Source organism: Heteronotia binoei, chromosome 12 (assembly GCF_032191835.1).
Source record: "Heteronotia binoei isolate CCM8104 ecotype False Entrance Well chromosome 12, APGP_CSIRO_Hbin_v1, whole genome shotgun sequence".
Lineage (NCBI taxonomy): Eukaryota > Metazoa > Chordata > Lepidosauria > Squamata > Gekkonidae > Heteronotia > Heteronotia binoei.
The window spans coordinates 2108746-2320100 of NC_083234.1; the positions used below are offsets into that span (position 1 = coordinate 2108746).

Below are 211355 nucleotides of genomic sequence, written 5' to 3' on the forward strand. Positions count from 1 at the left end.
CTCTGCTTCCTATTACTAAGCCAGTTTTTGATCCACAAGAGGACCTGTCCTTTTACTCCATGACTCTCAAGTTTTCTAAGGAGCCTTTGATGAGGAACTTTATCAAAAGCTTTCTGGAAGTCAAGGTAAACAACATCTATCGGGTCGCCTTTGTCCACGTTTGTTCACCCCCTCAAAGAAATGTAACAGGTTAGTGAGGCAAGATCTTCCCTTGCAGAACCCATGCTGAGTCTTCCTCAATAACCCGTGTTCATCAATGTGCCTCATTCTGTCCTTGATAATGGTTTCTACCAACTTTCCCGGTATTGAAAGACTGACTGGCCTGTAATTTCCCGGATCTCCTCTGGAACCTTTTTAAAAGATGGGGGTGACATTTGCTACCTTCCAGTCCTCAGGAACGGAGGCAGATTTCAATGAAAGATTACAGATTTTTGTTAGAAGATCCACAAGTTCAACTTTGAGTTCTTTCAAAACTCTCGGATGTATGCCATCCGGACCCGGTGACTTATTAGTTTTTAATTTGTCTATCAGTTGTAGGACCTCCTCTTTTGTCACCTCAATCTGACTCAAGTCTTTCAACACCCCTTCCAAAATTAGTGGTTCTGGGGCGGGCAAAAAGTTCTCGTCTTCCACAGTGAAGACGGAGGCAAAAAATTCATTTAGCTTCTCAGCCATTTCCCTATCCTCCTTCAGTAATCCTTTTACTCCATGGTCATCCAAGGGCCCCACTGCCTCCCTGGCTGGTTTCTTACTTCTAATATATTTGAAGAAAGTTTTATTGTTGGTCTTTATGTTTTTTGCAATATGCTCCTCGTAGTCCCTTTTTGCCTGCCTGATCACAGTCTTGCATTTGATTTGCCACAGCCTGTGTTCCCTTTTACTAATCTCACTTGGACTGGTTTTCCACCGCTTAAAGGAGTCCTTCTTACCTTTTACAGCTTCCATTACTTTGTTTGTTAACCATGCAGGCCTTTTCTTATGCCTGTTTGTGCCTTTCCTAACTTGTGGTATGTATTTTATCTGAGCTTCTAGGATTATAGTTTTAAATAGCGTCCAAGCTTCCCCAAGGGTTTTGACCGTATTTACCTTTCCTTTCAGTTTCCTCCTCACATGCCTCCTCATCTCAGTGTATTTACCCCTTTTAAAGTTAAACGTGGTTGTGGCGGTCTTTTTGGACAACTCCCTATTTATACAAACGGTGAAATCAATAACATTATGGTCACTGCTCCCAAGAGGCGCAATCACTTTTACATCTCTCACCAAGTCTTGGACATAACTTAGGACCAAATCCAGGATCGCCCCACCCCTGGTAGGTTCTGAGACCATCTGCTCCATAGCACAGTCATTGAGAGCATCAAGAAACTCAATCTCTTTCTCTCGACCAGAACACATATTGACCCAATCAATCTGCGGGTAGTTAAAATCACCTATTACGACACAGTTTTTACGTTTAGCCGCTATCTTTAAGCCTTCCATCATATTATAATTGTCCTCTCTCTTTTGATTTGGTGGGCGATAACAAACTCCCATAGTTAAATTTCCTTTTGGGCCCTCTATTTCAACCCAAAGCATTTCTAAAAGTGAATCTAATTCTCTGACCTCAGTCTTACTGGACCGTATATCCTCTCTGACATACAGAGCCACCCCACCTCCAACCCTTCCCTCCCTAGTATGTGGAACCTTATAAAAAGCTTTACTGAAATCAAGATAAACAATGTTACAGTATCCCCCTGATCCAGCAGGGTAGTAACTTTCTCAAGGAAAAGAGATCAGGTTAGTCTGACATGACTTGTTCTTGAGAAACCCAGGGTGGCTCTTAGTAATCACAGCCATCTTTTCTAAATGTTCCAGGGCTGACTGTTTGATGATTTGTTCTAAAAATTTCCCAGGAATAGACATCAAGCTGACAGGTTGGTAGTTAGTCGGATCCTCCTTTTCTCCCTTCTTGAAGATGGGGACAACATTTGCCTGCCTCCAATCTTCCAGCACTTCACCTGTTCCCCAAGAATTCTCAAAAATAATGGCAAGAGGCTCAGAAATTACATCCACAAGTTCTTTCAGTACCCTTGGATGCAGTTCATCTGGCCCTGAGGGATTTGTTTCATTCAAAGAAACTAGGTGTTTATGTCTTACCCCTATGCTGATCCTAGGCTGCAAGAGCCTCCCTCACCCTGTGTCCTGTTTTCGCCATGCTGAGCATCTGATGCTACTCACCAGAAAACACCTGGCTACTACCAGGGTGTGGAAGGTGCCGCTTCTCCCGACTCTTCAGCGCTCACAGGAGAAAAGCACAAGGAAGAAAGAGAGAGGGGATGGCTCTTTGCCCTTGCCCACCTTCCACTCACCCGCTGCACCAGGAACATGGCATGAAGGTGAAGAAGCCCATCTCACGAGGCTCAGGTGGTAAGCTTCACCACTCACCTGGAAGCAAGCGTTTAAAGAGGGGGGGGGAGGTTTGCAAAGTGGTGAGCTGGCTACGTGTGTGATGCTTATTAAATCTGTAGATGATACTAAATTGGGAGCAAATTTGGTAGAAAGAGCCCAGGATGGAAAACTGGGCTCAAACAAATATAATGAAATTTAACAGGGATAAATGCCATGTTCTGCATTTAGGTAGGGAAAAAATAAAATGCATAATTATAGGATGGGGAAGACAGTAGTCTGTGCGAAAAGGATCTAGGGGTGTTAGTGAACCATACATTGAACAGGAGTTGGTAGTGTGATGCAGTAGCTAAAAAGGCAGATTTTGGGCTGTATCAACAGATAAGCTGGAATGTGTCCAAAGGAGGGCAACAAAGATGGCGAGGGGCCTGGAGACCAAGTCCTAGGAGGAGGAAAGGTTGAGGGAGTTGCAGGACTTTTTTTGTTAAAAAAGCCCAGCAGGCATCATTTGCATATTAGGCCACACCCCCTGACATCACCATTGTTTCACACAGGGCTTTTTGCAGCCAGAATCATTTGCATATTAGGCCACACCCCCTGACACCAAGCCAGCAGGAACGGGGTTCCTGTTCAAAAATGATGATGATAATGATATTGGATTTATATCCTGCCCTGCACTCTGAAGAGTCTCAGAGCGGCTCACAATCTCCTTTCCCTTCCTCCCCCAACAGACACCCTGTGAGGTAGATGAAGATATTGGATTTATATCCCACCCTCCACTCCGAAGAGTCTCAGAGCGGCTCACAATCTCCTTTCCCTTCCTCCCCCAACAGACACCCTGTGAGGTAGATGAAGATATTGGATTTATATCCCACCCTCCACTCCGAAGAGTCTCAGAGCGGCTCACAATCTCCTTTCCCTTCCTCCCCCAACAGACACCCTGTGAGGTGGGTGGGGCTGGAGAGGGCTCTCACAGCAGCTGCCCTTTCAAGGACAACCTCCGCCAGAGCTATGGCTGACCCAAGGCCATTCCAGCAGGTGCAAGTGGAGGAGTGGGGAATCAAACCTGGTTCTCCCAGATAAGAGTCCGCAAACTTAACCACTACACCAAACTGGCCCTCCTTGAAGGGCTGCCATAGACAGAAGGGTGTGGAATTGTTTTCTGTGGCCCCGGAAGGTTGAACCAGAACCAAAGTGTTGAAATGAAATCAGAAGTTTCCAGCTCAACATGAGGAAGAGCTTCCTGACCATTGGAGTGGCTCCTCAGTGGAGCAGGCTTCCTCCTGGGGAGGTGGTGGGCTCTCCTTCCTTGGGGGTTTTTCAGCAGAGGCTGGATGCCCATCTGACAGCAATGATGATCCTGTGAATTTCGGGGGAGGGGTTTGTGAGTTTCCTGCATTGTGCAGGGGGTCGGACTAGATGACCCTGGAGGTCCCTTCCAACTCTATGATTCTAGGATTAGGAAGAACTTCCTGACTGTTAGAGTGGTTCCTCAGTGGAACAGGCTTCCTCGGGAGGTGGTGGGCTCTCCTTCCTTGGAGGTTTTTCAGCAGAGGCTGGCTGGCTGGGCGCCCTGCTTGCGCGCTTTCCTCGGATTGGCCTGGCTCTCCTCAGCGCGCCCGGGAATTACTTGGCGGCGGCGGCGGCGGCAGCGTCCAGCGGAAGAGCACGAGGCAGGCTTCCTCCCGCTGGGCCTTAAAGGTGCGAGGCCGGCGAGAAATGGCTCCTGCCCCGCGGAGCTTGCGCGTGGCCGGTCGATGGAGCTGCGCCTGCAGAACGCGGCCTTTTGGGCCAGCCTGCCCCGACGGCTCGCCCCTGCCCCGGGCCTCAGCGGGCCCCGCGCTCCTGCTGCAGGTGGGGCGCCGGCGGGGGGAGGGGGAGGGGAGGAGGGGCGCCGGGGGGCCCGCGGCAGACCGCTGAGCTTGTTCTCCCCGCAGAGGCCGAGCAGGAGGAGGAGGGGCAGCCGCACCTGTGGCGGTGGGTGAATCCCAACCGCGTCTGCCCCATCGCCGGGCGTCTCCGGCCGCCGCCTGCCCTCCACGGGGCCTCCGCGGCCAGCCCAGCAGCCTGCCGTCGGGACGGGCCGCGCTCGTCGCCCCCCGCAGCCGCCCCGCCGCAGGTAGGACGCAGGCCGAGCCCTGGGGCCGGGGTCGCCTCCCTCCCAGCCGCCTCCTTCTCTGCTCTCCCCTCCCCACAGGCCCCCCCGGCGGCGGCGGCGGCAGCGGAGAGGGCCGGCGGGCCTAGGCCGGCAGTCCGGCGGGGCAGGGGTCTCCGCTGGCGGGGCAGGAAGGCGAAGCGAGCGGCCGGCGGCTGGCCGCCCCCGCCCCTCAACTACTGCCTCCTCATCAGCGTGGCGCTGAGCAGCAGCCCCGACGGCCGCCTCGCCGTCCAGGAGATCTACCAGTTCACACGGTGGGTGGCTGGGCCGCTGGGGGGCGGGCTCGGGGGGGCGGGCGGGGGCCCTGTGGCTTCCCACCCCCGCCGGCAGCCTCCCCCCTCCCCCGACGTGGGCCAGAGCTCTGGGCGCCAGTGAGGCTTGGCGGGGGCAGGAGGCCGGCGACTCCCCCCCCCTCCTCCTCCTCCCCCCCCCCCGCCGAGCTTCTGCTCTGGGGCTTGTCTCCCCCGCAGGCGCCACTTCCCGTTCTTCCGCACGGCCCCCGACGGCTGGAAGAACACCATCCGCCACAACCTGTGCTTCAGCAGCAGCTTCCAGAAGACGGCGGACTTCGCGTGCCTCGAGGGGAACCGCAGGTCCCGCCTGTGGAAGCTCACCCCGCAGGGACGCTGCAAGCTCCGCGAAGAGGCCCAGGCCCTCTCCCACGCCCAGAGGGCCCTGCTGCAGCAGAGCATGGACGGCGACCCAGGTGGGCGGGAGGGAGGGAGGGAGGGAAGGCCAAGGCAGGCTCTCTCCGGGACTTGGACCCCCAACTCCCCTGCCAGGTAGGTCAGGCTGCGGCACCCCACGCGGTGGGGGAGGGCTGCAATCCTAATCTGGCGCTCTGACCCCTCCCCCAGCACAGCCTCCCTGGCTCAGGTCCCTCTTCTGCTTCTCTCCCCCCCTCCCCAGGACTGCTGAGGTCCCTCTTTGGCCTCCTGATGCCTTCCTCTGCAAGGACCTCAAGGGAAGTCTCTGCTGCAAGGAGAAGCTGAGCCCAGAAGGACAGAGTTTGGCTTCCCCCCCTGGTGTCTCCAGCTGCAGGACCCCCAAAGGCTGAGCAGCATCCCTGCCCCTGCAGTGCTCCCTCTGCTGAAGGGGGGGGGGCAGGAGGCCCCTGCTCACTGTTGCCCCCACAGGGAGCCGAGGGGGGGCGGGGGGGGGCTCTTGACTATGTTCTGTTTGGGAGTCCTTTGGAGTAAAGATGTGCAGCGACCTGTGTGAGTGGCCTTTTTCCCAGGATGCAGAGGGAATAAACCCAGACCAGCCCCAGAAATGCTTTCAGATCCCAGCCCTTTTCTTCACTCCAGTGTGGTTCTCTGGACCCCACCAGGCTCTCTGACACAATGGAGGGGAGGAGGGTGTGGCTCAGCTGAGCGGCTTTATCCCCCCCCCACTCCCCCAGTCAAGTTTTCTTTAATGTGAAGCTGCTTGTGGAGACTCCCCTCCTCTGGACTTTGAGGTAGGAGCAGGCAGACCCGCAGAGATGAATGAGAAGAAAGCTCACTGGGAACAGGGGAGATGGCTGAAGACACCATTGCGATATGACGGGAACCAGGAACATCAGTTGACTTGCTAAGCTTTGGCTCCACTGAAACACATTGGAGGAGGTTATTTCTCAGGGGCATTTTCAAACAACTCCTCATGCACAATAATACAATATTTAATTTGAACATGGGCACTGATACCAGAGCTTGCAGTAAACGTCTCAGGCTTATTCACATGCTCATCTTCTAACACTGTATATGCCATTAAATGCCAACACTGCCCTTCAGCTCCCTGCATAGGGCAAACATTTGTGTCAATTTCCCCCTCTGCCAAAGAAGAAGAGATTGGATTCAGGAGGGGATTGGATCAACATATGGAGCAGAGGCCCAGCAGTGCCTATTAGCCACCGCATATCGTTGGAACTCTGTCTGGGGCAGGGATGCTCTGTATCCTTGGTGCTTGGGAGGGGCAACAATGGGAGGACTTCTAGTGCCCTGGCCCCACTGATGGATCTCCTGGTGGCACACTGTGACAGAGTGTTGGACTGGATGGGCATGATCCAATATGGCTTCTCTTATGTTCTATGTTCTTATGATTTATACCCTTTGTTTCACTACACAAGGGAGTCTCAGATTGGTTTACAATCTCCTTTCCCTTCCTCTCCCTACAGACACCCCGTGAGCAATGGTCCCTCTAAGCCATGGAGTCTTGTGAGCAAAAATTCTACTTTGTGAGATATTGGCATTAAAGTTGTGAGCTACTTCATAAATTAGTTTGCTCTGGGGCCATTTTTCCTGAGCCAAGGCAAAAATGTGTGAGCTGGAGGCTAAAAAACTGAGCTAGCTCACACAGTTTAGAGGAAACACTGCCTGTGAGGTAGGTGGGGTTGAAGAACATAAGAGAGGAAAAGTAGGAGAGGTCACTCATAACTTTTTGAGTAGAAAAGCTCTGAGAGAACTTGTGGCTGACCCAAGGTCACAGGTGTATGTGCCGGAGTGTGGAATCAAACCTGATTCTAGATAAGAGTCTGCACACTTAACCTCTACACCAAACTGGATAAATGGACTAATAGATCTGACATAAAGACTCACCAACAGAGGTACTCATGTTTGTCTGTAGCAGTAGAAAAGACTAAGAGTCCAGTAGCATCTTCAAGCCTAACAAAACTGGCGATAGATAGGGTATGAGCTTTTGTGAGTCACTGCTCACTTCAAAAACAGCTAGAATGTGAGTCCATCTGTCCCATATATTGGAAAGGGGGGGGGATTACAGATGCCAAATGACAGTAGAAGGTGTGATATGCAGGGAGATCGTAGGCACCGAGAAATCAGCATTTGTAATGAGACAGGAAACCTATGTCTTGATTCAGTCCAGGAGGATGCATTGTCTTAAGCTTCATTATCAGTTGCAATTAAGCAGTCTGTCTTTCAAATCTCCCTTTGAAATTCCTTTGTAAAATAATCCATGTGGATGTGGTTGGGGTGGGAGCTGGAGGCATGTAGATGTATTTGCTGATCTGTTGGTTTCCAGTATGATGTGGTACTTATGTGTCACTTATGTATGCATCTGTGGCAGGATTTATTTGGGGTGGTTTTGGACCACACATACCAGGAAGTTTATTTCTTGTGCAGAGTACTTCATAGTTTGATTAGTGTGGGTTAGAACATAAGAACATAAGAGAAGCCATGTTAGATCAGGCCAATGGCCCATCCAGTCCAACATTCTGTGTCACACAGCGGCCAAATATATATATATATACACACACACATACACACTGTGGCTAATAGCCACTGATGGACCTCTGCTCCATATTTTTATCTAACCCCCTCTTGAAGGTGGCCATGCTTGTGGCCGCCACCACCTCCTGTGGCAGTGAATTCCACATGTTAATCACCCTTTGGGTGAAGAAGTACTTCCTTTTATCCGTTTTAACCTGTCTGCTCAGCAATTTCATCGAATGCCCACGAGTTCTCGTATTGTGAGAAAGGGAGAAAAGGACTTCTTTCTCTACTCTCTCCATCCCATGCATTATCTTGTAAACCTCTATCATGTCACCCCGCAGTCGACGTTTCTCCAAGCTAAAGAGTCCCAAGCGTTTCAACCTTTCTTCATAGGGAAGGTGTTCCAGCCCTTTAATCATTCTAGTTGCCCTTTTCTGAACTTTCTCCAATGCTATAATATCCTTTTTGAGGTGCGGCGACCAGAACTGCACACAGTACTCCAAATGAGACCGCACCATCGATTTATACAGGGGCATTATGATACTGGCTGATTTGTTTTCAATTCCCTTCCTAATAATTCCCAGCATGGCGTTGGCCTTTTTTATTGCAAATGCACACTGCCTTGACATTTTCAGTGAATTATCTACCACGACCCCAAGATCTCTCTCTTGGTCAGTCTCTGCCAGTTCACACCCCATCAACTTGTATTTGTAGCTGGGATTCTTGGCCCCAATGTGCATTACTTTGCACTTGGCCACATTGAACCGCATCTGCCACGTTGACGCCCACTCACCCAGCCTCAACAGATCCCTTTGGAGTTCCTCACAATCCTCTCTGGTTCTCACCACCCTGAACAATTTAGTGTCATCCGCAAATTTGGCCACTTCACTGCTCACTCCCAACTCTAAATCATTTATGAACAAGTTAAAGAGCTGCTAAAAGCAAAATATAGAAGTTGTGGAAAGCCTGGTGAAATCTTTTGAGGGCTTCTTTGCCAGGGGTCCATCCATACAATATTAGCGGAAATCAACAAACATTCCTCCAGCTACCACCCCAGCTGCATCAACCAATCCATTGTGTATAGCCATCTTTATGCTCTAGTCCAGGGGTGGCCAACGGTAGCTCTCCAGATGTTTTTGCCTACAACTCCCATCAGCCCCAGCCAATGCTGGCTGGGACTGATGGGAGTTGTAGGCAAAAAACATCTGGAGAGCTACCGTTGGCCACCCCTGCTCTAGTCGCATCTGCTCCAGCCCCTCAGACAGATACCCACTTGGAGGATCTGGGACAGGCCTGTTTGCAGCTACAGTATCCTGATAAAGTGAGAAAGATGACTGGAAAAGCCAAAGTGACACCCAGCTTGCTGCAAGATGAGCCCAAAGACATAAAGGTTTGACTTCAGGAAAGCAAATTTTGACAAAGGTATCCTAGGTAGACTCCCATGGCTTGAAATACTTAAGGAGAAGGGAGTGCAAGAGGAGTGGGAGTTCCTTAAAAGCAAAATATTGAAGGGATAATCACAAACAATTCCTATGAGAAGAAGAAAAAATGAGAGGAGCCTGAAGAAGCCAAGGTAGCTCCATAAAACGACTTGAGAAATAAAGACTCATTTAGGAAATGGAAGGAGGGCCTTATAACCAAGAATGACTATAAATAACCAGCACTTGTAGAGAGGAAAGCTAAGGCTCAGTATGAGATGAGGCTGGCAAGAGATGCTAAAAACAAGAAAGGGTTCAAAATAAGAAAAAGCAAGGACATGGTAAGCTCCTTGCGGGGACAGGAAAGTAAAATTGTAATACATGATGAAGAGGGCAGAACTGCTTAATTCCTACTTTTCCTCTGTCTTGTGAGGGAAAAGGTGCTCAACATGGCAAAAATGGAACACATGATGAGGAAAGAGTCTTGTAACAGGACTGGTATAGGGCTAGTATGTAAACACCTAGTTTCTTTGAATGAAATGGAAGTCCTCAGGGCCAGATTAATTGCATTTAAAGAACTTCTGGACATAATTTCTGAGCCTCTGATTATTTTTGAGAAATCTTGGAGAACAGGTGAGGTAACAGAAGACTGGAGGTGGACAAATGTCCCCAACTGTAAGAAGGGTGAAAAGGAGGATCTGGGTAACTACCCATCTGTCAGCTTGACATCTTCCTGGAAAAGTTTTAGAACAATCATCAGTCAGTCCTTGAGCATTTAAAAAGGACAGCTGTGATTACTAAAAGCCAGCCTGGGTTTTCCAAGAACAAGTCATGTCAGACTAACCTTATCTCTCTCTTTTTGGGGGGGGGGGAGAAAGTTACTACCTTGCTGGATCAGGGGAATGCTATAGACATAGTTTATCTTGATTTCAGTAAGGCTTTTGATAAGGTAGCTCATAATATTCTTGTTGACAAGTTGGTAAAATGTGGTTTGGATCCTGATACTGTTAGGTGGATCTGTAACTGGCTGCCAGATCGCACCCAGAGAGTGCTTGTGAATGACTTCTCATATCCTCTTGGAGAGGAGTGACAAGAGGAGTGACTCAAGGATCTGTCCTGGGACCTGTTTTGTTTAATGTCTTTATAAATTATTTGGATGAAGAAACAGAGGGCATATTTATTAAATTTGGAGATGATACTAAATTGGGAGGGGTAGGAAATTTGGTAGAAGACAGAGTCAGGATGCAGGATCTTAACAGGCTGGAAAACTGGGTTAAAACAAAATGAATTTAAACAGGGATAAATGTAAAGTTCTGCACTTAGGTAGGAAAATGCATAATTATAGGATGGGGAAGACATCATGGCATTAGTTTGTGTAAAAAGGATTTAGGGGTTGGGGTGGATCATACATGGAACATGAGTCAGCAGTATGAGGCAGAAGCTAAAAAGCCAAGCTGGAAAAAGTCAAGGCATCGCGATGAGGATAGTGAGGGGTCTGGAGACCAAGTCCTATGAGGAAAGGCTGAAGAAGCTGGTTGTGCTTAGCCTGGAAAAGAGACCTAAGAGGTGATATGATCACCTTGGTGCAGGAAAAGTTAGAGCTGGTCCCCTTATGAAAACAACCCATGAAAGGTCTAGGTCATTCTATACGGTTTGAAGCACTTAAAATAACTCGATGCCTATAAGCTTGTAGATTTAGCTGCTAGAAGAGAATTTAGGTCAGACAGAGGGTTTATCTAAGGATAATCTTAGATATGAAAAAAGGTAATTTGGCCAGAACGATGCTTGTTAAATGGAGATGGGAAAAATCAGATAAAAGTTCTCATCAGACCTTATCTGAGTCCAGCCTGAGATCCAAAGAGAGACGGACATTAGCCAGTATGGTTGCCCATCTGCACTTGCAGCTGGTGAGAAAATGATCAGATTGACTTAGAAGAGATATTTATCAGAGATAAGTGATAAGTTCTCATGGTAGAATCTATATAAGCCGTAGAAATTTTCCATAGCTAATGGGCTATTCTAGGGAGGTTAGCCGAAGTTTGGTTAAAGATCTTTACCAAGATTGGGCTGATAGAATCATAGCGGCTATGCTTAAGGAAACGTAGACTCAAGCAGGTATAAGATTGTAGAAGATTTGCTAACTGAGAAAATAGAGTGTGTAAGCCTAACTACTAAAACTGGAAATTACTTTAACTATATAAGAATATAAGAAGAGTTCTAACTATAAGAGCACAATGTGAGCTTGCTATCTAACTGCAAAGTATTTCGCTTCTTTTTTAAAACGCTTGAATGCACTCTCTTGAGAGAACGATGGAAAATAAAGAAATCTTATTTGCTGTTTACTAAAAGTGTTTCTGGGTCATGTATTAGATTCTGGGAACAGCAGGATGTTTTGGGGAACTGTAGTAACACAAAAGTGTTTATGAATTATAAAAAGAGAAAATTGTCAAGCATGGTGGAATTCCATGGGTAATTGATTGTTTTAGGGTCCTCCATAAAGCTGACCTGTGAAATGTCATGGAGGGCCAAGGTCTGTTAACTCTGTTATTCTTTTCCCCTCCCCCCTTCTTACTTTATTGCTTGCAAAGCAGAAGTAGAGAGAAATGAAACTAACTTGAGAAAGAGTAATCAGTACCTTCCCATACATTCCTCTTAGGGAGTGCAACACATCTGGGGAAAGCAAGGACGGAGTCCTGATAACTCCATGAGAATGTAGACATTTATGATAGTTTATGTGTGAGAGTGCATCCTTCGCCCCCACCTTTTGAAGTACTCCTTAAAATTATTGTATCAATGTAGCTTTAGCATTACTCTCAAGAAACTGTTACACTGAAAGTATCGGTCTATCAATAAACGTAGTTTTGTATCAAACTTGACTCGTCATTGAAACCGCATGCTTGACATTTTGAGAGTAATCTTATAAGAAGTTTAACCGCCCTGGCAACTTTATAACCGAATGGCTGAAAAGATTCCAGTGAGTAGTGAACTTCCAGAACCTGAGAAAGGGGCGAGAGCACCAACACTGCCGTGGCACATGCTGGACACCTGGAGAGTCACTGGGAAGGGCTTCCCTCTCCATATTCAACAACTCTTGGTCACCCTGCACCAGTGGCAACCGCGTACCTCCACCACCACCACGATGGATGAGGCACCGGCGCACAGAGATGCCATCCTAACCAGGCACATGCGCCGGGTGAAGATGGCCAATGGAGAGGGCGAGGCGGCCGAGCCTGGAGAGGAGGGGAGCGCAGCAGCGACCTGCGCAGAGATCGATCCACCTTTGGCAGAGGTGGAAACGGCTGGGACCCATGAAATAACGAGCCCGAGGAAAGACAAAGACGAGATTGCTCGAGAATTCCGATCGATGGTAAGAAAGGAAGTCGAAGAGGTCGCCAAGGGATTGTGGGATGAGATGCAAGCGATGACCACCATGATGGCTGGAGAATTCAACAGGCAAATCGACCGGATTATAAGGACAACTGACCCGAGAAGAGCCACGCAACCGCCTGCGGCGAAACCCTCGACAATACCCCCTGGGTGCAGCCAGCGGCACCCCCGGCCCCTCGAGAAAGCGGCCGAGGAGGGGAGTTGGAGGCCACCTTTGACGGGGACCCTGAAGAGGTGGAGTACTTCACAATCCAGGCCAATAGCTACATGCATTATTGGGAAACACCTTCCCTGACGAATTTAGTCGTGTGGACTACCTCGGATCGAAGCTGAAGGGGGCCGCGAAGAGATAGTACGTGAGTTTGTATGAAGCCATGAGCCCGGAACTGGACGACGTGGCCACTTTCCTCCAAGCATTGCTGGCCCAATATGAGGACCCCCTACAGGAGACCCGCATGTTGGCTGCCCTGAGGGACATACAACAAGGCTCTAAGTCGATCCGTGAGTATGCGGCCGAGTTCCACACCAACGCGGCTAAAGTGAGGGGGTGGAGTGAGCTGATGAAGATTGAGCATTTCACCCAGGGGCTGAATGCTAGTGTCCTGGAACGAGCCCTGCAGCAAGCGAGGTCCACCCTGGTGGGATGGATACAGCTGGCGGGAGAGGTAGAGACTAACATGAAGAGAGTGTCCATGCAGCATCAGCAGCAGAGCAGCAAGACGGGCCGTGACCAGAAACCAGGGGTGAAGACGGAGGCGAAGAAGACCCGGGGGGGGGAGGAGCAGGGAAGTCCTTGGCGATCCGCAAGTGTTTCCGTTGTGGTGACCCGAACCACTTGGCTAGTGGCTGCCCTAACCCCCCCCTAAGCCAACGTCCACCTCCACCAAGACAAGCACTCTGACTCCAAAGAAGCAGACCAGCCGCCCTAAGGATGCGGCGAAGAGCAGCGCGGCTGCAAGCTCGATCCCTGATGAGGAGACCATCGTCATCGATGAGCTGAATGAGATGTCCTGGGAGGACGAGCCGGCGGGAAACAAAGACGACCTGCTCTGAATGGTGCCAATCAGCAGGTCGCTGATGAACCGGCACCACTCAGGGTGAGAGTAACGGGGTCGCTATATTTTGTGCCAGTAATCTTGTTAAACAGCAGACTCAAGAGGTTTGTACAGGTGAAAGCCTTGATTGACTCGGGGTGCACGAGAGACATAATCATCCCTAAACTGGTGGACGCGTTGGGGCTTCCCACGACGGCTTTGCTGCATGCCATACAGTTTGAGCAAATGGATGGGTCAGTGATGAGGGGGGAGCCATGCGTGTTAGAGACTCAATTAGTACCGGTGGGCATTAAAGACCACTGGGACCAGGAGGCTTTTGTAATAGCCCCATCCTCCTCTTACGATGTAGTTTTGGGAGTAGGATGGCTGGCCAAGCACAGGCCAGACATTCGCTGGGGAGACCAGACGATAGAGTTCAATGATACGAGGTGACAAGCCCATCATTGGAATAAGGAGTGGGGCCCCAATCTGTCGCCCCAAAATGAGAAGGTTTGCTTGACAATGGAGGAAGTCCAGATGATCCCTAAGGCTTATCGAGACTTAAGGGGGGTGTTCAGTGAACAGGGAGCCAATGAACTCCTGCCCCATAGGGACACAGACTGTGCTATTGAATTGATCCTGAGGCAAGCCCTGTCTAAGGCAAAGCTGTACTCAATGGGGTTGGCTGAAAAAGTGGAATTGAGGAAGTTCCTAGATAAGAACCTGAAAAGAGGCTTTATACGACCCGATACGGCCCCCCACGCAGCCCCCGTCCTCTTTAGGAAAAAGAAGGACGGCTCGCTTAGACTTTGTACTGATTTTCGCGGGATAAATGGGATTTCCACTTCCAACGCATACCCAATACCCCTCATCAAGGACTTACTCAGTACTGTGTCGGAGGGGAAGATCTTTATTAAGCTGGACTTGAGAGATGAGTACTTCAGGGTGCGCATCAAAGAGGGGGACGAGTGGAAAACGGCATTCAATGCACCCATGGGACAGTTTGAGTACCTAGTGATGCCATTTGGGTTACAAGGAGCGCCGGGAGTGTTTATGAACTTTATCAATGAAGTGCTGAGGGAATATTTGTTTAAGGGGGTGGTGGTGTACTTGGATGACATAATTATCTATTCCCAAGACCTTCAATCACATGTGAAGCTAGTGAGGGAGGTCCTCAGCACACTGTTAAAGCATAAGTTGTATGCTAAGTTGTCTAAATGTGAGTTCCACAAAACCGAACTCGACTATTTGGGCTTCAGGGTATCCGGGCAGGGATTGGCTATGGACCCGAGTAAGGTGCAAGCGGTACTAGATTGGGCTCCCCTGAGGACACGTGGACAGCTCCAATCGTTCCTAGGGTTCACTAATTTTTACCCTACCTTCATACCAGGGTTCGCTCAAATAATGTTGCCCCTCACTGAGTTATTGGAAACAAAGGGGAAGGGTCCAGACTCCAAAAAACCAGGAGCAAAGCTAAATTGGACGCCGAAATGTCAAGAAGCGTTCAATAAGCTCAAAAGGCTGTTCACAAGTGAGCTAGTCTTAAGCCACCCCAATGAATTAAAGCCTTTCATTGTGCAATGTGATGCTTCCGACGTTGCTGTCGGAGCCATCCTCATGCAAAGGGACGAGGAGGGGAGGCTGAAACCATGTGCCTATATTTCTAAAAAATTTTCCCAGGAGCAGAGAAATTGGTCAGTGTGGGATAAAGAGGCTTTTGCCGTGACCTATGCTTTAAAAACATGGAGGTCCTGGCTGGAAGGCGGCAAGCTGCCATTTGAAATTTGGACCGATCACAAAAATTTGGAGGCACTCACCAGCCTTCATAAACTCACTGTAAAGCAAATTAGATGGGCGGGATTTTTCTCTAAATTCGATTTCGTGTTGAAGGACATACTGGGGACAAAAAATTTCTTGGCCGACGCCCTTTCGCGCCTCCCACAGCAAAATAGCCAGAAAGAGGAGGTAGTGGACTCCCTGATCTTCCCTTCTCAAGTAGCTGCCATGGTAACCACACGGTCCAAATCAAGGCAGAATCTGCAGACGGAGAAAGGGGGGGGGGGAACGACTAACCACCGAGACCGAAAAGGAAGGGGAAGACCGCCCAGGTGAAGTACAAAAGGGAGAGGATGGGTTCTGGTATAAAGATGGCAAACTCTACGTCCCTAAGAGCCTCCGCTCAGAGGTCCTACAATTTTGCCATTCCAACAAGCTGGCCAGGCATTTTGGGTATGTGAAGACACGGCATCTAATTAACAGGCAGTTCTGGTGGCCATCTATGCAAAAGGACGTTTCTGAGTTCGTGGCTTCCTGCCCCATTTGCTTAATGGCTAAGAGAATAGGGGGAAAGCCCCCTGGGTTGTTGAAGCCTCTAGAAACAGTCACATGTCCCTGGTCTGTAGTGTCAATGGATTTTATAGTCGAACTACCAGTCTCGCAAGTGAAGACCGTAATTCTGGTAGTAGTGGACACCTTTTCCAAACTGGCACATTTCATTCCTTGTGCACAATTGCCATCCACTAAGAGGCTAGCTTATCTGTTTTTCCACCATATTGTGAAACTCCACTCATTCCCCAATAAGATAAAAACATAATAGAAGCCATGTTGGATCAGGCCAGTGGCCCATCCAGTCCAACACTCTGTATTACACAGTGGCAAATTTTTTTTATATATATACACACACTGTGGCTAATAGCCACTGATGGACCTCTGCTCCATATTTTTATCTAAACCCCTCTTGAAGCTGGCTATGCTTGTGGCCGCCACCACCTCCTGTGGCAGTGAATTCCACATGTTATCATTAGTGACAGAGGCCCACAGTTCGTTGCCAACTTCTGGTGGGAGTTTTGCAAACTGATGGGTATAGAACAGGGGTTGAGCTCAGCGTACCATCCACAGAAGGAAGGCCAAATGGAACAGATGAACGCGCTTTTAGAACAGTATTTACGGTGTTATGTGAACCACCAACAGTCTAATTGGGTGGACCTCTTGCTGTTTGCCGAATATGGTTACAACAGTGTGCATAGCTCAACCAAAGCTTCCCCATTTCAGATTGTAAATGGATACGAAGGCAAGCCTGTCCCCTTGTTGCCGGGGGGAGAGCGAGCCCGGGACCCCACCTCTTTTAAGCAATGGTGGGGTAAATTGGAGGGCAGCTGGAAGGGGATCCAAGAGAATCTAGAACTGGCCAAGGAAGCTTATGAAAAACAATATGATAAATCCCATGTGCCCGTGTGGGATTTCAAAGTGGGTGATTCTGTGTTTGTGTCAACAAAAAACCTTCCGCTGAATCAGCCTTCCAAGAAGTTGGCTTATAGGTTTCTGGGTCCATTCAAAATCAAAAGGGTAATAAATAAAGTGACAGTAGAATTGGAGTTACCCAAGATGTTTAGTAAAATACACCCTGTCTTTCATTGCAGTCTTTTGTGAAGAGACCTGGGTGGTACTCCTTGGCACCCTCAACCACCAGCTCCACAACCTATCCAGATTAGGAAAGAGTCATCATGAAGTAGAAGAAATTTTAGATGCTAAAGTGAAATGTGGAGTGTTGTATTATCTGATTAAGTGGAAACATTTCCCTGCCAGCCAAAATTAATGGGTAGCAGAACGAAATGTCTTAGCCCCTGATCTGGTAAACGAGTTTTATAAAGCACTCCCCCCAAAACCCTGACGTTGATGTTAAGGGGAGCAGGATGTCAAGTATGGTAGAATTCCACTGGTAATTGTTTTAGGGTCCTCCAGAAAGCTGGCCTGTGAAATGTCATGGAGGACCAAGGTCTGTTAACTCTGTTATTCTTTCCCCCTCCCCCTCCTTACTTTATTGCTTGCAAAGCAGAAGTAGAGAGAAATGAAACTAACTTGAGAAAGAGTAATCAATACCTTCCCATACATTCCTCTTAGGGAGTGCGACACATCTGGGGAAAGCAAGGACGGAGTCCTGATAATGCTATGAGAATGTAGACATTTATGATAGTTTATGTGTGAGAGCGCATCCCTCACCCCCACCTTTTGGAATCCTTTTGAAGTATGCCTTAAAAGTATTGGATCAATGTATCTTTAGAATTACTCTCAAGAAACTGTTACACTGAAAGTCTATCAATAAACATAGTTTTGTATCAAACTCAACTCATCATTGAAACTGCATGCTTGACAAAAATTCCCCAACACACTGTATTTAAGGGGAGGTAGTTGTGAATTTCCTGCATTGTGTAGGGGGTTGGACTAGAGGACCCTGGAGTTCCTTCCAACTCTGTGGCTCTATGATTCTAAGAGGCTGAAGTGCTATCATATGATGTGGAGTTGTTTTCTGTTGCCTCAGAAGATTGGACCAGAAACAACAGATTGAAACAACAGAGCGCTTCCTCAGTGGAAGAGGCTTCCTCAGGAGGTGGTGGGCTCTCCTTCCTTGGATGTTTCTAAACAGAGGCTAGATGGCCGTCTGATAGTAATGGAGATTCTGTGAAATCTGGCAGATCACAAGAAGGTTGCATCAGTGCTTAGTGTGCAGGGGGGAGGTACTTGTGAATTTCTTGCTGAGTGCAAGATGATCCTGGAGGTCCCTTCCAATACTATGATTTTATTATCTATATCCTAATTTGCTGCTGCTCAAGGGCCTAATCAACTGCTGTAATCCAATCGTAGCTATACTTATTGCTCAAATACTTCTGCATCTTCACTCTTAATTATGCCTTTCTGGCAATTAGCCCCATCACCTATATGTAAGTGTCTCGAGGCGGCAGGAGGAAGGTGGCGGGCCTAGCTTGCCTGGGAAATTATAGATGTTTGTATGCAAATGCTAGAAGTGTTCAAAGTAAAATTGGTGAATTGGAATGTTTAGTGTTGGGAGAAAACATAGACATTGTGGGAATTTCAGAAACTTGGTGGAATGAGGAGAATCAGTGGGACACGGTGATTCCTGGATATAAGCTATATCGGAAGGATAGGGAGGGAAGGGTTGGAGGTGGGGTGGCTCTGTATGTCAGAGAGGATATACGGTCCAGTAAGACTGAGATCAGAGAATTAGATTCACTTTTAGAAATGCTTTGGGTTGAAATAGAGGGCCCAAAAGGAAATTTAACTATGGGAGTTTGTTATCGCCCACCAAATCAAAAGAGAGAGGATGATTATAATATGATGGAAGGCTTAAAGATAGCGGCTAAACGTAAAAACTGTGTTGTAATAGGTGATTTTAACTACCCGCAGATTGATTGGGTCAATATGTGTTCTGGTCGAGAGAAAGAGATTGAGTTTCTTGATGCTCTCAATGACTGTGCTATGGAGCAGATGGTCTCAGAACCTACCAGGGGTGGGGCGATCCTGGATTTGGTCCTAAGTAATGCCCAAGACTTGGTGAGAGATGTAAAAGTGATTGCGCCGCTTGGGAGCAGTGACCATAATGTTATTGATTTCACCGTTTGTATAAATAGGGAGTTGTCCAAAAAGACCACCACAACCACGTTTAACTTTAAAAGGGGTAAATACACTGAGATGAGGAGGCATGTGAGGAAGAAACTGAAAGGAAAGGTACATACGGTCAAAACCCTTGGGGAAGCTTGGACGCTATTTAAAACTATAATCCTAGAAGCTCAGATAAAATACATACCACAAGTTAGGAAAGGCACAAACAGGCATAAGAAAAGGCCTGCATGGTTAACAAACAAAGTAATGGAAGCTGTAAAAGGTAAGAAGGACTCCTTTAAGCGGTGGAAAACCAGTCCAAGTGAGACTAGTAAAAGGGAACACAGGCTGTGGCAAATCAAATGCAAGACTGTGATCAGGCAGGCAAAAAGGGACTATGAGGAGCATATTGCAAAAAACATAAAGACCAACAATAAAACTTTCTTCAAATATATTAGAAGTAGGAAACCAGCCAGGGAGGCAGTGGGGCCCTTGGATGACCATGGGGTAAAAGGATTACTGAAGGAGGATAGGGAAATGGCTGAGAAGCTAAATGAATTTTTTGCCTCCGTCTTCACTGTAGAAGACGAGAACTTTTTGCCCGCCCCAGAACCACTAATTTTGGAAGGGGTGTTGAAAGACCTGAGTCAGATTGAGGTGACAAATGAGAAGGTCCTACAACTGATAGACAAATTAAAAACTAATAAGTCACCGGATCCGGATGGCATACATCCGAGAGTTCTGAAGGAACTCAAAGTTGAACTTGTGGATCTTCTAACAAAAATCTGTAATCTTTCATTGAAATCTGGCTCCGTTCCTGAGGACTGGAAGGTAGCAAATGTCACCCCCATCTTTAAAAAAGGTTCCAGAGGAGATCCGGGAAATTACAGGCCAGTCAGTCTGACTTCAATACCGGGAAAGTTGGTAGAAACCATTATCAAGGACAGAATGAGTAGGCACATTGATGGGAGAGCAATGCGCACGCGCTAAGACTCGGACGCCTCGTCCCCACTCTCCCTAAGAAAACAAAGATACAAGCTGTAAAAGAACGTAATTAAAAGCGGGAGTCATCGAAACTGGCTGCGAGACGTCTAACATAAGGAGGAGCAGAGTGAAAAGATAAGTGGCTTAAAGATAAGCAAGCTTAAATAAGCAATAATATCAAAGAAAAGGAGGGGAGGTTGAGGAAGCTGAGATAACATGGCGGTCACTGTGAAAAGCCTCTCAGAGCAATTAGCACAGTTCCAGACTTTAATGCTTGAATCTCAAGCTAAAGTACATGCAACGTTGGCTGACTTAACAACACAGATGCAGAGCTTAGGCACAGAACTTAAGGCAGTCGCTGGCGTTGCGACAGAAGCAAAGGCTCTTTCACTGCAAAATAAAGGGGAAATTGACCTTTTGAAAAAACAATCCACAGAACTTTCAGACCGAAGCAGGAGGAAGAATGTTATCTTCTTTGGCATTTCAGAAGAAGTTAAGTCTTGCGATTTAGAGCAAACACTGGTGGATTTGTTATTAGACCAGGGCATGGAGATACAACTAGAAGAAGTAGAACGTGCTCACAGACTTCAAACAAGAAGGCAGGGCGGGGCGCCCCGCCCAGTTATAATGAAACTAGCAAGAGAGAAACTGCAGCAAAGAGTCCTCAAAACACTTAAAAAAGCTAAAGACTTAACTTTTAAAGGCAGAAAAGTTTATGTGAAAGAAGACTTTTGTAAAGAAACATTACACCAAAGGTCTCAAATGAAACCCTATGCACAGAAACTTAATCAAAGCGGCATTAAATTTAGCTGGGCATATCCAGCGTCTTTAGTTATCTACCAGGAGGGAAGAAGACTTTGTGCACGGCACCCTGAAGAGGCACGGGAGCTATTAAAGACATTGGGAGCAGATGAGAGGAGCAGTGAACCAATGCCTATGGAGGAACCTCACCAACCCCAGTCACAGGAGCAGGACCCAGAAGAAGGAGCATCCACTCGATCGGAGAAAAGGATAAGACTGTCTCGAGACTGAGACATATTAAGGGAAGTATCCAAATAAAAACAAAATGGTTAAATAAGTAGTAACATAACCCGGGAGGGGGGGGAGTGCGCTTGCTCAAGGTGTAGAGAAGGGATGAGTGATCATCCTCAGTCTATGGCTCTACACAAAGGGGGGGGAGAGATGGGGAAGGGGAGGGAAGAGGTATTTGGGAATGGGAAGGGGTACAAAAGTAAACTAGGTATTCAGCCAGGGGTACAAAAGAATGGTAGTTTTCGATCTAAATATGGATAAAACATTAAGGATGCTGACACTGAATGTCAATGGCTTGGGATCAGACTTAAAGAGATACAAGCTCTCTAGATTCCTTAAACAACAAAATATAGACATAGTTTGGCTCCAGGAAACTCATAAATCTAAAAGAGATAAAAGACCCTTGATTAGTGACCCAAATTGGGAAATTTTGGCAGAGGCACGGGGATCAAATAAAGCAAGGGGGGTAGCAATCCTAACTCATAAAAGGTATGATATAAAAACAATAGAGGTGATAAGAGATGCTGAAGGGAGATTTGTCATGGTTAAGTGTTTGATTGAAAATAGGTTAACATCATTGATAAATATATATGCTCCAAATACAGGACAGAAAACCTTTTTATTAAAAGTTCTAAAAAAAGCTAGTAAATTTATTGAAGGGGAGGTGATATTAGCGGGGGACTTTAATAAGGATGTTAATAAGGATAAAATAATAAATTGGAGACAATGGAACTTTATTGAAGTATATAAAGCTCTTAAATTGGTACCTGAACCCACATACTTCTCAGGGAGATATAAAACGACTTCATGTTTAGATTATGTATTAATTAATAGAACATGCAATTGGGAAATTAAAAAAGTTATTACCCACCCAATATGGATATCGGATCATGCCCCGATAAGTGTAGAATTTAAAACAACACATAAGCAAACCAAAAGAATATGGAGATACAATAATATGGTTATGGTTAAGGATAAGGATAAAAAACATATTATGGAACAAACGAAGCTATTCTTTCAAGAGAATAGAGGTACAGTGGGAACAAATATCTTATGGGATGCAGCTAAGGCGGTGATCAGAGGACAATGTATTATGAAAGAAAAGGAGATAAAGAAAAAATGGTATGCAGACAGAGAAGGCAGGCTTCAAGAATTAGGTAAACTGCAAAAAGACCAAGCTCAGAAGTTTTGCCCCATTAGACACAAGTTAATTAGGGATTTACAGAAAAAACTAGATGATCTAGACTCTATGGCATTATGGAGGAAACAGGTCATGGTAAAAAATGAATACCAGAGAAATACTCTTAACTCAGCTAAGAGACTAGCAAATTTTCTAAAAAATAAGAAACAAAGGCAAAGTGTGACAAGTATCAGAGTGGATAAAAAGCTAACACAGAATTCAGAGGAAATAAAAGCAGCATTTGAGACTTTTTATAAAGATTTATATGGAGAAAAAGGAGTGAAAGATTTTGAAGAAGAGATAGGAGTAAGGTTGACAGATACAGAGCAGAGAGGATTAGAGGACAATATAACAAGACAAGAGATTGAAAGAGTGATAGATAGTTTAAAGGTAGGAAAATCTCCTGGACTGGATGGATTTTCAGCAGAATTTTATAAGGAAATGAGAGAAATATTAGTACCAGAATTGCAAGAAGTATTTAATAATATACTTAAAGGGGGCATAGCTCCAGACACATGGAGAAAGGCAGAAATCACAGTGATTTTAAAACCCCAAAAGGATCCTCAAGAAGTAGGATCATACAGACCAATTAGCCTATTGAATCAGGATTATAAAATTTTTGCCAAAGTAATGGCCAATAGGCTTAAAAATATTATACAAAAAGTTATAAAAGAAGATCAATATGGTTTTGTAGAAGGTAGGAACATTGCACATCCAATCCGAAACATAATAAATGTTTTGAGCCATAACAATTGGCGTTATTGAAGTTAGATGTCTATAAAGCCTTTGATACATTGTCACATAATTTTTTGTGGACAGTTATGGATAAATATGGGATAAGTCAATCAACAATAAGGGTATTTAAGGAGATATATAGAGAAGGTACAGCTGTAGTTAGACTTAATGGAGAACACACGGCACAATTCGCAATCCAGAGGGGAGTTAGGCAGGGATGCCCGATCTCCCCCTTTTTCTTCATAATGGCAATGGAACAGTTAGCCCAACGTCTCAGAAATTCGGGGAGAATTGAAGGATGTCATTTAGGCAAGGAAGAAATTAAGTTGAACTTGTTTGCAGACGATCTGATTATAGTCATAGTTAATCCAAAAGAAGCAGTAAAGGAGATACAGATTATATTAGAGGACTTTGAATCAAACTCAGGACTAAAAATTAATATGGCAAAATCAGAAATAATGTACATTAATGTAAAAAAAGAGGAAAGGAAAGAGATTCATGAACGAACGGGGATAGGACTAGGGGTCAAGAAAATCAGATATTTAGGAATAGACTTAGTCAAAAATGTTAAAAAGTTGGTAGAAAAGAATTATAACAGAATATGGAGTACGATAGTAAAAGATATGAAGAGATGGGGCAAGAAGATGTTAAACATAACAACCAAGATTAATATAGCGAAAATGTTTTGGACTTCGAAACTACTGTACTTATTCCAAACGATACCTTTAGAAATTAAAAAACAAAAACTTGATAGTTGGAACGCAAAAATAAAAGAATGGATATTCGGTAGCAAAAAAAGTAGAGTTTCAAGGCATTTCATATATGCGCATAATACAAACATGGGTTGGGGGGCCCCAGATCTGAGGAGTTATTATGAGTCATTTCAATTAAAAGCATTAATGGAAATAGGAGAGGAAAGGGAGAGGAAGTGGGTAAGAGTAGAGAATGAGGCAAATAATGGAATAGGGAATTTAGGGGTTTTCACTGGACGCAAGATCAAAGTTAACATATTAGAAACAGGACCGAGGAAAACAGCACTAATGATTTGGAGAAAATGGCAATTAAAATGGTTAAAGGGAACATCTAAACAAACCCCATTAGAGGCCTTGGATGAAAACAATGACGATAAAGGATGGTGGAGATTACTCAGTAAAAAAGGGTATAACAAGCTACAAGATATGTTAGTTGGGCAGACACTCAAACCATTGCAAACGCTATACGATGAAATAGGTAGGAAATATTGGCTGAAAATAACAGGATTATATAACAGAATTAGGAAGACAATAGAAGACAGATTGGTGACTGAAGGAGAACCAATGGAGGAGTTGTTAAAAGGGATGATAAAAACAAAGAAAGGGACAGTAGGAAGGATATATAGGAAAATGACGACGGATAAGGAGGAGATAAAAAATTTAGTTAAAAAAAAATGGAGCTCTGAAACTAACTTAGCAGATAATGTATTTGACAGTCTCAAGAAAGGTATACATCAGCTCAAAACGCATAAATTTAGAGAACTGGAGCTAAAGTTCCTCACAAAATGGTACAGAACACCAGCAGCATTAGCCAATATGTTCCAGGGTTTGAATTCTAACTGTTGGCACTGTGGAAAGAAAAAAGGATGGTATTCCCACATGTGGTGGGAATGCTCAGAAGTTAAACCCTTTTGGGAAAAGGTAATAGAGCATATCCATAATTTTTTTGCTATAAGACCAACGATAGATCTAGATTTAATGTTCGGGAGCATACTAAATAAATACGGAATCAATAAAGAAGGGCTGGATCTATTCAAAGCAATGGTGCTAGCTGGCAAGGCTGTAATAGCCTTTGGCTGGAAGGATAAAACCAAATGGACGGAGCAAAACTGGCATAATTATTTATTTGAATATGTTCAGTCGGACATTATAGCCATGCTTAATCGTGATGAACAATGGGGGTCAAAAACAAAAAGGATAAAGGAGAAATGGTATCCATATTTAAAGTGGTCACTAGAAGGTCAACGGCGGGACATTCGGTGGAAGCTTCTTAATTTGTGCCCCTGGCTAGAAAGTTGAGCACGCAAGGGAGGGAGGGAGGGATTAGGGAAGAAAAATAGATTGATGAATGTGATAGGAAATCAAATCCTATGTACTAAAACATTCTCATCCCTATCGTCAGGGCAGGAAAAGCTCGGAAGTGACAAGAATATGAAGGTGAAAGAGAAAATGGACTTAATAAGGCTTAGAAGGAGAAGACTAAAGAACGACGGTACTACTTGGAAGCAAGAAGACCTCAATATGGACTGATATAAGAACATTTAAATTAAAAGGACCGAGCAAGAATACCTTGTAAAGGGAGATAGAGATTCAGATGTATACTCTGTATGAGAAAAAGGATAAGCTCAATGTAAATAACTAAAACAATAAATATATTCATATATAAAAAAAAGTAGGCACATTGATGAACACGGGTTATTGAGGAAGACTCAGCATGGGTTCTGCAAGGGAAGATCTTGCCTCACTAACCTGTTGCATTTCTTTGAGGGGGTGAACAAACATGTGGACAAAGGAGACCCGATAGATGTTGTTTACCTTGACTTCCAGAAAGCTTTTGATAAAGTTCCTCATCAAAGGCTCCTTAGAAAGCTTGAGAATCATGGAGTAAAAGGACAGGTCCTCTTGTGGATCAAAAACTGGCTGAGTAATAGGAAGCAGAGAGTGAGTATAAATGGGCAGTCTTCGCAGTGGAGGACGGTAAGCAGTGGGGTGCCACAGGGCTCGGTACTGGGTCCCATGCTCTTTAACTTGTTCATAAATGATTTAGAGTTGGGAGTGAGCAGTGAAGTGGCCAAGTTTGCGGATGACACTAAATTGTTCAGGGTGGTGAGAACCAGAGAGGATTGTGAGGAACTCCAAAGGGATCTGTTGAGGCTGGGTGAGTGGGCGTCAACGTGGCAGATGCGGTTCAATGTGGCCAAGTGCAAAGTAATGCACATTGGGGCTAAGAATCCCAGCTACAAATACAAGTTGATGGGGTGTGAACTGGCAGAGACTGATCAAGAGAGAGATCTTTGGGTCATGATTGATAACTCACTGAAAGTGTCAAGACAGTGTGCGTTTGCAATAAAAAAGGCCAATGCCATGCTGGGAATTATTAGGAAGGGAATTGAAAACAAATCAGCCAGTATCATAATGCCCCTGTATAAATCGATGGTGCGGTCTCATTTGGAGTACTGTGTGCAGTTCTGGTCGCCGCACCTCAAAAAGGATATTATAGCTTTAGAGAAGGTGCAGAGAAGGGCAACTAGAATGATTAAAGGGCTGGAGCACTTTCCCTATGAAGAAAGGTTGAAACGCTTGGGACTCTTTAGGTTGGAGAAACGTCGACTGCGGGGTGACATGATAGAGGTTTACAAGATAATGCATGGAATGGAGAAAGTAGAGAAAGAAGTACTTTTCTCCCTTTCTCACAATACAAGAACTCGTGGGCATTCGATGAAATTGCTGAGCAGACAGGTTAAAACGGATAAAAGGAAGTACTTCTTCACCCAAAGGGTGATTAACATGTGGAATTCACTGCCACAGGAGGTGGTGGCGGCCACAAGTATAGCCACCTTCAAGAGGGGTTTAGATAAAAATATGGAGCAGAGGTCCATCAGTGGCTATTAGCCACAGTGTATGTGTGTATATAACATTTTTTGCCACTGTGTGACACAGAGTGTTGGACTTGATGGGCCGTTGGCCTGATCCAACATGGCTTCTCTTATGTTCTTATGTAATGGTTGCTGCCGGGGGTGGGGTGGGATGAGACAGTGGGAGGGCTTCTAGTGTCCTGGCCCTACTGATGGACCTCCTGAGGCACCTGATTTTTTTGGCCACTGTGTGACACAGTCTTGGACTGGATGGGCCATTGGCTTGATCCAGCAGGGCTTCTCTTGTGTTCTTATGTTAAAGGCAGGGCTTTTTTTGTAGGAAAAGGCCAGCAGGGTCTCATTTGCATATTAGGCCACACCTCCTGCAGTGCTGGAGAAGACTCGGACTGCAAGAAGATCAAATCAGTCAGTCCTAAGGGAAATCAACCCAGACTGTTCCCTGGAAGGTCAGATGCTGAAGCTCAAATACTTTGGCCACCAACTGAGAAGGGAGCACTCCCTGGAGAAGACCCTGATGCTAGGAAAGAGAGAAGGGAACGGCAAAAGATGAGATGGCTGAACAGCATTACTGATGTAACTAACACAAATTTGAGTGGACTTTGGAGGATGGTGGAAGACAGGAGGGCCTGGGTGACTCCTTCCATGGGGGGCAAAGAGTCAGAATCAAGTGTGTGACTGAACAAGCACCACCTGAGGTGAAGGCTGCATTGCTGCTGGAAAGAAGCCCTGGTTGAAGGAGGAGCCTTCCTTCGGTGCGTGCAGGCCCAGGGAAGCTCACAGCTGGAGCCGAGCTTTGTTGGACTCCCAACTGCTGCTCCCTTGCTGTTATCATGCCAGACAGAGGCCCAGCTGAGGGGGCTGCTGCCTCTCCTTCCTTTGTTCCAAGGAGCCACCCGGAGGTTGTTCTCGGGCGCCCGCTGCGCGGCGCAGGCCAGCCGGAGAGCCGAGGGGGGGATTCGAACCCGCGGCTCCAGAGAGCCGGCCGGCCCGCTGACGTCACGGGAGGCGGGGTCGTGCCGAGCCCCGCCCCTGGCTGTGCGGCGCCCAAGATGGCGGACGGCGGGGCCGCGGGGCCTGGCGGCGTTCCCATGGCGACGGCGCTCTTCCGCTGCCCGCTCTGCCGCCGCAGCGCCTTCTCCGGCCGCCGCAGCCACCTCTACAGCGCCGGGCACCAGCGGCGGCTCCGGGCCGTGCTCGCCCGCCTGCGCCAGAAGGTGCGGCCGGGAAGGAGGGAGGGAGGGAAGGGCCGGGGCGGGCCGGGCAGGCCTCTCACCCTCTCCCCTCCCCGCAGGCGGAGGCGGCCCGGCAGGCGCTGCGGCAGGCGCGGGTGGCGCCCTACGACCCCGCCGAGCACGAGCAGCGCTTCTGGTGCGCCTGCTGCGGCCGGGAGGAGAGGCGCCACCTCAGCCACGGGGGCCTGGCCCTGCTGCACGCCGGCCTCGTCCAGCACCTCGCCAGGTCTGAGCTCATGGGGGCGGAGAGGCGGGGCAGAACCAGGGCGTGGAGCTGCGGCAGGAGAGACACCCACCAGTGGGGGGGCTCCTCAGGGGAGCAGGCTTCCTCCTCAGGAGGTGGTGGGCTCTCCTTCCTCGGAGGTTTTCCAACAGAGGCTAGATGGCCATCTGACACCAATGCTGACTCTGTAAACTTGGGCAGACCATGAGAAAGAGAGCAGGAAAAGTTGCATCCGTGCTGAGTTCTTGTAGCCCTGTCTTACACACCCAGGGAAATGTGGATTATCACTTCGGGGTCAGTCAACAATTTTTCTCCAGGCCAGTTAGGCAAGGGATCCTGAAGGTTTTTGCTATCTTCTTGGCATGGCACAAGGGTCATTGGGGATGTATGTGTGTGTGAGGAAGGTCATTGTGACTTTCCTATATTGTGCAATGGGTTGGACTAGATGACCCTGGAGGTCCCTTCTGACTCTAGGATTTCATGGTATTGTTCCTTATAACTGAATCTGGAAGAGGCCTGTTCAGGACCTTGCAGGGGTGTCAGGTTGGCAAGACTGGATTAATATTAACTCAGGGAGGGATGGTGGCTCAGTGGTAGAGCATCTCAGTGGTAGAAGGTCCCAGGTTCAGTCCCCGGCATCTCCAAAAAAGGGTTCAGGCAAAAAGGTGTGAAAAACCTCAGCTTGAGACCCTGGAGAGCCGCTGCTAGTCTGAGTAGACAATACTGACTTTGATGGACCAAGGGTCTGATTCAGTATAAGGCAGCTTCACATGTTCATGACTCACCTACTTTATTTTTGGTTATACCATTTCTGAGATCCATTCCAACGACTGATTATTTTTATTTTACTTTATTTATACCTCACTTGTCCCTCAGCGGGGGCCTAAATATGAAGGTGCTTTATACTGAATCAGACCCTTGGGCCACTGAGGTCAGTGTCTTGTCTACTCAGACTGGCTCTTTAGGGTCTCAGGCAGACAAGCGTCTTTCACATCGCTTACTGCCTGGTGCTTTTTAAACTGGCGATGCCAGGGATTGTCCCTGGGACCACCTACATGCAAAGCTGATGCTCTGCTGCTGAGCCACAGCCTCTCTCCAGCCAGTGGCTCACAACATGGCCCTCTTCGTTTTATCCCTGGGAGGTACATTAGGCTGAGAGTGTGCAGCTTGCAACAAGGACACCCAGCAAGCTTCCATGGCAGACTGCGGATTCAGATCTGGGCCTTCAGGATCCTAGTTGTATTCTAGCCCAGGCAGTTGTGTTAGAAGGATGTGCAACTAAAACAGTCTTCTGGTTGGTGTTCTTTTTCAAGCCCTGAGCACAGAAAAGCAGTCTATACATTCTGGTGGGAGAACAAAGCAGACTCCAGCCTGAAGGGCCAGTTCCTGATTTCTTCCGAGGACTATGAGCTGTGAGTAGACCCTTCCTCAGCAAAGGGAGGTTGTGGTGGGGCAGCTCCTTTGCCAGCTCAGGCTGCAGCTCTTGGGGAGGAGGGGCTTGGGGAGCGAACACTTGTGGGCCTTGGCCGCTGCACCTGCTGCTAGGAGTACTTACTGCAAAGGAGTCCAGAAGGAGAAAGAATTATAAACTCGCCATCTCATCTTTTTAGATTTGTTGTATTGCACTATTTATATATTTTGTTTTTATGGCTTTGAAGTTTTTATTATATGTTGCATATCACCCAGAATTCTGCAGTTGCAGGGACTGGACGAGTTATACATTTAATGATGATGGTGTACAGATGGGCATTGAGGCTGGCAAGACTCATGTGAGCAGAGGCAGGGCAAGAGGGAACCTAGCTGGCCTCTTAGGCTTGTCCTTTCTACCATGCAAGGAAAACTCCCCTTGTTCAGAGGGCAGCTGTGTTGGCTGCCCTGCAGTAGGGGCTGCAGAAGTCTTGGGTCTTTATGGCATCACAAACCCCCATGCCTTGGCTTTTATTCCAGCTTCAAGGTGTCTCTCACCAAAGCACTGGATGCTTACGAAGCAAGCAAGGATGATGTCATTCAGCAGGTGGGTGTAGCGCTGGGATGGGCAGGAACAGGGCTGCTGGGACGCTCTTGTCCCACAGTCTGATCATGACTTCTGCCCTACTTATAGGTGGCAGCTCATATCCGAGAGGTGGAACAGAGCCGACAAGAAATGTTGCAGGCCATCTTAGAGGTTTGTGTGCCCAGGATGCCAGGGCAGTATCCACTCTTGTAGTCACAGCCCTGCTTGCCGCCGCCTCCCTATTTGTCTGTCTGTCTGTCTCTTGGCTGGTAACCTGGTCCTTTGGCTAGAAGGTATAAAGTGTGGACCCAACTCTACCCTCCCGAAGGATCTCTCTTAAGACACTGTGGCCTTTCTGGCCCCTTCGCATTTGAGAGCTCTTCAGGGTCAGAGAGAGGACAGGCCTCAACGAAGGCGGGCCCCATTGGCCAGTGCTCTGTGGCTCTCAGATGGCTTGCACTACCATTAATGGTATGGAATATGTGTCTCCTCCCCCAGTGCAAGACCTGTGCCTTATTGACTAGCACTAGAACCACCCAGCCAAGTAACTTCCCTTTTTGTACTGCCCAGACCTATCATATTGTCAGGAGGAGGGATGGCGAGTGTGTGTGTGCGCCTGTTTAAGGGGAATGGGTTCTCTTGGGGATCCCTCCTGCCTTTCTTATGGTGGGAGGTTGTACTTGGCATACACTTTTTTGCTGGGACTTGGTGGAATTCCTTCCTGCAAGCTTTACTCTTGTCTCTTGGAACAAGCATTTGTTTTTCCTGAATCAAACTCAGCCGCAGACAGAACTGTGCAAGGGAGTTGCAGACGTCGAGATCTATACAAGGACCCAGAGGTAAGAGGCTTATTTCAGCTGGTTAGTTGTGGCATTGGCTTCAAGGCCTTGATGCTATCAGAGGCCAACAGTCGTTTTCTAGCTGGTCGAAACGTACTTGCAGCCTGGCCCCAAGCTGGGTTAAGTGATTCTTCTGTGTTCCAGCGACTTCTCCTTTGCTGTGGAAGACAGTGCACAACCAGGCCCCAGTGGGAGTGCCACCTCTACCGGAGAACAGCTTGGACCTCCATGTGGTACCATGCTTGAACTAGATTGGCAAGAAGCAAGCCAGGGCTTGACGTTTATTGGCCACCAGGTAAGTGAGGCCAGAATCCTGCAGCTCTGTTAGTCTCAGCTGAGGCGGCACTTCAAGGCCCCGTGGCATGAATGGCCTCCAACCCCAGAAGCTAATTTGCAGTGTGGTCTCTCAGTGTGTCAAGGCAGTGACATTAGAGCAGGGGCGTTTTCTTCTTGCAGCTTGCTTGCCTTTGAGAAATGGCATTACACAAACAAGCAGAACTGTACTCACCGAAACACGCACAAGCTGCCTTGCTTTGCAATTGTGACAGCTGTCTTTGTTTTATGTCCCCCACTATCTCTGATTTTTCAATTTTTTGAAACACAGGAAACACACGGGAAAGGAAATGTGCATACAGGTAAGTCTGAAGATTTTCTGAACCTCTTTTAAATCAGTGGGTCACTCTAGATGTTTAGTGCCACAGCCTGGTGGAAACGGAGGTAAATGCTGGTTGGGAAGACTGAGCTCTGGGAGATGGCACTTCTCACATTTGATGGGGCTTAGCAGACTTTTGCTGACTTCGCTAAGAGCCTGGAGTTGCACTGGACCCAGCATCATTGCTGGAGGAACAAATTAGCACAACTACAGAAAAATTGGGGGGGGGGGGGCGGGTCTTTCAGATTAGCTTGGTGCAGAGCATACCACAGCCATCTTACTTGTTTACTTGCTGATCAGTTATACTGGCTTCATTTCAGTGTTCTGGTTGTCACCTGCAAAGCTTTCTGAGGGTACCACCCTGCCAATGAATAAGATGGACAGCTTGTCCACTCCTGTGTATTCTCCGCAGTGGCCTCCAGAGTGGAACTGCCTCTCTTGAGAGCTCAAGATGGTGTTCTTATAAGGGAACAGAATAGTTTATTGCTTACATCACCTTTTTGCTACATTATCTTCTATTTTTGTAACCCACGAGTTTTCTGTATTATGATGTTGTGCCTTAGACAATTTTTGTCTGCATTGTTCTTCAGTTCTGTAATTCTAGTCCTACTACATCGTTTAATGCTGTCTGATTATTTTCTGCATTTATAATCTGCATGAGCTCCAGTGAAAGGCAGGCTATAAATAAAGGAAAAACAACCCTATTCCTGTTTTCATCCTTAGGAGCCAAACCCCCCTGGTTGCTGGAAGAGGAAGAAGAGAAAAACACAGGGCAAATTGGACCTTCATATGAAGAATTTCTCAAGGAAAGTAAGTGGTGATTTGGGTAAAATCATAAGTTTGAAGGGACCTCCAAGGCCAGCTATATATAACTGCAATCCTGCAAAACCATTGCACAATGCAGGAAATTCACAACTGTCTCCCTTGCTGCCCCCTCTATTTCCATGTCCAAAGTGCTCTAGGATCCCTGGCCAAAGTGGCCTGGAGAAAACTGCTTCCTGACCTCAAAAATGGTGACCAGCATTTCCCTGGCTGTGTAAGACAGGGAACTAAGCACTGGTGCAACCCTTCCTGCCCTCCCTCTCACGATCTGCCTAAGTTCACGGAATCAGCATTGCTGTCAGATGGCCATAAAGCCTTTGCTTAGAAACCTCCAAGGAAGGAGCACCCACCACCTCCTAAGGAACTGCTCTGTTAGGAAGTTCTTAATGTTTAGCTGAAACCCCCCTTTTCAACCTGTCAGTTCTGGCCCAACCTTCTGGGGCAACAGAAAACAACTCTGTAGTTGTAGTAGCGAAGTGACACTCTGGATGCCTGGTACCTAAGCAGGATCTCTTTTCTTCCCCAAGAAGAGAAGCAGAAGCTGAAGAAGCTCCCACCTCATCGGGTTGGGGCCAACTTTGATCACACCTCTGAGACTGCAGAAGGCTGGCTTCCCTCCTTTGGGCGTGTCTGGAACCATGGCAGGAGGTGGCAGTCCAGGTACGGTTCCGGTCCCTCTTGTGTGGGGAAGGAGAGTCTTTTACTCTGTTCTTCCAGTGCTGCATGCAGCTTTCCTTTCTCCCATTTTATCTGCATAGTGCCCTATGAAGTAAGCACCAGCTATTTCTACAATATACTTTTCCAGGGCTGTTCACACACATACTATGCAAACTTTTGGGGGGTTCTTGCTTATAAATGTTTCTCAAAATACATTTGATTTCAAGCTGTGTCTCAAGACTCATTCTTGATAGAATAGACCTGTAATATTTGGCTGGAGCACCTCAGTAGCTGCTATAGTGTGTTCTTGTCACCAGTATGAAGGATCAATTGATGTTGCAGGGTTCAGACAGTGGCGTGCTAATTAATTTCTTTGTAATACTCTCTCTAGGCATCAGTTCAAAGCTGAAGCAGGACAGAAAAAGCCCAAAATGAAGAAAAGGCATTTAGTGCCTAAGTGCTGATGGACAGTTCAGCCCATGCTGTTCTCCCTGCTATGGATTCTACACTTATATGTGTATGTGTATATACACACACACATAGTGTCTGTGCAAGATGCTGTTTTTGTCTATTTATATTAAAGCAATTAAAACATTACTGTAAATCTTGTGTCCTTATTTGAGTACTTTTCAGAACAAGAAGCTGGAAATACCAGTATAAAGCTGCCTCTCGAAGGGAGATGTGTAATATTCCTCTCTGCAACGCCACATTCTGTACTAGGAGCAACCTTCACCATAACAGAAAAGCAGCAAACACCACCAGTTTGAAAAGATCAATTATTTTATTTTATACATTAGAATTTAAGCATCACTTCTGATCCTGTAAAGCAAACAGAGAATTAATAAAACCATATTCTATTGCTTTGCAAGAATCCCAACCAGCCACAGGGCCTGCAAGAATCCAGGCTCACCTTCTCAAGCATCTTCCCCAGCAGCTGGTGCATCACCTCCCTTGGTGTTGCGGGTGTAGATCACCTGGGCTCTGTGCTTGGACACGAGCTTGATTAGACCTGTCAGCAGAACAGCACCACACAGTGTAGAGAATAAAAAATCATTGCATTTTGGGTTTTCTGTACATACTAAACCACTATGGAAAAACTTGTGCTGCCTTGTAGCAGCACATTCCTGGAAATGGGCCGCCACCTTTCAGAGCACAATGCTGTGCACAGGGGTCATCCTACTTAGCAGGGTTGTGGGCCAGTGGCTGCTGACCAAGGGTCCCATATCTGAAGGTATACCAGCTATTGAGAGCTGTCACAGGAAGAAAATGCTTCTGCCAGGAGCTAGAGCTTACATGGGTGTGCTCAAGTCAGACCTGTAGCCCAAAATACGACTGCTAGATCTTTATATAGACTCCACCAGAAAGAATAAGAGCAGCAAAGTAGCAGCTGGTTTTCTGTAAGACATCCTAAGTTATTTTTTTAACAAAAACGATTCACTGCAATGAAATTTACTTCACCTCAGTTCTAATTCTGTCCTTGACTAATTAATTCCAGCTATGCTTCCATCTTGCCCTGCTCTAGCATGCAAAATTATGGAACGGATTTAACACCTATCAGATCATTAAGTAAACCTACATCCAATATTTTCACCAGCCCGTAATAAGTTCAAGACTGTATCTCTCCATTTCATTATAACAAATCTATTCAGAATTATTAACCCCCAGAGAGCATGGCTGAGCCAAGAGTAAAATCCAAGATTTGCTAGTCTTATTTCAACTCTCCAGCCGCTGGTGGAGGGGGGAGCTTACTCCACCACTCCCCCAAGAATGTCCGGCTTCCTCAAACTAGTTGAGGGTGCGGAAGGTTTCACATAAACAGTGAGACTGCAGCAGGAGGAAGGGGGCCTACCTTTACTGAGCAGCTCCTGGAGTGCGGCCCTGGCCAAGGAGCCTCGGATCTTCAGCCTCTCGGAGACCACGGCGGGCGTGATGAGCTTGTAGTTGGGCACCTCCTTGCAGAGCTTGTCGTAGGTGGCCTTGTCGAAGAGGACGAGGTTGTTGAGCTTGTCTCTCACCTTCCCCTTGGACCACTTCTGCTCGCGGGGGGAAAAAGGCAGCGGGCTGAAGGGCGCCCGGGAAGCGGCGGGGCCTCCTCCCTCCCTCCCCCCTGCCGCTCCCCCTCCCGCTCACCTTCTTCTTGGCTTTGCCGCCGGACTTGTTGACGGGGTCCTTGTCCTTCTTGGCCGACTTGCCGGCGTCCTTCTTCTTCTTGTCGTCCTTGGGGGGCTGCGGGGAGGGAGAGGGGGTGAGGGGGGGGGCGCCAGGCCGGGCCAGGCCTCTCCTCCCCCCCGGGCCGGGCTAGGCGAGGGCCACGCGGCCGGCCGGCCTACCTACCATGGCGGAGCGCGGAGGGCGGCACTGCTGCGGCTGCTCCTGCTGCTGCTTCCGGCCAGAAGGGAAGGAGCGGCGCGCGGCAGGGCGGGAAACCCCGTGGCGGGAGGGGCGGGCTTCCGGTGGGCGGGGCGGGCTTCCGGCGGGGTACGGGAGCCGCGATGGCCATCTTCAGCGTGTACGTGGTGAACAAGGCCGGCGGGCTGGTCTACCAGCTGGACCACTACGCGCCGCGCACCGAGAGCGAGAAGACCTTCTCCTTCCCGCTGGACCTGGTGCTGCGCCCCCATGATGAGCGCGTGCTCGTGGCCTTCGGGCAGCGCGACGGCGTCCGCGGTGAGGAGGGCGGGAGGCCGGGCGGGAGGGCGGGAGGGGCGGGGGCCCGCCGGGAGCCCTCCCTGACTCTCCCGCCTCCCCCGGCAGTGGGCCACGCGGTGCTGGCCATCAACGGCCTGGAGGTCAACGGGCGCTTCACGGCCGACGGGAGGGACGTGCTGGACTACCTGAGCAACGCCGCCAACTTCCCCCTCGCCATCCGCTTCGGCCGCCCGCGGCTCTCCTCCAACGAGAAGCTCATGCTCGCCTCCATGTTCCACTCGTGAGTGCCCGGGGCGGGGGGGCGGGAGGGCTGGGCTGGACGGGGCGGGAGGGCTGGACGGTCCGGGCTGACGGGCGGCTCCCGCGCTGCAGGTTGTTCGCTATCGGCTCGCAGCTGTCTCCCGAGCCCGGCAGCTCCGGCATCGAGATGCTGGAGACGGACACCTTCAAGCTGCATTGCTACCAGACCCTGACAGGTAGGGCGGTGGGGGCCGGGGGTTGGGTGAGGCTCTGGGCCGGTCTGCAAAGCACCAGCCTGGAGGCTTTGGGAAGCTGCTCTCCCCACAGGGGCAGCTGTCGGTTTTCTTCCTTCCCCTAGGGATCAAATTTGTCGTTCTCACTGACCCACGGCAGTCGGGGATAGATGCCCTTTTGCGCAAGATATATGAGATTTATTCAGACTTTGCTCTCAAGAACCCTTTCTATTCCTTGGAGATGCCAATCAGGTACTGATTTATTATTCTTGCACCTCTATGGAGCTATACAAGCCACCCCCCGCCCCACCAGAATCTACAAGCATGTGCTGGTGTACCATTTGTCAGCTTCTTGCCTTGAATAACTTTCTTTGTGCTCCAAAATGAGCCCTTTCCCCAGTGCCAGGATCACAGAGATGCCGCGAGCGGTAATCCTATGAAGGACAGCAAACAAGCATCACGCAGTTGTGTTGAGATGCTCTTTTGGATTACTGCAAGGGGCTCCTTTTCTCCGCAGCAATAGCTGTTCCTTGCTGAACTGACATTGAGTACAATGTAGCTGAAGCCCAATGTCACAGCGTATCTGAGCTATGGCGAAGGCCACTTGAGCTGGGTTGTCACTTCCTGGGCTGGCTTGCATATCTAGACATGTGGCTACTGCTGCACATACTTCTCCTTTTAGGGCCAGTCCTGCATCAATACAACGTTCCAAATAGGAACTTTGCTTGTAAGCCCATGCAGAATTTCTGTCTTTCTCTCCATTGATGTTTCAGATGTGAGCTCTTTGATCAGCACCTGAAGCTAGCCCTGGAAGTGGCAGAGAAAGCAGGACCGTTCGGACCAGGCCTATAGGACAGATTTGCCGTTTCAGCCTCTCAGTGGATTTTTCCCAGTGCCAACTGAGCCAGAGCTGGTTCCCTGGCAAGTTGTGCTTCTTGCTCTTCTCCAAGCTGGATTTGCAGCCAAAATCACCACTGAGGTGCTTGGCCAGGTCTAGGGAAGCTGTGAGCTTAGCTCAGTCATTTCCTAGGACTGCCTTGTATATGCATATATGTGTGTGTGGCTGTTACAGTGTGTGCTTCTCCTTGTGGCTGCAGCATTGTGTAAATAAAGCATTCTGAGAAGAAGCTTGAATGATGAGCTTGTGTGCTGAAGCATAGCAGTAAGCTGGAGAAGCCTGCAGGGAAACAGGGCTTAACGGGGCATTTGGAAGGGGGCTCAATGCACAAGACGGGAGGCTTCTGCTGCACCGTTTATTTGTCAGTGGACACACACCATTACAGGGAACTGATTGGGAACCATCTCAACTCTCAGTGCAAGATGTTCTCCTAATAGGAGCTACCAAACTGCTGGGTGCTGCATTGTTTCACTACCAGAGAGACAGATGTCCGGGGGAGGAGAGGTTGGTGATAGTAGTTTTGCTTCTAAGGCTGCATGACGTGCAAATATCCCACAGGCGTAGCGTTGATACACTGTCCTAGCACTAGACGTGTTTGGCAATCCTTCCCTAAGCTCAGTTGCATTTCTCTGAAGCACACAGGCAGTCTTAGAAGACAACCATATACCACTATGGAAAATGAGGTAGTGAGTGAATCCATCCTTCCCTGTTGCTCACGCAGCTTGCAGGTGGGGGTGGGTGCAGTTCTGCTCACCTGCCACCATTCCTGTAGTGAGGGCAAAGGTTGGTTGGTGGGTTCTGGGCTGCCAATGGTGCTGCCACTGCTTGGCTGTTGCCGGTTAATCAGGTCCACCTGGGATGAATGGCTCAAGCCACAAGGCTGCAGTGGGCCTTTGCCAAGGGTTTTAGGAAGTGTCCAAAGCTGACTCCTGGCCTGTCCTCTTCCGCAGCTGCTGTGACACTCCTGGGTTTCAGTCCACCTTCTTTGGCACGCGGCCCATCTTGGTGCGGATGTTCCTCAGGAAGAAAAAGGCCACGGTGCTGGCCGAGCACGTCATTTCTGCAACCCAGAAGGCTGTGCCCCAGCTGTAGTGCTTGGCAATGGTGCTGAAGGGCAGTCCGGCCAGGAAGCCTCCCACTGAAAAGCAGAGGGCGGAGTGAGAGGAGGCCGGGCGGCTCCAGGGGCGAGGGCGAGGCGGGGCTCCACTCACCATTGGCCATGAGAGCAACAATAGCATGTGACGTTCCACACAGGTTGGACGGGGCGCTTTCATTGGCTATGACGCCAAACAGTGCAATTGGCCCGTAAGAACAAAATCCAAAAACAGCTCCCAAGATCAGAATCCATAACTAAACAAAAACACGGGGGGAAAGGGAAGTCAGGCATGTAGGGGGTAAGGTGTGTGTTTAACAACTACCTCCCTCTCCACCCGGTTCCCTTCTTCATTGTTTGCAAAACCACATTTCCTTTGCAGCATATTCATGAGCCCTTTGGCTCTTCTGGTGAAAGAAAATGTTGTTTGTTACCAAACTGGTTAATTAGATTAGTGACAAACACCACCACACAGAAAAGCTACATTGCTAAACAATGACCAGTGTTACTTTACAGCAGGGGTGGCCAAACTTGCTTAATGTAAGAGGCACACAGAAGAAACAAAACTTTGAGAGCCGCAAGACACGAACAAATATTACACATCTTTATTAAAACCTCTTAATATTTTCTTTGCACAGAAATGCACTTGTACCATATAAAGCACTGACCACTGTTTGTATCATAGATCTCTTTGCCTTGACACCAAGGTTAGTAAATACAGCCCCTACAAGAGCTATGAAATAAAGGGGAACGCTGCACCACCCTCTTTAATTCTGTCCCTCCTTCCAGTGATTCCCTTGGGTCTTGTGCTCTCTTTCCCTGCTCTAGGTCTCTGGGCGACCTCTGTGGTGGAGAAGAGTTTGCAAGCTTGCCTGTTTTCCCCTTCCATTCCTGCTTCACACATGGTGGAAATATTTGTGGACTGACAGAGGTCAATGCTACACATGCTTACTTGAGAGAAAGCCTGCATTAAGTCCCTCCTCGACCTTCGGGAGCCACACAATATAATAAACGTGTGAAAGCCACATGTGGCTCCCAAGCTGTAGTCTTGCTACCAAGACTATCTTCAGGACAAAGTCTGAGTCCAGAGGCACTTTAAGACCAACGAAGGCTTTTGTGTGCACACTTCTACCAGGAGCCTGACTGGACTACCACTTTGTTCTGTTACTTCAGACCAGCGCAATCACCTACCTGACTCGAGAGGACTTCCAGCCTGAAAAGTGTTCACAAGAGTAATCAAAGCATGACAATCCTGCCCTGCAAAACATTCCCCCTGGTAGAGCTTCCCTTGCTTTGTCATGGGCTTATTATGGGATGCATTGGGCAGATGACAGCTGAGAAGGAGTGGGCTGGAAGAAACAGGGTGGGGGTGTGAGGGGGGGAACCCACAGAACCATGCAGCAGGAAAGACAGAAAGGCTCAGAGAGAAAGACCTCATGTTCCGTTAAGCCCACAAGGATAGCAAGAGGGTGGAGAGCAAGAATCCAAGAGCTGCTTTCCTGAGAGACAAAGAAGGAGACAATGAGCAAAGTGCAGTGAAAGAACACCCCCTCCCCCCAGCCAGCAAGTGAGCCTCCACCTGCCAGCTCCTTCCTTTCTGAGGCGGTGCCTTTTGGGCTCCTCCTGCCGCTCTCGAGGCCTTGGAGGAGGGCGGTCTGGGAATTCCCTCTGGGTCGGGGACGTGGTGCTCTCAGGCCAGGGAGACCATCAAGGGAGCTGTGGCTGCAAAGCACCCAGGAGGACGAATTCTCCCGGCCCCTCCGAGCAGCCCTCTAGAGGTGGGTGTGCTCAGTCCGAAGCAGCGAGGAGAGCTCCGGCCGTCCCCAGAGTCTGGGGCCCATCCTCCCTCCCTCCCTCATCCCATCTCCTCAGCTCAGCTTACGTGCAGGTTACCTTGGGAGAGCTGCCAGTGACTGTGACCCGGAAGAGGTACATGGAAGCGGACATGCCTGCCATCATGGAGAGGAGAAGCGTGTGTCGAGGGTTCCCGTGCTGTGATAGGCCCACCTGCAACACAACCCCAATGAGTGGCAACCCGGAGGCAGGAGCGCTGCTGCCCCCGCCTGGGAACTGCCCTGGCCAGCCTCCCCTCAGCCATCCACCAGGTGAGCTTACCCGGGCCACGGCTCGGTCGGAGAGATAGCCGGCTGCAATGCTGCCCACCAGGCCCCCGACCTCCAAGGCACTCATGTACGAGCTTCCTGCAGAGTCACAAGAGTATCAGCCAGCAAGAGGACAGCCGGCCTGAGAAGTCCCCCGTCAGGCACCTCACAGAAACTGCGCTGTGGCAGGGGGGAGGGGAAGCAAGCCTGGTCCTCCCCCCGCCCCGGTTCCCTGGCTGCATTTAAAGAAATAAAAGAGCTAGGCTGGTCCATCATACCCACAAATGTCGACTGCCCTCTCTCCTGGATGAGGAAGAGCTGCCCCCAGTCCGTGCAGCACGTCTTGACCCCAAAGACAACCAGGTAGCCCGTTGAGAGGACCCAGAGGTAGGGGGAGAGCAGCAGCTCGGCCAGGGTGCTGTCTGATGAGGAGCCTGCAGGCCAGAAGACACTCACCAGAGCCTTGCAAGTCCTTCCCACCTGGCCCAAACCTCCGCCAAATGCCCTCTCCTGCCCCAACCTGCCAGCAAGGCAAGCTGCTCCTTCCTTGCCCTTCACGGAATTCCAGATGCTGAGCCCCCCCCCCCCACCACCTCACAGCAGAGATCAAACAGGAGGCTGCCGTCTCTGCTCGTCCCTGCGCTACAACTCTGCAGGGTGGCTTTTCTCCAGTCCGCTCCCGCCCCCCTGCACGCACTCACCTTTCTTCCCTTTCTTGGGCCCTGGCTCAATGTTGGGCAGCCCCACATCGGAGGGCTCGTTCTTAATGAGAAGCAGGCACACCAAGGAGGCAGCCACGCAGCTCGAGCCAGAGAGAGCCAGCGTTGTGCGCCAGTCGTAGCTCAGGGCCATCAGAGCAGCCACAATGGGGCCCAGCCCTCCGGCCAGGTTCATGCTGGTGGAAAGGACCGCCCACCAAGTCCCAAACTGGGAAGGTTCAAACCACTGCGCGGGAGAGAAAAAGAGCAGGAGTCAGTGCCAGAGACAAGACAGTTTTAACTTAAATGCCCGAGGGTGGCCGTCGAGAGGCAACCTGGCTGGTGAGCCAAGTCAGGAGAACAGGGTTGGGCTCCGCTACAGACCTCAGCCCTGGCAGCACAGAGCCAAAGGGCAACCTGCAGACCTGCCCTGTGAATGGGGCAGGCGTCAGCTTTGGAACTTCTTCTGCACAACCCAAGAGAAAACTCCATTGAGCTTTTATGAACACTTTCAGCACAATCTTCCCTGCAAGACACTTTGCCCAGCAGCGTGCAACACTGCTTAACTATATGTTGGGCATCTTAAAACCAAGACTTTATGCTTTTAAAAATCAGCTGCTAACGATAATGAGGGGGCTGTCTGTTCTCTGGAAGCCCTGAATGCTCAATGGCCACAACTGCCCTGCCTGCCCCTGCATCACCCCACAAGGCCCCCTTGCTCAGCGTCATTTGATATTCTCTTCTGCCAGCCTTGGCAGGCTACTGGGGGTGAAAGCGAGAGGGCTAGCTTGTGCTCGACAGCTCCAGAAACAGCCTCTTGGCAGTGCAGGAGAGGGGGGGAGCGAAGGGGAGCAGGAAAGCCCCTCTTCCCAACGGGGAGACCCACAGCAGCAGCAGCAGCCCCTGAGCCAGGCTCTCCAGGTGGCCTGAGGAAGAGGCTGGAAAGCCAGTCACCTTGCGCAGCACCTTCCCGCAGGGAGGCCAGCCCAGGCCTTGGGCCAGCCCGTTGAGGAACCAGAGCCCCGCAAAGACGGCCACGCTGGAGCTCCAGGAGAAGAGCACGTTGACGAGGCCCACCAGCAGCAGGCCGCACGAGAAGAGCCAGCGGGCGCTGATCTGGTCCGAAAGGACTCCGCTGATGAACTTGCTGATGGCGTAGGCCGCGGACTGGCTGCTGGTGATCAGGCCTGCCAAGGGAAGGGAAGGGAAGGGAAGGCTCACCCCCAGCAGCAGCAGCAGCAGCAGCAGGGCCCTTCTGGCCCCGCCTGGGGTGGCGCCCAGGCTCCAGGGCCGCCCTTCTTGCTCCACCCCAGCAGAGCAGCGCAGCGCAGCGCCCCCCCGCCGCCACTGCCCAGGCCCGGGGTGAACGACCCCGAGGGGGGGGGAGTCCCAAGGCCGCTCTGCCGCAGGAGGGGCAGCTCCGGGGAGAGCAAGCAGCCCTTGCACAGCAGCCCCCCCCCGCGCCCCTCACCGAGGTCGTCCTTGGCGAGCGGCACGTCGCGCATGAGGGCGGGCAGCACGAAGGCGAAGGTCTTCCTGTTGAAGTAGTAGAGGCAGTAGCCGCCGTACATGGCCGCGAAGATCACCGCCCGGTAGAAGCCGTAGCCCGCCATGGCCCCGCTGCCGCCTCCTGCGCGCCCGACGGCCCCACACACGCCACGGGCAGCAAGGGGCGTTGCAGCCGCTCCGCCCGCCCCTTCGGCCCCGGCAATGATTAACGCCGCCCGGGAGGGGAGGCGCGCCCGCCGCTCCCCGCCTCTTGCTGCTGCCGCTGCCGCAACGGGGCCATCGGACGGCTGCCCGCGCTCCCTCCCTCCTTCCCTCCCTCCGCCCGCCTGGCCCCGGCCAGCCAAGGTCACGTGCCGCCCTGCCGGCGCCGCGAGAGACCCGCTCGGCCACAAGGGGGCGCGCCCGAGACCCCAGCTTCGCCCCCCCCCCCCCCCCCAGGCAGAGGCCAGGCCAGCCGTAGAAAAGCACGTCGGTTTTATTGGAACCAGGATTTTTAACAGAAGGAAAGGCAGTCACCCCCAACACCAGCCCCAACCCCCCCCCATGAGAGCTGGGGCCCGAAGGGCGGCGGGGGGGGCACTCTCTGCTCACCCACCTGCCATCTTCCCTCCCGATGGGGGCTGGCTGGGGGTGCTCAGGAAAACCCCCACATCCAGGACAGAGGGGGGCACACCTCCCCCCGCCCCCCCCCCAGACAAATACTTTTCAGGAAACCCAGGAATGTACATTCGAGATCCCCCTGCCCCCGCACAGTAGAACGCACGCCAGGCGGCACTGAGGTATACAGACGACAAAGGCTGCAATCCCCCCCCACCCCGAGGCCTCAGGGCCAGAATGCACTTTGAGGCCACAGCACCACCACCCGCTAGGCCCAGCTCCCATGACCAGCTCAGACAACGGCAGGAGAAAGGTGCGCTGACAGGGCTGGGGCTGGCTAAGGCCTGCCCCTCCGCTTCCACCCCCAGTGCCACAACACCCCAGCTCCTCCCCTTGCCCCAGCCAGATCCAGGGAAAAGGGAAAGGAGCCGCTTGGTGTTTTGTCTCCAGCCTCCGCTGCTGAAAGCTGAAACCTCAGGCTCACTAGCTGGGCGAAGGGGGGCATGTCCAGCTCCCTTCATTCAACAGAAGGTGCGTGCACAGGCACAGGGAAGGGGCGCTCTTTGGCAGGGTGCCCAGGCTTCCATATTCCATGAGCAAACCTGGCACTGCCTTCCCAGAGCGACAGGGAATGCTAGTGGAAGCTCACTGGCGAGAGCTGTGCTGCAGAGCAAAACAGAGACAGCACATGAGGACTGCTTGTGGCTCAGTCCCACCGGAGCAGCCAGGAAGGCCCTTTGGGGTTCCAGCAGAAGGAACAGGAAGGGCCTCACCAGCTCCTCCAAAGCTACCAACGTTTGGCAGGACAAGTTGCCAAAAGGAGGACTTGTGCAGCGGAGCAAACACTTGCCAGGCTCCTTGGCACCCTTCCGGCTGCCTGTTGTGTGGCTCAAGGAGTCCCTTCCTTTAGGCTCTGCTGCTTTTTCACCAGTTTTTGTTGTATGGAGAAATGGCATCAACTGCTCTGCCCCACATTAAAGCGACAGCTGGAGGGTTCAAGTTGTTTCCATTTAAATGGAGCTAACACACACCATTCTTAGCAGGATGAGGCCTGGCACAGAGTACTAGTGCCTAAAACAGTTTGACAGGCAGCGGGTGGTGGCTGTGATAATTCCAGTGGAAGTGCTGCAAAACGGGGCGGGGGGGGCAGCCAGCATGGAACTCTGTGTCATCCTTGACACAGCAAACAGAGACAACACACACCAACAGTAGCAACCAGGAAATCCCCAACAGCAACAGGAAGGGGGGGGAATGTACAGCTCTACTTTCAGCCTGCCGTGATCCACCAACCAGGTCCCTTAAGAAAACAATGGAGTTAACTGCAAATAAATAGACATTGACAAATAACATTTCAGAACTGTTATAATTCGTTTTTTCTGGTGTCTTCTCTTGCTTCTGGCTTCTTTTCTGTTTGTTGGTCTGTAATAAAAGAGAAGCAAATTAATCAGGATATGTATTCAGCAACACATAAGACAAGAGACTCAACTCAGAACGTCCAGAAAAGAATATTTCCAGCTACAAGAGATTGGTGAATCGTCATGGCACACAGAAAAGATCACAGGGCCTGCTTGTGCTTTCTCTCTCTCAAACTGTGTAACAAGGCAATGGCCGGAACAAATGGGGCTTTTTCTCTGTGGGGCCATCCACAGAGAAAAACCTGCCCCGGCTCATTATTAATACCTAGCCTGGCTGAATAACAACAGGATTTGAAACAGGGATGAGCAGAAGGAAGGAAGCAGATTCTCTTTTAAGAAAACCTGAGAATGTTTGTGCAAAGGGCACTCCAGGGATGGCAGATAAGGAGAGCTGGGCAGGGGTAAAACAAATGGCAGAAACACAACTTATTTTAGGATATATTGCCTTCTATTGTTCCACCCTGTGAAAGCCCCTTCTGCTGCTCGTGAATGCAGAGTCCAGGAGCTGCCAGGGAGGCAAGAGGAAGACTGGTCCTAACAGCCCGCTGATTCTACCCCTTACCTGCGTCTGCTCTTGAGTCGTCCGATACGAAGCTCTCCAGTGTGGGGGGCTCTTTGACTGGGCTGGGATCATCTGGTTTCTCTGTCCCAGCAGAAATGAAAAAACGCAGTTAGGCAGTCTGGATTAAGCTGCACCCAACTGGAGAATTGTTGGGACACATGCAATGGTGCAGACCCCCACCCTCAGCCATTTTCATCATGCAGGTTTTTTTTGGGGGGGGGGTGTCTTCTGAGGACCACTCTGCTCACTGTGGTGTTCAAGTATCCAGAGGACTTAAACTCCTGCCTCCCTGCTCACCTTCTCGCTTCTCCTCCTTTGGAGGAATTACTTTCTCGCTCTCGGGAGGCACAGTGGCATTCTTGCCAGCTTCTGTTTTTGTGGTGTTCTCTTTTTTCTTGGGCTTGGCAAACTTGGCCTTGTTGAGGAGGTACTGGACTTCCCTGTCCAAGGCGGCAATCTTCAGGTCAATATCTTTGGAGAGCAAGACGGGCTTCTCTGTGGGGGCCAGCCTGCTCTGCTCAGCCAGCGTCTCGTTCTTCCACAGCTGGAATGACAAATCAGCCCTGAGCAATCCTTCACCGGCAAGGCCTGTCGCTCTCAGTGCTGCCCTCTGCTGGGCACCAACCCAGGCAAGTTCTGTCTTTCCCCCTTTGCAGCTGCCCTTCCCCCCCCCCCCCGCTCCCCCTACATCACTGGATCACATGTGAACTAAACTGTGCCATCCAAAGGGGGGACCAAAAGATGCTGTGAGGAGAAGATCCCTTCCCAAGCACCCTTCTTACCGCTGTTGCATTGATAGCTGTTTCCAAGGTGCTCAATTCCACCTCTGTGAATATCTGGTCAGCCTCTGGAATCATTCGTGCTCCCCTGAGAAGCAAACAAGACCCTGGCTCATTTCCTCACACTCTCAAGCAGGCACACATGAGCAGTGGCCTCAGGCCAAGTCCCCCAAGCGAGGATTCTGCAGATGGCTCCAGCAGGAGCTCCTTGACCTGGGAATGCCAGGGACCAATCATGCCAGGAAAGCAGGCACTCGGCTCCTGAGCCCTCCCATCACCTCCCTACTGTGGGCAGCCAGCCTCCCCCAACTGCCAGGCAAGCTGTCCCTTCAGCTCTGCCAGAAGACACAAGCAGTGGCCTTTGGAGCCTCAAACAGACACGCAAGAAGGTGGTGCTAAAGTGAGAGGGAAGGAGAAAGAAGAGCTGGCCAATGGCCATTTCAAAGCAACACAGGTTTTGGAGAGGCAGGTGGGCGTTGTGCCCCTTCAGGAAGTCTGGCCTCACAAGTTCTGCCTGTCCCCCTGGTTTCCCACTGAGGAGGTCAGGGCAGCACCCACGGCTTCCTGCTCCTCTGCTTCATCCCCGTGAGAGTAGCCCAGGATCACCCAGTGAGATTTACAGCTGCGCAGAGCTTTGGTGCTGGTCTCTGCAGTTCTAGCCAAGACATTAAACTCACTTATGCCCAGCAGGGCACGTCATGCTCAGCGTATCTGGGCTTCCCTGTTTAACTCAGACAGGGAACCAAACCTCCAGATTCTATACAGAGTGCAAAACAGAGCAGAGAAGCACACCCAAGCAAAGTATCCTTACTTCTGCCCCAGTTCCTTCACCTGCACAGCCCCAGTGCCCTGGCGGCCCAGCCACACCCCTGCCCTGCCTTTCCTCTCTTTGGCTGCAGAGATCTGATCTGGCTGACATCACCATGCTTTCATAGAACCATAGAGTTGGAAGGGACCTCCAGAGGAACTGCTTTGACGGTCAGGAAGGTCTTCCTGATGTTGAGCCGGAAACTCTTTTGATTTAATTTCAACCCATTGGTTCTGATCCTACTTTTCAGGGCCACAGAAAACAGTTCCACCCCATCCTCTACTCAGGGGTTCCCAACTCCCGGGGAGGGGACCGGTCCCAGTATGCAGCCTGTTTGCAACCGGGCCTTCACTCCCTGCCCCGACACCCCCCCTGCTGCTGCTGCTGCTGCCTCTGCCCTTGCAGCACCAACATGCGGCTCCTTCAGGACGAGGCTCAGCTCGCCGCCACTGCCAGCCCACCCTGGTCCACCCCCCCTCCCTGCTTCCCCAGGGCCTGGCCTGATTCGAGGTTTGAAGAGCAGGCTGGAGGAGGAGGAGTTTCGCCCCTCTCTCACTTCCTTCAGCGCGCTCTTCAAATGACTTCCAATCAACCAGGCCCTGGCGAAGCAGCGGCCCCAGCTTTCTTATGGTGTCCCTCTGATCCGGGGGGGGAGAGGAGCTGCCGATGGCGCTCAGCCCTACTGCGGTGCGGTAGCGCCCTTTCCATGATCGGGTGATGGGGGGCCCTTTACACAGCCCTGAGCAGCTCCTTTCCAGACATTGTAACTGACCTGGTGTGGGGAAGGGAGGTAGGGAGAAGGGGGGGAACTAGGCTTTGCCTCCCCCCCCCATTGTGCCTAGTTCCCCCCCCTCCTCCCTCCCTTCCCCACACCAGGTCAGTTACAACGTCCCAAAAGGCCCCTGAAGGGCCTTTATTTGCTTTATCTTTCTTTCTCCCTTTCTGTTTTTTTCCTTCTTTCTTTCTGTTTCCTTCCTTTGATGTTCATGTCTTTCAGCTCTCAAACATCTGATTTTTATTCTCTGTGGCTCTTATGTTAAGCAAGTTTGGACACCTCTGCCCTAGAATGATGCTGTGATGATTAAAAATACCATGCCTCCAACTGATAGAAAGAAACTAAAAAATAGATTAAAATATCAACAATAAATAAATAATGGGTGACAGGGCAAAAACTGGGGTACAGCTATTTGGTGTAGTGGTTAAGTGTGCGGACTCTTATCTGGGAGAACTGGGTTTGATTCCCCACTCCTCCACTTGCACCTGCTAGCATGGCCTTGGGTAAGCCAGAGCTCTGGCAGAGGTTGTCCTTGAAAGGGCAGTTGCTGTGAGAGTCCTCTCAGCCCCACCCATCTCACAGGGTGTCTGTTGTGGGGAAGGAAAGTAAAGGAGATTGTGAGCCGCTCTGAGACTCTTCGGAGTGGAGGGTGGGATATAAATCCAATATCTTCATCTACCTCACAGGGTGTCTGTTGTGGGGGAGGAAGGGTAAGGAGATTGTGAGCCACTCTGAGACTCTTCGGAGTGGAGGGCGGGATATAAATCCAATATCATCTTCTTCTATGCCTCCCCAGTGAGCTTCCAAGGCATCTAGCTGGCCAGCTCTAGAGACAGTGTGCTGGACTAGAAGGACCTTTGGTTTGATGTGACACGTCAGGAACAGGATTGAAAATAAAACAGCCAGGATCCTAATGCTATTACATAAATCTATATCACAGATGCATTTGGAATAGTGCCCACAGTTGTAGTCGCTCCACTTCACGAAGGACGCCCAGAGCTGGAAAAGGTGTACCAACTGCAACCAAGGAGGGCCCAGAGCTCTGTGACTGTCAACTGAGACATGCAGCGAGGGACTGTCCCTTTTAATATAGGCACCTATGGCTTTTGTTTTGGACTCTTGAGGACTACAATCCGTATTTTAAAAAATGTTTCTAGCCCTCATTGTGCACAGATATTCAGAGACAGGAGGAGTGCACCTGCTAACACTCTATAGGTAGACGATATAGAGTGTTGAAGGCTAGGACAAACAGATTTAAGGACAGTTTCTATCCAAGTGCTGTGGTTAGGTTAAATGCAGGGTTATGAAGGATTATCTGTTTTAGATGTATTTAATGGTTTAAATGGTTTTAATGGTTTTATGAATGTTTAATGGTTTTATGAATGTTTATTTAATGGTTTAAATGGTTTAAATGGTTTTATGAATGTTTATCCGTTTTAGATGTATTTAAATGGTTTTAATGGTTTAAATGGTTTAATGGTTTCAGATGTATTTAAATGGTTTATGAATATGTGTGTTTGATGTGTTGGTATGTTTGTGGAAGAGCACCTCATTTCGTTGCTCTCTTTTTGTTGAGAACAATGACAATAAATTCATCTATCTATCTATCTATCTATCTATCTATCTATCTATCTATCTATCTATCTATCTATCTATCTATCTAAAATTCAGCTGGGGAGAGAACTGTAAGTAATTTCTAAGGATTAGAAAGCGGTAGAAAGTTAAAGTTGCTTTCTTTCCACCCCTCCCTCTCCCATCTCTTTTCCTTTCTTCCTTCCCATTACTAATCTGAGTAGGGGGTGGGGGGAGAGAAGCTTGAAATGCCCTGCCATTTCATGTCTCTCTCTCTCTCTTTCTGTCAATAAGTCCTTTCCTGTCTTCCTTCCTTCTTTCTTTCTCTTTCTGTCAGTCTTTTCCTGTCTTTTCCTTTTCTTTCTTTCTTCCTTTCTTTCTGTCTTGTCTGTGTCTTTCTCTCTCTCTCTGTCATTCTTACCCCATCTCTCTCCTTCCTGTCTGCCTGCCATTTCATGTTTTCTCAGGCTGAGAGCATTTTATATTTTTAGTTTTCTGCTGTGTGATCCTTGTGCTTTTTCTTTGTGTTTTATTTTTAAACCCGTATTGCAAAATCCCACATTTCTCCGACCTTTCCTAAGCAAAATATTGCAAGAGTTTTAAGCATGTTTGTACATCATTTCCTGTCTTCTGGCTCCACCCCCAAATTTTAGTGGGCCACGAAGGAGAAGTGTAAAAATAATCGGGCCACGGGGAGGGAAAGTTTGTGAAACCCTGCTCTTTATGACAGCCCTTCAAATACTTGAAGATGGTGAACATATCACCTCTCAGGCGCCTTCTCTCCATATTAAACATCCCTTAAGGCTTTAAGAGTTTCCAGTTCAGCTTCTCTCAGGAACTACCCACAGCAGAGAGCTTGAAGGAACTGCAGTTCTCCCCCACAACCCCGCGCGCTCGTACTTGAGGAAGATGGTGGAGTGATTGAGCAAACTTTCCAGAGCCGCCAGGTGCTCTGGCCACTTCCTCCTCTCCTCCACGCGGAAGAAAAGGCCCCGGCACAACTTCTTCAGCTCCATGAGCCTCTCTTTTAGTTCCTGTGAATGGGAGCAGAAATGAAACATTTACCACAGACTGGAGTGGTGCAAACCTCAGCCAGCAGCAGTCCGAGGAAAGGGCTGTGGCCGGGAGGGCTAGGTCAGTGTCAGAAGGGAGGACCAGCTGGGTGCTGTGCTGCCTGGGAGAGCCATGGCAATCCAACAGTTACTTGCTCCCACCTCCTGGCCCTGTCTGAGGAAACCTAAGCCCCTGGAAAACAAATACACCCGCTGGAAGCAGGATAATTCCCAAGAGGCACACTGCAGGCGGCATCGTGGCCCAGAAGAATGGCACATGCTTGCTATGCTAGAAGCCCCAGGGATCTCCAGCTAATACGAGGAGGACAGTAGGCCAAATGGTGTGAACCGACTTAAGGAAGTCCCAAACCTTAGTGGTGGCTGCAAAGCCTTCCTCTTCCATCCAGCTGGAGGCTTCACTGAGCTTCTGGAGAATTTCTTCCCTCTCTGTCTCAGACGAAACAAGCTGGTACTCCTCCTGATAGAGTTTGTCCTGGGAAGAGAGGCAAAGAGTCTGTTCTCCCAAGTGCAGCAGGCTCTTCAGGCTTCCAACAGGAGCTCTTCCTGATCTAATGAGCCTGACCCCAGGAAGCAAAGCAGCCTCTGCTTCGCCCAGCAGAAGAGCAGCGGCATTCCAAGAGGGCGCCAAGGAAACCTACACAAAGGAGCCACACATGCACACTGCGACTTCTGCAACTCCAGACGTGCAGAAAGGAAATGGTCCCACAGCAACAGGTGCCATCTGCATGTGTATCATGTGGCACCCCCACCCCCCAGATGACATCCTGGTTCACTGAAGAAAACTTTTTAAAAGCTGGCTGGGAGGTCAGAAAGACGGGGGAGACGGGAGGTTGGGGGTGGGAAGGGAGGCAGAGCAGCACTGCAGGGGTGTGGGGACTAACTGGGCCCGAGTGGGGAAAGCACCCACCAAAGGGGCAGAAGGGTCTTCCTGGACCTGAAGCATCGCCGCCCGTGGCCCCCTCCTCCGCCTACCTGGGTCTCAAAGGTGAAGGCCTCCAGGCTGTTGGCTGCCCTCTCCCTCTCCTGCTTCTCAAGGTCTCTCGCAGTCAGCTCCTGCAGCCTGGGGTGGGAAGAGAACCAGGTCTCAAAAGAGCAGACAACAAAAAGCACTCCTTTGCGCTCCCAGCACACCCGTCTCAACTCACAGGCGAAGGGGCGAAGGATGGCCTGGAGATTCACCCCAACCTACTTCTTGATGGAGTCCTGCAGTTCTTCCGGCAGAAGCTCAGGGATGTCATTAACATCGAGCTCCACAGTGATCTCTTCCACAAGCTTCTGTTTCTTTGGAGGCTTCAGCTTTTTCTCTCCTTCTTCTGCCGTCTCCTGCGCTTTGGCATGGTCACCCCCGGGGCTCTTGGCAGACTCCTCTGCCTTCCCGGATCCCGGCTTCTCTTTGGCTTCCTGCAGAGGACACAGGATCTCAGGATCAAGAGATGTTCCTCGCAGGGTGTTCTTACCTGGGTGTTTGGCAAAATCCACAGGCCAGCCACATTTCAGAGGGGGAGTCAGTAGGGCCGTGCAGGCCCAGCATGCATCTCTGAAAGGGTACACATAGCCAAGGATTTTAAGAAGTGGAATCTCTCCTCTAGAGAGCCAGCTCAGACAACACTTGAACATGAGAGAAGCCCTCCCACCGCAAAGAGCTCAATGTGCAGCAAAAGCCTTCTGAACTTGGTTGGCAAAATGCTCTCTGCAATCTCTTTATTTTATTCAAAATATCATCCTCTCTATGCCACTTAAGTATTTAGATTTATATTAGGAGTCAGCCAGTCCCAAACCACTTCTCTAACCAGATGCAAAAGCCTTCTGGAGTTTGCTGGCAAAATGCTCTCTTAATACCACCTGAGAGAACAATTTGCCAGCAAAACTCAGAAAGCTTTTGCATCTGGTTAGAGAAGAGTTTCAGGACTGGCTGGCTCCTATTAAGACAGCATTTTGCTTTTGCATCTGTTCAGAGAAGAGGTTAAGGACTGGCTTGCTCCCAGTATACACACTGAATTGTAACAAGAGGCTGAAAACTTTAAATAGGAATACTCCTGAGGAAGACTTTGACAAAATGGGCCCATATCCGGGTGCTCCCTGGATGAACTTTTCTTTGTAATATTGTAAGGCTGTACTTCTTTATAATGTGACAAAAGATTTGTATGGTTCTTGGAAAAAGTTTTACAAAATGCATTAGCCAGTATATCACAGTATTTGTATTTCCTGTAATATGAACTGTGAACCCAGGTTGTTGTTTTTCCTGTTTCTTCAATAGACAAGGCCCCACATTCTGAAAAACAAACTGCCCAGCCTTGCTCCCCCACTTGCTCCATTCAACTGGAGCCCTTCTGACGCTGCCTTATCATTGCACCAAAGAGCTCCTCCTTTCCCTTTCCCCCCCTTGCTTTTTCCTGTCTTCCAGGTCTTCCCTCTTCAGTACTCCATTCAAGCAACAAAGCAGTACAGGGATATTGTGAGGCCTCTCTAGAGATCTATGGTGTGGCCTCATTTGGAATCCTGTGTATAGTTCTGGTCTCTGTATCTCCAAAAGGACATTGCAGAGCTGGAAACAGTCCAGAGGAGGATGGCCAAGATAATGAGAGGGTGGGGGCACTTTCCCTAGGAGGAAAGGCTGCAGTCTAGGATTTTTCAGTTTAGGAAAAAGACAGCTAATGGGAGACATGATAGAGGTTTCTAAAATTATGCATGGGGTAGAGAGATGTTGACCAAGACAACTGTTTCTCCCTCTCCCCAAATACTAGAATTTGAGGGCATCCCATGAAACCGATGGGCAGGAGGTTCAGGAGAGACAACAGGAAATACGACTTTATACAGAGAACGATTAAAATGCGGAATTCATTGCCAGAGAATGTAGCGACAGCCACAGGAATGAACAGCTTTAAAAGACAATTAGATAGATTCATGGAGGATGAATCTATCAATGGCTACTAGCCCTGGGGACTGAGGGGAACCTCCACATTCAAAGGCACTACACTTCTGAATCTCTGAGCCAGAAGGCAACACCAGGAGAAGGCCTCAACCTCTCTGCCCTGTTGCCAGCCCTCCAGAGGAACTGATTGGCCACTGTGTGAGACAGGAGGCTGGACTAGATGGACCCTCCCTGGTCTGACCCAGCAGGGCTCTTCTGATGTTCTTCCCAGGAGAAGGCCTCAACCTCTCTGCCCTGTTGCCGGCCCTCCAGAGGAACTGATTGGCCACTGTGTGAGACAGGAGGCTGGACTAGATGGACCCTCCCTGGTCTGACCCAGCAGGGCTCTTCTGATGTTCTTCTCAGGGGAAGGCCTCGGCCTCTCTGCCCTGTTGCCAGCCCTCCAGAGGAACTGGCTGGCCCTTGTGTGAGACAGGAGGATGGACTAGATGGACCCTCCCTGGTCTGACCCAGCAGGGCTCTTCTGATGTTCTTCTCAGGGAAAGGCCTCAGCCTCTGCCCTGTTGTTGGTCCTCCAGAGGAACTCTCACTGTGAGAGAGACAGGAGGCTGGACTAGATGGACCCTCCCTGGTCTGATCCAGCAGGGCTCTTCTGGTGTTCTTCTCAGGGGAAGGCCTCGGCCTCTCTGCCCTGTTGTTGACCCTCCAGAAGAACTGGCTGGCCACTGTGTGAGACAGGAGGCTGAACTAGATGGACCCTCCCTGGTCTGATCCAGCAGGGCTCTTCTGATGTTCTTCTCAGGGGAAGGCCTCAGCCTCTCTGCCCTGTTGCTGGACCTCCAGAGGAACTGGCTGGCCACTGTGTGAGAGAGGATGCTGGACTAGATGGACCCTCCCTGGTCTGACCCAGCAGGCTCTTCTGATGTTCTTATGCTCCATGTTTACCTGGGAGTCCAGCTTCTCCCCTGCATTCTCTTCTTGTCCCTCCCCTGCAGGAGTATCTGCAGCTGCTTCCTCCTGAGCTGGAGATGGCGTCGGTGCCTGCTGCTTGTCCTCCTCTTCCCTGGCAGTCGCAGCACCGTCCTTCTGGTCCTCCTTTCCGGGTTCTGCCGGGCTCTCCTCCTCCTCCTGGGCAGGCAGGGATGAAAGATCAGCACAGCAAAGCTTTTCCCATCAGGCAACAGAGTCTGTGCCAAAGCTGCCCACCCCCAGGCTTTTGCCAGTTCCCAACAAGTGTTTGACACAGCCCCCCTCCCTGCCATGCTGCATGGGAGCGCCTGCAATTCTCGGAGCAGGACCTGAGCTCCTCTCCACCCCCCACCCCCCGCTCCACAGCCAGCAGCGTCACACTCACCTGAACAGTCTCCGTCTGGTTTGCAGGGGCTTCTGGCACAGCGCTGCCTCCCCCAAAGAGGCTGGAGATGGTGTTCCCAAGCTCTGTCCAAATGAGAGACAAGACTCAGATGCACTGGGAGAGCCACACAACAGGCACCACACAGCCTCAGGGGCTCAGGGATCCAGCTGGTTGTCTGCCACTTTGATTGCCCTGAATGACAGCTCTCTCCGGGAGGCAAAGACTCCGACTCCCTTAAAACCTGAGCACTGCGTGGCTGCTGCCTCAAGGGAGGCGACACTCACTCACTGACATTCTTCTAACCAGACAGAAAGAAGCCTTTGCTGCATCTCTTCACTCTCATCTGGTGGCACCAGACATTGCTAAGCACCTCCCCTTCCTCTGCTAAGCACCTCCCCTTCCTCTGCTCTGCTTAGAAGAGCTCTTGCTCATACCAGCGTTGCACCCCCAACAGAACAGACTTTGAGGCCCAGGAGGACAGCAAACCAAATGGACTGGCACTTGCGGCCTCAGCTTGCTTAACTGAAAAGTTGTGGGGCAACAACAAAATGGGGAGGGGGGTCTTTCTTCCTTCCCAGCAACCAACTGCCAGGCTGAGCAGAGTGCTGCATTGCTGGCTCCGGAAGACGCAGGTGCATTTGCTCTTACTTGTGAGCGTGGACTCCTCCTCTGGTTTGTCCTCCATCACCGACTCAAACACCGATTCCACCTGGAGGCCACATACAAGCACTGAGATGAGACAGGAAAGCCCCACCCCAAAGACCTCGCTGCCCCAGGGCCAGAGGCTGCACTCACCCGGTCAAGGCTGAGCACGCCACTCTCGTCCATGTTGAAGTGGGCCTTGATGCCTTTGGACTCATAGTCCGCATGCTTCCTGAAGCTCTCGCCCACGCCTCGCAGCCTCACTGTGGTGAGATTCAGGGACCCAAAAGACCTGCAAAGTCCAAAACAAGAGCCATAGCAGAACTACCAAAATGGCCACATCTCCATGGAGGGGTGAGACAGCAGACAGCGGACCTGCAAGAACAGCCAGTCTTCACATGTGAGGACACGCAAAGTTCCCTAGAATCCTAGAGTTGGAAGGGACCTCCAGAATCATCTAGTCCAACCCCCTGCACAAGGCAGGAAACTCACAAACACCTCCCCCGAAATTCACAGGATCCTCATTGCTGTCAGATGGCCCTCTAGCCTCTGTTTAGAAACCTCCAAGGAAGGAGAGCCCACCACCTCCCCAGGAGGAAGCCTGCTCCACTGAGGAACCGCTCTAACGGTCAGGAAGTTCTTCCTAATGTTGAGCCAGAAACTGGAAAGTACCAGTTACTTCTCACTGCCCTGAGTGCCCCACCAGCTTGGAGCCAGCAACCTGCCAGCCCTTGACATTCTTTTATTGGCTCCTTGGCTTCGCCACCCGCTTTCAGGGGAGGCCCTTCCTAGACACAGAAACGGCAAGCTCCATTGGCTGCAGCAGCCCCAAGAGGGGTGGGGGTAGAATCTGTCTGGACCCCAGAAGCACACTCACTGCAGGTCGCTCTCGCTCAGGAAGCCCATGTCTGCGTAGTTGACGTGGAACTCAAAGTCATCCGTGTAGCGGTTGAAGGTGATGACCTTGCGCTGAGGGTAGGGAGCCATGCGCTGGAACAGAATCCGCCGGTTGTGCTTCAGGCTCTTAGATTTATCCTCCTCTTCCACTTCCCGGGTGAACTCAACCTGCGAGGCAGAGGAGACACAATCAGAGGCCGTCCTCCTGCAAGCCCAACTGCCACAGGAGTCGCCTCCCTTCTGCCTCCCTTCCCCATCTAATGCCCCCCCACAGCTCACCTGGATGGGGAAAACAGCAGCATCCCGGATGAGGAACGGCTTCACTTTGAAGGCCTTGCTCAGTGCAGCTGCCTGGTAGACGGCCCCCATTGCAGCTGCTTCATCTGCGTTGATGTTCTTCCCCAGCTCTTCCCTGCGGTTGGCCACAGAGAGATTCGTCAGTTCCCCCCCGGATTCGGCCAGATTGGCAGGAATGGGGGGGAGGGGGGAAACAAGAAACTGGCCTGGCACTTACTTGCCAACGGCTTTTAGTAACATTTCTTGAACCTTCGGCACTCGAGTGGCACCGCCAACAAGGATCACCTGGTCAATTTCATTCTAGAAATGTGGAGAAAGACTTTTAGGAATTCCGGCTGCTTCCTCTTTTCCAACCTTGCAATAAAGGTTCTGCAGATCTAGGCAGTGTGAGCAGCTACCCCACCCCACCCGCCTTGCTGGGGGACACAGAAGCTCAACAGGGTCAGCCCTCGTTACTTGGACACCACCAAAGCAGTCCCGGGTGGCCCCAGAAGCAGGTTACGGCAAACCCCCTCTGCCCATCGCCTGCCTTGAAAACCCTCTAAGGCTGCCATAAGACTTTGCAGCCTTTTCCGCCACCACCACGGCACTCACCAGACTCATCGCAGCACTGTCCAGTGCCTGATGCACGGGGCCTGCAACCCGCTGGAACAAGTCGGAACACAGATCCTCAAACTCCTGCCGCGAAACCTTGGCCTTGAAGTCCACGTCATCCAGCAGGCCCTCGATCTGGGAAGGGGAGGCAGGAAAGGTCAGAGCTTTCTGCCAGATTGCTCCAAGAAGAGGGGAGGAAATGCTCTGGCACCGAGCTTTCTTATTCTTCTGACAAAACACTAGCAATGCAAGGGAAGGCCAAATGCTGAGTGATGTGGTAGCTGGGACTGCAAAAGCCATCATGCTTGCAGCGACCAATGCAGTCAAAAGCAGCCAAGTGCTTTACTGTGCTGAGCAACTTGCTTCCCCCCCCCGGGCAGGGCAGCTACCTGGGCCGTGTGGTCAGCATTGGCACTCAGCACTGTCTTCAGGCGATTGGCTTCCTTCAGCAGCTTGGCCATGGCCCGCAGGTTCTGCCGCACATCCTTGGAAGGGTGCTGCTTGTTGAACTTCTCAGCCAGGAAGCTACGAAGGCGCAGCTCCATTTCCAGTCCTCCGAGGGTGCGATCAAATCTAGCAGAAGACAAGCAGGGCCTCCACTCAACTCCCACACGGGGTGACCACCTGAGCATGCGCTGCGTGAGTCCTGCCGCCACAGGCTGAGAGAGGGCTCCGCTTCACAAACCTGCCTCCCTCTGGACTCCCCAAGAGATCCCATTGCAAAGGAAGAGCTCCTACCCAACCCCCAGGATCTGCAGCTGAGGCTGGGTCCCCGAGTCCTTCGTCTTCACTGTCTGATAGGTCACGATGGTGCACACGGTGCTGCCGGCCCCCATGTCATAAAACATGATGTTCTGGAAAAAAGGAACACAGGCTAAGAAAAGCAGGGAACAAGCAACCCAGATGTGCCACTCAGCTCCCAGTGCTGTCCACAGCAGGTCTGCACGGAGAGAGAATGGCCAGCTCTTTGCTGCTCTTATGATTCCAGTGGCTCAGAGGTGAGCTAAGCGGAGAGTCTTCCCTTCCTATACAAAAGCGGGCAGAGCTCCCAAACACCCCAACACACAGGAAGCTACTGACGGACTTCATCTGTGCACAGGCATTTCTCTGCAATGAGGAAACAAAGCGGCTCACATCTTTTTTTCTTGCTCTCTTTTTCAGCCCCATGACAAGCCTGTGAGGTAGGCTAGGCTGAGAGCCTGCATCTGGCTTTCTCCGTAGCAGAGCCAGATTCAGACGTGGTCTCTCAGGCACGCTGCGCCATCCTGGCTCCATGGGCATCCCCCCCTTCCCTTTGCAGAGGTTCTCCAATCCTCCCCCTTCCCCCAGAAGACACCTGGGCCGTAGCGTTGATGTCCTTCCTCCGAAATACGCCATAGTTCAAAGCCACAGCTGTGTTGTCACTGATGAGCTGCAGAACCTTGAGATCCGCCATCTTTGCTGCGTGCAGGACGGCTCTCCTCTCCGCCTGGTTGAAGAAGGCGGGGACCGTGATCACAGCGTCCTTCAGGGGCTGCTCTGCAAGAAGAGCAGAAGTCACCTCATGCATCACGCTTGCTGGAAGGGACCCTCCAGGGTCATGCAGTCCGACCCCCTGAACAATGCAGGAAATTCATATCTCCCCAGTGACATCTGCTCCACGCCCAGAAGATGGCAAAACCAAAAGAACAGAAAACCCTCTTCAGGATTTCAGGCTAAACTGGACTAGAGGGAAATTGCTCTTGACCCCAAAGTGGCCATCAGCATCTCCCTGGGCATGTAAGAAGCGGCCACAAGAACTTCAGCACTGGTGCAGCCCTTCCTGCCCTCCTCCTCATGATATGCCTGAGTTCATGTGGTTACTGAATGCGTTTCACTTTCACTCCACTCCCTCCCTCACAAACTGAAGCCACACACAGTTCTTCCAAACCTGCAAACTCCTCTGCCAGGGAGCGAGAGTAGTTCAGGACCATGCCCAAGACCTCTTCTGGAGAATACTGGACTGTGCTGCAAGGAAGAACAAAGAGAGGGTCCAATGCAGCAACACCAACTCCCAAAAGCACCCTCTGCACCCCATCTAAGAGGGCTGTAAGGAACCCAACATCTTCACAATCCGAGCCTGTGCAGGAGCTACACGGAACCCTCCAGGAAGCCCTTTGGGAATAACAAAGAAACCGCAGCTCAGCAGCAGCTGTCTGGGGACAGAGGCCGCCTGACCTGTGTGCTCATTCAAAGCTGCCTGGAGGATGGAAGTGGAGCCCCCTTCTCCACTGGGCCCCACCCTCTGCTGAGCAGGGCACTTGTTTTATTTTATTTATTAATTTACTTTGAAATTGTATCCCACCCTCTCCGCAAGCAGCCTCAGGGCGGCTAACAGCAGCTAAAAATTACATTAACTAACAGAGATTACATCAAGATTGCTAACAGTGCAAAACTAAAACCATAATACATCACTATGATACTAATCACAACTTCCGTTCACAACTTCTTCAGTAGGCTGATTTAATTTCAGTTCATGCCTTAGTTGATCTATCCATTGGTAGTCCCTGAGACATTATCTCATTGACACTTGACAGGCCAGCAAGGTTTTGCCCCAAATCTGTGGTACAGGAACCCCCCTCCCCCAACAAGTGATGCTCACTTACAACAGTCCACTTCCTTCCGGGTCTGTAAGTCAGCTTGGAGGGGGGGAGGGATCATAGTGTGGAGCAGAGTCTCTGGCAGGAGGAGGAGGTACTTTCCTGCTCTTCATTGTGATAGAACCAAACACACCTCCCAGACCTTCAAGAGCTAAGGCTGACCACAACTGCTGACTCACCAAGCTCCCGCAGAGGCACCCTGAGTGCCACACTGCAAAGATGCCCCACTTCCCCCACCAGCCCCAACCCCCAAGCCCCACACTCACTCCGACAGCCTGAAGGCGACCGTTTGTCTCCGGGCATCCTTCACCAACTCATGCTCTGGAAACCGTGACTGGTACAGCGCCACCTGGGGGTTCCCTATGTGCTTGCCCAAAAGGTCCTGGAAATATCGGAAGGCCACCTTGGGGGTCCTGATGGACTGTGGGGGAGAGGGGGGAACATGATAATATGAGCGTCCAGGCCTCAAGAAGCAGCAGTAGTTACCAAATCATTGTCACTTATGCATGCAAAGGTAGCACTTCTTAACAGCTATTACGTTCACATGCAGCTTACAATAAAGTTGTGAAACCAAGGCTACAAATGCTCAACAATTAACTCATTTTAAACGGTAAATATACCAAGCAAAGGAACATTTGAAGACAAACAATGCTCAAAGTCAAACACCGTGCGTTTTCATTTCATTTCCCGCAATATCAAGCATATAAAAGACTTCCTGATGTGTGAATTCTGAAAATCAGCTGCCAGAAAATGCAAGCATTTTTCTATGTTAAAAGATTTAAATGCACTGGAATAAAATGGAGGGTGGGAAATCTTTTTCATTATCCTCACTCACAAAAAAGGACCTCCCCCCCAATTTTTACAAAAGAGACCACCGGAAGAAAAAAAACCACAAGAAACATTTTCTTTTTTAGAATGAGCAAACTTATTTTGAAAGTAAGGTTGTTCTTCACTCAAAATCTGTACCATGAAAAAACCTGGGGATGTTTTCAATTTTCCATGGGAAAAATTAGGAAATTTGGGGGGCCTCCTATGATGGAAGGATACTTTTGAAATGAACAAAGTGCAGGCTTTTACACAAAATGTCGAGTATGATCATTTCTATGTTATAGTCATAACATAACATTTCCAATGTTATAAAGATTAATTTAATACCTAAATATGCAAGCACTCCTACTTCTTGCAACACTACAAAAGAATCTTTGCCCAAATAATACGCTTTCTCTATTATATTTTGCAATTTCAAGCTTTATTTTTTCTACTTCCGACATACCAAAAATCAAAGCCTGCGTCTTATAGCAGCATAAAGCATGTAAAATATGTGGTATCACAAAAATTAGATATGAGGCAAAGGGGAGGGGAAAGAGATTCTGCATCTGGGATTATTTGAGCACTAACCTGAGAAATGCAAGTGGAAAAGAACCCTCAGACTCACCATTCCTAGGGCGCTGTCACCAAAGAGGCGCTCGTTCTCCTTCAGAGCTACTGCCACTGGTGTTTTCCGCCGAGATTCCCTAGAGCAAGAAGAAACATTAAAGAGAATTCTTTCTTTGTTTACTAGCAACTGTTTTTTCAGTGCTGGGCTTCAACTCTAGAACTTGTAGCACTTCACAAGAAGAGCCTCCAAGCACCTGCTGCCATTGTCAGGTGGACAGGTAGAGAATGAACACACACTAGGACCCAGGTCCTCTTCTCTGCTTACAGATCAGCCACTGTGTGGCTGAGATTATGACTTCCTTGTGCTCTGAATTAAGGCACTGGGAGTCCTGGGCATCTGAGGCTCATTTCCATCCATTCATTAACATAAGAACATAAGAGAAGCCCTGTTGGATCAGGCCAATGGCCCCTTCAGTCCAACACTCTGTGTCACAGAAGAACAGAAGAGAAGCCCTGTTGGATCAGGCCAGTGGCCCCTCCAGTCCAACACTCTGTGTCACATAAGAGGAGCCATGTTGGATCATGCCAATGGCCCATCCAGTCCAACACTCTGGGTCACATAAGAACATAAGAGAAGCCATGTTGGATCAGGCCAGTGGTCCATCCAGTCCAACACTCTGTGTCACATAAGAACATCAGAGAAGCCCTGTTGGATCAGGCCAATGGCCCATCCAGTCCAACACTCTGGGTCACATAATAACATAAGAGGAGCCATGTTGGATCAGGCCAATGGCCCATCCAGTCCAACACTCTGTGTCACATAAGAACATAAGAGAAACCACGTTGGATCAGGCCAATGGCCCATGCAGTGTAACACTCTGTGTCACACAGTGGCCAAAAAAGTCATATATATATACACACACACATACATACACGCTGTGGCTAATAGGCACTGATGGACCTCTGCTCCTTTTTTTATCTAACCCCCTCTTGAAGCTGTCTATGCTTGTAGCCGCCGCCACCTCCTGTGGCAGTGAATTCCATTTATTTGTCTTTACCACTTACTTGTTTAAAACAATTTCCATGGGAACGCCAGGCTTGACAATGGCTATCTTCATGGACTCACTGCCCAAGTCCACGGACATCACAGCCAGCGAATCTGCCACACACACGGAAAGGAGAGGGTCAAATCCAGGGGTGCCTCTCCCGCATCCCGTCCTCCTGTGCCTGGACAGGCTGCTTCTTCCCAGGCGGGCTGTGCCGTCCAGGGGCCAGTGCCTCCCCCGGGGCCCAGCCCACCACCCGCAGCTCTGCCCGGGGCGGAAGGAAGGGCCTCTCCCGGCCTGGGCGGGAGCTGCTCCCGGGGGCGGCCCCGCCGGGGCTCCCACCTACCCGAGCGGCGGGCCATGCGGGCCAGCAGGAGCAGCAGCAGCAGGGCGGCCGAGGGCCAGCGGGCCATCCCGGCAGAGGCGGCGTCCTGCGGGCGAAGGGGGAGCGGAGCGGAGCTGAGCGCCGGCCGGGAGACTCCCTCCTTTTCTCCAGGGCGGGAGGCGGGGGTCTCTCCGGGAGCCTCGGAGCGCGGGAAGGCGGGCAGGGGCGGCCGGCCGGCGTCTCTCTCGCTCTCTCGCTTCTTCCGCGGCGGAGCCTCCTCCAGCGAGCACGCGGCGGCGCCTGATTGGCCGGCCGGCCGCACTCGCTCGCCATTGGGCCACGTCGAGGCTCCGGCCGGCCCCGAGCGGGGGAAGGGGGCGGGGCGCCGCTGGGCGCGCTGCCAGCTCCTGAGCATGCGCAGTCGCCTGCTCCGGGCCGCCACACTACAACTACCGTCACCCCGCGCGCCTACGTCACATGACTACTCCCCGGGGCCCGGCAAGATGGCTGCCTACCTGCAGTGGCGGCGCTTCGCCTTCTTCGACCGGGAGACGGTGAAGGAGCGCGCGGGGCTCGATGGCGGCGGCAGCAACAGCCTCCTGCTCCTGCCGCCGGGCATCGCGGTCTGCGACTCGGGCCGGGGCAGCCTCGTCTTTGGGGATATCCTTGGGGCGGCGCCGGTGCCGCTTGGGCGGAGGGGCTCCAGGAAGGCCGCGCCCAGGGCTGGGGAAGGAGGCTCGCGGGCAGCAGCCTCCCTGGGGGCCGCCGGTGCAGGGCTGATGGGGCAGGGGAGGGGAAGCAGGCTGCTTGGGGGAGGAGGGGTGGGAGGCCTGCTTCTTGACTGCTGCTCTTCAATCCGGAGAGGGCCTTAACTGAAGCCTACATATGGAAGGCCAGATATGGTTCCTGCCGCGGTCCCTGGAACTCAGCAGCTTTCAGGCTTATAAGCTGAGAGTGACTCACCTCTATCAGTTGAAGCAGCACAGCATCTTGGTTTCCGTTGGGGAAGACGAAGAAGGTATTAATCCTTTGGTAAGTTGAGGAGGGTAGAGGGTCTGCAGGTTCTTCCTGCCAGACTAGCTATTGCAGGGGAAGGCAGGAGTGTGGCTGCAAACAACAGCAGCAGCATGCTGGTGTGGCTGGATCTGGATGCAGGAGACCCAAGTTCCAGCCCACTTCTGTCATTGAACTGGTGGGATATCCTTGAGTCAGTTGTACGTGCTCAGTTTAACGTACCTCAGAGACTGTTCTAGGGGTAAAAGGCAGATGCCATCCTGAACTTTTTGGAGGAAGGATTAGGTAAATGGGGCCTCTGGATAGGTAAACTTTGTTCTGAGGTTCTGTCAGGTGGAGCAAAGAGTCATCTTTTGAGGACACTAGCAGTTAACTTTCAGTACAACAGAATTACTTGGGGAACATGCTGTCCTTAAACCAGTTTCCTTGTGATGCTATGCAGGTCAAAGTTTGGAATCTAGAGAAACGTGATGGTGGGAATCCTCTGTGTACTAGGATATTCCCTGCAATACCAGGCAACAAGCCCACGGTTGTGTCCTGTCTCACAGTCCATGAGAATCTGAACTTCATGGCTATTGGTAAGTAGAAGCAAGGCTGGTGCTTCTACTGCAGGATGTGCTAGTAAAGTGGAAAGGTATGGGGGAAAGCTTCTGGGTTTGAGCAATACTTTCACTTTCCATGTTCCTGTAATTGAACTTTTAGACTGTTTTCTGTGGATAGAGAGCACTAGATGTTCTAGGGTTGCCATGAGAATACAGTATTCTCTTTCCCTCTGCTTCCTTAGGCTTCACAGATGGGAGCGTTGTGCTTACAAAAGGAGACATAACACGAGATCGGCACAGTAAGACTCAGACCCTTCATGAAGGCAGTTATCCAGTTACCGGCCTTGCCTTCCGTCAGTCTGGCAAAACAACACATCTGTTTGTTGCTACCACTGAGAGTATCCAGGTACGATGTTGGGTTGATTGGGGAAGAGATCAAGATGGCACAGTCTGGGTCACCTATTATTCCACCTAATGAGTTTCATTGTTGCCTTTATCTGGTTGACTTTATAGTGCTACACACTTTCTGTGAAGGATTATCCGCGACAGGAATTGGATATTCGTGGCTGTGGGCTGCGCTGCTCTACTCTGAGCGACCCCTCCCAGGACCTCCAGTTTATTGTAGCAGGGGATGAGTGTGTGTATCTGTATCAGCCTGATGAGCGTGGGCCATGTTTTGCTTTCGAGGGGCAGAAGCTTATTGCCCATTGGTATCGGGGCTACCTTGTCATTGTGTCCAAGGACCGGAAGACCTCTCCAAAGTAAGGCTCCTTAGGACAGACTTGTTGTAGATTTGTTGTACTGCCTGTCTGGAGTGGGGTAGAGAGAGGCCAACTATCTTTATATGTTTTTTCATGTTCTCATTGGACGCAGAGCCTGAGGATATGAACCCAATATTTTGTTCCTTCTGGCAAGAAAGCAGTAAGAACTGGTGGAGTTTTCTTGGCTTTCTGCCACTTGTGAGAAAGGCCCTGTCCACAGGCAGTGCGACTTCTCCTGGGAGTGTTGCATGGGATCTACCCCAGGAATCCCAAGATGAAGGCCTGCCCCAGCATGACTTTCTCATGTGGTGTCCTGTTGACCGTCATTGGTCAAGCAGGTGTCCCAAAATCATCTTCAAGGAGGTATTGTTGAGAGTAAAAATGTGGAGACAAAATGGCAAAATTTGAACACTTTCTCCTGCGTATTTTTCTGGGCACTTAACAAAGAAAGGCTTTCAAACTCTTACGAATTTTCCCCCTTTTGGAATGATTGACAGGGCAGTATAAGGGCAGGGTGTTATACAAGAATGTTCATACTAAACATTTTGAGTAATGTACTATTAGAAAATTGATACTTTATCTCTGAAAATGGGTTCTTACTGCTGGTCATTAAGACTCCTGATAAATCAGAGTTTAGTTGCTTCAGTAATAATAAACAAGCTTGCCCCTTATAAGAGCAACTGGTCATCACAACATGCAGTGCAGTGAGATCTGGGAATCAAGACATTGAAGGCAAGAAGGCACAAACAGGCACTGCAGAGATGGTAGATGTGAGGGGAGGGGATTGTGCAGGGAATGAGGAATGGGAAACTGCTAGGTTAAGTGCAAAGTCTTGCATGTGGAGTGTCTAGATTTCCCATCTGTGGGCAGAAGCCTGCTGCATTTGCCTGGAAATGCTGAGGTTAGTAGACCAAGAATTGCTCAGGCAATGGATATGGAAAGTTCTTTCAGAGGAAATACTCACTTCTGTGCTGTGACGGCTTATGAACAGTGGGGCTTTGGGGGGGTCAGGGTTAGAAATGTAGGGAAACTCTCCTTGTTTATTTGTGCTCCAGGTCTGACTTTGCTGCGGGTGACCCACAAAATTCTGACAAGCAAATCCTGAATGTTTATGATCTCAGCAACAAGTTCATCGCTTACAGCTCAGTCTTTGATGACGTGGTAGACGTCCTGGCTGAATGGGGATGCCTCTATGTGCTGACTAGAGATGGCAAGCTCCATGCGTTGCAGGAGAAGGATACACAGACCAAACTGGAGGCAAGGGGGCTCATGGCAAAAGTGTCTGGGGCTTGCTGCTTCTGGCAGGAGCTGTGGGCTGGAACCTCCATTCAGAGGCCTGGCACTCCAGTACCCCACCGGGAGTTATCAAGGGGTATGGTGCAGGCCATCTGAATCAACAGCTTCTTTTCCCACTCAGCAGATGCTTTTCAAGAAAAACCTGTTTGAAATGGCCATTAACTTGGCCAGGAGCCACCACCTAGACAGTGATGGGCTTTCTGAGATCTTCCGCCAGTATGGTGACCATTTGTACAACAAGGGAAACCATGATGGGGCCATCCAGCAGTATATCCGGTAGGCAAGGGGCAGAGGAGGCTGGCATGTTGGCGGGAAGACATTGGAGCACCACAGAAGTGGACTCTGTGTCTGAGGGCCCTGCTGCCTTTCTTGCAGGGGTCCTTTTGCATTCCCTTCCTGAGCAGGTATAATAAAGCTGAGGAAGCATTGCCTGAAAAGAGAAGGAATCATGCAAAGGCATGGTTTGCAAGTTGAATCAAAACTGTCCTTTTTCTATGTGGGTGCTCAGGAGTTCTGACATGGTGGGGAACATGGACAGGCAGACCTGCAGCTCACCTCTGAAGGGAGAGAGGCCTTGGCACTGCGGGCAGAGCATCTGCTTTGCATGCAAAAGATCCAGGTGTTCAATTCCTGGTATCTCTGTTTTGTTTTGAATCAGTTTGTAAGTGATAGTAAGACTTCTTCCCAAAGCCCTTGAGAATTGCTGCTAGTTAGTGTGTGGAGGAAGTACTCTACGGAGCATGCCCGCTGCAGGGATCTGTCAGATCTGATAAATGCGGATTTTGATACACAGCCTCCCTCTGTCATGCCGTGACTGCAGTATTCAGGCCCTGCACAGTTGGAGGCGGGGTGCTGGGTGCTGCCTTCTGAGTTGCGCCTTGCAGGGTTGGAAGGCTTCTGCAGGAGCCTAAGGAGACCCCTTTCTCCCCAGGACCATCGGGAAGCTGGAGCCCTCCTACGTCATCCGCAAGTTCTTGGATGCTCAGAGGATACACAACTTGACGGCCTACTTGCAGACACTGCACTTGCAGTCCCTGGCCAACGCGGACCACACGACGCTGCTGCTGAACTGCTACACCAAGCTGAAAGACATCACCAAGCTGGAGGAGTTCATCAAGGTTGGGTGGGGCTCCCTGGGTGCCAGACTCTGGTGTCAACTTCAAGCGCCTCCCCGGAGCCTCTTGGCAGGGGGGCTCCTCGGGCAGGACAACCCTTTCTTTGGCGCAGGCAGGCGCGCAGCCTTGTTCCTTCCCTGAGGCCTTTCCTTTGTCTTCCAGGAGATGGTGTTTATAGCTCCGAATCTAGAATGGGAGTGGGGTGGCTGGTGAAGGGCAGGGAAGCCAAGGCACTCTTCCTGAGGTGGTCCTGGGGGCATTTTGCTCCAGACACCAGGAGGTGGGTGGTGGTGGTGGTAGTTCGTAGTCCCACCGTGGAAGTGAGTTGAGTTCCTTCTGAGGGCTGCATGAGGGTTGCCTTGCTCTGTCTTCCCCTGTAGACAAGTGAAAGCGAGGTGCACTTTGACGTGGAGACGGCCATCAGGGTGCTGCGGCAGGCAGGCTGTTATTCCCACGCTGGGTACTTGGCTGAGAAGCACGCGCACCACGAGTGGTACCTGAAGATCCAGCTGGAGGACATCAAGGTGATGAGCTGCCCGCCTGCCTGCCTGCCTGTCCTTTTGACACTCCTGGGGGGGCAGGCGGCTGTGTTCTTCCTTTGGGCCCTGTGGTTATCCAAACTGGGGGTGGAGCCTGCTGCATCCCATCTGCAGGGCACCAGAGCGGGCACCTTGCCAGCCTTCAGCACTTCTTTAATTGGCCTTTTACAACCTTCGTGATATGATATGATAAATTTATTGTCATTGTTCTCAAAAAAGGAAAATGAGAGCAACGAAATGAGGTGCTCTTCCACAAACATACCAACACATCAACACTAAAGAAAAAAACATATACATAAACCACTTAAATACATCTAAAAAAATACATCTAAAACATTGTGGGGCTCAGGGCTGGAGATGGCTAAACCCCCATTGCTTTCGTCTCCTACTGGACTGGATCTGGGCCAGTGCTGGGCTGTGCAAGAGCAGCGGCAGGATTGCTGCTTCGTTCGATCCCCCTCCTCCCACCCCGGGGGAGGCAGCTGCTTGGGCACGTGGTCAGCTGCCGGAGGGTTCAATCCTCTTGCGAGGCAGAGCCTGACCACAAAGCCTCCTCCTTGCAGAACTACCAGGAGGCCTTGCACTACATTGGCAGGCTACCCTTTGAGCAGGCTGAGAGCAACATGAAGCGCTACGGCAAGATCCTCATGCATCATGTCCCCAAGGAGACCACTGAGCTCCTGAAGGTCCTGTGCACAGCCTACCGGCCAGCGGGGAATTCTGAGGGGCTGGCAGTTCCCGAAGGGCGGAAGGTACACCCTGCAGCCAGCGCAAGAAGTCCCCTTGTGGGTCTGCGGGAGGGGGAGGGAGGAGCTGAGGGCAGCTGGCACTGAAGCTCTGAAACTGGTTTGTCTGTTCCGTGGGCAGCAAGGCAGGGCTTTGGGGTATGGGGGTGGGTGGCTTGGCATGGGAGGCTCCCTGGATCCTTCCTGCTGGCTCTTCCTGCCCTCCTTCTCGATGCTCCAGTCCCTCATTGTGGCTGTTGGAGCGGGTCCGGCGATCCTCAGTGTAGCCTTTTTGGCAGTTTCACTAGTAGGAAATAGGTCTGGATGTGACCCACTGTCTCTGGAGCGTCCCAGCTGCTGCTGCCTTCCCTTCTTGCTTTCCAGGCCAGCCCGGAGGAGTTCATCCCCATTTTTGCCAACAACTCCCGGGAACTGCGAGCCTTCCTCGAGCACATGTCTGAGGTGCAGCCGGACTCTCCACAGGGGGTGTATGACACGCTGCTGGAGCTCCGCCTTCAGAGCTGGGACCACGAGCAGGACCCAAAGGTATGCCTGTGTCTGTGGAGGGGGGGGCTGGTGGGCTTCTGGCAGCATTCCTACACATCAGTGGGTGTGGAATTGGTAGCCCCCTGCAATACATGAAGCTGCCTTCTACAGAATCAGACCCTTGCGGTCCACTGAGGTCAGTCTTGTCTACTCAGACTGGCAGCTGCTCTCCAGGGTCTCAGGCAGAGGAAGAAAGGTCTTTCACATCCCCTACTTTCCAGATCCTTTTTTAGTTGGAGATGCTGCTGGAGACTGAACCTGGGACCTTTTGCAGGCTAAGCAGACGCTCTGCCACTGCGCCATGGCCCCTCCCCAAGCTCCTATCCCCCTTGTCCTGGCCACAGAGGTGCTCGCCCCCTCCCCCAACTTTGAACCTTTTTTTGTTTTGTAACAGTAGAAAAGAGCAAGAGTCCAGTAGTACCTTAAAGACTAACAAAAGTTGCAGCAGGGGAGAAACTGTTGTGAGTCACTGCTCACCTCTTCTTCAGATACCTGTCTTTTCAAGCCACCTGCCCACCCAACCGAGGCAGTAAACGATAACACCATTAAATGATGATAAACCTGTTCAGAATTGTGGGGTTTTTAAATTGATTACAGTATTTCTGCTTCACCTTTGTTTGTGGTTCAAGGCAGCTTGTAATAGATTTTAAAAGTTCAAGTGAAAGCCAGAAGATAACTAACCCCCGATCTTCCCCCTCCCCTCATAAGCACGTGCATGTTTGCGTGTGTGTCTGAAACAACCACGGGATGGGAGGAGGGCTTGGGGGACTCAGCGAGGGGATGCCAAGCAAAGCAAAGGAGTCCCAAGGATGACCATGAGAGAAGGTGGAAGATGAATCTCCCTGAGGAGAAGCAAATTCTGTAACTTACGAGCCACGATTGAGAAGACCCATTCCTGGGTTGCCACTCATCCAGCTTCAGGAGGCGGAGGCAACCAAAGCAGGGCCTCTCAAGGTGACCATAGCAGTTGGGTAGGTAAAGATGGGACTAGGCAGTGATGGCTCTATCCATACAGGGCTTTCAAGGTCAGGGGCAGCACCTTGAATTGGCAGCATAAGTGGAATAAAACTGGAGCAATAAGGTTCCTACAACCTGCTCCAGCCAGAATTCCAGCTACAGAGTTCCTGTTGTAGATTCTGGATCCTCTTCCAGGCCAGCCCCACGTAGAATACATTGTAGCAGTCAAATCTGGATGTTTAGGCCAAGCCAGACCACTGATCCATTTTGCCGAGCACTGTCTGGTCTGTTCGGTAGCATCTCCTCAGGTTTCAGGCATGGGGAACGGTTATCCCCAGCCCAGTACCCATGACCACGGATGGAGCCGAGCCTGGGACTGTCTGTGTGTCAGGCCGGTGCTCCACAGTGGAGCTGAGTGTTCCTTCCCGCCCCCGTCTCCGGAGCCTGATGCTTTTGTGGCTTTGGGTTCTTGGCAGGTGAAAGAGAAGCTGCACAATGAAGCCATTTCCCTGCTGAAGAGTGGAAGGTTCCGAAGTGCCTTTGATAAGGCTCTGGTCCTCTGCCAGATGCACGGCTTCAAGGATGGCGTCTTGTACCTCTACGAACAGGGCAAGCTGTGAGTGCAGAGGGGGCGGTGGACCTTTCCCTGTGGGGGGGAGGGGCAGAGGCCTGCCTCTCACTGGTCCTCTCCCTGGCCCAGGTTCCAGCACATCATGCACTACCACATGCAGCATGAGCAGCACAGGAAGGTGGTGGAGGTCTGTGAGCTCTACGGAGACCAAGAGCCTTCCCTCTGGGAACAAGCCCTGGGCTACTTTGCCCACAAGGAGGAAGACTGCAAGGAACACATCACGGCTGTGCTCAAGCACATTGAAACCAAGAGCCTCATGCCCCCCCTGCTCGGTGAGAGAAGGAAAGGGGCTGGGGGGGGCAGGGCCCCAATTCTGGGAGGGAGGGCAGGCAGGCAGTTGGTGGCTTCTGGGCCCTTCCACCTGGGCAGCACTAGCCCTTGCTCAGCAGCTGTGTCGAGGGGAGCTGACAAAACGGCAGTTGAAATGAGAGGTGAGGCTGGCCCTGCTCTCTCTCTCTCCCCCCCCTTTCCTGCGGGGAGCAGCTCCCCAGAGCCCAGCAGTCCCTGTGCCTGGAGGGGACTGTCTAGCCTGCCCTCGTCTGATGGCTCAGGGTGGGCAGCTTTGCTTGACCCACACAAATACCCGTGACAGGCTAGTTGCACACTGGCCCTGAGGATCAGGGCTAACACAGCCCTTCAGCTGCCGTTTGCCAGCACCGCCCCCTCCTTTGGTGCATTAATGCTCCAGCAGAACCCCCTCTTGAAGGGCTGGGTTCTAGTGCCCCACAGCAAATGGAGGCCCCGCTGGAGCACACTGAAAGCAAGGCCTGGCTACTTGTGGAGTGTGAAAGGAAGCAGCCCGGAGAGCAGCAGAAAGCCCAGGTCAGGCTCAAGATGGGCCTGGCTGCTGTTGGTGTGAGAGGCTGGGAGGTGCAGGCTGGAGCACAGAGAGGCATCTGCCAGCCTTCCCTGTTGTCTCTCCCAGTGGTGCAGACCCTGGCTCACAACTCTACAGCCACCCTGTCCGTCATCAAGGACTACCTGGTCAGCAAGCTGCAGAAGCAGAGCCGCCAGATTGAACAGGATGAGCAGAAGATCCAGAAATACCGGGAGGAGACCAAGCGGATCCGCAAGGAGATCGAGGAGCTGAAGAACAGGTAGCTGCAACCCCAGCGGCAATCCTCTGGCAGCAAATTTCACATTTTAATCCTAGAATCATAAAGTTGGAAGGAATCTCTAGCCGAATTCCCTGCACAACGTAAGAAGTTCACCTTCTTCATTTCCTTCTCCATTTCAAGATCAGCCTCAGGGGTTTGATCATAAGGGTGGTCATATGGATCACCTCAACTTTCAAGAAGCCCTGAGGGCCCAGTATTTCCACCCGTATCACTTGCGTTGAAGAGTTAATTCCTCTTCAGTAGAGATTCCACATGTGCAGCTCTACCCCAAAGGCCAGTGTGTCTTCCTGCATCCAATGTGTTCTCTCAGCAGGCACACTGAAATTTAGAGAGTATAACGCCTACAACCACCAAATTACGTCTGAGGCGATTATGCTTGATCCGAAATGACAGCAGCTTCAGGGAGGAGGCAGCTGTTGTGGTGTATGAACAAAAATGAACATGGGGTTGATGGAGGACAAATATTGCCAGGGCTATCAGAGAAAGGGAATTATTCACATTCTGTGCTTTTGAGGTGTGTGTGTGTTAAAAGACACATCCAGCTTGTTTGCCAATGAGCACGGTGCCCATAATTAAAACATGGGCTGGAGATTTCCGCAGTGAGGTTGTGGCTGTCTGAAATGTGTTGCTGGGGAGGTGTGCTGGCTGGTGTCTGACTACCCGGTGTGCTTCCTCCCTCCCTCCCTGCCTCAGCCCCAAGATCTTCCAGAAGACCAAGTGCAGCATCTGCACGAGCGCGCTGGAGCTGCCCTCGGTGCACTTCCTCTGCAGCCACTCCTTCCACCAGCACTGCTTCGAGAGCTACTCGGAGAGCGGCTCGGAGTGCCCGACCTGCCTGCCGGAAAACCGCAAGGTGATGGACATGATCCGGGCGCAGGAGCAGAAGCGGGACCTACATGACCAGTTCCAGCACCAGGTGTGTGTGTGTGTGGCGGGGCTGGGGTGTGGGGAGGAGGGAAGGGGGTAGGGGGCTGTGTGTGGGGGTCCCTGCCTCCCCCCCGCAGCCCCCGACTGAGGCTCTGTCCCCGTGTCCCCCTGCTGCAGCTGAAGTGCTCCAACGACGGCTTCTCGGTGGTGGCGGACCACTTCGGGCGCGGGGTCTTCAACAAGCTCACGCTGGTCACTGACCTCCCTCCAGCGGGCCGAGCCGCCCTCCTCACTGCTGCGGGGCTGGAGGCGGGGCTGCAGCGGGACCTGCTCATCCAGCATGCCAAGCGGAGCACCTAGCGCCGGGCTGTCAATCTCCCTCCCATTAAAGGGCCGCTCCTCTCTCTCTCTCTCCTTCTTGGGCGGGGCGGGGGGGCGGGGCCCTGGAGCGGAGGGGGCGGGGCCTGGGTCAGAAACGAGGCGGGAGCGGCGCCTGCGCAAAGCACCGGGGAGGAGGAAGGGGAGGCAGAGGTGCGAATGCCCGCCCGCCACTCCCGCCATGGACGCGCCGCCTGTCGTGAGTGTCCGCTTCCCCTCGCCAGGAGCGCAGCCGTGGGGCAGCCTGGGCCCTCCGAGGGGCTTGGGGGGAGGGGGCTTTCTTCCTACTCCTTGCGCAAGCTGCGGAGGGAGGCGGGGCGCACCTTGTCGGGGCGTTTGCAGAGAGCTTCGTGGTTCTGGGGGGCTGCTGCTGCTGCTTCTCCCTCCCACCCCCGGAGCCTTGGGCAGGCTTCCTCGCTTGTCCGCCCGCTTTCCCGGCGGGGCGCCTGCCCCTAGCATCGCTCTCTGCCCCCTAAGCCCGGGGGGGGGGGGGGGAGTCTGCTGAGGCACTGGGAAAGGAGCGAGGGACGCCTGCAGAACGGTGGGCCTGGCTCCCAGCAGTCAGCCTAGAGAGGGAGAAGAGTCCCGGAAATGTTGAAGCCAGAAATAAATAAATAAATGGGAAATTTCTTGGCAGGGCTGGAATGCATGCAACACTCGCTTCCGTGCCAAACGTAAATGTTTTTTACTGATTGAACTACATGAAGCTTGTCATTTGGATCTTGCAGACTTTATTCCTGAATGAGACTTAAGTGTTTTTGAATATAATCTTGGATTGGCTTTACACTCTATTCTTTGGCTCTGCATCTCATAACACTTCATAGCCTACGTAAGCAGCGCCCTGCTTGCACCCCAGCCCAGTGGACTCTGGCAGGGTGTGGAGTCCCAGGGAACACTCCTGGATTTCCCTAACATGTCTTCTGGATAAAAGTGTGTAGTGGTTGAGGTATTAATGGGATTTAAAAGTATACATGTATGGTAACGTATGCTGAAGCAGCATACCGAATCCCTTGGTTCATCAAAGCCAGTATTGTGCTGAAACTGGCAGCTGCAGAGTCTCAGGCAGACGTCTTGCCTGGTCCTTTTACATGGAAATGCTGCTGGGGATTGAACCTGGGACCTTCTGTGTGCCAGGCAGATGCTCTGCTGTTGAGCCCCATAGTGTCTCATCAAATAACCCTTGCTTGCTTAAGAAAAATAGTAAACATACCCAGTACTTAAAGTTGCAAACTTCTGTATACCCTGCCTTTCTCTTCAGCTGGGAACTACAGTGGCTTACATCATGCCCCATTTTATTTTCACAACAGCCTTGTGAAGTAGGTCACGTTGAGGGAGGTGGTGAGCGCCCCCTCACTGGCAGTCTTCAAGCAGCATCTGGATGAATACTTGTCAGGGGTTCTCTAGTCTGATTCTGCAATGAACAGGGGCTTGGACTAGACAGCCTGTTTGGCCCCTTCCCACTCTATGATTCTCTGAGCATGTGATTGGCCCAAGGTCCTGCAGTGCTCCTCAGTGGCAGAGGGGGGATTTGAACACAGGTCTTTCAGATCCTGGTCTGACTTGCTAACCATTCTGACACAACACTGAATTAATATTATTATTAAACATGTTATTGCATATTAATTGTTACACAATTTATTTACTTTTTCAAAAAAATGTGAAAGCATTATCTACGTCTGAAGTACAAAAGGTTCTTTCCCTTCAGTGCACCCCCCAAGTTTCATGCTGCAAGTTTTCAGTGCATGGGGCCCTGCTGCTAGAGCCTCCCTCCCCCCATTTCTTTCCCCCAGCTGAATCCTGGATGCACAATCAGTTACTCCAAGGAAGTGTGGCTGTTGAAAATGTTACAGGGCGCTGGCAGTACTGGACAGACTGTTAGTTCGATTTCCATTGAGTTTGGAAGCAGTGTGCCATTTGGCTAGCCCCCCCCCCCCCCATATGTGGGTGAAATGCCTCTTGTTTTCTTGCAAAAATGGCCCCATTGTGAGCTGCATGCAGGCAGAAGGGTGCCTTCCTTCTCTTGACACGTTTTCCCCAGAACAATTTCTTTCTGTGCAGAACTTGGGCAGCTCCTTTCTGGCAGCGCCTGCAGCTGCGCTTCCTTCCGGGCTCAGCCCCTTTAGTCCTCTCTCCTCTTCCTTATCTCTGGCCCCACATTGGGTCTCATTTTGCAAAGAGAGGCACTCTTGACCAGACGCGGGTTGAGTCGCTGGCAAAGACCGTGCGGAGCTGGAGATGGCAGATGCCCTGCTGTGGCTTAGTCAGGTAACAAGGGGACAGGGCTAGAGTGCCTGCCTTGCCTACAGGAGTGCTTGGGGAGCCTGCTGCCTGCCTTATTAGGTGGCTCAGGAGGAGCAGAGACTGCAGTCTCTCTCCCCCCGCACACACACACATATACTCTGCTTTGTCATTCTTAGGGCTGTGGCTTTGCAGCAAGATGCCAGGCTACCCACTAACCATGCTCCCTGGTCCCTCTGCAAGCAGTAGCTCCCCAGGCCTTCCTTCCCTCCAACCACCTGCTTGTGGTCTCCAGTGCCGGGGATCCATCTGTGGGTGGCTGTGGGGCAGATGAGCGGGCTAGACACCCTCCGCTCCTTTCATGTCTTTGATTCTGTGCTGGAGAGAAGGGCAGAATGTCATTCAGCTGCGTGGCACTGGGCATTATGGGGGAGCCTAAGAAGAACCCAGCTGGATCAGACTAGCGAGGGCCCCTCTGGTCTCACACAGGGGCCAGCCAGTTCCTCTGGAGAGCCAACAACAGGGCAGAGAGGCCGAGGCCCTTCCCCTTATGCTGCCTCCTGGCTGTTCTGGGATTCAGAGATTAGTGCCCTTGAACATGGAGGTTCCCCCCAGTCACCACAGCTCGAGCCTCTGAGAGACGTATCCTCCATGAATCTGTCAGATCCCCTTTTAAAGCTGTTTACTCCTGTGGCCGTCACGCCATCCTCTGGCGGAGAATTCCATGTTTTAATGACTCTGTCTGAAGTAGTAGTTTCTTTTGTTCGTCCTGAGCCTCCCGCTCATCAGCATAATTTAATGTTTGGATTAATATCGCGCAAGTGGGCTCAGGGCAACTTACAACAATAAAATCGAACAGAGTTAAAGGATATCATAAAACCAGCATTACAAAACGGAAGGGCATCTTCGGCTCATCCTGTTCAATCTGGTGGCTCTGCTTCTGCAGCTTGCTGACCAGGTAGTATTAGAAGTAGGAAACCAGCCAGGGAGGCAGTGGGGCCCTTGGATGACCATGGGGTAAAAGGATTACTGAAGGAGGATAGGGAAATGGCTAAGCTAAATGAATTTTTTGCCTCCGTCTTCACAGTGGAAGATGAGAACTTTTTGCCCGCCCCAGAACCACTAGTTTTGGAAGGGGTATTGAAAGACCTGAGTCAGATTGAGGTGACAAAAGAGGAGGTCCTACAACTGATAGACAAATTAAAAACTAGTAAGTCACCGGGTCCGGATGGCATACATCCGAGAGTTCTGAAAGAACTCAAAGTTGAACTTGTGGATCTTCTAACAAAAATCTGTAATCTTTCATTGAAATCTGCCTCCGTTCCTGAGGACTGGAAGGTAGCAAATGTCACCCCCATCTTTAAAAAAGGTTCCAGAGGAGACCCGGGAAATTACAGGCCAGTCAGTCTGACTTCAATACCGGGAAAGTTGGTAGAAACCATTATCAAGGACAGAATGAGTAGGCACACTGATGAACACGGGTTATTGAGGAAGACTCAGCATGGGTTCTGCAAGGGAAGATCTTGCCTCACTAACCTGTTACATTTCTTTGAGGGGGTGAACAAACATGTGGACAAAGGAGACCCAATAGATGTTGTTTACCTTGACTTCCAGAAAGCTTTTGATAAAGTTCCTCATCAAAGGCTCCTTAGAAAGCTTGAGAGTCATGGAGTAAAAGGACAGGTCCTCTTGTGGATCAAAAACTGGCTGAGTAATAGGAAGCAGAGAGTGAGTATAAATGGGCAGTCTTCGCAGTGGAGGACGGTAAGCAGTGGGGTGCCGCAGGGCTCGGTACTGGGTCCCATGCTCTTTAACTTGTTCATAAATGATTTAGAGTTGGGAGTGAGCAGTGAAGTGGCCAAGTTTGCGGATGACACTAAATTGTTCAGGGTGGTGAGAACCAGAGAGGATTGTGAGGAACTCCAAAGGGATCTGTTGAGGCTGGGTGAGTGGGCGTCAACGTGGCAGATGCGGTTCAATGTGGCCAAGTGCAAAGTAATGCACATTGGGGCCAAGAATCCCAGCTACAAATACAAGTTGATGGGGTGTGAACTGGCAGAGACTGACCAAGAGAGAGATCTTGGGGTCGTGGTAGATAACTCACTGAAAATGTCAAGACAGTGTGCGTTTGCAATAAAAAAGGCCAACGCCATGCTGGGAATTATTAGGAAGGGAATTGAAAACAAATCAGCCAGTATCATAATGCCCCTGTATAAATCGATGGTGCGGTCTCATTTGGAGTACTGTGTGCAGTTCTGGTCGCCGCACCTCAAAAAGGATATTATAGCATTGGAGAAAGTCCAGAGAAGGGCAACTAGAATGATTAAAGGGCTGGAGCACTTTCCCTATGAAGAAAGGTTGAAACGCTTGGGACTCTTTAGCTTGGAGAAACGTCGACTGCGGGATGACATGATAGAGGTTTACAAGATAATGCATGGGATGGAGAAAGTAGAGAAAGAAGTACTTTTCTCCCTTTCTCACAATACAAGAACTCGTGGGCATTCGATGAAATTGCTGAGCAGACAGGTTAAAACGGATAAAAGGAAGTACTTCTTCACCCAAAGGGTGATTAACATGTGGAATTCACTGCCACAGGAGGTGGTGGCGGCCACAAGTATAGCCGCCTTCAAGAGGGGTTTAGATAAAAATATGGAGCACAGGTCCATCAGTGGCTATTAGCCACAGTGTATGTGTGTATATAAAATTTTTTGCCACTGTGTGACACAGAGTGTTGGACTTGATGGGCCGTTGGCCTGATCCAACATGGCTTCTCTTATGTTCTTATGCTTCCTTAGATTTATACCTGCTCAGGAAGAGAATGCAAAAGGACCCCTGCAAGAAAGGCAGCAGGGCCCTCAGACACAGAGTCCACTTCTGTGGTGCTCCAATGTCTTCCCGCCAACATGCCAGCCTCCTCTGCCCCTTGCCTACCGGATATACTGCTGGATGGCCCCATCATGGTTTCCCTTGTTGTACAAATGGTCACCATACTGGCGGAAGATCTCAGAAAGCCCATCACTGTCTAGGTGGTGGCTCCTGGCCAAGTTAATGGCCATTTCAAACAGGTTTTTCTTGAAAAGCATCTGCTGAGTGGGAAAAGAAGCTGTTGATTCAGATGGCCTGCACCATACCCCTTGATAACTCCCGGTGGGGTACTGGAGTGCCAGGCCTCTGAATGGAGGTTCCAGCCCACAGCTCCTGCCAGAAGCAGCAAGCCCCAGACACTTTTGCCATGAGCCCCCTTGCCTCCAGTTTGGTCTGTGTATCCTTCTCCTGCAACGCATGGAGCTTGCCATCTCTAGTCAGCACATAGAGGCATCCCCATTCAGCCAGGACGTCTACCACGTCATCAAAGACTGAGCTGTAAGCGATGAACTTGTTGCTGAGATCATAAACATTCAGGATTTGCTTGTCAGAATTTTGTGGGTCACCCGCAGCAAAGTCAGACCTGGAGCACAAATAAACAAGAAGGAGAGTTTCCCTACATTTCTAACCCTGACCCCCCCAAAGCCCCACAGTTCATAAGCCGTCGCAGCACAGAAGTGAGTATTTCCTCTGAAAGAACTTTCCATATCCATTGCCTGAGCAATTCTTGGTCTACTAACCTCAGCATTTCCAGGCATATGCAGCAGGCTTCTGCCCACAGATGGGAAATCTAGACACTCCACATGCAAGACTTTGCACTTAACCTAGCAGTTTCCCATTCCTCATTCCCTGCACAATCCCCACCCCTCACATCTACCATCTCTGCAGTGCCTGTTTGTGCCTTCTTGCCTTCAATGTCTTGATTCCCAGATCTCACTGCACTGCATGTTGTGATGACCAGTTGCTCTTACAAGTGGCAAGCTTGTTTATTATTACTGAAGCACCTAAACTCTGATTTATCAGGAGTCTTAATGACCAGCAGTAAGAACCCATTCTCAGAGATAAAGTATCAATTTTCTAATAGTACATTACTCAAAATGTTAAGTATGAACATTCTTGTATAACACCCTGCCCTTCAAAGATGTCACTCATTCCAAAAGGGGGAAAATTCAAAAGAGTTTGAAAGCCTTTTTTTGTTAAGTGCCCAGAAAAATACGCAGGAGAAAGTGTTCAAATTTTGCCATTTTGTCTCCACATCTTTACTCTCAAGAATACCTCCTTGCAGATGATTTTGGGACACCTGCTTGACCAATGACGGTCAACAGGACACCACATGAGAAAGTCATGCTGGGGCAGGCCTTCATCTTGGGATTCCTGGGGTAGATCCCATGCAACACTCCCAGGAGAAGTCGCACTGCCTGTGGACAGGGCCTTTCTCACAAGTGGCAGAAAGCCAAGAAAACTCCACCAGTTCTTACTGCTTTCTTGCCAGAAGGAACAAAATATTGGGTTCATATCCTCAGGCTCTGCGTCCAATGAGAACATGAAAAAACATAAAAAGATAGTTGGCCTCTCTCTACCCCACTCCAGACAGGCAGTACAACAAATCTACAACAAGTCTGTCCTAAGGAGCCTTACTTTGGAGAGGTCTTCCGGTCCTTGGACACAATGACAAGGTAGCCCCGATACCAATGGGCAATAAGCTTCTGCCCCTCGAAAGCAAAACATGGCCCACGCTCATCAGGCTGATACAGATACACACACTCATCCCCTGCTACAATAAACTGGAGGTCCTGGGAGGGGTCACTCAGGGTAGAGCAGCGCAGCCCACAGCCACGAATATCCAATTCCTGTCGCGGATAATCCTTCACAGAAAGTATGTAGCACTATAAAGGCAACAATGAAACTCATTAGGTGGAATAATAGGTGACCCAGACTGTGCCATCTTGATCTCTTCCCCAATCAACCCAACATCGTACCTGGATGCTCTCAGTGGTAGCAACAAACAGATGTGTTGTTTTGCCAGACTGACGGAAGGCAAGGCCGGTAACTGGATAACTGCCTTCATGAAGGGTCTGAGTCTTACTGTGCCGATCTCGTGTTATGTCTCCTTTTGTAAGCACAACGCTCCCATCTGTGAAGCCTAAGGAAGCAGAGGGAAAGAGAATACTGTATTCTCATAGCAACCCTAGAACATCTAGTGCTCTCTATCCACAGAAAACAGTCTAAAAGTCCAATTACAGGAACATGGAAAGTGAAAGTATTGCTCAAACCCAGAAGCTTTCCCCCATACCTTTCCACTTTACTAGCACATCCTGCAGTAGAAGCACCAGCCTTGCTTCTACTTACCAATAGCCATGAAGTTCAGATTCTCATGGACTGTGAGACAGGACACAACCGTGGGCTTGTTGCCTGGTATTGCAGGGAATATCCTAGTACACAGAGGATTCCCACCATCACGTTTCTCTAGATTCCAAACTTTGACCTGCATAACATTACAAGGAAACTGGTTTAAGGACAGCATGTTCCCCAAGTAATTCTGTTGTACTGAAAGTTAACTGCTAGTGTCCTCAAAAGATGACTCTTTGCTCCACCTGACAGAACCTCAGAACAAAGTTTACCTATCCAGAGGCCCCTTTTACCTAATCCTTCCTCCAAAAAGTTCAGGATGGCATCTGCCTTTTACCCCTAGAACAGTCTCTGAGGTAAGTTAAACTGAGCACCTACAACTGACTCAAGGATATCCCACCAGTTCAATGACAGAAGTGGGCTGGAACTTGGGTCTCCTGCATCCAGATCCAGCCACACCATCATGCTGCTGCTGTTGTTTGCAGCCACACTCCTTCCCCTGCAATAGCTAGTCTGTCAGGAAGAACCTGCAGACCCTCTACCCTCCCCAACTTACCAAAGGATTAATACCTTCTTCATCTTTCCCAAAGGAAACCAAGACGCTGTGCTGCTTCAACTGATAGAGGTGAGTCACTCTCAGCTTATAAGCCTGAAAGCTGCTGAGTTCCAGGGACCGCGGCAGGAACCATATCTGGCCTTCCATACGTAGGCTTCAGTTAAGGCCCTCTCCGGAGCCCCCGTCTGAGGCTCTGTCCCTCCGTGTGTGGGGGGGTCCCTGCCTCCACCCCCCCCCCGCAGCCCCCAACTGAGGCTCTGTGGCGCGGGAAGAGGCGGCCGGCTGGCGTCTCTCCGCTTGTGGGGGGGCTGGGGGGGTCCCTGTCTCCCCCCCGCTGCCCCCGACTGAGGCTCTGTCCCTCCGTGTGGGGGGGGCTGGGGTGTGGGGGGCTGTGTGGGGAGGTTCCTGCCTCCACCCTCCCCGCAGCCCCCGTCTGAGGCTCTGTCCCTCGTGTGGGGGGGGGCTGGGGTGTGGGGGGGTTATGTGGGGGGTCCCTGCCTCCACCCCCCCCGCAGCCCCCGTCTGAGGCTCTGTCCCTCGTGTGGGGGGGGCTGGGGTGTGGGGGGGTTATGTGGGGGGTCCCTGCCTCCAACCCCCCGCAGCCCCCGTCTGAGGCTCTGTCCCTCGTGTGGGGGGGGCTGGGGTGTGGGGGGGTTATGTGGGGGGGTCCCTGCCTCCCCCCCCCTGCCGCCCCCGACTGAGGCTCTGTCCCTCGTGTGGGGGGGGGGGCTGGGGTGTGGGGGGGCTGTGGGGGGGTCCCTTCCTCCACCCCCCCCCGCAGCCCCCGTCTGAGGCTCTGTTCCTCGTGTGTGGGGGGGGTTATGTGGGGGGTCCCTGCCTCCACCCCCCCCCCGCAGCCGTCTGAGGCTCTGTTCCTCGTGGGGGGGGCTGGGGTGTGGGGGGGTTACGTGGGGGGTCCCTGCCTCCCCCCCCCCGCCGCCCCCCGACTGAGGCTCTGTCCCTCGTGTGGGGGGGGGGCTGGGGTGTGGGGGGGTTATGTGGGGGGTCCCTGCCTCCCCCCCCGCCGCCCCCGACTGAGGCTCTGTCCCTCGTGTGGGGGGGGCTGGGGTGTGGGGGGGCTGTGGGGGGTCCCTTCCTCCACCCCCCCCCGCAGCCCCCGTCTGAGGCTCTGTTCCTCGTGTGTGGGGGGGGTTATGTGGGGGGTCCCTGCCTCCACCCCCCCCGCAGCCGTCTGAGGCTCTGTTCCTCGTGGGGGGGGGCTGGGGTGTGGGGGGGTTATGTGGGGGGTCCCTGCCTCCCCCCCCCGCCGCCCCCGACTGAGGCTCTGTCCCTCGTGTGGGGGGGGCTGGGGTGTGGGGGGGTTATGTGAGGGGTCCCTGCCTCCCCCCCCCCCCGCCGCCCCCGACTGAGGCTCTGTCCCTCGTGTAGGGGGGGCTGGGGTGTGGGGGGGCTGTGGGGGGTCCCTTCCTCCACCCCCCCGCAGCCCCCGTCTGAGGCTCTGTCCCTCGTGTGGGGGGGGCTGGGGTGTGGGGGGGGCTGTGGGGGGTCCCTTCCTCCACCCCCCCCCGCAGCCCCCGTCTGAGGCTCTGTTCCTCCTGTGTGGGGGGGTTATGTGGGGGGTCCCTGCCTCCACCCCCCTGCAGCCGTCTGAGGCTCTGTTCCTCGTGGGGGGGGGGCTGGGGTGTGGGGGGGTTATGTGGGGGGTCCCTGCCTCCCCCCCCCCGCCGCCCCCGACTGAGACTCTGTTCCTCGTGTGGGGGGGCTGTGAGGGGGGGTCCCTGCCTGCACCCCCGGCTGAGGCTCTGTCCCTCGTGTGTGGGGGGTTATGTGTGGGGTCCCTGCCTCCACTCCCCCCGCAGCCCCCGTCTGAGGCTCTGTCCCTCGTGTGGGGGGGGCTGGGGTGTGGGGGGGTTATGTGGGGGGTCCCTGCCTCCCCCCCGCCGCCCCCGACTGAGGCTCTGTCCCTCCGTGTGGGGGGGGCTGGGGTGTGGGGGGGGCTGTGGGGGGTCCCTTCCTCCACCCCCCCGCAGCCCCCGTCTGAGGCTCTGTTCCTCGTGTGTGGGGGGGGTTATGTGGGGGGTCCCTGCCTCCACCCCCCCGCAGCCGTCTGAGGCTCTGTTCCTCGTGGGGGGGGCTGGGGTGTGGGGGGGTTATGTGGGGGGTCCCTGCCTCCCCCCCCCGCCGCCCCCGACTGAGACTCTGTTCCTCGTGTGGGGGGGCTGGGGTGGGGGGGCTGTGAGGGGGGGTCCCTGCCTGCACCCCCGGCTGAGGCTCTGTCCCTCGTGTGTGGGGGGTTATGTGTGGGGTCCCTGCCTCCACTCCCCCCGCAGCCCCCGTCTGAGGCTCTGTCCCTCGTGTGGGGGGGGCTGGGGTGTGGGGGGGTTATGTGGGGGGTCCCTGCCTCCCCCCCCGCCGCCCCCGACTGAGGCTCTGTCCCTCGTGTGGGGGGGGGCTGGGGTGTGGGGGGGTTATGTGGGGGGTCCCTGCCTCCACCCCCCCCCGCAGCCGTCTGAGGCTCTGTCCCTCGTGTGGGGGGGGCTGGGGTGTGGGGGGGTTATGTGGGGGGTCCCTGCCTCCACCCCCCCGCCGCCCCCGTCTGAGGCTCTGTCCCTCGTGTGGGGGGGGCTGGGGTGTGGGGGGGTTATGTGGGGGGTCCCTGCCTCCCCCCCCGCCGCCCCCGTCTGAGGCTCTGTCCCTCGTGTGGGGGGGGGCTGGGGTGTGGGGGGGTTATGTGGGGGGTCCCTGCCTCCCCCCCCGCCGCCCCCGTCTGAGGCTCTGTCCCTCGTGTGGGGGGGGCTGGGGTGTGGGGGGGTTATGTGGGGGGTCCCTGCCTCCCCCCCGCCGCCCCCGACTGAGGCTCTGTCCCTCCGTGTGGGGGGGGGCTGGGGTGTGGGGGGGCTGTGGGGGGTCCCTTCCTCCACCCCCCCGCAGCCCCCGTCTGAGGCTCTGTTCCTCGTGTGTGGGGGGGTTATGTGGGGGGTCCCTGCCTCCACCCCCCCGCAGCCGTCTGAGGCTCTGTTCCTCGTGGGGGGGGGCTGGGGTGTGGGGGGGTTATGTGGGGGGTCCCTGCCTCCCCCCCCCGCCGCCCCCGACTGAGACTCTGTTCCTCGTGTGGGGGGGCTGGGGTGGGGGGGCTGTGAGGGGGGGTCCCTGCCTGCACCCCCGGCTGAGGCTCTGTCCCTCGTGTGTGGGGGGTTATGTGTGGGGTCCCTGCCTCCACTCCCCCCGCAGCCCCCGTCTGAGGCTCTGTCCCTCGTGTGGGGGGGGCTGGGGTGTGGGGGGGTTATGTGGGGGGTCCCTGCCTCCCCCCCCGCCGCCCCCGACTGAGGCTCTGTCCCTCGTGTGGGGGGGGGCTGGGGTGTGGGGGGGTTATGTGGGGGGTCCCTGCCTCCACCCCCCCCCGCAGCCGTCTGAGGCTCTGTCCCTCGTGTGGGGGGGGCTGGGGTGTGGGGGGGTTATGTGGGGGGTCCCTGCCTCCACCCCCCCGCCGCCCCCGTCTGAGGCTCTGTCCCTCGTGTGGGGGGGGCTGGGGTGTGGGGGGGTTATGTGGGGGGTCCCTGCCTCCCCCCCCGCCGCCCCCGTCTGAGGCTCTGTCCCTCGTGTGGGGGGGGGCTGGGGTGTGGGGGGGTTATGTGGGGGGTCCCTGCCTCCCCCCCCGCCGCCCCCGTCTGAGGCTCTGTCCCTCGTGTGGGGGGGGCTGGGGTGTGGGGGGGTTATGTGGGGGGTCCCTGCCTCCCCCCCCGCCGCCCCCGACTGAGGCTCTGTCCCTCGTGTGGGGGGGGGCTGGGGTGTGGGGGGGTTATGTGGGGGGTCCCTGCCTCCACCCCCCCCCGCAGCCGTCTGAGGCTCTGTCCCTCGTGTGGGGGGGGCTGGGGTGTGGGGGGGTTATGTGGGGGGTCCCTGCCTCCCCCCCCGCCGCCCCCGTCTGAGGCTCTGTCCCTCGTGTGGGGGGGGGCTGGGGTGTGGGGGGGCTGTGTGGGGGGTCCCAGCCTCCCCCCCCGCAGCCCCCGTCTGAGGCTCTGTTCCTCGTGGGGGGGGGGGCTGGGGTGTGGGGGGGTTATGTGGGGGGTCCCAGCCTCCCCCCCCCGCCGCCCCCGACTGAGGCTCTGTCCCTCGTGTGTGTGGGGGGGGCTGGGGGGGCTGTGGGGGGGTCCCTGCCTCCCCCCCGTAGCCCCCGTCTGAGGCTCTGTCCCTCGTGTGGGGGGGCTGGGGTGGGGGGGCTGTGAGGGGGGGTCCCTGCCTGCACCCCCGTCTGAGGCTCTGTCCCCTCCCCGTGTCCCCCTGCTGCAGCTGAAGTGCTCCAACGACGGCTTCTCGGTGGTGGCGGACCACTTCGGGCGCGGGGTCTTCATCAAGCTCACGCTGGTCACTGAGCGAGCCGCCCTCGTCGCTGCTGGGGGCTGGAGGCGGGGCTGCAGCGGGACCTGCTCATCCAGCTCGCCCAGCGGAGCACCCAGCGCCGGGCTGTCAATCTCCCCCTACTCATTAAAGGCCCGCCCCTCTCTCTCTCTCTCCTCCTTGGGCGGGGCGGGGCCTTGGAGCGGAGGGGGCGGGGCCTGGGCCGGAAACGAGGCGGGGCGGCGCCTGCGCGAAGCAGCGGGGAGGAGGAAGGGGAAGCAGAGGGGCGAATGCCGGCCGCCAATCCCGCCATGGACGCGCCGCCTGCGGTGAGTGGCCGCTTCGCCTCGCCGGGAGGGAGGGAGGGAGGGAAGGCTGGGAGAGCGCCGCCGCCTTGTCTGCCCGGGGCTTCCGTTCTTCCTGCCTCCTTGTCCTGCTCGGGCAGGCAGGCGGGGCGTTTGCAGGGAGCTTCGCGGTTCTGGGGGTCTCTGCCGCCGCGTCCCCCTCCCTGGGAGCCCGGGCCCCCCTCGCCTCAGCCCGCTTTCCCTGCCCCAGCCTCGCTCTCTGCCCCCTAAGCCCGGGGGGGGGGCGCTGGGAAAGGAGCGAGGGACGCCTGCAGAACGGGGGGGGGGGGGCTGGCTCCCAGCAGTCAGCCTAGAGAGGGAGAAGAGTCCCGGAAATGTTGAAGCCAGAAATAAATAAAGAAATGGGAAATTTCTTTGCGGGGGGGGGGGGCTGAAATGCATGCAACACTCGCTTCCGTGCCAAACTTAATTGTTTTTTACTGATTGAACTACATGAAGCTTGTCATTTGGATCTTGTTGCAGAATTTATTCCTGAATGAGACTTAAGTGTTTTTGAATATAATCTTGGATTGGGTTTACACTCTGTTCTTTGGCTCTGCATCTCATAACACTCCATAGCCAATCTAAGCAGCGCCCTGCTTGCACCCCAGCCCAGTGGACTCTGGCAGGGCGTGGAGTCCCAGGGAACACTCCTGGATTTCCCTAACATGTCTTCTGGATAAAAGTGTGTAGTGGTTGAGGTATTAATGGGATTTAAAAGTATACATGTACGGTAACGTATACTGAAGCAGCATACCGAATCCCTTGGTTCATCAAAGCCAGTATTGTGCTGAAACTGGCAGCTGCAGAGTCTCAGGCAGACGTCTTGCCTGGTCCTTTTACATGGAAATGCTGCTGGGGATTGAACCTGGGACCTTCTGTGTGCCAGGCAGATGCTCTGCTGTTGAGCCCCATAGTGTCTCATCAAATATCCCTTGCTTGCTTAAGAAAAATAGTAAACATACCCAGTACTTAAAGTTGCAAACTTCTGTATACCCTGCCTTTCTCTTCAGCTGGGAACTAGAGTGGCTTACATCATGCCCCATTTTATTTTCACAACAGCCTTGTGAAGTAGGTCAGGTTGAGGGAGGTGGTGAGCGCCCCCTCACTGGCAGCCTTCAAGCAGCATCTGGATGAATACTTGTCAGGGGTTCTCTAGTCTGATTCTGTTGAGGCTGGGTGAGTGGGCGTCAACGTGGCAGATGTGGTTCAATGTGGCCAAGTGCAAAGTAATGCACATTGGGGCCAAGAATCCCAGCTACAAATACAAGTTGATGGGGTGTGAACTGGCAGAGACTGACCAAGAGAGAGATCTTGGGGTCGTGGTAGATAACTCACTGAAAATGTCAAGACAGTGTGCGTTTGCAATAAAAAAGGCCAACGCCATGCTGGGAATTATTAGGAAGGGAATTGAAAACAAATCAGCCAGTATCATAATGCCCCTGTATAAATCGATGGTGCGGTCTCATTTGGAGTACTGTGTGCAATTCTGGTCGCCACACCTCAAAAAGGATATTATAGCATTGGAGAAAGTCCAGAGAAGGGCAACTAGAATGATTAAAGGGCTGGAGCACTTTCCCTATGAAGAAAGGTTGAAACGCTTGGGACTCTTTAGCTTGGAGAAACGTCGACTGCGGGGTGACATGATAGAGGTTTACAAGATAATGCACGGGATGGAGAAAGTAGAGAAAGAAGTACTTTTCTCCCTTTCTCACAATACAAGAACTCGTGGGCATTCGATGAAATTGCAGAGCAGACAGGTTAAAATGGATAAAAGGAAGTACTTCTTCACCCAAAGGGTGATTAACATGTGGAATTCACTGCCACAGGAGGTGGTGGCGGCCACAACTATAGCCACCTTCAAGAGGGGTTTAGATAAAAATATGGAGCAGAGGTCCATCATCGGCTATAAGCCACAGTGTATGTGTGTATATAAAATTTTTGGCCACTGTGTGACACAGAGTGTTGGACTGGATGGGCCGTTGGCCTGATCCAACATGGCTTTTCTTATGTTCTTATGTTCTGCAATGAACAGGGGCTTGGACTAGACAGCCTGCCTGGCCCCTTCCCACTCTATGATTCTCTGAGCATGTGATTGGCCCAAGGTCCTGCAGTGCTCCTCAGTGGCAGAGGGGGGATTTGAACACAGGTCTTTCAGATCCTGGTCTGACTTGCTAACCATTCTGACACAACACTGAATTAATATTATTATTAAACATGTTATTGCATATTAATTGTTACACAATTTATTTACTTTTTCAAAAAAATGTGAAAGCATTATCTACGTCTGAAGTACAAAAGGTTCTTTCCCTTCAGTGCACCCCCCAAGTTTCATGCTACAAGTTTTCAATGCATGGGGCCCTCCCTCCATTTCTTTCCCCAGGTGGTTCAAATTCTGTACACACCTGAATCCTCGAAGCACAATCAGTTACTCCAAGGAAATGTGGCTGTTGAAAATGTTACAGGACACTGGCAGTACTGGACAGACTGTTAGTTCGATTTCCATTGAGTTTGGAAGCAGTGTGCCATTTGGCTAGCCCCCGCTCCCCAATATGTGGGTGAAATGGCTCTTGTTTTCTTGCAAAAATGGCCCCATTGTGAGCTGCATGCAGGCAGAAGGGTGCCTTCCTTCTCTTGACACGTTTTCCCCAGAACAATTTCTTTCTGTGCAGAACTTGGGCAGCTCCTTTCTGGCAGCGCCTGCAGCTGCGCTTCCTTCCGGGCTCAGCCCCTTTAGTCCTCTCTCCTCTTCCTTATCTCTGGCCCCACATTGGGTCTCATTTTGCAAAGAGAGGCACTCTTGACCAGACGCGGGTTGAGTCGCTGGCAAAGACCGTGCGGAGCTGGAGATGGCAGATGCCCTGCTGTGGCTTAGTCAGGTAACAAGGGGACAGGGCTAGAGTGCCTGCCTTGCCTACAGGAGTGCTTGGGGAGCCTGCTGCCTGCCTTATTAGGTGGCTCAGGAGGAGCAGAGACTGCTGCGGGGCAGATGAGCGGGCTAGACACCCTCCGCTCCTTTCATGTCTTTGATTCTGTGCCGGAGAGAAGGGCAGAATGTCATTCAGCTGCGTGGCACTGGGCATTATGGGGGAGCCTAAGAAGAACCCAGCTGGATCAGACTAGCGAGGGCCCCTCTGGTCTCACACAGGGGCCAGCCAGTTCCTCTGGAGAGCCGACAACAGGGCAGAGAGGCCGAGGCCCTTCCTCTGATGCTGCCCTCTGGCTGTTCTGGGATTCAGAGATCAGTGCCCTTGAACACGGAGGTTCCCCCAGTCACCACGGCTCGAGCCTCTGAGAGACGTATCCTCCATGAATCTGTCAGATCCCCTTTTAAAGCTGTTTACTCCTGTGGCCGTCACGCCATCCTCTGGCGGAGAATTCCATTTTTTAATGACTCTCTGTCTCAAGTAGTAGTTTCTTTTGTTCGTCCTGAGCCTCCCGCTCATCAGCATAATTTAATGTTTGGATTAATATCGCGCAAGTGGGCTCAGGGCAACTTACAACAGTAAAATTGAACAGAGTTAAAAGGATATCATAAAACCAGTATTACAAAACCAGGAGCAGCCCAATAAACCATCTTACAGACATGGGCGGCAAAAACCACCCAACAGCATGTGGCTGGTGACTGACAGCATCCCATAAACACCATAATGGTGAAATGCCCTCAGATTCTAGTATCGTGGGAGGGGGAAAAATGTCAGCGCTTGGGACCCTGGGGGTGGGGTGGAGCTTGGCTTTGGGTTCCCATTCTGCCATCAAGTTTGCTGGGGGGCTGTGAGCAGCCTGCCTCCCTCCTTCCCTCCCAGGCTTGTGGTGAGGAGTCGGGAGGATGGGAGAGCCACACCTGCTGCTGGGAGCTGCCTGCGGAAGGGGCAGGATGAAACTTGGGAGCAGAGCCGGGGACCCAGAGGAAGCTCTTTGCTGCCAGCAGCAGGGAGTCCTGGATTCAGCACAGGAAGCGGCAGATGGAGACAGGCAGAAGGGAGGGGGGCGTTTTAGTGAATCAGCCCTCAGTGAACCTTTCCAGGTTTCCCCTCTGTGGGTCACACGGTCTGTTTCTTGCACACACACACAACGTGGGAAGGAAGGCCCTGCTCCCAGCAGACTTGCCCTTCGCTGTGCGTGGGGACTGAAGTTTCTTTTCTGCAAGTAACTGGAGGCCAACCTTTGCAGGGAGAAAATGGCTTGAAAAACCACACGATCCGCGTGGGAACAAGGAAGAGCCAGGTGAAGAATGGTTTCTCTCTCCATAAGTCTCCCCTGCGGAAGCTCAGAAGTGTGTTGAGAGAAGAGGGGGTGGGGCGGCAGGCTTGGGAAGGGAGATAATGCCCCCCCCCCCCCCCTTGCGGTGGAGAGCAACTAATCTCCATCTGCCAGCCGCTGACAGAGCAGCCCTTTCTTGAAGGGGCCTAGCCAAGGGCAGGACTCCGCTCTGGGACGAGAAGCTTTCGGCAGGGACACTTCCTGTCTCCCAGGGTTGGCTGGGGGGGCAGCATGGCCCAGGCAGAGGTCTCTGTGGGCCCCCTGGACTGGGGCGGCCTCCTTGGGAGCCTGGAGGTTTTTTGCATTCCCTGACGCTTGGTCGTTCCTTGTCTGGAATGGCAGCTGGCTCGGATCCAGACGGACAGCGTGGTGCAGATGCTGCAGGAGCGCCACCCCCACCTCTGCTTTGAGATTGGTGAGCATGGGGGGTCCTGGACGGGAGAAGCCAACCCACAGTGAGCTTGGGGGAGGGTTGGGGGGCAGAGAGCAGCACTCCTCCAGGCCCCAGCACAACCCGCAGCGCGCTGGGCCTTCTGTCTGCTGCCCTGCAAAGGGGCCGTGGCTGGACAGGACAGCTGCCTCCCCCCCACCATACAGTCCCCTGCATCCATCCTGTTGGTGCTGGAGTGACAACCCCTCCCCACAATGTGTTTGAACAGTTGCCATGTCGACCACTGGAGACAGGATCCTGGACACAGCCCTCTCCAAGGTAAGCTCTGCCTCCCTGGGCTGGAGCTGGCTCTGCAGAAGAGCCGTCCTCGCCTCTGACGGGCTGGCCTCTTTCCCCACTCAGATTGGAGAGAAAAGCCTCTTTACGAAGGAGCTGGAAAACGCGCTGGAGAGGAACGAGTAAGTGCCCTCATGGCCTGGCCTGGATTTTGGTGAAGTTGGCACTCACCAGAGTGGGGGTTCTTTGGTGCCAGGAGGTGGGCACTTGCAGAGCCAGGATGGGCTGTTCTGATCAAAGTTGTTGGCACAGAGGCCAGGCGGGGGGTGAGGGGGGAAGGGCCAGAGAGAGAAGCCCAATACTCACTCTCTGTGTGACCTTTTAGCAGTGGGCGTTTGTCAGGGTGTGCTCCAGCATACTGCATACTTAGTGGTTGCCGCAACAATCCTGAAAATTAGGCCATGCTGAGAATTACTTGCTCAAGGCTGCCTGGGGCTTCTTGCAATCCTGCCACCTCCTGCCCTGCTCTGATTGCAGGGTTGACTTGGTGGTCCACTCGCTGAAGGACCTGCCCACCACCCTGCCCCCGGGATTCACCATTGGCGCTGTCTGCAAGTGAGTTGGGAAGCCCTTGCTAGGCTCAACTGGGCTTGAGCCACTGGTCTCTCCCCATCCCCTGGGGGGCTGGGCTGGGCCCCTGCTGCTGTGAGCCAGGAGGACAGCGGTGGTGAGGCGGAGGGAAGGTCAAGGGAGCCCTGCTATCACTCAGCTGACCTGCTTCCCGGCTCTGCAGGAGGGAAAACCCCCATGATGCCGTTGTCTTTCACCCCAAGCACTCTGGGAAGACTCTCGACAGCCTCCCGGACAAGAGGTGAGGTTGCTGTGCTCCTTTTCCTGTCCCAGCCCCTCTGGCCTTCCGACCAGCCAGGCAGAGGAGGCTGGTTTCTCTCCCAAGGTTCCCTTCTCGACATTCACATGCCGGTTTGCCACTGCAGCCAACCTTCCTGGGGCCTTGGAGCATCATCCCAACCCTTTGAAAGAGCCTGCCATGGCCTGTGTCTTCCAGCATTCTATCTCACACCGTGGCCAGCCAGTGGCCCTGCAGGTCCAAAGGAACAGGGCACAGGGCCTTCCCTTGCACTGCACTGCACAAGCAGGGGAGTTCAGAGATTGGTTGCCTCTGAACGTGGAGGCTATCTTTAGTTGTTATGGCGACAGTAGCTATTGATGGAATCAGCCATGACTCTAATTCCTTTTTACAGCTTTCTATGCTTGTGGCCATCACTACTTCTACTGAGAGTTTAATTAGTCACTGAATAGAGAAGCATTTCCTTTTGTCTGTCCTGAAGCTATTTGCCAGCAACTTCACTGTGTGTCCTGGAGGTCTGCTAACATGGGAGAGGTAGAAAAAGCTCTCCCTATTCACTTTCTCCACTGTGCACTGCATGCAGTCCTTCGCCTCCAAAGATGCTCTTCCTCCCAACAGAAGAACTTTCTTTTAAGTGGCTGAAATGGTTAAGAGCAGTGTTCTCTCTAAGCTGAGCCAGTGTGAGCTAGCTCACAGATTCTTAGCCACTGGCTCACACATTTTTGTCTTTGCTCAGGAAAAATGCCCCCAGAGCACACTAATTTATGCAGAAACTCACAGCTTTAATGCCAGTAGCTTACAAAGCAGAATTTTTGCTCACAGGACTCCACAGCTTAGAGGGAACATTGGTTAAGATTCCCTTTCAAGAAGTTTTTAGAGCATGCCTGCATTACATTTGCTGGGTAATTTTTCAAAAAAGCAACACTGGAAAGTGAAAACTGCTGGATTATCATTAAAATCCTCTATCCTCCATCTTGCCTGCCACTGGTGGGGGGAGAGGCTGCTCTCGTGGCCCCCTGGAGCTGAGCCAGCCCTCCTCAGCGGGTGGGGGGGACGGAGTGAGTCTCCAGAGTCAGTAAGCGTGCCCAGCAAGGACCAGCAGATCTGATTGCACACCTGAGGCAGGGAAACAGCCACCCAGTACAGGCAGCACTCTGGGTGCCCAGAGCCCTGGCTTCATTCTGACATGTGCTTCTGATTGCTCTCCCCCCACCAGTGTGGTCGGCACCAGCTCCCTCCGTCGAGCGGCTCAGCTGAAGAGGAAGTTTCCTCAGCTGGAGTTCAGGGATATTGTATCCTTTTCTGGTTCAGCAGTGCCTGGAATTGCCGCCTTCACAGCTGTGCCTCTTTTGAACCAGAGGCATTTATAGCCTTTCAGCAGCAGAGGCGGGAGGGTTGGCGTTCCTTCTCAGAGAGCTTGTAGCTATGCGCTCATTTCCCACGATAGTCTTTGCCTTGGTACGGCACTGTGTAAAAACCAGTTCGTGTTAACCCAACGGGGAAGGGGTGGATGCCTTTCCCAGCTGGAGATGGGGGCAAACTACTCTTTGGTCTCTAAAAGGCAGTTTTCTGCCACTCTCATTTGGCAGAAGAAACAAGGGGTCTGCATCCCTGCTGGAGCCACAGGGCTATTCATGCTGGAAGGACACCCTGGAAGACTTACACAATGCATTTGCATAGCCCAGCCTGGAGCAAGAGGGGGTGTAACCTAACCACTGTGGATTAATCTCCCCCCACCAGGCAAAGTGCAGCTCCTTACCCTGCCAGGAATCCCCCCCCCCAAAAAAAAAGATAGCAAAGAGCAATGCGAGGCGACATGCTTCTGACTCTAGGAGGTGGCCAGGTGTGTGTGTTGTTTTCCCTGAGGCTGTCCTGCAGAGAGGGAACTTGAACACGCGCTTGAGGAAGCTAGACGAGAAGGAAGACTTCAGTGCCATTATCCTGGCGGCTGCTGGCTTGAGGCGGATGGGCTGGGACAGCCGTATTGGCCAGGTGAGCTGTGGGCTGCCGGTGCTTTTGCCCAGATGTCTGCCAGGAAAGTGGTGGGAAGGGGGAGGGGCAGGGGGGATGCTGAGCATGATGGAATGCCTGAGGTTGAAGGACAGCAGATACAAGCCTGCTGGGGCCACAGACAATGATCTTGGCTGGCTGCTGGGGTAGTGGGAGAAGGAAACAGTATAAAAATAGAAAAGACAGCGGTCATTCAAGTCTGACCGGAGAACGCTTGGGTCCTGTGCAAGGCAGGAGAATGGGGAACACCCTAGTTGCGGAGATGGGAGTCTGCAAAACCAAGTTTGGGAGGGCTGCCCCTTTCACAGGCAAAGCCTCCTCCTTCAGGGGTAAATGGGGCACATCTGGCCTGTTCTAGGCTTTCCCACTGAAATGGCTGCATTCTGCATTCACCAGAACAGAAAAGCGTTGCAGGCAGCCAAGTCAGCCCCCAAAGCAGCAGCTGTTGGGAAGTGGCTTTATTAGGAGCAGCTGCAGTGTCCCGAAGGGAGACTCGTGAGGTGTAATTGCTGGTCTTGCTGCATTCCAGGTTCTGAGCCCCACAGACTGCTTGTATGCTGTTGGGCAGGTACGTGAAGTTCTCTCTCCCACCTTGGCAGGCACGTGGGTTGCCCTGGCTTTCTGCTTGCTGGCGTATCAAGTGCAAGTGAGGACCCCAGAGCCAGAGGTGCTGAAGAGGCTGTGGGACTCGTTCCCAGGGCTGGAGAGGGGAGGGGGGGTGGGCGTTTGGCTTGAGGGACTGCAGGCTGCATTCAAAACCACCCACCCCATCTCCACAGGATCCTTCCCAATTACGAGGTCTGGGAGGGTTGTCTGCAGGCTCCCTTTTATTTTGGATGGGGCCATTCCAGACCAAGGGAGGTGCAAATAAAGTCCCCCAGTTGAAACTTCTATTCTGGAGGCTTGTCCTCTGAAGCCTCCCCTGCCTGCTTCCTTCAGGGTGCCTTGGCAGTGGAGGTGAGAGCCAAAGACCAGGAGATCCTGGAGCTGGTGGCTGCCTTGCATGACAGGGAGACTGGCCTGCGATGCGTTGCTGAGAGGGCCTTCATGAAGCGCCTGGTGAGCCCCGAGGAGAACAGCCTGCTCCCAGGGTGGGGGATGTAGAGGAGGGAAGCTGCTGCTGCTCCAGAAACTCACAGGTGTGTTTTCAATCCCAGGAGGGTGGCTGCAGCGTCCCAGTGGCAGTGAGCACCATGGTGAAGGATTCCGAGGTAATGCCAGGGGCTTCTCAGCTGGGGTGGGGGGAGTCCAGAGTGAACCCCTGCCTGTTGACATCTCCGTTTGCTCTCCCAGCTGTACCTGACTGGAGCAGTCTACAGCCTGGATGGAAAAGAGAGCCTCCAGGAGACCATGCAAACCAGTGTGGATTTCCCCCAGGAGGTACCAGCGCCTGCTTCTACTGGGGGTGGGGAGATGGGGGAATTTCCCACTTGGAGTCAAAGAGGAGTGTGGGGTGAGAGTTTGGGCTGCAACGGAATAGTTGCACAGGAGTCTGGGCTGTGTATGTCAAGTGGAAACAGCACACAGGTTGGAAGAAAACTGGGGCATGGATGATAAACAATTTTATTAGTAACATATGGTAGCAAAACTGTATCTACAACTTATAGAAACTTAAAGCTGGGGCATGGAGAAGCACCTGATGCTCCTGCCGGAGCCCTCTGCCCGACTTGCTGCGTCTTTCTTTCCTCAGGAGGCAGAGGGGCCCAACGATGACACGCAGCACGTTGGCATCCGTGCGCAGACTGTCCCTCACCAGGCTCAGCGGGCAGCCGAGAAGCTGGGCGTGGGGTTGGCAGAGCTGCTGCTCAGCCAAGGGGCTGGGCAAATCCTCACCGTGGCCAGGCAGCTCAACGAGGAGGCCCAGCTGCCCTGCCCGCCTCGTGTGGCATCCTGAGCCCCCCAGGACTGGAGGCGGGGGCGGGGAGGGGGGGAGCTCCCGCCCATTCTGCTGCAGGGAAGGCCTCTCCGTGAAGACGAAAGTGATTAAAGAGCTGGCGCAGAAAGCGGTGTCTGGAAGTTGCCTGGAGTCACGCATGCGTCGCCGTCGCCCCCTCCCCCAAAGCCAGCCAGGAGAGCGCGGGTGCAGCGTACCGGAATCCAGTTAATGAGCAGAGAGCGCGAAGCCGCCAGGCTCCGTTTGGCGCCAAAGTCCTGGCCGGCGGCGGGGGCGGCAGCAGCGGGCGGCGAGCTCTTTCCTTCGGCGGGAAGCGGCGGCGGCGTCCTCTCGGCCGGGGCGCTAGTACTCCTGCGAGGAGGCCTGGCCGGGCGTCTTCTTGGCGGCGGGGGCGGCCTTGCGGGGCAGGAGGGCGGCGGGGATGTGGGGCAGGACGCCGCCCTGCGCGATGGTGACGCGGCCCAGCAGGCGGCCCAGCTCCTCGTCGTTGCGCACGGCCAGCTGCACGTGGCGGGGCACGATGCGCGCCTTGCGGTGGTCGCGCGCCGCGTTGCCCGCCAGCTCCAGGATCTCGGCCGTCAGGTACTCCAGCACCGCCGCCAGGTACACCGGCGCGCCCGCCCCCACCCGCGCCGCGTAGCGCCCCCGCCGCAGCAGCCGGTGCAGCCGCCCCACCGGGAAGTGCAGCCCGGCCCGCGACGAGCGCGACTGCGCCTTCCTCGCCCGCCCCTCGCCTCCCCTGCCGCCCGGCATCGCCCAGAAGCAGCCCGCGCCCCGCCGCGCCTCTCCTTTATAGCGCCCGGGCCTTCCGCTCATTGGCTGCCTCCTGCCACCAATGGGGCGGCAGCGCGCCCGATTCAAAAGCTCAGGAAGCCGCCCCGCGCCTTGCACAGCGCCGCGCCCTCGCAGGGGATAGTCCGCTGCTCCGCCTCCGTTTAGCGCGGAGGGGGGCGGGAAGCGCTGCAGGCTGGAGCCGCTTTACAACCTTCATTCCCAGTATTGCCACACAAGTGGGGGCTCAGGCAGCAGCATCCAAGACGTGCACACCCACTAGGCACGTTGCAGACAGCCCTCAGGCTGACCAGAACAGAGAGGAGTCCGCCGGGCGGGCCAGCGGCCTCTCCCTGGCATTTCTTCCTCGACCTATCAGTGGGACTCAGAGGGATTCTGCTTCCTTACGTATACATCAGGGGTGGCCGAACTGCGGCTCAGGAGCTACCTGTGGCTCTTTCACACATTGTGTGGCTCTCGAAGTCACAACCACCACCTCATTGGCAGGCTTGGAGAAGGCATTTCTCTCTTTAAATCACTTCTGCAAGCCACCCCAGCCTGCAGCTTGGAGAATGCATTGAAACTTAAACGTTGCTTTCTTTCCACTTCTCCCTCCCTTCTATCATCTGTTTGCCTTCATGTCTTACAGCTCTCAAACATCTGACTATTCTATGTGGCTCTTGCATTAAGCAAGTTTGGCCACCCCTGATAGCCATTAAGAACCCCTCTGAGACCAGTCACCTAAAAGTATAAAGAGAACACAGGCAATTTTCTTATGTCCAAGGCTGTAAGTTAGTCTCTCTTTCCTCAAGTTTCTCTTGCTGTTTCCCCAGGAAAAGCACCCCCAGTGTTATCCTAAACAGAATTCCAGACAAACTGATTCTAAGGAGCCTTTGGTTGAAACCAGATGCATCTCACAACCCATGCATTCCCTGCCAGCATGTACTTTTTACCTTTCACTGTGGAAGAACCTGGATGCTGGTCAGGGTGCAGGAGCAGTCTCTGTGCCCTGCCTTCTATGGGCCCACATCACGAAACCTGGCTGCTGCTGTATGAGGTGGAAGCCCCACGGTTCAGCCAATGTCCTTCCCTTGCATTGGATCCTACAGTTGGAAGGGACCTCCAGGGTAATCTAGTCCAACCCCCTGCACAATGCAGGAAACTCACAAATGCCTCTCCCCGCCACACCCCCAGTGACCGCTGCAGGCTCCGTGCCCAGAAGATGGCAAACAAAACCTCCAGGATCCCTGGCCAAAGTGGCCTGGAGAAAAACTGCTGACCCCAAAGTGGAGAACAGCATTTCCCTGGGCATGTAAGAAAGGGCCACAAGAACTAAGCAGTGATGCAGCCCTTCCTGCCCTCCTCAAGATATACCTAATTCACAGAATCAGCAGTGCTGTCAGATGGCCATGTAGCCTCCATTTAAAAACCTCCAAAGGAGGAGGTTCTGGTCCTACCTTCTGGGGCCACAGAAAACAACTCCACACCATCCTCCATATGACAGCCTTTCAATTACTTGAAGATGGTGATTATATCACCTCTCAGTCGTCTCCTCTCCAGGCTAAACATCCCCAGCCCCTTCAGCCTTTCTTCATAGGGCTTGGTCTCCAGACCCCTGTCTTTGTTCCCTCCTCTGGACCTCTTCCAGCTTGTCTATATCCTTAAATTGTGGTGCCCAAAACTGCAGACAATACTAAGAGCAAAGTGATACCACCATCACTTTGTGGCCTAGACACTTTACTTGTTTAAATGGTAAAGGTAGTCCCCTGTGCAAGCACGTCGTTTCCGACTCTGGGGTGATGTTGCTTTCACAATGTTTTCACGGCAGACTTTTTACGGGGAGGGACGGTGGCTCAGTGGTAGAGCATCAGCTTGGTAAGCAGAAGGTCCCAGGTTCAATCCCTGGCATCTCCAAATAATGGCCAGAGGCTCAGAAACCACATATACACAGTGTATGTTAGTATTGTGCTTTGGAGTGGGAAAAGACCTCCACAATTAAGCTGGATGCGTCTCCCTCCATCCTTCTACAATGGAAGCCACCCCCAAGGTCTGTCACAGCAGCAGGTGGAGAAGGAGAAGGCGAGGGACCTGGCTTTGCCCATCATTGCTGCCCAAGCCAGTAAACCCTAGACTGCTCTCAGAGATGGGGCCTGGCTCACTGGAAACATGTCTGGTCTGGTACAGCCTTTGGCTTCCTCTCTCCTCCCCCACCATTGTATTGGGCAGCACCCACCCACCCCCATCTTCACAGGGAGACACCGCACCTCTTCTTGAGTACTTGCGCTCCCCTCCCCCCCGCCACGCTCTAGAGGTAATGAAAATCCACTGCTAGAATCCAGTGTGCAGGAAGAGGAAGGCTGCATTCTACAGATAACTGCAGCTTGCACTTGAACATCAATGAAGGAGCCCCAGAGAGTGTAGACTCAGAGGGGCAGCTGTGTTGGTCTGCTGCAGAACAGCCAGTTGCCAGTCCAAGAAGACATTTGGGGCAAAAGTTTTCAAAGAGTCAAAGCTCCCTTCATGAGGCAGTTAAGGATACAGAGAGACAGAAGAAGGTGGGATATTTATTTCTGACCACATTCAAGCCTCGTACAGGGGGGGAGGAGGAGGTAGAGTTCCATCTCTCTGCTAAAAAGGAAAGGGGCCATTTGGCTAAGCACCTCTGAGGGACTCCTGTGCACCATCCGCCAGTCCAGCACCCACGAGGCTGCTTTGCCCGATTGTACCTCCCGCTCCTCCTCAGACCTGACCAGCAGCGGCCTGGAAGGCCAAAGGGGTCTTGTTCCGTTTTGATTTCCTATCTGTTCCGCCTTGATTGCCACCAGACACCATTCTTGCCACCAAAATGAGCCCCCCACCCCAGAAGTCCCTGCTCCATCAGGCTCCTCTTGCCTCCTATCCCCACAAGCACCAGAGAGACTGCAACACAGCAGGACTGGGCACTGCCACTGGGGAGGATGCAGACAGAAGGGGCCCAAGCAGCAGCAGCAGCGTGAGCAGGGGCTTCAGGCCTCCGGAGGTCAGCAGGAAGGACAACGCAGGCTGGCAGCCTCAGCAGCAACTTCCCTGCCTCCCCGCCCACGCCCCCAGGACAATCACAGCGACGTCCTTAGGAGCCAGCCCTCTAGGCAGCAAGGGGGAAACAAGGACAGAGTCCCCTCCCCACAGACACACACTAGAGCAAGCGCAGATTCGGGGCTTTGAGGCCGCAGCACTTTGGCTTTGAGGGTTCAGTTCACAGAGGAAGCCACGGATCCCTGCTGCGACAGCCTTCTCTCATCACTTCTGCATACAGAGGCAGGTGCCAGAGTCCGGGAAAAGCAGGGTGGGAGCATGAGGGAAGGGGGTGTTCTCTGAGCAGGAGATTTACAGCAGAAAGGGCAGGCATTCAAGCTGCTTGCCTGCACAGGCCCAGCAAGCAGGAGAGCAATACTCCAACTCCTGACCCCTCTCTATTCCCCTCTACATGTGTTATGGCCCCTTCCTTCCACACCTGCGGGTGTCATAAAAGTGCTGCATTCAAAACCCCGCCAGAAGCACCACTCGGCCTCGAAGACCATCTTCCAAGGAATCCTTCTGTCTCTGGGAAGCAGGCTGGCTGCCAACTGAACCGCAGCACCACCCTGGAGGCAGGCCGAGGAAGACAGCAGCAGTAGCTCAGATGTCATAGAAGAGCCGCACAAGCTGGTACCGGACAGAAAATGCAATGATGCTCCCGGCAACCTAAAAAGGAATGAGGGACACGGAGTCACTCCAGAAGGCGCTCTCTTGGGCCACCAGCCACCCTTATGCAGTTATGAAGAAGGGTCTGGAGTCATGCTAGACCGGAAGTCGGCCACCCCAGCTCCAAGGCTGCCCCAAACTCTGCTCCTCGGGGGCATCAGAGAAAGCAACACTTCCAAACCTTCTAGCTGCTTACCTGGATCAGCAGCAGCAAAAGTGTCAGCGTTCTCTCAGGAGTTGGGCCAATCAGCTTTATCACCAAGTTAATGAGAGTCATGTTGCTGCACTCCACGTATTCGCCATCTTTGTCCACCCCCTGATGTACGTCGACCATGTGGAGACGCTCAGACATCTGGGAAGACACATTTGTTGCTGGTGGCGCTCCAGGGTGAAGGAGCGAGTTGGCCCCTCCCTGGGCCATTGCTATTAGTCCAGCCAGCCTCAGCAGAGTCCTTCCAGCTGGGTGCTCAAGCCCACCCTCTGCCTTTGAGAGCCAAGCACAGAGCTTGTGCCCTTACCTTGAGGATGGAGGCTCCCAAGGGAGAGAGGCTCTTGGCTTTGAATCTCGAGTAGCTCATCTCCAGCTTGCCTGTCTCACGGCTGAATCTGCAGACACAGACAGAGCCCAGCGTGAGAGCCAGGGTCCTTCTCTTTCAGTGAGGTCAGGAGGAGGGCCGGGGGTGGGGGGGGAGTGCCAGAGGCCAGCCCATCTCTGCAAAGGCCAGAGGAAGGAGGCAACTGGATCAGAGCAGATTTCTCCATCGTGGCTCCCCACAAAGAACTCTGAGAAGCCACACTGCCAAAACACCCAGGCCAAGAAGGAACTGCTGCAGTCAGGTGCTTGTTACCTGGGCAGCCGATGGCGTGGGCAGGGGATGATGTGGAAGAGTTGGGGCAAGGAGTAGAGGAAGTTCAGCACTTGAGGGATAAAGAAGAGCAACATGGTTTTGCTGAAATGCCCAAGGATGCCCACCACAGCAAAGGTCATGCCAGCAAAATAGCAGAAGGTGTCGCCCACAAACACCTGGGATGGGTACCTGCATTCAAGCAAAGCAGAAACACATTAGCTGGAATGGAGGCAACACAGCCAGAGGGAGGAGCCTTAAGGAAACAGCAAAGGTGGGCACACCCTGGGGAAGTTTTGGAACCCACCCTTGATTCATGTTTTCCCCACTACTGCTACGTGCAATGGGTGAATTGCTTAACGTATGTCAGGAGGATCACTGAACCAAGCAGGGGAAGGAAAGAGACGTAGGGCACCTAGAGTGCATTTACAGGCATCCATCACCAGAGAGGCAGTTACAGCACTGCCTGCAATTCGGCAAAGGGAGACGGGTATCTCCATCCTCGTGGAACTTCTCATGTAGCACAAGACTATCTTGCATCAAAGTTCTAAAAGGGCTTGTGTGCAATGGAGAGCTTTAATTTCCTGCTCTTTCCAGGACACGCACTGCATAGGTACTCTGCATGCCCACACAATACACCAGCACTCTCTAAGAGGCAGCTGCACACTGTAAACCACCTGGCTGTGTTGTGCCCTGTCACAGGTCAGCTAGGGCTCAGTGATAGCAAGGACTCCTCAGGGAAAGAGGAGTCCAATGTAGCCAGAAAAAGTTGACTAGCAGGAGACAGAGCTATGGGCTTGTCAGGATTCATGGCCAACAGGTGGTGCAGAGACACCAACACATTCCAGCCCTGATCCAGCAGGTGAACCTCAGTTGGCTGTTCCCAGCCCACCAGTATCACCTACACCCTTAGAGCACAGCAGATGGAGGCTGAGAACAAAGCTACAGACAAGATGGCAAACTGCTTGCCTCCTTGCCCGATGCCAGCTGCTTACTGGTAACAAAGATGAGCAGTTGCAGGGTGGCTTCTGAACAGCTGGCTACAGGAATGATCCTTAGACATGGAGCTATAAAAAGCAGCCAAGAGAGGCTGTTAGGCATGGGCACAACATGTATGATGGCTGCTAAATCAATGCCTTGCCTGACTTCTGGATCTCTGACCCTGGACCGAGTGACCTTGGTTGCCTGACTTCTTGACCCCTGACTGAATGACCCTGCCTTGCTTGACATCTGGCACCTGATATTTGGAGCCTGCAAGCCAGTATGCGCCCCTTCCATGCCTTCTCCCCCCCGGAGAAACAATTTTGCTTTCCCCGATCCATAGAACATCTCACCAGTTGTGATACAGGAGCCCCAATGTGGTGAAGAAAAAGGGAATCATGAAGTAGAGGGAGAAAATGTGGTCATCTCTGTAGTCTCCTGTGAGCAAGGACAGAAGGAAGAGAAAAAACAGCTGCAGGGATCCAGCATGAGTGTCACTACCCACTGCTGGGTTGGCAGCTGTGTGCCGCTAGGCCCGAAAGCCTGAAGCTCTGCAGAACATCCCACCCTGTCCTCCTGCGCAGCCCCTCAAAGAGGGCTTTCCCCTTCCCTACCATTCAGTTCTATGATGTTGAAGGTGATAATGGAAGCGGCGATCACCAGCGACTGCCCAGCCTCCAGCCCGTTGATCCCAGCAAGGATGTTGATGGCATTGGTGCAGAACACGGCCAGCATGCCCATGTACACGTAATACAGGAAGCCTGTGAGAAAAGAGACCCGCCTCTGAGCACACGCCTTCCCCTCTTGCACGGGTGGCTGCTGAGAGATGCTGAGACACAGCCCGGGATTGCCCTGGATCACTCACCCAGGTCCAGATGCAGGCCCAGCAACATCCGGAAGGGCTTGGGCACCACAATGGTCGTATTCCCAAAATTGGTGAAGTACACCATCAGCAGGGGCAAGGACGCCATGGTAGGCAGAAGGAGCTTGTGGCGCCATCGCAAGTTGAGGACGTCGTCCGCAAAGCCCAGAAAGATCATGCAGCAGATGGCCAGGAGAGAGCCAATGAGAGCCACAAACTGCAGGGGTGGGGAGGGGAGAGAGACTGTGAGGCCTGGGCCTTGGGCAGCCAGCCAGCCGCACACCTCCAGTGTTTGCCAGGCACTCACCTCATGGTGTGGGAATGCCTTGCACTGCTCCTCAACTAGGCAGCTCAGGAAGGGCACTGGGATGAAGCAGAAGAGAATGATCAGGAACACTGCCCCGCTGATGACCCCCTGGGATTCTGGGCTGGAAACAGACAACCACACAGAGCAGTTAGCAGCCGGCTGCGCAGCCAAAACGTGCCTGTCCCACACACCCTAGCAGGGCCACTACCCAACGGCCTGCCTGGAGCTGAGGGGAGTCAGACAAGCAGGAGAGTGTGAGGAGCCACCCTCACTGGCCAGCAGCCTCTGGCATGTCTTTGGAAGGAGCATCAGCACACCTGGACCAGAACAGAGCCCCATGAGAACACCGGAAGAGCCCTGTGGGGTCAGACCAGTGAGGGTCCATCCCGTCCAGATTCCTTTTTCACACAGTGGCCAACCAGTTCCTCAGAAGAGCCAACAACAGGGCAGAAAGGCTGAGGCCTTACCCTGAGAAGAACATCAGAGGAGCCCTGCTGGGTCAGACCAGGGAGGGTCCCTCTAGTCCAGCCTCCTGTCTCACACAGTGGCCAACCAGTTCCTCTGGAGGGCCAACAGCAGGGCAGAGAGACTGAGACCTTTCCCTGAGAAGAACATCAGAAGAGCCCTGCTAGAACAGACCAGGGAGGGTCCATCTAGTCCAGCCTCCTGTCTCACAAAGTGGCCAACCAGTTCCTCTGGAGGGCCAACAGCAGGGCAGAGAGGCTGAGACCTTTCCCTAAGAAGAACATCAGAGGAGCCCTGCTGGGTCAGACCAGGGAGGGTCCATCCAGTCCAGCCTCCTGTCTCACACAGTGGCCAACCAGTTCCCCTGGAGGGCCCACAACAGGGCAGAGAGGCCGAGGCCTTCCCCTGAGAAGAACATCAGAAGAGCCCTCCTGGGTCAGACCAGGGAGGGTCCCTCTAGTCCAGCCTCCTGTCTCACAAAGTGGCCAACCAGTTCCTCTGGAGGGCCAACAGCAGGGCAGAGAGACTGAGACCTTTCCCTGAGAAGAACATCAGAAGAGCCCTGCTTGGTCAGACCAGGGAGGGTCCATCCAGTCCAGCCTCCTGTCTCACACAGTGGCCAACCAGTTCCCCTGGAGGGCCCACAACAGGGCAGAGAGGCCGAGGCCTTCCCCTGAGAAGAACATCAGAAGAGCCCTGCTAGAACAGACCAGGGAGGGTCCATCTAGTCCAGCCTCCTGTCTCACAAAGTGGCCAACCAGTTCCTCTGGAGGGCCAACAGCAGGGCAGAGAGGCTGAGACCTTTCCCTAAGAAGAACATCAGAAGAGCCCTGCTTGGTCAGACCAGGGAGGGTCCATCCAGTCCAGCATCCAGTCTCACACAGCGGTCAGCCAGTTCCTCTGGAGGGCCAACAGCAGAGCAGAGAGGCCGAAGCCTTCGCCTGGTGGTGCTTCCTGGCCCTGGGATTCTACAGTTTGCTGTCTCTGAATGTGGAAGTTTCCTCTAGTCGCCAGGACTAACAGCTGTTGGCAGATCCAGCCTTCAAGCATCTAACTCCCAGGCCCTGACCTGGATAGTCCAAGCAAGCTCAGTCTCCCTAGATCTTGGAAGCTAAGCAGGGCCAACCCTGGGAGAGCTCCAAGGAATACCAAGAGCGGGAGACGGGCAGGCTGCATCAAGCCACTTTTCCGAACCTCCAAGCCCCACTAAGGGCCATCAGAAGTCAACCATGACTTCCAGGCACACAAAATACTCCCCTCCCCGCAAAAAGAAAGCACCGTCTACCTGCTCTCTAAAGCCATCACTGCACCCTCTGGTAGCAAATACCTCGCTGTGCAAAGAACTATTTCCTCTTGTCTGCGCTGGAGCTCCGGTGGGTCCCCCCCCCTCCAGTTCTGCCATTTGGGGTAAACCTCCAATGCAGCGTCCAGCCCTCCCCCGGGGGGATCCCTCTCCAGCCCCGGGCCCCGCCCCCGGCCTCCCGCTGCCACCCCCGCCCGGGAGCCCCGCCGCTCACAGGGGCTGCCGGGAGGCCTTGTTGAGGTCGAGGCCGCAGAGGCGGGCGGCCACGAAGTGCTCCTTGAAGGCGGGGATGAGGGTCACCGTGGCCCCGAAGCCCGCCAGCGACAGCAGCAGGTTGGTCAGCAGCGGCACGCCCGGCAGCGGCCACATCTCGGAGGCCCCCAAGGCCCGGAAGCGCCGCCGGAAGTCCCCCCGGAAACTAGCCCGCTCTAGACCCCTCCTCTCGACGCCGCCGCCATTTTGGGTACTGGCTGTGGCGCCCAGCAGCAGGCCCCGGATGGACCCGGCAGGCCGGCCGGCAGTCGCGCACCCTTCGCGCCGGGGGAGGGGAGTCGCTTGCGGGGAGGCTTCGGGAAGAAACGACGCCCTCCTCCCGGCGCCCGGTTGCCCCCTCGGCCTCCTTAGCGCGGTGGCGGCGCCCACACCAAAGATGGCCACGCCTTCCTTGTCACGTGACAGCTGCCTCTAGCCACACGTCACCCTCCTCCGGATTGGCGGGGCCTCTTAAAGGGGCCGCTGCGGGAGGCATCTTGTTCGGCGCTGCAGAGCTCTGTGTCTCCCGGAAGCCGGCGCCGCTCCGCCCAGTCCCGGTCTCCCCGACGGGCGGCCACTGCCAGGCGCCACGCAAGCCCCCGGGCAGGGAGGCAGGCAGCAGTCCAAGGGCGGCGAGGCCGAGGTCGCTTAGCCGGGCGGAGGGGGAGGAAGGGGCGCCCAAGAGAGCGATGGCGGCGGCGACCGGCGGGGGGCAGCGCCTGGCCTAGGAGGGCGTGCGCCTTTAAGGCGGCCGGGAGGGGAGGGGAGGGAGCGGCGCCGGCCTCGGCCCTCCCTCCCTCCCTCCTCCGCGGCTGAGCGGCTGCCTTCGAGCCCCCGTGGCCATGTAGCTGGCGGGCAGTGGCCGGTGAGGCTGGCATGGAGGCCGGGGCGGGGGGGCTGGGCTGGGCGGCGCTGGTGCTGCTCTTCGGCGCCTCGCTGCTCGTCGTGGCCGCCTGGCTGGTGCAGCTGGCCCGGGGCCTCTGGAGCGCCCTGCTGCTGCGCCGCCCCGCCGCCCCCCACCGCCCCGGCGCCCGCGCCCTCCTGGCCGCCCTCTTCGCCTTCCGCGCCTTCCGCCACAGCTGGCGCCGCGCCTGGCTGCGCGCCCTCAACCACCAAGCCCGCCGCCACGGGGTAAGGAGCCCAGCCCTCGGGGGACGCACGGGGCTTGCGCGCGGGAGGGATCCTCTCGAGGCAGGAGCGGCCTCCGTCCCGGCTGCTCCTCAGCTGAGCTCGGGGCGCCCGGGATTGGCGGCGGGGTTCCCGCAGCCTCGAAAGCTCGCGGCCAGCCCAGGGCCGCGCGTGCCCGGCGCTCTTGGTCGCCCCTGTGGCAGAGGCACTAAAGATGGCCCCACTGTTGCAAGGGACAGCCTGCCCCTCTCCGCTTTGAATTCTGCTCTGGGGGGAGTCAGCTGTTCCTCCCCTGCCCTTTGGGAGTTGGAAAGCATGGGCGGGGGGAGGCTCCTTTCTGCTTAGCCCCGGCTTTTGTACCCCCACCGCCCTGCATGCGTTTGTTTTGCCTATTATGATTGGCCTATGCAGGGAATTCTCTTTCTTGCAGCGATTCTGTCATCAGTTCTGCTGATCCAAATCTTGGACAGGGGATGTTATTGGAACCCAAGACCGAAGCTGAAATCCCAGCTTAGTCAAGGACTCCCTTGGAGAGTCCGGCAAGCGTAGGGCTTCTCAAAGAAGGAACATGGGCCTGTTTTTCCACCTGCAGGCATGGTGGCAGCTTGAGTCAGCTTCCTGCTAGATGTGCAGGCCACAAAATGGATGCAGTTGTTCCATTATGCTGTGTTTGCTGTTTTCGATAGGAGAGTCATAACGATACAGGAAATTTTATGTCTCCTGTCAATGTATGCATGGCAGTCTACAGTATAATACAAACACAAAAACCATCTCCTGTCCAGTGACGCTCACTGGAGTGGACGGAGTTTTGGCAAGCGACTGGTTTTGCTTCTAGCACTATGAGATGACCAGCAGCCAAAGTCAAGTGGCAGGAAGGAAGTGATGGGAGGGACATTTTGGAGCTGGGCTCTGGGCCACTAGAAGCTTCACAGAAGGCCCTAGGCTCCTTCGTAGTGTTAAGACACATGAAAATGAAAGCTCTCCAGTCTTTGCCAGCAGAGTTTGCTTGCTCTTCCCTGGTGTTCAGCCAGCAAGGTCAGCCCTGCTTGCCCCTGCCCCATGGCTGGAGCCGGAAGGGAGACTGCCCTGGAGGACTCATGGCTCAGCCTCATGCTCTGTGCTGCTGCACCAAACCAGAGAGGGCCAGTGCGGTGCAGGCCCGATCCAGGGTGGGGTTTGCTCTGCTGGTGACTTTCTGAGCTCTTCTGCCCTTGGTCCACCTTCCTTTTGAGGGGTGGACATAGGCTGGTTGCTTCCTTCAGTAGGCTGCACTGGAGCTAGCAAGACGCAATCATGAATCGCAGGGATTGGTTGGACCTCTCAATTAGGTCTTTATTTACATAGACAAGCCTGAAATAAAATTGGATTCAGTGCTTGAGGGGAGGGGGCAGGAAATCTGGGCTCCTCTTACATGTGAGCCCCCTTCTTTAGAGACGTTGGGTCCCCTTTGGTCAGAGTGTTTCTTGGGAGAGCGGGGCTCTGGGGAGAGAGTCACTGTGGAATCCAGGCTTCCACACCTCAGTGCCTTTTCTCCTGTACTGGGGGCGGGGGAGTGAGGAGGGGCTTAAGGCCAGGTCCTTCTCCTGGCTCTCCGTAGTGGAACTCTGCTTTCACTTCCTCTCCCCACAAGCAGGGCCAGCCCTTGGCAGAGTGTCCCCACCCAGGGGCTCCCTCCCTCCCTCCCTCCCCACACACCTGTCTGTCTCACTGCCTGCCTGCACCTCCTTCCCTGCCCCGTCTCACGGCCACCTGACGGCCCTGGCAGTGCAGTGCATGCGACTGGATGCATGCATGAGTGGCGGAGCGTTCACAAGGAAGCGAGCGGGCTGAGGCCCTGGCAGCTCCCCACCCCATTCCCCCCTTGGGGTCTGCTGAGGACTCTGGAATACATTTCTTTGGGCAACCACTGATCCCGGACTCTTTGGGGCTGGTTTAGTTCTTGCTCTTTTCAGTGTCATAGCTACTCCTGGGAGCCATCTGAAGGACTTGCAGAGATGTGAATTTCCTTCAAATCAAACACAAATGGGGGTTCCTGTGGCTGACTGGCCCCTATTTGTTCTTTGAGACTCTCCAAGGGAGAGTCTGCTGAGAGCAAGCAGAACCAGTCTCCCCTCCCGGCATCATCTCAGAGCTCTTGGGATCAGACTCCAAGGAAGCTCCAGGCAGCCCCCCAGCCTGGCTCAATCTGGCGTAGAGCTCTCCATCTTGGGAGCGGAGGCACTGGGCCCCCCTCTCCTCCCGGTCCTTTCCTCATTCCCCCCTGCTAGATGGGATCAGCTGACTGATCCAGTTCTTGGTTGGGAGAGCCATCTGGGAGTCTGTGGCCAGGTATCCCTTTCTGGGGGGGCTTCCCAGGGTGGGAGTAAGCATTGGATAAACAAAACCTTTTGGGGGCTTCTCTGCTGTTGCGGGAGTTGGCTTGTGGAGCAGTGCCGAGAGCGTTCAGCTGTTCTGGTTTGGCTTTGCTGTGCTGCTTCCGTCACTGCACTTCCCGGTGCAGAAATCTGACAGTGGCCAAGTCTGCCTTCTCTTCCGCCTCTAACTTTTGCTGGGTTCAACATGTTCATATGCATGAAGCCATCTCGGAAACAGACATTATTTCTCATGCTGAATGTATTGTGTGTGGGCTGGGGGTGGGTCTGGAGTCTGGTGCCTGCCTTTGGCTTCTGAGGCTACTGTGTAGCTGATTTAGAGAGCTCCCATTTGTCCGTCTGCTGGTAAATCTGCGCCCCCCAAGTGATGCCCTGGCACAAGAGGACATCTCGGGGGGGGGGGGGAGGGTGGTCCCGCTGAACCTTTTTGCACAGGAAGAGGGGCAGAGTTCCTAGCAGAGCCAGCCAGCCTGCCAAGTGGGGGGCCACGAAGAAGAGCCCCCTGTGCAAGTGCTTCCCCCCTTCTTTGGGCTCCAGGTTCGGGCTAGAGAGGGAGGAAAGGAGGCAGCGTGTGGCTCCAGGGCTGCTGGGGCCCCTAAACTGAGAGATGCTTCCTGTCTGCAGGGAAGAAGGAAGAGCTTCTGGGCTCTTTGTGTGTATGAGGGGGGGGGGGCTCTGTGAGCTCCTGCTGACAGCCATCTGGTGCGTCGGGTCTGCCCTCTTGGGCCTCTCTCCTGCCCAGCCCCTCCCATGGGAAAAGACTGGCTGGTGGGGGCCAGGAGAGGAATTGCAGCTGCCTGTTATTCTCCTCCTTTCTGCCCCAGCAGGCCCCAACACCAGGGAAAGCGAGCCTTGGCCCACGCAGGGTGGGGGGCTGCTTCATCCCTGCTTCTGCCACACTGAGGCTGGCATTCCAGCCCCCTCCCCGGCTCCCACGGCAACTCTGCTTGTGTTTCACCTGAATGGCTTCGGGCTGCCCACGGAAGAAGGCAGGGCTCTTTTCTGAGTCACTCCGCAGCCAGCAGTGAATAATGGAGGGGGAGGTGCTTCCCTCTGCTCTTCCTGAGCCAGGCCGCTGCTTCCTTCAGCCCCCGGGTCCTCTGGTTGCCGGGGCAGGGCAAGCCTGGAGTGGAGTGTGCTCTGCCTCATCTCTGCTGGGCTTCTGCAGCTTTAACTGCTGTGTGCCAGGCAGAAATCCAACAGGAGGGGCTTTCTCTGACACCTCTCTGCAGGTGGGGGAAATGTCTCCATCATGCAGCAATGGCATCCTGACCTGAGCCTTGCCAGCAGTGCCACTTTGCCTCTTTAGGAGGGGCACCTGCTGGCAGCGGCTCCCTGGGCGAAAACCACACAAAGCCCCAGAGAGCGCGTTCCTTCCTGCTGCTTCTTTCAAGACTGACACGATTCCCAGGGTGTAGCCTTCCCCGAGTGGCTGCTGCCTTCCTCAGGCTGGGAAGCTCCTCAGTCCCTGGCAGGAGCCCCTGCGGGCCTCTCTTGCTCTTCTGCAGCTGCCCACTGGGGCTGCCTACCTGCAGCGAGGTTGGCACGGGCAGGCCTGGCTCTCAGAAAAGGTTCTTCCTTGTGGGAGGCCGAGCAGCTGCCAGATCTCTTTCCTGGCCCCTTTTCGCTCCCTGGGTGGGTCTGCCTGATCCTTGTCAGGGCCTTTTCCCCTCCCTCCTTGTGTTCCAGCTCGGGCTGCCAACTCTGGCTGGGAAATTCCTGGAGATTTGGAGGTGGAGCCTGGGGAGGGGAGGGAGCTCAGCAGGAATGTGAGTCCACCCCCCCCCCCCACGCAGCCATTTCCTCCAGGGCAACTCCAGCCTGAAGACCAGGTGCAGCTCCCAGGGAGGGAGGGAGGGGCCATGGTGGAGGAGCAGAGCCTCTGCCTGGCTTGCAGGTGCTCCCAGGTTCAGTCCCCACAGTCTTCACCTGCAAAGACCAGGTGATGTGACTGACTTTTCTCTGCCCGGGGCCTGACCTTGAGGGACCAAGGTGGCTCTGAATCAGCAGAAGGCGGCAGTGGCGGCTTCAGGTGTCCTCAGCAGCTGGTCTGCAGGCCTGGCTTGTGTGGCTCTTGCAGGCTCCCTGTTTGGGGCCTGACCACACTTTGTCCTCCACCAGAGCTCCATCCAGATTACCTTTGAGGACAGCCCTCACCTGCTGCCCGAGGTCAACATCAGTCACGTGACCTGTGCTGACCAGTCAGACCACAGCATGGTAAGCGACCCTCGGTGCCTCCTCCGGTTCCCTGCTGGCCCTGGTGTCTCCCCCCCCCCACAGAGTTTACATGGGGGGGCAGATTCCATAGTGGCAGAGGATGGACCGGCAGGCCTTCCCCTGAGGGGGCACTGCCCTCTTGGCCCCTGGATCATTTGTAGGGCTGGAGCTCAGGTCTCGGTGGACCCATCTTTTTTTGAGGGGGGGGGAGTTTTCTTGTATGGGGCAGCAAGGCTTGGGGTAAAGTGAAAGCCCCCCTGCCAAAAGGCAGTCTAAAATTTGACGAAGGGGAAGGGGCAAGATGGCAGTTGCCAAGGCACTTAAAGGGCATTCTTAGAATCATAGAGTTGGAAGGGACTCCCAGGGTCATCTAGTCCAACCCTCTGCACAATGCAGAAGGACAAATGCAGTGGCCCCTGCCCCCCCCCCCAGCTGCAGAACCCTGGAGGCTCAGGGGTAGCTTTGTGTGAGCTGAGCCTCACTGGGACAGACTGGCAGAGGGAGCCCAGTATGTTCTGCAGCCTCCTCTTGTAAGCCTTGCTCTCTGCTGCCTGCCTTTGGGGTGGTCACTCTCCCCCCTCCCCCTCTCCAGGTGTTACGTTGCCACCTTTCTGCCGATGCTGTGCAGTTCCCTGTTTTGGTCACGCAGCAGTCGCCTGCTGCTGTTTCCATGGACACCTATTATGTCACCCTGGCTGTGCTGCAGGCCCAGGTGAGTGAGGGGCTGCCTGCGGAGGAGCTGGTTGGGAGACTGGGGGGCTGGGCTGGGGCTGCCTCTGAGCTTGATGTGCAAGTTGACGGGGTGGTTTGAGCTCAGGGGAGGGCATCTGCACTTTGTAAGCAGGGGACTCAGGTTCCTCCCCCTGCACAAGTGGTGGCGCCTCATGCTAACAAGGGCTTTCCTCTGCTCCCCTGGCCCAGCTGGTGGTCCGCCTGGAGGAGATGGAGGATGAAGGTCTCCTGGTGTCCTGGGCCTTCCAGGACAGGCCGGACTTGGACCTGGTGGTGGCCCCGAAGTTTCAGCTCCATGAAGTGAGTGAACTGCCAAGGCACACCGGGCGGGGGGCAGCCCTTTCCCATGAGCCCACCTCCCTCTTTGCAGCTGTGCCCTCAGAGCCTCACCTTGAGCTGCAGGAAGTCCACAGCATCTGGGTGCTTGTGAGGGGCAGGGTGTCCTTCAAGAGCTCAAGAGGGAGCAAAGTCCCAGACTGGGGCATGTGCCATTATTGGGGTGGCAGCAGTCGTGGAAGAGAAGAAGAGATTGGATTTATATCCCGCTCTTCGCTAGCCAAAGGAGTCTCAGAGCAGCTTCCAATCTCCTTTCCCTTCCCCTCCTCACAACAGACAGACGCCCTGTGAGGTTGGTGGAGCTGAGAGAGCTCTCACAGAAACTGCTCTTGAGCGGAACAGCTCTGAGAGAACCAGCAGGTGCATGTGGAAGAGTGGGGAATCAAACCCAGTTCTCCCAGATCAGAGTCTGCATGCTTAACCGCTACACAGCAGCTGTCCAGTCACTGCTGTGGGGGTTCCAAGGCAAGAGAGGTCCAGAGGTGGTTTGCCGTTCCCTGCCTCTGAAGACTCCTTGGTGGTCTCCCTCCCACCCCGGGGCTGGTCCCACGTAGATGCTGAGATCTGGCCAGGTCAGGAAAGCTTGTCCCTCCAGGCTCTTTCCCTTCTGCTTGAGGAGAGCTCTGGGTGGCCATGGCCTGGAAAACCCATCCTGCTGATGCACTCCTGCTCTGTAGATGCGCTGCCACTCCTTTCCCTGACTTGGTGTTGGACTAACACAGCCTGAGACACCTACCTGGATGGGGAGGCCCTGCTACACCTGCTGTGGAGGCAGTTTTGCCCACCTGCCCGAGTCGCTTGGGAGAGAGGCAGGCTGAGTGAAAGGCTGAAAGCTTTGCCTTGCCCAGAACTTGGGAGGCAGCCGGTGCTCCCTGCCCCACACTCTCAGCTCTCCTCCCTTGGAAGTGGCTCCTGAAACTCCGCCTCCAGCAGCCCCTCTTGCCCCTGCCAGCTGCCTTGGCTGAACTTCCTCTGAAGTTCTTCCTCTGAACTTCCATCCAGGACAACGATGGGAAGGTTGACCTGTCCACTGTCAAGGATCTGATTGAGGATGCTGTGGTCAGCACTCAGCCGGCCATGCTGGTGAACCTGGAGGCCTGCATTGCTAGTGGCCAGGTGGGAGAGCTGGGAGGCTTTTCCTAGGAGGCGGGGGGGGGCCTTGTGTGGGAGGTGGCAAGGGGTCCTGGAGCGAGCTCTGCATGGCCAGGGCCCGCTGGCATGCCCCCCTTTCCCTGTTCAGCTGAGGGGTGGATATGGATGTCTGGGGCTGCCATCCTGCTCACCCCCCTCTCTTCTGCACTTTCACCAACAGAAGTCTTGTAACAAGCGCCTTCCGGGGTCCCCGTCCAGCGCAGCAGCAGCAGCAGCTCCCACACGCAGGCTCCTGCTCCAGCACCTGCGGGCCGTGCGCTTGGACTGCGAGGAGGCTCAAGGTGTGGGGAGGAAACGGGGAGGCTCCCATCCCATCTGGGGGGAGTGGGCTGCTGTCGCTGGCCCCAGCATGGGGGGCACCTTCCCTCTTGCAGTTCAGCAGGGTAGGGGGTGGGCAGGAAGGTCTGCCTGCTTCCCCTGGGGGGCAGAAAGTGAGCACGCTCGGCAGCCACCTGTGCTGAGTGGAGGCTGGCTCCACCTGTGGAGGGGGTGGGAGGTCTTTGAGAGGAGGTCCTGCCTTCCCAGCATGCAGCGTGCTCCAGGGAGCTGGCTGAGTCTGGAGGTTCAAATGCCGGCCCAGCAGTGGTGCAATGAGGGAGGGCCTGGGAGACACTCCCCCCCCTGCCCATTTTTGGTTCATGAGGGTGCTGCCGTCCCACTTAGCCAGCTGGCTGTAGGAGAGACCAGACCAGGGAAGGAAGCGGGGTAATCAAAGGGCTGGTCCCTGTTGCTGCCCTGGGGGGAGGGAAGGTGCAGAGAGAGGGCAGGCAGGTGCTGGTGCTCAGCCTGGTGTTCTGTGCCCTTTCCAGGAAGCGGGCAGCTGTGCTGCGTGGCAGAGCTGGACAGTCCTCGGCAGCGGAAGCGGACCAAGGCGGTGCCGCCCAGCAGCTCCAGCCCCACAGGCCACGTGGAGTGGCCGGACAGACTCCTCCTGTAAGGAAGGAACTGCAGGTGTTGTCTCTGTGGGCGGGGGGGGGAGGGGGCAGAGGTTTATCAGAGAGGGCACTCTGGGTAATCCCTCATTTGCATGCACGGATGCCGGTCGATTTGGCCCTTGGCGGCAGAAGACAATGCAGTGTCCAGCTGCTTCATCAGTTTCTGCTTTTCCAGAAGTGTTCCTGCATAATGCAGGCTCTCATCTGCTCCCCCGGAAAAACGTTCTTCTCCTGCACAAGCCTTTTCCTGTGGGGCTCCCTCCCCCCACCCCCCCGCCCCGCTTTATAGAGCTCAGTGGCTGGGAGCCTGAAGGGAGGGCACGGGGCAGAAATAACACCCCCCCCCGCTTGTTTCTGTCTGCTTGGGCAGGGAGCTTGGACCAGGAAGCAAAGAGCTGACACTGAGTGTGCTCGGGAACAGCAGCGCTGGCCAGGGTGAGTGTCTGGGGGGAGGGGGCATCAGTTTTGCTCTAGGCCAGTTTGAGCAGGGATCCTGGAGGGGGGGGGTTGTTGTCTTTTTGCCATCTTCTGGGCCTGGAGGAGGGGTCACTGGGGATGTATGTGTGGGGAAGAAGTATTTGTGAGTTTCCTGCATTGTGCCGGGGGTTGGACTAGATGGCCCTGGAGGGCCCTTCCCACTCTGTGATTCTAAGTGCCTTCCAGCATCTTTCTTTTGGGGCAAGGGAGGTGGGCTGCTTGTGTGGGGCCCAGGGAAGGAGAGCCCCTCTCCCAAGGGTCCAAAGTGGGGTGGCCAGAAGCTCAGATGGATGAGGGTCTCTTGACCTTGCTTGTAGCTGCAGAACGTTGAGGCCGACAGACGGGGGAGAGTGCCTGGCCTCTCATTTCAAATCCTGTGCTTGGTGCCTCCACCTGCAGGCATTAGGTGATCCGAGGCAGGGCCTTTCTTAGTGATGGCACCTTGCCTGTGGATTGTCCTTTCCTTCTGATGCTTACCTCGTGCCTTTGTACTCTCTTTGAGGCACCGGGCCAATGTATTACCTTTTTACTCAGGCCTTTCTAACTATGGGGGTGATTTTTAACACTGCTGTTACAGTTGTCAGTGTGGTTTTAGGGTTGAGTTTTCTCCATTTCATGGGCATCTCAGGATGGTTCTCTGGAGAGGCAGCATGGGGCTTTTCTAAAAGGACTGAGACGTGGCCTTCGGTGGATGTGGGGGGAAATACTCTGGGGTGTTGCACAAGTCAGTGTGGCATGCCGTGGCACAAGCAGGTGCTTGGTCCTGGGGTGTTCTCAGTGCTGCTTTTTTTTCTCTTGCAGAAACCCTCTTGGGATTTGCCACAGTCCCACTGAACTCCACCTCCCAAGAGCCACGAGGGCAGCAGCAGTACCAGCTGAATCCCAGGGCTGGCCAAAGGCTGCCCCCTGCCGCGGCCTTGATGGTGGAGGTGAGATGGGGGTGGAGGCTTGAGGCCTGGGCTGAGATGCCCCCCTGAGCTAACTGGGTGGAGTGGTCCAAATGCATTGCTTAGCTGCCTTCTCCTCTTTCCTTGCGTTTGGGGAGTATTTTTGAGATTCCCCCTTCAGTGAGAGATGGGCGGATGCTAAAAGACCAGCAGGAGGGAGGAAGAGCTGCAGCTCAGACCCCTCCCTCCCAGGCCGGCGCTATTGAGGTCACATCCTGCGGGAGTGACGTGGGGCTGGTTCTGCTGAGCACCCGCTGTCCTGTGTGCCAGCTTGTCTGATGGTGGTCTTGCCCCCGGTGCTTCTTAGCTGCTGTACCAGGAGTCACCAGAGCTTCAGCCGGGGCTGCGCACCAGCATCACGCCCACCAAGAAGGTCGAGATGGACCGCACCATCATGCCGGATGGCACCATCGTCACCACAGTCACCACCGTCCAGTCCAGGCCCAAAATGGACTGCAAGCTCGGTAAGGCCTGGGGCTGGGCCCTTCGCTAGGCAGCGTGATGAACCTCCTCTCCCGTCAGTGGAAGCAGAGGAGCTGCATGGCCAGCGGGGGGAGCAGGTCTTGGAAGCCCCTCCCCCACTGGCTCAGCCGTCACCTGCTGATTTCGAGCAAAAGTCACACTTCCAGCTAGTGTTCCAGAAGGTCAGTGGGAAGGCAGGAAAGCGATGCACACTGGGACAAAAAATCCCAGCTTCCACTATAGGCGACTGGGGCTGAGAGGGGGAAAGATCTTGGGGGCATAGTGGAGACCTCCATGGAGTCTCAGCCCAGAGTGCTGCAGCAGTGATAAAGGCAAGTGCCAAGTTAGGGATTATTAGGAAAGGGACTCCATATAAAACGGCCACTATTGTAATGCCGCTGCATTCGGTCTATGGTGAGGCCTCATTTGGAATCCTGTGTCCAGTTCTGGCCACCATATCCCCAAAAGGACACTGCAGGCCTGGCAAGAATATGAAAGAAGGCAGCCAAGATGATTTGGGGATTGGAGGAGGAGTGATTGCAGAGTCTGGGACTTCTCAGTTTAGAAAAAGAGGACTAAGGGGGGACATAATTGAGATTTATAAAATTCTGTATGGGGTGGAGAGAGTTGACAACCAGGAATTTTTCTCCCTTTCCCAAAATACTAGAACTTGTGGGCAATCAATGGAATTTATGGGCAGTAGGTTCAAGATAGACAAAAGGGAATACTACTTTATACAGAGTGGATAAAATGTGGAATTCACTGCCAGAGAATGTAGCGATGGCCACAGAAATAAACCACTTTAAAAGGAGATTAGAAAGATCCATGGCGGAGAGGTGGCTACTAGCCTGGGTGACTGAGGGGAACCTCCACATTTAGAGGCATTAAATCTCTGAATCCCAGAACAGCCAGGAGGCAACTTCAAAGGAAGGCCTTGGCCTCTCTGCCCTGTTGTTGGCTCTCCAGAGGACTAGATGGACTCTCCCTGGCCTGATCCAGCTGGGCTCTTCTGATGTTCTTCTCAGGGGAAGGCCTTGGCCTCTCTGCTTTTTGTTGGCCCTCCAGAGGAACTGGTTGGCTGCTGTGTGAGACAGGAGGCTGGACTAGATGGACCCTTGCTGGGCTGACCCAGCAGGGCTCTGTTTATGTTCTTTAGGGGAAGGCCTCGGCCTCTCTGCCCTTTTGTTGACCCTCCGGAGCAACTGTGCGGGGCAGGATGCTGGGCTAGATGGACCCTCCCTGGTCTGACCCAGCAGGGCTCTGCTTATGTTCTTCTAGGGGAAGGCTTTGGCCTTTCTGCCCTGTGGTTGATTGTCCAGAGGAACTGTTTGGCTGCTCTGTGAGACAGGATGCTGGTCTCGATGGACCCTCCCTGGTCTGTCCCAACAGGGCTCTTGATAACATTCTCATCTATGTCTGTGTTAGAGCCAACAGCCTTTGTTAAAATGCCGCTCCTGATTCCCACCAGGTGCTTGCAGGGCAGTGCTGGGTTCCGGGAGCTGGCCTGCCTGTTTGCCAGGGCTTGTGGGGGGGAGGGCCTTGAGTGGCAGGCATCTTTGAAGGGGGGGAAGAGCCTTGGAGTTTGCCAGTTTGTTTTTGGTTTGGGGCGGGGGTGTTTCTCAGCTGTTCTCTCCGAGTGGGACCAGGCAGGGCCGACAGCCCCGAGCTCTGTGGAACCAGTGATGAGGAGATGGGGCGGGAGAGGGCCAGTGAGGGGGAGCTTGTTCATTCCTTCTGCACTGCCCCTTCCTCCAGATTCGCCCTCAAGATCCCCCTCAAAGGTGGAAGTGACGGAGAAAGTGACCACCGTGCTTCCGGAGAACAGCTGCCCCAGCAGCGCCTCGCCCACCAGCAGCAGTAAGTTGCCCAAGAAGGGAAGGGTGAAGGAAGGGCAGATGTCCTGCTGCCCTTCACGTGCTTGCTCTCTGAGGTGAGGCCAGCCAGCCATGGGGGGGGGGGGGGAACAGCGCAAAGGCCAGCCACAGCCATGGCCTCTTTGGGCAGAGTGGGAGAGATTCCCCAGCCCCTTGGAGCTCTGCCACCAAATGCCTGGACTTGAGGGCCCCTCGGGTGTCCCTTCTGCCTTCCAGGAAGCAGCCACGTCTCGAATGGCTTGGACCCTGTTGCTGAGACAGCCATCAGGCAGCTAACGGAGGCCACCAATCGGCCGGCCAAGAAGACGCCCACCAAGCGGAGCACCCTCATCATCTCCGGGGTCTCCAAGGTAGCTGGGGGCTCATGGGCTTTGGGGAGGGGAGGGGGGACGCATTTCCCATTGTCCTTCTACTGGCCTGTCCTTTTGTTGGGCCCCCCAGGTACCAATTGCACAAGACGAAATGGCTCTCTCCCTTGGCTATGCTGCATCCCTGGAGGCCACGCTCCGTGAAGACTCCCTTATGGCTGGCATGCTGGACCACACTCAGAGCACTGGGGAGCCAGAGGCCTCCTACTCGGCCCACAGGGCCAGCCAGGAGCTGGACGAGACCACCCGCTCGGACATCTCGGAGAGACCCTCGGTGGAGGATGTGGAATCGGAGACTGGCTCCACGGGGGCTCTAGAGACCAGAAGCCTGAAAGACCACAAAGGTGAGGGCAGGGGTCTCCCCAGTCCCTGCAGCAGCCCCCCCCCCCCCCCGGCAGGTTTTGTCCCTGGATTCCTGGGGCTGCAGCTCTCGGGGTGGGTGGTATGGGGTAGAGCAGCAGCGGCACCTTCCCTTCTGAGCAGGCAGGCCTGCTGTACTCTGGAGGGCCCAGGCTGATTGCGGAGGCTGTGCTGGGTGGGAGAGGAGCCTGAGCAGGGAATGGCCTGTTCCCAGCCGGTGCCCAATCCCTGGTCAGGGAGAACGGGTTGCCGTCCCGTCATTCTCCTGGTCCTCTTTGCCCCTTCCCTCTCCGGCTGCAGTGAACTTCCTGCGGAGCGGCACCAAGCTCATCTTCCGAAGGAAGAACAAGCAGAGAGAAGTCGGCCTCAGCCAGTCCCACGACGACTTGCCAAATGCCAGCGCGAGTTCTGCCCCCAGGAAGAAATCCGGCAGCTTCTCCCGGCGTCTCATCAAGCGCTTCTCCTTCAAGTCCAAGCCGAAGGCCAACGGCAGCACTTTGGCCATGGACAAGCACTGAGCAGTGGCCGCCGCCGCCGCTGCTGGAAAGCAGGACCCTCTTTGTCGATGCCTCTCCCACTCCGTCTCTGCACCACAGCCTCCGTCCCTCCTCCCTCCCCAGCAAAGGAGTGGCTGCCAGAGCCAGCCTGGATGGTTGGTGTGGCTGTTTGGAGCTCTTGCTGCGTGGCAACTGAGTGCCGTGGCCCCCCTGTGTGGAGCTGCTCTGGGGCGAGGGACGCACAGGCCCCCTGCAGCCGGACATGGAATCTGGGGGGGAGGGGGATCTCCCTCCTCTTGGGTGAGACATGCGCTAGGCACCTCAGCTGGCTGCAGGCCGGGCTCTCGGGCGGGGGACATGTGAGGGGGGGGTGCTCCTGGGCCTTCTTGAGAGACGGCTCGGTCCCTGGAGGGGAGGCCAGCTGCACTCACCTGCTCGGGGGTCTCTGCCTTCCGAGAGCCAGCCTGTGTCTGTGGGGCATGAGAAGAAGGGAGGCCACCAGAGTGGAGAAGGCGCCAACTTTGGCCAGAAAGGGGGAGGAGGAAGTGGCTGTCTTCTCCATGTGCAGGTGACCCTTCCTTCACCTTCACCAACTGGGTTCGGCTTGACCAGGAGCCCAGAAAAGCCCGGGCCATGTCCAAAGGCCTGCCACTCATCCAGCAGGAGGAGAGAGCATTCTGGGATGGATGGGAGGCTGCTGCTGGTGCTCTTGTCCCAAAGGGAGGCCTGAAGCCCCGCTGGTCTCTCTCCACGGGAGGGGGGCAGGAAGAAGGCTGGTCCCTCTCTGCAGGTGAGGGGGGGGAGGCAGTGGCCCTTAGGGTGGGGAAACAAGCTCTGGGGTCACCCCAAAGTCAGTTCTCAGGTTTTGCAAGAATTGCAGAAGGCACTGGGTAGATAGAAAATGCCTTTCCTCTGGGGGCGGTGTGTGTGTGTGTGTGTGTGTGTGTGTGTGTGACTGCAGGCAGTTCAAGGGGCCTGATGGGCCTAGAGAGGTCTGTCTGTTGGGGGTGGGGTAGCTAAGCAGACTGCACGGTGCACAGCAGGGACGAGGTTGCTGCCAGTCTTGAAGCCACAGCGTCTCCCCCCCCCCCTCCGAGTTCTCCATTTCTTCCCCCTTGGGAGCCTTCGCTGTCCTCTCCCCCCCTGATGCCCCAGGCTGGACTTGGGGAGGTGGTGGGAGCTCGTGCTGTGAGGGGCTCCTCCTCTTGTCTTCCCTTTCAGCCTGGGAACTGAGAAGGGAAAGACCGTGGACTGAATGAAATCTTGCAGCAGGAGGTGCTGGAGAGAGACAGCCAGGCTTGCCCTGAAGAGGAACTTGGGGGGCGGGGGGGGGGGAGAGGGGTTGATTTGTGCTAGGGCTTGCCGGTGGGCTGAATGTGCAACCGAAGCCTGCAGGCGGGGCTGCTGGTTTGGTCTTGGAAATGTGGGTCAGAGTATCAGGTTCCCCAGGGAAGAAAAGCAGTGATGAAATACCCCCTGGGGAGGTCTCCCTGACAGACAGGCAGGCGCCTTTCCCTTGGGTGTCTCCTTGGGCTGTGGGGTGATGGGAGCAGCAGCCCACACAGAAGCCCGCAACACACCTGTGCACGCACCACCTTTCCCACTGGTATGAGCCCAGCTGGATTTGTGGTTTGCATGTTTCAGTTCATGTAACACTCCCTGGAAGGGGCTGGGCTGGGCGCCTCCATCCTGTGGTGGAGGGAGCCAGGCTGGGGGTGCGAAATCACATTTTTGACATTGACCCTTATGGCTCACTGCTTCAGGGGGCAGCAGCTGTTCTGTTTAGGAGCAGACTCTGCCAGTGTGCCTGAGCAGCAGGTTGGCATGGGGGGGCACGTTGCCCTGGGAGGGGGTGCCTGGGCCTGGCATCCGATGGCTGTGGAGACAGCTTCTGCCGGGTGTGCAGGCCTGACCGTGTCCCTTGGCTCAACTCGCATCTAGTCTGAAAACAGTCTGAAACAGCCGTGCTGCCTTTCCCAGCACAGGTTTAGCTCAGGAGCAGAAGTGCCCCCCCCCCCATGTGTCTGAAAGGAGGGCTGCTGAGCAGGGTGAGGAAGGGATCGGCTGTGCAGGCTCCTCCGTTGGTGACCATCAGGTCAAGTGAAGTTGGCATCTGTCCCCAGCACTGCAGCTCAGATGCCACAGAAGGCATGGCCTTGCACAGGCCTGGCAGCCGCACGGGGGAAGGGGGTTCAGCAAGCCTCTTGCGAGCTCAAGAGAGCCAAACAAGCCCCAAGGAAACCAGCGTCATGTATATTTGTGAGCTGCTGCAGTGAACATGTGCAGGGAAGGAGCTGACTCCCCCTCTGTCTTTTCTGCCTGCGGAGAAAGGGCCTCTTCTTCTCTACTGTTTGCTCAGAGCGACTGGGGGGGGTTGTCAGGTTTCCATCCCCAGTGCCAGCATTGGACTGCAGGGGCCTTGTCTGGTGTTGCTGGGTGACCGGGACGGGAGGCAGTTGCCAAAGGAGTACCTGCTGGGCATCATTGCTGGAGCCTGTGCCCACCCCACCATCTCTCCACTGGGCATCAGTGACCCTTGTCATGCGGTAGGGCAGAGTGAGTGCTGGGGGGCGGGGGCGGTGGATAAAGCAGTAAGTGGGGGGCAGGCTTCTCCCGACCGGTGGGGTCAAAGGAGGCACATGGCAGCGAGCTCTGCCAAGGGGGAGCCCCTTTAGGGGGGACCCAGGCCTGACCCTCTTTCCCCCTATCCTTGTGGTGCCCCTCGGCCTATCCCGAGGCCTCCTCTGTGGGTGGAGTCTTGTGACCCCGGCTCTCTTAGATGGAGCGAACTAGGTAGGCCCCGCGTAGCTCTTCCAAGGCCTGGAGCGGGCGCGTGTGTTGGGAGAGCTCCGCTGCTGCGTGGCCTTTAACTTATTAAACCTCGTGGGAACCACCTGCGCTCCGCTGCCTCCCGCCTCTCTTTCCTCGCCGGCGCCTGCGCAGCTCAGGCCGCGCCCTCCACGAGCTCGCACGGGGGGGGGGCGGGCCTCATGCTGGCTGCGTTGTGGGAGTTGTAGGACGGGGGGGGGGTCTGTCGCGCTCATCGACTTCCCTCCTACGGGGCGGGGGGCGCGGCTGGCCGGGACTCAGCAGCCCAAGCGCCACAGTGGGGGGCAGCGCGGCCGGCCGGGCCGCTTTGCTCCAAGGGCTTTGCGCTTCACTCGTAGCCCACCTGGCCCACGGGGGTTGATGCAGGCCCCAGCCTCGCCTCTGCCTGGCCGCCACACAGCCCCGGCGAGCGACTGGCCAGGAGGAAGCCCAGCAGCCGGCGGCTTTGGGCCCCTCGTGCTTGCCCCAGCTGTGCGTTTAGGGGCGGCGAGGCGGGCGGCGCTTGACTTGTAGCCCAGTGGGCTTGAGCGTCCAAAAGGATTGTAGATTTATAGCCCGCCTTTCTTCCTGAATCAGAGACTCGGAGCTGCTCACAATCTCCTTTGTCTTCTTCCCCCACAAGAGACACTCTGTGAGCAATGTTCCCTCTAGGCTGTGGAGTTTTGTGAGCAAACATTCAATGTTGTGAGCTCCTGCATAGATTAGTTTGCTCTGAGATTTTCCCTGAGCGAAGACAAAAGGTGTGAGCCAGGGGCTACAAAGCTGAGCTCGCTCACACTAACTCAGTTTAGAGGGAACAGTGCCTGTGAGGTGGGTGGGGCTTTGAAGGACAACTCCTGCGAGAGCTCTGGCTGACCCAAGGCCATTCCAGCAGCTGCAAGTGAGGAGTGGGGAGTCAAACCCGGTTCTCCCAGATCCGCACACTACACCAAACTGGCCATACCCGAGGCACAGACAGCTACCTGAGACGTGGCCCCGGAGCAAAGCGGCGAGAGGCAGTCCGGTAAAGGAAGATGCTGCCTGCAAGAAACGTTGCTCCAGACGCCGGCGGTCCTGCTCGCTTGGGAAAGCTCCCCCTCCACCCCCCAGCGCAGCGGGTCCCTCCGCCTGCAGTTCTAAGCCCTGCAGCAGCAAAGGGCAGGCGCCCCGGGCCGCCCCCTGGACAGCACTCGCGGGAATCCTGGCTGCCAGGTCGGACTCAAGAAATCTTTGGAGGCGGAGCCAGGAGCGAGGGTGCGAGTCAAGCGCGACTGAACGCCGAAGGGAGTTTTGGCCACCCCATTTCAAGGGGCCTTTAAAACGCCTTCCCTCCTTTGGGAAGCAATGAAGAGTAGGGGCACCTTTGGGGACCCATAGAATTGGACCCCCCCCCCCCAGTCCAATCTTTTTTGAAACTTGGGGAGTTTTCTTGAGGAGAGGCATCAGACGCTATGCTGATAATTTGGCGCCTCTGCGTCAAAAAACGGCCCCCAAGAGCCCCAGATACCCACGGACTGACTTTCCACCCTAAGGGAACCGGTCTCCATAGGGAACAATGGAGTGCCCAGCAGACATCCCCCCCCCCCCCCGCTTTCTGATGACCCTGAAGGGGGGGGTGGAGAGCCTCCACGCCAGGGATCCCCTGTCCCCACCTGGGGGTCGGCAACCCTAATCTCCCAAGCAGTGCGCGGCGGTGCGTGAGAGCGCCTCCCTTGCTGCTGCCACGGAGTTGGTTAGTCTCGGGGGTGCGGCTCTTTCCTGTTCCTTCTTTGCACATTCTGCGAAATGGCCGAAATGCGGGGGGGGGGGGGGGGGGGCTTCCCAGCAATTCATAACCTTTTCAGGTCAGCCCGTGCTCGAGAGGGTGTCCGTGAAAAGCCAAAGCAAGGACACCGCATCAAGCTCCCGCGAGTGCGTGGGAAGGAGGTCCCCTTCTGGGTCAACAGGCCTCCCCCCCCCCGGGCGTCGACGGGGCCACTCTCTCTCTCTGGCGCGCGCGCAGGGGCCTCCGAGGAAGGGGCTCTAGAGCACGTCGGGCCGGAGTTTCCCGCGCAGGTGTGGCGGCAGCTGCTGCCAGAGTCCCGCTCCAAGCGGCGCCAGGAGGAAAAGCGGCGCCTGCAGCGGGGGGGTGGGGGAGGGCCGCAGAGGGTCATCGGCCGAGCAGCGCCGGGCCCTCCTGGTGAGGCCCGCCCGGGGGCTGGGGGCGGCCCTCAGAGCCTTCCTGGGCACGGCCCGCCGGCCTCCCCTCCCTAAGCAGCTGTGCGGGTGAGCGGGGGGGGGGACTGGGCCGCCGATCCTGCTCCGCTGCTCAGGATGCCCGCCGCTCCGCCGCGCAGCAGGGAGGAGGCGAGGCCAGGCGGCAGCAGGAGGGGCGGCGCGGACTACAACTCCCAGGGATCCTTCCTCAGCCGCGCCGCGCCGGGCCTTTCCGCCTGCCTGCCTGGCCATCCGGAGCGCAGCGGCGCCCTCGGCTCGGGGCCCGCGGAGGAGCCCGCCTGATGCAGCGGCTGCCCGCCCCGTCGAGTCCCCCGGGAGCCTGGCCTGACTGAGCGCCGCCGCTTGCCTCCCTCCCTCGCCGGGCATGGCGGGCGCCGCGCTGCTGCTGCTGGGGCTGGGGCTGGGGCTGCTGGTGGGGGCGGCCGGGGGCGGCATCCGGCTGCCCTTGCGGGGCGGGCGCGGGCGCGGGGCTGGGCCGCTGGAGGGCCGGGGGCGGCGGGCGGCGGGGCTGCTGGAGCAGGCCGGGCCATGGGGCAGCTTCTTGGACATGATCGACAACTTGCGGGGCAAGTCCGGCCAGGGCTACTACGTGGAGATGACGGTGGGCAGCCCGCCGCAGAAGGTGAGCCGGCCGGCCGGGGGGGGGGGGGGATGCCGGAGGCGAGGGCGCTGCTGCTGCCGGGCGCCATCCTGGCCGCTTCCCCTGCGCGCTCCGGCTGCCTTTTGGCTTGCAGGCCGCAGGCCCCAGCCACACGTCTGCTGGCCTTGTGCGGGTGAGCAGAGCTCCCCCCTGGGGCAGCTGGCGTGGCTTGGCCGCTCAGGCCTTGGTGCTTCCCAAAGATGCCCAAGATGAAGGAGAGGCGCATGAAGCGCCCGGCGAGGGGAGGGGAGGGAAGGAGCCTGTGGAAACGGCTGCCTCCACTCCACATCTCTTGGGCGGGATCTGAGGGGCTTCTTGGGGGTCTGTCTGTGCTTGGTGCTCCTGAGTCCCCCAGGCTGAACCTGCGGAGCTGCCTTCTCCCCACTGGGCCGCCCAGCCCAGCACTGATGCGGCATCTCTCTCTCTCAGCCCGAGGCAGAGAAGAAGGCTCTCCCTCTGGCCTGGTCCCCGAACGCTCCAGAAGCTACTGCTGTGTCTACAAGGCAGCAGAGGCCGGCGTGCAGCCATTGTGTGCTGGGCTGGGGGGCCATCAGGCTCCCCTCCACTGACCTCAGCACTGTCTCTTTCCAGCTCCCTCCCTGTTGTGATGACAGAAAGCTTGGAGTGCTGCCGCCGAAGGGGATGTGGGCTGCTGGGGGTGGGGGCAGCAGAACCTTTGGGTCTTGAGTCTGGTGCCTGCAGTCACCACAGAGCGGCCCTAATTCTGTTCCTGGATTGGGCCTTATGTCTGCGTCTTCTCACCAGGCTTGTAACAAGCCCGAAGTACAAGCATGTCATGCAGCCCACTCCTACTCATAAGGAGTTCTGTTTGTGTGGGACTGAAATGTTTTGTGCGCACGCTTTGCGATAGAGGCAGTAGCTCAGCGGCAGAGCATCTGCTCAGCGTGCAGAAAGTTGCAGGTTCCATCTCCAGCATCTCCATGTAAAAGGGCTGGAAAGACCTCTTGGAGTGCGGCTGCCAGTCTGAGTAGGCAACACTGATCTTGGCAGACCTTGATTCTCAGGCAGCTTTCGGTGTGTTCTCATTCCAGCACGTGGGTGGGATGCGCAGGGCCAGTCCATGGGACCAGTGGGTGGGAAGCGGGAAGTGGATGGAAGTGGAATGTGGACTTGGCAAGAGCCATTCAGAATCCTGTGTCTTGGTCAATGTTTATGAAGGGGCAGATGTACCCCCCCCCACAGAAAAGCCCAGCAAGAATGAGCAAATGTACATCCACTCCAGCAAATGTACATCCACTCATGCCCCCCCCTGCAGCGACCCCCCCCCTCCATCAGTCCCAGCTGCAGCCGCTGTGATTTGCTGATTAGTTTGAAGCATTAAGTCTATTCCAGAGGATTAAGGGAAGCTCTTCTGAGGTCAGGATAAAGGGTGCCCCACTGCGTGATTTGGCAGGGCCCTCTGCTGCCCACCCAGTTACCCCCCCCCCCCGGCAGCACTGAAGGGTGACAAAGGAGGTGTGTGTGGGGGGGGGGGTCCATGTTGGTGCAGGGTGCAGTACAGAACCCCCCACCTTTCCCCCTGGCAGGCAGGCACAGCCTTTACAGCCCTGTTCTTATAGACAGCTGACTGGCAGCTGCCCCGAGAGGCCCGGATCTGCTGCTGGTGGAACAAGATGGTTCTGGGGCTCTTCCGGACCAGGATCTGCTTCCAAGGGGCCCATCTCATCTGCTCTCTTCTTGTAGAACAGTCGGCCTGTTTGGCTTGTAAGCGAATGGATGGGAGGCCACTGAGAGAAAGGGCCACAGTCCTGCAGCTACTTACATATGAGCATATGAAGCTGCCTTATATTGAATCAGACGCTGAGTCCATCAAAGTCAGTATTTTCTACTCAGACTGGCAGCAGCTCTCCAGGGCAGGGTGGCCGAACTGTGGCTCAGGAGCCACCTGTGGCTCTTTCACACATATTGTGTGGCTCTTGAAGCCCCCACTGCCCTGTTGGCCGGCTTGGAGAAGGCATTTCTCTCTTTCAATCATTTTTTACGCCGAGCCAGCTGGCAGCTTGGAGAATGCATTTAAAGTTACTTTCTTTCTACCTGGTCTTCTCTCCTCCCTCCCCTATCTATTTTCCTTCCTTCCTTCCTTCCTTCTCTCAAACATCTGATGTTCATGACTTGCAGCTCTCAGACCTGACATTCATGTCTCGTGGCTCTTACATTAAGCAAGTTTGACCACCCCTGCTCCAGGGTCCCAAGCTGAAGCTTTTCACGCCTATTTGCCTGAACCCTTTTTATTTGGAGATGCCAGGGATTGAACCTGGGACCTTCTGCTTCCCAAGCAGATGCTCTACCACTGAGCCACAGCCCCATTCATGGCTCTCCAGGGTCTCAAGCTGAGGTTTCTCACGCCTATTTGCCTGAACCCTTTTTATTTGGAGATGCCAGGGATTGAACCTGGGACCTTCTGCTTTCCAAGGAGATGCTCTCCCACTGAGCCACCGTCCCTCCTCTAAAGACCTTGAAGACTAACAGAAGTTGTGGCAGCAGCAGAAGAGCTTTCCTGAGACATGGCTTGCTTCTTCATAGACTCATAGAGTTGGAAGGGACCTCTAGGGTCATCTAGTCCAACCCCCTGCACAATGCAGGAAACTCACAGACACCTCCCCCTAAATTCACAGGATCCTCATTGCTGGCAGATGGCCATCTAGCCTCTCTTTAAAAACCTCCCATCACCTCCCGAGGAAGCCTGTTCCACTGAGGAATTGCTGTAATGGTCAGGAAGTTCTCAGCCACCTCCTCTCCAGGCTAAACATGCCCAACTCCTTCAACCTTTCTTCTTAGGACTTGGTCTCCAGACCCCTCACCATCACATCGTGTGATCTGGACAGTATACTTCTGTTGATACAGCCCCAAATTGCATTTGCCTTTTTAGCCACCGCATCACACTGTTGACTCATGTTCAGTGTATGATCCACTAAGACTCCTAGATCCTTTTCACACAGACTACTGCTAAGACAAGTCTCCCCCATCCTATAACCATGCATTGGATTTTTCCTACCTAAATGCAGAACTTTACATTTAAAATTCATTTTATTGATTTTAGCCCAATTTTCCAGCCTGTCAAGCTCATCCTGTATCCTGTTTCTGTCTACTTCTGTGTTTGCAACCCCTCCCCATTTAGTATCATCTGCAAATTTAATAAGCATTCCCTCTATTCCTTCATCCAAATCATTTATAAAGAGGTTGAACAACGCAGGTCCCAGGACAGATCCTTGAGGCACTCCACTTGTCACTCCTTTCCAAGAGGATGAGGAACCATTCACAAGCACTCTTTGAGTGCGATCTGTCAACCAGTTACAGATCCACCTAATGGTAACAGAATCCAAACCAGATTTTACCAACTCGTCAACAAGGACAGTATGTGGAACTTTATCAAAAGCCTTACTGAAATCAAGATAAACGATGTCTACAGCATTCCCCTAATCCAGCAAGGTAGTCACTTTCTCAAAAAAAGAGATCAGGTTAGTCTGACATGACTTGTTCTTGAGAAAACCATGCTGGCTCTTAGTAATCACAGCCATTCTTTCTAAAAGTTCCAGGACCGACTGTTTGATGATTTGTTCTAAAACTTTTCCAGGTATAGACGTCAAGCTGACGGGTCGGTAGTTACCCGGATTGTCTTTTTTCCCCTTCTTGAAGATGGGGACAACATTTGCCCGCCTCCAATCTTCTGGCACCTCTCCTCTCCAAGAATTCTCAAAAATAATAGCCAGAGGCTCAGAAATTACATCCGCAACCTCTTTTCGAACCCTTGGATGCAATTCATCTGGCCCTGCATCCACCAGTGAGATACCTCACCAGTGAGCGGTGACTTACAACAGCTCTTACCCTGCCTCAAATGGTGTTAGTCTTTAAGGTGCCAGTGGGCTCTTGCTCTTTTTTACTGCTACAGGCGGACAAACATCAGCACCCGTCTTGTACTTGACTTGGCTTATCCTTCGGTAGAGCTTTTCCCTCTTTCCTCATGCACACATGCAGCTTATTCCTACATGCACCTTCATAACCCGCAGCTGCTGATGGTGCCCGCTTTTTCTGTGAGCTGAGGGCAGCGCCCCAAGAACTTGATTACAGCCCCAGGTTTGTCTGGGGAATTTATAGTGGTCTTGAGTTCAAGGGCCATTGTCTGACTCCTAATTCTAGAGCACAGAAATGCAGCTGTTGGTGTCAGGGAGGCAGCTGATCTTCAGAGGTGTCAATTTTTTTTTTTATTCCTTTGCAAAAACTCGCCAGAGGAATGCGGGCACCCTGAGTTTATATACATATATTAGAAATTCTTGCCCAGCAGCAGATATGGCCGCAGCTGCTGAGACTGAGAGCCACCAGTAGGCTAAAGGATCCAGTAATGAGATTGAGTGAAATGGAGTAAAAATGGTGAAGAATTCTTACAGTGATTCAGCAAGGAGAACCAAGAAGTCCTTGGTGGCCGGCTTGTAACCTCGTACCTGGAATAGCATGCTGGAACTGGAGACTGTGTCACTTCTGGCCACGTTTGCCTCCAAAATAGGTGCGCCCCCCCCCCCCCCCGCCGCAGCAGGGCTGTGAATAGCTCCATTGATTTTGCGGTCTCTGGGGGAGGGGGAGCCTCTGCTTGGCCGCTTTTGCTGAAGGGGGGGGAGGGGTGGCTTTAAGGGGGGTGTCAGAACCACAGAGGGTGCCGGTGTGCTTTAAGGGGGGTGTCATTCTCGAGTTAAAGCCCATCTTGGAAGCGCTCCTTGTTCTGATGGGTCATCTGAACCCCAGCAGATCCCTTCCAGCAGGAACTCTGCCCCCCCCCCCCCCCCCATTACACACACACTGAGGGCTTGGGCCTGGCTGCTCTGACCTTCCCCAGCTGTGCAGGGAAGCTGATAGGGCTGCACCTCCCTGCGGAGTTTGCCACTTCCAGGAAGGGCAGCCGAGGGCAGTGGAGGAGGAGGAGGGAGCTCTGCTACAGACCTGGGGAGGCAGGGCCTGCCCAGCCCCCCCCCCCCCCCGCCCCGCATTCCCCTGGGCTGTTGCAGCTGACAGTCTGCAGAGAGATGGGGACCGAGGTCTTGCTGGGCTGCTGCAAAATGTACCTGTCTGCACACATGTGCCAAACCTGCTGCCTTGCTGTACCTACTGGATTCTTCGTTTTCCCCGTCTACCTAAGCTTCTGTGTAGCCTTGAAGCTAATAGGAGTTGGTCCCATAAAAAGGTCCTGTGTCACCTACCTTTGGCTGTCATGTCTTTCCGGAGTTGTGTTTATTGCTGGTCTACCTTGAGCCAAGACAAAAGGCAGGCAGGCAACATTTTAACAAAGGAATAGAATGTGGACGTTGATACCTACGTTATTCTAATCGGCAGGAAGCAGTCCTGCTAATTTCTGCTGCTGCCACACAGTTCCCTGTGCGTCCACTGACCTTTCCTCTCTGCTGTGTGTCCACTGACCTTTCCTCTCTTCCACTCTGGCAGCTGAATATCCTGGTGGACACAGGGAGCAGTAATTTTGCTGTGGGTGCAGCACCTCACCCCTTCCTGAGGCGGTACTACCGGCACCAGCTGTGAGTATGCAAGTAGGGCTGGGGGTGGGGTGGGGGGAGAGCCCCAATCCTGCAAGGGAGCCAGCCCACTCCTCAGCTCTGCTGGGCTTCAGGCATGGAGTTGAGAGGCCGGTGCTTCCAGTGCTCTTCCCCCGTGCACAGAGGCTGGCAGTGAGGGAGCCCCAAGGGGATTGTGAGCAGTGAGGCAGGGGTGTGAGGATACTGCCTGGCCCTCCAGCCACACGGAGAACAGGAGGGGCCATCCCCCAGAGGCCCCGAGGCAAGAGGCTGAGGGAGGACTTTGGCCTGCAGCGGTGGTGCTGGTGAGCCCAGAGATGGACGCCTTTGTGTGGAGGCGAAGGGACAGGCCTCTGCCTAGAGGAGGCTACTGGATTCAATGCACCCCCTCCCCTGAGACACTCGCGTTCCTGCCCCAGCTGCCATCTACTAAACCGTTGCCTCCCTCCCTGTGAATGTGTATGGGGGGATGTGAGGCAGGTTCTCCCCCTGTGCCACCCTCCCCTGAGCTTTTCTCCTTTCTCCTGGAGGCTGCCCAAAGTCTGGTCCTGAGCCTCTTCCCTGAAAACCATGTTTGGGGCAGGCCTAAGTCAATAGAACAGTTTGTGTTCAGTTCTGTCCATTGAACTGCTGCATGGGGAGTGGGGGGGCAAAAAGGAAGGCCCCTAAAATCACTCAGGTCCTGTGCAAAACTTGGCACTGACCACCCATTTACAATCTCCATGAAAGTTCAGGCGTATTGGGGCAGAGAGGGGGATGTGAATACAGCTCTTGGCATGCCCAGATGCCCGGACATTCTTGGCTGTCTCAGATGCTTCCCACACCTGGGCCCTAAATCACAGTGCACCCATTGATGTAGGCGACACTGTTCCTTGCCTAATGGAGGCTGTATTGTCCTGCAGCCCCTTTATTCTCCCCCCCCCCCTTTTTCTTGTTTTAATTGCACCTAGTCTAGAGGTCTTCAGCCTCAATAGGAGAATACAGCTCTGGCTAGTTTCTAAGACAAACTCTCCCAGAGAGACTGGTCTCTTGCAAGACAGTGAAAGGTTCTTGTGCAGGCATCAGATCTCTTTCCAACAAGACAGAATTTTTTTTAGTTGGTGAAGTTATTTAAAATATAACTATTCTATGGGCAAGAAATTATTAAATTAAATTAAATTATGCAGACTGATTCCTGGAAAGAAGGTCAAATGAACTTACTTCTTCTGTCCTTCTAAGTCTGATTGAAATAATGAATACAGTTCTCTGAAGTTCACGGTAGATCCGGTTTTAAGCCAACAGGGCAGAATGCTTTGCTGCAAGACAGGCTTCCTTGACAGAAGCCCCCCAGGGAAAGCCTCACCGTCTTGGCACCTTTCATAAGGAAGGTGACAGATGGAAAGAAGTAAATCTTCCTCCTTGCAACATGTGATTGTCCTCTAAATAACACACAGCTGATTGTCACATGAATTATGAGAATAAGTCACACAGGTGAAGTAGATACCTCTGGATCACTCTCCTTGAACTCTTAAAGGAAAGTTGTGGGGCTAGAAATAAAACTGTCCAAACGAAGAGCAGTAAATGTACTATTTCTTCAGCCACACTAATGAAGTGTCTGAAGAGTCAGTCCTGAACTTTTGGTACTGTTGCCTGACCGGCTATTGAACCTGTGGGAGAATACACAGGCTAACGTGCATTCAAGTAATTAAAATCATGACTGTGACAACCTCCCCTCCCCTCCCCCCCCCTCCCCCGCTGCCCCCAGCCATTCGGTTCTGGGTCTCTGGACTCCGAGGGACCAGGCCAGCCTCTCCGCCAGCGTTTTAGCCACCTTTGGCATCTGTTGCTGGCCAGGCCCATGACAGCTTGAAGGGGCTGAGCAGAAGTTCTAAACCCCTGGGAGCCTGCATAAATCCCGCCAGTGCAGGCAGGGCCTATGGCCAGCAAGGCTCCTGAGGCCCTCTGATGTGAAGCCCTCCTGGCTTTCTGCAGCTCCAGCACCTACCGGGACCTGCGGAGGGGAGTCTACGTGCCGTACACGCAAGGGAAGTGGGAGGGAGAGCTGGGCACGGACCTGGTCACCATCCCGCATGGCCCAAACGTCACCGTGCGCGCCAACATTGCTGCCATCACCGAGTCAGACAAGTTTTTCATCAACGGATCCAACTGGGAAGGGATCCTGGGCTTAGCCTACGCAGAGATCGCCCGGGTGAGTCTGCCGTCAGTCACAGCGTCTGCAGAGCAGGGGTGTGGGCCCCTGGACACATTTATTTCCTTCTTGCTGGGGGGGTGGGGGGACCCAAAGCAGCTGGCATCCCACTCCTCTCCTCCATTTTATCTTCACAACAGCCCTGGGAGGTAGGCTGGCCCAAGCGAGGCTCCATGGCAGTGGGTGGATTTGAACTTGGGTCTCCCAGATCCTCATCTGACCCAGGAGGATGCAGAGGATCCCTCAGTCTTCCTTCACAAATGGAAATAATTATCCGTCACGCACTTTGTGCTCATCATCACAGCAGACCAGTCCGCCCTGTCAGTCAGGCCGCTGCCACCCTTTTCATAGCGGGAAGGGAAGCATGTACTTGGCCGGAAATGCTGAATCCCTTCTGGCCAGTGGGGTGGCCTTCTCCCATCCTCCGTGGGCATGCCCCTGCTCTGTCATAACCTCTGCGGGGGGCTTGCCCAGGAGGTGGCCGGATGGTGGTTTGTGCCCTGGGCCTTTCTGGGTCCCGAAGCAGCCCCACTCCCCGCTCTGCCAGAGTGCCTGCCTGCCTGCCTTGTTGAGCCCGTCTTCCTGGCTTCTCCCTGCTCAGCCAGACGACACGCTGGAGCCCTTTTTTGACTCGCTGGTGAAGCAGACGCGGGTGCCCAATGTCTTCTCACTGCAGCTGTGTGGGGCTGGCTTCCCAGCCAACAACTCCGAGGCCCTGGCTGCTGTGGGGGGCAGCATGGTGAGTGTTGCGGGGGCAGCGAGGGCCGTGGGTTGCTCTGGGCTGGGCAGAGAATCATAGAGTTGGAAGGGACCTCCAGGGGTCATCTAGACTCCAAGGGCTGGAGTTCTCAGTTTGAGCGAGAACTGTGCTGTGGTTAGAGAGATGATGCCTGTAGATTTTGAAGCCATGGGGACATTCTGTGTGTGCAGGGATATACATTTTCCCTGGAATATCCATGTTTTCCCCAGGGAAGGGAACTTCTTCTACTGAGTGAACAACATAATAGAAATCATTTATAATAGTGTAAAAAATGTTTGTGGGAGTGTCCCCAAGGCCTGCGAGAAAGAGTTGCAAACTTCTGTAACTTTTTTCCATCTGAGAGGGAGTAAAGAGAAGCTGAAGGTAGAAAATAAATTCTGTAGTAAACAAAGGAAAATGCAGGAAATCTCTCAAAGGACTTCCTGGGGGTGGCTGGAGACCTCCTAGGATGAGCACTGGTCTCCAGGTGACAGAGAAAACGGCAGCTTTGGAAGGGGGACTCTCTGGGACACTGTGCCCCATTGAAGTTCCTCCCCTCCCCCTCCTCAGGCTTCCAGCCCCCAAATCTGCAGGCACTTCCCACCCCAGAGCTAGGCTCCCTCAGGGAGGCCACCACTGCTCATCTCTTATTGGTTGGTAAGTCTGATTCGATTTTTAGCCCGCCCTTCCCATAGGACAGGCTCAAGGCGGGCTACATCATAAAAATGATGAACACTAACAAACAATAAAAGACCGATTTAAATATATAACATCTACAGACTAAAATGGCAGGTTCTGCCTCACAGTCCAGGGCCAGCAGATTTTACAGCACTGGGATGGAACGAAGGGGGGAGGCTGGAAGCATGTGACGTCCGCTGCCTCAGCTGAAAGCCTGGCAAAAGTCTGCAACACCCCAGCAGCTGGTTGTGAGCCAGTGGCAGGCTCTTCTTCTTTTACAGCATAAGAGGGGTTTCCCCCAGCGTTCCTAAAACTTACTTTTTTCTTTGGAAAAACTGAGAAAGTCCTCAGATTTCTTTCATGCTGCACACCTGTGAGTGAGTTGAGGTGCGTTGTCATGTTGGTCTGAAGCAACAAAACAAGGCTGGAGTCCAGGGGCTCCTTGAAGACCAGCAAAGTTTAATTCTGGGTGTTGACTTTTGTTTGTAAGTGGGAAACATCTTCCCTTAAGCATTTCACCCATGCTACAAGAGAAAATATTTCCTGGGAGTTTCTTTTCCTAGTGGTCTCCCAAATTTTCAAATTTTTTCATTGGGAGAAAGGGGGAAATAACTCTTTAGGTGTCACCCCCTCCCCCCCAGATATCTCCATTTTTTTTTCTCGGGCCTTGACATCTCTAGCTATGGCCCAGGGGTCCATCTTGCAACAGGTACAGTAGTGATGGAGGTGAGAGCACTTATGAACATGTGCAGAGGGCCCCCTTCTCCCCTGTGAGAAGCACAGCTGGACTCCAGCTGTTAGGGGGTTTTGTGGCTCAGAGGGCTGCCAGATTGGAAGGGGCAGAGGGCCAATGCTCCAAGTGAATGTGGTCAAGGAGGAGGAAGAGGGTGCCTCTGAGCATGTGTCGAGGATCTACTTGGGGAAGGACTAGCTTGTGAGGCGCAGGGACCAGGCTGGGCAGGGGAGCTGTGGTACCCTGGGGGTCTTCACTAAGGCTGGCCTTCCCTCCCCTTTCCTGCAGATCATCGGGGGCACCGACCCCTCTCTCTACACGGGCAGCATCTGGTACACGCCCGTGCGGAAGGAGTGGTACTACGAGGTGGTCATTGTGAAGATGGAGATCAGCGGGCAGGACCTGCGGCTGGACTGCAAGGAGGTGAAGGGGCTGGATGAGGGCAGGGGGCAGGACATGGGACATGGGACACACACCCCCTCCTGTGACTGGGGTGGGGGCAAAGGACTGAAGGCTCCTCTGAGAGCAAAGCCTCCCAGAGCTCCTGTCTGGTGCAGTGCTGGTTTGTACGTCCTGCTTGTGTGCAGCCAGCCAGACCAACTGCCCCCCCTCCGAATGTCTTTCCCCCCCAGTACAACTATGACAAGAGCATCGTGGACAGCGGAACCACCAACCTGCGCCTCCCCAAGAAGGTCTTTGAGGCAGCCGTGAAATCCATCAAGACAGCCTCGGCGGTGAGAGAGCCGGGAGGAGGGAGGGGCTACTGCCCAGTCTGCTTGGGGCTCTACCCCCCCCCCCCCGGCTATCCCCCCTCCCCATCCAGGAAAGAGCCAGACGAAGCTGGAATTCTGTATTTCTCCCCCCCCCCCTCCCCATACACACACCGGGCACTTCTGGCACCACTGGGGCTTGGGCATGCAAATCATGGCCAGGGCGGGGCTTTTCAAGATGCCCCTCCCTCCTGTCGGGCAAGTGATTCCCCCTGACGTTGCCATGCCTTTAAGTCCCATCTTCAAGAGTCTGTGTCGATCCGTGTGTTGACTTGGGTGGGGAAAAGAGAAGGCAACCCCTCCCCCATCTCTCACTGGACCGGAGGGAGGCCCGAGTGGGCACCCAGGGCCTTTTGCCTGTCCTGCTTCTAGCACTGACGCCTGCCTCCTGCCCTCCTCAGACAGAGAAGTTCCCTGACGGCTTCTGGCTGGGGGAGCAGCTGGTCTGCTGGCCAACAGGCACCACCCCCTGGCACATCTTCCCCGTCATCTCCCTCTACCTGAAGGGCGAGACCACCAACCAGTCCTTCCGGATCAGCATCCTGCCCCAGGTGAGTGCCTGCGGGTCCCTTGACCCTGGCAGCAGGGGGCGCCAGCCAACCACTGCAGAAAGCCTTAGAGCTGGAAGGGTCCTCTAGTCCAGCCCCCTGCACAAGGCAGGAGACTCACAAACATCTCCATTCCCCGTCCCCATCCCCAGGGACCCCTGCAGGCTCCATGCCCAGAAGATGGAGAGAACCTCCAGGAACCCTGGCCAAACTGGCCTGGAGAAAAATTGCTCACTGACACCCAAGTGGCAATCAGCATTCTCCTGGGCATGAGAACTAGGCACTGATGCAGCCCTTCCTGCCCTCCTTCTCATAATCTGCCTAATTCACGGGATCTTCATTGCTGTCAGATGGCCGTTTAGCCTCTGTTGGAAAACAGGAAGGAGAGCCCACCACCTCCCAAGGAAGTCTGTTCCACTGAGGAACCGTTAATTGTCAGGAAGTTAAGAACATAAGAGAAGCCATGTTGGATCAGGCCAATGGCCCATCCAGTCCAACACTCTGTATCACACAGTGGCCAAAAATTTAAATATATATACACACTGTGGCTAATAGCCACTGATGGACCTCTGCTCCATATTTTTATCTAACCCCCTCTTGAAGCTGGCTATGTTTGTAGCCGCCACCACCTCCTGTGGCAGTGAATTCCACATGTTAATCACCCTTTGGGTGAAGAAGTACCTCCTTTTATCCGTTCTAACCCGACTGCTCAGCAATTTCATTGAATGCCCACGAGTTCTTGTATTGTGAGAAAGGGAGAAAAGTACTTCTTTCTCTACTTTCTCCATCCCAAGCATAATCCTGTAAACCTCTATCATGTCACCCCGCAGTCGACATTTCTCCAAGCTAAAGAGCCCCAAGCGTTTTAACCTTTCTTCATAGGGAAAGTGTTCCAAACCTGTAATTATTCTAGTTGCCTTGGGTGTCAGTTCTTCCTAACGTTGAGCCAGAAACTTTTGATTTAATTTCAACCTGTTGGTTCTGGTCCTACCTTCTGGGGCCACAGAAAACAACTCTGCACCATCCTCCATATGACATGCCCAGCTCCTTCAGTCTTTCCTCATAGGACTTGGTCTCCAGACCCCCCACCATCTTCGTCACCCTCCTCTGGACCGTTCCAGCTTGTCTATATCCTTAAATTGTGGTGCCCAAAACTGAACACTCCAGGTGAGGTCTTACCAGAGCAGAGTAAAGCAATATCAGTTCACTTGACCAGTGGACACTATACTTCTGTTTATACAGCCCCAAATTGCATTTGGCTTTTTAGCTACTGCATCACTCTGCTGACTCATGTTCAGTGTACAGTCCACTACGACCCCTAGATCCTTTTCATACATTCTACTGCCAAGACAAATCTCCCCCCTCCTGTAATTATGCATTTAATTTTTCCTACATAAATGCAGAACTTTACATTCATCCCTGTTAAAATTCGTTGTATTTGTTTGAGCCCAGTTTCCCAGCGTGTAAAGAGCATCCTGGATCCTGACTCTGCCATCTACTGTATTTGCTGCCCCTTCCAATTTAGTATCATCTGCAGATTTAATAAGCATCCCCTCTCCCTTTTGAGGAGCTGGCCGCAGGCTTGGCTGAGGGGTCTGGCGCTTCTGGGCCGGAGTGGGGGGCATCTGCTGGAATATTGGCCCAGAGACGAGGACCTCCCCCCCCCCCATACAAAGGCAGCTTTTTCAGTAGTGTTGCAAAGCAACCTCTAAATGACGGCTGGAGCTGGGGGAGCCCTGGCTGGGTAGGGCCAGGCTAAGCAGGGTCAGTCCAGGTCAAGCTCTGTGGGGGAGGGGCGGGGTCTAGACTGGGGAGGAAAGTGTGGGCCTCTTGAGTTCTGGTCCTAAAATTCTGACTGCTGTGTTGTTTTGGCTCTCTCATTTGTGAAGTTTCAAAAGTGAGGGTGACTCAGCCTCTCTTCGTCTTCCTCTCTCTGCCCCAGCAATACTTGCGCCCGGTGGAAGACGTGGCCACCTCGCAGGACGAATGCTACAAGTTTGCCATCTCGCAGTCTTCCACAGGCACCGTCATGGGCGCAGTCGTGATGGAGGGTTTCTACGTGGTCTTTGACCGTGCCCGCAAGCGCGTTGGCTTTGCTGTCAGCACCTGCCACGGTGAGCGGCTGTTGCCCTGAGGAAGAAGGGGGTCCCTGGCTTCCAGCAGACTGGCAGCCTCCTTGAGGGTTGGTGCTGGGGCGGGGCTGCTGTACCGCAGGGCCATCAACGTGTACAGCGGGAGTATCAAAGCAGGCCGAGAGCCTCTTTCCTTCTTGCCCTGCCAAGCCGTTGGCAGTCGGGGAAGGACTGCGAGGCCAGCTGGGCCTCCCCTGGTTGAGGGAGCCCCGCTCTGACCTGTCCGCATGTCTCTGGCTGCAGTGCATGATGAGTTCCGGACAGCCACCGTGGATGGGCCCTTCTTGCAACTCGACATGGAGGACTGCGGCTACAACATTCCCCAGACGGACGAGTCCACTCTGATGACCATCGCCTATGTCATGGCGGCCATCTGTGCCCTCTTCATGCTGCCGCTCTGCCTCATGGTGTCGCAGTGGCGCTGCTTGCGCCGGGGCCGCGATGATTTTGCAGACGACATCTCCTTGCTCAAGTGAGCACTGCCCGCCTGAGCCTGGAGGCTGCATGGGGAGCGAGACTCCACCTTGGGCTGGAGAGGCCTGGTCTCCACGGAGATCCCTGGGGCCTGGCAAGTGGTCCAGCCGCAGGAGGGGCATCCTTTTCCTCCCCCAAGAGGGGGGTGGCAGTCGACAAAGACACTGCTCTCCTGCCCGGCTGGAGAGATGAGCGGAGACAGGCAAGAGGCTGGGCTGGCTGGCGTGGGAGGCTCCGGCACAGAGTGCTCAAGGGACCTTCTGCCTGCTTGCTTTCTCGTTCTCCTGTGGCAGGTGCTGTTCTGTCCTCCTGTGGCCTTGTGCCGCTGAAGGGCTTTCTGGGTTGCTTCTATACGGGGCCTGCAGAAGTAGCTGTTAGTCCTCCAAGGTTTTGTACGTGTGTATATTTATCAAAGGGCCAGTGGAGAAGGCAAGCTGCCCCCCTCCCCCCCCTCGGGAAAGGGTGCTTCTGGGATGCCTCTTGGGGGAGGAGCCCACTCTTAGCAAAGGCCAGACAGACCTGGAGCTGCGGGGAAGTTGCTTTGTGGGACTGGGGCAAAGAGGGAGAAGGCTGTGCCTGCCCACCCCCACCCAGTGTCTGGCCCACAGGGCAGGACGTCTCTTGCAGACTCTGCAGGGCTTGGCACTTTGGGAAGTTCCCTTCCAGGAGCAGGACTCTGGGCTGCCGGACAAGTCTGGGGCAAGTTTTGCAAGCCAAGCTGGCCGTCTCCTCCCCCTTCTCCGGCTGGGGCCAGCGCCTGCGGGACTCTGAGCCGCTCTCCCTCTGGGTCTTAGTGGAACTCTTCATCAGACAGAACATTAGAGCTGTTTCTAACCTCTCGGCCACCACTGTGCTCGAAGGAAGAACACAGACCAGACAGCTCTGCCTAGGGTTGCTCCACTTTTAAGAGTTTCTAGCCCAAAAGAACACCTGCTGGGGCTCACCATCCACCGACCCTTGCGGGGGGGGAGGGGTTTTAATGTGCTCTGCAGGGAAGCTGCAGCCCAGCCTCAGCCTGCGGGGCCACTGCCCTCCCCCCATCCCCACTGCTACAGCCGACCCTCAGGGGCTGCAGGCTGGCCCTGGCAGACCCTCTGCCCTCCTTTGTGTAACTGCCAGTGGCCCAAGCTCAAGCAGTGTGAGCCAGGCTACTCCTGAGCCCGAGGAAGAGGAGGGCATGTTGTGGGCACCTGCATGGCTAGCAGAAGCTGGCAACGCTCTTGGGCAGGAGCAGCCAGGCATGCCATCTTCTGTCTAGGAATGAGCCCCCCCCCGCCCCAGGCCCACATTTCCCTGCTGCCCCTTGGCCTCAGCACTGCTCCTGGGAGGTGCCCAGCCCCCAGGGTGGAGGGGAGCAGGCAGGGAAAGTCTCTCCCGCAGCCCAGTGGAGGGGCTGGCTGAACGGAATCAAAAGGCCCAGCCCCAGAGTTACTCCCCCCCTCCTGTGGTGATCCTCGAGTCACTCCTCTCTTGCTGGGGGCAGGGAGGCAGCTGTGCTCTTTGTGCCGGAGGCCCTCTGTATGATAACACTGTAAATAGTTGTAATATTAGCCTTTAACTGCCGCAGTTGGTCTCAGTCTCAAGTGAAGGAGGAGGAGCCAGACAATCTTTTCAGTTTTGTTTTTCTGAAGTAACTGGTTGGCTGCTTTTTGGTATTGTTGGGGCTGGAGGGGTGATGTGGTGTGGGAGGGGGTGCACCTTAGGGGCTGCGTGCTGGACGCGGTTCTCCCACCCTGTTCCTGGTGACTGGGGTGGTTGCTGCTTAAGAACTGCAGCTCTCTCGAGCCCACCTCACACCTTTCAGAAACCTGCATTTACCCTTTCCGCTCTCTTCCACCAACCCCCATCCCGTCTTGCACTTCTCAAGCAGGGCCCACGCAGCTGGCATCACCTTCTCGCTGTGGAGGTGGCAGCTGCCCTCCTCTGGATATCGTGGCTGCCATGGCAGGGGCACCAGCAGGGCTGCAGACCCACCCATGACAGCAGCCCTGATATGTCCAGAGAAGGGCTGTCTTTGGCCAACCCCAACATCCCAGGCTGCCTGGGGACTCTTTTACCGAAAGCTGAACCAGGAGCGCTTAAAAACTGGGCTGCCTGCACCTCCCAAAGCAGGTAATGAAGTTGCAGACCCCTCCCCCTTTTAGGAGGAAGGAGGCCAAAAAGAGAGCTGAACGGTGTGAGCAAACTGCCCCAAGCACCAGCCACTGAGGCCGGCAAAGAGGCCCCCCCCACCCCAGCAGACCCTGCTTTGGCCAGCTGCTCCAAGGAGGGGGCGAGGGGGGTGTCCCAGCTTGTGGGGGGAGGGACAGGACGGGAGCTGAAAGGGGTGACCCAGGGCAAGGGCCAGCCCTTCGGAACTGGTCTTCTCTCCCCTTCCTGTCTGCTCTGTGTGAGTCGTGAACTTTCAACGGAGTAAAAATTGTTGCCTTCAGAGAGAGAGGCCTCTTGGCTACCTTATTTCGGGGGGGGGGGCACAGGGGGAGCAGCGCAGCACCCTGGAGGAAACCAGAGGCACAAATCCAAGACTCCGGCATAATATACACACTTTAATTCTGAACTAGTCTGTATATGGACCTCCTATACACACATTCCCTATAGAATAAAAATGTACATGTGTATACATGGCTGTATAAATATAGAGTTGTAGAAATGCGGGGAGCCCCTCGCGGCAGCAAGTCCCGCCACCGTCGTGTCTCCATCGTGGGGTCATTTCAGGGTCGGGCAGAAAGGACAGGCAGCGTTCGCATTGGTCTGGGCCCAGAACTTAATGCACTGAAAGAAGAACAGTGTTTCTTTAAAATACATTTCTGTCCTGCTTTTCTCCTTGTCAATGGAACTTGTAGCAGCTTATAAAACTGGTTTTAGTTCAGTCCAGAGAACTGCAATCCAACGCCCACCACTGACCTCCTCTCAGGAAACCCCACTGGGGAAAAAGCTCCTGGGGCTTTCCTCCTAACCTCAGGGAGACCGTTTTGTAAAACCCAGAAGCCGACATGGAGAAAGGCTGAAACCATTTTCACTGCCCCTCCCCAAAAGGGTGATGGGGGGCGGCTGCCATTTCTCTTGTGCAGACTACTTATTTCAGAAATTGCCATGTTGCCTCCAGAATCTTGTTAGAGTTGGCTGGCGAGCAAAAAAGACCACCCTGAACAAGCCAGCAATGTCAGAGGAGCATAAAAAGCCCCACAAGACAGACAGCAGACCATGCTGGAGCCCAGCTGAAGCAGTAGCGTGTTGGCCTAATGCCAGGGAGGTCTCACAAAGGCAGACATTCTGCAGGTGAGAAGCCCTCTCCCCTTGTCACCCACCTCCCTGCGGTTTGGAGAGGCAGTCCTTAATCGGCAGGCTGGATTGTGTGAGAGGAGACAGTCCTTCAAGGACCCCGCCCCCCGCCATTTAGGCCTTTGAAAAGGAAGAATCAGAACTGTGCCCAGAAATAAAGGGTCAGTCAGTGCAGATAGTTTTGACCACAGATGCAACCCATTTGTCCAGTTGCCTGGCTGGAGCCTTTTGGACCCGCTGGCATGTTCTGGATTCCTTGAACCCTCGCCCAGTCCAGCCCTCCCAAAGGCAGGCCCCCCCCACCCCCAGCAGCACAGGGGACTCCCTGATCCCAGCTGCCACAGGAAGCCGCCACCTCCCACTGGCTCTCACCTCCTTGTGCAGCACATGGGAACAGGCCATGGGGTGAAGGTCGCTGGGCTGAACCAGCTTCTGGCACATCAGACAAAGTTTGCAGGCCATGGGAGCCTGAGCGGTAGGGAGAGAACAGTCAGAAGGGCACAGCAGAGAAGCTCTAGGGAGCCGCTTGCGCCCAGAAACTCAGGTGCAGCCTGCCGGCCTTCCCAGGGGCAGGGCAAGTTCTGCTCACCTGGGTGGGTGTCCCAGCATAGGGCACCTGTGCAGGTGGCAGAAACATCGGGCTGCTGATCTGAGGCAGAGGACCGGGGAACATGGAGGAGCGGATTCGACCTGGAGGCTGCAGCAGAGAAGAACAAATGGGTGGGGGTGGCGTTAGCATCCCTCCCCAGCCACCTCATGGGGCTGGCACAGTCTCAGCCAGTGTTCCCTCTAAGCTGCAGGGTCTTGTGAGCAAAAACTCCACTTTGTGAGCTTTTGGTATAAAAGTTGTGAGCTCCTGCATAAATTATTGTGCTCTGGGGTCATCTCTTCTGAACTAAGACAAAAACGTGTGAGCTGGAGGCTAAAAATCTATGAGCCGGCTCACACTCAGCTCAGAGGGAACACTGGTCTCAACTGCCCCCCTCCCCTCCTGCCCCGTGCCAGCCTACCTGCGCGCCAACGGCTGCCACAGTGGCCACCCTGTCCTGCTGTTCGGCCAGCCTGGCTGCCACCAGCTGGTTCAGCTCTTCCATGGTGAGCCCTGCCAGGGTACGCCGAGCTGCTTTGATCTGCTGCAGGGTGGCCGTCAGCTGGGCCCTGAGGAGAGAAGCAGCTGAAGCCCCTCCAGAGCTGGAGGAGGGACTTCCCTGGGGAGGAGGCCTGGGGGGCAGGCATTCAAGAGCAGGGCCCAGTTGCCCCAACGGCCCTTCTGGCAAGGACAGCAGCCAAACTAAAGCCCACCCCCCACACAAAACAACCAACCCTACCAGTGCTGCAGGCTCTGCGTTCCTGCAAAGAGCTCCACTGCCAGTTCAGGGCCTCTGGTTTTATTGGCTTCATATATTTATGCACCCCCAAAGGGGCTGGCATCATTTCTCTCCCCTCCATTTTATCCCCAGAACAATTCTATGGGAGAGGCGGGGGGGGGGGGGGGGCTCAAGGGCACCCAACAATCTTCCACAGCACAAGTGGGGATTTGAACCTGGGTCTCAGAGAGCCAAGCCCAACACTCTTAAGAACCACAGCACAGTGTGAGCCCCACAGGAAGCCTGCTGCCGGGCTGGCCGTGGAGGTCTTCCCTCAAGGAACAGCAGCCGGCCTTCAGGGGCAAACTCCGTACCCCGCCCCCACACACTCCAGCACTTGAGAAGGGGGGGGGGAGATGCCCCCCCCCATGGCAAAGAGGCCCTGGGCTACAGCGGAGGGAGCACTCACTTGTTACACTGGGGGAAGCGGGTCAGGAGCTTCTCCAGGATCTTGTCCAGCTTGTCCACTGGGGGGGGCCTGTGGAATTCCACGGCTGCTTTGACCCCGCCCAGGCCTGGGGGAGGGGCCGGGCGGGGGCTGCCCAGAGCGGAGAGGGCGGGGCTGCTGCGGCCCTGAGAGGCGGGCAGGGGAGGGGAGGGCTGGCTGGGCAGCAGAGGGAAGGAGAGCACGCGGGGGTCTGCGCTGGGCATGACCATGGGCAGGGGGACTGGCCCCAGGGGGAAGGGCAGTCGGGGGGCCAGCGAGGAGGAGGAGCTGGGCAGGAAGGCCGGCAGCAAGAAGTCTGTCTGGGAGAAAGAAGAGGAAAGGCTGTTATCTGGCTGTCCCCGCAGGGAGGCCCCAGGCATGGCCCGAGGGCAGCCGCTCAGAAGAGGCTCCACGCAGTGCTCCTGGCGGGGAAGGGGGGGAATCACCTCCAGCGGGGGTGGCGGCAGGGGGGGCGTGGGGATCTGGGGGAGGCTGCTCAGCTTGGCTCCATTCCGCACCAGCTGGATGTGCTCATTGAACCGGTCCTGGAAGAGAGGAGTCAAAAGGAAAGGTCCCCTTCGGTGGGCAAGGAGGCCTCTTCCTGTGCTGCTCCCGCCCAAGCCACAGTGCCCCCCCACCCCCTCCTCGCTCCCACCACTCACCCGCACGCTCTCCTTGGTCACCCGTATGGTCTTCAGCCTCTTCTCCCACTCCTGCTTGGCCTGGAGGCTCTCCCGGGTGGTGGGGGCCGATCTGCTCGGGCAACAGAGTCACTTTGGGGAGCTGCTAAGCCCAGGGGGGTGGCACGTGCCCTCCAGGCTCTGGGGGAGGCAGGGCATCCAGCCCAGGGATAGAGGCAAGGCACGGCTTGGCCCCTGATCAGAGGAAGACTCCCCCTGCTGGGCCAGCCCCGCAGCCGACGCCAAGGACCCTGAAGAGGAGCTAGCCTGGGGACAGGCTGGCCATGAGAGAGGCCCCCTCCCCTCCGGGGACTGGGCATTCTGCACACGGGCATGAGCAGAGGAGAGAGGCAGCTCGGCGGCCCAACAGCAGGGTGAAAGGTGCGAGTGGCAGAACCCCCTGCAGACACCACTCACTTGAGGTAGGTGAGGTGCAGCTCAGCTTCTTTCTCGGCCTCTTCCAGCTTCAGCACCAGCAGCTCCTTGCGGCTCTCCAGGGACAGGATCTGGCCGGAAGAGAGCTGGGCTGCTCAGCACAGAGAAGTCGCCTGGGGTTGCCACTCAGGCTCCACCCCCTGCGGCCCCTCCTTCCCTCGCCCAGCCAGCAGGCACAGGCCTACCTCTGCTTTCCAAGCCCGCTCCGTCTCCTCCAGGATGGACTGGTTGATTTCGCTGTGCTGGCTCTTCAGCTTGTCCAGTTCCATCTCCCAGACCTCCCTAAGAAGCAAACAAGCAGCTCTGCTTTAGGAGGGCGAAGGCAGCACTGCCAGACGGGAGACATTCTGCACCGTCCAGAAAAGGGGGCAGGGGAGAGACAAAGGTTTGCTGAATGATGCAAGCAGCCCCGTCCCCCTCCTCAGAGCACATGGCAGGAGCTCCCCTCTTTGGACACCCTTTGCGGGGGGGGGGGGGGAGGTGGTTCTCGCAAGTGTCCCCAACTCTGACAGAACAAGCAGAAGCTGACGATGGCGTCACAACCACCATGTGAGGGCAGCCCGTGCCGAGAACGCACTCTGCGATGGAGGCTGCCAGTCTGAAGCACGGGAGGTCTTGGTGTTGTGTACAGCAGCGTGACCTTGCTTAGGTGGTCTACGCTGCCACCAGGGGGAGAAACACCCCCCCACACCCAACAGGGAGGGGGACGGAGGAGCAGGAGCCCGATGGGACACCTCCCTGCACTGGCAGCCTTACTTCTCCTCGGACTGCTCAGCAATGAGCGAAACGATCTTGTTCTCCTTCTCCTCTTGCTCCTTCAGCAACCTGCACACCGGCCAGCCGGGGAGGGGGAGGGGGGAAGAGAGGCCAAGTTAACAACTTCCAACCATCACTGCCCAGACAAGGCCCTGAGGCCACTTTCCAGTCCCTGCTGCCCACACAGCCAAGGCTGCTGCTCCTCAGGCTGGGGAGGGGAGGTCAAGAACGCCATGGACCAGAAACTTCAGCACCCCCCACCCCCTGCATGGACACAACATGGCTGCTTGGCATAGCGAATTATTATTATTACATTAAGCTTATATCCCGCCCTCTCCGCAAGCGGACTCAGGGCGGCTCACAACATTACATTACTACCATTAAAACCAATAAAACATATAAAACGTAATTGCATATTAAATTATTTAAAACCATTTCATGGTGCTGTATTAATACAATATAGGCGGTTCTGAAAATTTGGTGGTGACCACCAGGACTCTACATGGTGCTCTATATGGTGTCCAGGGGCAGGATGTTCAGTCCTGCAAGACTTCCTGTGCAACAAGTGCCAAGAGCAGCAGTCGCCTTATAAGAACATAAGAGAAGCCATGTTGGATCAGGCCAACGGCCCATCAAGTCCAACACTCTGTGTCACACAGTGGCAAAAAATTTTATATACACACATACACTGTGGCTAATAGCCACTGATGGACCTGTGCTCCATATTTTTATCTAAACCCCTCTTGAAGGTGGCTATACTTGTGGCCGCCGCCACCTCCTGTGGCAGTGAATTCCACATGTTAATCACCCTTTGGGTGAAGAAGTACTTCCTTTTATCCGTTTTAACCTTTCTGCTCAGCAATTTCATCGAATGCCCACGAGTTCTTGTATTGTGAGAAAGGGAGAAAAGTACTTCTCTACTTTCTCCATCCCATGCATTATCTTGTAAACCTCTATCATGTCACCTCACAGTCGACGTTTCTCCAAGCTAAAGAGTCCCAAGCGTTTCAACCTTTCTTCATAGGGAAAGTGCTCCAGCCCTTTAATCATTCTAGTTGCCCTTCTCTGGACTTTCTCCAATGCTATAATATCCTTTTTGAGGTGCGGCGACCAGAACTGCACACAGTACTCCAAATGAGACCGCACCATCGATTTATACAGGGGCATTATGATACTGGCTGATTTGTTTTCAATCCCCTTCCTAATAATTCCCAGCATGGCGTTGGCCTTTTTTATTGCAGATGCACACTGTCTTGACATTTTCAGTGAGTTATCTACCACGACCCCAAGATCTCTCTCTTGGTCAGTCTCTGCTAGTTCACACCCCATCAACTTGTATTTGTAGCTGGGATTCTTGGCCCAATGTGCATTACTTTGCACTTGGCCACATTGAACCGCATCTGCCACGTTGACGCCCACTCACCCAGCCTCAACAGATCCCTTTGGAGTTCCTCACAATCCTCTCTGGTTCTCACCACCCTGAACAATTTAGTGTCATCCGCAAACTTGGCCACTTCACTGCTCACTCCCAACTCTAAATCATTTATGAACAAGTTAAAGAACATGGGACCCAGTACCGAGCCCTGCGGCACCCCACTGCTTACCGTCCTCCACTGCGAAGACTGCCCATTTATACTGACTCTCTGCTTCCTATTACTAAGCCAGTTTTTGATCCACAAGAGGACCTGTCCTTTTACTCCATGACTCTCAAGTTTTCTAAGGAGCCTTTGATGAGGAACTTTATCAAAAGCTTTCTGGAAGTCAAGGTAAACAACATCTATCGGGTCTCCTTTGTCCACATGTTTGTTCACCCCCTCAAAGAATGTAACAGGTTAGTGAGGCAAGATCTTCCCTTGCAGAACCCATGCTGAGTCTTCCTCAATAACCCGTGTTCATCAATGTGCCTACTCATTCTGTCCTTGATAATGGTTTCTACCAACTTTCCCGGTATTGAAGTCAGGCCTCGGAGGGCCTCGGAGGCCAAAGGAAGCTGCTCAGCAAAAGCAGGTCTGTCCCCCGCCCCCTGCCCCACGGCCCCAGCCTTTGTTGGGGTTTGGCAGCCAGTTCATGGACGTACCTCCTGCCTTTCTCACAGAGCTTCTCGATTTCAGCCTTCAGGTCCTGTTCCTTCTGCAAAAACTCCTTTTTCTCCTTTTCCATCTTCTTCTTGGTCTCTTCCCGTTTCACAGTCACATCCTGAATGGCCTTCAGGATCTCCTAGAGGAGCAGGGAGACGTGCTTAATTCCGTTTTTGTAAGCAGCTTTCCAACAGCCCTGTGAGGTAGACCTGGGTTACTGTCCCATGCTTAGGTGGGGCAGGTGAGGTACCAAAGAGGAAAGAATGGTTCGCCTGTACATGCCTAAGCAATTTGGTGCAGAGACGACACTTGAACTGGTGAGACGCCTGGGACTGTTTTCTTAGCCACTACATTAGACCAAGAAGAGTGCTGCAGACAAAATGACCCCGCCCCCTGGAGCCTCCAATAGGCTCCACTCCCCCAAAAGATGGGAAACAATCACAGCCCCAAATTTAGCCCAGGAATGACTGCCTTTTATTCCAGGGACGAAAAGGGTTAGACCATAAGATCCGAGTCTTCCCTTTTTCCATGAGAAAAAGGAGGACTCTTTGCTTTCTCCATAACAGGCGGATCTTCTGTCGAGAAAAGTCTGTCTTTAAGAACTTGTTGTTGTTTCAATTGACTGAATCACCCCCATCCTGGCCTAAGCCGGGCTCTGGGCGAGGCACAGCAAGTAAAAACAGCATATAGATGGACACAGTGCAATTATAAAACACAGACTTCTAAAACCCCGATGACATCTGGGCAATTTTGTTCTTCATCCAGAATACTGGAGCATCCCGGAGGGGGAGGGAGGAAAAAGCTTCAGGGCGACAGGAAAGGAAGGTGCCGCCATCACGGTCCTCAGTTAAAAGCCTGGCGGGACATCTCTGCCTTACAGGCTGCGCAGAGTTGCATGAGATCTCACAGGGCCCAGATGTCGTCAGGCAGAGAGCCCCACCAGGTCAGAGCCAGAGCTGAGAAAGCTCTGGCCCTTGAGGAGGACAGACGGACCTCTTTGGGGCCAGGGACCACCAGCAGGTTGCTGCCAGCAGAGCGTAATGCTCTACCAGGGACATAGCAGAGGAGACGGTCCCACAGATACGTTGGTCAAGGCCTTGAAGGTCAAAACCAGAACCTTGGATCTGACTCGGACCTCAACCGGAAGCCAGTGCAGCTGGTGCAGCGCTGGTTGTATATGTGCCATCCGTGGAATTCCCACTCGGACCTGTGCCACCATTCGGGACCCGTTGGGAGTTTCCAGGTCAGTCTCGGGGTAGGCCAGCATACAGTGAGGTACAGCAATCTAGTCTGGAGGTGACTGTCACATGGGTCACTGTGGCTCGGTCCACATGGGACAGGAGGGGAGCCAATTGCCGAGCTTGACGAAGATGAACAGGAAGGGAGGCATCCAATGTCACGCCCAAGCTCTTGACAGATGCCGCTGGTGCTAAAGGTGCCCCATCAAGGGCCGGTAGTCTGTGCTCCAGCCCCGTTCTTCCCAGCCACAGGACCTCCGTCTTTCATGGGTTCAGCTTCAGCCTGCTCTTTCTTCGCCAGCCCACCACGCCCTGAAAGCCCTTGGCCAGATCTTGCAGGATGCTGCCCAGTTGGTCATCCGAAAACAGATATAGCTGGGCGTCATCCGCATATTGATGCCACCCAAGGCCGACATTTCATGCCAGCTGGGCAAGGGGGCGCATGTAGATGTTAAACAGCATCGGGGAGAGGAGTGCCCCTTGAAGAACCCCATAAGAACATAAGAGAAGCCATGTTAGATCAGGCCAATGGCCCATCCAGTCCAACACTCTGTGTCACATAAGAGAAGCCACGTTGGATCAGGCCAATGGCCCATCCAGTCCAACACTCTGTGTCACTTAAGAACATAAGAGAAGCCATGTTGGATCAGGCCAATGGCCCATCCAGTCCAACACTCTGTGTCACACAGTGGCCAAAAAAAATTATATATATACACATATACACACTGTGGCTAATAGCCACTGATAGACCTCTGCTCCATATTTTTATCTAACCCCCTCTTGAAGCTGGCTATGCTTGTGGCCGCCACCACCTCCTGTGGCAGTGAATTCCACATGTTAATCACCCTTTGGGTGAAGAAGTACTTCCTTTTATCCATTCTACCTGACTGCTCAGCAATTACATTGAATGCCCACGTGTTCTCGTATTGTGAGAAAGGGAGAAAAGTACCTCTTTCTCTACTTTCTCCATCCCATGCATTATCTTGTAAACCTCTATCATGTCACACCGAAGTCGATGTTTCTCCAAGCTAAAGAGCCCCAAGCGTTTCAACCCCACATACAAGGAGGTGCCTAGTGGACATCTCCTCACCCTGGACCACCCTTTGACCCCGACCGTGGAGAAAGGAGCATCAATGGCCCAGGCTAGCCTGGTCTCATCAGATTTCAGAAGCTCAGCAGGGTCAGCCCGTTAGTCCTTGGATGGGAGACCTCCGAGGAAGCCCAGGGTTGCTGCGCAGAGGCAGGCAATGGCCAACCGCCTCTCAGTGTCTCTTGTCTTGCCAAATAATACTTCTTTTAAACGTGTCTCTCTGAGCCAAATATTAATATGGAAATGCAAGATTCCAGAACTCAGCCAAGGGGCAACAAGGCTGTCTTTCAGTTCCTCCAAGAGCCTGTGGAGCGGAGCAAGTCCTTCCGTCCCCTTGTGCCAAAGTTTCCCTCCTGACCCCTGAGAAAGCCCCGCAGTCCCTTGGCTGAGCAGCGGGAAGGAAGTGCTGCCTGCGGTACCTGGTGATTCTTCATCTCTTCCTCCCGGCGCTGCTGGAGATGCTTGAGCTGCACCTGGAGCTGATTCTCCACCTGCCTCTGCTTGTCCAGCACCTCCTGGTAGCGCTCCTTCAGCGAAGCCCTCTCGGACATCATCTTATCCTGCCAGATCCCCAAAAGAGGTGAGGTCAGCCCCCAATGATGCTAAGAGTCAGATAATGAAGGTGGGAGGGGAGGGAACACTCGGACCAGCAGGACTCCTTCTCTAGTGTTGCCGGGGCAAGTGGTCCAAGCCACAAGAACTCACATCGCCTCCAAACTCAGACATGGAGAAAGCCAGTCACTGGTCTCCCAGGTCTCTTGGACCTGCATCCTTCCTGACAGCCATCAAGCTCTTTCTGAGATGGGCAGAGGCCCAAGGACAGACACCAGGAGGACCACACCCAGACATGGAACCACCAGGAATGGGCAGGGCACATCTGGGCTCTGTGCACATATACTTGGGGGAGGAGTTCTTGTCCTGGGGGCCTCTCCCTACAGCCCACAACAGCCGCTGCACTGCACGGGTGAGTCCTGCACCATGGGGCACAGATGCCCCTGCCCCTCTGCCTCTCCAATGCTTTGGGCTCCCCAACATCACTCTAGAAAGTGGGTGTCCACTCCTCAGACAACTGAAGCATCTTGTCTTCAACAGGAAATACGACATCATGAATTATTGGCCAGCTGGAAACTGTCCTAAACTGATACCCTTCTGTCTCCTGCTCTGCACCAGGGGTTTTAAAATCTGCTTTAATATATTGCTTTTATTGATTTTAATGACTTAAGTGTTGATTCAAGAGAGGGGCCACAAGGATACCCTGCTTCCATCAGCCCCCCCTTCCCCCCCTCAGCCCTGCAGTGACTGACAGATGTCTGTTGACTCTAGTGAAGACAGCTGAGCTCACTCACCAGGTCCTTCTCAATATCCTGGTCTGTGTTCACTTCCAGGTCAGCTGTCTTGAAGTCAGTCTGCAAAGGAAAAAGAGAATTCTGCCTGTCACAGACATCAAGAGACTTGGCCGCTATTCTTCACATGGAGGCAGCTTTCCTTTCATGGAGGCTTCGGTCAGGACAGCCCAGGGGTCTGGGAGAGCCCCCACCTTCCAGCTCCCTCGGCTACCAGAGCGAACACAAACAGAAATGCCAGGTCAGCCAAGGGTTTGAAGGGCTCCAAGACTCAAGATGAAGCTCCTGCAGCTAGATGGGGGCAGCCCAAGAGTGGCTTCTCCATTGCGCCCCAGCACTTCAGATCTCCTTTCTCAGGGGGACACGGCTGCCTCCCAACAGTGGTGTCTTGCACTAGCAGGTGGAGACTTCCTTGCTTTATCTAGCCTACCCCAATAAGAGTTATCTGTCCTCTTCCTAATACTGTTCCTGGTTTTAATTTGATTTTTTGTATTTTAAATAGTTTAAATGTTGCAATTTGTAAATGTTTACCCTCTGGGAGCTTTGATTGGGTGAAACAAAAAGATAAAAATGTTTTAAATAAAATAAGACAAAAGAAATCCCTGCTCAGGATCATAGAATTATAGAATCAGAAACTCAAAGAGTTGGAAGGGACCTCCAGGGTCATCTAGTTTGACCCCCTGCACAATGCAGGAAACTCACAAACTCCTCCCCACCCCACATTCCGCCCCCCCCAGTGCCCCATGCAGGCTCCATGCCCAGAAGGTGGCAAAAAAAAAAAGAAATATCCAAGATCCCTAGCAAAACTGGACTGGAGAAAACTGTTGTCTGACCCCAAAGTGGTGATGGGTGTATAAGAAGCACCATGAGAACTCAGCACTGATGCGACCCTTCCTGCCCTCCCTCTCATGATCTGCCTAATTCACAGACTCAGCTTTGCTGTCAGGTGGCCATCTCCAAAGGAGGAGAACCCACAACCTCCTGAGGAAGCCTGTTCCATTGAGGAACTGTTCTGTCAAGAAGCTCTTCCTAACGTTTAGTTGAAAACGCTTTTGATTTAATTTCAGCCCATTAGTTCTGGTCCGACCTTCTGGGGCAGCAGAAAACAACTCTGCACCACCTTCTAGATGACAGCCCTTCAAGTACTTGAAGATGGTGATCATATCACTTCTCAGTCATCTCCTCTCCAGGCCAAACATGCCCAGCTCCTTCAGCCTTTCCTCATAGGACTCAGTCTCCAGATCCCTCACCATCTTTGCTGTCCTCCTCTGGAGGGCTTGTTCCAGCTTGTCTAAATCCCAAAACTGAACACTATGCTGTAGGTGGGTTCTAACCAGAGCAGAGTAAAGCAATACCATCACTTTGCGTGATCTGGATACTATACCTCTGTTGATACAGCCCAAAACTGCATTTGCCTTTTTAGCTACCGCATCACACTGCTGTCTCATATTCAGCATATGGTTCACTAAGACCCCTAGATCCTTCTTGTACATACTACTGCCAAGACAAGTCTCCCCCCCTCCTATAATTATGCAGTGGATTTTCCCTATCTAAATGTAAAACTTTACACTGATCCCCATTAAAATTCATTTTTTAGCCCAGTTTTCCAGCCTGTCGAGATAATTCTGGTTCCTGACTTGTCTTCTACCGTATTTGTGACGTGTTCCCTCTCAGCTGAGTTAGTGTGAGCTAGCTCACAGTTTTTTAGCCTCTGGCTCACCCATTTGTATCTTAGCTCAGGAAAAATGGCCCCAGAGCAAACTAATTTATGCAGTAGCTCACGATTTTAATGCCAGTAGCTCACAAAGTAGAATTTTTGCTTACAAGACTCCACAGCTTAGAGGGAGCACTGTATGCAACCCCTTCCAATTTAGTATCATCTGCAAAGTTAATTGGTATTCCATCTATTTAATAGGTATAATAGGCAAATTTAATAGGTATTCCATTTAATAGGCATTCCATCTATTCCTTCGTCCAAATAATTTATAAAGATATTAAACAGGTCCCAGCGCAGATCCTTGAGGCATTCCAGTAAGAGGCACTCCAATAAGACTCCACCCCTGCAGCTGCAGGTAAGCACTTCCACAAGCCCTGCTTCACCACCACAACTTCTGCCCTCCTCCCAAGCACGCCCCAGACCTGGACTGCGATATTTTGCAAGGACTTCAGGGACGAGCCTTCCTGATCAGGGCTTTCCGCCAAGGGAGCGTCTTCCACATCCAGGCACCCGTTCTGCCGCCTGTCGTGCTGCAAGATCAAAGATCCCAGCTCAGCCTCACAGCAAACGAGGACGGCGCTGGCCTGGTCCGGGGACTGGTCCACTTGTGGGTGCAGTGGGGTCATCTGGAGCCTGCTCTCTCCCACCGCATGGTCCAAGTCGGGCAAAGAGAACTCCTCACTTAAGGGACAGGCCCCAGGCGGGGGGAGCTCCTCCACAGGAGCAGACAAAGGTTCTTCAGGGGTCTCTTGTGCCTGGGGAGCTGGCAGGCTGGAATCACTCTCTGGCAACCCGGAATCCCTTTGGACTGTCTCCAAGTGATCCTCTTCCCAGGTCTCACAGACTGCAGGATGGGGGTAGACAGCAGCCAGCAGCAGGCAATTGTCATGGGGATTGGAAAGGTCACTTGTGCTAAAAGGGAGGAAAAGAAAGAGACCAATGAAGCTTCAGTGCAAGCTCCACCTGTACACAGAGGACAAAACCACGACTGCCTCTCGGCATCTGTATGAAATGCAAGCAAACAAGCACTGCGATATACTAACACATTTGGTGAAACTTTCATCAAGAATCTTCAGATCTATTGTACACATTATAAAAAAGTACAATTCTATAATGTTACAAAGAAAACTCCATCCAAGGAGCACTCAGATATAGGCACATTTTGTCAAAAGTCTTCCTCAAGAAAGTTTTCCTATTTCCTTCAAAGTTATCAGCCTCTTGTTACAATTCAGTGTTGCTATTGGGAGCCAGCCTTAACCACGTCTCTAAACAGATGCAAACACCTTCTGAATTTGGCTGGCAAAATACTCTCTGCAACCTCTTTATCACTTTGGAATAAACCATGATAATTATAACAAGATACAACACAAAGCTGAATGGAAGTGAACGATTTTATATTTATTTTAGGAGCAAGCCAGTTCTGAACCTCTTCTCTAACCAGATGCAAAACTCTTTTGCTGGCAAAATACTCTATATGTTGTATTTATGTTAGGATTTACTGCAGATGTTGCCAGGTACGGCACACATCAGCAGATATTCCTCAAAGTCCTCCATCCAGGCTCTCATACTTTGGCTGTGGATCTGGTATGGGGGAGGGAGCTCATTTTCAGCCTGGAAAGTTCCACGGATACTGCACAGTGATTGGCTGAGGTCAGGAAGTTATGGCCTGCAGTATTCCATCAATATGGTTAGCGAGAAGAAGTGTTATCCTTTCCTTCCCCCTCCCCTTAGCTACCAGGAAGATACATGTATTATGCTTCAGGACTTTTGCTTTGGGGGCCAACTGTACGATGTTAGGACCCCAGTAAAGGGCAGCTGGTGCATTGTGCTGCCACTGAACTGTATGCTTTGGTATACTGTCCCCTGCATTTCTTCAATACAGCCCTCTTTTGCTTTATTATGTGTGGGCTTACATAGCACTGCATCAACGGGCCAACCTGGGGAGGGAGCGGGGAGAAGGGTAGTTGAAGCTATGACAGGGGCTGAGGTGCATAAAGCCAAATCATGGTGGAGGAGGGAGTCCAGCTGGGGATTTGCCACCTGTGCACACTCACTCAAAAAACAAAAGGCTGCATCAAACCCACAAAAACATCCCTTTTCTTCCTGGCTCCTCAGCTCCAAAGGGCAGGCAGCCTCACCAACTGTGAGGAGTTCACCGAGAGGATCAACTCACAGGTGGGCAGAGGCAACCAAATTCTCTCTGTTGAATATCTGGCAACTTTCTGACAAAGTCCTCCACCAAAGGCTCCTGAGTGAACTAGGGGGCCAGGAAATGAGAGCTCTTCTTGTGCATTAACAGCTGGCTGAAGAGCAAGAATCAGAGGACAGGAGCAAATGGACAGTTTCCCAGATGGATGGGAGGGAGGATGCTGTTGGGTCCTGCGAAGATCTGCATTAGGACCGGTGCACAAGAGGTGTTATGGCAGGAAGTCTGTAGAAGATGCCAAATAATTCAGAGTGGCAGACCACCCAGCAGGCTGCAATGCTCTCAAAGGGCCCCTTCCACATGGACAAAGAAGAGTTAAGTGATGCTGCAGCCCTGCGGAACTGGGGGAAGGGAAGGGAAGGAGTGGGCAGACTAAGTGGCAAAGCTGAGCCCCTTCTGGCTGCCCAAGTGACTGAGTGTAACAGGAGGCAAGGTCTGGGGACACCCAGCAAGCCCGCTCCATCTCTATCAAGGCACCAGGCAGTGCCCATCTCGCTTTCAGCCAGCAGCCCTGCCCCAAATCCCCAGGAACACCAGCCGGCTCAGCGCTGAGGACCCCGGGGAATCGTCTTCGCCACAGCGGCTGCCCACCCACGCCCCTGGCTGCGGAAGAGGGGGCAGCAGCAGCAGCTTCTGTGGCCGGGCGGGGGGGGGTCGCGGGCTCCTGCAGGCCTCCCCCTCCCCTCCCCCCCCGCCCTGTGCCGGGAGCACTTCGCGGAGCAAGGTGTGCCTACCTGCCAGGCAAGGCGGGCGTCCCTGTGGCCGGGTGTGAGTCGGGCGGGGCGGCCGAGAGGCTGGTGCCGCCCTCCTCCTGGGTCGCCATCCTCGCTGGTCCCTGCAAGCAACGGGGCCGAAGGTCAGAAGACCCGGGGGGGAGAGGGACCCCCGGCAGCCCCTTCCCCGGAGGGCAGGCCCCCCCCCCTCCCCCGCCCGGGAGCATGTGCAGAGCGCCCTCCCCTCCCCTCCCCTCCCCCCCCCCTCACCTGGGCCGCGGGGCTCCTCCTCCTCCGCTGGTGGGCCGGGCGGGCTCGGGGCCGCCGGATGTGACGCGCCACGCAGGCCCCAGCCCCGCCCCTTCCGCCGCCGCCCCTTCCTGCCGCCGCCGCCGCCGGAGCCCCGCGCCGCCCATGCCCGCCCCGGAGCGGTGGGTGCCCCCCGCCCCCCCCCCCTCAGGATCCCCGAGCAGGACTCGCACCCAAGCCCCTCCCCAGCTCCCCCGAGGAGAGGAAGGAAGAACTCCCCCCTGCTGCCCCAGGGAGAATTCGCACCCAAGCCCCCTCCCGCCCTCTCCCCCAAACTGTCCCACCCAGAGGAGAGTGCACAGAGCAGAGGAAGAACTCCCCCCTGCTAAAACCCCCCAGGCCCAGACTGCCCAAGGGAGAATTTGCACCCAAGCCCCCTCCCACCCTCTCCCTCAAGCAGTCCTCAGGCCCCAGGCCAGCTGGCAGGTGCTGGAGACTCCCCGGAGGAGAGTGCAGAGAACAGAGGAAGAACTCCCCCCTGCTAAAACCCCCCAGGCCAAGCCCCCTCCCGCCCTCTCCCCAAACTGTCCCACCCAGCTGGCAGGTGCTGGAGACTCCCCAGAGGAGAGTGCACAGAGCAGAGCAAGAATTCCCGCCTGCTTGGCCCAGCAGGTGGGCATCTTTGGAAGAGTCACAATTCTCTGCCCTCTTCCTTTGCAGCTCGCCTGTCGGATGCTACCCCGGAGCGGGGAGGAGCCGTCATGGAGCACCGTGATGGAGACTGTGCTGTGGGCCCACACCTGCCTCTGGCTAATCCCGGCCTGGCTCCCTTTGCTGGCGCCCAGTGGATTTGTGGGTGGGGCAGCAGAACCTTGTGGGGCCGCCGGACCGCCTGGGGAGCTGAGGTGGGCAGTGCGCTTGACCGCTCCCCAGGGGTCTTCTGAGGAGGAGCTGGACAGGCAGGCCGAGGAGCTGGCCCAGGCGGCCGGCCTGGTGAACGTCGGCCGCATTGGAGAGCTGAGGGGCCACTACCTCTTTGGCTACCAGCCAGGAGACCGTGGGGAGACAGGCCTGGAGGAGGTCCAGCAGCTGGCAGAAGCCGCGTTTGCGCAGCACAACCGGGTGACGTGGCACGCTGAGCAGCAGCTCCTCAAGAGGTCCAAGCGCAGCCTGCGCTTCAATGACCCCAAGTACCCCCAGCAGTGGCACCTGGTGAGTAGGCCTGCCTGCGGCCGCTGTAGACTGAGCTGGGGAGCCCTGTGCATACAGGAATGGGTGAGGTGGCTCTTCTCTACACCCTCCCTCTCAGGTGAGGGGTAGCCCAGTGTGCCTGCAACAGCTGGTGCCTGAATGACTTGGGGGGAGGGAGGAAAGAGGCAGGAGCAGCAGAGACCCTCTCTGGCGCAAGGAGGCATTTGGCGGGTGTCTGGCTGTCCCTTTGCGGGGTAGCCGCCCTGAGCCTGCCTTGGCGGGGAGGGTGGGATATAAATAAAAGTTGTTTATTATTATTATTATTATTATTATTGATGTAGGGCCTACAGTCCAGCAGGAACTGTGGGTGCCGGGAACTGTGCTTAGTCACCCTGAGCAAACCCCCGGTACCCACTCTGCAGAGGGCAAGGTGGCTCTCCGTTTGCCAGTCCAACTGTGTCCTCCAACCTCCTTGTCTTTGTGTCCAGAGCAATCGCAAGAGTCCAGGGATGGACATCAATGTGACCGGCGTGTGGGAGAGAAACGTGACCGGCCAAGGGGTGACGGTGGTGGTGGTGGATGATGGGGTGCAGCACACGATTAAGGACATCCAGCCCAACTACGTGAGTCACCCCTAGCGGCATCCTTCATGGGGGAGGGAGCTGCACTGGCTGGAGAGGAGGCTGCCCAGGCCCTGGGAGAGGGTGGACTGAACCCAGAATGGAAAGGCAACCCAGCTTGAGCCTGGAAAGACCCCCAAGCCCAGACCCCGGCTGCTCTGCAGAGGAAGCCCTCGGTGCTTTCAGGTGACAAACAGGAAGGGGCCTGTCCAGCCAATTCTGAGCAGGGGGCTCAGCAGGCAAAGCACAAAGGGAGCTGAAGGCAGGCTGTGAAGCACTTCCCTCCTTTAGAGGGGGGGAGAACAGTATTGCAGGGTGGGGGACAAGACCAGACCCCAAACCCTGTAGCGATCCCAAAGGACTCAAAGCCCCCCAGGCTGAAAGAGTCCTCACAGCGGCAGGACGCAAAGGCAGAGTCCAGTGGCATCGGTGGGTCGGGCAGCAGCAGCAGCAGCTCTGAAGGTGGGCAGGGCAGGGCAAGGCAAGGCAAGGAAGTGCTGTTGCTTTGTAGGCCACTGCAGGGCTGAAGGGTCCTGTCCTGGCCTTGCTTCTGGTTCTGTGGGCTCCCAAGTGCTGTTGCAGCAGTGACGGACAAGCTCTGGCAGCACAGTGCACCCCCCAGCCCCCCCCCCCCCCACCTCTGGAGGCCTATCTGGGCCTTGCAAGCCGCAGCTAGGAAGCAGTTCAAACTGGAGGAGGAGGACCAGGAAGCCAGGCTGTTTCCAGGAGGCTGGAGGTGGAGTCCCGGCTTGCTCTGCTTGGCAGCTCTCGTGGTCTTGCTGGAACTCCCTTGTTGCAGCAGGCGAGGGAGGCCCCGTGCCCCACAGGCAGCGCCGGTAGGTGACTCAGCCCTGCTGCTGTCCAGTGGGGGGGTTCCAGTTTGCCACTGATCCTCTTGTGTTCCCAGTTGCAACAATTCCGTTATCTTTCTGTTATCCTTGTGGATAGCACAATTGTTCCCTAATATGTGTGGGTTTTGTGTCCCACTTTCATCCAAAGGAGGGAGGTTTCAGCTCTGGGCTGTGTCTCTTTCAGAGCCCTGAAGGCAGTTATGACTTGAATTCCAACGACCCTGATCCCATGCCCCACCCTGATGAGGAAAATGGGAACCACCATGGGACCCGATGTGCTGGAGAAATCGCAGCCGTCTCCAACAACAGCTTCTGTGCTGTGGGGGTTGCCTACGGGAGCCGGATTGCAGGTACCTTGGCAAGATGCTTCCCCCCACCCCCTTGCTGCTTGGGAAGGGCTCACAGCAGGGACTTTATTAGAGGGGCATAGCTAAGCAGACATTTATACAGACATTATCTGCGAGGGGGGAAAGGGCAGCCACTGGGCTCCAGAGGGAGAGCCGCTTGGGTCTGTTGCAGCAGAAGTGAATGGGTGCCTTGTGTAGCTTCTAGACTAACAAAATTTAATGTCTGCGTAAACTCCCATGGCCCACTTCTTTGCATGCAGCCGTAACCAATGCTGGATGAGCCTGCTTAGCCCAGCTTGGGCCAGGTGTGTCAGAGCCAGGAAGCTCAGCAGAGTCGGCCCCGGGGAGGACTTGGACCGGAGACCACTGGGGCAGACAGACGGGGCGGCTGTGCAGTGCCAAACCTCCTCTGCTCATCTCTTGCTGCTGTGGGGGGGGGGGGGGCATGAGTCACTTCTGACCACGAGGCATGTTATTCATTCATGATCAGAGAGCAGGTGAGCAAGAAGAAAGAAGCGGTCCAGGCTGCATGGACAAGTTTAGGGGATTTTTGCAGGCTTGTGCTTACTATACTTTGCATGGCATGATTAGCAAAACAGTCTCTGGCAGGGCACACAGCGTGGGTGTCCTGGTGCAGGGCTGGGGCTCAGCATGGCCGGTCAGAGGCCAGGTGACAGAAAGTCACTAGAGCCCAGTCCCAAAGCCCAGGGTTCCAGAGAGCAGGCTTGCCAAAGCCCAGTCTGGGGTCAAGGAGCTGCAGGCAGCAAGGCCTGTCCAAACCGGGGGGTTCCAGAAAAGCCAGTTGTCAGGTCCAGTCCAAGGCTGCAGAAGTGCAGTAACAGCAAGGTTGGTAGTTCAGGAGCAAAGTGTACTTGTTGTGTCCACAAACTTCGGCTTCTCCTGGCTGAATTTACAGCCAAGCCTTTTTCAGCTAAACTCCCAGCCAGTTCCTGGTACGAATTGACACATATCTGTACTCTGTGGCTCCGTCTGAATGAGAGACTGAGCAGAGGAAGAACATTGAAACAGTCTTTAAGTTCCAGAAAGGACAAGTTGTCTTTCTCTCCCAAGTTTGGGCTTCTGTGAGAAAACTTCTCAGTGCACAGCCCTACAACAGGAGGTGGACTTTGAACCATTTTGATTGCAGCTACAATTGTTTACAGTGGAAGAGCTCTGCAGCACCAGAATTTAGAGAGGCATTGGCACAGAGTCCTGGAAGTCTGACTATTGTAATTCAGATTTCTGCAGAGATTTTGGCACCATAGGGTGTTCATAGGAAGACATGGAAGCAGTGACAGACTTCACATTTCTGGGGTTCAAGATCAATGCAGATGGTGACTGTAGCCATGAAATTAAAAGACGTTTGCTCCTTGGGAGGACAGCTATGGCAAACCTGGGCAGTATAATAAAAAGTAGAGACATCACCCTGCCAACAAAAGTCTGTATAGTCAAAGCGATGGTATTTCCAGTAGTAATGTATGGCTGTGAGAGCTGGACCATAAGGAAGGCTGAGTACAAAAGAACAGATGCTTTTGAGATGTGGTTCTGGAGAAGAATCTTGAGAGTCCCTTGGACTGCTTTGAAGATCCAATCCGTCAATCCTAAGAGAAATCAACCCAGAATGTTCCCTGGAAGGTCAGATGGTGAAGCTGGAGCTCCAATACTTTGGCCACCCAATGAGAAGGGAGCACTCCCTGGAGAAGGTCCTGATGCTGGGAAAGGCAGAAGGCAAAAGAAGACAGGGACGGCAAAAGAGGAGATGGCTGAGCAGCATTACTGATGTAAGAAACACGAATCTGAGCAGACTTCAGAGGATGGTGGAAGACAGGAGGGCCTGGCGTGACTCGGTCCAGGGGGTCGCAAAGAGTCGGACTCGACTGTGCAACTGAACAACAACAACCAGGGTGTTCAATTAATGGCTGAGAGCTGGCTGCAGGCAGCTCTTCAGCTGATAAAGCCCAGGGCGGCCAAACTGCAGCTTGGGAGCCACAAGTGGCTCTTCAGCACATATTGTGTGGCTCTCAAAGCTCCCATCACCTGATCTGCTGACTGGGAGAAGACATTTCTCCCTTTCAGTCATTTCGCCAAGCCAGAGAGTGGCTAGTTGATCATGAACTTTCAAAGACTGTGCCCTTCCTGTGTTTTCACTTTAGGTGTGCTGTATGTGAGGGTACATTTATAAGATGGTTTGTAAATTTGTACAGTTGTCTTATTGCTTCTTTGAGGCTGGTTATCACGGGACCTCAGGGTTTTCTCCTGTCACCCCAGGGGAGTGTGGCAGAAGCAGCTGCTGTGCCCCAACTGTGAGGGAGGGTGCCCACTGGTTTCCTCTGGCCTTGCAGAGCCTTGGGGCATGCTAGAAGCAGAGCAGAGGCTTTGTGGATGGTGCAGCGGGCAGAGGAGAGTGGTTGCTGTCAAACGGTCACTTCCTTAGGATTTGTAGAATCTTTCGGGCTCAAGCGCCTTGTTCTACTGGAGAAAGTTTTTCTTCCAGACGTTTTGTTCTCGGCTGCAGAGAACATCTTCAGTGGCGTTGCAGCCGGAGCATGCGCTCTGACCTTCTTGGCTGCTGAGGAGCCAACATTGTCGCCATGCCAAGCTCACTTTGCAAAGATACGGTGCTTCCGGAATTCCCAGAGCAGTCCTCTGCCAGTGGGCTTTGTGCCTGTAACTGGCCACAGAAAAGAAGAAGAAGATGATATTGGATTTATATCCCGCCCTTCACTCCGAAGAGTCTCAGAGCGGCTCACAATCTCCTTTACCTTCCTCCCCTACAACAGACACCCTGTGAGGTGGGTGGGGCTGAGAGGGCTCTCACAGCAGCTGCCCTTTCAAGGACAACCTCTGCCAGAGCTACGGCTGACCCAAGGCCATTCCAGCAGGTGCAAGTGGAGGAGTGGGGAATCAAACCCGGTTCTCCCAGATAAGAGTCCGCACACTTAACCACTACACCAAACTGGCTCTTTATTAGAGCTATGGCTGACCCAAGGCCATTCCAGCAGGTGTAAGTGGAGGCGTGGGGAATCAAACCCAGTTCTCCCAGATAAGAGTCCGCACACTTAACCACTGCACCAAACTGGCTCTCAGGCTGGGAGTGTTGGGCTCCGCCCCCCTCCCCCCGCCTTTGGCGCTGCTAGGCTGCAGTCTCCTGCTTGGCACACAGAGCACATCTTCTGCCTGCTCTGGTCCCTGGGATGCCTCTTTGGCGGGGAATCGTGCAAGGTGGTTCACCACAGGTGGCTTCGCTCCCGGCAGTGGAGAAAGGATCAGAGCTTCTTGGAAACTGCATCAAGTTTTTTCACAAGAGAGGCTGCTTCTCCAGCAAGCGAGAGAAGAGAGAGAGCTGCTGGGACGGCTCCTGCCCCCAGCTAAGGAGCGGCTTAGGAGAAGGGGTGCTGCTGCTGCTGGGAACTGGCTGCAGCTGAGGATCACATCCCTGTCGAAGCCTTGCTGCAGCTGCCTGCCTGGCTCAAGGGGCAGCTTCTCGACTCATAGGCGGGCTGGCTTCCAGGCCAGGGCTCTGGGTGGAGCAGAAGAAAGTCAGTCTCCGGCAATTTCACATTCATTTCTTGGAACAGAAGAATCTTGCTGGATCCGACTCTCCTGCCCCACATCCTGTTTCCCATGGAGGCTGCCCAAAGCCCCCCCCCCCCTTGCTGCTGCTCAGAGGCTAAAAGGTCCTTTCGGTCTCACTCAGGCCCTTCAGAAGGGCAGGGGAGCTGTCAGAGGAACATCTGCCCCGCATCTGTATGGTTGATGACAGCCACCCCTCCCTGCCACAAGGCGTATCCTGCCCAATCCAGCCCCAGGGCAGCAAGCAGGGGGAAAATAAATGATTAAAAACAACATCTAGGAACACATAAGCAGGCAAGACCAGAAGAGGGAGGAAAAGGGCCTCTGGGGGTTGTTGGGGTTTGCCAAATGAGACACAAAGGGCTTCACTCGCTGGCAAAAGACCCCGGCCGAGAGAGACAGGCCGATCTCGGGGGGCGGGGGGAGAAGGAGGGAGTTCCACAGTTTGGGTGCTTCCGGTCAGGCCTCAGACATTGGAGGCAGCTGAAGCTGGGCTTGTGAGGATGGCCAGAGTGAACAAGCGGGGGGGTTGTGGTCCTTAAGGTCTGTGGGCTGGTGCCATGTGGCTCTTTAGGTGTCCAGAAGAGTGCTCTGCAGGGTCTGTGGTTTGGGTTCTTACAAGCCTGTGAGGCAGGTCCCTCTTCAGTGTAGTGGTGAAGTGTGCCGACTCTTATCTGGGAGAACCAGGTTTGATTCCCCACTCCTCCACTTGCAGCTGCTGGGATGGCCTTGGGTCAGCCAGAGCTCTCTTATCTGGGAGAACCGGGTTTGATTCCCCACTTCTCCACTTGCACCTGCTGGCATGGCCTTGGGTCAGCCATAGCTCTGGCAGGAGTTGTCCTTGAAAGGGCAGCTGCTGTGAGAGCCCTCTCAGTCCCACCCACCTCACAGAGTGTCTGTTGTGAGGGAGGAAGTGAAAGGAGATTGTAAGTCGCTCTGAGATTCAGGGTGAAGAGCGGGATATAAATCCAATATCATCTTCATCTTTGTGAAAGAGACGAAGAGGAAGAAGCGGGTGGGGCTGCATCCAGACAAGCCCCGCTGGGGGAGGGAGGCCTCGGCTGGTGTGGCTGGCTTTGGGGGCCTGTCCATGCCCTGCGCAGTAAACCCCACCTTCTCCTTGGCCACGCAGGGATCCGGGTTCTGGATGGGCCACTTACAGACAGCATGGAGGCGATTGCTTTCAACAAGCACTATCAGATTAATGACATCTACAGCTGCAGGTCAGTGTCTGGGCACTGTGGTGATGGCGGGGTGGTGGTGGTGGTGGGGGAAAGCAAGCCCCGTTGCTGGATTCCAGCCCCAGAAGTGAGCATGGCAGGGTGACTTCCTGACTGCCTGTCAGCCTCCCTGGGCTTGGAGCCGCAGCTCAGGCACCAACCTAGTCGTCTTCACGCGGCTGCAAGTCCCCAGAGGCCCGGACCCTCCCTCTCAGGACGTCGGGGCTGCTGCCGCTGCTGCTCTGGCTCTCCGGCCTCTGGAATGCGCCTGCTCCCGGGTGTTGCTAAGCCCTGCTTTGGGGTGTCTCCCTGCACAGCTGGGGTCCAGATGATGATGGCAAAACCGTGGATGGGCCTCACCAGCTTGGAAAGGTATGGAGGAGTTAGGTTGCTTTGCTGTGGTTTGGGGGCCTGGAAGCTGCAGGATGCCCCACCCCCCTTACACCGCCTGCTGGGAGAGCAGGATCATGGAAGCGTGGTTTGAGCAGGAGGCATCCTGAGGCAGGGGTGGAACAGTCCCTGAGCTTACCTGGGCTAATGTTCAAAACCTGCCCAGCTGACCTGGTGGGGAGGGGAGAGAGATCCTCCGATCCCAGCGCCCCTCCCCGTCTTTGGCAGACACACTTCAGCAGTGGCTGCCGTGGCCCCCTGTGGGTGTCTGTGGTGGGAGAGCCTCCCCAGGAAGCCTCCTGTCTGTCCTCTGCTGCAGGCTGCCTTGCAGCATGGCGTGATCGCCGGCCGGCGGGGGTTCGGCAGCATTTTTGTGGTGGCCAGTGGCAACGGAGGACAGCACAATGACAACTGCAACTACGACGGCTATGCCAACTCCATTTACACCGTCACCATTGGTAAGGCACCCAGGACATGTGTTGGTATGGCAGGTTGCTCTGGGCGGGAGAGAGAAAGAGAGGAAGTGGTGCTGCCAGGTGGGACCCAGAAGTCTGCTCCAGCGCAGGTCTCAGCTGTGGACCTTCCTAGTTCTTTAGTGGTGCTTGCTCGCCACATTGGCCAGAAGCCTTCTGAGAGCAGGCAGGGGTTCTCTGCCCAGTGGCCACGCATGCCAGGCCTGAGTGCTTTCCTCTGTCTGGGGTTCCTACCCTGAGTCTGCAGGGCACATCTGCTGCCTAAACTGCCGTTTTGTGTAATGCAGAGTGTTGGACTGGATGGGCCGTTGGCCTGACCCTACATGGCTTCTCTTTCACGCTCTTGGATGAGGCCCTGCTTGTGGCCTTCCCTGTGGGATTTGGCTTGCTGCTGCTGAAGCAAGGTGCAGGTCTGATCCTGCTGCACAGTTCTTAAACATCCTAGAAATGAGCCCACATGGAGGAGAGCTCTAACTGTGGCCACTAGCCATGGTGACTAAAAGGAACTTCCATGTTCAGAGGCAGTCAGCCCTGAATCCCAGAACCAGGAAGCAGCATCGGGGAAGGCCTTGGCCTCTCTGCCCTGTTGCTGGTCCTCCAGAGGAACTGGCCGGCCACTGTGTGAGACAGGAGGCTGGACTAGATGGACCCTCCCTGGTCTGATCCAGCAGGGCCCTTCTGATGTTCTTCTCAGGGGAAGGCCTCAGCCTCTCTGCCCTGTTACTGGCCCTCCAGAGGAACTGGTTGGCCACTGTGCAAGACAGGATGGACCCTCACTGGTCTGACCCAGCAGGGCTCTTCTGATGTTCTTCTCAGGGGAAGGGCTCGGCCTCTCTGCCCTGTTGTTGGCCCTCCAGAGGAACTGGCCGGCCACTGTGTGAGACAGGAGGCTGGACTAGATGGACCCTCCCTGGTCTGATCCAGCAGGGCCCTTCTGATGTTCTTCTCAGGGGAAGGCCTCAGCCTCTCTGCCCTGTTACTGGCCCTCCAGAGGAACTGGCCGGCCACTGTGTGAGACAGGAGGCTGGACTAGATGGACCCTCCCTGGTCTGATCCAGCAGGGCCCTTCTGATGTTCTTCTCAGGGGAAGGCCTCAGCCTCTCTGCCCTGTTACTGGCCCTCCAGAGGAACTGGTTGGCCACTGTGCAAGACAGGATGGACCCTCACTGGTCTGACCCAGCAGGGCTCTTCTGATGTTCTTCTCAGGGGAAGGGCTCGGCCTCTCTGCCCTGTTGTTGGCCCTCCAGAGGAACTGGCCGGCCACTGTGTGAGACAGGAGGCTGGACTAGATGGACCCTCCCTGGTCTGATCCAGCAGGGCCCTTCTGATGTTCTTCTCAGGGGAAGGGCTCGGCCTCTCTGCCCTGTTGTTGGCCCTCCAGAGGAACTGGCCGGCCACTGTGTGAGACAGGAGGCTGGACTAGATGGACCCTCCCTGGTCTGATCCAGCAGGGCCCTTCTGATGTTCTTCTCAGGGGAAGGCCTCAGCCTCTCTGCCCTGTTACTGGCCCTCCAGAGGAACTGGTTGGCCACTGTGCAAGACAGGATGGACCCTCACTGGTCTGACCCAGCAGGGCTCTTCTGATGTTCTTTTCAGGGGAAGACCTTGGCCTCTGCCCTGCTGTTGGCCCTCCAGAGGAAGTGGTTGGCCACTGTGTGAGACAGGAGACTGCACTAGATGGACCCTCCCTGGTCTGACCCAGCAGGGCTCTTCTGATGTTCTTCTCAGGGGAAGGCCTGGGCCTCTCTGCCCTGCTGTTGGCCCTCCAGAGAAACTGATTATGCACTGTGTGAGACAGGGGGCTGGACTAGATGGACCCTCCCTAGTCTGATCCAGCAGGACTCTACTGGTGTTCTCAGAGGAAGGCCTTGGCCTTGGCCTCTGCCCTGTTGTTGGCCCTCCAGAGGAACTGGCTGGCCATTGTGTGAGACAGGATGCTGGACTAGATGAGCCCTCCCTGATCTGATCCAGCAGGGCTCTTCTGATGTTCTTCTCAGGGGAAGGCCTGGGCCTCTCTGCCCTGCTGTTGGCCCTCCAGAGAAACTGATTATGCACTGTGTGAGACAGGAGACTGTACTAGATGGACCCTCCCTGGTCTGACCCAGCAGGGCTCTTCTGATGTTCTTTTCAGGGGAAGACCTTGGCCTCTGCCCTGCTGTTGGCCCTCCAGAGGAAGTGGTTGGCCACTGTGTGAGACAGGAGACTGCACTAGATGGACCCTCCCTGGTCTGACCCAGCAGGGCTCTTCTGATGTTCTTCTCAGGGGAAGGCCTGGGCCTCTCTGCCCTGCTGTTGGCCCTCCAGAGAAACTGATTATGCACTGTGTGAGACAGGGGGCTGGACTAGATGGACCCTCCCTAGTCTGATCCAGCAGGACTCTACTGGTGTTCTCAGAGGAAGGCCTTGGCCTCTCTGCCCTGTTGTTGGCCCTCCAGAGGAACTGGCTGGCCATTGTGTGAGACAGGATGCTGGACTAGATGAGCCCTCCCTGATCTGATCCAGCAGGACTCTTTTGATGTTCTTCTCAGTGGAAGGCCTCAGCCTCTCTGCCCTGTTGTTGGCCCTCCAGAGGAGCTGATTATCCACTGTGTGAGACAGGAGGCTGGACTAGATGGACCCCCCCTGGTTTGATTCAGCAGAACTCTTCTGATGTTCTTCTGAGGGGAAGGCCTCGGCCTTTCTGCCCTGTTGTTGGTCCTCCAGAGGAAGTGGTTGGTCACTGTGTGAGACAGGAGGCTAGATTAGATGGGCCTTCCCTGGTCTGATCCTGCAGGGCTCTTCTGGTGTTCTTAACTGTAGGGGAAAGCCTTCGCTTTTAGCCCTGAGGTTGGCCTTCCAGGGGCACTGGCTGGCCACTGTGTGACGTGGGATTCTGGACCACATGGGCCATTGCTCTGATCTAGCAGGTGGTCTTCTGGTGGTCTTATATAGATCACGAATGTGGCAGACCTTAGTTAGATTAATTGTATTGCAGGCATTAGTACTCATTTGTTTATGCCTTAACTGGAGCACACTTCTGAATGAGCAATGCACTTAGACTTGATTTGAGTGGTTCAGATTTCGGCCCAACAGAAGAGCTGGATCTGGCTTCCTGGGACTGCCGTCTGGGGGCCTCCAGGGGCCATGGCTCTCCCAGTCCCTGCTCAGAATGCAAGGGCCAGGCCGGAGGCAGTGGGGGAGATCCCCCAGGATCCCACGTGCTGATGAGATCCCATTGACTTGCCCCAGAATAAGAAACTCCATTTCACTAGCGGCACTTCTGGAAAGCGGACTCCAGTTCTGTTGGGAAAGGGGCTTGCCACCTCTCAGGTCCTCCTTAGGAGTGGGTTGGGGTTTGCGTGCCTGTGTGCAGAGCCAGCCTGGCAGCCCCGTCCCTGTCTCCCTCCTCTCTCCAGGCGCAGTGGACGAGATGGGCTACATGCCCTTCTATGCGGAGGAGTGTGCCTCGATGCTGGCTGTCACCTTCAGTGGGGGCGACAAGCTGATGAGGAGCATTGTAAGTGGGGCCCCCCTCGGGAGAAGCGGGGGAGGGGCAGCCAGGCACTCATTCCTGTTTGTTTCTGTCGCCCTCCGGTGGAGTTCCTGTTCTCCTGCCATCCAGCAAGCTCCAGCAGTGCTTTGGCTGCTCCACGCCACTGACCAGCTCGTGGGCTTCACTTGTGCCAAGCTGAGTGGGCCAAAGGGAAGGGGGTGTTAAACTTCCTTTGGGGCTCGCTGTTTCAACCCATAGCATTTCCAGAAGCCAATCTAATTCCCTGACCTTCTCTATCTTACTGGACTGTGTACCCCCCACCCCCCTCTGACACACAGAGCCACCCCACCTGCAGCCCTTCCCCGCCCCCATCCTTCTGACATAATTTATATCCAGGAATCACCGTGTCCCACTGATTCTCCTCATCCCACCAAGTTTCTGAAATGCCCGCAGTGTCCAAGTTCCCCCCCAACACTAAGCGTTCCAATTCCCTGATTTTGCCTCCAGACACTTTTGGCATTTGTGTATCAAGATCTCTAATTTCCCAGGCATGTTGGTTTGACTGCCTCTGAATGGGGAGGTCCCCCTCAACCTCCAGGGCTAGCAGCCCCTGACAGGCTTCTTCTCCAGGAATCGAGTGACTCTCTTTCCCAAGCTGTTCATTCCTGTGGCCATTGCTACACCATCTGGCAGCAAATTCCGGCAAAGTCTTCGTTGGGGGAGGAGCCCACAGAGCTTGTGCGCAGTTCCCCGCCCTCTGCCTCTTCGCCCAGCGCTGATGGCCACAGCCTGAGGTGGGCCAGCTGGGCGCCGCTAGGCTGCTGTGGAGCGGGGCCTGCCCATTGGAAGGGGTGTGGCAGTTCCTGACAAGCCAGGCTCCAAAGTCTGCCCAGTCCAGGGGCCACAAGCCAGTTGCCAGCAGGGCCAGCCCACGATCATGGTTCCAGAGGGCAGCTGTGTTGGGGCTGGGTTCGAGTGTCTGAGGCAGGGACTTTAACTCCCAGAAGCTTCGTCTCCAAAACCCTGCTGGACTCCCGTCTGCCTCTTAAGGGCCACCTGGTGCCTCTGGCAGCTACAAACAGCCGTTGCCTCGGCCTTTCTGTGCTCTTTCCTGGAGGAGGAGTGACTTGGGTGGGTTCCTTGTTATTGCTAGAGAATCCCTTCCTCCCCACAGCAGGAAATACCGCCCCCCGCCCCCCCACACACACAAGCAATCCATGTTCCAAAGAGGCAAAATGGTAGAACTTTCCTCAGGTGTTTAAAAGGGAAAGGGGGGGGGGGGGTTGCAGCCCAGGTTCTCTAAATAGCCCTCCCGCCAGGCTGATGACATATTTCAAAGGGGTGGGAGATGGGAGTCTGGAGTCACATGACCAGAGGGGCCAAAGTCACCTCTTCTAGACTTCGGAGCCAGAATTTCCCACCCCAAATCCTTGCAGCAGGAGGATCTTCCCCCTCAAAAAACCGGGGGTGGTGGGGAGAGCGGCCCAGCGAGACTCCTGCTCCAGGCAGCACAGCAGGTGTTTCTGCAGCGGCAGGAGAGCCCTGGAGCAGGCAGGGCCTGCATCTGCCTTGGGCCTCAGTGGAGAGGCGCCTGCTGCTTTCCCTGCCCTTTCTCACTCCCTTAGCCAAAGCGAAGTCCACCCTGAATGCTTGTCTTGGAATGCAGCTCAGCAGGTGGGCCTGGGGGTGTGAAGAGGAAGGGTGTGATGGGGGGACACCACAGGAGTCACAGGCTTGTTTCTGCACCCCCAGCACCAAGTGCTCGGCTGGGCCCTCTGCCTGAGTGCCTTCCAGCCAGGGCTTGGGCTGAACTCCACCTGCAGCTCCTTCCCCCCGGCAATTCAGGGGCTGCAGCGCTGCTTGCCAGGCCATCCCCCGGGGGGAAGAGGCTCTGCAGGCTCCAAGAAGGAGGAGTGGATCCAGCCTGCCCAGAGAGCTGTCCTCATGGGCTGGGGGTGGGTTCTGGCCCCAGGGCTGGAGCCAAGTCCTCAGACCTCTTCTGTCTGCCTGACCTCCCCTGGCTGTTCTCTCCTTGGCAGGCCACAACTGACTGGGATTTGCAGCGAGGCACGACTGGCTGCACGGAGGGCCACACGGGCACCTCTGCTGCGGCCCCTCTGGCGGCTGGCATGATTGCCCTCATGCTACAGGTGCGCCCCTGCCTCACCTGGCGGGACGTCCAGCACATCGTTGTCTTCACGGCCACCAAGGTGAGTCCCAAAGTCCCCCCTTTCCTCTGCAGCTCCAGAGCTGTGTGTGGATTTGGGGGGGGGGGGGGGTTGCTCCAGAGCGACTGTTCTCCCAGACTGCAGCAGTGACCCCCCCCCCGCCCTCTTCCTTTGCAGTATGAAGACCACCGGGCCCAGTGGGACACCAACCAGGCCGGCCTGAGCCACAGTCACCAACACGGGTTCGGCTTGCTCAACGCCTGGAGGCTGGTGAATGCTGCCACGGTAGGGCCTGCTGCTCCGGGGGGGGGGGGGTCTCCTGCCCGCCTGGCTCTGAGGAAGGGGGCAACCAAAGGAGAGTAGGGCAGCCAGAGGCTTTTCCACTAGGGAAAGGGGGATCTGCCCCCAGCCACCATTCAACCTTTTGGGCCCTGGGGAGGACTAGCCGTTTGCTCCGTAGAATGTTTCTTCCCTGCCTTTCAGCCCCTCTCTGCAGTGGCTGCCCCTTGTGGAGGGGGTGTTCAGATGTCCCCCACCCCAAGGCACGAGGGGGGAGAATCGGGGCCAGTGGTGTGCTCTGGAGAGCCCCTGCTGCCCTTGCAGAGTGCACTCTCGGGGAGTCGGGAGTTAAGACCAATGGGGGCTGGATGTGGCCAGGAGTTCCGTGCGGAGTGGGGGGGGGTGGCCAGAAGGGGAGGCTGCAGGTGGTGTGAGCGCTTTTTCGTCTCTGGCAGGTCTGGGAATCTGTCCCTTACCTGGCCTCCTACGTCAGCCCAGTCTTGAAGGAGAGCAAGGCCATCCCTTTGGCGCCCCAGCGGCTGGAAGTCACCTGGAACGGTAGGTGCAGCTTCCCCAGAGGGGGGGTGTTATTTGGAAGAAGAATGGCTGCTGGAGGGGGGGGGGCTGTTTCTCAAAGTGTGCCTGAATACGTTTTGGTGTCATGACTTCCTGTAGGGACCCCTGGAGTTCACCCTGGGGGAGGGGTGGCTGGGACTTCCTGGGAGAGAAAGGGCTATTCCGTGGGGGGGGGAGCAGGTCTGCCACTCACTCAAGGGGGGGAGGCGGGGGGAGCCCAAGACCCACCAGCAGGCTCTGACTGCAGTGCACGGGGGCGGTGCCAAGAGGCCATGTTAGTGAGCGTGTGCATATCTTGGGGGGGGGGGGGCAATGAGGGGGCTAGAACTTTGGTGTCTGCTCTCCCCTTCTCAGCCCACACTGTCCTGGAGGAGGGAAAGGCGGCAGCAGCTGTGGCTCCCTTCTTCCTCCAGACACTCCCAGTGCCAAGAGCAAGGCTGGGATGGGTGGCAGCCACCCCGAGCAGGAGCTCCTCCTTCCCTTTTTAGGCAATGCTGCTGCTCCCGTCTTGGCCGCTCTCAGCCCACACAAAGATTTCTTCCCTCCTCTCCTGGCAGCCTCAGGGCTTCCAAATCCTGTTGGTCGGTCTTTCTTTTGTTGTGCTACTGAGGACTTTGATCACACACACACACTATTTGCCTTTCTGTTGGGCCCAAGGAGGAGAGGAGAGGAGAGGAGAGGAGAGGAGAGGAGAGCGTGTCTGGGGCCAGGGCTGGCATCTGAGCCATGGACTTCTCTGTCCTGCCACCAGCATGGTCCTAGAGGGAGTGGGGTGCAAGGAGATGCACTTTAGATACCTGCAGGAGCAGAAGTTGAGGGAGCTGGGAAGGGGTGTCTTGCAGGCAGTCCCCCCCATTCCCAGTGGGGCAGGGCCTGCTTGGCTTCCTTGTGCCATGGGGACTTTTTTATCCTGCTCTAACTCTGGCCTGAGCAGCAGCACTGGAACATGTGTGTGTGCACACACCCACACCCACTGGTTCTGGGCAGAGCTGAAGTTCACCCCCTCAAGCCAGCTTCTGCAGCTCTCACCAGTTCCCAGAAGAGCCAGTTTCAGGCCCAGGTGTATTGCAAGAGGCAGAGTGATCCCACTGGTGGGGGGAGGGGGGTCTTCTCCCTCCCCTTCTCTCCCCCCATTCCCAGAATTTGGAAGAGCCTTAAAGTTCACGGGGACTTGGAAGGAAGTTCAGGCCTCTCTGATGTTTCCCCTAAAAGGAATTCTTGTGAGCAAACTGGGCAAGCACAGACAAGAGGCTGGCTGGGAAATGCCAAAAATGCTGCTGGATGGAAGCCTGCAAGGCAGGCCAGGCTCAGGAGCCGTCTGGGGAAAGGGGGCCCAGGAATTAACCCTTTCACAGGGACCGCCTGCACTGGGCAGGGGTTGGACGAGATGGCCCAGGAGGCTCTCGGGATTCTGTGACCGGTGGATGCAGAGGAAGGCGTGATGCGTGGCAGGAGACTTGGGTGGGTCGTGGGAGGGAGTTCCTTGGGAATGGCAGACAGCTGGCTAATGCCACTACCCCCCAACTCCCTCAGGCCGAGTTTTCCTGCCCCCCACCCCTCTGCCCCCTGTGAGGAAGACAGGAGCTGTGGGTTCATGCAAGGGGACTTGGGGAAAGGAAGAGCTGGTGCTGCCTTGCATGGGGAAGAGCCACTTGTGGTTTAACATAAGAGAAGCCATGTTGGATCAGGCCAATGGCCCATCCAGTCCAACACACACACACAGTGGCTAATAGCCACTGATGGACCTCTGCTCCATATTTTTATCCAATCCCCTCTTAAAGCTATCTGTGCTTGTAGCCGCTGCCACCTCTTGTGGCAGTGAATTCCACATGTTAATCACCCTTTGCGTGAAGTACTTCCTTTTAACCCAACTGCTCAGCAATTTCATTGAATGCCCACAAGTTCTTGTATTGTGAGAAAGGGAGAAAAGTACTTCTCTCTCTACCCTCTCCATCCCATGCATAATCTTGTAAACCTCTATCATGTCACCCCGCAGTCAACTTTTCTCCAAGCTAAAGAGCCCCAAGCGTTTCAACCTTTCTTCATAGGGAAAGTGTTCCCTTTAATCATTCTAGTTGCCCTTTTCTGGACTTTTTCCAATGCTATAATATCCTTTTTGAGGTGCGGTGACCAGAATTGTACACAGTATTCCAAATGAGACCGCAGCATCGATTTATACAGGGGCATTATGATACTGGCTGATTTGTTTTCAATTTCCTTCCTAATATTTCCCAGCATGGCGTTGGCCTTTTTTTATTGCAATCGCACACTGTCTTGACATTTTCAGTGAGTTATCTACCACGACCCCAAGATCTCTCTCTGGGTCAGTCTCTGCCAGTTCACACCCCATCAACTTGTATTTGTAGCTGGGATTCTTGGCCCCAATGTGCATTACTTTGCGCTTGGCCACATTGAACCTCACCTGCCACGTTGACGCCCACTTACCCAGCCTCAACAGATCCCTTTGGAGTTCCTCACAATCCTCTCTGGTTCTCACCACCCTGAACAATTTAATGTCATCTGCAAACTTGGCCACTTCACTGCTCACTCCCAACTCCTTGCCTGGGAAGACCTGGCCTCCCCCCCCCCATCAGATCTACGCAAGCAAGCCAAGAACAAGATGGCTTCAGTCAGTCGGGACCTTGTTGTGTGGCCAGCTGGACTCACGGAAGGCCCCCCTGTGGCCACCCCCAGGCATCCTGTTGCTACTCTGCCCTCCTTTCCTTCCTTCCTTCCCAGTCACAGGAGCTGACCTGGAGCTGTCCGGGATGAGAACCTTGGAGCATGTGGCAGTGACGGTCAGCATCACCCACCCTCGCCGGGGCAACCTGGAGATCCGCCTCCTCTGCCCCAGCGGCATGGAGTCTTTGATCGGGACAGCGAGGAGTATGGACTCGTGAGTTCGGTGGGGGGGGGGCAGGAGAGCAGCCAAGAGGGTGGAGCCCCACACCAGCCGGTCCCCCCCTGCTAACCTTTCCTGGTCCACTGGGAGTGTGGGGGCGCCCTGAGCCACCAAGAGAGAATGCCAGAGATCCTGAAGAGGGCAGCTTCCTTCCTTCCGCCTCCCGGCTTGGCTGGGCCCAGGGCAGAGGGGCTCCTCCGGGCTGGTGCTGAGGGCCAGAGCCAAGGGAGGGAGGGCCTCGGGAGGGGGGCCCTGGACCAGCCCTTGTTCGCAGCCTGGCCTCCCACACAAGGATGCCGGGTGGGTAAGACTGGTTCTCAGCACCAGAAAGAACCTTGTTTCTCTCTCCGCTTTATTCAAGCTGCATTCAAGTCCTTTGGCAGAGAAAAGTGGCTTATAAAGGTGCACATAAACCACTAGAATGGCGGAGAGGAGGCCGGAGCTTCTGATGGGGGGGTTTCACCCTCTCTTTTTGGAGTTTTCTGGCCTCCTTCTGGCCAGAGGGCTGTTTTCCTTCGTATTCTCTTGGGCAGCTCAGTGCTTTGTGGTGGTGTTATGCCCTGACTGTTTTTAAGGGTTTTAGCTCTAAGCCGCCTTGAGCAAGTTTCCGCATCTAAATGGTCCCAAGAAACCATTGTAGCTCACCCTGAGCGCCTTAGAGGAGAGTCGAGTTGAAAACATGAGGCGGGGAGGGGGGTCCTTGCCTGTAGGCGGGCCTGAGTTCCGAGGAGGCTGCGGCCTCTCTCTCCTCACTGCCTGTGTCCCCCACTCTTTCCTAGAGACCCCAACGGCTTTGTGGACTGGACCTTCTCTACGGTGCGCTGCTGGGGGGAGGAGGCCCAGGGCACTTACCAGCTGGTGATCCACGATATTGGTGAGTTCTCCTGCCTCAGGCAGCGGCTCTTGCTTTGGTCCCGCCCAGCCCTGCTACGCCTCTCCTTCCCCTGGCTCACCTCTCGGGGGGGGGGGCTGCAAAACACGGGCTGAAGGGGGGGCTCCCCCGGGCCCATCTGCAGCCCGCTGTGTCTGGCAAGCACTCTCCTTTCAGGGGACGAGACGCGCCCAGGGGTGCTGCAACAGTGGCAGCTGGCGCTCTACGGGTCCTCCTTGTCCCTGGCTGAGATCAAGGAGCGGCAGAGGTAAGGTGAGGAGCGTGGGTGAGGGGGGGCGACAGGCTTCCCAGGGTGGGGAGGGAGGGAGGGGCTCTTCCCACCTCGCAGGAGGAACCTTGTTTCTGTGGCATGACTGAAGCACATCTTTGCCCAGTCAGCGTGTGCATATGCGAAGTCACACAGTATTGCAACGTTCTCTCCTTTGGCCACTTCCCTGATTTCCCCTCTCATCACAAGGTCTGTCTTGTGGCTTTGATCAGAGGAGGGGGTGACAGCACACCGCCACATAGAAGTAAACCGTAGGGCCTGCTATCTCCATCCATAGTGATTCTAGGGGTAGTTTCTTCCCCTGATGTTTTCTAGCATATTTGACTATTCTGTCTTTGAAACTACCTAGCAACGGGCATCTTGGCTTGCTGGCACAGGCCTTCTCTGCTAGGTGCTTTGCATTTACCTTTCTACAACACCGCAGCTGTTTGAAGTCTGGACAAGGGGTGGACTGGATGGCCTCTGGGCCCTGCCCAGTATCCCACAATGACCCCCTCCCCCAATCAGCGTGGCCCGTTCTGGCTGAGGGGGAAGAAAGGCTGCTGCCCCATCCTCTCCTGTGTCGGCCCAGCCCTCCCTGCTCTTTTGCCTGCAGGCTGCTCGAGGAGGCGATGAGCGGCCGCTTCCTGGATGCCGGGTTCTCCTTGCCCTGCCCGCCTGGCTTGACGATCTCGGAGCAGGAGCCCTACCCCATCCCTACCAACACCCTCAAGGTGGGCTCCGGGCAGGCGGGGGGAGGGCCTCCAGAGGGGCCTGCTGGGCTCTGCACTGCCTCTTTGCAGCCTGCAGGAGTCGCTCTTGGCAGAAGGGACCCTTGCCAAGGGGGGTGGGGATGAGCGCTGCAGGCTCCCTCGGTCCTGAACAGGTGGGTGGTGGGGAATCCACGAGCATGTGGGCAGAGGTCAGTGGGCGCGGGGCCTTCTGCGGGTTCTTTTGCTGAAGACCAGCAGTCTGGCCATTCTCTGCTGAGCCTCCTTCCCAGCCAGAGTCCAGCTGGCCGATGCCGCAGCCGAGTCTGTTCAGGTTTTGAGCTTTGGGCTGACATTTCTCTCCCCTGCCCCTCCGCCAGACTCTGATGTTGCTGGGCTGCTTTGCCATCTTCTGGACCCTCTACTACACGCTGGAGGTGTTTCTGACCCGCAACAAGGTGGCCTTGGACCTCGCCGCCTGCAGCAGTGCCCGTGGATGCTCATGGTCCAAAGGCAGGGCAGCCTCAAGTCTGGAGGACGGGACAGAGATGGAGGAAACCGTCCCCCTGTGCATGGAGGAGGACATGGAGGTGGAGACTGAGATGGAGCAGCTCCCGGCCGGCCAGGAGGGGCACAAGGGCCCCTGGAGCTGCCAAAGCCCCAGGCGAGGAGAGGCTTGCTGAGCGCCTGGGGCAAGATCTGGCTACCTCACCCTGGGCCACCCAGACAGTGGACTGAGAGCATCAGGCACACTAGCCGAATTGGTGCCTGCCTGCCCGCCCCTCCCGGAAGCATCTTCAGAGGAGCCCTTTGCCCTGGCAGCTCGCCCAGCAGCCACCTGAGGCAGGGCCCAGCATGCTGAAGATGCGGGGGGCAGGGGGGTCCTCATGCGGTCCCTGCAGGAAGGAGAGGTGCCCCCCATAGCCTGAACACGGAGAGACATCAGTGTCTCTTCCCGGAGTGGGGCACTGAGCGCTCTGGAGGTGCCCAGCTGGCCGGACTCAAACTCTCGCTGCCTTATGCTGCTGCAAGCCACAGAGCAGCAAGACCTTGGCTGACCTCAGCCCCTTTGGCCAAACATGACCAGAGTTTCCTGCCAGGGAACCCTGCTCACTTCTGCCTTTGCTCTTTGTGCTTCCCTGCTTGCCTCTCGCCGTGCCGCCCAGGAAGGGCAAAAGGAGGCCAGCGGCAGGCCGGCACCGCCAAAGCCAACAGCAGCCTTGCCTCTGCTGCCTTTCGTGACTGGCCCCGGGGGTGGGGGGGCCTTGCCCAGAGGACAGTCCAGGCCCTGCAGCTGGGAGGGGCTCCTCCTCTCTCTGCAGTGTGGTCTGTGGCCTGCGGGGCCTGCATGAGCTTCTCAGCCTGCTTGGAGCTGCACCTGTGGAATGGACGGGCAGGGCTTTGTGTTCTGCGCTGGCCAAAGAGCTGGGGGCCTTTGCTGTCTTGAAGCCCGTCGTCCACCTTGGGGGTGGAGGGTGGTTTTAGTTCAGCGGGGTTTTGTTTTTTAACAGACTCTTCTTTGCAGCTTTCCAAAATAAAGCAATTTAAAAAGCCGAAGATGGTTGTGCCTCTCTTCCTGTTGGGCCAGCAGGAGCCGTTGTGGCTGGCCAGGAGGGAGAGGCCTGCGCAGGCCGTGGGGGGGGGGCGGTGGGCCTTCCAGAGAAACCCAGCTGGAGCAGGAGGGCACCTCCAGGACGTGGGAGAGGAGAGAAGGGGCCCCGGGCAGGCTAGAGCCCAAAGCAAGCAGGGCTGAGGAGGAGTCAAACAGGCAGCCAGAGAGATTGGCAGGTCTTGGGTGCTCAGCCTGAGCGCCCCCCACGATCTGGACTCCGGCCCTCTGCTGCTGCCCCTTTGCTAGCTGGGCAGAGACTTATGCCTTTTGAAACCGCATGGCAGCTTTTGCGGGCAGCAGACTGGAGGGGGTGGGGGGCAGAAAGGGCCTCAGCCATCTCGCCTCAGAGGAGGAGAGCACGGGGGGGGGGGGTTGGGGGCCAGCTGCCTCCCCAGCCCTGATGGCTGCCAGGTGGAAAGCAGGAACTGCCAAGAAAGAACCAAGGAAGCAACAGAGGTTCATACTTTTTAATGGATGAACAAAAGTAGTACAAAACGGGTAGAAGGGGGAGGCAGTTACCCCTCCCCACGATAACAAGAGTTTTGTTTTCCTTGTGCAAGTTTCAGCCATTTCCAAATACGCAGCAGGCCAGTGGTTTCCCAGGGCCCCTTCTCAGGGCTAGAAGGCCAGCCGGCCTGGGGCTCGTGAAACAGCCAGTCTCTCCGCTTGACCCGAAACGATGCAGTGCGGGGCGGGCAGCCAGTGAAGCAGGGGGCAGGTGGGTGAGGGGCTGGGGTGGGAGCCCCACGGGGCAGTCTGGCTGGGCTCCTGGTGCTTGGGGGGGCCAGGCATCGCTGGACGGGCTGAGTTAAGGGGGCCCGGCTGGCACTTCCCTCGTGGCAGGATTCATTGGGGTGGCGTTGGGGCATGTAGCGTGGGGCCAGGAGGACCGCTCCTTCCCCGTTTAGCCGATGATCTGCCGGGGTCGGCCATAGCCGGTCATGCCCGCCTGCGAGGCCCCCTGGTTGGAGCCCATTTGCAGGCCGATCACGTTCTTGCCTTCCTTCAGCTGCGTGGGGGTGAAGTCCCGCTTGTTCTCCTGAGCTTTCCTGGGCAGGAGAGAGGGCCAGCGGGCCTGTGAGACTGGGGGAGAGAGCATCCCCTCCCCCTTGCCCCCCCATCTTTGAGGGCAGAACGGGGGTCCCAATGCTGCTGTCGCCCCTCCCCACAAGGCCCTTGGGAGGTGACTTACTTCATGAACCAGGAGGGGTCGCCCTGGTAGTGCCCGTCGTTCTTGGTCACCGCCAGGCTGCCTAAGGCTACCAACGTCCTCTGGACAGCAGCCATGTCCTTAGCTGGGGGCCAAGAGGAGAAGAGAGGGTTGCAACTGGGGAGGGGCCCACATGCCTCCCTCCCTCCAGCAGGGGCCAGGCCCTCCCACGGCTTCCTCCCTGCAGCCCCAGCCCAGTCGTGGCCCCTGGAGTTCCAGCATGGCCTGCCCCAGAACCTTGACCCCACGGCCAATCCCCCCCCACTCCTCACACCTCCAGCCATGGGGCTAACAGGCCCCCAGCCAGTCCCAGCAGCCACTTCTGTCCTCAGAGGAGCTGGGCCTCCCAGTCCTGACGGGGGGGAGGGAAATGGGGGCCATTAGGTCGCAAGAGATGTCCAGCCATCCAGGTGCCAACCCTGCTTAGCTGACAAGATCAGGGCAGCCGGGCCCATCCAGGTCAGTGCAAGAGACAAACATGATTTGCCATTAATGGCCCTGGATCTCCTTGGGGGTCCCTCATCCAAATACTAACCAGGGCTGACCTAGAGGGACCCCTGACCGCAATGAAGATCCTGTGGATTGAGGGGGAGGGGTTTGTGAGTTTCCTGCATTGTGCAGGGGGTTGGACTAGATGACCCTGGAGGTCCCTTCCAACTCTAGGATTCTGTGACCCTGCTTCGCTTGCGAGATCTGGCAAGGCTGCGGTAGCCTGGGGCATCCTGGTCAAGGCAAGAAACCCAGAGAGGTGGTTTTCCATTGCCTGCTTCTGTGCAGCAACTCTGGGCTTCCTTGGTGGTCTCCCATCCAGAGCTTCTGAAACTGGGCTACGGGGCCATCCAGTCCCACAGCATCATAAGAGTTGGAAGGGACCACCAGGGTCCCCTTTGCACAATGCTCCCACTGAACTTCTGCAGAACCCTGAAGGGGGTCTTCTCTGCAGCTCAGGCCAGAGTCAGACGGGGAGGGGGGGGCGGGCTCTGCAGGGCTCCAGCAAAGGCAGCAGCACAAAGTCAACGGCAGTCCAGAAGGTTGTGGGAAACCCAAAGCGCCGCCTAAGGAGGGTCCCCTGGGCACGCTCCTGCTTTCCCCGGCCGTCCTGTGCATCTCTCTCTCACACACACACCTTCAAAGAGGTCGACTGTCTGGAAGATGTCCGTCTTCACCACCCCATAATCCTCGGCTGCCTTCAGGAACTGCGCAATCTGCTCCATCTGCTTGAAGACCATGCTGGGGGGGGAGTCTGGGATCTTGATGGGCTTCGAACCGGAGGGGTGGAGGGTGTTCATGAGCTTGCCCAGCACCTGCCAGCAGGAGCCACCGGTCAGCCTCTGCTTTGCTGCCCTTCCTTCCAGGCTCCCAGCGCCTGCCCTCCCCAGCCACAAGGCCAAGAGGCCCTCTGCACAGGCTCAGAGTGCAAAGGCGGACAGGAAGGCAATCGCTGCTTGCGCTGCACACCCGAGCCGGTCTGGGCAAGAGGGAGGAGGAGAGACCAAGCAAGGCAGGCGAGAGTCCCCACTTACAATGCCGTTCTTCAGCCAGACCTGGAAGCCCAGCCTGCCCCGGTCGGGGCGCCCCACTTCCGTCCCACACTGGGCCACGACCCACTCGACCAGCCGCTCCTCCAGCTCATCGTCATACTTCTTCTCAATCTTGGCCTGGACATCTCTGCTCAGGCCGAAGGAGGGACCCTTGTTGGCCATGCTCACAGCGGGCGGAAGACCTGGCGGGGAGAAAGGGAAGGCAAGTGCCCGTCAGCCCTGCACCCAAAGCCCAGTCCTGACCCACACAGCGCCTCCCTTCCCCACAGCAGAGGACACAGGACCCTCTGCTTTGCTTCTCCCAAGGCAGAAGTCCCATTTTCAGCTGCCCTGAGAAGCTCCCTCCCCCAGCGCTTCTTGCCAGTGCCATCTGTTGGCTCCACACCCTATGGGGAAGGAGGCAGCTAGCCTCTCCCCACCGCCCCCCATTGGCTACCTGGCCAGCTGCTTCCAGGAGCTGGGCATCAGGCCCCCTGGCTGTTAGTCCTGAGGAATTTGGCCATGGAGCTTGCTGCTACTGCTGTGCCCAGGGCAGCCCTTCCTGAATCGGCGAAACTATAGGATGTTAGCATACAGCTGTGTAAATAAAAAAAACCACTAAACAGTGTAATGTAAAGGTCAGTGGTGTCCTGACAGAGCTTGCACATCGAACCTGGAAATCTTACAGACATGTTCTGAACCTTGTTGGTCTCCTGTGAATGCATTGTAAAGATTGGGTTCCAATGATAAATAGGCCTCCAAACTGAAGAAAGATGGATGAAACCTCTTGATATCTGGAACAGACGTCTTTGGAAGGGCTTCTCTAGTTCCATGAACTAAATACTGGAAAATTGTCACTCCTTGGTGATTGGAAAGACTGCTTTTGAACTCTCTTCCACTAATGTCTTCTTGCTTCCATTAATGTGCCTGTCTTTTGAAGTTCTGTGTGCAAGCTCTGTCAGGACACCACTGACCCTTACATTATATTGTCTGGTTGTTTAAAATTCATGGTGTCTCTTAGCGTTTTTTTTATTTACACGCCTTCCTGAATCAGGGCTGGGACCGGCCCTGGACAGAGCCTAGACGGGAGAGGCCTGGGGATGCTCTCCTTCCAGTGCCAGATTAAACCCTGCGAAGGCCCCTAGGAGGCAGTCGAAATCTTGGGGGGCCCCTTGCAAGTTATCTCAGAGTCTGTCTAAGTGCCCTCCCTGCCCCCCATGGCCCCCGCTGCAGCCTGCAGGCCCCTTCTCCAAAGCCACAAAGCTGTGGGGGAGAGGCAGAGAGAGCGAAACTTGGCCGCAAAGCCAGCAGCAGCTGCACCAGGCAAGGTGGGCAAAGAGCAGCTCTGTTGTGGCTGCAGGTGCATGTTGGAAGGGCTGCAAGCAGGGGGGAGCTGGCCTGGGGCCTCTAAAGGCAGGGGGGCGCACAGGCCAGTGCCTACTTAGCCTAACTGTTAATCCGGCTCTGTCCCCTCCCCTCCCCTCCCCCCCCCCCAGCTCCAGGCGGGGGCAACAGAGCACTGCAGGATCACATTTGGTTAACAAGACAGTGAATCCTGAATCCCACTGAAAGGTGGTGGCTGGGAATGTGAACCTCTGAAGTCTCACAACGTTTTCTCACCCAGACACCAGAAACATGTGTCCCTGATGGCCATTGTGCTCTGCTCCACCCACTGCAGCGTTTGCAAGTCAGGCCAATGCTGCCCTCTGGCCTGGGAGGAAGAGCCCCATGCCTGGGCCGGAAGCAGCATCTGCCTACAGCAAAGCCTGGAGACCTGGCGGGGGGGGGGGGGGAGGAGGGCAGGCAGGACAAGCCAGGAGGCTGGCAAGGTGGTGGTGGGGGGTCATGCCACATTTCCCGTGCTGCAGCCAGTGGAGGCTTGTCTCCAAAGCACCTCAAAGTGCTGGCCTTGTGCCCTGCAGGAGAGCTGCTCCCATCAGCCCGTTGGATCACAGAGGTGGAAGGGACCTCCAGGGTCATCTAGTCCAACCCCCTGCACAACACAGGAACTTCACAAATACCTCTCCTCACCCCTGCAGGCTCCACACCCAGAAGATGGTGCCAAAAAGACAACAAACCCCTCCAGGATCCCTGGGGCCAAACTGGCCTGGAGAAAAATTGCTGGCTGACTCCAAAGTGGGGATGGGCATTTCCTCCGGTGTGTAGAACGAAGCCCCGATGCAGCCCTTCCTGCCCTCCTCCTTATGATCTGTCTCATTCACGGGATCTTCATCGCTGTCAGGTGGCCATCTAGCTTCTGTTTTAAAACCTCCAAGGAAGGAGAGCCCACCACCTCCCCAGGAGGAAGCCTGTTCCACTGAGGAATCGCTCTAACGGTCAGGAAGTTCTTCTTAATGTTGAGCCGGAAACTCTTTGGATGTAATTTCAACTTGTTTGTTCTGGTCCGACCTTCTGGGGCCACAGAAAACAACTCCACACCATCCTCTATAATAGGACAGCCCTTCAAGTACTTGAAGATGGTGATCCTATCACCTCTCAGCCGCCTCCTCTCCAGGCTAAACATGCCCAGCTCCTTCAGCCTTTCCTCCTTGTAGGACTTGGTCTCCAGGCCCCTCTCCATCTCCGTCGCCCTCCTCTGGCCCTGCTCCAGCTTGTCTCTCTCCTTCCCAAGTGACCCGAAGGCTCTGGGTGAGGGCTGAGCAGAGCAGAGCAGAGCGAAGGGCCAGGAGGAGCCGGGCTGCTGGGCATGCAGAGCCTGGGAAAGTTCCCGCCCGCCCTTCTCTGTGCTCCTCTCAGCCGCCTGCAGAGGTTGGCTGTCTCTGGCTTGAGACCTGCCGCCAGATTTGGGGGCAGGCCGTGGGGATGGGAGGGAGCTCGGCGGCGGCCGCAGTGCCTTCTGCTCTCTGAAGCTGCCAATCCCACCAGTGCAGCCCATCTCTTCAGCCTGCTGGCGCTCCCTTGACATTCCGGGAGAACTCCAGGTCCCACCAGGAGGTTGGCAGCTGTGGTCTTGTCCCCCCAGAGGGCTAGGCAGCCAGAGGCCCTTGACTCTCCTGCTGCTGGGGCCCCCACCCCCACCCGCCACCACTGGGCACTCCTCACTCCGCAAGGGCTGAAGCAGCCCCGCCCCCGCCCATGCCAGGCCAGCTGCTCCGCCGCACCAGCCTAGCCCAGCTCGCTCGCTCCCCCTGAGCCCCGGGAACTTGCCAGGAGGGGGGGCCAGGGCCAAGGCTGGAAAGGTGGGGGTGGAGAGCATAAGGGGGGGGGTGTCTGGGATGGAGCCCCTGGCAGAGGAGACGTGGCTCATCTCCGAGGGACTACTTCGGCACTATTATTCTCCATCCGATCCCTGAAGCGCCCTTTCCCAGCTGCTGCCAGGCTCTGGGAGGCGCGCAAAACAGGCAGGCGGCCATCCAACTGATAGAGACCCTTCAAGTTCCAGAGAACAAAAAGGAATGAGGCGCTAACAAGACCCTGGACTGAAAGGTCCCCGCGGTGGCCGTCGAAGTTGCCGTCTCGGTTCTGGACCCTCCTGCCGCTTGCTGGGGGGGGGGGCGGGATGCCCGTGAGGTGCGGCGCCTGCAGCTCTCCTCAGCCACGGAGCTTTGGGCCACTTACTCCCACCTCGCAGGCCTCTTGGGTGGGTCCTCTTCTCCCAATGAAGTCGAGGTCAAGGTAGTCCCTGCGCAAGCGCCAGTCGCATCTCGGCATTTTCCCGGCAGACTTTTACGGGGTGGTTTTGCACTCCCCCCCCCCCCCAGCAAGCCGGGGACTTCTTTGACCGACCTCGGAAGGATGGAAGGCTGAGTCGAACACAGCCGGCTACCCGAACCCACCTTCCGCTGGGATCGAACTCAGGTCGTGAGCAGAGAGCTCGGACTGCAGGACTGCAGCTTTACCGCTCTGCTCCACAGGGCTCCTCTTCCCCCAATCAGGGAGGGCGAAATACACGGCGGACAGAGAGACACAAGGCAGATCCCCCTCCAAGCAGCCCGCAGCAGCCCCGACCGCGCCGCGCGTCCTATGCTGGCCCAGCTGAAGCAACCCCCCCCCCTCCACCCCCCAGCTGGATCCCAGGCGCCCTTGGCTCCCCCCTTCGCTTCCCTCCCCTCCGGCGCTCTTGCGCTTCGTTCTCTGGCCTCCTCCTCTCTGCCATGCTGGGCAACGCAGCAGGGCCTCCTCGGAGCTGGCCCCCCGCCCGCCCTGCTGCTGCTGCTGTTCACCCCGAAGACAAGCCGCCCCCCTCTCCTCCCCACCCGCGGGGGAGCCCCAGCAAGCCCCCAAGGGCAACGCTCCCCACTGGGGACTGGCACGCTGGGTCGGGCAGCCCGCAGCCCCTAAGCTTCTCCCCCAGCCCCGCCACGCCACCCTCCCAGCCGCTGAGTGGGTCTGACTGCCCCCCAGCCCCAGCCCCATGGCCGTGCCCCATTCCTCGCCCTGCGCCCCGACGGGGGGGGGGGACTCACGAGACGCAGCTCCGGGCGGCTTCTGCTGCTGCTGCTGCTGGGTGTGGGGCCGGCCACAGCTGGCTCGGGGGCTAAAAGCTCCGGCTCCCGCCCGGGCGGCTGATGTCACCGGCCGTGCGCGCCGCTCCAGGCACCATATTTGGGGAAAGACTCCCAAAAGACGGACATTCCCCAGATGCCTGCGTCGGGGGGGCAGCCCCAGGCAGCCCGGCCTTTTTAGGCAGCCCAGCAGCAGCCCAGATGTTGAGCAAGAAGGAGGGCGGGGGGCTGCTTTCCCGGTGAGGTCACTAGGGGGCCGCTCTGGGCTGAAGCTCCAACAAGAGGCTGCAGGCTGCAGAAGCAGCAGGAAGGCCAGGATCGGGGCCCTCTGCAGATGCCGCCCCCTCTTGTAGGGGCGCCCCCTCCCCCCATAGAAGGCGCCTCGGGGTCTGGGTCTGGAGAGCTCCCCCACCCCCCAAAGCTGCTCAAGTGACGGCAAGATCAGGCCCGGGGGGAGCCAGCCAGCGGCAGAACTCTCCCAAGAAGAGCCCGCCGGTCCCCAAACCCGCTCGCTCAGGGGGCGGGGCCAGCACGTCCAGCTTTGTTCTGCCGCTGGAGGAGGGGGCCCAGAAAGCTTCTCCTTCAAGTCTCTCCCGGGTGACCCCGAACTAAGTTGGCAGCCGCTTCACCCCCCCCCCCGCAGGATACCTTGGCAAAGCCCTGGGGGGCGGGGGGAGGGGCGCTGCCCTTGAGCAGGAGCAGCTCAGAGAGCCCTTGAGGCCGCCCCCCCCCCCCCCGCCAAGCGGCAGCCCTCCTCCCCCTGCCTTTCGGGAGACGCCCCCCCTGCGGACTCGGGCCTGCCTTGGAGGAGCCCCACTACCCCCAAGCCCTCCCATCCCAGTAGAAGGGGACTGGAGGAAGGGGCCTGGGCGGTATTCTTGGTAATGCCTGCCCCCCTTCTACCCCAAAGGAAGCCAGCTTAGGGGAACGGTTAGCAGGGGCATCAAACATGCGGCCCAGGGGCCGAATCAGGCCCCCAGAGGGCTCCATTTCAAGCCCCCCAGCAACTGGCTGTCATCTGCTTCCTTCTCCCTCTCTCTTGCTTCCTTCTGCATCACAGCTTGCTTTGCCAGGCTCGCTAAATTGCACAGGAACTACAGAGCAAGGCCTCTATTTTCTCCATTGGCTGAGGCTCCTCCTTTGGGGAGAAAGGGGAGGGAAGACCACTTGCTTTGCCAGGCAATCTCAATGGCACAGCTACTGAGCCAAGCCTCTCTTCCTTCTATTGGCTGAGACTCCCCCCTCCAGTCTCTGGGGAAGGGAGGAAAGAGCCAGAGCTTCCTTTGCCCAGTTCCCTGGATCCATGGGAGAGAGATTTAAAAGGCACCTTTAAGATCAACCAGTGCTAATTTTTAAGAATGGTTTATTTTAAGGTTGTTTTTCTTTTTTAAACCCCCACCTTTAATTGTGTTTATCGTTGCCCTTAATAAAGTTTGTATCTCTGCTACCGGATCTTAAAGAGGCACACACACGGCCCGGGCCAGCATGGCTCTGCCCAGCAAGGTCTCATTTATGTCAGAACTGGCTCTCTTAACAAATGAGTTTGACACCCCCGGGGTGGGTTGGCGTGCCAGGCTAGATCGAGGTGGGCAGCCGGGGCGCTCTGAAGCAGCACAGCCCAAGTCGAGTCCAGCGACGCCTTTAAGACCAACCAAGTTTTATTCTAGGAATGAGCTTTAAGGAAGTGAATGAATGAAGTCTATATTGTAGGAAGGGATCTCCAGGGTCATCTAGTCCAGCCCCCCTCACAATGCAGGGAATTCACAACTTTGTTGTTCAGTCGCACAGTCGAGTCCGACTCTTTGCGACCCCCTGGACCAAGTCCCGCCAGGCCCTCCTGTCTTCCGCCATCCTCCGAAGTCTGCTCAAATTCGGGTTAGTTACATCAGAAACGCTGTCCAGCCGTCTCCTCTTTTGCCTTCTGTCTTTCCCAGCATCCCCAGGGTCTTCTCCAGGGACGGCTCCCTGCTCATTGGGTGGCCAAATCCACAACGATCTCCCCCTAAATTCACAGGCCCCGCAGTGCTGTCAGCTGGCCACCCAACCGGAGACTTCCGTCTGCCTGTATCTGAGGAGGATCGGGGGGGGGCTCTGCCGTGGGGGTTTCCGGGGGGGGTGACCTTGGGTTGGCACCTCTTGCCTTGCGGGATGCGAGTCCTGGCAGCGGCCCCAACGGGGGGGGGGGGGCAGACCCCAGCCGGGTGGCTACAGCTAGATGGAGCCCCCTCCATGTGGGGAGGGAGGGGCAGAGACCCCCCCTGGGCTCCCACCACAGCCCTCGTGGTGTCCCCTGCTTAGCATCTGTACAGGTGGGGGTTCCACAGGGAGGAGGGAGAGCCCGGAGGACAGTCTTCCACTTCCCGGTGAACTCCAGGCTGTCGGAAATGGCCGGAAGAAGAAGACCATAGGTTTATACCCCGCCCTTCTCTCTGGATCAGAGTCTCAGAGCGGCTCACAATCTCCGGTATCTTCTCCCCCCACAAGAGACACCCTGTGAGGTGGGTGGGGCTGAGAGGGCTCTCCCAGCAGCTGCCCTTTCAAGGACAACCTCTGCCAGAGCTCTGGCTGACCCAAGGCCATTCCAGCAGCTGCAAGGGGAGGAGTGGGGAATCAATCCCGGTTCTCCCAGATAAGAGTCCGCGCACTTAACCCCTACACCACACTGGCCAGCGGGGATCCTGCCTCTCTGCCATCTTCCCGGCTCCAGCCCAAGTCAGGCAGTCATCCGTCCGGTCCAGTTAGCTCAGCCCACTCACAGGCCCGCTGTGGGGACCGGGAGGACTCGCCTCTCCTCCCCACTGGCTTCCTGGAGCGGCTCCCAAAGGGGGCAGGCAGGGGTTGGAGTGGGGCGAGGGCGCTTGTCCTCCTCGGGGGCTCTGCTGCTGCTGCAGCCCGCTGAGCGTCGGCGGAGTCGTTCCCGGCGGCCTCCCTGCCGGCTGGTGAGGGGCTGAGGGGGGCAGCTGCCAGGCACCGCCACGCCCCCTCCCTTCTCTGTGCAGCTGGCATGGGGAGGGCTCCTGGGGGGAGATGCATGCTCTGGCAAGGGTCTCGCCCCGCCCTGCTGGCAACTGCCAAGCCCTCGAGCTTTCTACGGAAAAGGCACCGGCTTCGGGGTAGACTGCGACAAAATCAGAACAACCACCAAAGCGCAACTTGAAACAGAGGCAAATATTTACTAATGTGTGAAACATTATTAACCATTTATAGAACGTTCGTACAAATAAACAATATAAGCTCCAAAATCTTTGCCTGCTGATTGCATAATAGCTACAGTCTTAGAATTCCATTGCGCACCAGCCCGTGCAGAAGGTAGAAACAGGAGCTTCGACCTGCAGGAAAATGCTTTGCTCTGCGGCTCCCGGAAGATGGTTGTTACTGTTAAGAGGCGTTGAGCTGAGGAAGAGACAACATCGTTTATGAATTCCAGAAACAGGCATTCTCTCCCCCTTTGTGATACTTTCATTCCGTGGATTTCCTTATCACCGCTGTTTTTCTTCAAGCAATTCAATGCTTGGACTTTCAACTTCTGGAGTTGATGGGAGACTTTACACCCACAACGACGTCAATATTTGCATGTTTCAAGAAGTCCCTTAGCTCTGCTTAATAAATAAATCAGTGAATACAGAGTAAGATACTAGGATCAAAACAAGGACTGCTTAGTAGTAATAGTGCTTCAGTTCTCATAGAATATGGGAAAACTGCTTACATAAGAGAAGCCATGTTGGATCAGGACAATGGCCCATCCAGTCCAACACTCTGTGTCACATAAGAACATAAGAGAAGCCCTGTTGGATCAGGCCAGTGGCCCATCCAGTCCAACACTCTGTGTCACACAGTGGCCAAAACCCCCCAAGTGCCATCAAGAGGTCCACCAGTGGGGCTAGAAGCCTTTCCACTATGTCCCTCCCTCAAGCACAAGAATACAGAGCCTCCCTGCCCCAGACAGAGAGTTCCATCTATACCCTGTGGCTCATATATTCTTATCCAATCCCCTCTTGAAGCTGGCTATGCTTGTAGCCGCCGCCACCTCCTGTGACAGTGAATTCCATATATTGCTTATATAAACAATAAATATCGTTGCAAAAATGTCTCAAGACTAGAGTTGTACAAAAGTAGTATCAACAATAGTGTACAGAATGAAAGCATTCGTAAGGCGATTCTCATAGAGTATATTCGGCCTCTTAAAAAGACACAATGCTCTTCATTTCCTCCCACAGGGAACTCATCCACTTGACTTGAAGGGCTGTCCAATAGAGGATGGTGTGGAATTGTTTCCTGTGGCCCCGGAAGGTAGGACCAGAACCAATGGGTTGAAATTAAATCAGAAGAGTTTCCAGATCAACATTAGGAAGAACTTCCTGACCGTTAGAGCGATTCCTCAGTGGAACAGGCTTCCTCCTCGGGAGGTGGTGGGCTCTCCTTCCTTGGAGGTTTTTAAGCAGAGGCTAGATGGCCATCTGACAGCGATGAGGATCCTGTGAATGTAGGGGGAGGTGTTTGTGAGTTTCCTGCATTGTGCAGGGGGTTGGACTAGATGACCCTGGAGGTCCCTTCCAACTCTAGGGTTTTATGATTCTCCTTCCTTGGAGGTTTTCCAACAGAGGCTAGATGGCCATCTGACAGCAATGAAGATCCTGTGAATTGAGGGAGAGGGGTTTCCTGCCTTGAGCAGGGGGTTGGATTAGATGGCCCTGGAGGTCCCTTCCAGCTCTAGGACTCTATGACTATCGGTCCGTAATCAGTTCTTTCCAACGGGCTGTTTGAAATGGGAGAGCCCCGTAAGCCAAGAACCAATGGCTGGCGTTGGGGTGCTGTGGGATGCCAAGCCGTGCTCCTTCTCTTCTGCCAATGCCAGCTGGGCTTTCTCTTTGGGCTGCCACCTCGGACCAGCTGCAGCTCAGGCCTGTCAGAGGGCTGTGTGTGTGGGGGGGGGGGGGCGGGCTGTGACCAAGGGCCTCTGCTTCCACCCAGCCAACCTCTGCCTACAGGGGGGTGGGTGGGCAGATTCTGGGCAACCTTAGCCAATGAGAGACTGTGGAACCAGTTTGTGTGTTGGGGGTGAAAATCAGTCATAGCCTTATGTGGAGCTTGGGGGAGTCACAGAGGAAGGGGGGGAACTACCCATATTAAAGAGCAAGAGTCTTGCTGTTTTCTGCCGCTACAGACTAAAGAGCTTTAGGACAGGTGCACAGGGAGGGGGCAGGACCAGGATCCCATGTTCCCTCAGGGTTTGGGACCTATGAGGGGATGGAGGAGGGAATACTGCAAGACACAAGCTGACCCCACTTCAATAGGGTGAGATTCAGTGCTTGAAGGTGAAGTCCCAAGTAAGAGCCTTCATTTCTCCCCCCACCCTCTCGAACAGAACCAGCCTGTCAGTTCAGTAAAGCGGATGGTGTGTGAAAAGACCACTGCATCAGGAGGGGCGTGCATGCACATGGGAGCTTGTAATCCCAGAATAAAACTTTTGTTGGTCTTAAAGGCGCCGCCAGATTCAGACTTGGTTCTGGTGTGTGGAAAGTGTCTCTGTTTTCAGACAGAGTTCTGCTGTTCCTTGCTGTCAACAAGTAACTTCTGTTCCTTGTCTTTTCCACCAAAACTACTAAGCACTGAGCCCTTCAAAAGAAGGCATCATAAACTTTATTTTGCATTGTGAAAGGAAGGTGTTGATGGGAATTGCTTCAAGAAAAGGGGGGGGGGGGTAGTAGGAATCCCCTCAGGTGATCCCTCGCCTCCCTCCCTCCTCCAGAAGAGCTACCTGTTAGCCCAGCCCTGTTATTGGGGAAGGGGCCTTGCTAGCCTGCTGGAAGGCGACTGAAATCAGCTCAGTCCTTGTTGTCAGAGTGAGGGGTGGGGTGGGAAGCTAAGAACACACCTGGCTAATACACACACACACTGTGGTTAATACTCACTGATGGACCTCTGTTCCATATTGTTATCTAACCCCCTCTTGAAGCTGGCTATGCTTGTAGCCGCCACCACCTCCTGTGGCAGTGAATTCCACATGTTAATCACCCTTTAGGTGAAGGACTTCCTTTTATCCGTTTTAACCCGACTGCTCAGCAATTTCATTGAATGCCTGTGAGTTCTTGTATTGTGAGAAAGGAAGAAAAGTACTTCTTTCTCTGCTTTCTCCATCCCATCCCTTGTAGACCTCTATCATGTCACCCCGCAGTCGACGTTTCTCCAATCTAAAGAGCCCCATGTGTTTCAACCTTTCTTCACAGGGAAAGTGTTCCCTTTAATCATTCTAGTTGCCCTTTTCTGGACTTTCTCCAATGCTATAATATCCTTTTTGAGGTGCGGTGACCAGAAATGTACACAGTATTCCAAATGAGACCGCACCACCGATTTATACAGGGGCATTATGATACTGGCTGATTTGTTTTCAGTTCCCTTCCTAATAATTCCCAGCATGGCGTTGGCCTTTTTTATTGCAATCGCACACTGTCTTGACATTTTCAGTGAGTTATCTACCACGACCCCAAGATCTCTCTCTTGGTCAGTCTCTGCCAGTTCACACCCCATCAACTTGTATTTGTAGCTGGGATTTTTGGACCCAATGTGCATTACTTTGCACTTGGTCACATTGAACCGTATCTGCCACGTTGACGCCCACTCACCCAGCCTCAACAGATCCCTTTGGAGTTCCTCACAATGCTCTCTGGTTCTCACCACCCTGAACAATTTAGTATCATCTGCAAACTTGGCCACTTCACTGCTCACTCCCAACTCCAAATCATTATTGAACAAATTAAAGAGCATGGGACTCAGTACTGAGCCCTGCGGCACCCCACTGCTTACCGTCTTCCACTGTGAAGACTGCCCATTTATACTCACTCTCTGCTTCCTATTAATTAGCCAATTTTTGATCCACAAGAGGACCCGTCCTTTCACTCTTGAGCTTACTAAGGAGCCTTTGATGAGGAACTGTAGCAAAAGCTTTCTGGAAGTCAAGGTAAACAACATCTATTGGGTCTCCTTTGTTCACCTCTCAAAGAACTGTAACAGGTTAGTGAGGCAAGATCTTCCCTTACAGAACCCATGCTGTCTTCCTCAATAACTCGTGTTCATCAATGCGCCTACTCATTCTGTCCTTGATAATGGTTTCTACCAACTTTCCTGGTATTGAAGTCAGACTGACCGGCCTGTAATTTCCCAGATCTCCTCTGGAACCCTTTTAAAAGACATTTGCTACCTTCCTGTCCTCAGGAACGGAGGCAGATTTCAATGAAAGATTACATATTTTTGTCAGAAGATCTGCAAGTTCAACTTCTTCTTTCAGAACTCTTGGATGTATGCCATCCGGACCTGGTGACTTATTAGTTTTTAATTTGTCTATCAGTTGTAGGACCTCCGCTCTTGTTATCTCAATCTGATTCAGGTCTTTCAACACCCCGTCCAAAATAAGTGGTTCTGGAATGGGCAAACACTTATCATCCACAGTGAAGACAGAGGCAAAAAATGCATTCAGCTTCTCAGCCATTTCCCTAGCCTCCTTCAGTAATCCTTTGACCCCTTGGTCATCCAAGGGCTCCACTGCCTCCCTGGCTGATTTCCTGTTTCTAATATATTTGAAGAAATTTTTATTGTTGGTCTTTATGCTTTTTGCAATATGCTCCTCGAAGTCCGTTTTTGCCTGCCTGATCACAGTCTTGCATTTGGTTTGGCACTGCCTATGTTCCCTTTTATTAACCTCACTTGGACTAGCTTTCCACTGCTTAAAGGAGTCCTTCTTACCTTTTACAGCTTCCATTACTTTGTTTGTTAACCATGCAGGCCTTTTCTTATACCTGTATGTGCCTTTCCTAACTTGTGGTATGTATTTTATCTGAGCTTCTAGGATTATAGTTTTAAATAGCGTCCAAGCTTTCCCAAGGGTTTTGACTGTATTTACCTTTCCTTTCAGTTTCCTCTTCACATGGCTCATCTCAGAGAATTTACCCCTTTTAAAGTTAAACGTGGTTGTGCTGGTCCTTTGGGGCAACTATTTATACAAAGGTGAGGGCCCTGCGGGACCTTGTTCAGTTCCGCAGGGCCTGTAAGACGACCCTCTTCTGGCTAGCCTACACCTAGCTAAGATGAGAACTCAATGTAGCTTGCTAGACGTCTGTTTTATATGTATTTGGAATGCCTACTGGTTTTTAAGGTTTTAACTGTTTAACTGTTTAATTTTTATGTTTGACCAATTTTTGGAAGCCGCCCTGAGCCACTTGTGGGAAGGGCAGGATATAAATCCTAAATAAATAAATAAATAAAATGGTGAAATCAATAACATTATGGTCACTGCTCCCAAGCGGTGCGATCACTTTTACATCTCTCATCAAGTCTTGGGCATTACTTAGGACCAAATCCAGGATCGCCCCACCCCTGGTAGGTTCTGTGACCATCTGCTCCATAGCACAGTCATTGGGAGCATCTCGAAACTCAATCTCTTTCTCTCGACCTGAACACATATTGACCCAATCAATCTACGGATAGTTAAAATCACCTATTACGACACAGTTTTTATGTTTAGCCATTATCTTTAATCCTTCCATCATATTATAATCGTCCTCTATCTTTTGATTTGGTGAGCGATAACAAACTCCCATAGTTAAATTTCCTTTTGGACCCTCTATTTCAACCCAAAGCATTTCTAGAAGGGAATCTAATTCTTTGGCCTCGGTCTTACTAGACTGTATACCCTCTCTGACATACAGAGCCACCCCACCTCCAACTCTTCCCTCCCTATCCTTCCGATATATTCAGGAATCACCGTGTCCCACTGATTCTCCTCATTCCACCAAGTTTCTGAAATTCCCACAATGTCTATGTTTTCCCCCAGCACTAAACATTCCAACTCACCAATTTTACTTCGAACACTTCTAGCATTTGTATACAAACATCTATAATTTCCCAGGCAAGTTAGGCCCGCAACCTTCCTCCTGCCACCTCGAGACTTTGTCAGACACTCCATACTGTTTGTCACCATCTCAGTGGACAACTCTGATCCATTACCTGGTAGAAAAGTAACAGCTAACCCTTAATCTCTTTGAGATGAGTCCTCCCGAACCAAAGACATTTCATCTCCTGTCGACTTTCCCCCAAGATTTAGTTTAAAAACTGCTCTGCCATCTTTTTGATTTTAAGCGCCAGCAGCCTGGTTCCATCTGGGGACAAGTGGAGACCGTCTCTTTTGTACAGCTTCTGCTTGTTCCAGAAAGCATCCCAGTGCCTAACAAACTTAAACCCTTCCTCCCTACACCATCGTCTCATCCACACATTGAGACTTCTAATTTGTGCCTGTCTCTCCAGCCCTGTACGTGGAACAGGCAGCACTTCTGAGAAGGCTACCTTGGGGGTCCTGGCCTTATGTCTCCCGCCTAGCAGGCTGAATTTTTCCTCCAGGACCTCACGACTGCATTTCCCCACATCGTTGGTGCCAACATGCACCACGACCACTGGCTCCTCCCCAGCACTGTCTATCAGCCTATCTAGTACACGCGTAATGTTCGCTACCTTCGCACCAGGAAGGCACCATACGGCCAGTATGCGGTTTTGCCATCCAGCTGTCTATTTGCCTAAGGATCGAATCACCAACTACCAAGACCCGCCCCCCTCTCCCTGCCCAGCGATGGTTCCTTGGCGTGAAAGGATTCCTGCTCACCAACTGAAGAAGAGGGTGCATTCCCCTTATCCTCAGCACGGTGCCCTGTTCCCCCTTGACCCTCACGCTCCCTGGGAGCAAAGGGGCTGCCATGTTCGGAGTGGGGCTCATCTAATACGTCCCTGAGAGTCTTCTCTGAGTGCCTGACTGTCTCTGCTTCTCCAGGTCACCCACCTCGGCCTCAAGGGTACAAACTCGTTCCCTGAGGATCAGGAGCTCCTTGCATCGAGCACACACCCAAGACTTCTGTCCTGTGGGCAGACAGTCATACATGTGGCACTCAGTGCAAAACAATGGAAAACCCCCACCCCACCGCTGGCATTCTACTTTCATGATAGTTTTAAAAAATATACAGTCCCCTTTTAAATCCTGTTTGTTTATGTGGCCCCCCTTCTGGAGGGTCAACTTATGTTATTGGGAACACAAGGAAAATAGGGATCCATTGTGTCTTCTCCTCCTGGGCCCCATGGCTGCTGCCCCCTGCCCCACAGAGGGCCAATGGGATGCCCTGAGGGAGGTCCTGTTATTCCAGGGCAGCTGCTCCCGCTGTAGCCTGACTCTCTGCCCACCCCCAGTCGCCTTTTTTCTCGACTAAAAACTCCCCCATTCCTCATACTCTCCCCTCCAGGAAAAGTGCTCCAAGCCCCCCTCCCTCCCCCCCACTTTTGCAGTCGCCATCACTGAGAAGCAGGAAGTGGCAGAGCAGACCTGTCTTTTATTTTTTGCATTTGGCAGCAGAATTGGTAGAAACAAAATGGCAGGACTAGCCGAGGACAAGGATACAAACAAAAGACATTCACTCTCAGAAACACACAACCAAGACAGGGTTGGAGAAACTCCAGCCACCCTTCAGCAACTGGGCAAGGGGGAGGTCACCTCCTTCCCCCTAGTCACTGACGTCACCCCTTTGGCTTCCACCCCAGGAAGAGTGGCCAACAGAGCCAAGGGAACATGACACGGTTCATCTCCCCTCCCCCCAAAGCAGCAGGGGGGGGGGGTACTCTCCGTTTGGCTTTCAGTGCTCAGCTGATACGCAGAGCCAAGGAAGAAGCTCTGGCAGGACACGACACATTAAACCGTTGGTGGCTGTGCAGCTGCTGAAGGCCAGGCTGGCTGTCCAGCCAAAAAAGAGACACGAAGAAGAAGACAGACTGCTCCTGCTCCATGAAGTAGGCACCGGAAAGAGCTCCAGGCAGTGTGTGCTTCAGGAACCAAGAGGAACACCCCCTTCTCTGCCCAGGCGGTGTGGGTGGCAGGTCAGCTCAGCTGCAGTCCGCCTCCTGAAGGAGACCACGCTCCACTGGAAGGAAGGAAGGAAGGAAGGAAGGAAGGAAGGAAGGAAGGAAGGAAGGAAGGAAGGAAGGAAGGAAGGAAGGAAGGAAGGAAGGAAGGAAGGAAGGGAGGGAGGGAGGGAGGGAGCCCGCTTTGGCAGCATCCAAAGTCCTTGCCTCTCACAAAGAGGCAGCAGCCCTAGGAAATGTGCTTGGGCTGGACAGAAGGGTCCGGAGGAGTGCAGAGCTCGCCCAGTCTCAGCACTGATCTCCTGAGGTTGACAGGGAGCTTGGCCGACACCACTGCAGCCTACCCCCTCCCCAAACTGCAGGCCCCCAACCAAAAGAGCAGACAGAGGAACCCCCGAGCCCATTTACTCAATGGGGGAGAGGAGTCACAATACTCAGCCTTGCTGTCCACGAGGGAGTGGCGTGGGCAGGGACGCCAGGCGCTGATGGCCAGTGGGGCTCCTTGCAGTCTTTGGATTCTCACAAACCAGCCCACCCCCCGCAAGACCTCAGAGATGCAGAAGGGTCCAATTCAGTGCTGCGCAACTGTTTGGCAGCCAGACCACAAAGCCCCAGCACTGAGACGGGAACCCAGAAGCCTTGCCCTGCCCTGCCCACAGAGTCCAAATCTTTATCCCCTGGCTAACAGGGTGGCGGGGGGGGGGGTGTCCCTGGCAAGCTCCATCCAGGCAGGATGCCTTTGCATGGTCACTGTGTGGCCCCCTCCCCCCCCCCCAGCAGAGCAACCCCGGCGAGGATGGCAGAACGCGCCCCCCCCCGCCTAAAAGACATAGATCTTGTCCCGCTGGACGCAGTCCAGGTCGTCATCCAGGGTCAGCAGGGCCTGCAGGGAGACAGGAAGAGCCAGGTTGGGGCAGGACTACAGCGCCCCCTTCCTTCCTTCCTCAGGGGCAGAGCTCTGCAGGGTCTCCGCTGGAAGCACAATGGGGCCCTCCTCAGAGGCTGCCACAGCTGGCAGCAGAGCCCACAGGGGAGGGGGCAGCCAGAGGGCAGCAGGGGGCACCTACCAGGAAGGAGCCAAACATGGCGATGGAGGAGAGGAAGTGCCAGATGTCGTGGTCGTCAAAGAAACCCAGCAGGATGCAGTCCCGGTTGTGTTCTCGGGACTCTGCTGGCGTTTTCTGCCAAGATCAACAAGGCGTGGCTGAGTTGTGCCACCAAGGCCAAGCACTGATGTTGGGGTCGGGGTGGGAGGGCCAAATAGGTGGGACAGGGAGGGTCTGCAGGGCATGCAGCAGGTCCCCGGTTCAATCCCCGGCAGGAGCGTCAGTGAAAAGGACCAGGCGGGAGGAGATGGGAAAGACTTTTCTCTGCCTGAGACCCTGGAGGAAGAGCTGCGGCCAGCCTCAGTAGAGGGGACTGGTCTGGAGGGACTGAGGGTCTGCCTCAGCGTGTGAGAAGCTCAGCTGCAGGGAGGGGCTCTTCTCCCAGCCGCTGTCCTCTTCTCCGCCCTTCTGTGCTGAGGAAGAGGGCACAGGACTGCTCCACCACACAGGGCCGGTCCCACCCTGGGCACTGAAAGTCTGACCTGGGCGGGGAGGGGGAGGAGCAGTTCAGCTCACCTGCCAGGTGCTCAAGCCCTGGAAGAAGAAGAAGAGGGCAAAGCCCCACACGACGGAAGTGCAGACGATGCAGAGCAGGGGGGTCAGCTGGAGGCGCTCCCCGCTCCGGAGCTGCAGGAGCCGCAGAGCACGTCAGAGGAGAGCCAGGGAAGAAAGACAGACGGGTTGCTGCTGCAGTTCTGCCCTTGCTGGCAAGAGGGGCCCAACCCAGCAAAGACTCCTCCCCCTGCCACCACACCTTCATGATGATGTAGAAGGCAAAGTAGAGCAGCAGGTTGCAGATGCCGATGGCCAGCAGGTAGGAGGCAAAGTCGTTGGGCCGGATGAGGAGACCGTAGGCAGCCCTGCGAGGGAAAAGAGGAGGCTGGCAGGCCCACCAACCCACACGCAGGCTGCCTTCTGCTGAATCAGCTCTCATCCAGGCTGGCAGAGGCTCTCCAGGGGTTCAGGCAGAGCTCTTTCGGCCCATCCTTTTCACTGGAGACGTTGCCACGCAAAGACCTTCACATTGAGCCACCATGGCCTCCCCCTGCGACAAGAAGGGGCTGCAGAGGGGGCCCCACATGCCCCGCCCTTGGGCAAGACAGACCAGGCCCCCAGCTGGCTCCTTGATTAGTTGGCAACCATCTCAAATGCACCTGAGGGTCAAGCCATGATCCCCCCCCCGCCCGAGTTACTCACAGTGACCAGTTGATGATGTTGCCCATCACCAGCAGGACCATCCGATCCTGGGGGCAGAAGAGAGGGAGAGGTGCCACTGCCTGCAGGAGAGCCAATCTCAAGAAGCCCCTGCTCGGCAGGGTCTCTCTGCACAGGCGTGCCTGGTGTGCGCACACGGCTGCAGTCGCTAGCCATAGGGCTGCCCTTGGAGACAGCCTGGAAATTGCAGCTGGCTCAGAAAGCAGCAGTCAGGTTGTTAGTGGGATTTCCCCAAGCAAAGAAGACGATGACAACTGCAGATTTATATCCCGCCCTTCTCTGTGAATCAGAGGCTCAGAGTGGCTCAAGATCTCCTTTCCCTTCCTCCCCCACAACAGACACCCTGTGAGGTGGGTGGGGCCGAGAGGGCTCTCACGGCAGCTGCCCTTTCAAGACAACCTCTGCCAGAGCTATGGCTGACCCAAGGCCATTCCAGCAGGTGCAAGTGGAGGAGTGGGGAATCAGACCCGGTTCTCCCAGATAAGAGAGCTATGGCTGACCTAAGGCCATTCCAGCAGCTGCAAGTGGAGGAGTGGGGAATCAGACCCGGTTCTCCCAGATAAGAGAGCTCTGGCTGACCCAAGGCCATTCCAGCAGGTGAAGTGGAGGAGTGGGGAATCAAACCCGGTTCTCCCAGATAAGAGAGCTCTGGCTGACCCAAGGCCATTCCAACAGCTGCAAGGGGAGGAGTGGGGAATCAGACCCGGTTCTCCCAGATAAGAGAGCTATGGCTGACCCAAGGCCATCCCAGCAGCTGCAAGTGGAGGAGTGGGGAATCAAACCTGGTTCTCCCAGATAAGAGCCATGGCTGACCCAAAGCCATGCCAGCAGATGCAAGTGGAGGAGTGCGGAATCAAACCCGGTTTTCCCAGATAAGAGAGCTCTGGCTGACCCAAGGCCATTCCAGCAGCTGTAAGTGGAGGAGTGGGGAATCAAACCCGGTTCTCCCAGATAAGAGAGCTCTGGCTGACCCAAGGCCATTCCAGCAGCTGCAAGGGGAGGAGTGGGGAATCAGACCCGGTTCTCCCAGATAAGAGAGCTATGGCTGACCCAAGGCCATTCCAGCAGCTGCAAGTGGAGGAGTGGGGAATCAGACCCGGTTCTCCCAGATAAGAGAGCTATGGCTGACCCAAGGCCATCCCAGCAGCTGCAAGTGGAGGAGTGGGGAATCAAACCTGGTTCTCCCAGATAAGAGAGCCATGGCTGACCCAAGGCCATGCCAGCAGATGCAAGTGGAGGAGTGGGGAATCAAACCCGGTTCTCCCAGATAAGAGAGCTCTGGCTGACCCAAGGCCATTCTAGCAGCTGCAAGTGGAGGGTGGGGAATCAAACCAAGTTCTCCCAGATAAGAGTCCACACACTTCACCACTACACAAACACAGTAGTGCCCAAAGGTCTTCACCAGCACCAAGGTTTTCCCCCCAGAGCATATCTCAAGGGGCTGACCTTGATGTAACCTGGAGCCAGGGCATTTGAAAGATCACCAGTTGTCCTGCCTGCCGGGCGGAGACAGGGTCTCTTCTGTGGTAGAAGCCACAAAGAACACAGAGTCCCTGGAGTGATCCATTGGCCACCATCTCTTGTCTTTTAGGCAACAAGTTCCATCGAAACTTGGATGTTTCAGAACAAAACCAACTGGGCTGTTCCGTCAGCTGGTCTTTTGCCCTGTCTTAAGGGTGGGGCTTTTTTAAGGCCAGCTACTTGGCGGCTTCTTTGTACCACTCCTTTCATCTCAATATTTCAAATAAAAGAACCACCAAACAGGATCAGTGTTGGAAGGCAGGCGGCACCACTCACCACATACATGGGCCCGCTGCATTGCCGGATGCAGTCTGTGTACACCACGTGTAAGATCCTGCGCCAGATCCCGGAATCTGCAGAGAGGGGGACACGCCTTCAGCCCTGTGGACTTGGAGGGAGACACGTTCCCTTTCCTCCCCCCCAAACCATGGGCCAAGGGAATACAAGGGGGCAGGCCACTCCTCTGAGTGCACACTCCGAGGAGGGAGGACAGGCGATGGAGTGGAGGAGCAGGAAGTGTCTGGGAGAGCCCCAGCTCCTGCTGAAGAGAGGAGGGCCAGGTGGGCACTGCCAGAACAGCCAGAGGGAGAGGCAGGCAGAACTCACCCAGCCTCCAGCGGCCCATGTAGTAAAGCTGGGTGCTCAGCAACAAAGTGGAGACAATGTGGATGATGGAGAAGACGATCCAGAAGGCCGTATTGCCCTTGCCAAAGACCTGGGAGAGCAACAGGAGGGGGAGGAGGGGTGGGTGGCAGCAGGAACCATCCAGACCCCGAAGAAGCAGCAGGGACAGTGCTAGGGACTCAGGCAGGGGCTCCCTCCCTCCCTCCCTCCCCCCTTAGGAAGGGCCTGGGACACACACAGCCCCCCCCCCCACCCCTGGAGAGCTGGAGGGCCACCGAAAAGTGCACAGGGATGCTCGACTCACAAAAGACTCTTCTTGGGCTGCCGGCAAAACTCAGCCCTTGAAGAGCGGGATCGTCAAGAGAACAGCAGCAGCCCCCCACCCCCCCAGCACTCACCACCCCCACGACTGAGAAGAAGATGACGATGGCCAAGCAGGCATAGGCGCTGTAGGCGCTGGCGTTGATGTCCGGGTGCCGCTTCTGGTAGAGCTTCAACATGCACAGCCCGGCAATCATGTACATGAAGGAGGTGTCTGGGGGGGGACAGCAGCAGTAGAGGTCAGCCTGCCTCCCCGCCAGAAGGAAAGAGCTGCTGGGGGCCAGCAGGGAGCTGGGAAAGGCACTTGGCACATGCTTTGGAGGCCCTCCTGGCTGAAGGCCTGAGCCAGGTGTCCCCAGGCAGCTCCCCTGTGCTCCAGCATCATCATAATATAATAATAATATATTTTATTTATAGCCCTCCCTCCCCGCTGAAGCAGGCTCAGGGCGGCTCACAACATGTAAAACTTACAATATAAAACATTTTCCAAAACAATATAGGTAATTTACTAATTAAAACCATATAATTACAATATTAAAAACATAAAGTTACAATAAGAATTAACATTTTCAGTGCTGCACTCTAGACGTTCTCCTCGGTAGTTTATGATGGCCGAATATGGTGGATCAATCCAGCCCCTGAATCCCTGCGTCATCGAGGCAGCGGGTCAGCAGCCGATAGGTCTAACAGCATCAGCACTGCCACCCCACCTCAATCCAGATGCCTCTGGAGATCCTCCACCAAGGCGGCCAGCACTGTCTCCGTCCCATGACCAGGGCGGAAGCCGGACTGATGAGGATCTAAGATGGAAGCGTCATCCAGAAAACTCTGCGACTGTAACGCTACTGCCCTCTCAATGATTTTACTCAAAAATGGTAAATTTGAGACTGGCCGATAATGTGCCAATTTGGCTGGAACTGATGTAATCTTTTTCAGGAGAGGGCAGAGCACCGCCTCTTTAAGAGGTGTTGGAAAACGCCCCTCTGAGAGGGATCTATTTACGATGTCTCGTATAGGCACTTTGCCTCCCTTTGGCTGACCTGCGGGGCCTCAACAGCGCCCCCCCTGCCCACACAGCACTCACCAAACTGGAAGTTGGTATAGTTGGGGCAGACGTGGTAGCAGGCGCTCAGCAGCCCCTCCATCATGAGAGCAGTGCCCATGGCATAGAAGAGGCCAAAGTGCTTTGGGATTCCACACTCCTGGGAGGAGGGGAGGGGAGCGGGGAGGAGAGGGGAGAAAGAGGAGGAGGAGAGGAGAAGAGGGGAGGAGAGGAGAAGAGGGGAGGGGAGGAGAAGAGAGAGCCTCCCCCATTAGGGAGAAGAAAGGCCAGCTGTCTCGGTTCCTGCCCACCCTGCAAGCTGCCCAGGGACTGGCACTCTGATGCAGATTCAACAGCCCAGGCCCAGATGAGAAGGGGGGAGCAGAGGCCTCACCAGTGCCTGCAGGTCGTTGCGCATCAAGGCCCGGTTGTAGTTGATCTCTCGCTGCAGGATGATGAGGAGGAAGAGGAGCCCCAGCAGGACGTAGCCCAGGTTGCTGATGATGTTGTTGAAGGCGCTGGACACAAGACAACGGGAACAAAGTGGGCCTCGGGTCCCCCCCAGCCCCTTCCCCTGCTGCGACCACAAAGGCCAGCGGTGGCTAGAGGGGCATGGCCCTTCATACCTGAGGTTGCCCAGGGGATGGGCGCACAGGAAGTTGTAGTAGCAGATGTCCTGGTTCCCCGTGACGTTCACCACCTGCAAAGCAGAGGAGCCTCCTGGGGCCTGGGCTGGTGGGGGGGAGTCCAGGGCCGACTGAGGAAGGGGGCTGAGCCAGCTGGCCAGTGCCAGCCTTGGGGTGAGCCAAAGTCCTGCCTGTGCTCTCAGAGATGGTCATTCACGAGCCAAGGCAAGGTGCCACTCACCGTCTGGTAGGTGATCACAAGCTGGATGACAGGCAGGGCATAGAACACAGCAATGGTGGCAATGTTCCTGCAGGGGGGGCAGAACCAGTGGTCACCAGGATGGCGCTCAAACCCCCCCCCCCTCGCCCTTGCCAGCTCCCTGCAGGCCTGCTGGGAAAGCACAAGATGTTTCTGGACATCGTAGAATCATAGAGCTGGAAGGGCCCTCCAGGGTCACAATGCAGGAAAATCGCAAACGCCTCCTCCTAAATTCACAGGATCTTCATTGCTGTCAGGTGGCCATCCAGCCTCTGCTGGAAACCTCCAAGGAAGGAGAGCCCACCACCTCCCGAGGAGGAAGCCTGTTCAGCAGCTGCCTCTGGCAGGGGAGTGGCAAGAGAGAGGGGTGACCCATCCCGTGCCCAGCCCTGCCAGCCTCCCCAGGTCTTGCTCACCAAAAGTAAATCTGGTATTTCTTCCGCAGCACCCGCTTGTCCTTCCGGGCCAGATCTGCCACGTACAGGTATTGCTGCATCCAGGGCAGAAGAGAGGCGATGAGCGACAGCCTGCAGTGCCCTCCCCCCCATCTCCCGGCCCCCAGAGCAGGATCAGGCGCCAGCAGAGGTCAAGCCCCACAGCCCAGTCCTTGGTGCAGTCCATGCCGAGGCCCTCAGAGCAAGTCACTTGTGGGGGGGGGGGTGGGTCAGGTAGGCCAGAGAAGCCACAAGCTTGCCAAGAGTCTGCCCCTCACCCGCCCCCTGCATTTCCACCTGCCCCCTCAGCATCTCATCCGCCTCTTTCTTCCGGGTGCTGATCCACAGGGGGAGGTGTGTCTACAAACGCTGCCTGGGCTTGCAAGCTCTCCGGCTCCTCCCGAGGTTCCCCCCGCAGCTGGACCCCTCCCCCAGCAGGAGGAAGGGGGGACTGAGTGGGCCACTGCTCCGTGGACCCCACCCCCACACCTTGGTGCGGATGACGTTCTTGTCGGAGTCGATGTCAGCCAAGGTGTCGTAGTCGTCCTCCTCCACGGAGCTGAGTGAGTCGAGCCGCGGACGCCCCACCAGGTTCTCCAGGGAACGGTCTGCAGGCAGGCAGGAGGCAGCGTGACCACCGAGACCCCTCTCCTTCCTTCCTTCCCTCTCCCCAGGGAGAGCCACATCAAGGGCTGTCACGCCGGTGCTCTCGAGCCTTTGGGAGCCCCTGGCAGCCCATGTGCCCAGCCTGCCCGTCAGCCACAGCCCACGATGATCTACAACCCCCTTCCCTATCTGATGCCGGATCATCCTCCCCGGGGTGGGATGCTCCTGGGCAGAAGAGCAAAGATTCCCTCCCCGCCCCGCAGAGACTGGCGCCTTCCTTCCCTTCCAGAAAGCAGCCATCACGATGCTCTGGAAGGCTGTCGGGGGGGGGGGGGGGAGGGGAGCACCATGCACAATTACACCTCCCCTCCGGCCAGCTTTCTGAGGAGGGGTCTCTGCTTTGCAATGGAAAATGCAGTCCCGAAGAGAATCCAGTTAACTGACAAGGCTTGAAGGCAACGCTGGAGCCCCACACTCCACTGCTGGTGGGAGCTCTGCCCTCCCCAAATCTCCACAGCCCCCTCTTCAGAAAGCAGCAGCCTGTGCCAGATTGAGCAGCAAGGAGGGGAGGGGAGCGGGCATCCCATTTCTGGCGAGCCAGCCACGAAGGCTCACTGCTGAGGCCCTGCTCATCACCCCCTACCCCCCCCAGGTCTCCCCAACCCTGAAGGTGGCCACAGCAGTGCCCATGCCTGGGACAGGAATGGGATGCCCGGAGGCAGTGATTGGCTGTCTCTCTGCCGCTATCTACCCATAGCAATGGCCAAGTGTCGTTGGCGGTGCTGGCACAGCTCCTGCCCTTGAAAGGAAAGCACACAGTTACGTCAGAGCAAGAAGCTGTTCTCAGGAAGACCCGGCAATGGAAGTCCACCTCTGCTGAGCAGGAACTTCCTCCAAAGCCAGTTCGGTGGGACAAAGGGCCAGACCTGGGGCCAAGCTGATGCCCAACACCACTCCCCCCAGCCTGTCTCCGTTGGCTTGATGGGTCCTAGTGCTCAGGCGCCAACCAGCTCTGGCAGCCCCTCACCTCCATAGCCATACGAGGCTTCTGTGGAGACCAGGCTGTCTGAGATGTTCTCCGTGCTGACTGTGGAGCCATTGTCTGGAAAAGCAACAGGGAGGTCAGAGGCCGAAGCACAGCCCAAGTGAAGGCCCAGGCAAAAGAGTCCCCTACCCACGGCCTGCCTGCCTCCTGCCCTTCCGAAGCAGAGTGGCAGCCGCATGCCAAGGGAGGAGACGGCTGGACTGCATGGAGAGTTGTGCCCAGCACAGCGGCAGGGCCAGGGGGCTCGGCAGAAGAGCACCTCCCAGGACTCACCAAAGGAGCCGTAACCAGAGGCACTGTACGGCGGGCGTCCCACAAAGGGGTCTGGGCTGACGCTGGAATGTCCTGTAACCAACCAGTGTAAGCTCATCAGCCAAGAGGGACCACCGAGAAGGGGACTGTGGGGGGAAGGGGGGAGCAGGGGCTGCAGGGAAGGCGGTGGGCCCCCCACCTCTGGTCCTTTGGGGTCGGAAGCTGGAAGAACCCCAGATTTCTCCTGAAAGAGCCAGAGAAGCCCCAAGAAAGAAAGGAGGGATGGTGCTTACCAAGGAGAGGAGCTGAATCAGGAGAGGGGGTCAGAGACAGAGAGAGAAAGACACAGAGAGAATTACTGCCACAGGCCTGAATGCAACAGCTAAGATGGAGCATCTCCATCGGGACCTCCTGGTGTCTCTGCCAGAAAGGGATCTGGAGCTAAGGCCCCTTCCCCACCCGAATCTCTGAGCTGCACCTGGTGAGCTGGCAAAAGCTCCTTCCAGGCTGCTCAGGCATGTCCCAGAATCTCAGCTTTGCAAACACAGAAGGCGGCGACCTGGCAATGGAGCTCCTGCACAGGTGGTGCACTTTCCAGCAGCCATCCCCCCTGCATACTTCCCCACCACCTGACAACCTGGGGGAAGCTTTTTTTACTACAGTGTTTTGCCACCTTTTGCACATCAAGTGGTGCAGCAATGGGGGAAGTGGCGGCCCTGGCGGGGGTGGAGGGAGGGAGGGATCTTTGTAAATGTGCCTGTACAGACACTGGGGCAGCTTCCCTGGGGCGGTGCTCTTTTCTGAGGTCAGAGCAAAGCAGGCTGAGGCCAGGGAAGGGACGGAAGACAGAAAAGCATTGCATTTGAGATGCTGAAGTGGAGAAGAAGCTCCATGTAGGAGCAGCCCACGAGAAGGAGTGGGGCCCCCAGCCAGTGCAAACCCTTCCCCAGAGAGCTGCCTTGAAGGGGAAAGGCCACCCGAGGGAGAGCTCCGCCACCATCCCTAGAGGCAGCACACGCAACAGAGCCCTGGGAGGAACTGGAGCATCCCCAGTTGCTTTGGACCTCTTTGAGCAGCTTAACAATGAGGTGCAAAAGGGTAGTCCAGTATACCTCACATGCCTGAATGTCAAAAGCTCCTGACAAGGTTCCTCTGCCAAGAATTCTGAGTCAGCTTAGTAGCCATGGGTTACGAGAACCAGTCCCCAATAACCATGGGTTGAGCACTTGTTAAACAACAGCCCCCCGCCCCATGCAGCCGCTGGGATGCCCCGTTGCGTACCAGTGTCAGTCCCAGGTGTCTCTACAGGGGCTATCAGCCCCATCGCCCTCTTCCGCCGTCGCCTGCAAAGGAATGACCATCTTGGGCAAATGGTCTTCAGCTTACACCTCCCTCCACCCCAGATCAATCCAGGCAGCCCGGGACAAGCGGGGACAAAGCTGAGGCCGAGCCTGGCATGCTCAGATCCCAGAACCTGCATTTCACGAGGAGGCCTGCGCTGGGCTCCTTCCCACCCTGGCGGCTGGTACCAGCCTTCGTGGCAAGGAAAGCCAGGCCCGGGATGGGTGGGACTCACCTCCAGGTCCCCCAGCAGGCCAGGAGCAGGGGCACCACGTAGAAGGAGAGGAAGATGCCCAGGCAGAAAAGGGTCCCACTCACATAGGCCTGCCCTGCCGAGAGAGAGACAGGGAGGTCTGTGAAGGAGCCGTGGCCAAAGAAGGCGGGGGAGAGGCTAAATGGACTGATAACTTTTGTGAAGTGCCCCCCACCCAGACCACCAAGCCTCTTCCTCCCCCAAAGCTTCCCCCCCTCAGCCAGGTTTGACACCCCAGTGCCAAGGGCAGGGGGCACCCGTGCCAACTACTCTGGGGTCTGTGCCACCAAGCATATGGCCTGCCGCGGAAGTAGAGGTCAGGATGGCTCCGCTCCCCCCCCCACCTCCACCTGACCCGGAGGCACTCACAGGTGACGGCTGGAGACACCACCACGTTCAGGGCTTTCTGCCGGTTGCCTTGATCGACAGGCTCATCTGGAAGGAGCAGAGCGGGGGGGGGGAGGGGAGTTGGCCACAGCCCACTTCCCTCTTAGCAGTGCAAAACCCTGCCCTGCAGTCTCCACAGAGGTCTTCCTGGAACTGCCCCAGCTGACAGGAGCAGAGCCCCCCCCCCCCCCGGCAAGGGCAGACCCCTGCTGCTGCTGGACCTTCCGCTTGGGGCTCCCTATACCCAGGCCCTGCCCAAGACTTTGGGGGGGGGGCATGACTTTGTCCTCCAGTTCCTCTCCATCCAGAGCATCATTACAGCTCCTGTGTCTAAAGAGACTCCCTAGCATATATTTTCTCTTCTCTTCCGGCTTCCTTTTCTTTAATGGATTCATTCTTGCAGCTCAGTGGCTTTGAGCGGCTCATATTGAAAGGCCAGACAAATTAAAATCCATTAAATATCAGCCCTCCAATTTCATGTTTAATGACTGTCAACTTTACTACTGCCAAGGTAGTTTTCCATTCCACCCAGTAATTTTCCAGTCCTTTTGAAAAAGTTACATTGCTATAGTATGCAGAAAACAAAATTCAGCGCTGTCTAATTGAAATACCCACCCCACATTCAAATCAGCAATGTTCTAGAGCACGAGTCTTTCCTGCTGTGCAGTTACAAACAGTATTCCCCTAAACTGAGTTAGTGTGAGCTAGCTCACAGTTTCTTAGCCTCCAGCTCACATATTTTTGTCTTAGTGCAGGAAAAATGGCCCCAGAGCAAACAAATTTATACAGCAGCTCACAACTTACTAGCTCACAAAGTAGAATTTTTGCTCACAAGACTCCACACCTTAGAGGGAACTTTGGTTACAAAGCCTGTGTGTGAAGGGAATCCTCCCTCGACAGCCTATCATTTCTTCAAAGACAGCACTCATGAAATCATAGAGTTGGAAAGGGTCATACAGGTTACCCAGTCCAACCCTCTGCTCAATGCAGAATCAGCCTAGAGCATCCCTAACCAGTGTTTGTCCAGCCGCTGCTCCCTAGGTAGGAACAAACTATGCACTGAAAGAATACAAAATTTATAATGTGTTCACTTTCTAAATATTTATTTATTTAAATAAAGCAATGTAGCACATACGTAATGTCTGTTTTCCAATTCTTTGCACAATAAATATGTTTTGCAGCATTTATAACAGGTACTACAAATCACAATAGCCACATATCCAAAATCTATGACGGCAACGTCTCCTTAAGTTCTCATGCTATAACACTCCTTCTTTCAACTTCAACAGAAATGGCCACAAATACGTTTTAGTGAATGTTGATCTGGAGCTGTTTGCACCTTGAGGAAATTCAACAGAAGCTCACAAAAGGAGAGAAGGAGAACTCACCTTTTCCAGAACTTGAGATGAACCCTATATGAACCCCAGAGAGCACTGAGGTCAGCTGGAAAAAACTTGCTGACTATCCCCGGACCAAGAGAGGTGAAGTTGCAATGCACCCGCAATCGGGCCTTCTCCTCTGTGGCCCCGAGCTTATGGAACCAACTTCCAGAGGAAATGCGGGCCCTGCGGGATCTTGAACAATTCCGCAGGGCCTGCAAGACTTTCCTCTTCCGACTGGCTTTCGATGATGTAGAAAATTAAGTACTAATGATACCGCCATCATAATAAAGAACAAATAGCAATAGCATTAGCACTTTTATAACTGTAATTAATTTTAAATCTATTAGAATTTTAATGTTGAATGTAACCTTGTTTTTATACAATGGAATGTTACTGTTACTGTTAGCCGCCCTGAGCCTGCCCCGGCGGGGAGGGCGGGATATAAATAAAATTATCTAATCTAATCTAATCTAATATCTCATACAAGCAATTTCTAACAGAGCCACAGAATTACCTCTCTTGCATGTGAATCAACGCAGTCTCTTAGAAAGCCTGCACACGGCTCTAGAGATCACTGTATTGACCCATGTGCAAGAGAGGTTTTCTGTGGTTCCGTTAGAAATTTCTTGTATGAGAGACTGAGCAGAAGGGCACTGAAACCATCTAAAGTTCCAACCAAACAAAGAAGAAGAAGATGATATTGGATTTATATCCCGCCCTCCACTCCAAAGAGTCTCAGAGCGGCTCACAATCTCCTTTACCTTCCTCCCCCACAACAGACACCCTGTGAGGTGGGTGGGGCTGGAGAGGGCTCTCACAGCAGCTGCCCTTTCAAGGACAACCTCTGCCAGAGCTATGGTTGACCCAAGGCCATTCCAGCAGGTGCAAGTGGAGGAGTGGGGAATCAAACCCGGTTCTCCCAGATAAGAGTCCACACACTTAGCCACTACACCAAACAGACACAAGCAGAGCCCTTCCCCCAAAAAACACCTCCACAACACTCACCTTTGGAAAAGGGGTAGTAAGGCAGCGCCCCTCCGCAGGCTTCGTCTTCTGTCTTCACCACCACCACCACGTAGAAACTATGGCTTGGGAAATCTTTCTTCTGAAAGCAAACAACAGGGGATCTTTTGAGCTCCAGGAAGGAACCAGCACAGACCCAACTGGACGGATGAGTGCTGCTGCTGAGCCAGAGCCGCATGCTAATTGGAAGCCAGGGCCGGGGCCAGCCTCGTCAAGGGCACTGCCAGGTTCACTGGGCCCAGCTGATTCCAGCCAGGTATCTGCTAAATGATGCCATTCAAGCCCAGGGGCAGCTGGGAGCTCTGAGCTCTACGTTGGAAGGCTCAGACTGCAGCCGGCCAAGGGCAGAGAAAGCAGGCTGTACCTGGACCGTGATGGCCGCCTTCTTGGTCATGGTCTGGTACATGCCGATGAAGGCCACGTTGTTGTCCAGGTCATAGACAGGGCACTGCATCAGACAGGAGAAGGGGCAAAGGGAGAGTCAGCCACCAGGGACAAGAGACAGGGACCCCGCCATGCCCCTGCCTGCCGGCCCATTTCACACACCAGGATGTCTTGGATGGAGATGACAGAGCAAGGGAAGGCTGCGGCTGAGGTCACCTTTACAATCACCGAGTCCACCTCCTCTGGAATCTCATACTTGAAATACTGCCCAGGAGAGAGACAACAATAAGTAAAGAGGTTTCCCCAAAGCCTGCTCTGGAAGCAGAGCTCCCCCCACTCCTGCACTGCCTGCAGAAAAAGCACGATTGGTTCAGGAGCGGGACCCCAGCCCACACATACAGGCAGGCACACAGAGCTAGAGGAGCGCCAGCAGAAGGGCCCTGCAGTCTCACCCCCCCACCCCCGCAAAGTGTCTTCCCAGGTGGCCAGAGAGGCCCAGCAGCAAAAGCCAAGTCCTCTGCCCGCCTCCTCCCTCCACGGCTCCGCCAGGCCCTTTGCGGAGGTGGCGCTTGTGACAGGTACCTGTGGCTGGGCGGCGGTGGCATTGAAGTCCAAGTGCTGGTTCGTCCTGCCAAGGAGAAGGAGGAAGAGGAAAGGGTGATGATGGTGGGCTGGAGAGGGCTCAGCCAGACGTCCTGAGCAGAGCGGGCAGGATGCAGCCCTCAGCAGCGGGGAAAGTGCTTTGCGTGTCTTCCCAGGCACTCTCCCCCACTCAGGCACAAGGCAGCTCCCCAACTGGCTCTTAGAATCCTAGAGTTGGAAGGGGCCTCCAGGGTCATCTAGTCCAACCCCCTGCAGAATGCAGGACACTTGCCCCCCCTCTTCTCTCCAATCACTCCCCTGGAGCTGGGGGGGGGGGGGAATGGAGTGGGCATGGTTCTCCCCTCCTCCATTTTGCCCGCCCTCCAGGTCAAAGTCAGGGCATGAGCTTCAAGGCTGGCGGGGGATGTGAAGGCAGGCCTTCCGCCCACCTGAGGACGAAGTTGTCCACGCGGGTGACCTGGAGCTGGTAGGAGACGTTGGCGGGCGAGAGGGTGGAGACGTCCACGTAGAAGAACTGCAGCTCGGCCTCGCTCTTGGTCTGCGGCTGGCACAGCGTGCGCCCCACCTCCTGGTACAGGTACTTGCGCTGGAACCTGCCGCGAGAGGCCAGTGGGCAGCAGCCCGGGCGAGAGAGGCAGCCCAGCCCAGCCCAGCCCGCGCCCCGCGCCGGTACTCACAGGCCGCGGAGGATGAGGGGCACCTGGAAGGACACCACCGCCTCCTGCTGGCGCACCACGAAGAGCACGGGCGCCTCCTTCTGCGCCGACGGCACGCTCACCGCCACCCGCACGCCCTCCGTCTGCAAGGCAAGCCGCCTCGCTCAGCCCGGGCCCGGCAGGCAGGCGGGGAAAGAGGGCCCTCCTCCTCCCCCTTCCCCTCCCCCTCGCGGGGCTCACCCGGTTGCGGCGCACGGTGTGGTTGAAGGCGTAGAGGTGGAGCCGCTGGCTGTCCACGGCGCCGGCGTAGGGCTGGTCGAAGGCGGCCTCCTGCTGCCACACGCTCTTGCCCCCCTCCCCCAGCCCCGCCGCCGCCGCCGCCGCCGCCGCCGCCAGCCCCGCCAGCAGCCCCAGCAGCCCCGGCGCGCCCCGCATCGCCCGCCCCGGCTCCCTTCCTGCCTGCCTGCCTGCCTGCCAGGCTGCGCTCGCCACGTCAGGGGAGAGGGAGGCGCGTCCTCCCCGCGCCCGCCCCCTTGGCCTTCGGCGCCGGGACGCGCACGCCAGCCAGGCGGCCGCCCTCCGGCGCGGGAGAGGCTGGACGGGGCGGGCCAGCAGCGGGCTCAAGGCGAGGCGCCAACAGAGGAGGAGGAGGCGGAGGAGGTTTGCCTTGCAGCCCTGGGGGAGCGGGGGGGGGGCTCCCGTCCATCTACTGACCAGGCCTGACCCTTCGGGCCCCCAGGCCAAGGGAGGGCCTTTTTGCACGCAGGCCCTGGGCTCCCTTGCTCCTAACCTCGGCCTGCCCTGCCCTGCCCAGCTCCCACCATCCTCGCCCCTGCCAGTGCTTGGAAGATGCTTCAGTAGCGGGCTGGGTGGGTGGCTGTGGGCGCCTGCTAAAGGAGAGCTCCAAGGGCGCACCAGAGAGAGCCCTGCGGCCCACTGCCCAAGGAGGACAAGCCCGAGGGGTGGGGGGAATGCCTGAAGCACAAGCCTGCTTTTCTGCAGTCACGGAATTTAGTTTGACTGAATGTGAACTGTGTTCTGGGGGGCTTTTTCTTTACTGTGCCACCACCATCAGTGGCAGAAGGTGGGCAGCCCTTGGGTCCTTCACCAGGGGCAACGGGGGTCCTCCAGGCCTCAGCTCCATCATTCCTTCACACTGCACTCAGCACAGTGAGTGCCTCCCCTTGCATGCCATCCTGCGCACTCGCTGGGCTCCATCCCAGTTGCCACCACTTTCTAGAGCTTGACACCCCCCCCCCCCATCTCTTGGGATCGGCCATGTCAGTCTCTGCCGCAAACACAGAGCTGACTGAGGTCACAAAACAGGCACTCTGTTCCATAAACTGAACTGAATCTGCACAGTCAACACCAAGCGGAAGTAACACTTTTTGATTCTGGAGGAAGTTTTGCTCCTGAAACTCATTACAAA

At 54.9% G+C, this 211355-nt stretch overlaps 17 protein-coding genes and 1 non-coding gene across 19 annotated transcripts; 8 read left to right on the forward strand and 10 right to left on the reverse strand.

The window, feature by feature from the left end:
* The first annotated feature begins 4139 nt into the window (after nucleotides 1-4139).
* Nucleotides 4140-5752, forward strand: FOXR1 (forkhead box R1). The gene is made up of 5 exons (XM_060251640.1): nucleotides 4140-4236; nucleotides 4320-4508; nucleotides 4605-4794; nucleotides 5011-5246; nucleotides 5450-5752. Exons 1-5 carry the CDS (start codon nucleotides 4140-4142, stop codon nucleotides 5530-5532), a joined length of 795 nt encoding a protein of 264 aa, XP_060107623.1. The 3' UTR covers nucleotides 5533-5752.
* Nucleotides 5753-27568: 21816 nt separating this feature from the next.
* Nucleotides 27569-33563, forward strand: CENATAC (centrosomal AT-AC splicing factor). The gene is made up of 11 exons (XM_060250854.1): nucleotides 27569-27755; nucleotides 27833-27999; nucleotides 29310-29408; nucleotides 29944-30010; nucleotides 30098-30160; nucleotides 30770-30828; nucleotides 30973-31123; nucleotides 31433-31463; nucleotides 32204-32290; nucleotides 32830-32962; nucleotides 33351-33563. The coding sequence occupies exons 1-11, from the start codon at nucleotides 27591-27593 to the stop codon at nucleotides 33421-33423; spliced, it is 1095 nt and encodes a 364-aa protein (XP_060106837.1). The 5' UTR covers nucleotides 27569-27590; the 3' UTR covers nucleotides 33424-33563.
* A 158-nt stretch (nucleotides 33564-33721) lies between these two features.
* Nucleotides 33722-35296, reverse strand: RPS25 (ribosomal protein S25). The gene is made up of 4 exons (XM_060251641.1): nucleotides 35290-35296; nucleotides 35090-35235; nucleotides 34809-34992; nucleotides 33722-33968 (listed from the first exon to the last, which is right to left on the reverse strand). Exons 1-4 carry the CDS (start codon nucleotides 35294-35296, stop codon nucleotides 33874-33876), a joined length of 432 nt encoding a protein of 143 aa, XP_060107624.1. The 3' UTR covers nucleotides 33722-33873.
* A 113-nt stretch (nucleotides 35297-35409) lies between these two features.
* Nucleotides 35410-37215, forward strand: TRAPPC4 (trafficking protein particle complex subunit 4). The gene is made up of 5 exons (XM_060250436.1): nucleotides 35410-35626; nucleotides 35714-35888; nucleotides 35981-36084; nucleotides 36207-36333; nucleotides 36855-37215. The coding sequence occupies exons 1-5, from the start codon at nucleotides 35452-35454 to the stop codon at nucleotides 36931-36933; spliced, it is 660 nt and encodes a 219-aa protein (XP_060106419.1). The 5' UTR covers nucleotides 35410-35451; the 3' UTR covers nucleotides 36934-37215.
* Nucleotides 37216-37320: 105 nt separating this feature from the next.
* Nucleotides 37321-42563, reverse strand: SLC37A4 (solute carrier family 37 member 4). 2 transcript variants are annotated; one of them, XM_060250437.1, is made up of 9 exons: nucleotides 42344-42563; nucleotides 41827-42059; nucleotides 40858-41119; nucleotides 40453-40608; nucleotides 40188-40273; nucleotides 39966-40079; nucleotides 39506-39571; nucleotides 38191-38329; nucleotides 37321-38117 (listed from the first exon to the last, which is right to left on the reverse strand). In XM_060250437.1, exons 1-9 carry the CDS (start codon nucleotides 42483-42485, stop codon nucleotides 37951-37953), a joined length of 1365 nt encoding a protein of 454 aa, XP_060106420.1. In that variant the 5' UTR covers nucleotides 42486-42563; the 3' UTR covers nucleotides 37321-37950. The 2 variants fall into 2 exon arrangements, with proteins under 2 accessions (XP_060106420.1, XP_060106421.1); XM_060250438.1 differs by lacking the exon at nucleotides 39506-39571 and having other exon boundaries at nucleotides 40870-41119.
* Nucleotides 42564-44322: 1759 nt separating this feature from the next.
* Nucleotides 44323-62221, reverse strand: HYOU1 (hypoxia up-regulated 1). The gene is made up of 24 exons (XM_060250891.1): nucleotides 62006-62221; nucleotides 61679-61772; nucleotides 60672-60750; nucleotides 59503-59657; nucleotides 58528-58604; nucleotides 57955-58136; nucleotides 57357-57472; nucleotides 57008-57191; nucleotides 56619-56753; nucleotides 56242-56324; nucleotides 56007-56139; nucleotides 55708-55895; nucleotides 54984-55122; nucleotides 54837-54897; nucleotides 54189-54271; nucleotides 53780-53962; nucleotides 51152-51363; nucleotides 50935-51022; nucleotides 50312-50434; nucleotides 49790-49923; nucleotides 45738-45822; nucleotides 45253-45499; nucleotides 44956-45036; nucleotides 44323-44397 (listed from the first exon to the last, which is right to left on the reverse strand). The coding sequence occupies exons 1-24, from the start codon at nucleotides 62070-62072 to the stop codon at nucleotides 44339-44341; spliced, it is 2988 nt and encodes a 995-aa protein (XP_060106874.1). The 5' UTR covers nucleotides 62073-62221; the 3' UTR covers nucleotides 44323-44338.
* Nucleotides 62222-62459: 238 nt separating this feature from the next.
* VPS11 (VPS11 core subunit of CORVET and HOPS complexes) lies at nucleotides 62460-72503 on the forward strand. Its single transcript, XM_060250942.1, has 16 exons — nucleotides 62460-62644; nucleotides 62868-63016; nucleotides 63441-63576; nucleotides 63783-63946; nucleotides 64054-64301; nucleotides 65357-65558; nucleotides 65722-65873; nucleotides 66529-66715; nucleotides 67093-67236; nucleotides 67815-68003; nucleotides 68361-68522; nucleotides 69956-70095; nucleotides 70180-70382; nucleotides 71036-71207; nucleotides 71922-72144; nucleotides 72273-72503. The coding sequence occupies exons 1-16, from the start codon at nucleotides 62488-62490 to the stop codon at nucleotides 72453-72455; spliced, it is 2811 nt and encodes a 936-aa protein (XP_060106925.1). The 5' UTR covers nucleotides 62460-62487; the 3' UTR covers nucleotides 72456-72503.
* A 5319-nt stretch (nucleotides 72504-77822) lies between these two features.
* On the reverse strand, nucleotides 77823-80648 carry LOC132580663 (vacuolar protein sorting-associated protein 11 homolog). Its single transcript, XM_060251643.1, has 5 exons — nucleotides 80482-80648; nucleotides 79926-80061; nucleotides 79556-79719; nucleotides 79215-79462; nucleotides 77823-78159 (listed from the first exon to the last, which is right to left on the reverse strand). Exons 1-5 carry the CDS (start codon nucleotides 80626-80628, stop codon nucleotides 77823-77825), a joined length of 1032 nt encoding a protein of 343 aa, XP_060107626.1. The 5' UTR covers nucleotides 80629-80648.
* A 4422-nt stretch (nucleotides 80649-85070) lies between these two features.
* On the forward strand, nucleotides 85071-94929 carry HMBS (hydroxymethylbilane synthase). The gene is made up of 15 exons (XM_060251644.1): nucleotides 85071-85109; nucleotides 87508-87613; nucleotides 89152-89351; nucleotides 89730-89802; nucleotides 90047-90096; nucleotides 90181-90236; nucleotides 90592-90669; nucleotides 90848-90925; nucleotides 92139-92214; nucleotides 92801-92914; nucleotides 93462-93500; nucleotides 93872-93991; nucleotides 94090-94143; nucleotides 94226-94312; nucleotides 94623-94929. The coding sequence occupies exons 1-15, from the start codon at nucleotides 85071-85073 to the stop codon at nucleotides 94824-94826; spliced, it is 1374 nt and encodes a 457-aa protein (XP_060107627.1). The 3' UTR covers nucleotides 94827-94929.
* Nucleotides 94930-95168: 239 nt separating this feature from the next.
* On the reverse strand, nucleotides 95169-95579 carry LOC132580317 (histone H2A, sperm). The gene has a single exon (XM_060251049.1). It carries the CDS (start codon nucleotides 95577-95579, stop codon nucleotides 95169-95171), a length of 411 nt encoding a protein of 136 aa, XP_060107032.1.
* Nucleotides 95580-98141: 2562 nt separating this feature from the next.
* On the reverse strand, nucleotides 98142-104489 carry DPAGT1 (dolichyl-phosphate N-acetylglucosaminephosphotransferase 1). Its single transcript, XM_060251087.1, has 9 exons — nucleotides 104298-104489; nucleotides 102316-102436; nucleotides 102012-102225; nucleotides 101761-101907; nucleotides 101500-101584; nucleotides 100169-100357; nucleotides 99839-99926; nucleotides 99517-99672; nucleotides 98142-99320 (listed from the first exon to the last, which is right to left on the reverse strand). The coding sequence occupies exons 1-9, from the start codon at nucleotides 104450-104452 to the stop codon at nucleotides 99255-99257; spliced, it is 1221 nt and encodes a 406-aa protein (XP_060107070.1). The 5' UTR covers nucleotides 104453-104489; the 3' UTR covers nucleotides 98142-99254.
* Nucleotides 104490-105211: 722 nt separating this feature from the next.
* Nucleotides 105212-118220, forward strand: C2CD2L (C2CD2 like). Its single transcript, XM_060251048.1, has 14 exons — nucleotides 105212-105466; nucleotides 109957-110052; nucleotides 110645-110764; nucleotides 110974-111084; nucleotides 112123-112236; nucleotides 112433-112553; nucleotides 113082-113205; nucleotides 113578-113642; nucleotides 114486-114613; nucleotides 114939-115095; nucleotides 116849-116950; nucleotides 117184-117317; nucleotides 117409-117679; nucleotides 117996-118220. The coding sequence occupies exons 1-14, from the start codon at nucleotides 105212-105214 to the stop codon at nucleotides 118211-118213; spliced, it is 2016 nt and encodes a 671-aa protein (XP_060107031.1). The 3' UTR covers nucleotides 118214-118220.
* A 5361-nt stretch (nucleotides 118221-123581) lies between these two features.
* On the forward strand, nucleotides 123582-137672 carry BACE1 (beta-secretase 1). The gene is made up of 9 exons (XM_060251645.1): nucleotides 123582-123839; nucleotides 129309-129397; nucleotides 131366-131582; nucleotides 132184-132321; nucleotides 134021-134155; nucleotides 134365-134466; nucleotides 134904-135053; nucleotides 136993-137164; nucleotides 137426-137672. Exons 1-9 carry the CDS (start codon nucleotides 123582-123584, stop codon nucleotides 137656-137658), a joined length of 1494 nt encoding a protein of 497 aa, XP_060107628.1. The 3' UTR covers nucleotides 137659-137672.
* On the reverse strand, nucleotides 126112-126183 carry TRNAP-GGG (transfer RNA proline (anticodon GGG)). Its single transcript has one exon. It is a non-coding gene; the product is annotated as a tRNA-Pro (tRNA).
* Nucleotides 137673-140187: 2515 nt separating the features above from the next.
* Nucleotides 140188-155101, reverse strand: RNF214 (ring finger protein 214). Its single transcript, XM_060251267.1, has 15 exons — nucleotides 155010-155101; nucleotides 152492-152981; nucleotides 150356-150415; nucleotides 149429-149569; nucleotides 146681-146820; nucleotides 144604-144672; nucleotides 144033-144129; nucleotides 143830-143918; nucleotides 143395-143485; nucleotides 143179-143277; nucleotides 142715-143052; nucleotides 141949-142096; nucleotides 141528-141635; nucleotides 141311-141406; nucleotides 140188-140428 (listed from the first exon to the last, which is right to left on the reverse strand). Exons 1-15 carry the CDS (start codon nucleotides 155096-155098, stop codon nucleotides 140363-140365), a joined length of 2121 nt encoding a protein of 706 aa, XP_060107250.1. The 5' UTR covers nucleotides 155099-155101; the 3' UTR covers nucleotides 140188-140362.
* Nucleotides 155102-155969: 868 nt separating this feature from the next.
* On the forward strand, nucleotides 155970-176702 carry PCSK7 (proprotein convertase subtilisin/kexin type 7). The gene is made up of 15 exons (XM_060251646.1): nucleotides 155970-156449; nucleotides 156917-157051; nucleotides 158084-158249; nucleotides 162952-163042; nucleotides 163357-163411; nucleotides 163749-163887; nucleotides 167298-167398; nucleotides 169414-169584; nucleotides 169720-169827; nucleotides 170277-170379; nucleotides 173137-173293; nucleotides 174079-174173; nucleotides 174348-174438; nucleotides 175055-175172; nucleotides 175529-176702. The coding sequence occupies exons 1-15, from the start codon at nucleotides 155970-155972 to the stop codon at nucleotides 175829-175831; spliced, it is 2313 nt and encodes a 770-aa protein (XP_060107629.1). The 3' UTR covers nucleotides 175832-176702.
* A 511-nt stretch (nucleotides 176703-177213) lies between these two features.
* TAGLN (transgelin) lies at nucleotides 177214-179687 on the reverse strand. The gene is made up of 4 exons (XM_060250779.1): nucleotides 179494-179687; nucleotides 179097-179274; nucleotides 177953-178055; nucleotides 177214-177809 (listed from the first exon to the last, which is right to left on the reverse strand). Exons 1-4 carry the CDS (start codon nucleotides 179671-179673, stop codon nucleotides 177665-177667), a joined length of 606 nt encoding a protein of 201 aa, XP_060106762.1. The 5' UTR covers nucleotides 179674-179687; the 3' UTR covers nucleotides 177214-177664.
* A 15979-nt stretch (nucleotides 179688-195666) lies between these two features.
* On the reverse strand, nucleotides 195667-210292 carry SIDT2 (SID1 transmembrane family member 2; the record flags this gene model as incomplete). Its single annotated transcript, XM_060251191.1, has 27 exons — nucleotides 195667-195729; nucleotides 195914-196027; nucleotides 196469-196579; nucleotides 196707-196812; nucleotides 197150-197196; nucleotides 198965-199041; nucleotides 199295-199403; nucleotides 199711-199847; nucleotides 200718-200835; nucleotides 201070-201193; nucleotides 201302-201375; nucleotides 201543-201609; nucleotides 201977-202050; nucleotides 202484-202602; nucleotides 203352-203399; nucleotides 203628-203702; nucleotides 203919-203990; nucleotides 205179-205240; nucleotides 205474-205567; nucleotides 205861-205926; nucleotides 208266-208365; nucleotides 208648-208731; nucleotides 208830-208931; nucleotides 209250-209295; nucleotides 209699-209863; nucleotides 209948-210069; nucleotides 210167-210292. Coding segments are annotated over 27 exons (2502 nt in total), but the record flags the coding sequence as incomplete, so codon positions are not given.
* Between the last annotated feature and the right edge of the window lie 1063 nt (nucleotides 210293-211355).

Coding starts and splice junctions, on each gene's coding strand:
- FOXR1 (XM_060251640.1), top strand. CDS start 4,140: ATGGAGCTGCGCCTGCAGAACGCGGCCTTTTGGGCCAGCCTGCCCCGA. Junction 4,509..4,604: donor CGCCCCGCCGCAGGTAGGAC/GCAGGCCGAGCC, acceptor CGGCGGCGGCAG/CGGAGAGGGCCGGCGGGCCT. Junction 5,247..5,449: donor GAGCATGGACGGCGACCCAG/GTGGGCGGGAGG, acceptor CCCCCTCCCCAG/GACTGCTGAGGTCCCTCTTT.
- CENATAC (XM_060250854.1), top strand. CDS start 27,591: ATGGCGGACGGCGGGGCCGCGGGGCCTGGCGGCGTTCCCATGGCGACG. Junction 30,011..30,097: donor AGGATGATGTCATTCAGCAG/GTGGGTGTAGCG, acceptor CCCTACTTATAG/GTGGCAGCTCATATCCGAGA. Junction 31,124..31,432: donor TGACGTTTATTGGCCACCAG/GTAAGTGAGGCC, acceptor TTTGAAACACAG/GAAACACACGGGAAAGGAAA.
- RPS25 (XM_060251641.1), bottom strand. Junction 34,993..35,089: donor GCGGCAAAGCCAAGAAGAAG/GTGAGCGGGAGG, acceptor CCCCGCGAGCAG/AAGTGGTCCAAGGGGAAGGT. Junction 33,969..34,808: donor CCAGGAGCTGCTCAGTAAAG/GTAGGCCCCCTT, acceptor TTCTGCTGACAG/GTCTAATCAAGCTCGTGTCC.
- TRAPPC4 (XM_060250436.1), top strand. CDS start 35,452: ATGGCCATCTTCAGCGTGTACGTGGTGAACAAGGCCGGCGGGCTGGTC. Junction 35,889..35,980: donor CTCGCCTCCATGTTCCACTC/GTGAGTGCCCGG, acceptor CCCGCGCTGCAG/GTTGTTCGCTATCGGCTCGC. Junction 36,085..36,206: donor TTGCTACCAGACCCTGACAG/GTAGGGCGGTGG, acceptor TCCTTCCCCTAG/GGATCAAATTTGTCGTTCTC.
- SLC37A4 (XM_060250437.1), bottom strand. CDS start 42,485: ATGGCGGGCTACGGCTTCTACCGGGCGGTGATCTTCGCGGCCATGTAC. Junction 40,609..40,857: donor AGGTGAGTGCGTGCAGGGGG/GCGGGAGCGGAC, acceptor TCTGGCCTGCAG/GCTCCTCATCAGACAGCACC. Junction 40,274..40,452: donor AGGGCAGTCGACATTTGTGG/GTATGATGGACC, acceptor GTGACTCTGCAG/GAAGCTCGTACATGAGTGCC.
- HYOU1 (XM_060250891.1), bottom strand. CDS start 62,072: ATGGCCCGCTGGCCCTCGGCCGCCCTGCTGCTGCTGCTCCTGCTGGCC. Junction 56,325..56,618: donor ACAGTGCTGCGATGAGTCTG/GTGAGTGCCGTG, acceptor CCACATTTCTAG/AATGAAATTGACCAGGTGAT. Junction 55,896..56,006: donor CTGCTGTTTTCCCCATCCAG/GTGAGCTGTGGG, acceptor TCTGCCTCGCAG/GTTGAGTTCACCCGGGAAGT.
- VPS11 (XM_060250942.1), top strand. CDS start 62,488: ATGGCTGCCTACCTGCAGTGGCGGCGCTTCGCCTTCTTCGACCGGGAG. Junction 65,559..65,721: donor ATACACAGACCAAACTGGAG/GCAAGGGGGCTC, acceptor CCCACTCAGCAG/ATGCTTTTCAAGAAAAACCT. Junction 68,523..69,955: donor ACCACGAGCAGGACCCAAAG/GTATGCCTGTGT, acceptor GGTTCTTGGCAG/GTGAAAGAGAAGCTGCACAA.
- LOC132580663 (XM_060251643.1), bottom strand. CDS start 80,628: ATGGAAGGCCAGATATGGTTCCTGCCGCGGTCCCTGGAACTCAGCAGC. Junction 80,062..80,481: donor AAGAAGGTATTAATCCTTTG/GTAAGTTGGGGA, acceptor AATGTTATGCAG/GTCAAAGTTTGGAATCTAGA. Junction 79,463..79,555: donor CTACCACTGAGAGCATCCAG/GTACGATGTTGG, acceptor TTGCCTTTATAG/TGCTACATACTTTCTGTGAA.
- HMBS (XM_060251644.1), top strand. CDS start 85,071: ATGCCGGCCGCCAATCCCGCCATGGACGCGCCGCCTGCG. Junction 89,352..89,729: donor TGGGAACAAGGAAGAGCCAG/GTGAAGAATGGT, acceptor CTGGAATGGCAG/CTGGCTCGGATCCAGACGGA. Junction 92,215..92,800: donor AGCTGGAGTTCAGGGATATT/GTATCCTTTTCT, acceptor GCTGTCCTGCAG/AGAGGGAACTTGAACACGCG.
- LOC132580317 (XM_060251049.1), bottom strand. CDS start 95,579: ATGCCGGGCGGCAGGGGAGGCGAGGGGCGGGCGAGGAAGGCGCAGTCG.
- DPAGT1 (XM_060251087.1), bottom strand. CDS start 104,452: ATGTGGCCGCTGCCGGGCGTGCCGCTGCTGACCAACCTGCTGCTGTCG. Junction 99,927..100,168: donor CCACGCCATCGGCTGCCCAG/GTAACAAGCACC, acceptor CTGTGTCTGCAG/ATTCAGCCGTGAGACAGGCA. Junction 99,321..99,516: donor TTTTGCTGCTGCTGATCCAG/GTAAGCAGCTAG, acceptor ATTCCTTTTTAG/GTTGCCGGGAGCATCATTGC.
- C2CD2L (XM_060251048.1), top strand. CDS start 105,212: ATGGAGGCCGGGGCGGGGGGGCTGGGCTGGGCGGCGCTGGTGCTGCTC. Junction 113,206..113,577: donor TGGCCGGACAGACTCCTCCT/GTAAGGAAGGAA, acceptor CTGCTTGGGCAG/GGAGCTTGGACCAGGAAGCA. Junction 117,680..117,995: donor AAGCCTGAAAGACCACAAAG/GTGAGGGCAGGG, acceptor CTCCGGCTGCAG/TGAACTTCCTGCGGAGCGGC.
- BACE1 (XM_060251645.1), top strand. CDS start 123,582: ATGGCGGGCGCCGCGCTGCTGCTGCTGGGGCTGGGGCTGGGGCTGCTG. Junction 131,583..132,183: donor CCTACGCAGAGATCGCCCGG/GTGAGTCTGCCG, acceptor CTCCCTGCTCAG/CCAGACGACACGCTGGAGCC. Junction 134,156..134,364: donor TGCGGCTGGACTGCAAGGAG/GTGAAGGGGCTG, acceptor TTTCCCCCCCAG/TACAACTATGACAAGAGCAT.
- RNF214 (XM_060251267.1), bottom strand. CDS start 155,098: ATGGCGACCCAGGAGGAGGGCGGCACCAGCCTCTCGGCCGCCCCGCCC. Junction 144,673..146,680: donor CTCTGTGAGAAAGGCAGGAG/GTACGTCCATGA, acceptor GCCGGTGTGCAG/GTTGCTGAAGGAGCAAGAGG. Junction 141,407..141,527: donor ATGCTGGGACACCCACCCAG/GTGAGCAGAACT, acceptor CCTACCGCTCAG/GCTCCCATGGCCTGCAAACT.
- PCSK7 (XM_060251646.1), top strand. CDS start 155,970: ATGCTACCCCGGAGCGGGGAGGAGCCGTCATGGAGCACCGTGATGGAG. Junction 167,399..169,413: donor ACAAGCTGATGAGGAGCATT/GTAAGTGGGGCC, acceptor TCTCCTTGGCAG/GCCACAACTGACTGGGATTT. Junction 173,294..174,078: donor ACAGCGAGGAGTATGGACTC/GTGAGTTCGGTG, acceptor ACTCTTTCCTAG/AGACCCCAACGGCTTTGTGG.
- TAGLN (XM_060250779.1), bottom strand. CDS start 179,673: ATGGCCAACAAGGGTCCCTCCTTCGGCCTGAGCAGAGATGTCCAGGCC. Junction 179,275..179,493: donor TCTGGCTGAAGAACGGCATT/GTAAGTGGGGAC, acceptor TCCTGCTGGCAG/GTGCTGGGCAAGCTCATGAA. Junction 178,056..179,096: donor GACAGTCGACCTCTTTGAAG/GTGTGTGTGTGA, acceptor CTTGGCCCCCAG/CTAAGGACATGGCTGCTGTC.